General features: G+C 38.0%; 3 protein-coding genes, 8 long non-coding RNA genes and 1 pseudogene across 26 annotated transcripts in view; 5 read left to right on the forward strand and 7 right to left on the reverse strand.

Moving 5' to 3' along the window:
* Window positions 1-16,480, reverse strand: part of LOC136237124 (sn-1-specific diacylglycerol lipase ABHD11-like) — a 40,993-nt gene extending 24,513 nt beyond the window's left edge. For both annotated transcript variants that reach the window (XM_066027423.1, XM_066027422.1), the window contains exons 1-4: window positions 16,337-16,480; window positions 16,151-16,291; window positions 15,961-16,099; window positions 15,681-15,909 (exon numbers count right to left, since the gene is read on the reverse strand). In XM_066027423.1, the coding sequence (XP_065883495.1) occupies window positions 15,681-15,909; window positions 15,961-16,099; window positions 16,151-16,152 (370 nt within the window). In that variant the 5' untranslated portion in view covers window positions 16,153-16,291; window positions 16,337-16,480. The remainder of the gene's footprint in view (window positions 1-15,680; window positions 15,910-15,960; window positions 16,100-16,150; window positions 16,292-16,336) is intronic.
* Window positions 16,447-20,098, forward strand: LOC136237130 (uncharacterized). 6 transcript variants are annotated; one of them, XR_010692317.1, is made up of 8 exons: window positions 16,447-16,948; window positions 17,005-17,588; window positions 17,646-17,855; window positions 18,929-18,982; window positions 19,038-19,206; window positions 19,258-19,375; window positions 19,423-19,545; window positions 19,602-20,098. It is a non-coding gene; the product is annotated as an uncharacterized lncRNA (long non-coding RNA). The 6 variants fall into 6 exon arrangements; XR_010692316.1 differs by having other exon boundaries at window positions 16,451-17,143; window positions 17,291-17,588; window positions 19,602-20,097; XR_010692319.1 differs by having other exon boundaries at window positions 16,451-16,948; window positions 17,291-17,588; window positions 19,602-20,097.
* LOC136237125 (uncharacterized) lies at window positions 19,934-26,848 on the reverse strand (annotated as a pseudogene).
* A 189-nt stretch (window positions 26,849-27,037) lies between these two features.
* On the forward strand, window positions 27,038-49,102 carry LOC136237133 (uncharacterized). Of its 3 annotated transcripts, XR_010692325.1 has the most exons (4): window positions 30,019-30,753; window positions 31,008-31,086; window positions 31,181-31,229; window positions 32,302-32,616. It is a non-coding gene; the product is annotated as an uncharacterized lncRNA (long non-coding RNA). The 3 variants fall into 3 exon arrangements; XR_010692324.1 differs by lacking the exons at window positions 30,019-30,753; window positions 31,008-31,086; window positions 32,302-32,616 and adding exons at window positions 27,038-27,121; window positions 48,822-49,102; XR_010692323.1 differs by lacking the exons at window positions 30,019-30,753; window positions 31,008-31,086 and adding an exon at window positions 27,038-27,121.
* A 49,323-nt stretch (window positions 49,103-98,425) lies between these two features.
* Window positions 98,426-106,798, reverse strand: LOC136268442 (uncharacterized). The gene is made up of 4 exons (XR_010707009.1): window positions 106,641-106,798; window positions 99,617-99,810; window positions 98,861-98,969; window positions 98,426-98,724 (listed from the first exon to the last, which is right to left on the reverse strand). It is a non-coding gene; the product is annotated as an uncharacterized lncRNA (long non-coding RNA).
* Window positions 106,722-116,888, forward strand: LOC136268440 (uncharacterized). Its single transcript, XR_010707005.1, has 6 exons — window positions 106,722-106,860; window positions 110,479-110,561; window positions 110,611-111,311; window positions 112,149-112,250; window positions 116,355-116,419; window positions 116,735-116,888. It is a non-coding gene; the product is annotated as an uncharacterized lncRNA (long non-coding RNA).
* Window positions 116,237-122,836, reverse strand: LOC136268441 (uncharacterized). Of its 3 annotated transcripts, none has more exons than XR_010707008.1 (6): window positions 122,628-122,836; window positions 120,958-121,000; window positions 117,400-117,503; window positions 116,942-117,351; window positions 116,827-116,876; window positions 116,237-116,760 (listed from the first exon to the last, which is right to left on the reverse strand). It is a non-coding gene; the product is annotated as an uncharacterized lncRNA (long non-coding RNA). The 3 variants fall into 3 exon arrangements; XR_010707007.1 differs by having other exon boundaries at window positions 116,240-116,876; window positions 116,942-117,121; window positions 117,181-117,351; window positions 122,628-122,828; XR_010707006.1 differs by having other exon boundaries at window positions 116,239-116,876; window positions 122,628-122,832.
* Window positions 122,837-127,183: 4,347 nt separating this feature from the next.
* LOC136268140 (heat shock protein HSP 90-beta-like) lies at window positions 127,184-130,169 on the reverse strand. Its single transcript, XM_066063385.1, has 9 exons — window positions 130,046-130,169; window positions 129,713-129,958; window positions 129,458-129,664; window positions 129,310-129,399; window positions 129,058-129,264; window positions 128,893-129,004; window positions 128,171-128,841; window positions 127,894-128,117; window positions 127,184-127,804 (listed from the first exon to the last, which is right to left on the reverse strand). Exons 1-9 carry the CDS (start codon window positions 130,166-130,168, stop codon window positions 127,285-127,287), a joined length of 2,400 nt encoding a protein of 799 aa, XP_065919457.1. The 5' UTR covers window position 130,169; the 3' UTR covers window positions 127,184-127,284.
* Window positions 130,170-131,494: 1,325 nt separating this feature from the next.
* LOC136267938 (uncharacterized) lies at window positions 131,495-133,330 on the reverse strand. Its single transcript, XR_010706835.1, has 3 exons — window positions 133,175-133,330; window positions 132,957-133,110; window positions 131,495-131,969 (listed from the first exon to the last, which is right to left on the reverse strand). It is a non-coding gene; the product is annotated as an uncharacterized lncRNA (long non-coding RNA).
* Window positions 133,331-133,417: 87 nt separating this feature from the next.
* Window positions 133,418-191,324, forward strand: LOC136267939 (uncharacterized). 4 transcript variants are annotated; one of them, XR_010706836.1, is made up of 8 exons: window positions 133,422-133,737; window positions 151,661-151,697; window positions 160,405-160,487; window positions 173,927-174,004; window positions 174,072-174,166; window positions 175,886-175,994; window positions 189,710-189,976; window positions 190,497-191,324. It is a non-coding gene; the product is annotated as an uncharacterized lncRNA (long non-coding RNA). The 4 variants fall into 4 exon arrangements; XR_010706839.1 differs by lacking the exons at window positions 189,710-189,976; window positions 190,497-191,324 and adding an exon at window positions 176,638-177,080 and having other exon boundaries at window positions 133,418-133,737; XR_010706838.1 differs by lacking the exons at window positions 189,710-189,976; window positions 190,497-191,324 and adding an exon at window positions 176,067-177,076 and having other exon boundaries at window positions 133,419-133,737.
* On the reverse strand, window positions 176,953-228,186 carry LOC136267937 (3'(2'),5'-bisphosphate nucleotidase 1-like). Of its 3 annotated transcripts, none has more exons than XM_066063148.1 (5): window positions 228,087-228,176; window positions 227,939-227,996; window positions 191,004-191,105; window positions 179,672-179,834; window positions 176,953-177,581 (listed from the first exon to the last, which is right to left on the reverse strand). In XM_066063148.1, the coding sequence occupies exons 2-5, from the start codon at window positions 227,942-227,944 to the stop codon at window positions 177,037-177,039; spliced, it is 816 nt and encodes a 271-aa protein (XP_065919220.1). In that variant the 5' UTR covers window positions 227,945-227,996; window positions 228,087-228,176; the 3' UTR covers window positions 176,953-177,036. The 3 variants fall into 3 exon arrangements, with proteins under 3 accessions (XP_065919220.1, XP_065919219.1, XP_065919218.1); XM_066063147.1 differs by lacking the exon at window positions 228,087-228,176 and adding an exon at window positions 225,736-225,826 and having other exon boundaries at window positions 227,939-227,955; XM_066063146.1 differs by having other exon boundaries at window positions 227,939-228,186.
* Window positions 210,942-212,434, forward strand: LOC136269031 (uncharacterized). The gene is made up of 3 exons (XR_010707198.1): window positions 210,942-211,958; window positions 212,209-212,274; window positions 212,323-212,434. It is a non-coding gene; the product is annotated as an uncharacterized lncRNA (long non-coding RNA).
* Window positions 228,187-240,820: the final 12,634 nt, after the last annotated feature.

The raw sequence follows: 240,820 nt of genomic DNA on the forward strand, positions 1-240,820 counted from the left end.
CCACTAAACAAGCCATCTTGACAAGTCATCAAATGCAAAGTAATTGGACAAGCTTTTGTGGGAGCATGCACTAAAATGTTTGTGTGGCTAATTGTCTGGGTATTGTAATAGAAGCCACACCACCACAGGTACCCAGGTAGAGATGTGCTTTCACTGCTTTGTAACAGCAGTTCTGTTCTCTCCATGCAAAAAAAAAATCACTAACTATTTGTCACAGCATAGCTAACTGTCATATTATTATAATATACCTGTATTATACAAATACACAAATTTGTATACATAGTGAATGTAGAAATGGTATCAGCTCTTTAAAGGGGTAATGCGTCATGAATTGTTTATTCGTGAAACCATTCAAGTTTATGATGTAATATAATAATCTAAACCAAAAGAGCTAAGCTGTAGAAAAAGAGTACGGCCCCCAAAAAGGCCAGGGTGAAAAAAGATGTGAAATCCAAGGTGGCAGCCAAGAAATGGCTGTGATGGTAGGTTAATGGCAAAAAATTTAATTACAGCAGTTCAGGTGAATTTGCATTGCCTCCTCCACTAGGATTTGGCACCAAATTCACCTGAATTGTCGTAATTAAAATTTTTGCATTAACCTACCATCACAGCCAGTTCTTGGCCGCCACCTTGGATTTCACATCTTTTTCACCCTTGTCTTTTTGTGGGCTGCACTCTTTTTCTACAGGTTGGCTGTTTTGGTTTAGATATCACTTCTTTTTGCATTGCAAGCCACAAAGCCAGCCATACACTGGCTTTGGTGCTTCCTTTTAACTTGTCTTCTTTTTTCACTGCTGGAATTGTGGAACCAGGGCCACCCACAAGGGGGGAAGGGGGGAAACTGGGGCATTTTTCCCCAGGCCTCAGCCTGAAAGGGCCACCAGGAGGCCTCATGTAGGGCCCCTTGAATACCTGTTTCAAAGATCAATATACTCTAATAGAGCATTCATATCTAGATACTCTAATAGAGCATTCACAGTATTCTTCAGAGGAGCAGTGTAGCAAGGTTATAAATAAGGAGATATGTTGGGTGAGGGCTAGCTATTGTTATTGTCAGCATGTAATGACTTTTTTTTTTTTTTGGTCTTCAACTTACAGCTTGGGCGAAGTTGTGATTAAGAATGGATGCCCCTGGGGCCCCACTTTAACTCTTTGCCCTGGGCCCCTTAATTTCTCTGAGCGGCCCTGTGTGGAACAAAGGAAGTATAGCTTTTGTCTGATTAAATATTTGCATATTAACACTGAATGATCGTAGTTAATAAGGTGACTTCTTACATAACTGAACTGTAGCTGAAACTCTGTAGCTGAACTATTTTCAGGGTGATTTGTTCTAGCTGAACTCTCTACAGGACGATTTATTTCCAGCTGAATGCTCTACAGGGTGATTTGTTCGCAGCTGCTGAACTCTCTACATGATAGTTTCTTTGTAGCTAAACTCTCTACAAGGTTAATTCTTTTAGCTGATCTCTCTATAGGGTGACTTGTTTCTAGCTGATCTCTCTACAGGACGATTTGTTTCTAGCTGAACTCTCTACAGGGTGAATTGTTTGCAGCTGAACTCTCTACACGGTGATCTGTTCATAGCTGAACTCTCTACAGGGTGATTTGTTTGCAGCTGAACTCTCTACGTGATGGTTTCTTTGTAGCTGAACTCTCTACAGGGTGATCTGTTTGTAGCTGAACTCTCTAAAGGATGCAGCTAAACTCTCTATATGATGGTTTCTTTGTAGCTGAACTCTCTACAAGGTAACTTCTTCTAGCTGATCTCTCTACAGGGTGACTTTTTTGTAGCTGAACTATCTACAGGGTGGTTTGTTTGTAGCTGAACTCTCTACAAGGTAACTTCTTCTAGCTGATCTCACTACAGGGTGACTTGTTTCTAGCTAATCTCTGCATGATTTGTTTCTAGCTGATCTCTCTACAGGCTGACTTGTTTCTAGCTGAACTCCCTACACGCGATTTGTTTATAGCTGAACTCTCTACATGGTGGTGTCTTTTTACTGAACTCTCTACAAGGTGAATTTTTCTAGCTGATCTGTCTACAGGGTGATTTGTTTGCAGCTGAATTCTCTACAGGGTGGCTTTTTTGTAGCTGAACTCTCTACATACAAAGTGACTTCTTCTAGCTGGCCTCTGTACAGGGTGATATGTTTCAGCTGAACTCTCCCACAGGGTGGTTTCTTTGTAGCTGAACTCTCTAGAAGGTAACTTCTTTTTTTAGCCGATCTCTCTACAGGGTGACTTGTTTCTAGCTGATCTCTCTACAGAGTGATTTGTTTACAGCTGAACTATCTACATGGTGGTAGCTGAACTCTCTACAAGGTAACTTCTTCTAGCTGATCTCTCTACAGGATGACTTGTTTCTAGCTGATCTCGCTACAAGGTGATTTGTTTCTAGATGAACTCTCTACAGGGTGATTTGTTTGTAGCTGAACTATCTGCAGGGTGATTTGTTTGTACCTGAACTCTCTACAAGGTGATGTCTTCTAGCTGATCTCTATACTAGATGAATTGTTTTTAGCTGATCCCTCTACAGGATAACTTATTTCTAGCTGAACTCTCTACAGTGTGATCTGTTAAGTTTGTAGCTGAGCTCTCTCTTGTTTCTAGCTGATCTATCTATGGAGTTATAACTTGTTTGTATAGCTGAACTCTTTACAGGGTGGTTTTTTGATTGGTTGCTGAACTTTCTATGTGGTGACTTGATTGTACTACAGAGTGACTTGTTTGTAGCTGAACTCTCTACAGAGTGACTTACTTGTAGCTGAACATTGTATAAAGTAATTGGTTTGTAGCTGATCTCTATAGGGTAGCTAACTTGTTTATATCTCTACTGGATAGTTTCTTTGTAGCTGAACTCTTTACACAGTAACTTGTTTGTAGCTGAATTCTCTACAGAGTGACTTGTAATGTTGTAGCTGAACTCTCTACAGGGTGATTTGTTTATAGCTGACTCTCTTCAGTGTGACTTATAATGTTCTGAATCTGTACAGCGATGTTTGTAGCTGAACTCTCTACAGGGTGACTTACTTGTAGCTGAATTGTCTATAAGATTAATTGGTTGTAGCTGAACTCCCTACAGAATAACTTGCAATGTAAAATAATTCTACAATGGAGTAAGTTATAAACATAGCTGAATGCTTTATTAGGGTGACTGTTCTATTAGAGTATCTCGATCTTGCATTTGCTACACGTAGTTAGCTTTCAACTCATAACTCAGTGGTTTGTACTCCAATTCTTCTGTACTACTGCAAGGACTTCAGTCCAGCTACACACCAATTTTCAGCTCATTTCTTTAAGCAGTTGGTCTGGTATGCGTGAAAACTAATAGATTTTTTTTTATAAAAATCGATCGCATAATTGTGACACAGGTTGGGTTTTTTATCATATCTCGATGGCCTTTATCTGGATTCCTTTCAAACCACAAAAAGGCAATCCTATGATAGTTACTCCATCTACATAGCAATTTTCAGCTCATTCCTTCAAGGAGTTTACCCTGTGGGCGTGACAGACCTTCAACCTTATTTTACGCAAATAATTGGTCATAACTCTGTGAATGTCCATCGGATTCCTACTAAACTTGGTACTGAGATCCACTATAATGAGCCCTTTAATAAGTGTGCCAAATTTCAACCCGATTGGAGTACGCATTCGGATTTTGTGAAGTGTGCAAAAAGAAGAAAAAACGAAGAAATAACACCAAACTTTGACCGCTTGTATCTCGGAAATGACTTCAGCGATTATCTTCAAAATTGGAATGTAGACTCCCCTACCTAGCCAGCAATTCTGTAGCAAATTTGGCTTTAATCGGATAAGGGATCACAGAGCTACAAAGATGTGAAAATAGCATTTTCTTTCTTCCTATTAATATACTCATGGTGTGGCGCACCAGCTTCTTTGACTGCACCACACTACTGTGTGTCTTGATCATAAACAAAACACGTCATCATTAAGGAGCATGTGTGAGATTTGAGATTAAAGTGGCAGTCTTTGTATATCTGTCCTTGTACAATGAGGTGAGCTAGCTTGAAATGCCCCCCTGAGTTGTACATTGCTGTTACAACCCACCTGGTTATCATACGTGAATACAAGTTGTTGTGTAGCGTTAATTACTCCTCGGCTGCTTGATTATTCCTTTTACAGCCATAGAATAAAATCTGTGGATAGTTTTTAAGATTGTTCTTGCACCCACTGACACACAGGTGTTTATGCAATCTTGAATGGCTTTGCAATAAAATAAATTCATGACACATTGCCTCTTTAAGGTACAGATAATATTGGATATTGCTACATCTATTAGGTGGTATGCCAGCTAGTAGGCTAAGCCATGACCACTCCATTAATAGTATCATGATACAATATCATAGCAAACACTTTGTAATAGTTATCCATGCAACCCCGAGGGCCACAGGCCCGATGGGTAAGGGTGTATACATCAGCAAAATCCCAACACTAGTGATAAATATATCACTCAGGGCACACTTACCTGATAGATCACTCACCCCAGTTGTATTATATACTAGTATTTGATGATCGATTGCGGTTTCAGTTGCACGGGCAAATAGCTCTCAGAATGTTATTCGTATTTCATTATATTTCAACACACACCAGGAACTTTCGATTGTGGGATTAATTCTTGGGGTATAAAGTTTTTAAACCAGGCGCGCCCACAGCCGGCCTTTGGTTGGCTGTGGGTGCTTGCCTGGTTTACTGAAATTGTTTTCGTAAAAGTGTGTGTGTGTGTATGTGTACCTATTTACCTATCTATGTTTGTCTGTATGCACCCACATGAGCAAAATCATTAATTGGTAAAAGCAGCTTTTATGTGTAAGAAGTAAAAGTGAAATAAAGTCTGTATTAACTTATGCACTGCTAAACTTTGTTCTGAGGTGGTTTCTTTTCGGAAGTCTGAAGTACAGGTGTGACGACTCTACTCAGACTTTGTGAATCACCTTCCTTTTAGGTTTTACAGGCATTTAAGGGTGCTCTATACAGTCCATTTATATGGTTCCCCATGAAATTTAATTTGTTCTATAACAAATGGTTTTAGCAAATGTTTTGTGCTATTTTACTGGATGTAAGCTAACACTAGTACACAGTTTAGCTTAAATCCAACTGCTAAATTTGCTTTAGAACATGAGTCACAGTTTTTCTCTTTATACTATAACTATTCCTACAGTTTACGCACAAGAGCCTCGATACTTTTATGACACACTATGTTAAACAGCACAAACCATTGTGCATTTTTATTTTTGTCTTTTAGCTTCTCAATAATCACATATTTATCATTCGGGTTGACACTACCAGAATCCTTTTCTTTACTTCCACGTTATTCATCATCTGGACTTACTATTTCAAAATGGGAAACACTCTTCTTTGGCAAAACTACTAAAGTAGCTTGTGTGAAAATTTCTTGTTTATTGGATTAAAAATGATGGAATAGTTCTAATTTAAGTGAGAGGGTGTAGAATAGCAACATACGTGTGCTTGTTGCTATGGCATAACCAGGTACTAAAATGCGTCGATCAACATGTCACAGACTAATTAAGTGACCATAATATTTCTTTTAGTGCAAAACAGACTATAGCCTTGTGCGAACTGTACAGAGCACCCTTAGAGAAACAACAGTGCAGGCCTCATAGACTACCAGGAATAGCCTATCCCTTTGGTTGGGAAAGGGGCGTATTCCCAATGTACATGAACGAAAATGAAGAGCAGCTTTGAGGCTTTGTCGAGAGAACTTGTGGGAAAAAACACTATAGTCAAACTATAAAACAGTTTAGAAGATACTTCTGTGCGCTATATGTTGTTAAAAGCGGTTTGTTTAACAAGCGCTTCCACAACAATGCATAGCAACGTAATTGAAGAATGAATTACAAAAATTTCATGAATTACAAAATCCAATAAATAAATTATGCATTATTGCACAACAAAAATAGTAATACATAGTTGGTTAATTCCAGATGAGTTAGCTAGCTGCATGGTGCCTGGTTCTTAGAAGTAGCACAACATCAACTTGTTAATACTACATTAAACCATAGATAATGTATGTCATAGGAATGCATACATTATCTATGATTAAACCTTCACTATTGTAAGTGAATACATTAAGTGAAGTACTTAGGAGTATAAGCTACTCACCTAGTTGTCATATTTTTCTTGTTTCATGGTCTGCTCAATGGCTGACACGCTGCCCATGCAGTGGGTAGAAATATGCATCGACGCATCGCCCAAGCAATCGTTTTAGAGATCCTTAGTCCTAGAATGTAGTTTAGTTACTGTCAAATCATGTAATAACTTAGCAACTACACTGAGCCTTGCCAAATGTGTAAACTAAAACCCCAAAAAATGCTACATGTCGCTCAATACAATGACTCAAAGCGTTTCGTATCACTTATACCACGACTGCGGCCCTCGGGGTTCAGGTGTATATACAGTATTAGCAAAATCTCTCACGGCCATGGTATAACTATTATATACGTGTTATTATTATTATTATTATTACTAGGCCTGGGGCACATACAACCAAGTACAATCACCAATGGGACAACCTACCATTAAGGCAGTACATGTGTGTGTGTGTGTGTGTGTGTGTGTATGTGTGTTGGCACATAAATGCAATTATAATCAGATGCTTAAGCTTTATTGGGTATAATCAAGACAAGTCATGTGCACTCTAATATACGTAATTATATGCATATATAGCAGGCCCTCAGAATTCATACTGATCAACAAACACTTAATTAAGTCTAGGATATTAATTTATGTATCTGTACACAATTTGTGTCCTCCTCATGTGATACCAGTTGTTTTAATGAGGATGGATCAGGGTGATGGATTAAGACATGGCTGCAGTTGCCAAGGGCAGACCACAGTGATATCTGGGACAAAAGAAGCCGAGTATTCCACTATGTGTCACACATAACCATTATCTGACTTCATCCGCTGAGTTACAATTTTTAATTATGAGATGGGTCGATATGTCAAAAAATGGTCACTTGGTGTCTTGGATACACTGCAATATGAAATAAAATGTGTAGCAGATCGCTGTGAAAGGTGGCAATGCCTTCAAAGGAATACCCATGGATATGGCACATCAGTGGTGTGCGGACACTGAATGGTAGTTACAGTAGTGATTGGCACTTCACAGCTACAGGAGATAATATTTTATTTATTGTTACTGAGTAGTTAAATACAAAGACAGTACAAACAAACAATACAAACAGTATTACAACATGAAAACATAGTTTACCTCTGCTAATAATCAGTCTGAATGCATGTACTGGCAGCTGGTATGGGGACTTGGGATGACTTACAGCAGCACCTGGCACTTATCTGAACACTTAGAAAACGAATATCTGGGCACAAACAATTAGTATACAAGCTAGTAGTATACCTCGCTAATTGTCTCCCGGCCTTTGGAATCATGGGTGTGGTACTGGGCGTTACATAGAATTACACGTTCGTTCAACTCATCAGCACGAACAGGTGTAATTATTATACGTTTGCGCCTTTAGACAATGGCATGTTAAGAATGCTTTGATATTTGGAAAGTATGCAGGTGTTTTATTCTGGTAAGACACCTGTGTATTACTAGTAATTCACCTAGTCATGCCGGTTTTGCAACATATAATTGCATATTTTATGAATACCATAGTACAGCTTCCCAACCAGTTTTATACACATAGCTAGTTCAGATTGTATTTATTTCATCACAAACACCTAATAATAATAATGATGTAATGACACCTTTGCAAAACAAAGTAACTAACATTGTTTCAGGTATGTACCTACTTTGTATTAAAGTTAAAGTTAATTGTGAAGTTTGTAGCATTACCAAAGTCCATTTGAGGATAACTACTTGCATTCTCTTCCTTGGCCTCCCTTGGCATAGCAGTTTCTTCCTAGAGAACTATTGCATTCTCTTCTTTGGCCTCTCTTGATGTAGTAGTCTCTTCATTGGCATCCTATTCCTTGTTTCTAGCACGAATCGTTGCAACCAGTGATTAATAGCCACGTTACTCATCTTTCTAATGTCCACATCCAGCACTAAATCCACATCCAACACTAAATCGCAGCTACCTTCGTTTTCCGCGGTTCTTTGTAGACGTTCTGTGGTCCACTGTTGCCAAACTTGCTGAACCCAACTGATGTTTTTCAAAGTACTCTTTGGAGCACGGCTTTCTTTAGCTTTTTAAATATCAGCATCACTTTGTGGTGGACCAAAATGGCTAAGCTTTCGACAATCATTCTTGTTGTTTTCCCAAGATATCAGCTCACTTTCAACCCACTGAGAGGCTTCAACCAACAGTGCATCCATCTCGGGATCCAGGTCATCATATCCTCCGTTGCTTATAATAGCTAGTGCCAACAGTCCTGTATAATGCACCAGGTTGACTGGAACTCCCATCAGCTCTTCCCATCCTATTTGAAACTTCACAGGAATTGGATGCGAAGGATCAAACTGTTTGATAAGAGAAGGACTAACGATTACTTCATTCTTAGCAGCAGCAGCACCGAATGCAACATCCTTTCTTCAAGCCATTCTCTAAATAACTAAGACATGCAGTGCTAGGATTCTTCAGTCGATAAACAACCCTCAGGAATGATGTAATAATCACCGAGGCGGATTTACTTGTTCACGGGTGAGTTGAATTCCGGTTAGTGCAAGTTCATAGACTTCGTAGTTTTCTCAAGCATTAATTATTTATTTATTTCATTATTATTTATGAGGTAATTTTAACTGCATTTCGTATTATTCTTAGTACTTGGTTGTATAATTATTACTAGGCCCGGGGCAAATACAACCAAGTACAATCACCAATGGGACAACCTACTAATGGGGCATGTATAAACAGTGCATGGCCAACACAGTGTGTGCAGGTAGAAAAGATGCACAGTAATAACACAATTCTAGAGGAATTGACTGGCACATAAACATAAGGGATGTAATTAGTATGCAATTACAATAAGTGATTATCCGACCATGGAGATGTGAGGATGTGAGATTGCATTTTAAATTGTGAGAATCATGGTATTGAATCTGACGCCTACAAGCAGTAAAGCTTAAACATCCAACGAATACTTATTACATTAATTTTAAGCAATTGTACACAATTTGCTTTACATGATATGTTTAAATGAGAATGAATTAGAGCGCTGGATTAAGACATGGCTGAAGTTGCCAAGAGAAGACCACTGGGATAAAAGCAGAGTATTTGAACTGTCTGTCACCTACAACAGATATCTGAGTTATGTAAATATTTAACATGAGCTGGGTCATTTGTACTATAATCCAACAACTGAATGTGTTACTGTATAATACTCTCAATAGCAGCTTGACGTATCATATTGAAATACGTCAAGCGATTAGCCAATAGAATTAGTATTACACTTGTTTGTCAAGGTCCCATGACAAAAATCTATATAATTTGATTGGCTAAAATAGTGTGGTGTGTTTATATTAGAAGTAAATGTCCGATTCGACAACTATTGTTACCATAGTGATAGATGTCCCCAAGGTATGACACAATACGGTTGCTTAGCAACGGTTGCTAGGTAACCGTTGCTAAGGTAAGTCATTTGAGACCATAGCAACGGTTGCTAAGTGTGATTGGTCTTTTGCAGTGGTTATTTTTGAATTTCTGTTGCCTAGTAACAGTTGCTATGGTTGTCGGATTAATTTGCAATAGGACGGATGGCTATGGTATTTGAGATTAATAGTTCTCGCATTGTAAACAGGAAGGAAATAGTGCTCGGCTTCGCCTCGCACTATTTTACTCCTTCCTGTTTACAATGCTCGCACTATTAATCCCGAATACCACAGCCATCCATCCTATTACATATACAAATAATCACATGATGCTGTGGATATGCTGCAAGACCAAAAAAAAATTTGGAGAACAAATGTGGCTGAAATGCAATACCAGAATTTCATGGATACGACAGTGTGCACAAGTATGTGGAGCATTGCTGATGGCGTCAGACTGTAGCTACATATAGTAATAGCAGTTAATAGCAAGCACAACCATGCACACAGCAATTATCAGCCTAAGGGCACATTTTGTGTATGTTGTGTTTGTTGTCACCATCAGCATTCAGTACGTGGGATGTAATTTGGCAGTGAATATTTATGTAGTTTTCTCAGGACCCATATCAGTGATCAGTCTGGGCACTCCTGGCACTAAAAGACTTCAGGTGGAGAGCTATACATCATCATACAAACTTACCAGCTGGAAACTTAACCTTCTTCGCACAATGGCTTGCCAGGTGAGACTTTCTCCCATCCCATACATGAGTGAAGGTGCCGTAGTTATGCGAGACTAAAGAAACAAGACTATCAAAGTATTTTAACCAAGACAAACTAACCTCCAGCGATTAGTAGCAACATGTGTTTATTAAGCAGGCGTAGCAACCACTTGTCTTCCAATCGAAATAGTCACTGTCACCCACTTTCAAACACAAATGAACAGTAGTTCACTTGTCTAGTGGGCGTCACGTGCTAACTGTTGATCGGTGCTAAATAGAATCATCATTCATTTCTATCACCTCCAGGAAAACACCCGTCCATTATACGATTGTCTCTTCCTACAACATGGATTCTATTCCCAGTGAGTGCGAAGCCTTAGTTAGACCTTGTAGTTTTCTCAAACATTATTCATTTTTATGACATAATTTTAACCGCATTTCGTATTATCTTTAGTACTTGGTTACATAATTATTACTACGTCCAGGGCACATACAACCAAGTACAATCACCAATGGGACAACCTACTAATAGGGCATGTACAAACAGTGCATGGCCAGCATAGTGTGTGCAAGTATACACAGTTGTACGATCACTGTGAAAGGTGGCAGTGCCTTCAAAGGAATACTCATGGATATGGCACATTAGTGGTGTGAGGACACTGAATGGTAGCTACAGTAGTGATTGGCACTTCACAGCTGCAGGAGATATTATTTTATTCATTGTTATACCAGGCAGGTAAATACAAACACAGTACAAACAAACAATAAAAACAGTATTACAACATGAAAACATATGTTAATAATCTGCCTGAATGCATGTGCTGGCAGCTGGCATGGCGACTTGGGATGGCTTACAGGGCACCTAGCACTTTACTGAACACTTAGAAATTGAAGATCTGAGCACAAACAATTAGTAGACAAGTTAGTAGTAGACCTGCAGATGATCCTCCCGGCTTTTGGAATCATGGGTGTGGTACTGGGAATTATATAGAATTACACATTCATTCAAGTGGGTGTGGTACTGGGAATTATATAGAATTACACATTCATTCAAGTGGGTGTGGTACTGGGAATTATATAGATTACACATTCATTCAAGTCATCAGCACGAACAGGCATAATTATTATACGTTAGTGCCTTTGTTCACCGGCGAGTCGAACCCCAGTTAGTGCATGTTCATTTTCCCCAAACATTATTTATTTATTAATTATTATTTATGACGTAATTTTAACCGCATGTCGTATTATTCTTAGTACTTGGTTGTATAACTAGGCCCGGGGCACATACAACCAAATACAACCACCAATGGGGCAATCTACAAATGGGACAAGTGTAACAGTGCACGACCAGCACAGAATGTGTGGATGGAAAAGATGCACATACAGTAAACTTAAGCAATACGTACATGCAATTACAATCGTGAGGGTCTGCTACTATTACGTTGTATTGAATACCAGACCAGGGAAGACCACATAATGCATTGTCACCGCCCCTCCTCCATAATTCTCACAAGTTGAGGTGCAAGTGCATGCTCTCTAATCTACAGTATTGAATTTCATGCTTGCAAGCAATGAAACTTATACGTCCATTAAACAGTCCTAAAATAATGTTTAGTGAGGATGAATGAGGGTACTGGATTAAGACATGCATGGCTGCTGAAGTTTCCAAAGCAGACTTCAATGATAAAAGAAGAAGGGTATTTCACTAGAAACTGTTATCAGAGTTTTTTTTAATATGAGCTGGGCCATACATGCAGACTGTAACTATGTATAGACACAATAATATAGTTTACAGTACGTAAATAAACAGCAGCAAGCACAACCAAACAGCAATTGTCAGCCTAAGGGAACATTTTGTGCATGTAGTGTTTGTTATCTCAATCACATTGTATGGGATGTAATTACGGCAATGTTTATTTTTTTGTCTCAAAGTAAAATAATGCATGGTGATGACAAAACAATGTAAATTAAAATGAAACAAACAAACAAACAAAACCACAATTGTTCTAATAAACAAGAATACGGCTTTCCACTAAACTCAGCTCAGTGGAGAAAGCAGGGAGCTCTGTTGACTATAGCTTTCTGTTCCCTGGTTAAATTGTTCCAGATCTTTATACTTGATGGAAAGAATGAATTAAGTTGTGAGTTTACACTTGTGTTTGGCTGTAGCAGCCTCATTGAGTGACCTCGTAAACAGTAGTTAGATGGAGTCGGTATGATGCACTGTATCACAGAATCCTAGCCATAATACAAGGCTTTTGCCTGATATGTATGCCCTCAGCCCTTGGGACTGTGACCCTCTGGCTGTCAGGCACATATGCATGAGACAGAGCCCTTACATCCATGTTAGGGGCGGTTTTAGGGGGGTTTCTGGGGTTTCCAGAAACCCCCTCTGAAATAGTGCGCGTCCCTACGATTCATCTGGGTGATAAAAATTACAAAGAGTTATACACACTGTATTATATTATGGCTTTTTCTATTGGCAAAACTTCATACTTTTACCTTTGAAATCACCTTCACAGCATTCAAAAGCACGTAGCGGCCTTCTTTTTTTCTTTTTTTTTTGGTGTTCAACTTACAACTAGGCTGAAGTTGCAATTCCAGAGAACCAGAAACCCCCTCTGAAAATTTCTAGATCCGCCCCTGGCTATAAACATAACAGTCACTTAGCTAGCTGTAGTGGAAACCCCTTCTCAAAATTCCTGCGTATGCCCCTGGTTACAACTATCACATGTAAAATCATGCTACCTTTTATAGTCTCACGTGACCAGGCTTCTTTTTTCTGCAAAAAAAACTATTGAATAGAAAGTACAATAGCCATGGCATTTGCATCTACTCAATAAATTCTAAGTGTGATATATTACTATCTTTGCAAATGTCCAAATCACTACAAGAACAAACTGAGCCTACAATCCAGTAACAATGTCTAAATTAAAGTATGTTTAATTCTCCAACTAAAACATTTTGCAAAGCGATATTTTCAGTTACAGTGAACAACTAGTTTCTCTTGCTGGCTTTTTGGGACAATACATATAAGTGTATTTGAGGGTGTATCCATTCTTGGACTGGACTACTGGACTAGCTGGATTACTGGACTGGACTACTGGACTCACATAAAATTTGCTCAAACACATTTAATGACCACAAACTCCTTTATCAACTACTACAAATGGCCACACATAGAGCTAGGGTTCTCTATGTACATGTCTTGTCTTGCATATTTGAAAAAAAGAGGCACTATAGTCTATTTTTTAAATTTATTCATTAAGGCTTTTACAGCACAAGTGCTGATGTAGGACACCTGGTCCTACGGCCTGTTTAAAGATGTTGTATTAAGTATATGTTTGAAAAAAGGTGCTATAGCTGCTAGTTTTAGTGGTCCATTTAATGGTATACTTTGGTTTGAACTCTTGTTACACTCACTGTATTTTTTTTTGCAAATATGTATAACCGTACCTTGACAGTGTGCGCATTGGGAAGCATTTTTTTAAAAATGTAACACTGCGTACTTGTTGCTATTTACAAATACCAAAAATCTGGCAAACCTAGAGTGAATGCACAGGTTACAAGCAATTTCTATGTGCATCATTAAAAGTATATATGGTGTGTTATTTTACAAAAGAATGCTAGAGAAGACAGACATGCATTAGCAGTGTTAACATTGCACAGTGTTTGAAACATTGCTAGCAGTAGGCAAATTATTTTCAATAAACATCTTGCATGTAATTATAGACCTGTCAGTCTTACATCTACAGTAGTTAAGGTTACGGAATCCACTATTAAAACTAATACACTAGAACATCTAAACTCCAATAATTTGTTGACATTCCACCAATTTGGTTTTTTAAAGGGCCATTCGAGCACTACCCAGTTACTTCATGTTATGGATATTTTAACAAAATCACTTGACCAAGGAGTACCTGTTGATGTTATTTACATAGATCTGCAAAAAGCTTTTGAAAGTGTGCCACATAAACGTTTATTGTATAAGATTGAACATTATGGAATTACAGGCAACTTTCTTAGATGGATTGATGGATTTCCATCCAATAGGAAACAGCACATTGTTTTGAATGGGGAAAAATCATGTTGGCAAGATGTGAAGAGTGGTGTTCCACAAGGATCAATTCTAGTACCTTTTCTCTTCTCTTCCTTATTTATGTTAAAAATATGCCGGAATCCATTTCAAGTCATGTGTTTTTATTTGCAAACGATACCAAGCTTATACGAACCATTTCTACATTGGCAAACCATGTACAACTTCAAACTGATTTAGATAATCTAGCCAAATGGTGTGATACGTGGCAACTGAATTTCAACGTCACTAAATGGAAAGTGATTCACTTTGGTCAAGCCACACATAGCTTTGGAGGCTACTATCTTAATGGTGTCTCATTGGACTCAGTTAATTGTCATAAGGACTTGGACATTACATTTGATGCGAATTTAAAGTTCCACCAACACGCTTCTGAAGTAGCTATGAAAGCAAACAAGGTATTTGTATGAAAAGAAGCTTTATCAATTTGAATGAATTTGTACTGTCACAATTGTACAAATCAATGGTTCGACCAATATTAGAATACAGAAATGTAATTTGGGGACCCCATTATGTATTAGATCAATGTAAACTTGAGGGTGTGCAACGGCATGCTACAAAACTAGTACCATCTTTAAGAGACAAGTCTTACATAGATCGACTGACATCAATGAATTTACCATCTCTTTTGTACAGGCACAGAAGTGGTAAATTAATATTTCTCTTCAAGATGTTGAATGGTTACTTCAACGTGGATCACTCCAACTTTTTCACTCTTTCCCACAATACACAAACTAGAGGTCATGCATATAAATTACTTAAGCCCCCTGCCCACCATTCATGTAGGGTTAACTTTTTTGGCACTAGAGTAATTAATGACTGAAACAATCTTACAAGTGATATTGTAGGAAATTCTTCAGTAAATAATTTTCAATCAGCTATAGACAATTACTTTTAATGACTTTAGATTTATGTTAATGTAATACTTATATTCATAGTTAATTTTTGTTTATCGCATCTAATTTATGTATGTACATGTATGTAATTGAATGGGTGTACAGGCTCTTCTACGCCTCAACCCAAATCACATTATAATCATAATGAACTGCACTAAGGTTTTAGTGCAGTTTTAGTGATCAATGTAGCTACAAGATTTATGTCTTAAGGTAAATGGTGTCACGCGTGCAGTTTCTAAGACATTTTTTAAAGTCTGGAGATAAAAGGCAAGGAAACAAAAAAATAAATAAAAAATTGTGTCCAGTAGCTAGTTCAGTAATCCAGTCCAGTGAATTAATACACCTGTGTATTTGATTTACCCAATTGTCAACGAACCATTCAGAAATTTCAAGACAATATTAATAACATACATGCAGCAAATATACCTATATACGATTACTTGGTGCAGAAGCAGGTGAAACATCCACCACCACCAGTGACTCTATTAGTTTGTTAAACTGCAGAGCAGTAAACATTGCTGTCCTCCCTCCCATGCTATGGCCAATCAGAATACATTGAGGAATATCACACTCATTCAAGAAGGAAACTAAATCAGAGCACATCAGTTCTAGGGACATGTCATCGGTATGTGGACTATCACCATGATTTCTGGCATCCAATGTATACACCTATTAAAAAATTTGTGAAGCGCCTATTTAATAGTATAAGGCTATTATTACCTGTCTACCTGTCTCATTAGACAGTCTAACAGCTATGGAACGCCAATTCATCTTATTACCAAGGATTCCATGCAGTATTATTACTGGCAGTAGTTGATGGTTGGGGTTACCAAACACCATGCGAGCTAATCGTACAGTCCTTGTATACAACCAAACTTGGGATGTGAGTTTTATACAAACTAGATCTTACATCACAGTCCAGTACAAGTCCAGGTCATTTTTCGTGCTTTGAGGCTTTGACAATCAGTTGCTATCTTGTTTGCTCCCTCCCCCACAAACAATGGACCGAGCCGCAATGAACGCGAGACGGTTTCTTACCGGGTTAATATACCTGCAATATTCCATGATGTACCTAGCCTGACCACTACAAATATACCTTTTCTTTTGTGAAAAGCGCTGGCTGGTGCGTTTTGTACCACTTCCGTCCCGTTCCGTAGTTTCAGGGATTATCCGAAATTACGTCACAGACATGTAAATGGACGTGTGGGACCATGTACGGTGGCCGGTTCCGGGCGTTTCTCACTTCTTTTCTCAGTTATTTCCGAGAAATTTCTCAGTTATTTCTCATTTATTTCTCACTTACCAATAGTTTCTCGGATAATTTCTCGATTTTTTCTCATTTCTCAAATGTTTCTCGCTTCTCAGTTACGATTTCTCAGTTGTTTCTCAGATATTTCTCAATTATTTCTCACTAGCTACGTGGGTTAGTCTCGTGCGCACCTACACAGCGCGCAGTTTTGCAGGTGACAACACGTGGTGGATTCCGTCGGATAAGATAGATTCACAAGAATGTCTCATGAAGTTGGCTTTTTATACGAATGCATCAAGGCTGGGAAGATATCCAAAGAACAGGCCCAAGAAATGCTTTCCAGTAGTGGTACTTGCTCAAATGATCAGGCACACTCTTCACGACCTACTTCCTCGTTAGTTCAGCGTCATTTCAAGTCAGCAACGGTTTGTGGTGGAATTTCTCCACAGAGTGGAACTGGTATGTACAAACGTATCTTTGGTAGTTGATGACACAATGCGGATATCCTTTACTAGGACACTAAGTCACCACAAAGCTGAGTTAATTGCTAGGTATAAAGCTGCACAGATTAGCAGCCGAGACAAGAGCTTAAACCGAGGCAAGAGCTTAAAGTCTAAGGAACTGAAAGCTACTAGAACAGCTTTGCTAACTAAGGTATCATGCACCGTAATAAAAGTTGAAAATTTTTATTCCCATGGGCTATTTGCTGCACATGTATACTATTAGGTATCACGTTTTTGTACCTTATAGACTCTTATTGTGATACCATGTGTACTAATATACGTAAGTACTCAATTTCAGATTTCAATGGGAGGCATGAAGTATGACGATATTAAGCAGTGTGGGAAAAGATGTAAAGAGTTGGGTCCATTGACCAGTGTATCTTTACCACCAGCAGCCACTTATGAAGAAGTGATAGAGAAGGCTAAGGAGGAGTTTTTTTACAATAGCAGCACAGGAAGGAAGATATGAGTACTTTTTAGCTGATCCACAAGGAAACAGATTGTCAAAAAACATCAATGGAAATCGGTGGAATTTAGCCGAGTATATTCATTTACATGGATATTATCCATCAAAAACAAAAATTTATTGTGTACAGGTATAGTAAGTTACATGTTGATATTACCATGTACATAATAATGTATAATTATTGCAGTGTGACAAGGAAAAGCCTGAAATAGAAGAGAGTGTGATTAAAGCAAATCAGACACCAGCATTACCAGCTGCAGTGATACAGATTCCAGGTGACAGAAATCAGATAGAGACTTGGCATCCAACGAGCCCACAGCCCAGTCAGGTGCTTAACCATCAACCCATGCCAGTGAAGTGTCCAACCCGCGACCCAATCAGATACCCAACCAGCCAGGTATAATACTTTGAAGCAATTTAGATAGTTCAGCATAGCCATCCCTCCTGGAGGAGACTGAGCGTGGTGTTCGACTAGACATTGGGTGGCCTGCAGTTCAAATCCTGGGGTAGGAGGGCTTTCTTTGAATCCTGGGATTTTTTTCCTTTCTTTGGCCCTCTTCTGTTTCACCTTAATGTTAGCTAGGTCATGTATTCTTCTTTAAGTCTCAAGTTCCAGTTTGTTAGGTTAGGTAATCCTAATGCTGCAGCACATGTTGCTGTCAGACCTTCAGTGCTGGTCACTGTAAAGCTTTAATAATAATTATGCAACCAAGTACTAAGAATGATAAGAAATGCGGTTAAAGTTACGTCATAAATGAATAATAATGAGTAAATAATAATTAATGTTCTTGAAAACTATGAGGCCTAGAGACATGTACTAACCGGGGATAGATTCGCCTATGAACAAAGGCACAAACATAATGTTTACACCAGTTCATGCTGATAACTTGAATGGACATGTAATTCTATATAATGCCCAGTACAAAGCAGTTAATTAAGTGCCACACCTGGTTTACTTTGCTATTCACAATGATAACAGTGGAGGAATTAACGACCACAGAGAAAGGCCACTGGATTACTGATTGTTTGTGGCTAGTGCCTCTTTATTTCCTAAGCTGTTTTCAGGTGGAACAGTGAGTTCCAAGGCTCGATGCCAGGTGTGCCAGTAGACGCAAGATTAAGAGTATGATTTCATGTTAAAATGATTGTTTGTTGTGTATTTGTTTGTCTCATTTTGTTTGTATTATTTTGTTACCTGGCTTGTTAGCTGAATTATTCCATCTTCATGTAGCTGTTAGTTCCCAAAATTCATCTTGTATTGTATCCATGGCATCACGTGATCATTGTAGGACCTGTATTTTTTTTTTCTTTTATCATTTGGTTGGGTTGTTATTTCTTGACCAAATGACAAAAAGAAAAATACAGGCTGACTATTAGGCCAAGGTGTTACTTTACACAGGGTGTTTGGTCTGTACAGTCTGTGTACTGTACTCCTGGCACAGTGCTAACTTTAAAATGTGCTGTTTATAGGAAGACATGAAAATGTTGAAAATCATAAGGAGGGAAAACATGGCAATAATATTGGTATAGTATTTTTATACTTTGATTTGCTAGTACTTAACTGTGTGATCCAATTCAGGTGCATGTTTGATACCCGCTTCATCAATACAATTGGGAAACCAACTGGGTGAAGGAGGATTTGGTACTGTGTACGTTTCAGATTTTAATGGTACACTAGTAGCCGTAACACAACTAAAGATGGATAAATCTGCTGATGTAGACCACATGAATGAAATAAAAGCGTTGAGGTTTGCATATTATTATGCTTTTCACTTTATGCTGTCTATATGTATATGTAGTGTTCTTTGCCATCCCAATATTGTGCTGTTTATGGGATGCACACACCAGGACAACTGCATACCAATCATCACAAATTTTGTGGAAGGAAACGATTTGTTTCATCTATTATTTAAGTAGGTATGTTTAAGTATATTATGCAGCATATGTTTTATGGTTTGTTTTAGAAGAAATGGTTTGATATTCTTGATAAAACATCCATCGCAGAGCAAACTGCACAGGTTCTAGCATACATGCACAGCCAGAACCCTCCAATGATACACAGGGATGTGAAACCGCCTAATATACTAGTGAGCATTTTGAAATAATCCTGACCAGCTGATTTTACATCACATAAACATTACAGATTGAGAGGGGTACACTACATGTCTACATGACAGATATGGGGTTGGCAAGGATAAAAATGGGACGTGCCACTATGACACAAGTGGGGATGATAGGTACTGCATACTACGCAGCACCAGAGACATTTCAAGGAGCCGCTGGAACAGCTTCTGATGTCTGGGCTTTCGGAATGGTGCTGCTAGAGCTGTACGGCGAGCGTCATGCTTGGGGGAATGTTAAGAGCCAGCACCATTTACTGGGCAAGATAATGACTAAACAGCTCCCATATATTGGGCATCTTGATGAGTCGAGGCAAAACATTTGTAAAGCTTGTTTAAATTATGACCCCAAAGCTCGTTAATCTGTACCAGAGGTTCTACAATTACTGCAAACCACAGAGTGATGTGAGAGCAACATTTACATTTGTATGATTGATCTTAACAGTTGTTATAAATGATCTTGTAGATGATGTAATATTAATCTTCTAATGCGGTTTTTAATAGTCTATACATTGCCAGTCCGTCCTCGGCATTAGTTGGCTTTTGGATATTTGCATCAGCCATCACATAATTGGCTAAATTATCAAATTCTGTGATCACCAGTCCGGGCTTTAAAATGCTGTAGTCCTCAGCCATCGCTACACACTGGATGTTTGTAAGACAGTGCACCTTTAAAGCATTGATGACATAAAGCAACAAGTGCAAAAATAAATATATTAAATATGTGGCAGAAAATACAAAACATCAGGGACACCCCCTGGATTTTGTGCACTCTGTCTTATGTGATGAGTATTCCACTCTTCAGCAATTCTTGTTAACTCATCCTGAATAAATTCCGTGAATGCATAACGTAAACAATCCCTACACAGAAATGTAGTAAAGCAACATGATGGTTTCGTCATGCACATACATACACATTGACATTGTTTTTATGGCAATATCTGGAAACAATCAATGATGTATATTATATAGTTATACAACGGCCACGAGTGCTCTGCCTGATATAAACGCACGAGCCTGAGGGCCGTCAGGCCCGAAGGCAAGTGCGTTTATACAGGCAGAGCACGAGTGCACGTTGTATAACTGTTATGTACCACTCACCTAATAGGTGGGGAGAGTCTCACAAGACAGCTGTAACACTTATAAAGGCCAGGTTTCTAACATCGATTGTGGGTAACCAAGCCGGACGTTGCGGTGACATTCACCCTGCAGTACTACAGCCACCTGAGATATTGAAAGCTAGTACGCTATGGGTTATATCACTAACCTGAATTCGCTGTTCGACTCTCATCATGTAGTGCTCAGCATGCCAGCCGTGATCACTCAATCGCTATATAGACTAAGCGCCAGACTAATCGCCATAGCGATTCTCTCAAGCGAAAAAAAGCAGCTAAATAGACGGTTTAAGTAAACAAAACCTAACTACTAAACGATACTAGTCTAATTCTTACTGTTCACACCGGCTAAACTCGAATCTGGTGGCATGACAAAACCGGTTACCACAATCGAACGTAAAGGTTAGTATTATTTAGAATATATTTGTTTTATTGAGTCATTGTCGAAGTGGACTACAGTTTAATTTGGGCTAAGATGGCACCAGACTAGTAAGGTGTATAAGTACGTTTATATATATATATATATATATATATATATATATATATATATGTAGACTAGAGTGGTGGCTACCCGCGTTGGCTTTTTCGATCACCATTGGCTGCTTGTAAACATTATGTGTATTGGTGACGTTATGGCACAATCGACCTTTACATGTCAGGTTATAAAAGAATTCGAGTGATCTGTGAAGTGTCTTTCCACCTATTAGGTGAGGTGTCGTAGTGGTCTTCGCCACCGGCACTTGTGCTATGCTGCACAAAACCACAGCCAGTGCAATATCTGTATATTGCACTGCGGTCGGTGCATTATAACTTATAATGCACTCGTTGTGGTCTACAAAACCGCAACCAGTGCATTATAAGTTATAATGCACTCGCTGTGGTCTGCAGCAGTGCAATATACAAATTATGGCACTGGCGGTGCCTTTGAACTTCCCACGCAGAGTGGTACATTATAGCATATAAGTACAAATTTTAGAGTTACACATACGTAATTTTTGTGGAATGACAAATTTCAGTATTTATGCAATTTTGTTTTTGAGGATCACTTGTTTTTCACTGAGATTATCTATTAGAAAGTATAGAGCTAACCCTAAATTTTCAAGGATGAAAAATTTGCAGAAAGCCAAGCAACCATTAAAATTATGTCCCTTGAAAATTTGTACATATATGGTATTATAATATTTTGCATAGTTCAGTATACATGTGCAACATGTACAAATGATTAATAAGGGGCATTATTCTAGACTAATACAAACTACTCGTGAAACATATCTCTCCATTATATATTCTAATGTATGTATACGTGAATGCAGTGTATTGGGATGCCTAGACATTCTAATAGTTTTGACCACTTTCACTATTAAAATTTAATGAAAGATATCCCATTTGCAAAAAAAAATATGTACCTTGAAAAATACTGAATATACAGTATATAGCTGTCAAGTGCTGGTTTAAAACGATGCAGAAATTGTCTGAACCTCTAAAGTTCACACATGTACCACTGTTGGTATAGTATACCATAAACCTCTAACAATCTATATTACAAACACAACACACCAAATAAATTAACTTACATATGAACTGCATTAGAATCATCAATTTCTCCATTTGACCGTAACTCCTTTAATACAGTAAGGGTAATGCACTTTCAATGCAAACACTGCATATCCACCTTAAAAAAATCCATCCACCAACTAGCTCCATTCTTCCTCAACTGTCCCCACCATGCTTCAATACGCTGGTAAGAATGACTATTATTAATTTTTGAACATCAATTTATTCATTGCAAACCTGATTGGATGTAGATTTGCCATACATAAAGCTTTTTTCACCTTTAAAACTGTCTTCGCCATCTCTACGCAAAAATGGTTGCAGAAAGGCGACATTACAGTTTTCTGTTCCTCGGTCAGACCGTACAATGCTTGGACAACCTAAAATGGTAAATGTACACATTAGCAGATGAATTTTACAGTAATTGTACCTTGTATTGTCTTATTAACACACTCCAGGTAATATCCTGCTATTACGTATGGGTCGTTGTTAGATGGTGCCACGTGTAGCCACATTATGTGACGGGAATACCTGCATGTGACAATCACCAATAACCACTAGTATGCCAATTTCGGAAATATCTATTATAACAAGGATACACACCAGCAGCACAATCACTAAATATTTTAGTGTGACTATAATTATGTACAAGTGCTTCCGGTGATATATAACTTAATTGATGATGTTTAGCTATAGTCTTGCTAGCACAAGCAGTTTGTCACACACAGGCATAGGATTCTTGCATGAAACAGTACAGCCAATTGGTAATATCAAAGTTATAGCTATGAGTAAGATAGCATAGTTTTCAACCTGACACCAAAGCAAAACCAGGTGTTAATAACTATAGGAATGCAACTGGCTTCTGCTATCCCAGTAAAATTGATGATACAATGTGTTTGGCTTCATTTAATGTTTACTGTGTTTGTAGTTGTAAGCACTATAGCTATGTATGAATATGTCAACATCCACATTGAATATTTCTGTCTTTCTTTCGTTCTTGGGGTTACAGTAACTATCTTACAGTCCCTGGTATTTACAAGTGACAAAACCACAAGGTCACATCTCAGATTCACACCATACATGTACTGTAACGTTCACGTAATACACTAACCCATCTATACATCCATGTATACAGAAGCCGAAAGGTTTCAGCTTGTCGTACCCATCCATGTGCCACACAAAATCAGGGCCCTGCATGAAGTTAGTTATATACACAATGACACCATAATCAAGGTACAGAGATACTAATTATGAACGGTACATACAGGTATTATTATTATTAGGCCCGGGACACATACAAAATAGTACAGGACAACCTACCAATTAACTGCATTTCTTATTATTCTTAGTACTCATTTATATAATCTAATCAAAAACAGCCAAGCTGTAAAAAAAGGTGCGGCCCCTAAAAAGGCCAAGATGAAAAAAGATGTGAAATCCAAGGTGGCAGCCAAGAAATGGCTGTGATGGTAGGTTAATGGTAAAAAATTAAATAACGACAATTCAGGTGAATTTTGTGCCAAGACCAAGTGGCACCAAATTCACCTGAATTGTTGTTATTAAAATTTTTACCATTAACCTACCATCACAGCCATTTCTTGGCCGCCACCTTGGATTTCACATCTTTTTTCACCTTGACCTTTTTAGGGGCCACACCTTTTTTTACAGCTTGGCTGTTTTTGATTAGATATCACTTCTTTTTGTATTTGTATACCTTTATCTAAAGTAGAACTATGCTTGGCTGAAGGCATCAGTTAGTAGAAAATGTTTGTTAAATAGAAAATTAAATTTCATTAAAATTTCTTTGAGGGGTTTGGGTTCATTTTGAAGACATTTATGGACTAGGTTATAGCTAACAAATTCTGCCAAGCTGTCATGAAGGAAAACGGAGGCTTGTTATTGGGTATTTTTTGCCAGAAAGCCTAAACTTTCATGTTCCCTAATATACAGTAGTATCGTACTGTATATGTGAATATTAACAGGACTTTTATAATGGAAGAGAATTGCAAAGAGGCTATACAGAAAGCCTAGTAACAAGTATGATTAGCTGGTATGGGTGTAATGCACATTAATGATGAAAATGCACACTATGCATACCTTGCTATGATATTATCTTCTTTTCAGTCTCCTTTCTTGGGCACCAACAGGATCATGTATAGCAGATAACATCATAACAGTATCTCTGTAAGAAATAGTAATTGTGACACTAAAGCCTCAACAGCAATACACATTCTATATAGAACCGTACCTTCCCACCTTTAACTTATGTTTCTGTGTCAAATGTTGATGGAGCAACCTATAGCCAATATCTCGTCCGGACTCGCCTCTTTCCTTCTGTGTAAAAATGCATAACCGATGCACACATACATTTCAAATAAAACAAATAAACACGTACACTAGTCTTATTAGCACTTGATTGTAAATTTAACCCCCCACCCCTCCCCTCCTCCTCCTGAGCCAAATGGTGGTGGCTGTGTTGTTTATTCCAGGTCCCTAAGCAATAATATTATGGTCTTAGAGAGTTTTTATAGCTGCCCTCTGGATGTAGCTGCCCTCTAATGGTTGTTTCTTGGGAGGTGATTGGCTCTCTACTGGTATTTTATGTCGGTTGAGCTTTGTGAATTAGACGGAAAATAACCTCATTCTGGAATATGTAATGCAAGTGCACATGCGAGGGAGGTAAGTATATAAAGTCAAATGTGTGGACACATGTTTAATTCTACGCTATCATTTTGTAAGTGTAGGCTACCTTCCCTCCCACCCTCCCATTTGTGATTTTCCTGACAAGTTTGTAGACCTAGAGTGGAGTTAAAGGCGGTGCTGCTGTTATGGACTTGGACTGAAGCATACATTTTTGTGAGGGTGGATGTAGCCGATGCACATGGATTTTTCTGGGCAGGCAACAAAAAGGTTGCCTGTCTGGTTTTTCCCCTGGTCTCACTTGGGAACAGTGATTCCAAAATTAATTGTATTGTACAGGCCCCCACCCTCCTAGGTAGCATAACTGCTGTATTTACTTATGCCACTGTGGTTTGTAATTGTGCTCTAGTGTGCTATTCATAGTACACCTGTATGAACTGGTAGCCACACTTGGCAGCTACATGTCTCCAAGTTATTGTGGGTTTATTGCATGTATGAGGAAGGAGTTAGTTTTGTGAAAATGGCATGGCAAACAAGGATAGTTTAGGCAACTTCTGCCTCTTATTTTAACTTTTGCGCTTGTCAAACTTGTAATTAACAAACATCAGTACATGCACCATGAATAGCCATTCCATAGTCTACTGACTCACCAGCAAGTAAAACATGTTACGGTACATAAAATCTACTGTGCACAGTACAAATGGCGGATGGATTAGGTGGGTTTCCAGTCTCGGTTTCCAATCCAATAGTGGAGTGTCTCATCTAAACTGTTCAGGGCCGGAGCCCACGGTCCGGCCGGTCCGGCATTGGCCGGACCACTTTTGAATATGAAAAAAGATGGAGATACTCTATAGAGCAGTCATCATAATATACTCTAATAGAACAGTCATCGCAACACTCTAATAGAGCATTTGGTATAAAATATAGCCACTGTTCTACTTAGTCTAAGCCATTACACCTATGTTAATTGTCCTCAAATCACCTAAAAGTTCCGGTGCGTCATCTGCATTGCACTGCATTGGGCTAATTGATCATGCATGTGAGCATGACATGCATGCATTAGCAATTACAAACCCAATGACTTCTGTATCTCAAAGAACTATAAGCTTTCACTGAAACTTTGAAAGTAAAATTAGCTATGAAATTGAATTAATTGGCACTGTAGCACAAAATTACCAGGATATAGTGCTATCCTTAATGTTATCAAAAAGGAGAAAGAGGCTTTGCAGCTTCCAGATGCCATTTCAAAGCATCTATTTTCAAAAATTTTCCTGGGGAGCATGCCCCCAGATCCCCCTAACTTGGCATGCTGTGTGTGCTTAGCACATGCAGTTGAGTATCACATATGATCTAAAAATCACATCAGATCAATAAGAAGTATAGTATATGCATGACCTCCATTGCAGTCCATGGATGGCCGGACCACTCAAAATCTCTGGACTCCGGCCCTGTCTAAACTGGTAACTTAACAGTTACTTCCATTCCAAATGAAGCCCCTCAGTGACGTTACTTTAATAGCCAGTAGGGAATATATAATCTATGATACAATATATAACGGTAAACCTCAATTGCCTCCTCTACTTCTTGCAAAGGAGAGTCAACATCCTTCCCCCGTCGCTTTAGTCCAAGACGACTTAGTCTTCTTCTAAGTTGATCATCAGTTAGGAATACGTCTCCATAAAATCTCTGATGTCTCTATAAATATAGCCTCTATCAAAATACTGTTTTAGGAGTTCATCTTCATCATTTAGCTGATGCAGAGCAGGAGAACCTGCAACAGCCATCAGGGTGGCGGTTTGGAAGTTCACGAGGCGCTCGGCAGTGACTGAGTGTGGATCCTTCCTGGCCGACAACTGGTAAAATTGACTAGGGTCAAGACTAACCCGCGTTTATCAAAGTATGCATAACTGAAAAATATCTGAGAAACAACTGAGAAATCGTAACTGAGAAGCGAGAAAAATTTGAGAAATGAGAAAAAATCGAGAAATTATCCAAGAAATAAGTGAGAAAATATTGGTAAGTGAGAAATAAATGAGAAATAACTGAGAAATTTCTCGGAAATAACTGAGAAAAGAAGTGAGAAACGCCCGGAACCGGCCACCGTAGGTAGCGCGCCCCAGTGTACTCATTGTTAAGGTTATTCGTATACTTAGTATACGGCGGATGCTGAAACGTGCATACTAGTAGCGGATTGTGGCTGGCTCTTGCTTGGGCTCTCGGTACGGGCTACTGATCTTGTAAGTATGTGAGACTGATGTCAACACGAATAACTCAATAAATACGTTCCTGGATGGGTAGCTACCAAGTTGCCTGCTTGAGTCCTGGTGAGTGAAATGATTGCGAATGATTGCCGGCCGTGCATGTGCATGATGCAGCGGCGGAGGAAGTAGTTGATATGAGGGGTGGTTGGGCTGACCCAGACTTATTTCTATAGGTTGGTAAGGTGAGATCAAAAAAAAAAAAAAAAGGTCACAACCAACTGACAAGAGCTTTCCACTTCACCAGCTACTTCGCTTAGGCTCCTAGGCTATGGGTAAACACCTCGAACAGGCTCTGCCTTCTGTGTACACCCTCCAGTGCCTAACTGGTAAAGTAGATAATAACAACAACATTTCCCTACTTAGGTGGCCTCCCCAAAGTTGGCTCCGAGCGTGGCGCTTGGCCGGAATCTGGTTGGCCTGCGGATCAAGTCACGACGGGGTTGGCTTTTTTTTCACCCCTTCTAGGTATTTGTCCCGTTTCACTTTAGGATATTTAGCTCAGATTTTCGCTTAGGCTCCTAGGCTATGGGTAAACACCTCGAACAGGCTCTGCCTTCTGTGTACACCCTCCAGTGCCTAACTGGTAAAGTAGATAACAATAACAACAACCATTTCTAGCTGATTAACAACATAAAAATCCTTACATAGCTCGCTACACAATAACTACTTTATTAGAGTGACTGCTCTATTAGAGTATATCGATCTTTATCACGGTTTTCAGCCCTACTCCAAGAAAGATAATTTCGGTGTGATATCATTCTGAGGGGGGCTTTAGCCCCCTAGCCCCCCCCCCCCCCCCCCTTTCCGCCGCCTATGGCATGATGTGTCCTGTATTTTGATGCACTTGACATCCTCAGTTCTGAGGTTTGTGCATAACTAAATAGTGGTGAGTCAGGACTTGAATAGGCTTTTATTTTGGAGATTATTATTATTATTATTATTATTGGGGGTACAGGTAAGGAGGCAAAGCCTGTAAAAACCTGATCTATACAATCAAACTACTACAAAAATAACTATACAATATCATACTGGTAATCATAATAAAATCTATCTAGGTGTGTCTTAAACAAATTGGTTGAATGAACATTAACTGAGTCATATGGGAGTCCATTCCAATCATTTATAATTCTTACTGAATAAAAGTGACGGCGTGGCAAGCAGGTAGCGTGTGGTTTATAGATCTTTAAATCATGACCTCTTGTTATAGAAGATGATCGAAGGGTAAATAAAGATGAGCTATCCATGTCCAGCATGTTATGAAATAGTCTGTATGTGTAAATTAAGTCCCCTCTACGACGTCGATATCTGAGAGATGGTAAGTTTAGGTGGTTTAATCTGTCAACATATTGCAAGTCTTTAATTTCGCTCACTAACTTGGTAGCTCTTCTTTGAATTTTTTCAACTGACTGCTGATCGAGTATGAACTGTGGACCCCATATAATATTTCCATATTCTAATATGGGACGAACAAAGGATTTGTACAGTTGGAGTAACACGTTGGTGTTCAAGTACTCAAACGATTTATTAATCACAGCTAGTATACGATTAGCTCTTGCAGTTACTATAGCAGTATGGTTATGAAACTTCAGAGAAGAGTCAACGATGATTCCCAAATCTTTGACTGACTCAGTAGATGTTATAACATTACCATCAATACAATAATTTCCATAGGAGTGGGTGAGACCTAAATGCAAAACATAACACTTGCTAATATTAAAATTAAGCAACCAGGTTCTCGACCATTCAAACAATATATCAATATCCCGTTGAAGTTGTAAGTAATCGGCTTCACATCTAATTGATCGAAAGATCTTGGCATCATCAGCAAATAGTAAGATTGAGCTGTCCACAGATAACGGAATATCATTAACATATAATAGAAAGAGCATGGGGCCAAGGACTGAACCTTGGGGAACCCCACTAGAGACTGTGGACCAACTAGAGTGATCACCATTAAGCACAACTCGTTGCCTTCTACCAGAAAGAAAATTCTGTACCCATCTTAGTAGAGACCCGCCCATGCCATATGCCTTCAATTTCATCAGTAGTCGATTATGAGGGACAGAATCAAATGCCTTTCGGAAATCTAAATATATAATGTCAACAGGATAGCCATCATTAAGTGATTGGGTCCAGTAGTCCATTGCTGTAAGAAGCTGTGTTGTGCACGACCTGCCAGCAATGAAACCATGTTGGCTTGGAGAAAATAAACTGTTAGTGAGCATGTGGTGTGTGATATGATCTTTAATGATTGACTCCAAAATTCGGACTATAGGTGACGTTAAACTTATTGGACGGTAGTTATCAGCAGCAGAACGATTTCCCTTCTTGTGAATTGGTGTGACATGGGCGTGTTTCCAACTACTAGGGAGACAGCTACTACTAAGTGACTTTTTAAACAGTATACACAATGGAACACTAAGTTGTAAAGCAGTTTCCTTTAATGAGAGTAGAGGCCAACCGTCAGGTCCTGATGATTTGTTTACATTGATTTTCTCTAACCTGTCAAGTACAATGGATGGTGTTATATCGACATCATTAAGTGTTGGTACTGTGTGATCAAGATGAAATGAAGGTACTGAGGATATATCCTCTCTAGTATATACACTGGCAAAATGATTGTTGAAAACATTAGCCATCTCAGTGTTGGAGTGTGTCATGGAGCCATCAGCATGTTGTAGACAATTGATACTAGACTTTGATTTTAATCTGGAGTTTACATATTTCCAAAATACTTTCTGGTTAGTTTTAATATTGGAGGCGATTTTCTCTTCAGATAATGCACTTATCAATGTTTCCCCACTACTATGAGCACAAGCAGAGGTGGGGATAAGTGGAGATTTGAACATTAAAAGTTCTAATCTCCACTACCTGGTGGTCTTGCTACCCCCTACTATTCCCATGGTCTTCAGTCTTCATGCTTGGCTTGGAACTACAGTGCATCACTCAACATATCTTTTAACAGCTTTCTTTTGTACATGATCTAGTAGACAGCACGTGATCTTTGCATACAAAAGAGATAGAGCTTAATGTGAAAAATCCAAGGATAAATCTCAGTGTTTGAAAGTAAAGAAAGTTCAACAAGATATCACCTGTGATTAAATGTCCCATTACCTTGGGCAAGGTTGGCGGTTGGTTCCCCCACCTCTGCTCATGTTTATAGCAGTGGTACAAAACATTGATAGGTGCATTATGTCTATGTACTGATTCAATCCTCAGTGCACCAGGATTAGTCAGTGCATAAACGTTATCTCCATGACCAGTAAGTTCCTTGTGGTGTTACAATGCTGCGATCTGTATGTGGTTGTGTATTTAAGATACTGTGGAATTGCTGACCATTAGCTATACAATGGGGGTTGTACTTCAAAGTAATGTGTACTATGCTTATGATCTTCATTCTTGGTCAAAGTACAAAATGGGCCTTGACATTAAAAGGACACTTAACTCTTAATTAGTTAAATTCTCATAAAACTCACATTCACATTGTATTTCAAACAGATATGTGACTTTATAGTTGTCCTGTGAGCTACTACAAAAGTTCTTTTTGCCATTGATTCCGACCTAGGATGAAGATCACACTACACAACACATTGTAGTGTCACTCAGCTGTGAGTTGCAACACTCTTAGACTTGTACATGAGATTAACTATACCTTGTGCACAAACAAGTATCTTCAATAGCAGGCCTTCATCTAGTCGGGGGTGGGGGGGAGGGCAAAGGAAGGTTTTATGAGAGTGGGGGAGGGCAGTAGTGTAAAGATCCATGTGCTTACCATGTACACACATGGCATTTGGTTCTGGGGACATGCTCACCAGAAGTTTTTGTATTTTAGACTCTTGGAATGCTTTTGGTGCATCCTCAGGTACATGAGAATAACATGCCGCTGCGTTTTGTTGCTTCTGGTGCATTTTCAAGTATCTGAGGATAACTTGCCACTACAGGTGATTTTTGCATTTTAGGTGTATTCTCAGGTACATGTTGCTCCAGGAAAATTTTTGTATTATTAATTTATTTGTTATATATTATTCACCTAAGGACCCACTACTGAAAGCCTGTGTAGCAGCTCATTTGACTTTGATTTAAGGTGAGTTTGTAATAAATGGTCATGGTATGTATACAGTGTACTTCTTGAGTGATCACTTGATCTTGGCCCGAGAAAGTTTAGCAATTCTGAATACTTGATCTTGGCCTGAGGAAGTTTAGCAATTCTGAATCAATTAAAAGATAAAGATATATGACTCCACAAAGGGAAAGAGAAGGGTGCATTTTCTCCAAATGTCCCATGCATTGGTTGTGGGGATGCGGGGCTCTCTAGTACTAAACTTTTAGACCTTACTAGCTTAAAACCCTTCTATTCAGAATTAGGTACAAGCTACTAAAACCTTATTATTTTGTATACAAATGAAATTATAAATTTTCACTTTCAAAATTAATCATTGTGTTTACATGTAATTCTGTTGTTACATCAATAAACAATAAAAAAACAACTATATCTACAGTATGATTGCAAAGTTGCATAGACTAAAGTGTGTGGTCAGAGTGGATATTAATAGTAAACATAATTCCTCATATGTAGCACATACCTTTTGAAGATGGTAATGTGTGTGAAAACAGGACATGTGGGCACGTACAATGGCCTACATTTTTATACTTTCATCACTCTTAATATCATGCATATTATTCTATTCCAGTAATAAGATATGACCTGTTGTTTGATGGAGTGTAGTTTGTGTCCACGTGCCTTATTTTTGCATTTGGGATACAGTCACATAAACAAATAAAATTACTTGTACAAGATCATAGTAAGTATACATAGTAGCACGTTATTCAATTTAAGGAGTCCAGGGAGGTGATTCTAAAGTGGTATTGTAGCACGGAAAGGATTGTTGATAATTTATTATATATTGAAATTTTATGAGTATTGCAGTCCCAGCCCTACATCTGACATTTTCTACAAGTGGAAATTTCCTTCAAAAGTTTCTATACATGTGATAGACCCTGGTAATGAATAGGAGTCATATTCCTTGCTTGACATAGAGAGCTTGTGCCATGTAAATTAATATCCATAACCTTCCAAATTACATGTTAACAGTCCATTGTGCCATGTAATCTGTATAGAATTGTATATATTATATTGATGTGACCTACATTTCTAGCATACTAAATGCACAAGGGGATGTCATGTAGGGAAGTGCTGCAGATATATATAAAAATGAGTCTTGCAAGAATCTTGCAAGATGGATGTATAACAAGAGTCTTTCATGTAACTTGCAAGATTTTGGGACATGGTCTAAGGAAGAGAAAATCTTGAGAACACCTTGCAAGAATCATGCATGTACCATCTTACAAGAAGTATGCAGGAATCATGCAAGCAAAGAAAAAGTGATCAAACACTCTTAAGTTAATTAGTAAAGTATTGTGCCCCCTGTTGCACCCGTGGGTATCCGGTATCCACCTGACCACAAATTGGATCTACAGGTATGATGAAACACATGTAACAATTAAGAGTATATTGGTATAAGGTTTTCAACTCACAGCATTTGTATTTATCCTTACTTAACTCTGTTAGCAAAATGTATAAGAAACCTATATCAAAAGTGTTTGGTTTCGATTGTGGGTTTTGGTTTATATTATAGTTTTGCAGTGATGATATGGTCATATTTGCTTGAGTTAAATTATGCTTAGAATGCCACAAACCTAACCATATGCTTACCAAAATTTTGGGATCTAAATAGGGTGGTTTGAGTATACTCACTGTAGTGTGGAAAGTTCCGTACCAAAGTGGCAAGCAGTTCATCTAAGTAGCTACAGTATAAGCAACTTCTCTTTGTTTCACTACTTTTAACCTATTCCATTGTTTTATTCCATTGTTTTGCTACTTTTTCATCCATAATCCTAAAGATATACTGCTACTTGGTCTCTTTAAGGATGGAGGGATATGCAATCACAACTTTTTTGTGCTGCAATTTGTATGATTGAGATAAATAGTTACATTCATTTAACTAGCTGCTACAGCAGAGTTAATGCTTTGACAATATAGGATTTACTCTAAAATATATAGAATGGCGTACTTTAAAAACAAGTTGATCATATTGATTCTGGTGATTTTGATGTCCCTCATGATATCATACAGGTAATAGAATAAAAAGTTATATTTGCACTTTTCTCTGCTATTATCCATGCCATCTCTTATATTAGAAATTATATAGTGTATGAGAAAGAAATTTGTTGTGAGAAACTAAGAATTTATATATATAGTTACTGTAAGATGCACGCTGCTGCAAGCAGGCAAAAATTTTACTAAGCCTCCTGAACAGACCCTTGATATGAGTTTGTACAACTTGAAAACTCGTAGTTATAAGAACAACTTGATCCATATAATAAAGCCGTGTAACAACAGTATGATAAAAGCATCAGAAGTTTTCAAACCTGGCTTGGTCAACCTGAAGAGATCTGTGTATGTACAATATTTGGGCTCGGAAAGATATAATAAACTGTTGAAAATCAGATATATAAAACTAATGTACACACTGATTGATCCCTAACTTTGTTCACTAACTGCATCCGAATTCGTGTATATGACTCTCACCAGAGCTGCACATCATAGAAGAAAATAGCTAGCCACTTCTATATATAACTTTAGGGCAAAGATTCAACAATTGTCAGTGTCACTATAATGGTTCTTTGGGCTAACGTTGTGTAATAATAGGCCCTGCCTCCTGTGTCTGCTGCTTCCATAGCATCAACTGCTGCTGCTATTTTAGCTGCAGCTTCTTTAACTTCTGCCACATGCTTCATTAGCTGCTATGCCGCTAATGCTGTTGTTTTAGCAGCTGCTTTAGCTGCAGCAGCTACTGTTTTAGCCTCTTAGCTGCTTTGGCTGTTGCTTTAGCTGCAACAGCTGCTACTTTAGCTGCAGCAGCTACTACTTTAGCTGCAACAGCTACTACTTTAAATATTGCAGCTACTGCTTATAGCTGCAACAGCTATGTCTTTAGCTGCAGTTATAGCTACTGCTTTTAGCTTCAGCAGCTACTGCTTTAGCTACAATAGCTGCTGCTTTAAATATAGCAGCTACTGCTTTTAGCTGCAACAGCTATGTCTTTAGCTGCAGTAGCTACTGCTTTTAGCTTCAGCAGCTACTGCTTTAGCTGCAATAGCTGCTGCTTTAAATATAGAAGCTACTGCTTTTAGCTGCAACAGCTATGTCTTTAGCTGCAGTAGCTACTGCTTTAGCTGCAATAGCTACTGCTTTAGCTGCAATAGCTGCTGCTTTAAATATAGCAGCTACTGTTTTAGCTGCAACAGCTATCTCTTTAGCTGCAGCAGCTACTGCTTTTAGCTTCAGCAGCTACTGCTTTAGCTGCAATAGCTGCTGCTTTAAGTATAGCAGCTACTGCTAAATATAGCAGCTACTGCTTTTAGCTGTAACAGCTATGTCTTTAGCTGCAGTAGCTACTGCTTTTAGCTTCACCAACTACTGCTTTAGCTGTGACAGCTACTGCTTTAGCTGCGACAGCTACTGCTTTAGCTGTGACAGCTACTGCTTTAGCTACAGCAGCTACTACTTTTAGCTGCAACAGCTATGTCTTTAGCTGCAGTAGCTACTGCTTTAGCTGCGACAGCTACTGCTTTAGCTACAGCAGCTACTACTTTTAGCTGCAGCAGTTACTGTTTTGCTGTAGTTGAAGTTTCTTTATCTGCTCTATATCTTTTAGCCTATGTCATTTTTAGCTGCAGTTGTTTTAGCCAGCTGCTTCTTTAGCTACAGTTGCAGCAAGCTACTATAGCTGCAGCTTCATTAGCTGTTTTAGCTAGTGCTACTGCTGCAATTTCTTAGTTAGAGTTTCTTTAGTTGATGTATAGTTGCTCCTGTTACTTGTACTGCTTAAATTTAGCTGCAACTCATTTTAGCTGTTGATGTTGCTGCTGCTGCTGCCTCAGCTGCTGTCACTTCAATTATTATTGCTACTACTTAACTACTACTACTTACCTATTGTGTAGTTTGCTGCATTGCTGCTGTTTTAATTTCTTATGCTTCTGCTGCTACTGTTAAAGTTGCTTTAGCTGCTGCATTTATGAATTATGTGCTACTTATAAAGGGATCTACAAAATTTTATAAGGTAGAATCGAAACCTACTTGTATATGATAATATTATGAGAGAGTCTGTGGAAATTTTCTGAGGTTTCAGAAGCTTTGAGCTATTTTCATTGGGTTTTTGAGTTTTAATATGCAAGCCACTTCTTGCTATACATGGTAAGATATTATCATTAAAGCTCCTTGCAAGATGTGTCTTGCTGTTCGCAAGGTAAGATATTATCATGAAAGTTACTTGCAAGATGTGCCTTGCTATTCACAAGGCAAGATATTATCTTGAAAGTTACTTGCAAGATGTGTCTTGCTGTTCACAAGGTAAGATATCATCTTGAAAGTTACTTGCAAGATGTGTCTTGCTGTTCACAAGGTAAGATATCATCTTGAAAGTTACTTGCAAGATGTGTCTTGCTGTTCACAAGGTAAGATATCATCTTGAAAGTTACTTGCAAGATGTGTCTTGCGAAGATGTTTGCATGCAAGATACTTGAAAGATTACTTCAAGATAATTGAAACATGACTAATTCTTGAAAAATACTTGAAAGACATTTTTGATGGGTAGATCTGCAACCATGGTCAAAGTATTGACCAACAGAAATTTATCATTGACCTGTGACTTGCAGTGCTTATTGTGTTTGACCTGTCGCTTAATTGTTTCTTGACCACTGTTTATTTTATAATTTTGTATGCCTCCCTTTGTACCAAAAATTTCTTGGTACGTGCTACCAACAACTGTGAGAAAAACATCTTTGTAATCACAATGAAATGTCTGGTGATGCTTAAACTTTGAAACATCTTCTTGGAGATCCTTACATCTGTAATAACGTTACATTCGCCAGCCTCGTGTTCAGATTCTAATTAATGACTACTCAACAAGTTACACGCATGCGTGCCATAAGAATGCTTACCATAATACATAACACTTCCTCCCCTCTAAAAAACAATTACAACATTTGAGAAGTTACAATGATTGGGAGGGGGGGGTATGAGTAATCAAGAAAAGAAAAAAATTACAACAATTTGAAAAAATTACAACAATCAAGATAAATATAGCGAAAGGAAAAAAAAAAAACGTAATGTGTGCATTAAAGTTCAGTTCATCTCTTCAATCAACCTCGCAGGTGGATGACGGTTTCTAGTTGGCCACAATGTCACTATAACTCCTGTCCATGGGTATCATTGAGGGAATTGCTTTCTACTTCTATAGGCACAAAAGGTACTATTTCGTTGTTTGTTGTAGTGGACTCATCCTGTTTATCATGCTCCTGATCAGCTTGTTCATTATCAGGAGTTGGGTTTCCAACATCTAAAGTGCTGGTAGCAGGCAGCAGGTGGTCAACATGTGCTTGGCGGGAATGTCCATCTACAGACACTTCATAGTTTAGAGGGCCCAATACCTTGGTTACAATGCCCTTTCTCCATCGATCAGTAGCATTGGGGCGCAGATCACGTACTATAATATTGTCATTGACAGCAAAAGTTCGAGGTTGTTTGTCACCCACTTGCATCTCGGCAGCTTGCTCCAATCGCTGTGAAGTACAAGGGTGTACTAGAGAAAGGCGAGTCCGTGGCACACTGTTGAGGAGAAGCTCTGCCGGAGTTCTGGATGTTGTGGTATGCTGAGTGTTGCGGTATGTGGCCAGAAAACGTGCGACATGCGTATCCAAAGTGGCGTCCTTGGTCACCTTTGCTTTGCTCAAGGCATGCTTGACGGTCTTTACCATATTTTCTGCAGCCCATTGGAAGAGGGATGGTAAGGTGGTACCTGGCGATGCACAATGCCATTAGCTGCAACAAACTGCTGGAACTCCATGGATTGAAAAGGTGAGCCATTGTCAGAAACTAAGGTGGTGTGAAGACCATGGCATGCAAAAATGTGTCGAAGTTTGTCAATGGTCTGTTGGGCTGATGTTGAAGACACAATGTGTACTTCTGGCCACCTTGAGTAGGCATCAACAGCAACCAACAATAAGCGTCCACCAAAATGGGCATGGTTCACGTGTACTCTTTGCCATGGGTGTTGGGGGATCATCCATGGGTGAGCTGGTGCCTTTGGTGGGTTCCTGCTAGCAGCACAGCATTCAACACAAGCACGGCAAACTTCTTCAATTTGGGAGTCTAATCCTGGCCACCAGAAATAGCTACGAGCAAGGGACTTCATTATGCTCATCCCCAAATGGCTGGTATGGAGTTCCTGTAACAGTGACTGACAGAAAGCCAGAGGGATTACCACTCTTGAACCCCATAGGATACAACCATCCAGGACAGATAATTCTGTATAACGCTTGCGAAAAGGGCTAAGGTCTAGTGCAGTGTCTGCAGGCCAGTGACCATGCTGGATTGATTTCAACACAATGGCTAATTCTTTGTCACGTTTGGACTCCTTTGCAATCTGGGTTGCTGTAACTGGCAGGTCATCCATCTGTACAACTACATGAATCTTTTCAGCACTATCGAGTGCTTGCCCAGATAATGACAATCTTGACATGCAGTCAGCACAGTGGTTAGCTGTACCATTGATATGTTCAATGGTATACTGGTATGCACTGAGAGTAAGGGCCCACCTCTGCATACGTGCCGCAGCCATAGGTGGTATACCCTGCTTATTCCCAAAAATCTTGCAGAGAGGGCGATGGTCCATTACGAGTATGAACGGACGACCATACAGGTACAGGTGAAAACGATGTACCCCAAACACCAGGGCTAAACCCTCACGCTCAATCTGTGCATATGCTTGTTCGGGCTTGGAAAGTGTGCGTGATGCATAGGCAACAGGCTTCTGGCTGCCATCCTCCATTATGTGCACCAAACAAGCACCTAAGCCATATGCTGACGCATCACAAAACAGCTTTACTGGCCTATTAGCATCATAATGGGCTAATGCCCTGTCAGAACTAAGCAATTGCTTGGCAGTATCAAAAGCTTTCTGGTGCACACTTGTCCAAGCCCAACTAGCATTCTTCTGCAAAAACTGGTTTAATGGGTGTAATGTATGTGACACATTAGGTAAGAACCTAGCATTATAGGTCAACATACCAAGGAATGATTGTAGTTCCTACTTGTTAGTCGGAGCAGGTGCATCTCTAATTCCAGCTATCCTCTCTGCTGTTGGCTTGACACCTTCTGGAGAAATCCTATGCCCTAAAAATTCCAAATCCTTGGCAAAGAACTCGCACTTGGATTGCTTCAGTTTGAGTCCATACTCTCTCAATCGATGTAGCACCATCCGAAGATTCTCAATGTGCTCTGCTCTGGTGCGACCTGTAATTAGAATGTCATCAATATAATAAGCACTATTGAGGATTCCAGCTAAGATCTGGGTCATAGCACGTTGCCACAGGGATGGTGGTGATACCAAAAGGAAGACGAGTATACCTATACAAGCCACGATGGGTATTGATAGTGAGGAGTGGCTGGCATTCACTTTTGACTTTCATTTGCTTATATGCCCTAGCTAGGTCAAGTTTAGTGTAGGACTCACCATTGGCTAAGGCACTAAACATCTCCTCTGGTGTGGGCAGGGGGTATGTATGAGACTGCAGAACAGGGTTAATGGAGACCTTGAAATCCCCACAAATCCTGATACCCCCATCCTTCTTATGTACCACGACAATCGGTGTTGCCCAATCACTTCTTTCCACTGGCACTAGTTCCCCTTCCTGTACTTACTGTTGTAACTGTCTCTCTACCTTTTCCTTAAGTGCGAATGGTACTGGGCGGGCCTTGTGAAAACGAGGGGTAGCTGATTCAATGACAGTAACAGTTGCTTCAATTCCTCTCAAAACTCCTAATTCATCACGAAAAACCTCTGAAAATTCTTTGATCAAGTCATCTTTCACCACATTAGCAGTTGTTTGGTGGACAGTGGTGGCTTGGGTAATCAGTGAAATAAGGTCAAAGTTAAGCAAGGCCTTCCAATCTCTTCCCAAGAGGGGTAACTGCTTCTTAACATCTACCACTACAAATACTGCTGAGATGGTACAATCATTGATTTTAATGGTAGCCTGGCATTCCCCAGCAACAATCAGTGGGGATTTATCATATTGGTATAAGGAAACTCGAGATGGCTTTGACACGCACACATCTGCCAAGAACTGTTCAAAGATCGGCAAAGGAATAGTAGAGCGTTCTGCCCCTGAATCGACTTCCATCTCAATTGGTCTTGAGTTGATGTTTACTGTGAGCAGAAACTTGTTTGCTCGTGTGCCTAACTGTAAAATGTTATGTAAGTATCCCGAGCTGTCACTACTGTCGTCATCATCACTTTCTACAGTCTCTTGCACGGATCCAATACGCTTACCCTTGGCAGTGTCCTTGTCTTGTCGGTCAGCAGGGTGCTTGGAACGACACACTGAAGCCAAATGTCCAACCTTCTGGCAATTGCGGCATTTAAACGTTTTGCATTGCGTTGGTTGGTGGCCAGACCTGCCACAGCGATAACATAGAGGTTTGGCAGACATCTTGTGCAACTCCCTGCTCAATTGCTCAGCTGAAGCACCATGTATTCCCCGGCTTTCCCTTGTGGCTGTCTCAGCTGCAGTGGCCTTCTGAATAGCTGTTTGTAGTGTCAGGTCCTGTATAGTGAGGAGTTCGCGTTGGCATTTACGATCGTTCAAACCACAGACAAACTGATCGCGAAGGGCGGTGTCCAAATACTGACCGAATTGCATGTCTTCGCTAGCCGCCTTAAGGCTGCAATAAAATCAGTGGTTCGTTCTTGATCTTCCTGCGTACGTTTGAAGAACTTATAGCGTTCTGCTATCTCAATAGTTTGAGGCCGGTAGTGCGCTGTCAGTAGTGCTACCACTTGGTCCAGTGTTAACATCGCAATATCTTTAGGACTTGCCAAATCATGTAGTTTGACGAAGGTAGTTTGCCCTAACATTGTTATAAAAAGGGCTTTCTTGCGGTCTTGCTGGGCTACATCTCCGGACTTGATGTTATTGGCCGTACAGTAGAATTCAAAACGCTGACGGAAGTCTTCTATTGTTTCTTTGGTTGAGTCAAATTCTTTAATTTGTCGATGAGCCATCCTCGTCTCCAAAAATGTAATAACGTTACATTCGTCAGCCTCGTGTTCAGATTCTAATTAATGACTACTCAACAAGTTACACGCATGCATGCCATAAGAATGCTTACCATAATACATAGCAACATCTTGTGAGCTATGTATAATTCCATAAACTTGATTCCAGTTACGCATAGTTTGGGCCTAAAACTGTGTTTCATTGATCATTGACCCACTATTTTATAGCCTTGACCGTTGATGCATTTGCAATGCAAGTGGACAACTTAAAAATAAATCTTCATTGGAGTCCACAGTTTGTTACTAATAATACGTACATGGTGAAAAGAGTAGTACTAATAGTTAGACACCAAGACTAAGGGAGAACAAAGTAATTTAGTAACTTCAAAGACTAGAGGCAGTAACATCCCAAGTGCAGTATAACGGTGCTACCGAAGGACTACTAGATTAGCAGTTTGTCTTTGTATTGTATTAGTTTATCATGTATAAAATTGCTTGAGGGCATGCATGTGACTAAAGTGGACATGTATAGGTGACTAAGTGATTTAGTAAACATCTAAATGAGCTATGATGTTGTCTAAAATATTAAACTAGCTCAACCAGGGGACCTAAAAGGAGGCCTGTACGTGTAGTGGTCAGATGACCCGACCAATTAAATATAACTGACACAACATTGTAACTTATCATAGATGTGCCCAAACACCTTAAAGAGCAGTGATACTGTGTCAAAAAGTGTTCTTGAGTCCTGCTGTGCTAGAAGCAATTTAAAGTTCAGCTCTATTATCTATGGCCGTTCAGTCCTTTATTGTATAATCAGTATAAATAACTGTCTACACTATGTTGCTAGTAAGGAAGTATTATACTAAGAAAAATAATTGTTACTCTACTTATGACACCTGTCTCACATGGTACTTCTATCAGCCAGTAGCTGATGATGTTAAACACTGTCACTATGTGCTGCCAATGATTGTGACCAGCACAGAAGTTATTCAATAAGTAGCAACCATGCTATAATGCTTTTAAATACTACCAACAGCAAATGTAAAAACATACATGATACCCTGCAGCCATGGGATGAATCAAAATTGTTAACATAAATAGGTAACCATGGGTATGGTTCTGCACGTGTAAAGTAGTGGCTCCTACACTTTTGTTTTCTAGTTAGCAAAAATAAGTCTGCTTTCAGTAAGTGTGTGCCTGATAACACAACATTATTGTGGGCCTGATAACACAACATCTGTTGGTGATGTGGCTAATATCAGTATCCCTTTTGTGAATTTGTAGACAAGACAAGGTGAGGGGATTTCTCACCTTGCTTTTGTTGTAAGTGAGGTTCCAACAGCTCCAGGTTTGCACACCTGGCCTAAATGACTAAACAGTTGAAGTTAATTTGGTTGTTATCATTTGCGATCATGTGCCATATACTATACATTAGGGGTTGTGTATTGTTGGATTAATTAGCAGAACTATGCATTCCATGGTTACCGTACACATACAAATTTTCAAGGGACGTGATTTTCATGGATTTAACAGTTGCTTTGCTTTCCGCTAATTTTTCATCCTTGAAAATTAATGATTATCAAGCTTAATTCTATGTTTTCTAATAGATAACCTCAGCGAGAAACGACTGATCCTCAAAATTAAAACCACGAAAATCCTGACATTCATCGATCCCAAAAATTACATACTGTACCTCAAATATTTGTACATATATGGCGATATATTATTTGGTCATTCGCATTAAGACAAGTGCTGTATCCGAACAATGAAACATCCAGACTATTTGCCTTAGAACATTTAGAAACCATCTAAAATCGATATACTGTATTATACACAAACAGGTAGAGTGTATACCCACAAACATGAATCTGTCTTTCATGTCAAATGATAAGTACAGTAAATTTACATCACAGCGGACCATTAGCTACTTTAAATCAGGTGTTAAAGTAACTTGCCATGCACAAATGCTGTATACATCACTGTCAAAGTAGTACAGTCTTTAATAAATAGCATGATGGTATAACTCAGGTTACTACAAAATTATGTTGCCGGATATAAGCATAATGAACAGGAGATGTATGCAAATTGTGTGTAGAATTCTAAAAACCAATTTCATAAATATGTTATATAGAAATTTATTAGATAGCCCCCATGCAGTGTTCATTTATTTATTATGAGCCATTTGATAAGACCTTCCTCATGGATTTTCTAGTAAGCTGCTTCTCTCCCCAAGCTCACGAGTTATATAGCACCGAATATTCTGAAACTTAAACATACTGGTTTTCCAGATCACTTTACGGGTGAAGTTTTGGCCTCCCAACTGTCCACATTAACAGGTTTCCACATAACAAACCATTTTGTTGTTTGATTATCAATTAGCTGTGGAACCTGTTAATAATGTTAATAATGTTAATAATGGACACTTAATTATATGTGGACACCTGTAAAATCCAGAATCTGGACATTTAGTAATGATCTCAAAGTATCCCTTAGCATATAAATCGACCATGATAAAGAGGAAGCTTTGAATCATCTTTATTGCAATGTTATACTACACAATATTAATTCTAAAAGAAAGCTAAACTAATATAGCACCATTGCTTACTTTTGCTTAGCTTTTTGTTGTCATGTTTATGTTATAAAAAACAGTTTCCAGTTTTTCTTCCACAACGTACTCCAACATTTATACCTTCAATCTTTCTACACAAATTATAATCATTGATATACCAATAGTCAGTATAATAACACAATATTGTAGCTGTATACAAATGTTGGTATCATGAAAATCATAATAAGTTGTAATTTCAAGCTAGAAAACAAAGAACATTTTTCAGAAATTTATCAGGTATGGATGGTATACTGGTACATAGGTGGGTGCAGTCAAGCCCAAATATCCCATCAAAAAGTTTTAATTCACTACGTACAAGTATCTCAAAGACTTTCACAGGACTAGTAACCTGTAGAAGATTGTATCATGTCTCACAGGTGAAGGTATGGGCACCTGATTCACCTACTACTGTAAATCAAGAAAAATTCAGTCAAAAATTTTTGTCGCTGGCTGTATCAATAAAGTTAAATGACAAATTATTTTAACTATTATATGTATAATTTGTGCATACAAATATTAACTTATAGCTAGTTATACTGTCAAATATTTTTTGTTAATTATGCAAGTAACAAAAATGTGTAGAATTGAAATTTAAATAGACGAAAATTATCTACGTCAAAGTTTTCCTGATTTATGGTACGTGATACATGGACAGTTGGCATTTGCTTCTCCAGTGACACCAGGCTGCCAGGTCTCCATTGAACAACTGAGTAGACTGGAGTAATGTGAGTAAAGTTTCTTACTCAAGGAACACCAAAATATCAGTTGGTGTAAACAGACATCGAACCTATGCAAACTTAAATCACCAGGCTGATGCTCTAGCCACTTGGCCTGGTATTACACACACGCATGCACGCACCCACACACACACACACACACACACACACACACGCACACACACTTACCACACACAAACACGTGCACACACACACACGCTCGTTCTATTTAACAAGCATGCGGGTAAGACTCCACATATTAGTGAAAAACTACTCACATTTAGTGAGTGCAAACTTTTAATTACGGATGCACTCACAGTGTTGAATAGACAAGACTGTATACAGTTAGTATGTGCCTCTAATATGCAAGACTGAGAATGTGGTGTACATGTTTATCACTAATGATGCTTAATAGTTGAAAAGGTAATATGCAGCATCAAAGTTTTAATAGACGAAAATTATCTACGTCGAAGTTTTCCTGATTTATGGTATATGTGATAATGGACATTTGGCATTTGCTTCCTCAGTGACACCAGGCTGCCAGGTCCCCACTGGACAGCTGAGTAGACTGGAGTAATGTGAGCAAAGTTTCTTGCTCAAGGAAACACCAGAATATCAATAGGTGTAACCAGGTATCGAACCTATAGAGCCTTAATTTCCATTACCAGGCTGATGCTCTAGCCACTTGGCCTGGTATTACACGCAAACACACACACACACGAGTGTGCGTGCTTACTCTATTTAACAGGCATGCAGGTAAGGCTATACATATTAATGAAAAACTATGCACATTTAGTGAGTTCAAACTCTTAGTTAGGCACTCATACTGTTGAGTAGACAAGACTACAGTTTGTATGTGCCTCTAATATGCAAGACTGAGAATGTGGTGTACATGTATATTGCTAATGATGCTTAATAGTTGAAAAGGTACTTCAGCCAACTGAATGTAAGTCAGTAGTCCAATCTAGTTATCCAGCCCAGTATTCTAGTCCAGTAATATGCATACAAAAATTTTATATTTGCATGTTGTAAGATCTGCATAACAAATACTGAGTTTCATAACAAATATCAAAAGCAAATGCTGAGTTGAAAGTTGTAGTTAATTGGTGTGATTACAGTTGCCAGGGCCGCCCACAGGGGGGGGGGGGGGGGCAATTGGGGCATTTTGCCCCGGGCCCCAGCCTGAAAGAGGCCTGAAGGGCCCCCCGAATACCTGTTTAAAAGATCGATATACTCTAATAGAGCAGTCAGATCTAAATACTCTAATAGAGCAGTCACAGTATTCTTCAGAGGAGCAGTGTAGCAAGCTTATAGATAAGGAGATATGGGTAGTTATGTCATTGCCAGCAGGTTGTGACGTTTTTTTTTTTTTTTTTTTTTTTTTTTGGTCTTCACCTTACAACTTGGGTCAAGGGCCCCACTTTAACTCTTTGCCCTGGGCCCCTTAATTTCTATGGGCGGCCCTGACAGTTGCATCATATAGGAATTAGACCACAACTCCACAGTAGTTTTTGTACATGCGGCCACAATAGACTAGTCATCTTGCTATCCCAAACTCTGTGTTAAATGTATATACTCAAGAATTAAAACATACTATCTTTTGTAGTACCTAGTCTGATGTATATGATATTTTATGCATGGAGGCACTTCTTATAAACTGAAGCAGATACACTTTATTTCCATTTTTGGTTGCGGAAGACGGTCATCAGCAAGTATATATGCCATTTGTTCACCAATTGAAATAGGCTGGCATACATATAACCTGAAACTTTTTAGATATGGCACAATATGAGGTATTTAGATGTTGTGAAAAATTTATCTTGTAGCTGGCTTCAGAAGTTACTAGGTTACAATGGAAATGAACTGAATGGCACAACAAATTGTACTGGGAAATTACAAATATTTGAAGTGATTAAAGCAGATGACAGTGGCCACAACAAATTACAGTGAATTACGATAGGTAACAATGGGTTACAGTGGAGTACAGTAGATTACAATGGGTTGCGGTAGGTTACAATGGGTTACAGTAGGTTACAATGGGTTACGGTAGGTTACAATGGGTTACAGTAGGTTACAATGGGTTACGGTAGGTTACAATGGGTTACAGTAGGTTACAATGGGTTACGGTAGGTTACAATGGGTTACGGTAGGTTACAATAGGTTACAATGGGTTACAGTAGGTTACAATAGGTTACAGTAGGTTACAATGGGTTACGATAGGTTACAGTAGGTTACAATGGGTTACGGTAGGTTACAATGGGTTACAGTAGGTTACAATGGGTTACGGTAGGTTACAATGGGTTACGGTAGGTTACAATGGGTTACGGTAGGTTACAATGGGTTACAATGGATTATGGTAGGTTACAATTGGTTACGGTAGGCCACAGTGGGTTACAACAGGTTACAGTATGTTACACCATGTTATAATGGGTTACAACAGGTTACGGTAGGTTACAAGAAGCTACGGTTGGTTGCAATAGGTTACAACAGGTTATGATAGGCTACAGTCTGTTACAAACAGTTACAGTGGTTTAAGGCCTGTTACAATGAGTTATGATGGGTTACAATAGGTTATTTGTGGTTATATAGCAGGTTATGATGGGTTGCAACAAGGTACAGTAGGTCACAGCTTGTTACAACACTTCCAATAGTAGAAAATTTGACTATAACGTCTGATTGACAGTGTTCTGTTGTTTTGTATTATGATATTTTTGATTTCCATGAATCAAATGGAAACTATTTGTGTCCATGGCAACCACAATGATTATGCCACAATATACATATTGTAAAACTACTCCTACACACTTTTGAGTTTTTCCTAACAACTACACTCATTCAGCTTAAAAATTGTGATGTGAGAGTTTGGAATTTGTTTTTAATGGTAGTTATATACTTTGAAACAAATCAAATTTTATTATTATTATTATTTGATTGGGCCATGATTTCCAAATTGTTGACAGGCTTTCTCATAATAATTATATATTTAAATTGCTACCAGAAATTATCTAAACACTGATATAATTATAGTGCTTGAATGTTAACATTGCTATGGTGGGTGCAGTTACAACTGTTGCAGAGATAGCTACTAGTCCAGTAGAATGACTAGTTTAGAGATACTTGTAATATTAAAAACAGTACTACAGCAGAATACAACTAGCAACAACTTTATAACTCAGCAAAATCAGAGATAACAGCATACAAATGACAAGTCTTTTTGTACAAAACTAAATCATCTATAGATACTACTGTTCTAGTACATTCTGCAATAACTAGAATGATCAAATTTCCTCAAAGTTCTAAATGGTTCTACAGAATTCTAGAACATTCTGGACACGTATTCTTCCTTAAAAACAACTTCATGTGTTTGGTAAATAGTTCCATTGATTTAATAGCAAAAAATGTGTTGTCTAGCTGATGACCTAGGCATCAACTTTAGCTGATGCCCATGGCCTCTGGTAATGGTTGAGCTACAGGGGTGCAAATAGTAGGTTCCATGTCATAGTAGTTATTCAATATTTTGTAGGCTTCAATCAAATTACTCCTTTGGCATCTATAGTAAAGGGATACAGATCTTATTTTTAAGTGGCTTTCATATGACAAATGGGAGACCATGAAGGTATTGGTGGCTTGTCTCTGAACTTTTTCTAGTGCTGTATGTTTATATCTTTGGCCAGATAAGGGTTCCAAACCTGTACACAGCACTCAATATGGGACGTACATACATTTTGAATAAAAAGACAAGCATATCAACTAAGTTAATCTTAAAACACCTTCTGATAAAACAAAGAGCCTGAGAAGCGTGTCTGGGGATCTGTGCCATTGTGTATTTTAGCTTAAACTTTCTAATAAAACAATCATTTCTTTGATTGCTTGTATCACTTCATGTATGATATTGATGGAGTCGGTCCAAGCATGTAGCGAATTTAAAACATGCATAATTGCATATTAAACAAAGTTACATTAAATGTCATGCAATTGAAGAAATATGCTTCAGTCTATTTTATCGCAAACAGGTCAGTGACATAATGGTCTATATATTATTATCTAGCTATCATATCAGTATGTAATGAATTACAATGAGTCATCCATCTTTTCAGCCTAAAGTATGCAAAGAGTATTCTGCTAGGGGGAGATGGATAATTGTATACTATTAATTAAATAAAATTAATAACCAAAATGTAAGATTAAAAATTACTTTAAACCAGCTGATTAATAATTCATACATAAAGTACTGGACTTATACTGAAACTGAAAGGCCAGGATACGGATAGTGTAAATATCTGTATTATAATTATATATGCATTTAAATGATGATACTACCCCTGAGTTTATCTGTACCTTGATCTGTTACAGTTTTATAGCTATATTGTATTTAAAATTTTTAAGAGTACTGTAATTATCAAGAAAAGTTGTATGCATTTTCAACATTATTTCAGCAATCTTTATGAGTTATAAAGAACTTAACACTATTAATATCAGGTCATAATTTACTTTAATGGTATACTCGTACATTGAGCCATTGTGCTTCAAATAATCACAATTAATTTGTGACTGGATTTACGTAAGAAAAAGGGTTTTCCACACATCTAATTCCATAAACTTGGGAGACGATTCCTTAGTGTTCAAGTAATATAACATAATTATTATCCTGAAACTTTCACCATGTATTCAGCTATGATAGTGCTCACTTCTGACCAAATTACAAGTCAATATAGCTCTTTCCATTCTAAAGATATGAATTGCCAAAGTTTACAAACTGAATGTGTGTGGAAGATTAGGGAGACCCCCTATTTTGCAAATCTGGTCATATTTGTACATTTGCATGGTATGTGGTTAGTAAAATGTTTGTAACAATCACATCATTCCACCTTTCCATAGTCACAAAAATGCAACAGTACCACTGACAACCCATGCATGGCACTTTTATGTTGACACAAGTAGAAAGGTCATCAGTGATATCAATTGGAATTACTCATGTGGTTTCCATACTACAGTAGGTCTCCAAACAAAGCTTAGGCCTGGATCTCCAGTAAGCATGTACTCTGCCTTTGGATCCTTACTGTGTACCCATAAACATAATCAAATTTATAGTACTGACTTAAGACTAATGTGAGGAATAAAACAATCACTATGGAAAATTTAATGTATTATTATATACATGATTTATTTATTTGATTTAATGCACAAAGAACTCAATCATAAGTGTGTAAAAGTGCATCTGTGTAATTTAGTGTTAAAGTCATCAACATTTTCAACAGCAACAACCGAAAGGAATTCCAGATTTTAATGGTTGATGGCAGAAATGAGTGGTGGTAGCAGTTGATCTGGTAGAAATAGGGGTGAATCTTTGATTGTAACCTCGTGTAATTGTGGAGGATGGGTGAAGATATAGTAGAAACTCATTTGAAACTGCATTATGTAGCATTTTGTTCAACATAGTAACTTCAGCATAATTTCTCCTGTCCTCTAGCATTAGCCAATCCAAACTATTAAGTTACATTTTAGAACAATTATAGGCATTTACAGTGTGAATGTTGTGTCTATTGTGTTATTGTAAACTGTTTAAACATCATCGTCTACTAATGTTGATTCTCTTGCTTACATTACATATGTTAGAACTATAGTAGAGTTGTTTGGTCCTCTCATTCTGTCACTTCTAGAAATGATACAACGTAAAGTAGCTCGATTTATTTTTAACTGTTATACTAGAAACACCATTGTGACAGCTTGTACAGCAAAGTTGAATCGCTGTTTTCTGTTTCTCCTGTAAGCAGAAATATATGTATATCTATGACTACTGCATGTATTTAGCTTACCTAGCTCAATACGTATAAGCATCTTGTCTTTGCAATTCCATCAGAATATTTTTACGGCTAATGTAGATACAAACAGGCCTTATACATTGCACATGCAAAGTGAAATGTGCATGTAGCAAAATACACAGTACTGTTACAGTAAATTTTAAACGTTGAATATGTAAACCTTCAATGCAAAATACATTTACTGTTAAATCACTTTGACAAGCAGAGTAGTGTAGTAGTAAATAAAACAATCTATGAAAAGTGAACTCATGTTTGCATAGAAGAGCTGTAGCCACCACACATGCACCAATTACCTAAATTTAATTGGCAGCTGGATATGAGATGTATTGACAGACATAGAAATGAATGGCTCACTAAGCAGCCACCTCCTTAACCATCTCTGTATGTAGTGGCCACGTTCTTAATCATTTCTCTAAAGTGACTGCCTCAAGTAGTTTCTCAAAGATCAGTCATCCTCATTCAACTTATCACAATGATAATGATTAAGTGTAAGAAAGCTAACCTTTATACATATGGATGCTTGTTCGTCGAACGTAACTAAGCCTCCTTTAAGGTTTAAACTTGTAACAAGCATGATGCGAACATACAATCATACTACACAGAAACATGTGGTTTTCATATACATGTGGTTTTGTGACAGGGTACTGAAACACATTGTTATTCTTTTATATGTCATACCTGATGATTGATACTTTCATTTTCCTTACTCACACTTACTGAAGTATCACAATCCTCCTACATAAACTACAGTATGCTGTAACATACTGACTAGTGTATATATATGGTTACACTGTCATTAAATAGATCACTGCATGTCAAACAGCTTACTTACCTAACTTTATATTAGTAAGGCTGTACCGATACCACATTTTACAGCCAATACCGATATCTGTTATTTATTGTCTTTCCGATACAGGTTTTCTTATACACCGATATTACATATTCAACCGACACTTAATAATTGTAACCGATATGTACTATTGTGAGATTTAGCATCATAATAGCTGTGCTAAATTTACTAAAATTTATTGTTCACAAGGAGCTTTTATTCAAAATAGTCTGTTTTTGGTCAGTATAACGACAGAGTAATATCAAGAGTTAATAATAAGAGAGGAGAGTGTCTAACGCTGTATAGGCCTGTAATAGGTGATTGCGCAGAAGTTAAACGGCTTCCTTTCCGTGTAACGTACTGGCTTCTAGTATTTGTTCGTTTCCTTACCGCAATTAGTTTAGCCGCACCGTGATGAATCCTCGAGAATATTTGAAGACTGAACTAAAGACTGAGCTGTATGTACAGGGAACAGTGCTCCTTCAATTGAAGAATGCTCAAAGGTAGGGTAACATGGCGACGCAGTGAAAATTCAAAGCGATACTCCGCCTTTGGTTCAGTGTTCATTGGTTTCTCAGACGCTCTCCCCCAGAGTTATCTTCGAGGTTAACAGCAACACTTCTTTACGCAACAGAGCGATGCTCTTCGTGTTGAACTTGAACATCGAGTTGAACGCACGCCCTTGTGTCTGGGATAGCCTTTGTGGTTAAATGTGAAAATATACTAGCCAGTCTGTCGTTACGCGGAAAAGAAGCCGTTTAACTTCTGCACAATCATCTGTTACAGGACTATACGGCGTTAGACACTCTCTTCTCTATATTATTAACTCTTGGTAATATCATACAACAAATATGTATTACCATAGATAATACGTAGTATATATTATCTATGGTATTACCAAAAAAGTTGTACAAAAAACCCTCAAAAATGAAAACACACCACGTATTCACTATTAGAGTTGAACCCAGGGCAGCTTACATTGCAGTCCAGGATCTTACCACTAAAGTCACTTGTAAAGAATAAGATATTTAAATAGTACTTATAGTATTTTTACTAGTGCTTACACTACTATAGACCTACAATTTTCCGATACCTATAATCGTAATATTGGTACCTATATTGATATCGGTATTGGTACAGCCCTATGTAATAGGGCCCAACTTAAACAACTATGAAAAAACACCTACAAGGACTTGCAAGTGATTACAGTTCAGTACGGATTATAGGGTAATTGTCCATGAAATCAGCAACATAATGAAGAATTAATGCTAATTGCATTCTTGAATTTTTAAATTATGGCAGTCCACTTTGTTATTAGAAGTGCTGTCTTCTCTGGTGGCTGTTATCCTTCATTTCATACTTGAAATTATTCATCACGTGACAAAGCCTCCAATAGACCCAGCTTTGACAAAAAGTCAAACTACACTTACACCTTCACAGGGATTAACATGGAAATATTTTGATAATTTTATGCATTTATACTCATATCCTACAGTGCATTCATGTCAGCAAAAATTAATTTGCTGGCAACGCATCTATTGTAATGTACTCAACAAAATGAAGGCTGTAATATATATTGCCTGCAAAAGTAGTTTGTTATTAAATGTACTTGTGCTAATACAAATCACACAGCTGTCCCAATCTTCATACGATTGAAATTATCATCACCATACATACACATGGTAATACCTGGCCTTAAATAAAGGCCAGAGGAAAGCTACAGTAGCACATGAGAATGACAATGAATGGCATTCCATGGACTATACCCATGGATTCACTGACAGACAGGGCTTGAAACAGGAGACTGTTTTCACGAATATTATTCAAAAGATGATAGAAATCTCAGTTAGGGTACATAGTTGCCATTAATTTAAACTATAACTATGACAAATGCAATTGTAGCTATAAGTACCTACTGCCAAGGGCTAAGGCAGGGGGTTCAGATGGTTTGGACTAACCCCACTTTAAGAGGCAGAATTTAAAAAAAAATTAAAAACCATAACAAGTCTTATAGCCATGGAGCTCTCCAGTAGTTACTTACCCACTGGCTCCTCTGTATTACTATTGATTGTCACATCACATTAATGCTGAACCATTGCAAATTTTATCTATTACATAGTGTGATCAATAGCGCACATGATGTACAGTTGAAATGGTATGAGTGAAATGCCAAAGGACTGTGTTGAGACATATTACAAGGCAGCTGCTGCTAAACTTGAGTGGTCTTGTTATACAAGAGCCTAGGTTAGAACAAACTGTGAATTGTTGATGTATATTTAACTGACGAACGGTTTGTTTATTTGTTACATGTTGCAGGCACGTGGTGTCTTGAACATATTGAAGTTCAAACCAAGACCATCAACAGGAGGACTGGTCGAGAATAATGTATGCCTGGAAAGCATTGCCAACTGCTAAGGAACTCAAGTGTGGAGGGCTTCCATATGCTATGAAATTGAAGTTGACTGTCAGTATGCTGTCTGGAAGTTTAGATTAGTTAGTTTTACAATAGATTCATAGTTTCTATAAGCTGCATAAACAGCAGTGTGTAGTTTTAGCTAGTTAGATGCACCTTTCGATGTTTTTGCATAATGGCACATTTTATATATACTTCATTTTCGTTCTAACATGCATGGCCTAGGGGAAGCATCCAGGCCTTCCCCTTATGGCATTCCACTTTAACTCCGAACCCCACATCAGAGAAGTGTACCCATCAGCTGAGCACCTTATCGTGGTTTGATTTTAAAAATTATATTGGGCTTACTTCATTGCTACAAATCCTACCCCAACACTAGAAAAAGCAGCTACTACATACATAAACAACCCATAGCATGAGGGATTTTCAAGAATGCGAATTAATGGCCTGCAGCTCAGCAGACTCCATGAGATCCCAAGATACAGTGGCCCGAGAAGCACCTTCTGATACGTTTACAAAGTGAGTGGAGGTGGTGAAGCTTCAGTATGTCCTGGCAAAAATGTAGGGCTAGGTGAAATTTTGCTTTGGGCGAGATCAAATTTGACGGGCTGGGGGATCTTTTTTTATTTTTTTCGTAACCATTAGGCGACTAAGAATTGGATGGATTTTGTTACAGGCACTTTGTTTGCATACATGCTGATATAAGTTCTGTTGTGTAAATATATTGGTATCTCCCCTATGTTCTCCACATTACCAAAATTAATAGTGCAATTGCCCAGCATTCATGTATGTGGAATGCATTGTAGATCAAATAAGTACATGACTTTGCACAAGTATTATATTAAAAGTTCTCCCATTAAGGAAGTTACATCTGCCAAATATTTAGATGTCACATAATGATTTTTCAAGTCACTCTAGTGTTACTAGCATGCTAAGCACACTCAACTTACCTCCTTTACAGCAAAGAAGAGAGATCTAAACTTATAATGATGTATAAAATTATTCACTTTGATTCACTATTAAGAAAAGGATACTACAAGCAACTGATGACAAAAATTGACTCAAATTTTCCTTTTCCCCTCAGTGATTAAACTTTGTAACCCCCACCCTACATAGTTAATTCTCCTTTACTGGATAGTTTTTGTAATATCTTAAGTGATTATATTAATCATTTATGATTTCTCGACAGTACTTATACAACCAAGTATTAAGAATAATTAGAGTCGAGTATTTAGTATTAAGAATAAATGCAGTAGAGATTACGTTATAAATAATAATGTAATGTTTGAGAAAACTATGAAGTCTGGTGACACAAACTAACTGGGGATAGATTCGCCTGTGAATGAAGGTACAACCATATAATAATTATGTCTGTTCATGCTAATTACTTTAATGTACATGTAATTCTATATATTATCCCATGGTTTAATTTGAGAATTTGCAAACATCTGAGTGGTTGCAGGAGAGCCAGAAGCCACCTTACATGTAAACAACAATATTACAAGTATGTTTTAATGTTTGTTTTTTTTATTTTTAAGTACAGCATATGCGCCCAGAACAACCAGAACAACCAGCTGACACCAGCATTGCAATGTTTTACTTTTATTGTACGTCTTCATTCTTCATCTGGCTTGCTATCTGGAATTTTTCCACCTATAATTACTAAAAATATAGTCTGTTGCCATTGGACCTTATTCGCAACGTTGTCAGACATGTAAAAATGGCCATGATAGTTGTGAGACTCGTAAAATGTGACCGAATTTGACAAAACAAGGCTTACACACACATCTAATTTTCTGACTTTAACCAGCTGTAAATTGACTATTCAGCAAGCTAAAATTTTCTCAAAGTCCTTTCATAGCATAGTACAATGCCAGGTCAATATTTGAAACTAATGGCATACTCCTACATTGTTTTGTCAAATTCAATCACAAATTTGTATGGGAGGAATTTTGAACAATGATATCTCAGCCAAGATAGAAGATATCAAACTCTAACTTGCAGGTATGGTTGTAAGGTAACTGATCGAATAACAGTCTAGCATTAGTTTGAAAACCACCCAAAAATTGCTTCTACGTATTATTTTAATGTATTATATCTATCTATACCTGAGGGTTAGAGCCTGATATCTTCTTTGTTGACTAAGACATGATCGTTAAAAAATTCTTAGGTATGCACTGAGATTTGGGTGCTCCACTAGTGTATTACAGTAAGTTAAGTAAAGCATGAATTGCTAATTCTGACTGTTATTGCAGTGCTTAACAGATTGTAGTGATTATCACTGCATGCATTGGACAGCTCTACTCGAGATGGCAGTATATAAAAGAGTTTGTAACAGTGGCGTACATTGAATGGATGTTGATAATAATGCCAATACAGGTCCTCTATTAGCACCCGAATTTATTAAGATAAAATGTGACACGAGGGAAATCGACTCTAAACTTAATAAAATGAAATCAGTCTATGGTATGATTTCGGAGTGGAATGGGATCTGTGATGTGGACTATTAACACAGTTGAATGAATCACAGTGGTTGGAAGTTTGCTTCATGTACGTACAGTAAGTGTAGTGTAGTGGAATGCAAAACTTCCTGGAGCAGTGAGGAGTGGGTAATCATGAGAGACAATGCTTAAATAAACGTGGTTTGACTGATCACGTTGACAGAATCCTTCAAACTTCTCTCCAAGTGGAGTAGAAAATACTGCCATATATACGGCGTTGTTAGTTTGCCAGTTGTCATAAAGTCAGCACATGGCCTGCAAACATGATGTTACTGATCCACATGGGACTGAGGATACGAGAAGATATAGAACGTGTAATACTTTTTCCCCTTTTCTGTTACACCTGGTGAACTGATCATTTTGTTCAATTTTAGGAAAAGGTCACTGAAGTCTTTATTGCTTGTTATGTTTTACCCATTGTTACCAATTGTTAGGTGATAGATAACAACAGCTAATCTATAACAATGTGTAACTCCTATTGTAGTGTGATAAGTACAGTATGATAGCAGGTCTCCTCATGTTCAAGTTTACATACTTAGGCATCAGATATTAACGTTACCTCTGGTATTTTGTAGTACGTGTGCGCATGTGTGGTGTAATGCAATGTAATGTGTATGTGTAGTGTAAGATTTTGCATTAATTGGATGGCTGCAGGTTCGAGGCTACCTATGTCCAGTAATGTATTATTCTCCTTTCTCCATTTTTTCAAACACACTTTGCGTAACAACTTTAAACAGGCTGTAAGACCAGGTTTACTACAGATTTTCAGCACTAGCACTAGAGCATTAATAAATACATAAAAATGTTATTAAAGTGGTTACAAGTTTATGAGTCCTTCCACTTAGATTATAAGGATGAAACGTCTTTCAGTGAGGCTGCATGGTTGAGGAAATTATCCCTAAAGGATAGGACTGTAAGTTAGCTACACCATTTACATTGAGTTATGTACCGAATTCATCTTTCAGCGATTATGGCAATCGTACATGTTGAGGTGGCGGAGTCTGTCTATGAGCACATGATCTTCAGTATGATTCATTCTCCTACTCATCCTACTTAGGAGGAGCTACATTTTTACCTTCTAACTATATAACCTGACTGCAGCCAATCCAGTAACAACTACCATATAGTGGTTATATGCCAAATGGGATAATTAATTTTATAATATGTTTTTGTGAATAGCTACACATTCCTTATAACTGGCATATTATAGTGCTGTTGTCATTTCCTTCAGGTTGGCAACATCAAACGAGACCTTTCTACAACGTACTCCATTAAATAACATGTGTCAAACAAAAACTCAAATTACTGCACACCATGATAAAACATTACATCACTCCATAATGCAGAACACACTGAAGATAGCACCCCTCTCACTAGTGACGTTTCAGTATCTCACTTCCTAAATGAAGTACAAGTGTCACTAGATGATATTAATAGTACCTACCACCCTAGTAAAGTCTGGTCACACTTCACAGCCACTGCAGCCAATTCATCCAATAAGGTGTTGTATGATCCCTTGGTGTTACGCAGGAATTTCACACAGATCACAAGACAAGGAGGCAGCAATCAGAAGTATTGTACTAAAGTTGAACACATGGTTCCAGCTAATGATATGAAGATAACACTTGAAGTGGTTACTATGTCAAACATTGTAGTTTCGTTACATGTACATATTTTTGTATTTCATATTTAAATTTACAGTTTTATTTATTCTACACATTATATAACAAGCTTGACATGTTATTCGAACACTATCACACCTTACGTAGTTGTATATTCTAGTAAAATGAATATTTAATATACATGAAGGTATAAGTATTATAAAGTATCACTAAAAATTCAGTTGATGAACAGACGTAGACCAGCTTCTTTACAACAAATCTGAATAATTCCCATTCAAGCATTACAAAAGGTAGGCCTATGTGCACAGTTTAAATCATAATAACGTGTCTATGCTCAATGTCTAATAATGCATATTAGGAGAAAAACTATTTCTTCTTGTAGCTTTCATGTACTAGACCCTAATTTATGAATAAGCAATTGCAAATGGTGTGAGCAAAACTGTGCATTAAATAGAAGATACCCAGACCACTAAGAGGAGTATAAGGCCACCATCTACTTACCTTGATTATCATTGCAATTGGTTAAGAGACTGTAGACTGCTTGAATAAAAATGCACTGCACTCACATTGCATAAACATACTTGACATGATCTATCTGAATGTGATACCATAGCTACCGCAGAACGCCAAAAATACAAGAACAAGATACATGTGGAACCTTCTTCCAATTTTAAGGCAATTCTCAGTCATGCATACAAATTTTATGAAAGTCACACAACCATTTTATGGCTGTGAAATCATTGTGAATGAGGTACATAATGTGCAATCAACAAGATGCATTGATGCATATGCAAAGTGTAACTATCTCCTGTACGTGTATGCATAATATTGTAGACTAGCTGTGATCACAATGCTAACTAGTGGCATGCCACACCACTGATTTACTGGCACATCAATGTGGAATGGCCTCTAGTTACAAGAGTCTATAGTGCCATATTGGGATAATTTACATAATGGGCTATGGCACTGTTTATACATGCCCAATAGGTAGCTATAGATTACAAAGTTTGTCCATGTACCTGGTTCAATGTTTAGTACATTTTTACTGTACTTCACCTGGCTTGCTAACTGCAATTATTTTCTGCGGTTGTCAATGGTCTGTATCTATGAGATACATTGTTGAATTTACTATAATGTTCAACCAATTACATACTATGTCATGTAATATGTATGCATATTATAGACTGTAATCACTGTGCTAAAGTAACACTGCTGGCACATACCAATGGCCTCTAGATATAACACAGTTTATTGTGATTTTTCATTAATGGTGTCTGTTTTACAAGTATGTATTTCCAGGTGGCACAGCAAGTCCCAAGCTGCTGCATGTGCAGGACAGCTTCATCCTTCACCTGGATTACTAAAAAAACCATTTTCCATCATCATCATTGTTGCCAATAATACTCACTACCTCTCACAATATACTTGCAATAGTGATAATCCCTTTGTCACAGGGATTATCACAACCAGCCTGTCTGCTCTGCACACTTGAGCATCTAAATGGATCAAAAAATCCTTAACACTAGTAAAAAAAAAAAAAAAAAAAAAATTTACCATGTGGTGAGTTTTGTCTAATTTTCATTGCTAGCTTCAACCAACAACTATACACTTTACACTGTTACATACTTTCACACTATTTCAGTTATTATACAACAAATATACACAATAGTTGTTACAACAATGGAGAACACAACAGTTACAAAAAATATAGACAACAGTAATTTAATGGGTTTTAAAATGATTAAGATACTTTAACAATATTTGAGTAGTTTTGTAGCAGTAGGTATTATAGTAGTTCGAATAGTTTTACAACAATTTGTTACGTGATTGTAAACCGAGTATTTGACTTGTCGTTCACTAGTATATTCAATTCCTCTATCAATAGAATATTTGGATTTATGTGAGTTGACATTCTTATAATCCTGTTGCATGTATTCACTGAGACAGTAGCCTTGTCAGGGTTATCAGTAAACTCTATGTAAACAGTGTTATCCTTATCTAAACTCATGCTTCCCGTAAAATAGAGTAGAATATGCATCAATCCTAGCAAGAGATGAAATGTTATAGTAAAATATACCTTAAATAGTGCTTAATTTATCTCTTAAACCCACTCATAACTTTTGGGGAAGATGTGTTTAGGTAACTTAAAGTTTTTGCTCATGGTTTAATGTAAGGGTAAACCCAAGATACCAATATAATCCTTTGATAGCAAATTATATAGCCATAATTTGAAAATTACAGTGGTTTGTTTAAGGTACACATATTTTTTACATTTCTGATTCAGTTTTGATTTAAGGGTATTTAACAGGGGTTTAGGTTACCTATCTCCTATATTTTAGAGGCTAGAAAGCACTATCACAATGATGAGGCTGTATTTTATGAAGGTGACTACCAAGGATGGATTCTTGAAAATGTTCAGGAATGAATTCTCCCATATTTAACAAATTGAGTGAGTCCAAATAATTCCTCATGGTTATAACAAATGTTGTAAGAACTCAAATGCTAAGGTATGGCCAACATTTTCAGCCATTCCGTGAGCGTACGAACCGTACGCTAAGAGGGAAGGGTGTCACAGAATAATCGCAAGTATGCTACTTTAACAAAAATCAAACTTTGCTTATGTCATTTGAACAGCAATACATGTGTTAATACACTACTCAATGCCTTTTACTGAATGCAATACACATGTTAATACACTACTCAAAGCATCAAAATGATAAGATGCCTAATAGACAAAACAAACACCATACATGAATTTTGCAATACTAAAAGGTATCTAGATCTCAGTTAGTTCTGTTATACAAAACATCTGTGTCAACATTTATACAGTACACTTTGGGCTTGGGGGGGGGGGGGGAAGTGTTTCAAAAAGTACTCTTTGAACACTTGCAAAAGGGCTGAAAATTGTGGAACATCCCTAACATTCCTTCACTCAAAAAATCACTGAAAGTATTTGGTTTTCCTTCAAAATAATTTGCCTAAACTCAATAACTTCAATCCATTTATTTGTGTATTTACATAATATACAAACCATTTAGTTGTTTATTGTATTCACCTTTTTCATCACAGCTATCCCCGATTGTATGTAATATTGTTTGTTTAATGGAAACTTCAACAGATGGAGTCAATGTTTTTAATGATTCCTTTACCTTTTCTGATGACACTGGCTCACCAATAAACAAAAGTTCAAATTGGGGTTGGAACACATTACACTCTTCATCTTGAAGGAGTCAAAACCTTCCATTATGGCATCTAAATAAGTTCATCTTTTAACTAATCCATCGTATATCAGCATGATTTTGCAGAGTTCTTTGTAGCATTTACTAAAACATGGAATTATAAATAGTGTTACTAATGCTAGACTAATAGACTTACTCTAAAAGGGATCTCTTCCTCCATTTTCTATCAGGTAATCTTCAATCTCTTGAGAATCAATGAGTTTATTTAATTCCTTATTAGAACTACTTATCTATACAAATATAATAATATCAGTGAAGGAACAAAGGAATGTTTGTACATGGATACCTAATAACACCACAATGGTCTGTTTTGTGCTAATTCTTACCAAAAAAGGCCAGTACACATTGGCAAATAATTTTATGCTGTGTTTATACCAGGTAGATTTATTTTTCTTTCAAATATAGGATGATTACTAGCTTAATTAAGGCTTGATTAGCACATGGAAGATCCACTGAAGTGTAACACACATGTAGTGCAAGTTACATGCAGATCTTGTACATTTTTTGATACTTTTTAGGAAGCATCATCCATTCTGTATTTAGATCTCCACACATGTAATAGTACATTACACGAGACAAAGGAAAGCCCATGTTGCTCATTATTATACTGTGGCCAATCATAGTTCCAATAGTTTTGAGAATTCCTGAGGATAAGGACACTGTACACACTGGTCTTACACGAGAACCATCGCCCTCAAAGAAATCCATGTGTCCACTTGACAACTTATGGTACACGCGAGATAAAAATTCTCTTCCAATGCCTCCAACATCAATGCCTGGAGCAGCCAACATTTGTATGATGATTCCTTTCCTATTATTAAACCTGGGGCTTTTATAAAACAGCAATGTCATAGATACATTATCTAGGATTGTGTTGTTCACGTAAATTTTAGTCAAATACCCTGTGTGATCAAACTACATCATTGTTTTCATCATCTCAAATACAGCATGTAAGGTTCCATGATGGTCAATTAAACAATTAAAGCTTGTAGCAAAATGGATGCTACATAGATGGATGCTCATAGATGGATGCCACAAACTCTGGGTTAAATTCTGAGGCTACAGCTACAGCTTTAATCGAGGTCACTTGTGATCAAATCTGCAGAATTATTGATGCATTAAAATAAACAGTTAATTTAACACAATGCAAATGGATAGTTCTGTAACTAATGGACTTTCTGTGGTGTAGCCAGGAAAAATATTTACCGAGGCAAAGTTTGTACATTGGCATAATTGAGAGTCAGCTTCTGACTCATCTGATTCACGAACTCTTTGAAGTTTCAGGTATGTTCAACAGCCAAGTTTGGGTGGTACAGCATTTGTAGGTTGATTCTCTGGTTGGATGAAAAAAACTATTTCAGAGCATTTTTACTACAAGTCAAAATTACTGAATGCTCCAGCTTATAGTATGTTCACGTTGAGCTGAACCCTCAAAAACATTTAATAACTCATGGATGCATTTACACACGATCTTGAAATTTGGCTCATTTGTAGTACTGCTTGATCCGCTAAAACTGTTTCAAAATCTGTTCAAATATTTGACATAATATTTAGTCATTCAAAATTCAAAATTTTCACAATACATTTCCTATGGGGAAGCCATATAAGTACAATGTCTATTACAGCCCTTTCCCGAACTTGTAATGGAGCCAAACCGTACGTGTCTGTTGTTAACACCTTCATCTGGTTGGCTGAAATGTTCACTCTGTTGAGAAAAAACCCTATTTTAATATTTAGCTATTTTTCAGGATTCAGCTCAACGTGAACATACTATAGTTGATGTTATAGTATACCATGCTTCAATTATTAGACTAAGTCAACACAAAAATGTAACTAACTCCAGAGATATTTTGAGTGGTCCTGCGATCCATGGACTACAAAGGAGGTCATAATCATGCACACTATACTTTTATTGATATTGAAGTCAGATTATCTTTTTCATGTGATACTCAATTACACATCTAGCTAAGGATTATGGTGGCATGCTTCAAGAAAATTTTTGAAATATATATTGTGGTGACTGCTCTATCTCAACCCTTTTTGATACAAATTCAAGCAGCTGAAAATTGGGTCCAGGCTTTGCCAGGCTTTGTCACCATGGACTTAAGCCCTTCTTAGTACTACATCCATATACATTATATTATCTACTGAATGCTGTTGCTGTAATGTTTGAGTAGAAAATTCAGGGTGCCACTGAAAACTCAGGCCTTATTAGCCTGAATTGAATATTTTCTAATGAGGCAGCTGTCTCAATGGTAGCTAAGTCACTGACTTCATGTAGCACTTGGAAGTTTGATTATTAACTTCTGATACATTATGCACTCATATGCATACTTAAAGTAGGTATGCCATACCTGTAGATATTCTTGTTGTAAAGGTGGAATTCTCACCACTTTCTGTAGCTACATTCTGGACAACTTTTAGTGTGGTGCTTGTATGGCTTATCATATGGAGGTATATATTTCTTTGGGTATAATTATAACTTCGGCTATATGACTATTAGTAATTCGTCCAAAAAGTGGGGATGGGTCAAAACATGGTTTAGAAAATAGTGTAGTGGCCATGCCCCACCACAAGTCCCAATTGATATTATCCATTACTCATAAAGGAAGTGCCCACACAGAGAAAGTTATATACACTAGGAAGGGTATTTGCAGTGCACAATGGGATGCTGCTTTTATAAAACATCCAAATGCTTTGATGTGGCTCTTTGGTTTATAGGAACAAGAGATCTAAGGCTAACCACCAACCAACACATCACGACCATTTACTATATACACAGAACAGGCCTACATGAGTCCACCAGTCCTGTATATACAACTTGGGACCAACCAAAAGTATCCTGATTATCAAGGTGTCCTTAATTTCAAAATCAGGTTACATGCTAAGAGTATTTTGTGACCATTACCAAGTGTCCAGATTATGCAGGTGTATTGATTAGCAGGTTCCACTACAACACACAATATAAGAGATCCATCAATTTTAAAATTCCTTACATATTGCAAATTAAGTTGTTTACTACAACTACCCATTGCATGGGAAGTGGTTTGTCACATTCCAAATAGCTTACAAGAAAGAGGTGGGATCTAGCAAACTTAACCGCTTTGTGGTGGTCATTGATTACAAGTACAGCAACTGGTGGTATTTGACTGTCAACAGCCTCTGGCTTTCAACCATGCATGAACATGCACTAATGGATACTGGCATGGGCAGATAGCTAAATAAAAATTTAACATCTGCTGTTTACTGATAATAAAGGGCTATGATAGTCAATTGATTTGATCTGAGCTTTTAAGTTTTGAATACGAAATAATATAAAATTTATATTTAGCTATCTGCTCATGTCAGTATCCATTAGAGCATATGCATGCATGGTTGAAAGCTAGAGACTGTTAACAATCAATATCACTAGTTCGTATACACACAAACAAGGACCACCACAAAGTTAACATATACAACACAGAACATACCATAATTCAACATGCTTTGGTAGTTGAGTCAAAGGAAACAACTCGTCACAGTTACGCAATATTCTGATGGCTCAATGTTGCTCTACATATATGGAAAACAGCATAAGCTTATACGTAATAGTCAGGTTCACTATGTCAAAAAATACACTTTCGCTCAGTTTATGGAGATTTGAAAGCTTAGAGCATGAGGAATCTCAAAATCAATGTTTACATTTGCACAGATTCCTGCAAGGTCAGCATTTTTTAATTTCAAAGTGACAGCTAATAAAATAAGAAAATTCCAATATTTTAACATAAAAGTTTAATAAGTGAACTCAACAAATTCTCTGGTGACATTTTTACACCTCTTTTCATTAGAGGTGAGATATTTAATCATGAACAATTAGAAAGTTTTTACAAAGGGAATAGAAGAACGTCTATTAGCTATACTGCAATAATTCAGGAATAATTTATCATGAAAAGAATTAATGAATATTCTGGATTATTTGGAGTATAACTGGTGCAAAGTATAACTAGTGTAAAGTATAATAATGGCTTCTACTAAAACAGTTCAAACCTTAAAAAAGCCAAAAATTTAGATACTCTAATAGAGCAGTCGCTTAAAGGCAGTCAACTTTTGAGTCCATTTTTTTGGTAATATGCTTACATATGTTTAGCATAATTAGCACTAGACGAATTTTGAAAGAATTTTCATTTTAAAAGTAAATGGAATTAGCTCTCTCCTAAAAGGGAAGTTTCTTTTTTACATAAACAATGAATTCACCATGATCACCAAGAGCAATTTATGCACCATATAGACATGCACCAACAAGTTAAAATTGATACATGATCTTGAAAATTAGTATCCACTGTTACCTAACTGTTATCCAATGTAAATTTCTTTTTCAGTGACAGAATGATTACCATCTTTAAATAATCCAAATATTGCCATTGTCGATGGAGTGATTCTTATCCAGAAGATGAAAAAGATCTAGCCAAGATGTTTTTAATGGCAGGCTTACAAGTAACTGCTCCATGCTAAAATGCTGGTGCTATTGCAATGATTTACCTTGCACAAAACTGTGTTTGTGTGGTACAGATGCACAAGTGACGGAGATTTATACATACAAGTAGAAGGAAAAATGAATATTTTTGAAGTTGGATTACGATCAAAAAAGTGAAGAAACAAAGGAATTGCTAAAAAGTAGTGAAAGAAGAGAGGTTGCCTTAACATCTACAGATATACTAGTGGACCTATACTTCATTCAGTCTATAACCACGACTGAATTAGGGATTATTTGTCCATTGCAGAATATAGGCAACCTCTCTTTTTCACTACTGTATAGACTGAAATATAGGGATTAAATGTGGGACTAACATAATTATGACTGGTGAACCCACGCATATACTGCATCAAAGGAAGAAGGGCACTTGGAAAACCTTACACCTGGACACATGCCCCAAGCCCCCAACTATCAATTTTGTAACAAGGCATTACGATTCATTTTCTGCTATGCTTTTCACATTACACAGCGTTGCAAACAAAAAACAGCGTGCGAAGTGTCTCTACTATCAATCATATTGCTATGGAAAATACTGGCGATAAGCTAACACAGCCACAGTTGAGCCATATAGTAGTGTAAATTGACACCTTGCATTGTCAGTGAAGAGAACTGGAACACAAAGGAGGACAAAGGCAAGCCCATGATGTCTGTATTGTATGTACTGTGGTTGGAAAATTCAAGCCCATATGTCAAATTATGCTTGGCTGTCAGTCAGTCAGTCAGCGTAAAATTCTGTTGAATAGAAAAACTTTAATAAAATGCTATAGAAATTTTGTTGGAAGAGTTTGGGGTTAGTCTAAAGACATTTTTGAGCTTGGCTGTGCCTAGCCAATGTTGCAAAGCTGTCATGAAGGAAAATTGAGACTGGTTTTAGGGTGATATTTTGACCTGGAAAAGCTCAATTCTGCATGATCCCTAATATATAATACTATCATACTGTGTATAATACATCAAAAATGACAACAGTGACAGTGTTGATCATGATGATTGTTAGGTTCATATCTTTGAATTAATTGTAATAGATATAAATATATGTACATGTACATACGTACGTAACCATGATGTCTTTATACATAGCTGTACCCTACATCTCAGTGTAAAATAATTCATTTATTCACTTTGTTTCATGCAATAACTATTTGCCAAATGAATTGCTTTTAAGTTTCTTAGCATTTTAGAGGCTATTAATGGTTCTATATGGGTGTGAGAATATAGAAATAGTGTTTTTTGCAATTCTCTGTCAATAAGAGGCTGATATATGGAGAAATTTTCACCATATGGACTGCTATTTTCAAACTGCTGATTGACTAACATATAGGTATCTGTATAAATGTAAGCATTGATCTCCATGCTCTAAGCTTTCTAATAATAATTATGTAGGCCCATAAATTTTTAGCAAAGTTATTTGACATAGTATACTGTGTCAATACATGCCACCAACTGGTACGTGCAAAAGTGCTTTTGGATCTAGTCAGGGTGAAGTCATAGTTGCCAATTGATAATTAACAAAGTTTCTTTTAAGAGAGAATATTTTATGCAAATTACAATTATTCTTTCAAACCTAGTATTAGCTAATCTCCTGAAATTTATGTCTAACATAAGCACACTAGCTAGGAGTTTCATAAAAGTGACTACTACATTAGCAATATGGACTCAAAGTTGACTGCTTTATTAGAGTATGTGACTGCTCTATTAGAGTAACTCAATTTTTCTGCTGTTTTTAGGCTTGAACTGTTTCAGTGAAAGCCAAACTTATACTTTGCTCCAGTTATACATAGATCTCATTAAATTAATCTGGAATATTCCACAATTCTTTTCGCTTAGAACTATTCTTGAGTTATTGCAGCATAATGGATACTCTTCTATTCCGTTTATAAAAACTTCTAATTATTCTTGATTAACTATCACCTCTAATAAATAGAGATGTAAAAATGTCACCAGAGAATTTGTTGAGTTTATTGATGAACTTTTATGTAAAATTTAAATTGATATATCGTAAATTTCTTATGATATATCGGGAATTTCTTACTTTATTGGCTGCCATTTTGAAATTTAAAAATGCTGACCTTGCAGGAATCTGTGCAAATGTAAACATTAATTTTCAGATTTCTCATGCTCTAAGCTTTCCAAAAATGTATAGGTTAGCTAATCTCCATAAACTTTGAACAAAAGTACATAGTGAACCTGACTATAATGTCTTCTTGAGCTAACTGAAAATTTAATGTTAATTAATGCAATACTCAGCCATTGCCAAGGTAAATATTACAGGATTGTTGTAGTAACATAAAATGATTCGCATAAATTATTTGTCCTTTAAAGATACTTGTGACAGTCTTCACACACATTTAGCTAGCATGAGTTTTATGTAGCAAAACATTGTGTAATCAATTATGTGACAAGAGTATGGTTAGCTAACTATTTGTACACAAATTATAAACACCTGCTGCTGATTATCCGTTGAATTTGTAATAGCGAAGTTAATGTTTGACTTTAAAGAGGTAATGTTTGAATGTAAAGGTCTTACATATAGACGTGATGTCATGAGTATATCTTAAGTATCTAGTTGTGAAGCCACCCCTGGGCGGCTCAAACAGCACCAACTCATGTGCCACTTTAGTCTTAGTGTGTACCCGCCTGTATTTTCAAGAATCGGAAATGTTTCCTTAGTCTATGTAAAATTTCGTCTCCTTCAATGTCAGAATTTCTTTTGAAATTAAGCCTACATCACCCATCATCATCAACTCGTAACTTGGTATTTTTGCTGCATCCATCTTTCGCAGGACCACAGTATCTTTCATCCACACAAAGGTTTTAGCAATCATTTTAAGCAGAAACTTCTTCTGTACCACGGCGACTGTTAGTCGTCAGCGTTATAAGTAGTTGTCAGGGTTATACGTAGACGTCAGGGTTATAAGTAGCCGCCACACTAGGAACGTACCTCCCTCCGAGGTGCCAGTACGAGATCCTGCAGTACGACTGAGAGATGCACTGCTAAATAACCTACTTTGCTGAAGATAAGCGTTACCTTCTTTGATGATGGTAAGCGTTACCTGCTAAATAACCTTCTTTGCTGATGGTATATGGCCTCTGCTGCCCATATACCATCAGTTGCGCAGGAGCTGATCGCAACCCTGCTACTGAGGCATGCGGAAAATTGTGACCAGTAGTTGCACTAGCCGGAGGGATGCTGGGGTCACTGCGTAACGAGACACTGGGGATGCCTCCGGCATTGGCCAAACACGGTAAACAGTAGAAGCCGAGGTAGAAGCACCAGCTTTATCTTAGAACGAGTGATTACCATCTATGTTGCCATCTTCAGCGTCACAACTTGGTCGCCTACATGGCCACTAGCTTCCAATGCATATAAAGCTTTATGAATTAGGTCGTATGCTGTCTCTCTGGAATTCATGATATAGCTTAGAACTATTAATGATGAACTCTTTCCCAATTGTAAAAGACTCCGAAAGAGAAATTACAACAAACAAATGCAGTTTGCAGCAATATGATTGACTGTTCATGGCATTCATGACAACATTATGTCAGCTTCTAGTCGCGTGATACATAATGCAGATATAAATGAAGGGGTCGCACGTGAGTCAGAAGGCTCCAAGTTGAAATGTGCGATTAGAGCGTACTCTGTAATCTCTATATTGTCTGTATTTTTGCTCTTAATAGATTGAGTGCTTGCTGGTGAGCCTAGTTTACAATGAGAACAACGAAAGGGTGGGACATCAGTCACTACTCTAGACACATTTGATCATTTAAAGAATTTCATAATGATATGTGAAATTTGTGTCTGTAAACGTTCAGAGCAACGTGTCGCTAGTTGTATTTTACTGTACACATAGGCTTAACCATGTGGCATGTATTGGCTTAACTGTGGGTGTTGATGTCATTTTATTGTTCTACTAGTGGTACCGCGCGTGATACTAAGACAATTGTTGTCCTATTGTGTGAATACATTTGAGCGTGATATGAGGATCAATTTACCAATAGTTGGTGCATTACCACAATGAGCTATGTTCCAATTCAATTTGCATTTGTCACATTGATTTTGTATATTTATGTTGTCAATTTGAGTAACTGAATTGTAGTTCCATTTCTACATCCTATCTTCGTATTGTAATGTTTACTTATCGCATGACCAAGCATGTATGCAGTACAGTATTGAGTTTGGGTATTCAAGTTTATCAGCTGTACTGAGCAAGGTCACACAACCTTGTAGATTTGGATAGAGAAGTTCTTTTGTTGGTTTCTGAATGAAGGTACATTACCAAGATGAATCCGTCATATGATGAGTGTTTACTCTAGAGAGGTTGAGAGTGAAATTGACTGTTGGTAGAGGGGTTGTGTGTGTTCCATTAGGGTATAGATATCGGGATGTATGTTCTATTAGGGTAGTTCAACGGAGCTTCTAGAAGTTTCAGCTGTCCCTGTGGAGTTACCAAGGAGTGAAAACGTAACTTATGTCTCCCTACACATTGAAAACTGCAACAGTCACTTCATGATGTTGTTCACAATTCGTATCCTGGTAAGATAGATGTATGTTTTATTAGAGTAGTTGAACGTAATCTTCCGTTCTTCATCTCAATCTTCCTTGTTTAGTCTGTTAGGTAGCCTGATTGGAGTGTTCATAGTTAGTTAAATTGCCACACCACTACGACTGTTTCCATCTCCCTTACAGTGGTGTTGCTGGAAATCCTCCATTTTAGGTCTGTTTGTAGTCCCTGATCTGCTTATATTCATGTTGCAGTGGACAGCACAGAAGGGTGCAGAGTGTGTATTCCTGGCGAGTCTTCCCTCTGGACTGTCAAGTAGCCCAAATATAGCTCGTAGACTTGCCACACCCAATACGAAGCTTTCCTTTTATACTGGTGGGTGTGTTAAATTTTTTTTTTAGTTGTCGGATGATAGCGTACACACCAGATCACATAATCAAATTCGCTGATGTGATTGGTTAAATCATGAAAAAGTGATTGATCCTATATCATTGTAAGCTTTTAGACAAATACGTCATCTGATTTTCTATTGGCAATGCGTGTATACCGGAACGCCGTAAACGTGTATCGTAAACTTATAATGGCCATTGACCGTGATAAGTATCTCGCAACCAAGGTTAGCACGTAAGGAAACGAAAACCACCTTATGACACATTGTTTTGGACGGGTAGTTGGTCTAGCAAGTTTGAAGCTGATTGGGGGGAAAACCAGAGTTTTTGTTTAAAAATTTTTTGGCCTCGATTTTCTGTTTCTTGTTCTGTCTTCCACAGGGGGAGAGAAACGTCTGGTGTAAGCTGGGATGGTGAAGACTGGTAATACGATAAAGGTCTCCAGAAAGTTTTGGATACATTCGTGTCTTCCTCGGGTAGCTAAGGTAGTTTAAGGGATATTTCCGCAGCTCAACGAATCGCCACCAATCACGGATCAAAAGATTCACCTCAAATTTTAGATTTGAATGGTTCCAATCCGATTGGAATCCGACCAAGAACGACGGGACAGTGTCGGAAAAGAGTTATAGAATTATTATATAGATTATTCACTGGTTATCACACTAGGCTCATGCAAGAAAGTTACTGAAACATTGTGTAGCGACTGCCATTAAGTAAGAACTTTTCAGCTAATAAAACTGTTGAATCAGTCAATAGTGCAGTACATAGACGGCTTGGTTACTCTTTGGTTTCAATTTATTGTTGTGTCAAAAATAAAAGGTCATATTAGAAATGCATGCACCTACTCCTATGTGGGCAAGGAGGGATAATACAAGGGATATAACCCAACCGTAAGTCTAATTCCTGTACAGTGACGTAAAATTGTAGGTCTACTCCCTTCCTTTCTCCATTCAGTATCTCAATCCTTTGTTAAATTCCACAAAGCATAAATCTTTATCTAATTCCCTAGTCATTCCCCTTTTTCCTACATGCAGAAAAGCTTTGATAGATACATTATTCCCATATTAGATTGTTCTGAAACATCTCGTTCTGGTTTCACAATGGTTTAAACTCTGTATAACATTAGGATTACTGTCTATGAAGCATTGACAAGCCTCAAGAATTGAAACTTTATTGGCAGTTTCAGCCTGTCGCTATTAGTTAGGAACATAGGAGTCTGAGTCTACATGTTGGTTTACTCCCTGTGTTTCCTATGCACGGGATGTACAGGTTCAGAATATTCAAGTAGGCTTGGCTTGTACATTGGCAAGTGCATGTACAGCGTAATGTTTTTGTCATTCTTATTGAATAATACTATTATGATAGAGTAACTGATCGTTATTTTTCAATATGAGCAATCTAGGCTTTTATAAATGAAATTGATTATTACGAGTTGTTATTGATGTACTAATTTTGAAGTTCTTGTACATTCGTAAGAAACCACCAGAAGATCTAACCAACACGTAACTTCACTACAAGGATGCGGTTATGAAATTGTTTATCAAGCAGTTAGTATCTAACTGAAACAATCACATACCCACAACATGGATCAAGAGTGTGGCTATTTAAGTTTCTCTCAATAAGGTCTGTTATATCATTGACTGAATTTAGGGGAGTGCTTTGGAGGCTGAAGAACCACCTCCAAAATTTACCATGTGCTAGCTAGAAACATAGTAGAAGATGCAGTATACAGGTGCAGATGTATTTAGATCATGAAAACATGGAAAGAGTAAAAGAGCTAATCTCTTCAAGAAATCAAACTGAAATACTCTAATAGAATAGTCAACTACTCTAATAGAACATTCATCATTAAGAACAAAGACCAACTCCCATGCACTTTGAACTTATACTGCAGCATTTATATTGTGCGCTTTATATGCTAGTTGCCACTGCTACAAAATAATGATGTTACTTAGTTAAAGTGGCTTACGATTGCTTATTTGCTAAGGTTCTGTCAATATTATTGCCAAATTTAATCACAGAAAGTCTAATTTGCAAAACAATTCCTGTAATGGCATTCTGCAATCCTCTTAGATAAATGCCCCTAACTAAGCACTTCACATGGGAAATCCTTTATCTGCTCCTGCTTGAGGTACTCCATTCTTTATGTCAATCAAACAAGAAAGGTAATCATCAGCTACTACTCTGAAAAACAGTTTATAAGAAATTTGGTAGCCATAGATAGATTTCCACTAAAACCAAGTTTAACGATTATTACTTCTACATTGTGGGACAGTCAAATGCTCTACTATAGTACGCATATGTATATGGAATATATTACATCATATCTCCATACCACTAATTATTAGTATTAATTATTGTAATAGGTAAAGCCTGATCTTGAAAAAAAAGAAACTTATTATTACAGAGCAAAAACCATAAATACAATTGTACAACATATAAACTAAATGATGAATTTCATAAAAAAATGTTTCCCATAGCAACCTGAATTTCACATTATTTGGGGGCAAATGTCTATAGTAGCAACTCCAAATTTTAAAAGGATAGCATGTAGATATAACATTTTTAAAGTTTGTTGTTATTCCATACATTGTCTATGTGATGGAGCAATCACATAAAAGTGTGGGAAAGCAACAAATTCAATTAATATTTGTCATTAGCTATTTGTAGATGTGAATCTCGCAATTAACCTCTCCAAACTATAGAGTATATAGATCATGATGACATTTTGAAACTTGTTCATACATTATCCGTGTGATTGCCCAAAAGGGGCAACTGTTACCCCCTCCTATTGGAAAACTGCTAACTTTAAAATGTCATATCTCGATCATGACCTATACCAGTATATATCCTTTTAAACACCGGAGACTTTACTTTCGACATTCATACCTATAATGTAAAATAATGTAAAATTGAGGTTGCTAGGGGTAATGGTTTAAAGTTCCGTATGAAATTCATCCATCAATACAACAAAGTAGCTATACCTGGTCAGCTACAGACACGTAATGTTTGAAATTTATTTATTATTATTGGGCATACTGTGTTTACAGATTATTACCCCTGGGGGCGAGGGGGATTACAAAGGGAAACATATGTATACAATTAGCTACAATGGAACCTCGATTATCCAAACTAATTTAGTGAGAGGGGTGTTCAGATAATCGAATGGACGTAAGATCGAATATCCATACATATATATGAATATTCGACTACATTTATATAGATAATCGATTATTCGACTTTGCTCAACTACTGTAATAAAGTATACAGTTTTTAACAAAATACCCTAATTGAGCAGTCGATCTGGTGTTTGGATAATCGAGAGTTCGGATAATCGGTGTTCGGATAATAGAGGATCTAATGTAATTACAAATGATTAGTTAGAAATGTTATATTTCCTAGAATAACTAGAATTCATTTAATGAGGGAAACAAGATACATAGGTACTCTTAATGATGGTTATCAATCAAATTCTTTCTGTAGTCCCACGTGGAATTCTCCTGGCGCTTATCGATTAATAATAAGCTCGTGCCTAACTGCAAGAGGCTATAGGCATTTGTAATTATCAATTGATAAACACCACGCGATGAGTGGGTCTTGCCACATTCGCTGGCTTACAGTGGATATCTTGAGTTACAAGAGACTCAGACCTACGTGTTATATTATATTGTGTTTACTTCAGCAATGGACGAGTTGAATGACACTGTAGCTACTTACTTGAAAATTTTACATACATGTGAATATTTTAATTAGTATTTTTTGGGCGTTTAGGGACTATACAGAAGAGAGATCTATCAGCTTTCTTCGTCACGCTTTGTCATTGCTCGAAGAAATTTCTGAAGATAACTCTGCTTGGGAGTTTTTTTCAACTCCTTCACCATGCGTCTAGCAACCAATGAGACGCAGAAGACTGAAATTTATCAGTTCGAAGAAGAATGACAAAGTATGGATTAAGTGTTAAATCAACATATTCTAGTATATCAGAATAAGAGCTTGACCAACTATTCGAATATACAATATAAATTGTACTATCCTGCATCATGGTATAGAAACCTGGATGGAATATTACGAAGTAATGGCATAAAAGTACAACAGCAAAGACTCAAAAGTTGTATGCAACGTGTTGATCCAAATGGAGTTGCAGTTAGGCGGTTTGATATGATCGATCGGAAGAAGTATCATGTTCAAAGCCCACTCTCTTTGTGGCATGTGGACGGTAACCACAAACCTATCAAGTAAGAATGTTGTATTTAACCACCCAGATATGTATGATTGAATAGTAGTACCACATATACTGATCAAGTGTTATGTGTAGCACAACGGGAGTTAGTCTTATCCCAGATCCATTTGTGACCACAGAAATCAGAGATAATCAAGGCTAGTTTTATGTAACAGATCATGTCAGGAGCCAGGGGAGTGGTGATAAGGGGGTTCTGAAAAACCGGTCTCTTGGAAAAAATACCCACAATTTTGTCCAAATTTCAGTAGCAAAAATCTATTAATTATAGTTTACTAAACACCTATATCAAGCGCTTCGAGTAGCAAATTCAGTACTTGAAAGTATGATCGAGTAGAACTGTCAACCAATCTAATAGAGCAATCACACTAATAGAATAGTTAAATGCACATTTTATTTAAAAGCTGCGTAGAACTACTTAATTTAGTTATAAAAGATAGCGAGACTATTTAACTAGAGCTATAAATATATGATAAAATTGGGACTTAACCCCATAAATAACATCCACTTGCCTTTGGCATACAAAAGTAAATATTGCACACTTCTCATTTTTAAAACCATACATAGGTGGAGAATGGTGGTGCATGCTGGAATCGATGGATACTCAAGGCTGATTGTGTACTTAAATGTTTCTGATAATAATCAAGCATTTACTGCTTTAGAACTTTTTCATCTGCTGTCTAAAATTATGGTTTTCCATCATGAGTCCGATGTGTTAGGTGGATAAAATGTCCAAGTTACTCAATACATATTACAACACCATCTTCTTGGCCTTGGGAGAGGATCAGTATTAGTAGGACGTGGTGTTCTATAATTTGAGTAGAGAGATTATGGCGTGATGTATACCAAAATGTGATGCTTGCACTATGTGTATATTCCAAGGATTAATCAGCATCTACATGAATGGAAAAGTGGTTGGAATAATCATCGTTTAAAGATAGAGAATGATAATTCTCCATTGCAGCTACACACTTTGGGTCTGCAGAAAATATTAGGAAGTTCACGAATAGCTCAAGAAGTGGCTTCTGATGAATCAGGTACAGTGTCAAAGAGGTCACGGGAAAGCTTTATAACCTCATAAGACCATGCACCTAAGTAATAAAGCTACTTTTTGGTCACATCATTATGAGTGTGTCTATTGATTTAGTTTACTACATATAATTTTCCACTAAAATAGATTTGCGTATATAAATGGTATAAACCTCAGTAAATCTTGGTATAAACTTCAGACAAGCGCTTGGTATAAATCTCAGTGAAATCTCTAATTAGGCATGTACAAATTGTGGCATGATTACTAATATCTGTCTGAAATTACCATCAAAAATTGTGTGCATGTGTGTGTTGTGTGTATGTATGTCATGTAGTTTGCTTAATACTCAACTAAATTAGGTATATCTTACACCAAATAATTATTATTCAACTATTTTTACACAGGATGAAGAGGAATATGGGAAAGTCATGTGCTTGCCCACTATCTGATGAAGCCTACTATCTGTTACTAACCTCGATAAATCCACTTGCTGAGTCTGAGGTGTATGCTGAGGATTTGTATGTCAGAGTTCTACAATTCTTTACAATGTACCAAATTGTGTAGTTATAGGTATTATGTGTACTGCATGGTTGTTCTGAAATCATTAAGTTAAAAACACTATTGATATTATGCCATGCCAAGCATGATACTTTTAAGTGCTAATATCTAATTATAAAGTCAACCAACTCTCCTCTGCAAGTGATGTTTGTAATATACATTTGTACATGCTGGAGTAGCTATTAAGTAATTTGTATAATATTATATTGTAGCAAAGAAATCTGTAGCTCTCTGTTGTAGGAGATAAGAAATGCAGTTTATTGAAATCACCTTATGTAACCTGTACCAAGTTTAAAGCTTAGCATTCTACAAAGTTAAGTATACTAAAATAGTGTAATTAGCCATATAGTAATAGAAAATTTTTCAAATAAAGCATGGACACATACACCAGTTTACTCTACATAAAATGCATAATATAGCTATGGCAGCTATGGCAGGTAGCAATACCCTCACAAGATATATATATACAGCATTTAATTTTCAGCAATGTTTTGCCATTAAAAATATGACTGAAAGCTATGTATAGCTATGGAAGGTACCAGTGCTAATATAAAAATACCTTCACAAGATATATATATATAGCATTTTTCAGTCATGTTTTGCCAATTAAAAATATCTTATAGGCATGCAGTGTAGATATACATTGTTGTGCTTGATTAAAATCTTGGTACTGAAATTACTTTGAAAAAAGTGGTCAGCTTTTGGAAATTAAAAATCCATTATCGATTCTACAAATGGCTGAACATTGTTGTACGATTCTTGGAGCTCCAACGGTGCCTTTGTTCTGGATGACTAATCAATCACACAACCCTGTTTGTGGACACAAGTTTCATTTTCAAAGTTAGCGTGTTAGAATATTCAAAAGAATCTTGAACTAGGATTGTGGTCAACGTTGTCAATTGCTGCTGTAATAGAAACTCCTTCATGTAAATTCATAGTACATGCACATAGAGCACACCACATTTTCAGAATGATATTGCCCACATTCACTAATATTGCTATTTCCCATTAAACGGTCATATGAAGTGGTCAATACCAGTTCAAATAGTGACCTTGTTAGAGCACACTCCTGTGTTCTTGCATGCATAAACAATCCCACTTCAATTGGAAGTGGAGTCTGAATACTTGTACTCTTTGCAAACAGAATTGTTATTATTATTGCATGTGAAAACTGTTAGAATTAATGTTGTGAATCATAAGTGCTAGTGTCAGTAAATAGACTTGATTTGGCAGTCGTGATCATAATGTGTCAGTAAACTTTGCTTGCATTTCAAGACATTTCTTTGTACAATCTTTGCTGCTATTGCCAGACATATAGCATCATTGTCAGTCTAACTAACATGCTTTAAGCAGAGCTGGACCCAGATCATCATAAAAAGTAAGAAACACATTTCGTCTTTCCTTATTGACTTCATGCTCTGGAAATTGAGCTAATATGCTATTTTTTGAGGTCATCACTGTGAGTATAACTATTTAGTTGAACACCAGTTGCAGACAACTAGGGTCAAAACAGGGGCCACATTAGCTCTCACTCTTATATCATCAATGTATGCTAAAAAAATTCTACCAAGGTAATGCAAAGATTAAAATTATCACTTTGATCACAATTATCTTTAACATCTAATGCAGCTTCCTTATTGTAAAGTAATGCAAAACATTTAGGATGATATTTAACTTCCAATGCAATCATGTCTTCAGCACTCAACTTAGCTAATAAAAGACATTCATCTTGAAGATCGTGTGCATATTTTTGCACACATGAGTTCAGGTTGTAGCTTCATGGAGTGATACAGATCTACTTTTTAAGCAAAAAAGCATATGCCTTTGCTATCAGTATGCTTTGGTTCATGTACTTTCTGCAAGGAACAATCTTAAGCTCAGCTTCATCAGCTATTGAGGATTTTTTTGCTTTCTTTAGCTTTGTTGCACTGAAATTATTGTAGCATGATTTGTGCCACATAACCTGATTATAAATTATTGCTGCTTGACTGCTTCCATGCCATTTCCTTATCCGAACGGTCTAAACCAACAAGCATTGTTAAAAAATAGTTATGGCTATCTATGACTGCAGTAAAACAAGCATAGCTTACACAACACTGTGACAAAGTTGTAGCTGTTTATAAAAGTTCTTTCATGCTTTGGCTTTTCAATAGATTTATGGTTGTCATAACAAATGAACATCAATATATGTCATCAAAATACTTGATTGCCACATATTCATGCTGCTATACTGTGAAATAGGTTACAGAATGATGAGTAGTGTGATTATTTGAAAATTAATCCTGAAAGTGCCTGTTGGTTATAGCTACCTCTATACTTATCTGCCAGTTGTATGCAGCCATGCAGTGTATGTTGTATATATAGCTAGTGAATAAACCATACTTTATAAATTGAAGATTAAAGCTTAATTATTGATACTTACTGTATACAAACCTTTTAATACCAGCTGTTTAGCCATGCAAGCAATTGTAAGGTGCAGGAAGATCTATTAAACTTAAAAGTGGTCAGACTTTGGGAATTTGAACATGATACTACAAGGTTAGTGAGTTAGTTTTGTTACTAGTGACAGAAGGAAAAATTGCAAACTAGTCAGCATGAAAACTTTTAGTAAAGAAAACTGGAAATTATATATTGAGACTGTGACTGCTCTATTAGAATTCTTGGCTGCTCTAAAATATTTCAATCTTTTCAACTCAGTGCCTTAACTTTTTCCAAGTCACAAGTACTTAGGCTACTTCCTGTAATAACAATACTAGTCCATACAAATTGGAACTCTAAATTATACATACAGTCGAGTGACATGAACACTTCTTGTGGCCTAATTCATAAACTGTCAATCATGATAAATTTAGACACTTCATATGAAATGAATGTCACTGGTCTAATTTGAAATTTGTTTCTTCCCTTTTGACCATCAATTTTATAATCTTTATAAAGCACAATGTTTTCTGATATTGAGTCAAGTCATACACCTATCAAGGCTTTACAAACGAATTAGTTTACGGCAATATTCACCATTAGCATGCCAATCTGTGAAAAATGATGCAGCCTTAAAAAACCTTTGTGATAAAAGTTGTGAAATAAAAGGTGGAGGCCAAGAAATAGCTGCAATGATGTTAATGCTAATAAGTAATTCTTTTCAATCATTACACAATATTTAAGGATAATTCTGAAATTCTGGTAATATATGTTAGCATATGACGGATACTACTCCATTGTATAGTAGCTTGTTTCGCACTGCCTCAATATAGCTATATGCAACTATACTCTGCTGTATGGTAACCTGTGTTACACAATGTGTGTATCACAATGCTGTGTATCACAATGTCACAATATATGACAAGGAGCCACCATGCATGTATAACAAAAACTAAGTATTTTCAGTAACTTATATAGGTATGAATGTTTTAATTACCTAAAACTATTGCTAAAAATTATATAGCTGAAGAAAAACAGAATAATTTCCACCTCTAAATCTAAAAAGGATGACTAAACTATAACATAACAAATCAAAACATTACTAAGGTTTAAATAAAGAAACAAAGAAGTTAGCTATAGCTAAAACTGAAACAACAAAGAGAATCATAACTAGATTTAGTTATGAATATAACCATAACTAAACCTTAGTAGATCGGCTAAGCAACATTATCATTCACTTTTTTGTTATAAGCACCAAACTTGGTATAACATTTGCTTAATTTATACTATTAGATATTAGATACAGTGCCATTAAAATTACCAATCATGCACTCAAAGATTCTGACCAGAAAAATCAATAGAATAGATGAGCAAGGGTTGGTCATATTCAAAAGGTGATCAAGGGAAATGTCGTCCAGGACATTAGCTTGCCATGTTAAGAAGCACAGAGTCATCGTATGCATATATCAAGCCAAAGATGGCTAAGCTCGTGCTGTTTGGTATAGATAAACCTGTATATTATAGTGACATGTGTGTGTACAGTATCTTTATGAAAGATAAGATACTGTACACACACATGTCCCTATAATATACATCCCTAATATTGATAAGTCTCATTTACCAATACCAGTAATCTATTAACAAAAGATTAATGGTATTTCATATACTAATGCATGCAGTGGCTAAGATATTAGATGGCAACTTGTCATTACATTGGAATGAAGCTATATATTCACATTGTTCAATCAAATATTCTACTTAAAGAATGTTATTTTGTAGAAAGCTAGCTTGAATGTCCAGTCTGCATGCACGGTTACACAAGCTGTGAACCATAAATCATACATATTAAGAAACTATCATGTATTATAGACAAATACCACTTTCTTATATAAGACACCAAAGCTGCATGCTATGGCTTAATTCACATCTCCAAGTACATTTCACCATGCAGGTAAAATGACTATGTGAGAATTTCATACTTTTATCTGCTGTGCTGCTATTACGTTGTCATGCTATATACTGCATCTGTATGTCTTATATAAGCACTATGCATACATTGTATATTGCTGTGTTGTACTGTAATGTTCTCTAATGAAGTATAGTGCAAGTAACAGAGTCCATTACACCTTAGCCATGTTGCACTAGGGGGCACCATAACAAGTGCAGTAAATAGTGTCATTTTAATATGAAATTTTAAGTTATAGTTTCAGCCATGCAATTCCGTCAATAAATTAATTATATTAATCTTTCTTGTTTTGTGGCTATAAGCAACAAATTTTGATGAAATTGTTCACTTTGTGATAAAAACACCAACATTTCTGTAGAAGTTGATTAAAGTTGAGTGAAGTTGTTTTTGAAACTTAAAAAAACTATATAGGTTATAAACCTATTTCTAGCTGGTCAGGTAAGAATACATGTGCATTCAATATCTTCATTTTTCGCTTGCATCGCATGACTTTCATTTACAGGTGCAATCAGGTAAATGTGATAAAATACCTGGTTTTAAACTCTTTCTAATGAAGCCTATATTTTGATCAGTATTAATGTACAGGCACAATCCAATAGAAATAATACATTGCACATCTTTGGCTTGATATATGCAGAGTTGGGAGTAACTAGTTACTAGTTACGTAACTAATTACTTTTAAAGTAACTAGTAAAATAACTAGTTACTTGCTTTGTAACTTGTAACTAGGAGTAATTGTCTGAAAAGTAACTAAGTTATAATTACAATGTTTACATTGCAACTATAACTAATTATGCTTAAAAAGCAAGAATGACTCTTTGTGCTTCTCAACAAGGCAAGCTAATGACCTGGATGGACACTTGACCCTTTCGCACACATCTCATGACATTTTGAGATACATTATATAATAATTATTTAGCTAATACTAATACTTGGAAATTATATTATGTGACAAGTATACCCTATATAGCTATTATCAATAATACAATGCATGGGTCCAGTGTATACTGCGTATATACTCACAAAAAATTCGCTTAAGTTAACCACAATTGCTATACATGCATACAGTATGATCTTTTGAATAGCAGTTGGGATATATACATGGTGCAAACTATACACTTAATCCCATGCATAACAGGTAATTTCTATTTCAACACTAGAATAATCATTCTGTAACTTGAGTCATTGAATAATCATTGTGTCAACAATAATTGTGATTTCTCATTATGGAGTCTCATGAAAGGAGAAATTCCTCAAGGGAGTGATCTGGGCCGTTTACTTTTCCTGGTGTATATTAATTCGCCACCTTCTACCATTACTGAAGGAGTTTTACTGCAATATATATATATACTAATGATACCACCTCAGGGCATAATTCTACTATTGTTACCACAGAAACACCAACTAAAACTAATAAACACTTGGCTTTAACCGAATGCAGCTCAATGTAGGCAAGTCTTGTGTTGTGTGGTTTTGTTCACCCAGCATGTGGGACGTTGTCTGGTTCACTACCTAATATAACTATCAATAACATTACTATGAAAGATAGAGATACTCAAATATCTGAGGCAAATTTTTTTGATTGCCACTATTTGGAAAGAACATGTTAAAGTTTGTAAAAAGAAGTCATTATCTGCATCTGCTAAACTATAACTGGTGGGTGTTTCATCTCATTTACACTATTCCGATTCAGTTTGGAGTACATCATTACACGACTGATACATGCAACATGTTCAGTAGATTCAGAATCATGTTAATTTGTAATCTCTGCAAGTTTGACCATATTACGGAGTACTTCAGTGTATGAAATTCTCCCAACTAGTTGAATTCTTCTGCATCTGTGTACTGCCAGTACACTTCTATTAGAGGTATTCCACTTCTTCACCTATAATATCTGAAAATCACACCACTTATGACATCAGAACTCCAGTATCTGCGAATTCCACCCGTGCTAAAATGTTCTACATTGGTGCTATAACATTCATACTACAATCAATGAAATAATTCGTTAAATAATTACGATTAATGTTGTTCTTGTTTTTGTATTTGCTTTGTGCTGTAACTTAATTGTTCTGTAACTGTATGTACATTTGTTGTAAATGTGTTTTTGTTACTCCAACAAGAAAGAATGGCTTTGCTGGTTGTTCAGGATTTAAATTAATAATCAATCAATCAGTTATCATAAAGCTAGTAATTGTGGCATATCGATGTAATCATTGCTCACTTGCATATAATTATAGTGTGGGGATCCACTTACTACAATTCATCTCAATTTATAGTAAGGCAGATTTATGAAAAAATTATGGGTTGTAACGTACAAACGTGAAAGCTGGTAGGATCATAGAGTATTTTAAGAAGTGGAGCCAGTTCCAATTTTGATATTTTGTTACCTTTTCACACTAAATAATTTAATTCTTTTATTAATTTGTCCTTAAAATTGATATTGGTTTCACTTATTTTATGCTCAAAATAGTGTGACTTTTGTCTATATATCACCCTTACAAAATGTACACTAAATTTGTTCAATCTAAGGGCCAAATTGAAGATTTTATCCAAGAAACAACAAGTTCATAGTTTATTCAATGGTAATTTTTACCAGTAGCAAATTTATATGAATCCAACCCCCTAAACAGTTACATAAATCATCTACATAGTTGGTTTGCCATTCAATTTTATACCTAATGATGGGTACTGCAGATAGCATATGCAACCAAAAGTGTAGATATCCAGGGGTGTGGCATGGGCGTATGTGATATCATGACTTCATTTTAAAAAAGGGGGTTCACACACCTTTTGACAAATTACTTAAATTAAACTACTCAGTGCAACTTGTATGCTATTTTTATTGCTCTGGAAAATGCTTATTTGAATTGTTCACCTAATAGCTAGCATATACATTTGCAAACATAGAACATGTTTTGGTAACCTACAGAACTGTGAAACACAAATTGTGTAGTTGGACAAGCCCTCATACTCCCCCGCATCTTGGGTGTGTCACACTAAAGACAAATAGTCAAGGGGATACAAGATGTAGGTAGTTCAGGATCATAGACTCAGAAGTGTCTATGCTACGGACATAGTTCAAGGATGCATTTGATATTATACTGCAGTTTATGCAACAGATAATATTATTTGTTCATTGCTTTATCATCACTGTAAGACACTTGCTATTCAAGCTAATTTAAATTCTCAGTTTGGTGTTATACTATTTTACCTATTTTGGTACAGCAGACATGGCCAAAATGTACTCTCTGTATTATAGTGTTTCTATTGAGAACACTGTTGTAAAAGTAGATATCATGAATCAAATGTATCCAGTTACCAGCCAAAACAATGATGTCAAATTGATCATAACCGGCAATATATTTTGGAAAGCTAAATCTTTTTCAGGAGTTTCCATTGGGTTTAAGAAATAATCTTTTTTCCCCTTATGTTAGCCTTAGTAAGCATGATACTTGAAGGTCCTAATCTTAAAAACCAATGTTAAAGCACAACCTTGCAATCCATTGCCTATCTATTCAAATGGCAGGTTTTGGGTGTGGCCAGCATGGAATACCTGAAATGCATTGCATGTTACTATTGTATCATACACCAAATGATCCAATGGAATATGGTACACATTATAGACGTTATTAGACGTTTAGTAATTATGGTTTAAATAGATATTTCCTAGTATGTTTCACTACCTTTAACACTTAAAATTAAGTAAATGAGAGCATCTACATGATCGCATAAAACATCAATGAGTTTACAACTGATAAGAGTCTAATATTGTAGTCGTTCATACGAAGTTATACATGAAATAAAGTTCTCAATATAAATGCTGCACACAGGGTGCATTTTGCATCTGCTATACCAAAATAGGTAAATTACTGTAATTCTATATCATATGTAGTGTTTGGCAAGTTACTTTATAAAAGTAACTAGTTACATATTACTTGCAACTGAACTATTTAGTTACAGTTACATATTACCTATAAAATAAAGTAACTGTACATATTATAATCCAGATTTGTTTGTAAGGTGATCTGTACCAAATTTGGTACCTCTAAAATGTACAATTGTTAAGCTAACAGTTGTCAATACCTTGTTTTCTGTCACTTGCATTGGTAATTGTTATAGTAATTGGCATTTATAAATAAATATAAATCATTTGTACTAGTGGAACCCGCGCAAAATGCGCGTGATACTAAGATAATTGTTATGTCCTATTGTGTGAATACACTTAAATTTGAACATTACTTCACATCATTACATATCAACAGACATGATTATGCATAGCTACTGATGTGCATACATAATTTCCTCAATTGTGTGTAATGTTGGCAGCCTTGTGCACTGGAATTTCTGCACATCTGTACAGTACTAATGCAGAACACAGTTCTCATGAAGGTGGCGTATCAAGATGTGTCCCATTACAATCATGCACATACATGAAAAGATTAGTTTTGAATGGCAGGGATGTACTCAACTTCATTTTGATGATGTTGCATGAACTAACAAAGTCTTTGAGTGTGGTATGAGGATCAATAATTATTTACGAATAGTTGGTGCATCACCACAATGAGCTATGTTCTAATTCAAATTGCATTTGTCACATTCATTTTGTATATTTATGTAGTCAATTTGAGTAACTGAATTGTAGTTTTATTTCTACATCCTAGTCATGGTAGTGTAATGTTTACTTATCGCATGACCAAGTGTGTATGCAGTACAGTATTGAGTATGGGTATTCAAGTTTATCAGCTGTACTGATCAAGGTCAACACAACCATGTGGATTTGGATAGAGAAGAGTTCTTTTGTTGCTTTCTGAATCAAGGTGCATTACCAATATGAATCCTTCATATGAAGAGTGGTTACTCTAGAGAGGTTGAGAGAGAGATTGACTGATTGATTGTTGGTAGAGAAGTTGTGTGTGTTCTATTAGGGTAGTTTAACGGAGATAAGTAATAGAGCTAGAAGTTTCAGCTGTCCCTGTGGAGTTACCAAGGAATGAAAACGTAATTAATGTCTCCCTACACATTGAAGACTGCAACAGTCACTTCATGATGTTGTCCACGATTCGTAGCCTGGTAGATGTATGTTTTATTAGAGTAGTTGAACGTAATCTTCCGTTCTTCATCTCTCATAATGGTGAATCTTCCTTGTGTAGTCTGTTAGGTGGCCTGATTGGAGTGATCATAGCTCGTTAAATTGCCATCCCTACTACGACTGTTTACTTCTCCCTTACAGTGGTGTTGCTGGTAATCCTCCGTTTTAGGTCTGTCTGTAGTCCCTGACCAGCATATATTCGTGTCGCAGTAGCTGACACTTCTCTATCCTTGTAGTGGATAGCACAGCAGGGTGCAGAGTGTGTATTCACGGCGAGTCTTCCCTCTGTAGACTGTCAAGTAGCCCGATCATAGCTCGTGGACTTGCCACACCCACTATAGTTTCACGGCGCCCGACCCTAAAAAGAGGGTCTTGTGAAACTGTGTACAAAAAGTTTGGCGCTGCCGGAATGTTGGAAGCTCCAATCAGATCGCTCCATTTCAAAAGATTCATGGCTTACGGTTAATCACATCCGTTGACTCTGCCGCTTAAACTCATCGAGAAAACAGCCATACAATTCTGTTGGGTCCGTTTTAACGTTGAATAAATAAAGTAGCGCTATTAGTTTGGTGATGCTGTAAGCGGATCTGGTTGTATGGATGTTGTGACGTAAACAGTGCACTTACGTAACAGGTAAAACGTCATCCAATAAACATTCCAGAGTTTAAACTTATTGTACTGTTTCACCAGACCCTCTTTTTAGGGTCGGGTGCCGCGAGACTACAGCCACTACGAAACTCTCCTTTTATACTGGTGGGTGTGTTAAAAAAAAATTTTTTTTAGTTGCCGGATGATAGCGTACACACCAAGTTGCCGGATGATAGCGATCACATGATCAAATTGGCTGATGTGATTGGTTAAATCAAGAAAAAGTGATTGATCCTATATCATTGTAAGCTTTTAGACCAATACGTCACCTGATTTTCTATTGGCAACGCGTGTATACCGGAACGCCGTAGACGCGTATCGTAAACTTATAATGGCCATTGACAGTGATAAGTATCTCGCAACCAAGGTTTTCACGTATTGACAGACACGAAAACCACCTTATGACACATGGTTTTGGACGGGTAGTTGGTCTAGCGAGTTTGAAGCTAATCAGGGGAAAAACCAGGGAGGAGTTTCTGTTTAAAATTTTTACTGCCTCAATTATCTGTTTCTCGTTCTGTCGTCCACAGGGGGAGAGAAACGTCTGGTGTAAGCTGGGATGGGGAAGACTGGTAACACGATAAAGGTCTCCAGAAAGTTTTGGACACATTCGTGTCTTCCTCGAGTAGCTATGGTGGTTTAAAGGATATTTCCCGCAGTTCAACGAATCGCCACCAATCCAGGATCAAAAGATTCGCCTCAAATTTTAGTTTTGAATGGTACCGATCCGATTGGAATCCGACGAAGAACAACGGGACAGTGCCGGAAAAGTTACAGAATTATTATATAGATATTAAGTACGTCCAGCATTTGTCTATGAAGTTAGCATACCTCAGCACACAAATATGATTGTTTATTGGAGTTTCACTCACAGGATGTTTGACCAAGAGTTCATAATCCAAGTAAGGTAGAGAGCATCTAACTAGAATACATCCAGAGTAAAGTAACACTTTGAGCCTGTTCACAGAATAAAGCCTTGACCTCATCAACACTAATAAGCACCAATCAAAAGTTCTATATTACCAGAAGTATTAATTTGATCAAAAGTAAACTTCCCTGAGCTTAACACAATGACTTTGCACAGGCTATATTGGAAGCTGGATACTCTCTCCCTTACTTACATTATGAACTCTTGGTTTGACCATACGGATGATTCATTTCTCTTCACTGAAGCATCTAGCTGCCTAAGTGCACTGTTTGCATCACAACATCCATTCAACCAGATAAACTTACAGCATTACCAAACTAATAGCTCTACTTTATTTATTCAACATTAAAATGAACCCAACAGAATTGTATGGCTGTTTTCTCAATGAGTTTAAGCGGCAGTGTCACCGAATGTAATTAACCATAAAAGTTAGTTGGCTTAGCAAAAAAATGTGGACACAAATGACATTTTCTGAGTTCCTTACCACATTAAATTAAAATTACAATTTTGATAGGATCCACCACAGTCATGAATGCTGGGAAGCCATTCAAGGCTAGGAAATTTGCCTTTTTGCGTTTTGAAAAGTAATTTGAAACTTTATAATACCTTAAGAGTATTTTAAGTGACACTAAATTATAAAAGATGTCATTAAATTTTAAATTGTCATTTAATTTAAATATTTATCAACACATGTCTATGTTTCAGTGTTTTATTCACAGTTACTCTATTAGAGCAGTCGGTCAGTCCTGCAACACAAAGATAAGCACATCTCTACTCTGCGTTTTACATTCACATGAACCATAATCACGTAAAGCATGCAATAATCCACCATACCACCACCAAAAGTATTCCTAGGCTCTGTTGCGCTGTGCTGTGTGCAGTGCATAAGCACTCTCCTCAAGCATGAACAGATTTTGACATATGGAATCTTTAGGTTAGCTCGCTCTGAAGTATACAATTTCAAGCGTAGGGGCCCAGATCTAGGAGTGTTTGCCCCCTCAGAAATTTAACCATGTTCTTGCTTATAGGAGAAGCTAGTAGAGTACATTTCATCAATTGTTTACTTATGATACAAGTGTACCATAACAAAAATAAAAATAGCAAGGAAAGAACTAAGCTCTTCTGAAAACTAATCAGTGCTGCATGGTCAAAATTATTTATTGAATGTGGGAATTTGAAAGAATAATACTGCTAGAACAGTCATCTATATAGTTCTGCTTCACAGTAATATATTACTATGATCACTGTGATAATTGGACTCCTTTTTGCATGTGATTTCAGCACAGCTATCTTACCCAATATTAGCATAGCCCAGGTGAATCCTTAATATGAAGAGTGGCTGCTCAGTAGAGCTTCTGGAAGTTTCAGCTGTCCCTTTTGAGTTACCAAGGATTAAAAATGTGTCCGTGTCTCCCTACACATTGAAGACTGCTATAGCAACTAGTCCCCACAATTCATCGCCTATTAAGGTAGATGTATGTTCTATTAGAGTAGTTGAACGTAGTTTTCCTTGTTCACAAAGGTGTCATCCTGTAGGGTGCAGAGTGTTTCATTGTAGGCAGCCTGGTCGGAGTGATTATTCCACGTTAACTTGCCACACCCACTATGAAACTATCCTTTATTGAATGTTTCCTTCTCACTTGTAGTGGTGTTGCTAGTAATCCTTCGTTTTAGGTATATCTATAGTCCCTGACCTGCTTGTCTTCTTGTCACAGTAGCTATAATTCGTCAAGCACACAACGGGATATGCCTCAGGAAGTCTATCCTTGTAGTGGACAGCACAGCATGGTACACAGTGTGTATTTCCGGCGAGTCTTCCTTGTGTGGTTTAGCCTGATAGAAATAAGGCCGTTGCTATTCGTACGGTTACGTACAAATAGCCCACGTACTTTTAGAACAGTCACGTACGCCTCACAACTGCCTCCTAAGTGACAGAAATTGCCATACAGTGCGTATTTAGGGGTGGCCTATGCCCAAAAGAAGAGTTTTGGTATGTAAGATCGAGATATTGTTATAAAGTAATCAATCACTCGAATAAAGCTGTCACATTATTTAGTAGAGAAGAAGTATCAAATTATGCAATGCAGTGTGTTATATTTGGTGGAAGACTGCCATTGTCAGCAGGCTGTGACCTCTTTTTACTCCAACCATGAGTCTGGCTCCACCATTTGACTTTGCTCAATCAAGTTCTTCTGATTTATTGAATTTCCATGCATGGTAAAGTGACATGGCATGCTAAATTTTAAAAGCATGCATTATAATACAATAATAATCACAAAATATATATTCAGATAGTTTTACTCAAACCAATACAGGAATATCAATTATCTGTTAGATTGTTAGAGCTAACATACAAAAAAATACAAGCATGTATATTACAACTATATGTCATAGCTAGAATAAGATGACCTGTGGTCATAATGGCATGATGCTAGATCTCTGCCAAAATAATGATCATTGCAGGAATATACACTCCAGTAATCAATTTGCAAATGCACTTTCAATGAACCTGGATAATTTTTGCTGGTCAATTATTAGCAAAGGTAACGATATATTTCAAACATCAGTTGTGTGACATATACAGCTTTAGAATTTGACATTGGATTGATTGCTACCCAGTGGTCGTAGTCAGTTTACAACACTTGACAGTATGCATGCAGCTCCTATGAAGATATTCCATAGCACAACATTCTGTAAAACTTGAAATAAGGTCTCGAGTCATATTGTGTCCTATAAGTCATGAGATTGGTCACGAAAGAGCTGATGAGATGCATTAATCTTGTCATACTAGTGTAGCTGGGAGTGAGACACTTAACTCTTGTTATACTAGTCGGTTGTGTGTAGCTGAGTGAGAAACTCGAATCTTGTCCTATATACGTAGCTGGGAGTGAGACACTTAATTCTTGTCATACTAGTTATGTGTAGCAGGGAGTGAGACACCAATAATATGATCAATCCTCTAAGTACATTGCAGCTGTAGTTGTACTGTTGCTTATCTTGTAGTCAGGGTGACTATTCAATGAATTGCTGCAATATAGAAAGTTGAAAATGTAGTTTGTTCGTCTTGAAGTGGATTACAATGGGTGGCTGCTATTATAGACTGAATATATGGTTGCCAACTGTACAATATACAATATACATATACCTTATCAGGTCATAATGTCGATATAAAGAAATGCAATAGATACTTAGGTGTAGCGATTGATAACACTATGTCATGGTCATCACATATACAAACAGTAAGTAACAGAGCAACCAAAGTGCTAAATTTTATTAAGCGAAGCCTAAACAATTCCCCATCTGATACTAAAAGAACAGCGTATTTAACATTTGTTCGACCAAATATGGAATATGCCGTCCCAGTTTAGGATACGTATAATAACACTGACATTTATAAGTTAGAAAATATACAGAGCTGCTCGATGCATTTTATCAGATTACTCCAGAAATAGTGATACATCATTATTGTCCTCTCTTAAGTATATCTACATTACAACAAGATTAAGATTAGTCATCAAGATTAACACTATTCTATAAATAAAATATTTAATAATACACTACCGATCTCCATCCTCTCACATTATCAAAGAAATCAATTTTCTACCAGACATCACCCCAATCATTTCATTCTGCCACAAGCAACCCTCAACAGCTATAAATATAGTTTTTATCCTAGAACTGATAAAGACTGGAATGAGTTGACAATTAATATAATAGAATCAATAAACTTGGATGAAATTATTTACGTACTTAACCTTCACTAATTCCTCCTCGCCAGAAAATCGTCTTTCTGCCATACAGGTTTGCACAAATCCTGTCGAGAAATGATTCGGCTATCTGAAACGTCGATATTGCATCACAAAGGTACTTTAAAATCCACCAAAGTGATTGACAATTAACTCTAGTCAAAAATGTACCAGCGTAGAGCAGACGTACACACCACCAAACATACGGCCTATACTACAAGAACATCGCAAATCAGCTAGACTAGTTTTACTATATAAAGTACTACATGATTTATTAATTATACCGAACTGTTATCTCCCATTAAAATCTACTGTATTACGGACCCAACACTCAATCAACTTTAAACTAGTACATTACCAACCAAGAATTGATGTATATAAATATTCCTTCCTCCCAATAACTGTACCAGAATGGAATAGATTAGATGATTAGATTATTGAGACTGACTGTGTTGAAGAAATTAAGCAAAAATTATCCCCTTCTATGTATTTAGTTAAGTAACTTATCGTAATTGTATATATTTTTATAGTTTATTATTGTAATTGTACATATGTATATAATTAAGTAACTTGTCGTAATTGTACATACTTATAGTTAAGTAACTAATTGAAATTGTACACATGTAGTTGCACATCAGCATTATACCCCTGGAAGGTCCTGCTGATTAACAATAATAATAATACGCGCCAAAAGCCACGTGTAGTTTCCGGAATGCAAAAATTCTTGAACTGGCTCGTTAATTATGAATCACGTGACTGCCATACAAATAGCCTAAGAACTATTTGTACGTGACTGCCGTACGAATAGCCACTCCGTAGAAATAATCATCGCTCGTAGACTTGCCACACCCTCTACGAAACTCTCCTTTATTTACTGTTTCCTTCTCCCTTGCAGTGGTGTGCTGGTAATCCTTAATTTTAGGCTTCCCTGAATTGCCTGTCTTCGTGTCACAGTAGTTATACTTCGCCTAACGCAAAGCCGTATAGGCCTGAGGATGTCTATCCTTGTAATGAGCGAAGCAGGGTGCAGAGTGTGTAATCCTGATGAATCTTTCTTATGTAGTCTCTGTCAAGTAGTCTTAGACTGGCCACACCCACTATGAAACTTCTTTTATACTTGCGAGTGTGTTTGCCGGATGATAGCGTACACACCAGATCACATAATCAAATTAGCTGATATGATTGGTTGAATCATGAAAAAGTGATGGATACAAGCTTTTAGACATTAAATTTTAACCATAATGTCATCTGATTTCTATAGGCAATGCGTGTATACCAGGATGCCGTATACGCGTATCGTAAACTTATAATGGCCATTCACTGTGCTAAGTATCTCGCAACTAATGTTAGCACGTAATGATAGAACCTTATGACACATTGATTTGGACGGGTAGTTGATTTAGGGAGTTTGAGGCTAATCGGGGGAAAACCTGGGAGGAGTTTGTATTGGAAAATTTTTATGACCTCTATTTTAATTTTTCTCGTTCTGTCAGCCACAGGAATGTCTAGTGTAGGCTGGGATGGGGAAGGCTGGTAATACGATGGGTCTTCAGAAAGTTATGGACGAATTAGTGTCTTCCTCGGGTAGTTATGGTGGTTTAAAGGGTATTTTACGTAGTATAACGAATCTCCACCAATCCTGGATCATAAGACTTGTCCCAAATTCTAGAATTGAATGGTAGCGATCCGATTGAAATCCGACCAAGAAGAAAAACAAGTGCGTGGGCGAAGAGAATTAATATATAGATACCACAAACTTATTACTACAAATATTACAATGTATATTCACTTATTTCCATAGTGAATTTCTCTATACAGTTTGTGGATCATACAAGCTGTATACGCTGTAAACTATAGGAGACCTGATTTGCATCAAAGGTGCCTTTTCCACACATTTTAAATACCAGCAAACAAAATGATGTAACACTTGACTCTTTTTACTGATTAACTTACCCTTAGTACCAGAATGCAACCAGACACTGCATGGAAATTTTCAGGCTATTATATGCCATGATCAAAAAGTTATGAAGCTTCATAATTAAAAAGATTGAGTCACATTTTGTGTTTGGAAAGGTACCTTTTTGCAGATCCAGTAACAGTCAGTATGAATGAAAAAATTGCTTTCAGCATTGAATATAGCTTGTGAGAGTAATATTACTGTTTATGAGCTTTTGGTTTAATCTTCAACCCTGCATAATGTTCTCTTGCATGAAACAGACCAAAACTAGCACTTATATTGCTTACCGATTTTGAATATTCTTTGGTTGCATAACTATAAAAACTTTTATGGAAAGGCCCGTTTTAGAATAAGATGGATCCTATCAAAAAAAATTTAAAAAGGTGTACTACATATGAGGAGAAAGTTTGTTTTTGTCAATTGTGTCCACATTAGTTTTAAATTTGGCTATAAACAACCTAACTATAAGCCACGAATCTTTTGAAATGTATGCATTACATAATCAGAAATGGAGTGATCTGATAGGTGCTTCCAACATTCCGGCAGCGCCAAACTTTTTGTACCCACACCAGACCGTCTTTTTAGGGTCAGACGCCATGAGACTACTAGATACACTGCACTGTAAACCAGAAAGTAAAATACGAGGGAAGTGGGAAGAAGGAATGCAAGGTGCTGGCCCATAGTACAATGGTAGATCTGTAGCTGAATTCAAAGGCCAAGGCTGCTAAGTTTGAGCTACAGTCAACGATGAAGCCCGAAACCCACAATTGAAAAGTGCTTACTTGAAAAGTTCCACATTGGGGAAAATTTTGACTAGACAATAGTTTGACGGCAGTTGCAGATATTCCTACTACATGTATCTATGTGACATCCCTGCAGGGGCGGATCTAGAAGGGGGGGGCTAACTCAAGGTACTAATCTCTTGGGTAGAGGTGTGCTTTGCAAGCTGGAACTAAGGGGTCCTGGTAACATGCCCCCCAGTAAATTTTTGAAAAATAGATACTAAAATACTGTAATTTTGAGACATTTCCAAATAAAATTCATATTTCTGCCTGTAGATATTTATATACTGCCATTAGATTAATCATAGGTATGGCTCTCCAAAGCATTTTGTTAATGGAAAAGTTTGGATACATACTGACAACCAAGCGCATGATGCACCTTCTTACAATTGCACAACAATAAGTGCATGTTAGAATAATAATGTTGAAGGTGGAAAATTTCGAAATTTGAATAATACAAGCTTGAATCTGAGAGGATTTTCAATTGAAATTATGTGCCTGAATTAAGTATTGCCATAAATATTAACTACACAAGTAGATGATCAAGCCTTGTAAACATACTAATGCACTTCATTGTGTGTATAGGTGCAGGCAGATTTGGAAAAATTCCATAATAGAACTAACTATATTCTTCCAGTTAAAACTGTTCTATTAGAGTTAGGTGTTTGCTCTATTAGAGTATATCAATCTTGTACACCTCCAAGGCTGATCCGGGTCCTTATTACATAAACTTTAGCATAAATCCACTGAAAATACCTTGCAAAGATGTTAATAGATTTTATGAGTATTTGTATTATTAGTAATCATATAATTATGTTAAGACAAAACTTCAGTATAATCCTCAGCATATTGATCAAGTAAAGCCTAAAAGTGATGGGGGGGGGGGGGGGGGGGGGGGCTTCAGTCCCCAAAGCCTCACCCCTGGATCCGCCCCTACCCTGTTACGAAATGTTCATAGCTCTTTATAAAGTGTGTATGCTAGAATGCAACCTTGCTTATACAATGGAGCGTAACCACTAACTCAAAATTACTATGTGGTCTTTGTATGGGAAGCAGTGACCAAACTTAGGCATACTTCATGACCTCATTAATAAGACCATCTCATTGTAATGATTGCATTGAAGGTAGCTAAGATACACATTAGCAAGACCACATCATTGTATCCTAGTGGTTCCTGAAACAAGGAACTAGGGCTGAAACGATAATGGATTTTTAGTATTCGAGTACTCTATAGCATTAATGATTGAATAATCACGAATACTTACCATACCTTTATTGAAGCATATCATAATGTAGTTTAAAGCTTTCTCAAGGTGAAAACTGAACTTCAGTGGTGTACACGTTCATAGATCAACTATTGGGTCACATTTTAATGTATTTGTTCTATTGAATATATGTACAGTAGGACCTCCAAACTCCCAGGAATGGGAATCACTTTTGTATTCAGATGACTACAATAGTCCACATTAGTTGTGTGAAAAGTGCATATTTATATATTAATGTATCCTACAGCAGTGAAAATCTTTCCCTTTGAAATTTTGGATGGTGGCAATCTGCAAAATACCCCCCTACAAAAACAAGTTATGTACAATGCTTTAATCTTATCTGGACAATACTGTACAGTGGCCTCAGTTATGCAAAAACCACATAGGTGCCCCTTAAAAATGCCATTTAAAAGGAAATTTTCATTGATAGCTGCCAATCCGCAACATTCTCCCCCTCAAAAATAACTTGTGATATGCAATATATCCCATATCAAGATGAATTTCTAATATTTTCTATATTGTGAATTATGATAAAATTATATCATGATATTATAGTGACGCATAATGATACACTACTTTTTACACAAGTTTACTGATAATAATATTTAAGACTGCAGCAGAGCTTATAGAGACTTCCGGGATTTAGTAGAATTCTATTGTTACTTTTCACGTATACGTAGGTTCAAGTGCATTTTAGTAATTTATTAACATGCCTTCATGCTTATTTATGTATCGTGATAATTTGTCGTATCGTGATAAAAAAGTTTGCAATTCATGATAGGTGATATACAAAATATTCTATATCGCACAACACTAAAAATAACCTGCTATACTGTATGGGATCATTCCATGTAAAATCACCGAGAAATTGTAGGGTCACCTTTCGGATTTCATTGAAACTTGGTGTCTTTGTACCATGCTCATCATCCATACCAATTTTTATCCTCATACACCACATAGTTTCTGATTTATAACCACAAATATTTTGAATATTTCATGAAAAATTGGTCTGTCTTGAGTTACAAAATCAACTGTAGCTCACCACTGTGTTGATATTTCAAATAAAAAAATTCAGCAATTAAAGACTATTAGTTGATATTTCAAGTAATCCATAAACTATGGGATATCAATTTAATTAAGGTTCCATTAAAAACTTTAATCCTTAATATTACTAAAAGTGCGGCTTCTGATAAGGCCATGTCAACTTTGTCTTACACAATGAAGGTGTCCAAATACAGTGCAATCTGTATTAGTGACCACCTGTATTGAAAGACCACCTTTGTGCTGCAATTTATTTAGTTGTATAGCTTTCAAATGTAGCCAGCTTATATAACTTGTAAAGGCAGTACAATAACCAGCTAATGACACCATTTCAGTTGCTCAATTGAGCATGTAGCACATACAAGCTGCTTAATTTGGGCATTGTAACAATGAAGAATATTCAAGACAACAGGGACGTTGCTTTCAACTCTCACATACAACCCATGGTACAAGAAAACTGCACTCTTGTACCAACCTTAGATAGCAGAATTGAAATAAAATTTTTACTCGTATTTTCAGGAAAGAGAGTTGCTCTAGCAAAGAATGAAGCTTCACCAGAATCAATAGCAAGATTTGTCACTTGTTGATAAGGAGAATGCGTGGTTAGCTTGTGTGTTTGAAGTTTGCATGCAGTGACACTAAGGAAGTGAAACTGACATTTCTGTATCCACATGGTCCATCAAACTCGTTCTCAAGTAGCCAGGGCCAAAGAATATCCACAGTATACCAATGTATGACATTCTAATTCTTGTAGACCCAAGGACAAGAAGTGAAAATACAGAAAAGACTTGCTACCAAACAGCATCACATTGTAGCTATCACCTTAGTAACAAACTTGTATTACAGGCATGCTTTTGTTACAACATGTTTATATATGCATACATTAAATTGCAATTGAATTAAAGAGTCTTGTGTATCTGCAAACCTAAATCAGCAGAATGGGCTTCAAGGCGTGCAATACTGCATGGGATATCTACTATAATACTGCAAACACGACTAGCGACCTATCTCATAATTACAGAGACCCCAAACAGAAACTTTTGCAACTAATAGGTGAATGTCTGACAAGTATCCACAAAAAAATTCTAATCAGCACTTTCTTAGTAGAGCAAAGGTCAAAGATTAGGAGGCATGGTTAATTAACAAGTTCATTAAATTAAGTTGTTAAATATACCAAACGAAAGCTTTTTCTTAGAGCTTTAAAGTGGTGCAATAACACCCAAGTATGATGCTTTGAATGATCACAAGTACAGCAAAAATAGAATACTAAATAAGCCATTTCTGGGAAGCCATACAAGCAATGGGTGAGGGACCCATAACCACTTTGGATACCCACACACAAATTCTGAGGGGTCATGTTCAAAACTTTGGTGAACTGATTTGGAATTACCCATACAGTAAATCCAACTAAATAAATTGCAGCACAAAGATGGTCTTTCAATACAGTTGGTCACTAATACAGATTGCACTGTACTTGGACACCTTCATTGTGTAAGACAAAGTTGGCATGGCCTTATCAGGAGTGGTTATTAGAGGTGTAAGCTCCCATATAGCAATAATAGACTGCAAAATTCCACTACATACCACAACATATTTAATTATATCTCTTGAACCCATTGTGGTCCCACCACAAACGTTTTACCAACAATAGACCATAACCCAATTATTATTTACTAAAAAATTCAAAGAATTTGAAGCAGCACGTTTGAAATTAAAGTTTTTAATGGAGCCTTTTTGGACCTGAATTAAATTGATATCCCATAGTTTATGGATTACTTGAAATATCAATTAAGTCTAATTGCTTGTAAATTATATTTTAAAATATTAACACAGTGGTGAGCCACGGTTGATTTAATAACTCAAGATGGACCAATTTTTCATGAAATATTCGAAATATTTGTGGAAACTATGTGGTGTATGAGGCTAAAAATTGGTATGGGTGATGAGCACCATAGGTACTACAAAGACACCAAGTTTCGTCGAAATCCGAGATGCAACCCTACAATTTCTCAGTGATTTAACATGAAATGACCCTATGGTTTAATGATTACCACATGATATGTTTTGTGAATTGTGGTCTGTCACCAAAAATAGACAACTGTTTATTCAATATATCTGTTTTATTGTATTCTTTAGATATGTAAATACGTACTTCACATACGTTGCACATGTGTGTGTTCAGTATTGTACAAGTGAAATATTAGTGTATTAGTGACATTTGAACCAATTTTAGTATTCTCCTTGATGAAAGAACAATATTGTATCAGACATGAAGTACAATACTGTATAAAACTCTGGTGATGCATTCACCGCCTATGTGAAAAATTCATGCATCCCAAACAGTAAAAGTACAGTTGAATTCACTATGTATAGTTTACTGTAAATCTGTTTATAGGTGACAAGCCTGTGGATCAGCTACCTAAGGTTAGCCTAGAATACATTGGTTTAGCTTTTAGATTTTTCCAACTGCAATTACTGGTGTATGAATGTTACTATTCTTCACAAATTCTTAAGTGAAGCTGACAGGAGAGTTGTAGCTATGAAGCCTGATGGCAATTGTTGTTATAGGACCGTCCACTCCTTACCAACTATTTGAGAACACCCAACACAACATGATCCATCCACTAAACGAGTCAAAATGGGATCTACAATACCCAGTGTTTCCAGAGCTACATCAATTTATTCCTTATTAAAACCCAATGACTTTGAATTTGTACTATGAAAACTGTCAATAGTCATTATGATGCCATCATATCATTCAAAGTGGTATCAACACAACTATACTGTAAGTTGATCAGAGTGAATTGATTGACTCAACTGATTAGAGCAAAGAATTCACTGGTTAACAAGTTTCACTATGTACTTTAAAATATAACTACATATTGATATCTTAACTGAAATATTTTGCAAACTGCCACCATCAAAAATTTTGAGGGGGGGGGGGGGGGGAAATTTTGCTTCTGCAGGATGCAGTAATGCTATTTTGATCAGGCTGTGAAGTTCGAGGGAGGAAATTTTCGTGCATAGGCAGGATAGCTGCCGATCCACAAATTTGTAAAAAAATTTCCCCCTCAGAAAAACACTATAATCATGGTATTTTCTAAATCCTTATTTACCAGATCTAGGTATGGTATGTAAGATTTTGTTGAGTACGGAACCTTTACTTCTAAGTGCATGAGTTCATCACTAAATAGTCTTTGTGGCAATTAAAACTGAATAATAACCAATTGCTACACATCGGGTTGGGTTGTATACCCAATACAGAGAAACCTCATTAGTAGTGTAATCTGTAAGACCCAAATAAGTGGCCTCCTTATTGAGATTTTTTGAAAAACCAACAGCTATGTATGTGATCATAATTTGGTCATGTTGGTGCATTTATATATATTCAGACTGTTAAAAAATATAGCTACTTAACTTTCAGTTCATTGTACGTACACATGTATGACTTTACAGTCTTGAGGTAGCGGTACGCAGTGGCTAGTAGAGCACAGGTTTACCAACGCATGTAGCAGTCCCTGTAGCATGACTTCTTATGTTGTCTCTTAATGGATGGAGTACAAAACGTAACACCAGTTCTCAAAGTTCTCCTTAATTATCAGCTATTGATTCAACTCCATCAAGGTCATAACATCTTTGCTGTGATAAAAAAAGTAAAGAATTACAGTAAGAATTCACCCACAGTTTGTTGTATGTAGTGATGTAAACAGAGTAAAAATAAAACGGTGATGTTGTTACAGTTATGACATTCAACATAATGATGACATTGACATACCATATATGTAGCGCTAATATTTGATGATTGAAAAGTTTGACATATTGGATGATTGAGCATGTTGAACAAAATAATCAGTGATCAAAATTTCTCATGTTCAACTTTCACACTATAGAGAACAAAAAACATGAAGTATTTATACCCTCATAAGGTTATTGAAGTATTTACTGAAATGCAAATAAGCACAAAAAATTATCAGGCCTAGGTTCAATACTTCTTTACAATTTATTTAACCCCCATACAATTTTGTATGAAATGTGTAGGGTGGTTGTGTATGCCTGCATGTATGGTTTATCTGGACACTGGTGATTACCCAATTCATGCCTCAAACTGCAACATGATTGACTTCACAGCATACAGGGATGAAAGCATAGGCTATTTCAATACAATAATATCTCACGTGTTGCAAAGTTTACAATGAAACCTGTTTAATCAGGTCATTTGTTTAAAATTGTTATTGACAAATATGTGTCATTTGTGTACAAAGATACCACGACTGTATCCCTCTCCCAGAGTGCTGTTCTTGACCCCTGACATGAGTAGTCAGGCCTACATTTAGAAAATGACTCGAGGGAGGGTAAAATACAGTTTTGTCAGAATGGGGGGGGGGGGGGGGGGCAATAGTGTAAACATCTGTGTGCATACTTTTATGGGCATGGCAGCTAGGAGCAGGAAATATTTGCATTTTAGACTCTTATATGCACACTGCTACTGGTGCATTCTGAGGTACTGTACCTGTGTAGTTACACTACTCACCTTGCACATCAATATGAGCACAATGGACAATGATGCCATCACAGCACAGCAGTATGATCCAGTAGCACAGACCCTTAGTGTTCCCAGTCTCACTGAGTACTGTCCCATCTCTGGTCCATTGTAGTGATGAATTGTGGAGGCTCCATATTGAGCACGTTACCATCTGTGACAACTTGGTCACCAAAGAAATTATTCTATAAGAAAATAAATTTGTACTTATACATAGATGCACACACAAAAAGCAAAAAAAGCAAAGTCTTCGGCAGCCGTACTAACACAGCTATTGCCGTCCAGTGAGCCAGCACTGGGATGTCTGTGCACCACTCAGGCACTTGAGCCTTGTGTAGGCAAATCCTCCTGGGACAGGGCTATTAATCTGCAGGAGGACTGTCCAGGTCTCATAAAGAGAGGTCGTGGAACCCAAAGTTCCACAACGACCTCAACACCGCTAAGCATACACACACACAAATTATAGTGACCATGCTGGTTCCAAACATATTGTAGCTAAGGTGTATTTCATTACCACAATAAGACCACCTCACATAGGCACTTAAAGGTCATACTTTGCTTCTTTTAATATACAGAAAGTGACTTATGTATGCAAGGGTTTATAACATAATTATTGAGGAGTGTCCTACTCCCATACACCCCTGTAGAAGAGCATATTTTAAAGTGAGTGATGTAACGACTAAGTGTGGTTTAATGTGATATACAAGAACCTATAAAGTACCGTGTCGCTCAAGACAGCTGTGAATGGCCAAGCAACAATTGCCTATAAGGAAATGTCTAAACCCATGACAAGAAGGTATGCTTGTAGTTTGGTGAGAAACACTGAGGAGCTTGAGTTAGTTTAGTTGCTAGTGACATTGCTGGCATGTGTACAATCAATATTAATTACGAAAAGACATACAGTACCATCATATGTCTTTCTACAGGAGTATACGAAAGTAGAATACTCTCCTCAGTATAATTATATTACGAATTCTTGCTTAAGGAAATTGTAGTGTACTACGCACACTTTACTTGCATTTGTAATACTCCACATATAATGCATATTGTATGAAGAAGGTAGTCGCACAGTTCATTGTAGCGCTAAAATAAATAAATGGGTACTCGTTAAGGATTTTAGTATTCAGATAGTAAAATTGGTGCTCAAGTACTCGTTGAGATCATGTGATCGAACTCACATGATGCATTTTTTTATCTGGCAGTGACAGTGTGGAGTTTGATTGAAGCATTTTGGTTGTCAGGAACACTTACCGGGTACTTTAATGCATCATCACTGTTACTTAAAAGCTTTAAACTGCATATGATATGCTTCAACATAGGTATGGTAAGTATTCGTGATTACTCGATCATTAATGCTACAGAGTACTCGAATACTAAAAATCCATGATCATTTCAGCCCTAGTTCCTTGTATCAGGAACCACTAGGATACAATTACGTGGTCTTGCTAATGTGCATCTTACCTACCTTCAGTGCAATCACTACAATGTGATGGACTTATTTATGAGGTCATGAAGCATGCCTCAGTTTGGTCACTGCTTCCCATACAAAGACATTGTAATAGTGAGTTAGTAGTTACGCTAGATGTATAAGCAAGGTTGCATTCTAGTATACACACTTTATAAAGAGCTATGAACATTTCCTAACAGGGGTGTCACATCATAGATAATACACCTCCCTAGATATGAAACTAATCACGTGCGCGCATGGATACAATGGAAGGCTTGTGGTTCCGCCCTAGTTTCGCGTGTCTAAAAATGCGACAGGTGGTAGGAGCGCGTTAACAGTGATGAATTCTTATAAGTGTTGCGGTTTATTAATAGAAGTCATTCAGTGAATTATGCGCTACTGGAAACCACAGTTGACAGGTTGGTTATTGAGTTAACTTTTTGGTCAGTATAAGTTGTGTACGCGTTTTCAGCCAAACCATTCATAGTACCATGCTACTGCTATGTAAAATGGTGTTTCTGTATTGAGTTGTGTGTCACGTATTAGGTTTTAACATTTAAAGCCCGTTTTTTTAAGCTCGACACACTTATATTTATGTACGCGTTTTTTCAGTGTGTATTGAACCCTGAGCTTTGAATTTTTTTATCATTTAATCCTTATATTATGAAGTGTGTCATGAAACCCAAATATTTGTTGCAGCGTGTTTGTGCGTACCAATAAGTCCAATTGACATTATGCACTGACTTCATGCAGGCTATAGCCCCGCCTTGGATTCGCACGGCACATAAATCACTTGCAAAGCCGTATGATAATTTTTCACTCTGGAGACAACTATTCTCTACTATTTTTGTGTTGATCCGGTAGCTATGCAGGCACTGGTAATTATACTGTTTGCCATGGGAATAATAATTATAGTTATGAAGTGTTTAAATCACCACCTCCAGTGGAGTTTTCCCAAGCACAATGCTGCATCACAGCAAGTTTATCAATAATACTGATATGACAGAATTCTAGATGCTAGCTGGGAATAGCACAGGATGGGGAAGAGGGGCTCACATCGCATTGGAAGGAAGTATTAAAATGAACGAAACTTGAGGAAAGGGAGGAATGATGATGATGCAGAAGCAAATAATGAAGTGGATGAAGTAAGTGATGATGCCGCAGAAGCAAGTAAAGATGAAGTATCATGGATTCCTCAAGAGTTAGAAGATGTTGCTAATGAAATTGATTTACAAGTAGAAACGGTAAGAACTATTACTAAATGTCAGTAATATCCATATGTCACGCTCTTCATAGGAATCACCGCTACAGGCTTGTCACACAATTTTAGTGCTTGTTGTTCAAAAATCATTGGTTTATGGTGGAAGTAGCAACATAGCTAAGAAGTGGAAGAGTACAGTTTCATTGTCTCCACTATCCAGACCATTGCCAAAGCGGAGATGCACAAAGCTAATACAGTGAATTTATTATACTTGTTATGACTCTACCATGTATGAACTATGTGCAATAATCATAGTATATGTCACGTTACTGTGACATGTAATAATAAATTCAGTAGTACCTGTTTAATAAACTTAATTCCATGTTTAAATTTTACTAGTGTAATTCTTTACGTATACCTTTTGTCCCTTTAATGTTCTTTTTTGTAGCAGCCTTGTACTGTTCCGATAGTTTACTTGCAACTGAAAAGCCTCTAATAGTGAACCACTCCTGTACAGTTTCTCGTAACAATGTAACTGACAGATTGTTTTCTGACAAATCAGTTACTAGCTCCCACAAAAACAACACATTCTCATCTCCTGTAACTTCACACATCACTCTCGTTTGTTTCACCTACCTCCAGCAATTTGTAGGCGATCACCTCCATGGCCACAAAGAATCTGTACGTATCATCTGATACGTGCTGCAGTGCTCCTTGATCATTAGCAATGGTCCAAGTCTTCAAATAGTCTAAGCATGCGTCTGTAGTTGTGGTGTATCTTCAATAGTATTGTGGCCAACCATATTTAACAGAGCACCTATAATAACTGGGGATTGACTACTTGAGCCTCTTCTGTGTTTCTTCATGAGTTTATGGACAACATATCCTGCTGCATAGTGAATGGCATTCTCTTCTACCACAGTCAACTGATGGCATGGCTCAAACTTTACTCCTGGATCACCAGCACCCTGCACATCAGTGCCTTGTACATCAAACAGTCTTCTGTAATTGTCTATAACTAGTGCCTGGTGCCATACAACTGATCATTTCCCTAATACATTGGAACCTCAGTTATCCAAACCTTTGGGATCAGAGATGGTCCATAAGTCTAAAAAGTCCATATCTCTGAAACTTAAGCATAAATAACCTTAAAATAGAAACATTAATATTTCAAATACCCTAATAGAACAGTCACTTCTCTAATAGAGCAGTTATTTCTGTGGTTCGGTTAACCGAGAATCCGGATAAGTGGGGTCCGGACAACTGAGGTTCCACTGTACTACATTATATACAACAATACCTGCTACTCAGTAAAAGTTTTTCAGTGGTCACAAGCAATGATTAAAGTGTTTAACAGAAAGTGCATGGCATTTGAAGTCCATTCATTAAAAAATATAAAAACAAGTGCAAGAATATGGCCAATACTTATCCATTACTTGCTTCCCATTACCCGCCTGCATGCCACTTTTCCTTCTGCATTGGTTATTGTAATTAAGATTTATTATTTTTGTGTTAAACATCAACATACTCTAATAGAGCAGTCAGCAACTATAAAACTCAGCTAACCATTATTTTAGGCCACCAATATTATTGTAGATTCCTTGTTTCCTTTCACCCACCCACATGGTAATTTTAGAGCCACATGCAAATTTATTACTGCATTTGACAGTCACATGACCTAAATATTAATACTAACAGAAAGTTTAGTTGTGTGGTCATGTCATTAGGATGAAGACTGGGTAATTGGACTTTCATGTGATTTTTGGATGTTGTTTAGTGTATGGAATCTGGGCAAATACTAGCAGTGAATCTTTTCAAGTACCTCACTATTACTATTACCTTATTCAAGTACCTCCCTCACTATTAAACTGAATGCTTTCAAGGGAAGCAAGGAATCTTAATATTGTCAGCCTAAGGCCAATGAAATTTGATTACCAGTTTCACGTCATCGCCCGCATGCTTTTGATACACCCGCATGGAATTTCATTATTGGTATTTCAGATTGAAATACTCTAATAGAGCAGTCACTTTTACTCTAATGGAGCAATGAGCTAGACTCTAATGGAAAATCACTTGTTATATGGATTAGTAACGTATTTTAGCTATTTAATGCAAGAGTAATGAATGTAGACTCACTTTTTTTGGCAGAAATCTTCATGTTTGAGATGTGTGTTTTGTTTTTAGAAAATAATGAATAATAACCGCCCACCCGCATCAAATTTTCAAAAATCTGAGCGAGAAACTGGTAATCAAGTTTCATTAGCCTAAACGAGGTTGGAGTACCTGCCACAAGATGCATTCATTACAGCTACCAGCCCTCTCCTCTCCCAAACCTCTCAGTAGCACAGGCAGTCGCTCCGCTTGGTATAAGTAAAGAGTTCTACAAGCTTTTGACTTTCCTTGCTCCTTCTTCTTTACTCTATAAAATGTCTCGTTAAATTTTACATCATCCGGCCCAGCACAGAGAACTTCAGTAGACTCTAGTCTCTTTTAACAGCTTGCAGACCGGCACCATAGATAATGCACGTAATAAAGGATTGGCAATGCGCATAGCAACTATTTGACAATCCTCGTTACGGTCGTATGGTCGCATGACTTATGTCACTTATGCGCATCTATTGTCATAATACGCATGATATGGCTACCCGACAGAATGAATGTTCCACTTTATCATTCCCAGTGCTGTTATTTCGCTATCCAGTAGTAGAGAGGAACTACTCATGTAACCAGTATCGATCGTAGTGAGCTACCAACCAGCGGATTTTGGGCACGGCAGCAACTTGGTGAGTCGAGGGGGGTGGAGTCTTAGGCCACTCCAATTTGTTATGTTTCTGGTCATCTGAAGTTTAGTTTTAGGTGCGGGCGGGCAGAATTCAGCAACAAAGCAATAATGAAGTGACTGCTCAATTAGAGTAATTTTGTGATTTTCTGACTTTTTATTAGAGTATATCGATCTGTACTATGCACTATGTTCATTTCTTGCAGGTTTTCACTGATAAAAGACATATAGTGACACGTAAGCTGTTAGATTTAGCATGTTTGTAGCAGCCTAATATTTGTTTCTGAAATCCAGCTTTTTCAAAAATCTGATGCGGGCATATTCCCCATGTATTTATGAAATTTCACTTTCTGTAAAAAAGGATGCGGGCGGTGGACCAAAAACATAATTACCAATTGGAGTGGCCTTACCGTGGCACATGAGTATCGACTCCTATAAAGGATTCGATGCGCTCCTGGTAGCCAGCTACAGTAAGGATGGGCTATGTAAACCAGGATTTGTGTGGACTGTTGCTCGTTTAGGGCTTCAGCAGCGAAACTACTTTATGTATCCAGTGGCAATGATTTTTTTTTTAATGGAGAGCTCGAGATGGATATTGTGTGTGTACTGGGAATTTGTTTCCCCAGTAAACACCAGGTACCCATTGATGTTGCTGTGACAGCTCACCAGGTCCCTGGGCCAACTGCATACAGCGTGAATAAAGTTTCTTGTTCAAGGAAACACTAAATTTGCATAACTAGGAATCAAACCTGGAACCTTTCAATTACCAGGCTAGTGCTCTAGCCACTTGGCTATGCTGCCTTACTGTCCTTGTCCCAACTTAGTTGTCGTTGTGGAACTTTGGGTTCTGCGACCTCTCCCTGTGAGATATAGTCCCAGGAGGATTCTGCACAAGACTCTAGTACCTGAGTGGTGCACAGGTATCTCAGTGTTTGTTTGCTGGGTGACAATAGCTACTAGGGTGTGTGGTGGAGGACAAGAGTTTAACACTCCATTCTGTTTTTGTCATGTTGTTCACATGTGATGTGTTGTTTCATTAGGCCATACATGTCGTGTTGCGTGGGTGACTAGGGTCACCAATGCCGAGGGGTCAGACACTCAGAAAATCCCCGAAATTCAGCTATCTTTTATTAATGCGTATGCTGTTGACAACTGTTACTGTTACGTGTATTATCTATGCCGGCACCTGGACGTCAGTTGCCATTTTACCAAGGGACGCGAAACTAGGGCGGGACAGGTGGTGCTTATTAGTTTCATATCTAGGGGGAGTGTATTATCTATGGTCACATAGACACATATAGTAGGAATATCTGCAACTGCCGTCAAACTATCGTCCAGTCAAAATTTTCCCCAATGTGGAACTTTTCAAGTAAGCACTTTTCAATTGTGGGTTTCGGGCTTCATCCTTGACTGTAGCACAAACTTAGCAGCCTTGGCCTTTGACTGCAGCTACAGATCTACCATTCTACTGCCAGCACCTTGCATTCCTTCTTCCCCCCTTCCCTCGTATTTTACTTTCTGGTTTACAGTGTAGTGTATCTAGCAACTCACGAAACTACTGTCATGTATGTTGGTATACCCTACTTACCATCTCTAGCAAAGTCCTAGGTAGTCTATGCTGGCATCATAGATAATACACCTCCCTGGCATCATAGATAATAGACACCCCTACCTGGATTGGAAGCACACGTATAGTGCCCATACAAAACTACTGTTCTATCAGCGTTTCGCGCCTGAAGTTTTCAAACACTGTTTTTCATTCGATGATTCTGTTTTACTGTCTGGATACAGCTCGGTTGCTTTAACTAGTGAGTTTAATAGATTATTTCTTGGGTGTTTAAAAAGTATTTGAACATGTTTGTGAAAATGGCGGGGTGAACAAGTTTAGTTTAAGGCTGATGCTTATTACTAACTAATGCTACGTGTACTGGTATGTGTTTCATGGTATATTCGCTCCAGTTTAGTCAAGTATCACCTTTCGCGCTTGTCAAACTTCTAGCTAATACACATCAGTACACCCACTATGAATAGGCCAAACCTTACATTCCATAGCGGTAGGTTTACTACTCACCAGTAAGCAAAACATGTTCTTATAAAATATACCCCGGTACTGTGTACAGTATAAGGGGCGCGAAGCGCGGATAGATTAGGTGGCGCTTAGAAGTTTCCAATCCAGTATGGGGTGTCTATTATACGATGGCCCTGGAGGTCGCGCTATGCGCTATGTGACTAGCACTATGTGCCATGCGCTATGTGTCCTTTAAGCGCCCCAAGATCGCCTGCTTCGTTTAGGACAGGAATAACCCTTTAATCGACTGATGAGCGAAGTCATCAGTGCTACTGGGCATTCTTTTGGACTTGACGGTCTCTAGTAAGATGATAACGACGGAAAACATCAATCATTAAGGTGTGTATCAATAGAACAATTCACTCTTGGTGGTTTAACACTAGTCATAGACATACAGACCTTAGGTACCTAAATTTATGGTAGCAAAGTTTGTCATTTAATCTTACGTGCATGAGTGACAAGGATGATGCTAAGTGAAGTTTTGTCCAGCTTCTGCACTAGCATTTGCATAGCAAAGAGTCAAATTTGGTGTAATTTAATATTTTAAACCTTTGTTAATGTTCCACTATGAAGAATTTGGTGCTGGAAGAGGAATCCCATTATATCATAGAAACAGAGGGGGTCCTATAGTACTCTGATTAAAGATAATGGCCCAATAGTGGTCACTTTTGCTAATGCTGACCAGAGTGGGCAAAATCTATATGCGACTGGGCCTACAAAAATAAGGCATGTGGGCACATGATTTTTGCCTAATTTTTCAAAGTGTCATCACTCATAACTTTTTGTAATTGCAATGCAATTTTCAGCTCTTAGTAAACATTTACCGTATAGCCTAAATATTTCGAGGTTGAGCAGTGTTGCTAAAAATACAATTTTCGCAGATTTGCAAACACTCCCAAAATGTATTAGATTATATGGAGGTCTAAATATTTCAAGGCTAATATTTTTACTGATAACCCCCAAAACTGCAAAATCAAAATTTTCCACTTCGAAATATTTAGGCTATACGGTAATTGGCTTTATGATGCAATCTACAGAATGTAAATAGTGTATCCAGTACTGAGATATAACCTGTTATGTGAAGAAGTGTAGTTTGGGCCTACATGCCCTATTTTCGCAGGCCCAGTCACATATTGTTATTGACGGGCTATACAATCCCATCACGGCCTAATCTATAGAGATATGCACAACTTTACAACCAAAAACATTCTAATAAAAATGTGATGTCACTACGGTGAACGAATGTATTGTAGGTATGCATAGAAAGTATGAATCGTTAAAAGAGTTTCTCCAGAGTTGTAGACTCTTTTACATGTATAACAGAGTAACTGGAACAAGGAGCCCCATCTGTAGTTCATGTGGCAAGTTTTAGTCTGAGCCGCATTTGCTACCCGTACTTTTGTATGAGATTCACTATAGTCATTCGCCATCAAAAATTCTTGGGCACACTGCTAATCTCATTATGTTATTGATCATTTTTCGTTTTTCGTTCAAATAATAAATGTGCATGACCTCTATTCTGCAGACTGGACTCACGGACTACACGGGAGCAACAGCTAATTCAACGTTTTCTTCATTTGTGCATTGTAATCAAGACTAAGTATTACCACAAACCAATCAATTCACATTTTCACACATAGTACTAGATGGGACCACACCCTCAAGTGTAGCGTCTGATATTGGAATACACACTCGTACAAGCCAGCATTTATTTATATATAACAACCAGCTAACCAATCCCACACATGGAACTAGTCTGGGGCACAACCTTAAGTCTAGCTGTCTTTCCCAATTTATTAGAAATGTACAACACAACCCTGTCTTGGTCACGTGTAAAAAATGGGATAACGCCTCATCAGGTAAACTTGAGACAGACAGCCAGACTTGTGGTTGTACCTCTGACTAGTGCAACATGTGAATTGATCAGTTAGCTAGTTGTTATAAAAAAATTTCCACTGATAAGAATGATTTAAAAGAGAATACACACATACAAAAATAAATGATAAATAAAAAGATCAAAGAAAATCAGTCAAGTGTATCAATCCTGTCCTCTGCACAAACAAGATCAATGGCAGCAGATTCTTTGAGTCCAAAGTGATGGTATATCCTCTCAAATATGTAACAGCTGAGCAGAGTAGTGAAAAACTCAGCTTCCACCTTAGCCATTAAAGTGTCTTACTGTAGCACTGTCCATTTTTTTCTGACAACTTTTATTAGAGTAGCAATAGAGTGGCAATAGCAATAGAGTAGCAATTGTTATAAATGATTGCCATCTATTACGAATGTGAATTCCAATAAATAAATTGGTGCAGACGTTGTACTTGAGGCTGTGGCCCCGTTTAGTATTACGTATGAATTGATTGGTTTGTGGTAGTATTACAATACAAAAATGGAGAAAACATTGAATTAGCTGTTACTTCCCTGAAGTCCATGAGTCTGCCAGTCCAGTCTGCAGAATAGATTTGGCCTCCCATCAAGTCTTGAGTCTGGCATGTACCAAACAGAGGGAAACTTTGGCAGAGGTAAAATTTAATGAATCAAGCAGAATGTCACTGTTGGTAAATCGAGTTATTAGGTCAATGCTGACATGTATATCTACACTCTCTGGAATAGTGAATATGGCATGTAGCACTTGTCACTCATCACATTTTGAGGGTTCAAGATGAGGTTGAGGATACCACATGCACAGTATCTACCTAGCTTAGTAGTCAAGGCAGGCTTGGCTCTAGTTTGATTTTTAAAAAATATTTTTTAAATTTTTTCCCCCAGAGTATCCAGCACCCCTTGCCACCACCCTTAGCACTAGATTATTATTATTATTAAATGATAGACTAAAAAAATTATTGGATTAAGGGAAAGGCACCTGACCTTCTATCAGAGCAAGGTCAAGAGCCCTATGGCTGGGCAAGCAATTGCTGAACTCAGCAGCAAAAAACTAAGGCGACAGCATAGCCAGGCCATAACACTACTGTAAGGAACACCCCGTTTCAAAGGACTTTTGTAAACAACATTAGTACACCCACTCATTCCACCAAATGTGGAAAACACTAACAGTACAAAAGAGCCCATCTCAACTTCTCTGATCCTTTGCTCATGTTTTTAGTTTGATGCCAGTCCCAGTAGCCCTTGGTTGAGCAAAAAATTGTTTAGTTCACGGCTTGGTTCACTGTTTTCTTCACTAGCAAAATAATTATGTGGATGGGAAAAATTTGGCAAATTCATGGGCATTGGTCATTGGCCAAATTTTAACTGTGCCCCCACCCCCTGTGTGTCAGTCATGTGTGAACATTGTCCAGTACATTACTGATTACATATTTTTCCGGTGTGTGTGTTAGCTTAGTGTGTGTAATATTAACAGTTGCTGTATGCTATGGCAGGCGAGTTGCAGTTATCAGTTCTGTTTGATTTTGTCACATGGTACATGCAGACAATCCTGTCAAGGTTAGCAATCATTTAATGCTGGCCATGTGATCTTGTCAATGGTTCACAGGTAGCAAATACAATTGGCACAGTTTCCAGCCAGACAGACATTGATTTCTTCTGCAAATGCTTGTTCTTATAGCTAATTTTACTTTACTTTAGAGTAGTTTTGTAGTTGAATAAGTATAACGGCTGTTAAAGTTGATATAGTAGTGCACCTTTTAAAAATTTCAAGGCAGAAAAGCGTGTTTCAAATACATTGTGTCAAATATATTATTTGCTGAGCAGTCAGCTCTAATAGTGTGTTCAGCTTCTGTGCAAACACTCAATTACAAACACAAATTTAAAGAAAGAAAGTTAGTACCTATGATGATAGATGAGCATTTTCTGGCTGCAGTTATATTAATTTTGGCACTTTGCAGTAAAAATGCATCAACTCATGACGGGTTGATGTGGTATCCTTCTACATTGAATGTGTTCACCTAGGTGATACAGAGAGAAAATATAGTTATTGCTACATACTTTGGGCAAGCAGTAATTTTGAAAAGCTGTATACCAGATTGTTCAAGTTACACCTCTGTGTATTGTTAGTGAAGCCTTGCTAACTCTCGATAAATGACTAGAAAAAAATTTAAGTTTCCACCATGTATGTATCTATTATAACACAACAATGCCAAAGCCGATTTAGACATGTACCAATCACAGCCAGATCACGTGCTCTCATCATTGTCACCACAGAAGCAGTTACCATGACAAGATGGAATCTTTCATGTAATAGTGATACTTGTACCTTGCTCAGATCTGGTGTGACATGTGATCATGAGGCTATGTATGTAGATGAATTAATGCTGCCAAGAGTATATACTCTCCCATTGTTATATTTTTGATAATACTCATGTCAGAAATGTATAATAATTTTTATATAGTTATGTTCATATACCGGTACACAAGCTGTAGTACAACTCCCATTTGTAATCCCCAAGGAACATTTAGATTGAGGTATATAATACCCGGAGTTGGGATAGTTACTTCGGAAAAGTAACTAGTTACGCGTTACTCTTTTATCCCATGTAGCTTAGTTACAGTTACTGTTCTAAAGGTAACTAAATACTCTAGTTACTAGTTTCTTTCACAGTATATATTATGACTTGTTTTTAGCTTTTGTAACATGAATTTTGCTCAGATATGCATCATGTAGGGATGCAATACATATGTGCACTTAAAATAACCATTCTGTGGCTGTTTCAGGTCAGTTTTAATTATTGCTATGTCTCTTACTCAAGCTGAGTCATAGAGAACGTTACACAGAATCTGTCTACTTATTGTGGCTGTAGCATATATGGCACAAAAATTGAAGTGCTCTTGCTTTAAAAGCATAATTAGTTATACTTACAATTGTAACTTAGTTACTTTTCAGACAATTACTCCAAGTTACTAGTTACAAAGCAAGTAACTATTATATTACTAGTTACTTTAAAAGTAGTCAGTTACGTAACTTAGTTACAAAAGTAACTAGTAACTCCCAACTCTGATAATACCTACATATATACGTAAGGACAGTAATTTCATAACTTAGTATAATAGTGCCTGTTTATTGTTTATATACAGGAGGCTGGCTGTGCAGTTGTGGATCCATACATGTTAATAATACAAGACCACAGACTTACAACCTGTGGCTATTGTAAACACCACCTGGCAGGCTATAGCCAAGTATGTTGACACAGAACACTTAGTCTGTGACTATGTGAATATGCAGTTTGTATATATACTACTTCACTCAGCTGTGAGTATAATATGTCACTTAACCATTATATCTTAACTATGTCACTGTGACTATTTAGTCTCATTTGGCTAGACTGCTTTTGTGTTGGGGTAGGAAAAAATCCCAACACCAGTGCCAAAAGAAAAGTGTGGTCTGGCCACGTGAGAAAAAAATGGTCTGGCCTTGAATAGTATAACTGCAAAGGTAAGGTGAATACAGAAGGCCTATAGTGGTGGCTACCAACCATGAAAAATAACATTGTACAAAACTGATAAATAACAAATAAAAGACTGTGATTAGCTACACAAAAGTGACGTAGTAAAACTATCAAAGAAATCAGAGCACAAAACTACTGCTTCAGTTTTATTGGAATTTATAAACTCAAATGTATTTTTACAAAGTTAATAACAGCAAATTAGAGATTAGGTATGTCAATATTCATATTTATTATAATGTCGATATTCATATTTATTATAATTCATGACTGGAATTAAGTATATTCCTTTGTTTTAAATACAGAAATAAAAACTGCTAATGAGAAATCCCATACAATATACCATTAATTTTATTTTTAGGAACATTGCGTATTCATACATTGGAATCCAGTTCTGGTTATCTCACCACAATTATTTAGTTACGTGTGGAAACCTAGAAAAACAATTTTTTGCATAGTGGTAGCCACATGCAGCTAGCCTACAAAGTCAATTAGCAAATCTGTGATATTGTACTCTCATTCAACACAATATAATATGGATCTTGCGCTTTTGAGTCCAGCCTGTATATTACATGAATAGTACTGAACAGACAAGATTATGAATAGCTGATTGAAAGTACAATGGGATACTCCTACATGCATTAATACATACGCTAACCTTCCCTGAAAATTAATTTGCAAAAACATGTACGTAGCTAAAGCTCTAACATAACACACATAGCTTTACACAGACGTAATAGAATGCAATCATTACCATAAAAATTAATAATGATACAAACCAATTAAAGTATCAGTTCTCCTTGATTAAACATCAGAAATGTCTGTTTATATAATAGACTGCATGCAAGAATGGAAATATTTGTTAACAAAGCCACCGATCATTTGTCACCATTAAGTCCAGTTTGTGCGTACTGAATGTATTAAACAGTAAGTTGACCATATCTCCATGGAAGACTGTATTGTATATCAGGCTAAAATTTTAACATAAGATAGATGAACACCCATTGCCTCCAATGCTCCACAGGTGGTCTGTGGCATATTAATGAAATTTTCCTGTAGGGCCACTCATACATAAATTAACATGGTCTTTATAAAGAGGTGATCATTATTAATAGGTATAATGACTAGGTGAAATTTAATGTATAGTTTGATTCCACCACCATTTCATTCCACTTAATCCAGACAACTAAATTGGGTTATATTAAATCAAGCTTTTCTACATAACATGTATCATTATCTAAAGACTTAGTTTTAGTCATTTAGATCACATAATCACCCAATTTGTAAGTTAATTGCTCCTAGCAAAATTAAAGATGCTGTGGGAACTTCACAGAAAGAATGTTTAATGGTTTGTTCCTTTATCCAAATGTGCAAAAGACGCAAAAAGTTTAATTTCATTTTTCTACAACTTTTGCCTTGTGTGGAAAAGGATGTAGTAGAGCTCCTAAGCACATTTTTGTGCACTTTTGATGAAAGCATGAAACTTGGTACATAGTTTATATACACCATAAAGGTCATTTTCAGAAAGGGAGCCACCTCATATTTTGACCTTTGGTGACCTTTGTATTCAATTTTATACTTAAAATTGGCAGTTTTTCCTCTATTTCACTTATAATTGGCTCAAGATCTACAAACTTGGTACCAAATTAATGCTTTTACTCTAAAGAGCAAGTTGATACTTACAGAAAGTGCATAGTGTACTTTGTTCCAAAGTTATAGACATTTTTATAAGTAACAAATGCCATTATTTTTCTTGCCCACGTGTATACTTTAAATATGTAAAAAGAAAGGTTTCTTATTCAGTGATCATATAATTTGGCAGCTAATCACCTCAATTGGGCATGAGTATCAGGAGCAGACCCATGAACTATCAAAGGATGCATATAGGGTACAATATAGCTATAGGGGGTGAAGGGATAAGACTTTCACAGTATATAACAGTAGAGGCATACTGAAACCAAATAATTCTATCAACTAAATGGGTATGGGCTAAAGTTGTAACAAGGAACCTACAGAAGTATAAAGAATTATAAGATTATTTGCATGGAATCTCTGTTGCTGTTAGACTCATGCACTTCCAGTTATGTTGATGGTTTGGAATATGTACGTATCTATAAAATTACCTTAGGAAGAGCTTTATGTAGAATTGGTGTACAAGTATAAAAGTGCATTTGAAGACATTTGAAATGTTCCTTGCTGGTTGGTCTAATAGTTACTTAGATGCACGTTCGATTTATGACATTGGGTCCAGTCATGCATGCAGTGTCACTGTTCTATAATTTCAATTTGTATTCCAATGTGTAAAGACAAGCCACATTGCATTGGGTGATATGTAATTATAGCTACTCCAGGCCAAACTGAAACTAACCATGTTAGAAAGGCTCTATTGCTGTATAGGTTAAAAATATTGATGGACAAAATTTTCATGAGTGAATGAGACAAATTTGTGAAAACGTAATTGTGATCATGAATGAATATCGGTGAGGTTATATTTTGCTAGGCTGCACAATCTAGAATTTCATGAACAAAAATGTGAAAATCAATTTTCACATGATTTTGTTCATCCCCTGATTCTGCCTATATAGCTATAGTCTGGTATAATAAGTGGCTTTTTGGCTGAACCTTGCAATATGGTCTATAGTTTATTTTATGCCACAAAATATTTCTCCATACTATGGACTACTCAAATTTAAATCACCTGCTGGACCTCCATCAGCATTGGGAAAATTGGGATATTAACTCAGGAAATTCTAGTATTTTGGTCATTCCATGCTATCAAAGAAATTAAAATGTTAACCCACTCTTTTCAAATTTCTTCTCAAAGTCATACACCAAGGTTCATTTGATTCCTTACCATGTTATGCCTGTTTGCTTTACTGCATTTGTAATTGCACAATACTTCTAATATTCAACTATACAATGAAACCTGTCCAACTGGATCACTGTATAATAAGGTCACCTGATTTAAACTGACCATTGTAACAAGTCTCTTAATTGTGTCATTTGTGTACACAGTGACTTTAACATGTTTAATGCAACATAATATGGCAGAGGTGACCGGAATGAACAAGTTCACTATTACTTTTATGCTGTGAGCGATTAAGTAAATTTATACTAGTTAAAATAATGTAATCTCATTAACTAAATGGCTATACACCTGTAAGTAAATTGTCTAAGTTCTGTTTTCAACATCAACTTGACTTACTGCCTTGAATAGAGCACATGTAAAGTAGTAAATGATGGGATCCATTCCAAAATAGCCAAGTTGCAGACAGAATAGCCAAACTGTGAAGTAAATCACCAAGAAATTGCTCCAATAATTAAAATTTCAGCTAGATCAATACTTTTTACTTTTAGTTTATAGCTAACTACAGTTATAGTACCACTACACCTTTTGCACAGCTTGACTGTTATGGATTTGTTGTAACCGAGCACTGTCCCTGTCTACCACTGCATTTCATAGAACACCGGCTGTATATGTAGGTACATGTGTGCATTCACTATTATGAATTATTTGTAAAACCAAATTTGTACCACATATGTGTGCCACACACATACATATGGCAGGCTGTTGCTGACCCCAATATAGTTGATAAGTGCCAATAGAGGAAATCATTAGTGGAGCAATTAGGTGGGAGCAGGAAAGGCTTTTAAGTCTAATTTTGTTTGTGCGATATAATGCTATACGGACTTCAGGTATATATACTCATGGGACACAATTGAAAGACAGAATTTTGACCTAAATGATTGTTAACAAAGATGCGGTTGTTACAGATTTTTTTTTGTCATACTTCGATTCTACCCTTTTTGTATCAATGAACACCTTTTCTTCCAACAGAACTGCCTCCCTTACCCTTTCATCAGGGGACAACAGCATCTTTGATTAGTGGTTGACTAGAGAAGGTGGGTGTGTCACATATCTTTATTGTCAGTACATACCCTCAAGGTATTAGTAATACATAATAATGTTTCTCCTTATGTCGGCAACCTGCAAGAGATGGGTAGCTCATGTGAGTTAGATGGAGGTCTGGTTTAGAGTTTTTTTGCACTGCAAGAAAAACACAAGATTTCAAGCATCAAACTTTTTGTCTCACGTGTTTTCTTCCACTTTAAATTGTGTGACACTCAAGAACCATTAGAATATATGTATATTATATATGCCTGATATGTAAATTATTGTGGACACATAATGATCATTAATTTTTCTTGTCCCAACAGTAATGATCAAGGGAGTTCCCCAGCACCTGTAGTGATTTTTGATTGGATTGACACTAGTTATGTACAATAATTAAAAAATTGTTTAACAATACTATTTTATTATCTGTTAGTATTCTTCCATCTTTGTGGAAACAACCATTACCTGTGCCAAGTATATACGTCAAATCATAATAATGTTAATATCTGAAACAGTCGATTAGAACTCACATTCCATGGAAGAACACACATGTTGTCTACCATGGCAACATAAAACTGATGAGTATCCTGTTCTTGATAGTGCCGGAGGGGTTGGATTACATGATCGCAGAACAAATAAGCAGCCGGACAGGTTGCCTAGCAGTGCATCTACAATGATACTAGTCAGGCAACAACCTGTAAAGTGCTGTCCTGCAACAGACAAACTTTTTATTGTAACTACAAAAACACACGATGCTGATTTGCTCCACCTGGTTGCCATGGAAGTATAATTTTCTTAACCAGTGGAGAAGTGACTATGGCAACTGTAGCAACAGCAACAAAAAAGCTACTACAGGTAGGTAGGATGGTAGGTAGGATCATAGTGGTATTGATAATCCTTCATGAGGACAACAGGGATTTCTGCTTGTGACCAATATGTTCTAAGTATCACATGAGGTTATGTGATTAAGATCACAGCTGGGACACACCTGTAGTGAATAAGATTCTGCAAGGGATTTGTGACATAGCAACAGCAGTAGCCAGTCAGATCGATGTCCATGTCCCTGAAGTGTCTGTAAACTTCAAACAATACCTGTGGAAATATCACACGATTTCACAATGATCCCATATCATGACAAGATAATGTACATAAGTAACTGATCACTATAACAAGGTGGTCTTATTAATGAGGTCATAAAGTATGCATTAGTTGTGTTTGGGACCTACTTGACATGGTCACTATAATGAGGTGGTCTTATTAATGAGGTTGTGAAGTACATCTTAGCTATGTTCAGGACCTGCTTGACATCACTACAATCTTATTAATGAGATCACAAAGTATACCTTGGTTATGTTTGTGACCCACTTGAAATGGTCACTGTTTTATTAATCAGGTTGTGACATGCACCTTAGCTGTGTTTGGGACGTACAGTGGAACCCCTGTTAAAGAGCTCTCCCTGTAAAGGACACTGTACACCCAACCTCCTTATAAAGGACAGTTTCTGCAGTCCCTCTAGACCTTTACCAACTCTGAAAGACGACAACCTCTTTATAACAGTAAAAAATTTCCAAAATTCGGTGGTCCCAAAGTATCCGTTAAATAGATGTTTCACTGTACTTGACATGGTCACTATAATAATATAATGAGGCGATCTGATTAATGAGATACACATTCATTACTGTAGAGCCTAGGGGAAAAGATTTCACTGATTTTGAATATTTGGGGAGAGAACCCTAACCCTAATTTAATAATGCAACTTTTATACATAAAATATCAAGTTCTTCAGTCATCTCCAGTGATACCTGTGCACTATAAAATCAAGGCTTGGTAGTCAATAAGAAGTTGTCTATTAATAATAATTGAGAAACCAAAAGTCCCATCTCATTATACCCCAGCTATTGATTATTCAATGTGTACACTACACACAGGCAAAAGGCAAAGCAAAGCGCCCGGCAGCTGTAGTTCACTTCTGTTGAAAAAGTTAAAAAAAAAGCAATATAATTTTATGAAGCGAATCTCACGAAATATAATTGTCCAAGTGCAGGCCTAAGTTAAGATCTGAAGCTTGCAGCAAAACACAGACATTGCTACCCACTTTACTGGCACTGGGACACCTGTGTGTTACACAGGTGCTTTGAGTCAAATCCTCCTGGGGTAGGACTAGTAACCTGCAGGAGGCTGTACCATGTCTTACAGATGAAGGTGTGGACACCTGAAATCCCAACAGTTGGAATTTGCTTCCCCAGGTACCTATTGATGCTAGGCCACTTCCCCAGTTGACACCAGGCCACCAGGTCCCCATTTAACAGCTGAGTGGACTGGAGCAATGTGAATACAGTTTCATGCTCAAGGAAACAATAACAACACCAATGTAACTGGGAATCAAACATACACACACACACACAAAGCACAGCAAAGGTAAAGGCTACAGTAGCTGTGTAAACCACAGCTATTGCTGCCCAGTGAAGCAGCACTGGGATGCCTGTGCATCACTCAGGCACTTGAGTCTAGTGCAGACAAATCCTCCTAGGGCAGGACTAGTATCCCGCAGCAGGTCTCAAGGAGAGAGGTTGCAGAGCCCCAACTTCCACAACAACTCCAACACCACTAAGGACAGTTGGGAATTTGCTTCTCCAGGTACCCATTGATGTTATAGCTGAGTGGGCTGCTTCCCCAATAGATATCAGGCCACCAGGTCCCCATTTAACAACTGGGTAAACTGCAGCAATGTGAGTAAAGTTTCTTGCTCAAGGAAACAACAACAACAATACCAAAGTGGCGTAACTGGGAATCAAACCTGGGATTTTTCGGTCACCAGGCCATTGTACTAACCACTTGGCTATGCTGCCTCCACACACACACACACACGCACGCACGCACGCACGCACACACACACACAAAAGCCAAAGTAAAGCCAAAGCCTTCAGCTGCCACTAAGCGGTCACACTGCCCAGTGGCCAGCACTAGGGCACCTGTGCGCTACTCAGGTGCTATCGGTCAGCGCAGGCATGCCCTCCTGGGGCAGTACTAGTAACCCGCAGGAGGCTGTACCATGTCTCACAGTTGAAGGTGTGGGCACCCAAAGTCCCACCTGGACCTTCAACTGCTATATGAGACATGGACAGTTGAACATTTGCTTCCCCAGTTCACACCAAGTACCCATTGATGTTACAGCTGGGTGGGCTGTTTCCCCAGTTGGCACCAAGCCACCAGATCCCCAGTTTAACAGCTGGGTATACTGGAGCAATGTGAGTAAAATTTCTTGCTCAAGGAAACAACAACACCAAAGTGGCCCAGCTGGGAATCAAACCTGGAACTTTTCAATTACCAGGGTGTCCACACACCCACACCCACGCACGCACGCACACACACACAAAGCCTCCGGCAGCCATGCAAAACATAGCTATTGCCGCCCAGTGAACCAGCACTGGGATGCCTGTGCACCACTCAGGCACTTGAGCCTTGTGCAGGCAAATCCTCCTGGGGCAGGGATGGTAACCCGCAGGAGGACTGTTCAGGTCTCTTGGAGAGAGGTCACGGAACCTAAAGTTCCACAACAACCCCAACACCACTAAGCGAGACAAGGATAGTTGGGCATTTGCTTCCCCAGTTTACACCAGGCCACCAAGTCCCCATTTAACAACTGGGTAGACTGGAACAATGTGAGTAAAGTTTCTTGCTCAAGGAAACAACAACACCACCAAAGTGGCTCAACCAGGAATCGAACCTGGGACCTTTCAATTACTAGGCCGATGCCCTAACCACCTGGCTATGCTGCCTCACACACACACAGACACACACTTTTTTTTCAATATAAATTGCAGTAACCAGGTGCAAGGCACAAGCTTGGTTAAACAATATATGTGACCGGATCTGCGAAAACCTGACACAATGGCACATTTCTCAAATTCTTTATTATTGAATATTTATAATCTATTTACCCGAGTGCATGCTCTAGCCAAGTTTCAGCCTTGTATGCCAGCAACTTTGGAGTTACAGTGCTACAAAGTAGCAGCAACGGAAAGATCGATTTGTACAGCAAGTATTAGGAAAATAAATTACAGGTGTTTAGAAAAATGACTGTAAGTCTGTAACTTACAAACGCAATGCAGTTCAGAGTTGCAACTTGCACCATCATGTTCACTATGAATAGGGGAGTCCATTGCATGGTGAGTTTTTCTCCTACCACCTTTCTTCACTACATAGAGAGATGAAATCAGCGAAGAAAAATTGATCACATACGACTGCCTCGACATGACGTAAACAAACGCCCATAACTCATGTATCCGCTGTGAAAGAATGATTTTTGAACTCCTCTTGAGTAGGTGAATAAGATGGTACCCATGTTTTTATCATTGCACCAGTTCTTCATAAAGACAGTGTTTTAAAATTTTATGATTTTTTGTCATTTATGCAAACATTTTACGCATTGCAATCAAAAGCCTATACTGAGAATTTAGGCTTGCAACATTCTGTCGGGTTTTCGCTGATCCGGTCACATATCTTTTTTTATAATAATATACAAATGGTTACAAATATAGCTAACCTTATACTGTGCTGGGAGCCTTTTCTTAACAGTGACATGCTACCTGTAAGATACGGACAACAACTATGATAAACAAGAATACCCTTTCCACCCCTTGTACAGTGTGTATGGAGTATTTACATAATATTTTGAATGCCATGGCAACCACATGGCATGCTACAATTTGTATACTGTAATATATGTAATAGGTTGAGACAAATAGTTCGAAGCTTTGAAGGTTCGTTTGGTCTCACTACATTCGGATGCCGCTTTACCCCACCAAAGATTCATTACCATGGATACTAACATGTTAAGCCAGTTGTACAAGTATTGATACTCCTTCTGGCAGTACATTTTTGGTATAGTTGTAGTTCAAACAATGGTTGTACTGGAGTTATAACAAAGTGTAGGAACCTTTACTACAGTGTACACCCTAATAACCATCAAGTATGTTCAATAATTATTGACACAACATTAGTAACAAAGCTTCAAAGCTTTGGTAACATTTCTGAAAGAAGCTTCACAGGGTGTATTTGTACATTTGTTCCAGCCCTAATATGTACAGTAGCTGTCATACAGGCTTAATTCCTATGTATACTTGTGTATGTTGTGTACCATACGCAAGAAACTTGACATAAGAAAAATTGAATCAACCAATTTGTCAAATTTAAACTTGTCAAATGCTCTAAAGCACCTTTAACAGAACAAGTTATATCTACAATTTCTTGACTTTTGTCAACATTTAATTTGTCAAATCTGATGAAGTATGAATTCGTCAAATTTTTCTTACATCAAAATTTCCTTGCGTATGGTACTTGTAGAATAGAGGCGTACGATGATGTATTTAAACACAATGCGTTCCTTTTTAGAATTGTCAAACACGATATGCCCAACAGCATCTCCATAATCTGATAACCCTATTGTAAGATCTCATGAAAATGTCCACTTGTTTATTAAACTATTGCATGGTATATCATTTCCAATGACTAAAGGATTTCTATTGTATGCGCTGACTGCACATAATATCCTCAGAACTATTACAGTATGTCCCAGTATGACAGCAATATCACCCGGATCTGCAGTGAAGCCGAGAACAAGGGTGATACTGTCAACACCCCAGTGCCAATCTGACATAGATTTTAGTAATTTGTTGTTAATCCTCCTCTGTAGTCTATCAGTCCACTCTGCAGAATAGATCAGGCCGTGATGGGATGGATTTTTCCCACTCTGGGCGGTATTAACAAGTGACCACTAATGGCCCATAATCTTTAATCACAAAATCTTTTATCACAGAATATCTAGCTAAGCAGCAAGTTCTATCCTGTTCTTTGTGTGGAGCCCGAAAGTTTAAAAATAATTTTTGCATCTCACGAAATACTAAAATCGATAGTTCTGTGAAGACAACAACCATGCCTCCGGTTTCATGGTGGATCTAGCAATGGGATACTACAATGATCATCCCACAATGGTAGGGGGATCGATTTGTGAAAGTTGATTTTTCGGATTGCGGACCCTAGCAAATGCTAGTGCAGAAGCTGGACAAAACTTCACTTGGCATCATCCTTGTCACTCATGCACGTAATAAGATTAAATGACAAACTTTGTTACCATAAATTTTGGTACCTAAGGTTTGTATGTCTATGACTACAGTGTTAAACCACCAAGAGTGAATTGTTCTTATTGATACACACCTTACTGATTGATGTTTTCCGTCGTTATCATCTTACTAGAGACCGTCAAGTCCAAAAGAATGCCCAGTAGCACTGATGACTTCGCTCATCAGTCGATTAAAGGGTTATTCCTGTCTTAAACGAAGCAGGCGATCTTGGCGCTTAAAGGACACATAGCGCATGGCACATAGCAGTTGTCACATAGGAGTTGTCACATAGCGCATAGCGCGACCTCCAGGGCCACCGTATACTATTATCTATGCTGGCATCAAGGAGCACTCTAATGACTAAGCGCTTACCAAGTGCGTTATTATTTTGAGGCGCTACATCAAGTTGGGTGAATCATAGATAGTAGCGTTACCCCTACTTAAACAGTAACTTACTACCGTCGGGGGGGGGGGGGGCAACTGGGGCATTTTCCCCGGGTCCCAGCCTGAAAGGGGCCCCAGGAGGCCCCATGAAGGGCCCCCCGCAGGGGCGGATCCAGGAGCTGGCTAGGGGAGGGGCACAAACAGGGTAAGTTGTAGGTGGTTGCATGCATGGGGAGAACCATATTCTCTATAGTTCAGTGCTGCTTTTTTAAAGCAGCAAATAATCACCTCTTAGTGGTGTCTCACTGTTGATATTTGCCATTTTGGCCTTTTCAGATGGTTGTGAAGTCTTAAAACTATTTAAAAGGCTTTGGATGTCTTAAATAACAGCAACACGATAATTATTTTTAGAGGCGCTTAGTACGCACGAAGGTGCTGGGTGACTATTTTACAATTAGTTTGACTTCGTTCGCTTTGGTCTCAGGTGAATTTGTAATAAATGCTAGTAAAATTTGCATATTTTCGTAAGTTTTAAACTGATCTCGGTTGGCCTGACATAAAATTTACTAGCTGTTTTAATCAGAAGCATGGCTGGCTCCTCCACAAGGTGGAGGGGGGGGGGGGGGGGGGCATTTGCCCCAAATGCCCCATCCTTGATCCGCCATTGCCCTGAATACCTGTTTAAAAGATCGATATACTCTAATAGAGCAGTCAGATCAAAATACTCTAATAGAGCAGTCACAGTATTCTTCAGAGGAGCAGTGTAGCAAGCTTATAGATAAGGAGATATGGGTTGTGATGGGTAGTTATTGCCATTGCCAGCAGGTTGTGACCTTTTTTTTTCTTTTTTTTAAATTTGGTTTTCACATTACAACTTGGGTCAAGGGCCCCACTTTAACTCTTTGCCCTGGGCCCCTTAATTTCTCTGGGCGGTCCTGACTACCGTACTGTTTGATATTTCATTAAAAATTGGTCCATCTCTAGATACAAAATCAACTGTAATTTCAGCAACTTTTACTGATGGAAGACCTTTACAGTGATCCCTAAATTATGGGATATCTACTTAATTATGGTTCAAAAATACTTTATTGAAGCTTAATTTAATCCCTTATATTTCAATTAAGGCTGTTTGAAATTCTTCAAATTTTTTTGGGAATAATGATTGGGTCATGGTCCGCTATATATGTTTGATAAAAATTTTGTGGTGGGACCACAATGGGCTCAAGAGCTATAATGATTTATGTTGTGGTGTGCAGTGGAATTTGTAGTCTATTATTGCTGTATGGGAGTATACACCTCCAGTAACTACTCACAACAAGGCCATGCCAAGTTTGTCTTACGGAGTGAAAGTGTCTAGGTACAGTGCAACCTGTATTAGTGACCACCTGTATTGAAAGACCACTACAGTTAATTTATACTCAACCCTTTCTAACAAATCCAAAAACGGTCCTTATCGGAAAGTGGACTTTAAATGAGATCACCATGTATCCATAAACATGTAAATGTGGTACCATCTCTTCAGAAATACCTTATTTATTAAGTCTAATCCTGTCATATTGCACTTACATATGTAGTCCCACTCTACACAATTCAAGTTACATACATGGTTACATAAGTACAACACTCAAAAAGGATACCCGGGCTGTTGATAGCCATTCATTTATAAAAGTACATACATGTGGACCCAAGAAGTCTATGGGTTCTTAAAAGTGAGCAATTCTCCTGGGAATAGGAAGAGTCACACTGTATGCAGTACAGTAGATGCATTACTTGTACCAAGAGTTTTTTTTTATTATTATGAACACTTGCTTGCACCTCGTGTGTGATTTATAGTACTGCAATTACTAAAATGGTTTTTCGAAGTATTTTGTATTTACGCTTTGAAGATCAGTACAGGCAAATGTTAAACACACATGAAAATGTGGTCAACATGTTTACCTATTACGTGAGTATGTGAATGAATTTTTGCCTTGATCTTCAAAGTGGTCACGAATATATATAAAGTTATTATAAATTAATTTTCACATCAAGTAATGCATGTATATGGTAAAACCCTCCATTCCTAGGACCATAATAAAGTGCTTATATTACAGAGCAGTGGTGGATCTAGGAATTTTAAAAGGGGTTTTCTAAACGTTGCGATTGGTATAGCTGAATAAGGCATCTGGTGACATTTTTCCAGAAAATTTTTGGATTTTAGAATCTCTGAGATCAGATCTTAGGCTATTTTTAGTTACCAATTACAATAAATCCAATGCTTTAAACTGTAAATACTATAGCTAACTATATGGCAAATATGGTGACTACAAGCTGTAGCTTTGATTGCTCTATTAAAGTATATAGTTACTTGACTTCTCTATTAGAATATCTCGATCGTTTTTAATGAAGTGGGAGGTGAAAAGTGAAGTGTTGCTAAGGATATAATAGCTATAAATGATGTTAGTTAAGTGCAACTGCATGCATGCAACTGAAAAAAACATTAGAATATAGTTGTTTGCTATGACAAATTGTCAGTGCAACAATGTTCATGTATTTAGACTGCCACTGAGCTAAATTTAAAATTTAAAAGGATCTGGATCCGCCACTGCAGAGGTCACAGAAGTATCTTGGTTCAAAGGTATGTGCACCCAAGGGCGGTGGAGCAGGCCAAAGAGTGAAGGGCCAGGCTAGCTGTAAATTGAAGACTAAAAAAAAAAAAAAAAAAAAAGGTCTCAGCCTGCTGACAATAGCTGCTCTCCACCAATTATATCTGCTTATTTATAACTACTACACATACGTAGCTAAGTAGTTTGCTACACTGCTTCTCTGAATACTGTGACTGCTCTATTAGAGTATCCAGATCCTGACTGTTCTATTAGAGTATCTCGATCTTTTCTTGCAAACAGTGTCCCTGCCCCTCCCCCCCCCCCCCATCTCCACCACCTATGTGTGCACCACTAGAGTGGGAGTACAAATAGAAATCCTGGTTATTAAGGTGTGCAGGTATCCCTTTTGAGGAGTTCTGTTATACATAACTATGCAGTCACATATGCAACTTCTAAGTCCACTATAGTGGGATCCAACTTGATAAAGAAGATATTTCTTAAGAGATCATATATATACAACATTCACATGATATGTTTATGGTCACATGCATGGTGGTCAGATTTGTAATTTAAAGTCAACTTGTCTAATAAGGACCATTTTTGGATTTGCTAGAAAGGGTTGATGCTTTGGTGTTATCATAGATAATATATACCTCCGGACACTGTCTGGAGGTATATATTATCTATGGTGTTATACATTAATGTCCAATTAAATAAGTATAAATTAACTGCAGCACATCTATAGGTGGTCTTTCAATACAGGTGGTCACTAATACAGGTTGCACTGTACCTAGACACCTTCACTTTGCAAGACAAACTTGTTGTTGTGAGTGGTTATTGGAGGTGTACACTCTGGCCATACAGCAATAATAGACTACAAATTCCACTGCATACCACACAGGGGCGGAGGAAGTAGTTGATATGAGGGGGGGCTGGGCTGACCCAGACTTATGGAAGTGATTACTACATTGTCTCTGGTTTGGTAAGGTGAGACAAAAAAAAGAAGAAAAGGTCACAACCAGCTGACAATAGCTGCCCACCTCACCAGCTATGCATTTATTGAACCATAATTAAGTAGATATCCCATAATTTAGGGATCACTGGAAAGGTTGATCAACAATCTTCCATCAGTGAAAGTTGTGTTTAAAAATATTTAGTGTGAAGTAATTTTCATGAAATATTCAAAATATTTGTGGTCATAAATCAGAAACTATGGGGTGTATGGAGCTAAAAAACTGCATGGGTGATTACAAACACCAAGTTTCGTCAAAATCCGGGAGGTGACCCTAAATCCTTGTTGATTTGACATGGAATGACCCAGTTGTTGATGTGGTGCTGGGAGGCTATGGCTATCACCTTAGTCTACCCAACATCCATTAGTGTACAGTAAGCTGGCTACCTGCTTACAATAATTTGTCCATCAACTATGATTATATTGACTGATAGCTAACAGTAACAGTAATAGTCTAAATAACATTAAAAAAAAAAATATGTATGCTCTATTTAAAGCACAACATACCTCCTCTGGGACTAACTAGTGCCTTGGATGAACATGGATCACATAATGTTCTACTTAAAGAACATACCTCTGGGCTTAAACCAGTATTTATAACATGCATTATACAATGCTCTATTTAAAGCGCTACATATGAAGTCTGAGTACAGCCCCTCCATAAAGAACTATTGTTTCATAAAGAAATGGTATCCTTGAAAGCATGATAAAATGCAAAAAAGCAGTAAAATTTAGTTCCTAATAGCTATATAGCAAGTATTAGAGATCAACTAATCAACTTCTTCCATTCGAGAAGCATCTTCATCATCGCCTTCAAGTGGAGGCATGTCCTCAGTGGTGGTAGTGGTTTCTTCAGTAGTAACCTCATCCTCATCAATACCAAGGCCGAGCTTGATCATACGATGGATCCTGCTGGCATGATTTTGTGGATCATCTAAGCTGAAGCCAGATGCCATAAGCGAGGTTTCATAAAGCAAAACAACTAAATCTTTGACTGATTTGTCATTCTTGTCGGCATCTGCTTTCTTGCGTAGTGTTTCCATTATGGCGTGCTCAGGATTGATCTCCAAGTGTTTCTTTGCTGCCATGTACCCCATTGTGGAAGTATCTCTGAGCGCTTGTGCTTTCATGATTCTCTCCATATTGGCACTCCAACCATGTTGGCTTGTAACGATGCAGCAAGGTGATGTGACTAGCCGCTGAGAGACCACCACCTTTTCTATCTTCTTGTCCAGGATGTCTTTAATTACCTTACACAAGTTCTCAAACTTTGCCTTCTGCTCTTCAAACCTTTTAAAAGCAAGTATAACAAGTAATAGACAATCACTACAATTATGTTTGAATCCCCCCACCCCCACAGTATAACAGTTGCACCATACCGTTTCTTTTCATCTTCATCTTCAGGGAGTTCAAGACCTTCCTTAGTAACACTAACAAGTGTTTTGCCATCATATTCCCGTAATTGCTGTGCACAGTACTCATCAATGGGATCAACCATGTATACAACTTCAAAACCACGCTTCCTCACACGCTCCACAAAAGCAGAGTTGGCCACGGAGTCTCTGCTTTCACCTGTAATATAGTAGATCTCCTTTTGATTCTCCTGCAGAAGGTAATAAAAGTTAAGGAAAGTTAGCTATCCATTTTATAATTTACCTTCATTCGTGTTACATAATCTTTCAGTGATGTCATTTCATCAGTGGTGGTGGACGTGTGATAGCGCAACAGATCAGCAAGTTTCTTCCTGTTCTGGCTATCTTCATGTATGCCAAGCTTCATGTTCTTTGAAAACTGCTCATAGAACTTCTTGAAGTTGTCCTTGTCTTCAGAAATTTCATTGAAAAGTTCCAAGCATTTTTTCACCAGATTCTTTCTGATTACTTTGAGCACCTTGCTTTGTTGAAGCATCTCACGGGAAATGTTGAGTGGCAGATCCTCAGAATCAACGATTCCTTTGATGAAGTTAAGATATTCCGGAATGAGTTCTTCGCAATTCTCCATGATGAAGACACGGCGCACATACAACTTGATGTTGTTTTTCTGCTTGCGGTTTTCAAAGAGATCAAAAGGAGCTCTTTTTGGTACAAAAAGCAAAGCTCGAAATTCTAATTGACCCTCAACGGAAAAATGCTTTACTGCCAGATGGTCTTCCCAGTCATTGGTGAGCGATTTGTAGAATTCTCCATATTCTTCTGTGGTGATGTCATCTGGGTTGCGAGTCCACAGAGGCTTGGTCTTGTTTAGTTCCTCCATTTCAGAATATTTTTCCTTGATTGTTTTCTTTTTCTTCTTCTTGTCTTTGTCAGCTGCTTCATCATCGTCCTCGTCTAAAAGGATCACTGGATGAAACCATAAAAACTACCAGTGACAAGACGTACCGATTTCTTGAACTTTTGGCTTGTCACCATCTTCATCGTCATCTTTCTTCTCGTCGTCTTTGTCATCGTCATCTTCATCGTCAGAAACATCCTTGTCACGTTCTTTTTGAACCTTGATCAACACAGTCTTAATTAACAACTGCTTTCTCAACAACATTAATATACCTGGAGTGAAATTGGGTACCCAATAAACTGACTGTGTTTCTTCACAACATCCTTGAGCTTTCTCTCTTCCAAATATTCATTCTGGTCTTCCTTCAGATATAAAATGATCTTAGTGCCTCGCCCTAACGGCTCATGCTTTTCATCTCGACGCACTGTGAAAGAGCCCCCAGCTGAAGACTCCCACAGGTATTGTTCATCATCATTGTGCTATCAGGGAAAATAAAATGCTTTAAACAACACTTGACCACTTACTTTGCTGATCACTTCAACTCGTTCTGCAATTAAATATGCTGAGTAAAACCCAACACCAAACTGTCCAATCATGGATATGTCTGCTCCAGCCTGGAAAGTTTTGTTTTGGCATAACAGTAATGTACTTGGTATACGAAAAGTGCTGTACCTGCAATGCTTCCATGAATTGCCTAGTACCTGACTTGGCTATTGTACCAAGGTGGTTTACCATATCAGCCTTGGTCATTCCTACACCAGTATCAATCACTGTAATAGTGTTGTTGTCCTTGTTGGGAATGATCTTGATGCAGAGATCCTTTTCAGCATCTAATGCACTGGGGTTTGTCAAACTTTGGTAACGAATTTTGTCCAAGGCCTACAATTAAGGTGAACACAATATTCATTACGAAGCAAATACACTTACATCAGAAGAGTTGGATATCAATTCACGCAGGAAAATCTCCTTGTTTGAATAAAACGTGTTGATGATTAAGCTCATTAGCTGGGCTATTTCGGCTTGAAAAGCAAACGTTTCTACTTCGCTGTCGTCGTCTTCCATTTCGACGTCAACATTTTTAGAATCTACCGGAGGAGAATCTACCGGTGGAGAATCTTCAGCAGCAGGAGCAGCAGCATTATCTTCACTAGACATGTTCGTACCAGCACTAAACTACACAACAAAGTTCTTAGATAAAGCACAACACGACTTTTAACAAGAAAATGCCTAAGAAAGACTAGAATGTCGCTTATAACTCACCAGCAAAGGCACACACACTACCTCGCTAGAAACTTCGAGAAAGAGAAAGTTCTGGAATATGACGTCAGGTTGGAGCACATGGCAGCACGTACTGCGCATCGTACACGTGTTAGTTATACGCATGTATTTTAGCCAATCAAACACGGCTGCATGGCCGCACAGGGAGTCTCGTGCCCAGCCGGGCTCGCGCTTGAAGAATACGATCATAGATGTACGACTCTCTGTGCTATTAGTCTCGTGCCCAGACCTATTAGTCTCGTGCCGAGACTACTGTGCTATGATTTACATTTTTTCCGGATAGTGTTGCACACGTTATACCGAATACTACTCTGGTGCTACGCAGTCAAAACTGATCGGCAAGGTCAACCTATTATCTTAAAGTATATGGACGTTATTATTATTATTATTATTATAATAATTGCAGGACTCTGAAAGAGTATACGTGCAATATAGTATGTAGTTAAGTTAAGTAGTTAATTAAGTATAAAAAGAATTATAAATTATAGTTAGTCTCTCGAGTAGCCAGACCCACTCTTCGCACGGCGCTTATCGATTGATAATTATAAGCGCCTAGCTGCGTGAGGGTCTGGTATAGTTCGAATAGCAAAGTTGTTCTGATACCCTGAGCTTTTTCAGGGTGATACTGAAACACCTGGTTAACTTTCATCACGCCACGTCATATTGAGGGTTGTTAGCAAATTCCTTTCTTTATTGACAGTAAGCCACTAGTCCGCAATATGACGTGGCGTGATGAAAGTTAACCAGGTGTTTCATTATCACCCTGAAAAACTCAGAGTATCAGAACAACTTTGCTATTCGAACTATACCAGACCATAGATTATATATACTACGTACCCGGGATTGGAAACGGAGACACGTGATCCAATTACTCGTGTACATTTGCTAAAAGCAATCCGCGTTGGAGCGCACCCCCCAAATAACCGCCCATTTTCAAAGTGTTTGAATGGTAGAAGACGAAGGAGAAGGCTTAATATCCAGGTTGAGATACGCCTAAAGCCACTAATACTGGTAGGTTAATAGCTACTTAGGCGCCTACCGGGGCCAGAGATTCGCACCTAGCGAATTCGTTGTTCTGTCGCGTCTAAACCATTTAGCCGATGGACTCAAAAGTTATCGGGAGTGTGCAGTGTAGTGGGAGCATTTCAAACCCACAAAAAATGTATACGAGGTTAACATTTAGTTACCCAAGTGGTACTAGCTAAGTAATTATGTCCCTTTCTTAGCTGTTTTGTTCCTACCCCCTCTACAAGAATATGGTAAAACTCTTAAGTGCTTCTGGTCTCAATCATTTGTAAACCGGACGATTTCAGAAGTTAAAATGATAGGCAATTCCATATAGAGTGGTACTGTACAGCTCTCGAACTTGAATAATACTTCAGCTAGTCAAAATATTTATCCAAAGAAGACCTACTAATAGCTACACAGTTTTAACATTTGATAGTCACATGGAGCACTGATTGAGACAAGTGTACAATGTTTCTGTGTTGGAACAGAAAGTCAATTGAGTGTACATAATGAATGTTGTAATAGAGCATGTTACATCCTACCACCATACTCAATTTCACGGCAGTGGCTGTTTTAGCTACATGTATTCACAGCAACTACAGAGTCTAGATAAGTGACATGTCATACCCGACTCCATTGCTGGATACACACAACCATCCCTCTAGCAATATGTTGCAACATACACTGTTGTGCCGTACCGTCATGTTGTTAGTTTATTACTAAGAACAGCCTGAGCTTGGTACAGCATAGAAATTATATAATTTTTCTATAGTCAACTTGTCCACTACAAAAATCCTATCAGTTTCAATATAAGATGAATCTTTCACAGCAACAAGCACTGTCACTGTATCCTTTGACAAGTGGTAGAAAGACACAGCACAGGAAGAGTTTTGTTGACCTACAAAAACAGTCTACATATAAAGATTGAGCTACATTAGCAAATGCAACACTAACATTGTATAATGTATAGTGGAACCTGTCCTGTATAGAAAGGTCACCTCTTGAAATTGGCTAACTTTAATTCCTTTAGTGAGGCAGCTATACACTAACCCAATTGTATAAAGCAAACGTCAAGAAATGTTGGCCTGAAGGTGACCGGCTTAGAACAGGTTCCACTGTACATCAAACACATTGATGTCATGCATTCACAATGCAACAGTCAAAAGAGAGGGAAATCACAGTAATCATATACTGCACTGTGCTAAGCAGAGATGCCATGTACGTTTATCACCACTACTCTTGTCACTACTATGGCACATTCACTTTAAGGTAAGTAGGGCAGGTAATTCTGGACACTTAGCTTGTCCTCAGCAATGGAAGAATCCCACAATGGTTAATTGTATTACAACGTAATATTGTACAAGAAATGCACCATACTTGCAACCATAGCTACAGTTACTGTTACCCCGTCAATGGAACATGCTGTAGTTGTTTTAAGACCGGTACCCATACCGTTAGGCCAGACCACTTTTTTTTCTCTTTGTCACTGGGTAGGGGAGAAATGGTCTGTTTCAAATCCCCATTTGTCTTGACATGTCATGAGGTTACATCACAAGCACGCAGTATTAGTAACCCCGTGTGCTTAAATTACATTACATTATGATAAAACCAGAAGACTTCAATCATTGGTAGATTCCGATACAATTTTAGACACCAACTGGATGGTTCAACTATTTCATTACAATGGAAAGGTCCACCAGGCTATACCATCAATGTCATTGTCTCATTCTCCCAAACTCATCACACCAGTAAAATTTCTACTCTAAGGGCTACTTTCCATCTAGAAATGCACTCTAATTTTGTAATTGCATAAAATTTAATTTGTTTTGTAATTTCCCTTGCCATATCACGTGTGCTGTCTGCTCTGTAACAATAACGTACGTACCATTGTGTCTGAGCATGGTCTGAGTAAGCACATTTCAACTATTCAATTAAAAATGGTATACTTGAATATTTACTGGTGACCCCGCCGCTGACCGCCCATTCCTGTAGAGTTCACCTGGTCAGCTAACTCCAAATAATGCCTTCATTTAGTAAACCTACGAAATACGAAATGTTGAGTTAAGTAGCCTTTATATCTCTATTAGCTAGCTATGAACTCACAAGAAGATGAAAAGAATCAACTACTCGCCTGGCTAGGCGCTTCGCTGTCATAAGGGTGCGCTCCAACGCGGATAGTTTGGATAAAAACCGGCGTTTCCAATCCCGGGTACGTAGTATATATAATCTATGACCAGACCCTCTCGCAGCTAGGCGCTTATAATTATTAATCGATAAGCGCCGCGCGAAGAGTGGGTCTGGCTACGCGAGATTATGATTATGATTAAATACGGGTAAAGGCAAAGCCTGTATACCCGATCAATGCGTTATACAAAAGTAAATCTTTAAAAAAAATATTATCTAACAGCGATTTAAATTACTCTTTCCAAAAGTACGTCATTGCTATGGCAACACCTTTCCGCCATTTTGAATGGGGCCACGGTAAATAATCTCGATTGCGCTACATTGAAATCTGGTGTTAGCAGTTAGCAGCAGCTTGAACAGAGCCGTATTGTTGAGGGACAACCCACCAATGCCTTTGGGGTGGCAGAATTAGTGTTTCTGGTTAAAGGTAGCTGGTTATCATGGCTGAACAAGGCATGAGACATCGACAGCAGTCAACAACAGTAAGTTAATTGCTTTGTCAGAGGTTTTGTCAGCCCATACAATTAAGTTTGCATGATCAGCTGCCGCTACAGTCACTATTATCAGTACAAGAGTCAGTGAGGAGTATAAATGGTTAATATATTTCACTTGGGTCTTCAGCTTATACTGTTTCAGCTAGTTACTGATATACAAGTAGCTACCATATAGTCTCGCGTGGCCAGACCGCTTTATCTCCGTCACGGCGCTTATCGATTAGAGATTATAAGCGCCTACACCGAAAAAGTGTCTGGTCCAGAATCAATACGTATACTTGTTTTCACACCCCAAGCTAGAGCTCGGGGTGTTTAATTAACCTTCGTCATAAAACGTATACTTCCTTTTAACTTTCAAGCCATGTACGCACTGGAAATGCCATGAACGATTGCCGGTAGCTAGCGGTGATGAGAGCCACCGGGGCTGGTTTTCTAAGGCTGAAAAGGACACGGGTTGATTCTTTGCTCAGTTCTCCTTTCGCCTTTTCGTTTTCACAAGGAATCGTTCCGTGACCTTTTCAACCGTAGAAAAACAGCCTCAGTGTCTCTCATCACTGCTACTGGAAATCGTTCATGGCATTTCCAGTGCGTACGTGGCTTGAAAGTTAAAAGGAAGTATACGTTTTATGACGAAGGTTAATTAAACACCCCGAGCTCTAGCTTGGGGTGTGAAAACAAGTTTACGTATTGATTCTGGACCAGACCCTTTTTGGGAGTAGGCGATTATAATCTCTAATCGATAAGTGCCGTGACGGAGAAAAAGAGGTCTGGCCACGCGAGACTAGCTACCATAGTAATGTGGTTATTGAATACATAGTCAAAATGCAAAAATTTAATTCACATGTATATACTCATTTCAAAAGTATTATAAGGGGTGTGCAACAAAGTTTCAGAATCAACAAACTTTGGTTTCTTATTATACAGTACTTTTAACAGTTGTTTGCTTTTATCTGCTTTACCAGTTAGGCACTGGAGGCAAAGCCTGTACGAGGTGTTTACCATGAGACGGGAACCTAGATGAAAATTGTTGACTAATGTGAAACGGGACAAATACCTAGAAGGGGTTTTAAAAAATCCACCCCTAGCCTGACTTTGATCTGCAGGCCACTCGGATACCGGCCAAGCGCCACACTCCACTGGGCAATTGTTGAAGCGGAAGTACAACCTACTACAATGGTACCAATCATCTTAAAAATGTTTGCCAGTACTCCCATTTGTATATACACACATTTAAACTCTCAAGAAATTAGGATACCCCTCTACTATAAGGATACTTTTCCATGGTCCCATTTGTATTCTGTTCAGTTCATCCCAAGGTGTTCATGCGATCATACCTAGTGCTTCATATGAAAAGAATTGCGGCCAATGAGATCCAAGTATTTTCACTGTATAGTAGTACAACATTCACATGTGACTGCTAGATACATGTCAGATTAAAATGTGTACTATACAACTATCAAATTCTACACTTTACAAATCTGCTACAAGTATGTAATGTTGTTCATACTGACTCATGCAAGCTCCCTGATTATCAACAGTAAGTCATATTATCAAAGAATATAATACCAGTGGAGTGTTTTCTCATCAAAATGTATTTAAGGTCTATATGGTACTGTATCAAGGATGACATCACTGGATATCTCTTTGGATTAAACTTAACACTGAGTGACATAATTATATGGTTAGAATTTGTGCAATACGGGTATCCATTCTGATAGAGAAAAGATATCTAAACTGTTCAGTCTAATTGGACTTTATGTCTGTAGCACTAGTAACTGAGTCTAGTAGTCAGCCACCACTGTACTGGAAGATACATACAAACGTATGAAACTTTCACAAACATACATTACTGTATGTATAACAATGTTAAGGTGATCATGCCACATTATATAAGCTACGTACATGGAAATGTGATTTACCAGTTCTGTATGTGTTCTTACAAATGCATGGTTAACCACTGCACACTAGTTACAATGCCTTAGTTACTTGACAAGCCATATTATCTGAAATGATGTACCCACTATACTGTTTGCTGCGGCAGCAGTTTCACCTCAAATGATGTTGTCTTTGTCTCAGAAATTCAGTTTACAGCATAACTCAGCATCTGTCTTATCAGGAGCTCCGGACTTTATGAGCTCCCGGTCTCCGTCCCTATCCTTATTCACCTATCAATGTTTTGCCCCACTACCATGAACACGGGCAGAAGTGGGGGCTAGGCGGGGATTAGCGGGGGAATTGACCTCAAACTATGCCCCAGGTGGTGGGGTATTTGATGCTACGAGGGCACATAGCCGGGTGTTTCGTGGTCTTTTACTGGGGGATTCGACATCAAAAGTAGCCCAAGGTAGTGGGGATAAGAATTTTTAAGTGTTCAAATCCCCACCTCTGCCCGTGTTCATAGTAGCGGGGCAAAACATTGATACGCGTATTAGTAAGTTCAGATGGGTTGCACTGAATTGATCTGCCAGATTGAAACTTCACAAAAAGTAGTATCTATGGTCTATACATTCCACTCCTTGTCCTTACTCACAATGATTGTCACGAGTAACAATTTATGCTCATAACAAAGCCATGGAGACTCGGAGTGGAAATTTGACTGAAATTATACTTGCTAGAATCCGAGAATCATGGCCATCGTCTTAAATTTTGTCAGAAGCATCCGTGGTTTCGTTTTCCTACTTCTTTTCTTTAATATACACGAAACATTGGAGAGATTACAAACTTCTCAAAAAACAGATGCAGAAAGAGTGTAGGAAGGCTTACAATGATTACATGCGCCAAATGATCTATGATCCATACCAAAGTGGTAGAAAGAAATAGTTTTTTCAGCATGTTAAATCTTTATGCAGAGACCCAGGAGGAATCCCCATGTTTGAAAAAGAAGGAAAATGTATTCAACAGATCTTGCTAAAGCTAATATACTGAATAAGTATTTTTATTCTGTGTTTACTCAAGATAATAATGCCACATTACCAGACATGGTTAATGCCCAGTACCCAGACATGCCCGCTATACAAGTAGACACTGCAGGTATTGCAAAGTTATTAAGTGAAATGGATCCTTATAAAGCAATGGGCCCAGATGGTATTCCACCCAAACTACTTAAGGAATTGTCAAATGAGGTTGCTCCCTGTATTGAGCCTTATGTTCAGTGCTTCTCTAAAGCAAAGTGTGTTACCCAATGACTGGAAAACTGCTTTAGTAACCCCAGTATTTAAGAAGGGCAGTCGAAATGACCCTTGTAATTATTGTCCAATATCATAAACGAGTGTTTGTTGTAAATTGTTTGAACATCTTGTCTATTCAAATATCATGTCTCACCTCGAAACGTTCAGTATTCTTTCAGAATGTCAGTACGGATTCCGTGGAAAATGTTCCGCCGAACTACAGCTACTACAAACTATTTACAATTTTGCTCTAAATTTAAACCACAAGGTACAAACTGATGTCATATTGGATTTCTGTAAAGCCTTTGACAAGGTTTCACACCGATTTCTGTTACACAAGTTGTACCATTATGGTATTAGGGGATCCACTCTTCAGTGGATCTTAATGGCCGTAGTCAAAGAGTTGTATGTAATGATTTTATATCACACCCAGTGAATGTTACTAGTGGTGTACCTCAAGGGACAGTGTTGGGTCCCTTATTGTTTCTGGTCTATATCAATGATTTACCAGAGTGTATATCATCATCCTGTGGTCTTTTTGCAGATGACTGTGTGCTATATAGACCAATAACCAATCAAATCGACCAAGAAACTCTTCAGCAAGACTTATATAATATACAGCTTTGGGCAAATAAGTGGTTAATGATGTTAAACGTGAATCAATGTGAAGTTCTACACATTTCACTGAAGCAGATCATCAAGAAGTTGTACTTATTATATGATGAACCACTAAAGTGTGTAAATGAAGCTAGATATTTGGGAGTAATGATTGACTCCAAGCTTACTTTCAACACACATGTAAATTTAGTATGTAAGAAAGCAAACAATACCTTGTCCTTCCTGAGAAGAAATTTGTCTTCATGCCAGCGTGAAGTGAAAGCTGAAGCTTACCTGATGTATGTGCGTCCCATACTGGAGTATGCTACTTGTGCCTGGGCCCCTCACACCCAATGTAATATTGACAAGCTAGAAGCTGTTCAAAGGCGCGCAGCAAGATTTGTAATTGGAGACTTTCGCTCCACCAGCAGTGTAACACAAATGCTCACTACCCTGAAATGGGACAGTTAAATTATCGTCGAAATATGTTAAGGCTCCAAATGATGTACAAAATTATTCATCATATTGTGGACCTTACTCCGGCTGCCAGAATGTATCACTTTAAATAGAGGAATTACCCGGGGTCATGAGTACAAACTTACCCTGCCATTCACTAGAATTGACTCATATAAATTCAGCTTCTTTCCTTCCACTGCTATACTATGGAACAACTTGCCCCCAGAGACTGTTGAAGCTTCATCTCAGATCACCGTGTTTAACAACCTTCTTATAAATGAACTGTAAAATTGTAATTAGTTAGCTGTATATATTTTGATTTGTACATTGCATTCATACTCGCTGTGCGAGGTCTTGCAATTATTATTATACAACCAAGTACTAAGATAGGGTCCACAACCGAAAAATCGATATCTTCAAATTAACTTACAAACTATAGTCATGTGTAGGGATAGGTCTAATCAAGAAAACACTAGAGTGGCAGCAAATTTCGTCCATCTCTTCACGTGAGACACATAGTGGCGCTTGCTTCCTATCCGCTGTTCCTTCTTTCAAACAACCAATTTCACCAAACTTTGAAGTAAAAAATTTAGCTACATCAATCAACGAAGACCAGGCTCAAGGACTATTACAGAAGAGGCCAGTTTCAACACTTAGACCCGCGCAACAGACGCGCGCCTGACTGGAACGCGAGAACCTTGGTACCGTGGTGAATAACGGTACCTGCTCAAGCTAGTTTCAAGTTATAGTCTTACACTTGTTTGTTTTTGCTCATTTTACCAGGCTCACCAATTGGAAATGGCCAGTGAAATAGCCAAGACCAAACACCTAGCAAGCTCTCCAGCCAATAAGGAGGAAAAGAAGGCAAGAGGAGATCAGTGTATAGTTTGTTCTGAACCAGCTACTGCTGACATATTTGAGTGTCTATGGTGTGAGGGACATCAGCACGCAAGTTGTTCAAAGCTAAGTACTGATGAATGTAATGCTATAGCTAACATATCAACACCAAATATTGTATTCTTCTGTTCCTCTTGTATTCAAGTGGTCCCTGTTACTATGACAATCAAGTGCTTGTTGAATCTAGAATTACAGCTGTCGAAACTTCCGTCACTGAGATTCAATGTTCTGAACGAAATCTTCATGAAACAGTGAAATCTGTTGAATCATAAATTGAGTCCTTTCAAAAATCAATAAAGTTGTTACTAAATGAGTACACTACACAGTTATCAAAGGTCTCTACTTCTGTTAATGCTGTACCCCCTGAATCTGCAGAGCAAATTGCAGTGTCTTTACTTTCCGAGCAAAAAGAGAAAGAAAAGCGTCCGCTGAACATAATGATCCATAAGTTAGAAGAATCCACTGCAGATGATGGCCAATCTAGAAAGCAAGATGACATCAAGAAATGTGTATCATTATTTCAGAATTACTTGGGAGCGAAAGTGGCTATTACAAATGCTTTCCGTTTAGGTAAAAAATCTAACTGACCACGTTTACTTAAACTAACCCTTAGCAGTATGGAGGAGAAAGCCTTAATACTAAGAAATAAATCTAAACTAAGATCTACCTCTCACCCAGAAGATGTCCGTAATGTATTCATCACCCCAGATAATTAGGCACCGGCCGATTATGCCAGCATAATTTAAAGCATAATAGGTGACCAAAAGCATCAAGCATAATGCCAGCATAATAGGGACGATGTTTGAAAAATTAATTAAATGCGCAATACGCACGCCTGAAAGAAAATAAATATTCACTGCCAATAGTATAATTAGTGTATTTCATATTTAAAAACACGTAATATAACTTATTAAATCGTTTCTTTGTTGGTTATTCACACTTTACAGAAATAAGATCGAGATACTCTAATAGAGCAGTCACTTACTCTAATAGAGCAGTCAGGAAAGGCTGATATACTCTAATAAAACAGTCAGTTCTAGAGCATAATCTTGATTTTGAAAGCATAATTTTGAGCATAATAGGCTTAATTTTTGAGCAATGCTCAAAAGCATAATAGGTAAAATTTTGGGCATAATAGGCCGGTAGGCCTACCCAGATTTCACACCCATTGAACAGAAGAGGAACAAGGTCTTACGGGAACAGTTAATTAATATGAACAAAACAGAGAACATCTACATGATAAAAATGGGGAGGATAGTGCGGAGGCAAACTTAGCTTCCCCCTGCACTGATAATCAGTTACCTCTTAACCCTAGTGATCCTACTCCCAATGATTATCTTGATAATTCATTTAATCGCTCCCTTACCGTCTTATCTCTAAATTGTCACTCTCTCTTAGCCAAAAAGGAGTCCTTTCTTAACCTTATCTGTTTCCATACCCCTGACATTATTATAGGTTGTGAATCATGTCTCAAACCTGATGTTAACAACTGTGAAATATTTCCATCTAATTACAATGTACATCGGATTGACCGTGCTGATGGCTATGGAGGCGTTTTTATAGCATGCCATGATTCTCTTGCTTCCTGTAACATACAGATAGAAACATCCTGTGAACTAGTGGCATGCCAGATACAACTTCCCAACCAGCCTCACTTAATTATCTGTTCACTATACTGACCTCCATCAAGTAATGAAGCTTATTTAAATGAATGCTGCTACCAGCTGGAATCTATCAGACATAGCTATCCTGACTCAGCACTGTGGATTGCTGGAGATGTCAATCTCCCAGATATAGATTGGGTCAACAACACCATCAACAGTCATCAATACTCACTTAACCTAAACCAGATATTTCTAGATTTCCTGCAAGATAATGCTTTGTCTCAACTTGTCAATTATCCAACCAGAGGCTCAAAAATACTAGATGTTTTTATTACTGATAGACCTTTGTTAGTTGAATTTTGTAACACAATTGATGGTATTAGTGACCATGAAGCTATCCTTGTGACATCTTATGTCCTTGCTCCGTTAGGACCTCCTATAGAAAGATCTATTTACCTATGGTCTCAAGCTAATTTTGATCATATAAGACAAGAAATGCAATCTTTGTGTGATGAGTTCATCACCACCTACTTGTCCTCTACACCAGTAGATGTCCTATGGAATAATTTTCTTGTGATATGCAATGCTGGTCTGGCCATGGTTCCCACTAAGTCCACTTCCACTCAACCTAAGTAAACCTGGGTAACCAACAATGTCAAACGCTTAAGTAGGAATAAACAACGTGCCTACAATCGCGCACGTACTTCTGACTCCCCTTTAGACTGGTCCAAATATCATGACCTTAAAAGACAATGCCAAAGAGAATGTCGTCAAGCGTTTAATAATTACATCTCTTCCCTGATAGACCCTAATAGCAGCAAAGTTACCAAAAGATTATGGTCATTCATCAAAAGTGAAAAACAGGATAATACTGGAATTGGCCCTCTTATCCACCAAGGAACTACGTTTACTGATTCTAAGGACAAAGCTAATGTGCTGGCTGATTATTTTTCATCTGTTTTCACATGCAACAACACTTCCCATTTACCTGAAGTAAATGACATCCCTTTGCCTAGCATATCACCATTAACAGTCCATGTTGAAGGAGTGGCCCAATTACTAACTAACATCCAACCACACAAAGCTAGTGGACCAGACAATTTACCTGCTTGTTTCCTCAAGGAAGTTGCTTACGAGATTGCTCCTGTTTTATCAATTGTATTCCAAGTATCATTAGACCAAGATCATTTACCAAATATTTGGCGAACTGCTGCAGTCGTTCCGATATATAAAAAAGGAAGTAAAACTGAGCCAAGCAATTACAGACCAGTATCCCTTACTTGTATTTGTTCCAAAATTCTAGAACACATTGTTTATTCTGCCATATCCAAACACTTAGAACACCACCAAACACTTTGTGATGAACAGCATGGATTTCGTAAGAGAAGAAGTTGTGAAACTCAATTGATTTCCACAGTGAATGATTTTGCCGAATGTCTGAATCAAAGGGGACAATGCAACATCCTTCTACTAGATTTCAGTAAGGCTTTTGATAAAGTTTCTCACTCGCTCCTGTATCACAAGCTAGCACATTACAGAGTACAAGGATCACTACTATTTTGGCTAAAATCATTTCTGAGTCACAGATCACAATATGTTATTCTAGATAACCACAAAAGGGATACCACCCAGGTCCTTTCTGGTGTACCTCAAGGCACGGTTCTTGCCCCTCTATTGTTTTTGATTTATATTAACGACCTACCTTTTTCCATCCACAATAACATCAAACTGTATGCAGATGACGTATTGTTGTATTCTCGAATAACATCAATTGCTGACTGCTTAAGCTTACAGCAGGACTTAGACCTACTTGCTCAATGGGCCGACAGATGGAAGATGACATTCAATATCCTGAAATGTGAGTTCCTGAGAGTAACAAACCAACGCAATCCTATCTTGCACACGTATTATATTGAAAATTTTCCCATTAAGGAAGTTCCATCTGCCAAATATCTAGGGGTCACCATCGACAACAAGCTTACCTTCAATGACCATATCTAAACAATCACCGATAAAGCTAACCAAATCAATGTCTTTATTTACAGAAACCTGCGCCACTGTCCAAGCACTGTAAAATGTAACTGCTACAGAAGTATGGTCAGGCCAGTGCTTGAATATGCATCATCTGTATGGGATCCCCATACCTTAAATAATATTAATAGAATTGAAGCAGTACAGAGAAGAGCGGCCAGATTTTTCCTAAATGAGTTTTCAAGTTACTCTAGTGTTACTAACATGCTAAGCACACTTAACTTACCTCCTTTACAACAAAGAAGAGAGAGAGCTAAACTTATAATGATGCATAAAATTATTAATGATCTTATTGATATCCCCAAAGAGTACTTTACCCCTAATGATTCACAATTAAGAAAAGGATACTACAGGCAACTGACGACAAACATTGACTCATATAAATTTTCCTTTTCCCCCTCTGCAATTAAACTTTGGAACCCTCCCCCCCCCCCCCCTCCTATATAATTAATTCCCCTTCCCTGGATAATTTTTGTAACAACTTAAGTAATTATATCTGTACGTTATAATCATTTGTGATTTCTGCACAGTAAAAACAAATAATAATAATAGTGAAAATAACACAAAATACCTTGAATTCGATCGATTTTTCGCTGTCGTAATGTGCAGTGTTATTCTTTTGGGGCAAAACTCTCTCTCAAGCTTTGAGAGATTGTCCACTCTTACTATGGAGTATAGGAAGTTTAATATAATTAATTAATATTTGGTAGTGACGTCGTGCGCATCGCCGATCGGCGAAAAAAAAGACGTTTCGTGATCTGGAGCACAGCAGACTTGCAGGAAATACTGCAACATTTACTGCAGTGATCACCTCCAAGTCAAGTACCTGTGTGCAGAATATGGTGTGGATTGAAGTTTGCTAACCATCTGGCTGAGATCAGCGTCGTCAAATTTAGTAAAAATTCCTCCGCGATCCAACAAATATTGCAGTCTCGTGTACACAAGTACCTTTAAGTGTGTTGAATTATGGAAATGATTGCTCAGAACAAGTATAAACTTCTAGTGAAGGCTAGATTACGTACACTTTAAGCAATATAACAGCATGCTAAATGCGATTTGTATTGCCAAAACCACCCTCTTGTAACTAATATCTAATTTTCGAAAAAATGTGGAATATACTTGACAACTACTCTGAGTACAGTTAAATAATCATTTTGTGATTGTTAGTTTAAAACTTCAGTAGTGACATAATGTATAAAAATCATTTTATGACCATTCTATAATTACATCTGACTGCTCAATTGGAGAGTTATAGTTACATTGCTTTGGTGTAAACAGACCTATATAGTTTAATGCAGGCATATAGCTGTATACTGCATGCTTGCTACAGTAAAACTACTGTGCCTTTTTGAAAATATCTTCTTTCTCATACTCAACAGGTGGTATAGTCTAGACATGCACTAGTATCTGCATTTGCATGATAATATGCAATGTACTATATTGAATATGTGCATGCTGAGCCCACTTATGCATGGGAGCAATATTATCAATATTATAGTAGCTATCAAAAGCAAATTTGCTCCAATTCTATAGTTGATGGTAATTAAATTAATGCAAGAAGTTCGTGAAATGCAGAAATATACTTACTAATCATATTTGCAACAAACAGTGGAAAGTTCAATGTGCTCAGCATTCACCACAAGCCATTAACACAGCTGAAATCCTTAAGATATTGAGTACTTGATTCTCTTCAGAACTGACCACATAATCATGCACTACATAATATGTATACAAGGACCATCCCTATAAATGAATCATGAGTGACATATCTTCAATGCTTACAATATACACTGTATAGAGCCATTCGTATTACAAAGTATTGAGAATGTACATAATTATACTCTTTACACATGCAACTACTGACATATAAATTTTAAATTAACCTCCAACTTCTAACTAGATCATCGTGTGCTGTGTAATGTATTACACTGCTATGATAGCAAACTTTGCCTACATTTAATCCATCCAGGACTGTGTGTAACACATGCTGTAAAGACATGCAGTTTTGGGTATACCTGCATGTTAATTTGCAATCTACAAAGCACCAAGAAGTACTCTTGCTCATCTGTTTCTTCACAGTGGAATTAATTCACTGTTTTCAGTAACTTGTATATACTTCTTTTGCATCTTAAACTTTTCTAAAAGTTTCAGTGTATCTTAAGATTGTATTGACAATTACGATCAAAATTTCTTCCAAATCACAAATAACTAAACTTCATTTTTTGGAGATTTTGTGTTATGGAAGTAATAGCTACTATGATTTTAATATCTTGCATAGGATGTGATAATAGCTAGTAGACATGCATGATTGAGACTGAATAAGTTGATACTTTATAGTGCAAAATTATAGCTATACCAGGAAATATCACAGCTTTGTATGATAGTTCTCCCGAGTTCTCCATGCTGATGTGAATTCAAGGCATGTAAATTTTTTCCTGGTAAGCATACCACCAAACCTTGCATGCTACTGCATCTGAGTATCACATACAAGTAGATGACCGGATAAGCTCTGCATGATTTAGCTATCAAAAAGTGCTACAGTATATGGTAACCTAGCTGCATGTATACATATAATATGTATGTAGCTATATAGTTATATAGATCTATATAGCCATGCACACAAGACCTCTGGACTCCATCCTTGCTACAGAAAAGATCATCTTACTGCATGTGCTCACAGAGATTTATCATTATATCAAGCCAATGATATTATGTGAGTGCCGTAAATTTTTTATTACGCCGGAGAGTTTTTGTTTTGCACAATAAATTGCATTAGCTATATTATCGGCTAAGTGTAAAATTTGCTGTCAGTAATAAAGCCTTCGCTGTAAGTTTATACTTGTTCTGAGCAATCATTTCCATAATTCAACACACTTACAGGTGCTTATGTGCATGAGACTGCAGTATTTGTTGGATCGCGGAGGAATTTTTACTAAATTTGGCGACGCGGGTCTCAGCCAGATGGTCAATAAACTTCAATCCACACCATATTCTGCACACAGGTACTTGACTTGGAGGTGATCACTGCAGTAAATGTTGCAGCATTTCCTGCAAGTCTGCTGTGCTCCAGATCACGAAACGTCTTTTTTTTCGCCGATCAGCGATGCGCGTGACGTCACTACCAAATATTAATTAATTATATTGAACTTCCATAAGAGTGGACAATCTCTCAAAGCTTGAGAGAGAGTTTTGGCCCAAAAGAATAACACTGCAAATTACAAGGGCGAAAAATCGATCGAATTCAAGGTGTTTTGTGTTATTTTTACTAGAAGAGATGAACGAAATTTGCTGCCACTCTAGTGTTTTCTTGATTAGACCTACCCCTACACATGACTATAGTTTGTAAGTTAATTTGAAGATATCGATTTTTCGATTTGCGGACCCTAACTAGTCTGGCGTAGCCAGAAAAGGTCTGGCTACGCCAGACTAGACCCTAACTAAGAATAATATGAAACGCGGTTAAAATTATGTCATAAATAAATAAATAATAAATAATGTTCTCGAAAACTACGAGGTCTAGAGACATGAACTAACCGGGGATAGATTCGCCTGTGAATGAAGGCACAAACGTATAATCGTCGCTCCGGTTTGTGCTGATGAATTGACCATACGTGTAATTCTATATAACACCCATTACCACACCCTTGCTTAATATTTACAGATTGCGCGAGGAGAAGATTAGTGATGTCCGTGCAGGAGAGCCAGACGCCACTTTACGTGTAAAGAAGAAGATTACAAGTAACTTTTTATGTTTGCAACATCTCAAGTCTCCATGCCAGCTGCCAGTGGATTCATTCACGTAAATAAACAATACAAGAAAGCTTTAAAACGTATGCCACGCTCTTTACAATACAGTTACATATAAAATACAAGTAAACAATTTTGTCCTGTGCAGTTGGCATGGCGAACTTTGGTGTCAGGCAATTCGATACGCAGTTGATCTTTTTTGTCTTCACCTGGCGTAGCTACTAGGCTCTGGCTGGCTTGGCTGTCTTCCTTTATCTGGCTTGCATACTCCTACAGTATTGTGTAGCTATCTCCTGCAAGTTGTGTATGCATAATTATAGTGTGTCACCCATCACTGTGCTAGTCTCCAAATGACCGATGTTATTCAATTAACGTCCCCAGCGTCTGGGGACGGCTCAGAAGTAAACAGCTATTGGAGTTGCACCAGACCCTTTTTTCCCCACCCAATACATGGGAAAAAGCGGTCTGGCTACGCGAGACTATCACTGTGCCATTGTTACTCTACTGATGAACCCTATGTAGCTCTAGTTGATGTTGATATACTGTGCTGTATATTGGCTAATAATTTTTATCTGGTGATGTTGCCTATAATATATTGCTGCATACAATACTGCAATAATGTATAGTTCTCTCCTGTATGTTTTGTACACATATACTTTGTACACATCACTGTGCCATTACCACACCAATGATGTACTAGGACATAGCTACTGGTGGCCTTTAGTTACGATGCCACTATTGTGTTATATCTGTCACTGCTGTGACATATTGAGATGATTTGGGTATCGTGCCTTCACCACCTAATAGCCTCACCGGGGGGGCTGTCACATTGGTGTATGTACTTGGTTGTATGTGACGCGGTCCTAGTAATAATAATAAAATAAAATAAAAAAACTTCACTGCAAAGACTGAATATGCCGGAGAATACAACATGCGCATGGCATGGTAGCCCCATTCAAAATGGCGGCCGAAAAGTTAGTGTGGTTTTGGAAAGAGTCTATTGAAGAACTTTCTACAACAGAGGTAGGTAAACTGTTCCACTCATTAATCACTCTGTTCATAAAATAATTAGATCTGCATAACAATCTTGAATGTTGCTTGAACAATTTAAACTGGTGTCCCCTGGTAGTAGTAGTAGTAGTGGAGTAGGTGTATAGATTAGTAAAGTCAGAGCTGAAGTAGTTGTTAAGAATTTTGTATAGAAAAATTAAATCACCCCTCTGGCGTCTATACAACAGTGATGGTAAGGATAGTATTGACAGCCTCTCAGTATAGGATTTGTCATGTAGTGATGGGAGGAGACGGGTAGCTCGACGTTGTACCTATTCAACCTTTTTTCTGATCAAGGGTAAATAGTGGTCCCCTAATGGCATTACCATATTCCAAGATGGGTCGAACTAGTGTGGTAAACAACTTAAACAACATACTCGAGTCAAGATATTCAAAGGATTTCTTGATCATGCCAAGTATTCGATTAGCTTTGGTTGTAACTTTAGCGGTATGGTCATGAAACTTAAGCTTGTCATCAAAGAGAATTCCGACATCATTGTGGGATGTAACTGGGTCAATTGGAGTTTCATCAAGATAATAGAAGCCATGATGGTGAGCTGGGCCAAAATGGAAATGTTTACATTTGGAGATGTTAAACTTCAATTGCCAGAGTTGTGACCAGCTGTAAAGGCAATTTAAGTCATTCTGTAATGTAACGTAGTCTTCTTCGTTTCTTATCACACGGAAAATCTTTGTATCATCTGCAAACATGAACACAGGGCTAGACACAATTGATGGAATGTCATTAACAAACATAGTGAAAAGTAAAGAGCCTAACACAGATCCTTGAGGGACACCACTGGAGACTGGAGAGAAACGAGACTTATATCCATTCAATACAACTTGCTGTTTTCTGTTAGATAAGAAATTCTTAATCCATTCTAAGAGATTGCCATTGCCATATGGACGTATAGTCCAAAGGTACATGTTGCGTTAGTATGGACTAATGGTCCATATGAACGCTAGATTAGTGTACGGTAGGGGGATACGGAATTGTTGGGGTACCGGTATACTAAGCTTTTTTACAGCGCAACGTAGCCTAGATCAGGAGCGAGATCAGGAGAGGTATGGTCCCCAGTTGATTTATTCTTGTGTAAGTAGCTACGTGTTTTGTACTCGGTTTTGTACAAGGTTTTGTAAGTGATACGGGTTATTGTAAGCACACCAAGGGCATGAAGGTAATACGTTCCTGTATCACCTACCCGTTTAGTCTCGCGTAGCCAGACCCTTTTCTTTTGTGTGGGGGCGGGAAAGAAATGGGTCTGGTGAACATAGTATAGCATCGTCGTTGGGCTATCCCGAGATTGTGGGGATTCTACTGCGCAGTTTCCTGATTGTTTGTGGGTGCGAATGACGTGTTTTGTTAACCGTTGTGTCATTTGCGTCCTGTTGCCATAGATATAAAGCGTGATCTGCATCATTTGCGTTCTATTACCATATTACTGCTTTTATATCTATGGCAACAGGATGCAAATGGTGCAATGGTTAGCAAAACACGTCATTCGCACCCACAAACAATCCGGAAGCTGCGCAGTAGAATCCTCACAATCTCGGGATAGGCCAACGACAATGCTATACTATGTTCACCAGACCCTTTTCTTTCCCCGCCCCAACACAAAAGAAAGAAAAGGGCCTGGTTATGTGAGACTACTACCTGTGGCCAGACCGCTTTTTCTCAGCACGGCGCTTATCGATTAGAATTATAAGTGCCTTTTTCGAGCAGGCACTTATAATTTTAATCGATAAGCGCCATGCTGAGAAAAAGCAGTCTGGCCACGCGAGACTATTTATCACCCCCTGTATATCAGGCCTTGTCAGACTCGGTCAGACTTCTGTGTGTGCCCACCCTCCTACTGCTGAAATAGCGAGATGACAAGCTATAGGACCAAATTGTGTATTTATTTATCCCACTAAGTAGGGACCTGCATTCTACTGAAGCCTGACTAAAATATACAGAGGAACCCCTCAAAAAGGACACCCTTTAATGTGGACACTAGGTCCAATATATCATTTACTCTGATCTTTGTCCTTAGTCAAAATGAAAGTCAAGCAAGAAATATGCAGTAGGTTAAAAGACAAGCTTCGTTTGTAAAGTGTATACCACAATTGATACTTTTAGAGTTACAACATACTGTAATACAAGAATTTGGTCAAGAGTAAAGTGCGGATTTTGGTGTAAGTCAAGGGTCAAGGCTATTTTGACAGAGGATGATCGGAGTACAGGATATATTGGAGTACGTGCCGCCCCCTTGTAATCTTTAGGATACAGTAATTCTTCATAATCCCAAGTTCAGCAATGTATGCATATCATGAACTAAACCCAGTTAGAACGCTAAGCATGATTTTGAGGCGACCGGAATAGGCAGGTAGTGGAAATTTTTAGAGGCTAATTCATCAAAAAATTTCCCATTAAAGTTTTGCACTACTGTATATAAAGTACATGAGGTAGTTACAGTACTTGCATCCTCTGAGTGGAGTCACCTCAAATGGCTCGGTAATCGAATCACAATTGAAATCCACTTGTCCCAAGCTTGATTTTCCTAAAAGACTCTTGCAATTAGTCACTTGATGAAATACAAAAGCTTAACTGTAGACATGAATTATAATAACTAAACTAAACATTAAAACCTTAAACTATTTAAAGTCAAGTGGAAAGCAGGGCCAGGGGTGTGGTGGAGAAGTATAATAGTTGATTTAAACATTTCGAAAATTGAAGATGTGCAATATGAGATGGATGAGTTGAGGTGACAGGAAATGGTTGTTGCTGTGCACAATAAAGGGTAAAATCAAAATTGGGAACCAATTGGTAAGCAAGAGGATCCAGATCAATAAATAGTAAAAAACTGTTCTTAGCAAAAGGCCAATGGCAAAGTGATTATGCCAGTGGGTGGTGAACTCGGTGACTAGAGTCAACCACATGATACGGATGTCTGTCAGATAAAGTGCCAGTATCAACCTTCTCAGCAGCTAGGGATATCAAAGGGACCAAATTTGGTCCAACTTTTTGCTCCGCAGCAATAGCAATGGCCTCATCAAGTAATCCAGAGTCAGTTGGCCCTTCTTTATCCTTCACAATAACCGCTTGGGAAATAAAAATCACATAGATTTTTTTGTATTAGCTACTTTTTAGGCCTGGCTCATAGGTTATGAAGTCTGAGGGTTTTCTAACAAACGTGAATACTGAACAGTCATCATTATATAAGGAGGAGAGACTTTTAGCTGAAGCAGCCTTATATGAGATTTAAGCATGTAGCACTAAATCCTTTGTGTATTCACCCAAAGTAATTTTGTATCAATTCATGAAAAATTTGTTCATCAAAATTTCCAACTCTACCCTGTACATCAAACACCCACCATTGCAACTCTACCTTTTATTTTGCACAGCATATACAAACCTGGTAATATGTGAAGGTGTTCACTGTTCTGATTGGTCCGCATGCATGCACAGTATTGTGTTTTTATGCATTTCGTTCAGCCACAGATAGATCACAATAACTGAAAGACCATATTTTTAGTGTCAAGGTACTAATTACTTGATTAAAGCAACCTAGCTTGTTTAAGTAAGGGTGCATGCCCAAACCTGGCTGCAGAGCTTGCTTGTTTGTAGAGTTTTTGTTAGAATAGCATGTCTAATGCTGCGTAGTGGGCTTACAGGGTTCTGAACACAAGTGGTCATGTTGATATACTAGTGCAATTGTATGCACATACGTACTTGAGTAAAAGTCAACTGCAATTTACGGATCATTGTTTTGGGGTATGTGTTGTACTGCTATCCAAAATGGTATTCGGTAGCAGCTATTTAATCAATTGGTTCAAAAATGTCATTGATGTGTAGTGTGCTAAGTAGACTGCTGTCAAGGCTGTGTTAGAGTTTCAATATTCAGGGCCGTAGCCAGACTTTTACCTGGGTAGGTTCTTTAGACAAAAAGGTGGACTTTTTGTGTGGTATAATACAGAATTACATTATGGTGTGCTTAAAGAAGGATCTGAGGCTATGTAGCTCTCCTCAGGAAATTTTTTGAAAATGGATCCCAATCCCAATAAGGCTAAATTTAAGAGTTTTAGTCACTAAAAATAATAAAATTTTAGACTTTTGTACTGAAAATGTGGACCTTTTTACTGAAAATGAGGACCTTTTTGCTGAAGAGAGGGAACCCCCCTTCCCTACTGGCCTGCATATTTGTTGGCTAGTGCATGAATGGTGTAATGATGACATAATAATGTGATAAAGTGTCCCTTCAAGCCCCCCCCACTTGCAGTCTATATGCAATGTAAACTATATGTATGCACATTAATTACAATTGCTTGCTTGCTTTCATTGCATAAGTGTTCAAGTTATATTCTGTGTGTTTTTAATTACAGCCCCTACGCATACTGTTGATGCTAAGTGGCTGTCAAGGTAAAAATTATATGCTGGACGCTACATGTATAATGTGTGATTAGCAAAAAGCATGTGGAATTTAAGTAGTGTAAGTTTGTGCATACATACAAAAAGAAGGCTTTACATCATGCATACACCATGCTTTGCATGAGGTAGATCAAGTCTCTGACTAAGGTCTCTGCTATTGTCTATGACCTATCCACATCCTCTCACCTGTTGTAAATTTCAAAATAGGTTAATTAACATCCCCTGACTAGGTGAGTCCTCTCTCCTGGCTTGGCTTGTAAATGGGTTATTTAGCACCTCCTGGCTGAGTGTGGAGGGTTGGGGCAGACATGATGATCTCAAGAGGTTCCAGAAGAAAATGTGTGTGTGCGTGCGTGCGTGTGTGTGTGAGAGAGAGTATATTACTACTCAACAATATGGTGTGCTTCAGTCATTTTGTGATTGCCTTTTGGTGGGGAGATTGCAGCCATTTAGGCCATATGGATGAGGGTCGCACCCCTAAACAAATCCTGTTTGGTGAACTGATTCAAAGCCAACCATTTCATGGACCTAAGAAGAGATGGCGTGATGAGGTAACGGGTGATTTGCGTGCCATAGGTGTTGGGGATGAATGGTTCCAGTTGTGTCAGGATCGTAAGCAGTGGTCAAAGATGTATTCCATTGCTGTTGGATGTTATGCACAAAACAGTGGGACAATTACTTGTGTTGCTAATGATTTTTCCGACTAAAAGACATTTCATTGTGCTTGTGGTCGATGTTTCAGGAGAAGGGTGACTTAACCAGACATCGTAACTTTTATGGGGCTAGCAACTTGCTATATACTGGTTCAGGAGGATCCTAGAACTCTGCCATCACGGTTCACTGTACTGTGGGCATCTACCAAATGACCAAGTGTGTGTGTGTTCCCTCCTTGTCTTTCTTAGTGGGTTGGAATTGTAGAACTTGAATTCTGTGACCTGGCTCCAAGTACATTTAAAAGTTATCCAAGTAAAGTACTTTTGAGTTATTCAAGTACAGGTACTCTAGGGTAAAGCACTCTGACCGTACTTAAGTCCATTGCAAGTACTTTTTACTGTACCAACATATTACCGTATATAAGTGTTATTTGTTAGTAAAAAGCAGACGAAAATCTATGTCTTAGTTCATAGAGCCATATAGTGAATAAGAGGTTAGCTAGCTGTTCAAATATTCTGCACTATTCTTATGTATCTATCTATAATCTTTTCGAATTTAAATAATTACTTCACTAGAGCCTTCAACTTATGCTTGGTATAAATTAACACATTCGATACGTACGAAATAAAATCATGTTGTTGACCAGCAGGCATTTATTTTCTTGAGCAAATATGCTACTGTAGCATTTTCATTACTACAGTGTGATCCTGATGGGAAAACCCAAAAACACCGCTCTCGTCTTTAGTGTAGAACCTCACTATAGTCCAGTAGATTTAAGGTTGGACCCGAAAAAAATTCGAAGAAAGCTGATTTTGGTATCATTAGAAAGCAAATTTTTCATAGAATAACATATCCAAAATCCTCTAAAATCCACCTTGGGGAAAATTTTTATGGCCAATTTAGTATTGAGGCATATGTGACTGGATTCGGGAAAGTGGATCTTCCACACATATCCAATTTACCAACTTTGACAACTCATAACTTCAGATTGGAAAATGGTATTGACTTGAAATTTGATCAGTAGTGCAGCACCAGCATCACTTATTAGTTGCAGAAAATTTCGGGTTGATATTCACCATGTACACTACTAAGTTGTTGTTTCTCAATCGGATGCATTTGCAAACCCATTTTTGCAAATCTGGTCATTTGTGACTAACAAAAATGCATATTATCCTTAAAATATTTTCTCATAAGAAACTCATTGCAATCAATATTAGCTGTAAGAAATAAGACTGTTTATAGAAATAAAAAGGTGCCTATCATGTAAGTTCTGAACAAATATACTTGTCACATGTACAATTATTGTAAACAGTTTCCTCGGCACTTCTGCAGCTCTCTCCCTTGCAACTGCCATATGCTGCAACATACTTTAATCCATGATTACAATGAGACCATAATGTTGCTACCACATGGATTTGCAGTAGAAAGCTTGCATTTATATTGTACAAATTTAAGTAAGTTTCTGGTGCTAGTTCCATGTCTGTCATCATCAGTTGCATACAGCCTCAATCCTTTTAGTTTCCAGCTCCATTATGATAATGGATTAAGTTAATCAGTAAGTTCCTTCTAATGAATAACTTGTAGACGCACATACAAGTTGTGAAAGTGTGTTGCTCTTGCAATCATTTGCGCATCATTTTCTTCTTGATTAGGTCAACTTTACCCTGTTCAAATGTTGCAGATGTTGTATCACAGCCACTCCATGCGAGCATGTGTAAAGAGAAGATGTAATTATGATGTTACAATAGGACCTATGTGCCCAATAATGTCATCAATTTTCCAATGCTCAAATGTTTCCCAACCTCTGAAAGAAAATATATATGCTTGGACAAGAACATCAGTGTCATCAGTTACAACACACTTTACTTCCTTAAATTGCAAATTGAAGTGCACATTGAACAATCAGTGTGTCAGCATCCAAATTACTCTGATGCACAACCTGGCTGTCATCTCACAGATATTGGACAATCAATTGATGTTTGCTCTTTTCATTTGCAAGAAAACTTCCTGACTTTTGTATGCTTCCATAGATTCACTTGACTGAATATCTGCACCTGCACATACCATAACATACCGCTGACAGCCCTACACACTGATTGCACACATGGAGATTCTGACATACTGATGGTCCAATGCGCACTTCAATTTTGCAATTGAAGGAAGTAGAGTGAATGTTGTAGCTGATGACAACAATGAAGTTCTTGTGCTACTGGTGCACGCTGGAAGCAGAACATGACAAGTACGTCTCTCTTTTCATTCAGAGGTTGTAAAACATTTGAAGATTTGGAAAAATGATGACGTTATTGGGCACAACGTAGGTCCTCTTTTCACATGCCTGGGGTGGCTGTGACACAACGACCACAACATTTGAATAGGTAAAGTCGGCCTAATCAGCAATCAAATGATGTGCAAACGATTGAAAAGTTAATGATGGATTATATAATGCAACAATTGCACATGTTGAAAAAATTGGAGTTTGATGGGAGTCAGTCTGATTCATTGAGGAGTCTCAGGTATACAAAACAAAGTACATGGAAATGGAGGCATCAGAAAGTTATAACACATGCGAGCTGTGAAAGTGTGCTAACCCTTGTAGTTGGATGGAGTTTTGAGGATAAATGGTTTTAGCTGATGAAGGAAGTTATTCATTGGAGGGAACTTAATATGGGGTTGGAAACTAGAAGGATTAAGGCTGCAACCAATGATGATAGACATGGGACCAGTTCTAGAGATCATATATATTGATTTTATACAATATAAATGCCAGCTTTCCACTGCAAATCCGTATGGTAGCAATATTATGCTCTTGTTGCAAACATGGATTATTAGTGTGTTGCAGAGAGTTGTAGAAGTGCTAAGGAATCTGTTTCTTATGAAAAAATAATTTAAGGATAACACATTTTTGTTGGTCACAAATGACCAGATTTGCAAAAATGGGTTTGCAAATGCATCCGATTGAGAAACAACAACTTAGTGTTCAACTTGATTATCAATCTGAAATTTTCTCCACCTACTAAGTGATGCTGGTGCGCACTACTGATCAAATTTCAAGTCAATACCAGTTTCCAGTCTGAAGTTATGAGTTGTCAAAGTTGGTAAATTGGATATGTGTGGAAGATACACTTTCCCGAATCCAGTCACATATGGCTCAATACTAATTGGCCATAAAGTTTTTTCCCCAAGGTGGATTTTAGAGGATTTTGGATATGTTATTCTATGAAAAATTTGCTTTCTAATGGAGTGTTGTCCAGTACTGCCGTAGAAAATCCCTTGTCATCCATGGCTGTCATAGATAGTTAAGCTTAACAAGTTTTACATACATAAATATTATTAGATCATCGAGGAGACCTCTTGTCGAAGTAACTAATGTATCCACCATGGATCACCATTGTCCAGGGGACCCCCTTGTCAGAGTATCCAGGGATGACATAGTTACTACGGTAATCCATGTATTCACCATGGATCACCATTGTCCAGGGGACCCCATTGTCAGAGTATCCACGGATGACATAGTTACTACGGTTATCCATGTATCCACCATGGATCACCATTGTCCAGGGGACCCCCTTGTCAGAGTATCCACGGATGACATAGTTACTACGGTTATCCATGTGTCCACCATGGATCACCATTGTCCAGGGGACCCCCTTGTCAGAGTATCCACGGATGACAAAGTTACTACGTTTATCCATGTGTCCACCATGGATCACCATTGTCCAGGGGACCCCCTTGTCAGAGTATCCACGGATGACATAGTTACTACAGTTATCCATGTATCCACCATGGATCACCATTGTCCAGGGGACCCCCTTGTCAGAGTATCCACGGATGACATAGTTACTATGGTTATCCATGTATCCACCATGGATCACCATTGTCCAGGGGACCCCCTTGTCAGAGTATCCACGGATGACATAGTTACTACGGTTATCCATGTATCCACCATGGATCACCATTGTCCAGGGGACCCCCTTGTCAGAGTATCCAGGGATGACATAGTTACTATGGTTATCCATGTATCCACCATGGATCACCATTGTCCAGGGGACCCCCTTGTCAGATTATCTGCAGATGACCATGTATCCACCATGGAGCACCATTGTCCAGGGGACCCCCTTGTCAGAGTATCCGCGGATGACAGAGTTACTATGGTTATCCATGTATCTACCATGGATCACCATACCCCCTTGTCAGAGTATCCGCAGATGACAAAGTTACTATGGTTATCCATGTGTCCACCATTGTCCAAGAGACCCCCTTGTCAGAGTATCCACGGATGACAAAGTTACTATGGTTATCCATGCATCCACCATGGATCACCATTGTTCAGGGAACCCCCTTGTCTAAGTATTAGTTTTAGTACAATGCTTTGTGCCTGCTTTTAAAAGTGCACATACCAAGTAGCAGTTTCTGTATGTTCAGAATCAAAATTCATATGTTCTAATAGCAACGTTTTGCACATAAATATAGTAGATGGTTCTTAATTATGTTGTAAAATGTAGAGACCACATATATACGTATGTATATTCCAACAAACAAAACTGGCTTAAATATTCTGATTGTGTTTATCGCATAAGTACATCATGTAAAACAAAAATCTTTCCCGACACATGTGTTGTGATATCCTTGAATATCGTGACAACCAGGAAAAAATCTGTTCACAAATCTCTGTATCCACCTATTGTAAGTGCAAACGCGGTAATAGAATGCTATGATAAAGTTATACACTGATCATAATCTGATCACTAGTGTAAAGATTTAAATGAATAAATAGGAAGAACATAATGCATGCCTATGTATAGTCAGTATGCAAATACAGTAAGTGAATAGGAGACTAGGAGATGATCATTCAGTTACAGGGGCGGATCCAGACTTTTAAAAAGGGGGGTTCCACTTTGAAATTGCAACTTCAGCCTAGCTGTATAAGTTGAAGACCAAAAAAAAAAAAAAAAAAAGTCATCACCTGCTGACAATTGCTTCCACCTCACCAACTATATTTCCTTCCTTATTTATAACTAGATATATAGCTTGCTACACTGCTCCTCAAAAGACCACTGTGACTGCTCTATTAGAGTATCTCAATTTGACTGCTCTATTAGAGTATCTCGAGTGAGAAGGCTTTTAAAAAGGGGGGTTCCATGGAACCCTTGGAACCCCCCCTGGATCTGCCCCTGAGTTATCTTACTTGTTTGCATTATCAAACCCCATTTTGAAATGTTTAGTTACACTACTTTTATAAAGTACGTATATGTGAGATGTATATGTTGTCATATTAAAATGGTATTTAATTTGACTATATAGAGGGCCCAGTACCTCAACCAAGAGTACTGAAAGATCTAGAGCAAACACACCTGAAGGAGAAGTAGATAAGTCTCCTAAAATGCCCAGGCTGGAACTTTAGCAACGTTACTGCACATATAGCACATCAGCTGATTCTAGCAATGTATTCACACAAGTAAAGCACAATTGCATTAATTCTGTTCCAATTATCACCCTGGTGGATAAATAGTAACTTTGTCATCTATGGATCCTCTGACAAGGGGGACCCCTAGACAATGATGATCCATGGTGGATACAATAGTAACTTTGTCATCTGCGGATACTCTGACAAGGGGTATGGTGCTCCATGGTGGATACATGGATAACCATAGTAACTTTGTCATCCGCAGATACTCTGACAAGGGGGTTCCCTGGACAATGGTGATCCATGGTGGATACATGGATAACCATAGTAACTTTGTCATCTGCGGATACTCTGACAAGGGGGTATGGTGATCCATGGTGGATACATGGATAACCATAGTAACTCTGTCATCCGTGGATACTCTGACAAGGGGGTCCCCTGGACAATGGTGCTCCATGGTGGATACATGGTCATCCGCAGATACTTTGACTAGGGGGTCCCCTGGACAATGGTGATCCATGGTGGATACATGGATAACCATAGTAACTATGTCATCCGTGGATACTCTGACAAGGGGGTTCCCTGGACAATGGTGATCCATGGTGGATACATGGATAACCATAGTAACTTTGTCATCTGTGGATACTCTGACAAGGGGGTCCCCTGGACAATGGTGATCCATGGTGGATACATGGATAACCATAGTAACTATGTCATCCGCAGATACTGACAAAGGGGTCCCCTGGACAATGGTGATCCATGGTGGATACATGGATAACCATAGTAACTATGTCATCCATGGATACTCTGACAAGGGGGTCCTCTGGACAATGGTGATCCATGGTGGATACATGGATAACCATAGTAACTTTGTCATCCGCAGATACTCTGACAAGGGGGTCCCTGGACAATGGTGCTCCATGGTGGATACATGGATAACCATAGTAACTTTGTCATCCGCGGATACTCTAACAAGGGGGTATGGTGATCCATGGTGGATACATGGATAACCATAGTAATGTAACTTGGCAAGGGGATACAGTCGTGATTAGTGGTGGAATTGTGGAATTTGTGAATGCAGTCAAATTAACTTTGGTGTACATGGATGACAAAGGAGTTTGGACAGCAGTACTGGACCACTATGTTCTAATGATACCAAAATCAGCTTTCTTCAAAATTTTTCTGGGTTCACCCCTTTTTCAGTTATATCTACTGGACTACTAGAGCTTATTTCATTTAAGTACGGTCTGTATTTACATTAAGAATACATGATACTTTAAAGTACTTAAAATACTTTAATTACCCTAGTACTAAGAGCTTACAAGCACATGGGGTGTATGTTAGGAAAATTGAGCAAGTATGTAAGCAAAATTCAAGTACTTTCAAATTTATACTTAAGTATACTTCAGTGTAAGTACTCATTAGGCCATTGCCCTAACCACTTGGCTGTGCTGCCTCACATAATACACACTCGCATGCACACACACACACGCACGCACGCACACACACACACACACACACACATACCAGACATGGGTCCAAGTGCAAATCGAAAGGTTGCAGCTTTGATTCTCAGTTATGCCAAATTGGTGTTGCTGTTGTTTCCTTGAGCAAAAACGTTTAGTCACATTGCTTCAGTATACCCAGCTGTTTAAATAGGAACTTGGTAACCTGGTATAAACTGGGGAAGCAAATTCCAACTGTCCATGTCTCACACAATGGGTGTGGGACTTCAGGTATCCACACCTTCATCTGTGAGACATGGTACAGCCTCCTACAGCTTACTAGTCCTGCCCACGAGGATTTGAGTAACACACAGGTGTTTCGGTGCTGGCTCACTGGGTAGGTATGAACACTAGTGGCAATTAAAAGGTTTTGCTTTGCTTTTGTGTGTGTGTGTGTGTGTGTGTGTGTGTGTGTGTGTGTGTGTGTGTGTGTGTGTGTGTGTGTGATGCATGTGTGTGCTGCATGTGTGTGCATGCTTGTGTGTGTGTGACGCAGCATAGCCAAGTGGCTGGAGCATTAGGCTTGTAATCGAAAGGTTCAAGGTTCAGTTCTAGGTTATTCCACTTTGGTGTTCTTGAGCAAGAAACTTTACTCACGTTACTCTTTGTCTACCCAGCTGTATAATGGGGACCTGGTGGCCTGCTGTCAACTGGGGAAGCAGCCCACCCAACTGCGGTGTGCCCACACTTTCACCTGTGAGACATGGTACATACAGCCTCTTATGGGCTACTACTGCTGCCCAGGAGGATTTGCCTGCGCCAACTCCAAGCAAAGCACCTGAGTAGAGGACAGACCTGAGTAGAGGACAGACCTGTGTCCCAGTGCTGGTTCGCTGGGTGGGTGTGACTGTGTCTGCATGGTAGCCAAAGGCTTTGCTTTGTGTGTGTGTCTATTGTGTGTGTGTGTGTGTGTGTGTCTAGTGTGCACAGTGTTGTGTGCATGTGCAGTGTATTCTACTTACATAATCATCATGATGTGGACACAATAAACAGAGTATTTTATGTATTTGTGTTTTATGGTAGTACCGAATGGTATTGGTAAGGGGTGTACATACCCCTAAGTTTTATTAAAACTTGTATGTACAGCCCACTTGTGCTGTTTTAAGGGTTAGATTGTGCTTTGTTTTTTCTACAGAACACGTTGTACATAGATTAAATCAAAGCTGAGAGGATGACAGATTGTACTACTTAAGTTATGTTAATATGGACATACAAAGAGTAAGTCAACCAGCTTAGCAATACTGACCCAGTTCTAAGTGGGGAATAATGCCATATGTGTTACTGTACCATATTGTACCTTAACTTTCACTAACCTGGGGATGGTACCTGAATCTGACTCAGTTTTAATAGAGGCGTGCATCAGCGGACCCATTGCAGAATTAAGTATTTGTACGCTGTAGCATCTCAGTTTTCTTTTTTTTTTTAATAATCTGAGGCTTAGCCTATATATTAGTTTGATAAAAGTGTAGTTTGGAAATGGATTTAAGTACTTTCTTAATTCCTACAATTACTTCAAATACTTTATCGAAATAAGATTATAAAAAAATCAAATGACCATTTGGCCATTAAAAGTGTGACATCAGCTGTGCATAGCTTGCATGTCGACACTTATGGATTCAATAGCATTCACCTTCCCTTTTGAAGTTGAGGAGTATAATAACAAGTGGCACAAGAGGAGGATATCCACTTAGGGATTGGAAACAAAATGAAGTTAAGTATTCTCAGTCCACTGGCTAAAACAACGCCACAGTTTTTATGCAAACCAACTTTGCCTGCACCGGTTGAAAGATTATTCAGTATCGTTTGACCAGAGATTTGAAGAACTTGTGTTTATTTAATGCAATTAATGGCGTGTACTGCACAAGTGCATGTAGCCCCTGTACATGCATGCATACGGAAACCACCCTACAACTTTGTATTAACTAAAAATGATATGCGTATATTTGTCAAGTGCAAAGCCTAGTATATACCAGCAAAGTATTTAAAATTGTATTTAAATTACTTTGGAAAGTATTTAAAATGTACTTTGGAAAGTTCATATTTGTATTTAAATACTGTCCTGATAAAAGTATTGCAATGTATTTGTATTTCAAAATTTTAGAGTATTTGCAATTGTATTTAAAAAATATTTGAAACCAACTCTGACATACACATGCACACAACTCATCACCTTATTGGCATGTGTTATGACAAATGCAGGGTCCACTCTAGACCACTTTACACTCTATTCGCCAAACTTAATTTTTAGCAAAGTATTGTCATTTAGAGTAATGGCTTTGTATGGACAAAATATTACCCAATAGACCAGATAACCTTACCTGCTTGTGTAGGTATCCTTAGTACAGGGCTGCTAGAAACCAGATATACAAATTTATGAATACTACAGCATTACTGTATTTTCAAATCAATTATTGCATGCATGACTTTGTGAAGACTAAGTAGCAACAATTGTGAAACAATAATGTGCAAAGCAAGAACTATGTAGATACCGTATGGATTATGTGTAAAGCTTAAACTGTGTCCTGTCATCCAGTTTGCAAAAAAAAATACGTCTCACCAAGTTAATGAGTGAGTAGGGTGACAACAGCTGATGCATGAGGATTGGGGTCACCAGTGTACCACTCAGTTGGGTACCTTATCGTGGTGTGATTTGAAAATTATATTGGACTTACTCCATTGCTAGGAATCTGTAGTGACTTGAACATTAATTAGAATAATCATGTAATTGTTTGCATGCATATACCAGTTTTTCCAGATTCGTGATTGTACATGCTGTTTTAAGTCCTTCTAATCTGTGTTGTTGGTCCGGTACACGTGATAGCGGTTCATTGACTGAGTATATTTCATATTTGCGATAAGGATTAAGATGATTTTCGTTAATGATGGCAGCACATGGCAAGTTTGAAAAGTTTATTTCACGGCATGAGGACTGAGAATCGTACCAGGAGTGACTCCAACAGTATTTTGTAGCCAATGACATGAAAGATGCCGACAAATGCCATGCAATTCTACTGAGTGCCTGTGGATAATAAACTTACAAAGTAATTAATTCGCAACCTTGTGGCACCAAAGAAACCAGCAGAATGTACGTTTGAAGACATAACAGACATTTGGCAAGATACTTCAGTCCTAAACCTTCGAAAATAGTGCAATTTAAGTTCAGCACTCGCTGTCGTCGGCAGGGAGAAAGCATCGCGAAGTTCGTAGCAGAACTGCTACAAATTGCTCATCATTGTGGGTATGAAGCAATCCTTGAAGACATGCTTCGTGATCGCTTAGTTTGTGGTGTGAACGACTCCCGAGTACAGAGAAGATTGTTGTCAGAATCTGATCTAACATTTACAGGTAGGGCTGCACCGATTCTAGTATCAGTATTGATATCGGGCCGATGCTGCTGTTTTCATGAAGTATCGGAATCAGCCATTATATTGTTTCAGATACCGATTCTTATCAGAGAAGAAGACGTGCTCAATTTACACAAGAGCAAAGGGACACAATCATACAGCAGAGAAAGAAGACGTGCTCGATTTACACAAGAGCAAAGGGACACAATCATACAGCAGAGAAAGCAGGATTGGTACGTTTGTTGTATATAAATTTGTAAAACTTACAAAAACATTTGAGTATATTATGATTAGTAATTGCTGTTCATAAAATATTAAACTGAATCCTATACAACTGATAAAATAAAATACAACGGATATATGATCTAAATTCACTACCACATTCTTGCAGATGGTTTATTTGTGCATATCACACTAACAATAACTATTGTGACTCATTTTCATGATTTGTTTATATTGATAGTGCTTCAAATGTTGGTGTAGTAACAAATGCTGATGTGAATGTGGACCAATCACAACATGTCCAGCGTCATGTGCCAGTTGACATTAGTGACCCTGCAGTCATTGCCAAGATTACAGAATTTCATGCTGAATTGGCTTCATTGAATCCAGTCCACTGTTCAATATGTCTTGAAAAATTCCCAAGCATTTTAACAGCCCTGCCCATACCTACCTTAAGTGGTGGGTTAGTCCTCAAGCCATGTTTGAACCCCCGTACTTTTATATAGTGTGCTTATCTTCCATTAGCATGAATGGCTAGATAATAAGAACAACATTCGATTATGAGCTATTGTCCAAGCAGTATTACCTGTAAAACTATAATAATCATGAATAAATGAATTACCCACAACATATTATTACCTAGCCATAGCTTCTAAATTCCCTTCAGGCTCTCCCCACGATGCTGCTAGTTATTACAAGGACAGTACTTGTCATGGTTGTGGTAAGAAAGGCCACATCCTGAAAGCTTGCAAGGCTTCTCTTAAATCAATACCACCTGCTCCCCAACCCAAGAATCTTAAGACTTCCAGCTCAAAACCACAAAATGCAATACAAGCTGAAGATAGCCCTATTGTTACAGAATCAGCAGAGGAAGCTTATACATTGTTTCACATTGACAATCAGAATCACCCACCAATTAACATTGACTTGACAATTAACGGTCATCAGGTGACAATGGAATTGGATACTGGTGTTCTATGATTAGTGAACAGACTTTTAAGATTGTTATTTTGCAACAGCCGCCATTACAAGTTTCCAATTTACAATTACACACTTATACTGGAGAGTAGCTCATGGTTCTATGACAAAATACATGTCAGTGTACAATACAATGACCAGTCATGCAGTTTACCTGTGATTGTTGTGAGTGGCATTGGAACCAACTTGATGGGCAGAGATTGGCTGACACACATAAAATTGAATTGGCCTAAATTGTGAGCTGTATCCATGCCCACACCATTACAAGAAGTTTTAAATCGGCACAGAACAGTATTCCGTGATGAACTGGGTAAGATGGATGGCACACAAGCTAGTATTGTCGTAGACCCTAATGTTCAGCCACGTTTTTACAAACCCCGATCCTTATCTTATTCACTCAAAGCTAAAGTTAAAACTGAACTTGACCATTTACAGACTGAAGGTGTTATCACCCCTGTACAATTTTCTCCATAGGCAGCACCAATTGTTCCCATTGTCAAGAGTGACGGCAACATCAGAATATGTGGTGACTATAAATTAACAGTCAACCGAACCAATCAGCAAGAGTAGACAAGTGCCCGTTGCCAAAAGCCAAAGATTTGTTTGCGTCACTCACAGGAGGAACCAAGTTTAGTAAACTCGATCTTGCCCATGCTTATCAACAAATTTGTCTTGACGAATCATCCAATACCCTAGTGACTGGCAACACTCATCGTGGTCTGTTTGTGTACAATCGGTTACCCTTTGGTGTGTCAACAGCATTAGCGATTTTTCAAAGAATTATTTATTTATTGTTACAAGATATTCCTAATGTAGTTGCTTATCTTGACAACATTCTAATTACAGGAAGAAGTGACGAAGAGCATTTACAGAACCTAGAAGCAGTTTTAACCAAATTGGAAGATGCCAGGTTACGTTTGAAATTATCGAAGTGCTCATTCATGTCAGTTTCAGTAGAGTATTTGGGTCACCGTATTGATAGTCAAGGTTTTCACCCTACCTAAGCTAAAGTACAAGCAGTTAAGGATGCACCTGTTCCTACTGGTGTTACTAAGGTAAAATCCTTCCTTGGGCTTATTAACTACCACTGGAAATTCCTTCCAGACCTCTCATCAGTGTTGGCACCCTTAAATGAACTGTTACAGAAAGGTCGCAAGTGGAACTGAACTAGTACGCAACAAACAGCATTTGAGAAAGCCAAGAGTTTGTTACAATCATCGTCACTCTTAGTTCACTATGACCCCACCAAGCAATTGATTTCAGCCTGTGATGCTTCACCACATGGAGTTGGTGGCTCTGAGAGACCTGTTGCTTTTGCATCGAGATCATTATCAGCAGCAGAAAAAAACTACTTGCAACTTGAAAAGGAACGATCATCCATTATGTTTGGTGTAAAACGTTTCCATCAATACTTGTATGGTCGCCATTTCATTATATTTTCAGATTATCAGCCCCTGTTTAATGAAACCAAGGCAGTACCGCCTATGGCATCAGGGAGAATCCAGAGATGGGCTCTTAAACTTAGCTCATATGAATATTAACTGAAATATAGACAAGGCAAAGACCAAGGAAACTGTGATGCATTATGTCGACTTCCCTTACCGGACTACCCTAAGACTGTCCCTATCCCAGTAGACATCCTACAATTAACTGAACAGTTGTCATCATCACCTGTTACCTCCAAAGGCATTCAAGTTTTGCCCGAGTATTAACTAAAGTCTTACATTTTGTGTTGCATGGTTGGCCACACACTAAGGTGGAGGAAGAATTGAGACCATATTTCTCAAGAAGGAATGAGTTAAGTCATTTTGATGGTTGTTTGTTATGGGGTTCCAGAGTAATTGTACCCCCACCAGCCCAAGAAACTGTACTCAAGATCCTTCATGAAGGCCATCCAGTTAGCACTAGAATGAAGCAATTGGCAAGAGGTTATGTTTGGTGGCTAAACTTGAAAGCTCAACTGGAGAATACTGTAAATTGCTGTGAGAAATTTCAAGCAGTTCAATCATCACCTGCAAAGGCACCACTCCATCTCTGGGCCGGAGCGACCTTGGTCCCGTATTCATATTGACTACGCCAGCCCATTCTTGAACAAAATGTTTCTAGTGATTATTGACGTTCACTCGAAGTGGATGGAAGTGATACCTGTTTCAAATGCTACTACAGCTGTAACTATTGAGAAACTGTTGAGTGTGTTTACTATTCATCGACTTCCACATACAATAGTGTCCGACAATGGATCATGTTTTAACAAAAAAAAGTCAGAACTCTAGCAAGAGCTTTACCTTTTGGGTTTATTGGGCTTATAGAGCTTTACTTATTTTGAAGTTAGAGCTTTTAATATATTTTATACCGCCCTCATAAATATTCTACCACCCCTATCAAAAAAATAATTGGAGCAACTCATAATTTCAGCACCAAGCTTCACCCACATCACCTTCAGAAAAAACTACTCTCTATATATACCATTAAAATATATCATATATTTTGACACATACTACACCATAGATTTAGTGGTTTTGAGTGTTATCAGCGAAAATTTTGAGATATCTAGACCTCCATAGTGTAATACATTTTGGGAGTGTTTGCAAATCCATGAAAATTTTATTTTTAGCAACATTGCTCAACCTCAAAATATTTGCCCCTCGAAATATTTAGACTATACAGTAGTGGTCTGGCCACATGAGACTAGGTCAAAATGTCCGGGAAATGTCTGCAGTGTCAGAGGTGTTCCCGTCAGGCAAGGGAAGAGTCTTTATTATTTATCAAGAAATGTTTGGATGATGATGCTTCTGCCATTATTTCAGTTTCAAGAAGGATCTTTCTGGCAAGGGATTGTAAAGAGTGGACCACTGATTAGATAATACTTACATTGTAGTTATTATTTTTGTATTGGTGTTTGTCTTGTTCTTTTTTATTTGTTTGTCTGTTTGTTGTTGTTTTTTTGGTCTTTCCTTGCCATGCCCACAATGTTTCCATGCTTGGTTCTGTTTGTGGTCGCATGTTGACCGAGGACCCATGTGCATTTATTCTTTTTACTTGTACATACTTTGATCATATAATGATGGTTCTTCTCTCTCCTACCAGTTTTCAGCAGCGAAATGTGTTCTTACATCGTGTTATCTGATTGGCAGCGTTCTCACATCGTGTTATCTGATTGGCAGCCATTCATCAGTGGCATCAGGCATTTCGCTTTAGCTTGCAGCACAGAGGTACTGACCAGCACCCATTGGAAAAAATTGATTGTGTGAGTACGAAGCAGCTTATTGGGGCACTTGACCTCAAGGTCAAATCCTTCTTTAACCCTCACATTAGTGAAATGTGAATTAATAAAACTAATCAATCTTTTTGCGCAACTAGTGCTGGGGGGTGGTGCTAGTTACCCCAGGGAAAAATAAAAACCTGTATGCGTCACAGTGTTTATGAATAATGAGACTCAGCTAGCTAACAAGCAGTTTTGCATTTTATCATGTGTATTGCTGAATCTGTGTAGAGTAGCAACTGGTCATCATACATCCATTACATGGACATCGTTATATCACCCAGACCCAGCACCTAGTTGCGAATGAAACTGCACTATGAAGTACTAACATTACTTGTTGTTATTGCATTAGAATTGTAGGAGCATAGCACTGTAGATTTGAGAGCCGCACTTCAAGATCTTCCGTACTGCCATTAACAGAGCCTGAGTGACATACCAGACAGGAAAGATTGTTATGACATCATAAATAAACATTATCCTTTTCGTTAATTGCAAGTAAATCCATTCAGATCATGCTATGTAGTCATCCCCTGTAGTTAGCAAGCAGCACTTTCCTCTCTATTTTTCACAATTGCTAAGGCACCAATTGGCTAACCCTCAATGCACGAACTGTACCTAGGCTATCAGTGCACTAATTCCATCGTTTTGCTTTAGTGGACAGTTTGTTTATGGCATTTCAAGTCAGCTTTGGCATAACATTTTATAAGAAGGATCTTGCACAATTTGGCACAACATGTTTAGCTAAGGCCACTCACCACCCGCATCTCTTCACTGTCAGCACCATTATTCTGTATTCCATTATTTCCCAGTTTTTCTTGCATACTGTACAACATCATTATTTTTTGTAAAGTGTGAGTGTGTTCAATCTGTAATGGAATAATAGTAATGGACATCTGTGGACCGCCCACATGGAACAGAGAGTTTATTTGAAAGTGGCCTAACTGTTCCAGAAAAAAATATATACATGGCCAAAGTGCACTCTGTGTGTAGTATTTCTACCGAGAGCACTGTTGTTCAGTATAACTATGAGCAACTGCATTAGACTCTCATTACTTGTGAACTCATTTGGTGTTTTATGCAATCATGTATGCATTAGGGTTGAAACGAATGTACAAATATGTCCTCCGAAGCTTCTTTTGAAAATGTTACCGAAGCTTCGTTACAGATGTCATGTCAACAATTAATGAATACAATTGATGGTTATTAGGGTGTACACTGTAGTACAAACTCCTACACTTTGTTATAGCTCCAGTATAACCATTGATTAAACTATAACTACTCCAAAAAGTAAGTAAATAGCAGCTTCCACAAGGAGTGAAGTAGTTGTGCAACTGGTTTAACTTGTTAGTATCCATGGTATCGAAGCTTTGGTGAATTAAAGCACCATCCGAATGTTATGAAACCGAACAAAGCTTCGAACTATTTGTCTCAACCCTAGTATACATAGATGCTCTCATATACTTTAATTCATTTAAGAAGTGTTAAAGGTAGGAAAACATATTGTATAGGAAACATCTATTCAACCATAATTGCTATCCCCTATATAACATCATATACATGTACTGTACATATGGCCAAGGTAAACTTCGCAGCAGTGTTAGACTATAAGAAAACCATTACATTGTATATGCATACCTATACATGTAGTGATAAACATAGCTATCTGGTTAATAAGACCATTGGAAGCCCCACTCATTTTTAGATATATCACTAAAACCATTAAAAGGTGATACCAAAATATGATGAACTTTGTCTTATTACATACATGAATTCTACAGTTTACAATTACTTACATAGATTTTGTAGTTTATATACTAATACTATACCTGTTTCACTGCCATACAAGTCCCTCTACCAGTAACTGCCCCATACATGGTCTCCCTGTTGTTCTAGAGTCAACCTGTATAAAAAGGGTGCAGCCTTCAAAAAGCCTGCATGTTTAAAAAAAAGTTGTGAAATCAAAGGTGGCGGCCATGAAATGGCTGAAATGATGTGGATGATAATAAATTTTAATAATGGCTGTGCATGTGCATTAATAAAATTTATTGTCATCAACATTTGTAGCCATTTCATGGCTGCCACCTTTGATTTCACAATTTTTTTCACCCAGGCGTTTTGAAGGCTGCACTCTTTTTATACAGTTTGGGAAGGTCTCACTCTTATTGTATAGTTTGGCTGTTTTTGCATGGATTTACTAGTCCTGTCATACAGCAGGATGACAAACCTCTGAATAATGTGTGTACCATGTTGCATTGGTTCATTTGGTGTATGATGCAATAGTAACAGTGCAGTGGTGAGATCTGGCAGTGCATTTCAGGTATTCCATGCTGACCACACTAAAAAACCTGGAATTGGTGTCACAACCTGAATTTGAACAGCTGGGCAATAGAAAATGCTGCAGGGTTTATGCCGTGGGTCTTTAAAATTGGGATGTTCAAGTATCATGCCTGTAACAGATTCTTTCTGACAACCCACTGGAAACTTCGGTCCAAAAAAAGATTTAGCTTTCCAAAATACATGGCCAGTTATGATCAATATTTGCTGGATGTGCATGATGGATGATATCATTGTTCTGGCTGGTAACTAGCTACATTTGATGCAGAACAGGTATATCTGGCGAACTTAATATATGTAAGGAAACAATTCTGACCAAGTAAAATTTATTAATATTTTGGTCCCTTGTATAATGTAATTCATTGCCACAGTAGCTATAGTGTCTTCAGGTCCATTTACTGATGTAAAAGCTCAGAAGAAAGGAGAAATATTTTAATGGCATTTGAGGAAAATATCAGCCCTGGCGAAGGCCCACGCCAAAGCCTGTGAGTTGGATAGTGACAATGATACCATCAACCATGCACAAGCACTTAAAAATTGTTCATAGCTGGCCAAATGCTTGGGAAAAGTACACCTTTTGCAGTGGGTTGATTTTCTTACCCCTTACGTAATGCTACAGGCCAATATTTAGAGGGATTTGGTAACCTCAAACAAACCGCCTTCTGATAAAATTTACTAGTACTGTACATTACACTCAAGATCAAGGTACTTAACAAGCAATCAAATATTCAATATAACAGTCAGTTATTCTCAACAAGAACAATTCAACCAAAATTACTGAAATATCACCTTATTAAAGTATTTAGCCATTCAAGTACAAAAATTATTTGAGAGACACTCCCTAGCTTTTGCATGCTTCCCATACAAATTGTATTTCAGAAACATACACTATACACCAAACAGAAAAGGGTCCTGCTAAGAATCCTGGTCTTGGGCTAGCCCTGTGCTAGCCTCAGTAAACATGATACTTGAAGGTCCAATCTTAAAGACTAATGGATACAAACACTGTAGCATCATCCATTGCCCAGCTATACATATTAAAATTCAGGCTGTTATGTTTCCAGTTTTGTTGGACATAGTAAGAAAAAAGCATGGAATACCTGAAAATACACTGCCAGATCTCACAACTGCACTGTTACTATTGTATCATATACCAAGTGAACCATTGGAACATGGTACACACATTATTCAGAAGTTTGTCATCCTGCTGTATGACAGGACCAGTAAATGTTCAGACTATGGTTCATATACGTACGTAGGTCAGCTTCTCTCCATATCCGTGATTCTGGAACTGCTAACAGTGGCCACTCCCATACATGGCCTCCCTGACTCTCTCTGTTGTTCTAGAGTGGCCTTGATTGATGAAATATGCAGGTCCCTTTGTGAAAATTGTCATCTTAATACAAAATTTTCATCAGGGTTTGTCAACGTGGTCTACCCAAGTCTGCTGTATACAAGAAGGATACACTTGAATACACAACATTGTGTTTGATTACAAACTATGAAGTCGGAGGATAATGTACATAATAGCCGAGTGTATACCTAGTTACATTTTTGTAAACTAGCTACTGATTGCATGTATTAACTGCAGAATCTATGTATGTAATTACAAACTATAAAATGAGTTCATATACACTATGTAACTAGACAAGGTTCATAATACTTATCATATATTACTTTAATGATTGCTTTTCATGGTATATCTAAAAGTATATTACTTTAATGATTGCTTTTCATGGTATATCTAAAAGTGGGTGGGGCTTTCAATGGCCTTATATAGATAGCTACATCTGAAAAATGTTGATACATATGCAATGTTTTCTTATAATCTAACCCACTACTGCAATGTTTACCTTGACCATGTCAGTACATGCAAATTATACAAGACGTTATATAGGGGATGGTTAAATAGATACAGGACCGGATTGTACTTTTACATGCCAGTAAACAAAATGATGTAACATGTACACTTGACTCCTTACACTGACTAACTTGCTCTTAGTTTCAAACTGCAGCCAGATACTTTAACTGCACTCATGGAAAACTTCAGGCAATTATATGCAAAAACAAAAAAGTTATGAAGCTTCAAAGTTCAAAAAATGAGTCAAATTTTGTAGGCCTTTTTGCAAATCTTACCACATATTTCCTAGGATGTACAATAATAATTATGTGTTCTTACCTTTAACGCTTCTTAAATGAATTAAAGTAAATGAGAACATCTCCGTAATTGCACAAAACATTATGCAGATAAGTTCACAAATGATGAGTCTAATAATGCAGGTGCTCATAGTTATACTGTGACAGCAGTGTTCTCGGTAGAAATACAACATACAGTGTGTTTTGGCCATGTCTGCTATATCAAAATAGGTAAATTAGTGTAATTCTGTAGAGATTTCATGTTCAGTTTGTCATTTTCTTTCTTTATTGTGTAATTAAACATTAATATTTTACTAGTACGGTTGAGTGGGCGGAAACTATCAAAGGGGGCGTGGTCTGCATTGGCCCAATATCCAAATTTGTTTGTAAGGTGATCCTCTACCTCTGTGTCAAATTCGGTGTTTTATCACTAAATGCACAATTGTTATGTATTTTTCAGTTAATCTACCTCATTAGTGAAGTGGATTAGCTATAAAATTGTGCGCATTTTAATGATAAAAGCACCAAATTTGGCACGGAGGTAGGTGATCACCTTACAAACAAATCTGGATATTGAGCCAATGCAGACCACGACCCCTTTGATAGGTTCTGCCCACTTAACCTCACTAACAAAATATTAATGTTTAATCACACAATAAACAAAGAAAATGACATGAAATCTCTACTAGAATTTACCTAATTTGGTACAGCATATATATTGCAGTGAAAAATTTTAGATAGGTAAGTGACTGTTGGGTTAGTACTACACTGATGTAGCTAGCTAAATCGCTTATATGGCACCAACTTAAATAAAGCTGACTACAAAACACTACCTTTACTGTAGTAAATCCCCTTATAGACCTATAAACTAATTAAATCTTTACAATGAGTCGCACTTGTTGACGCCATATTGCTGCAACATGCGTGATTGTTTAGCTAGACAATTAGGCGTCACCTCCTGCGACCTCACCACCCCATCTGTCAATAAATATGAACATGGCTATGGTGCATTGATAGTAGCAAGAGTTCATAATATATCCTCAAATAAGTATGAAGTGTGTAATATTATACTATTATTGTAGCAATTCTTAAACTAGCTGATTACCAAAAGATGGCATACTATTTCACTCAATCATAGATATACTGACCATAGGGATAGCATATATTCTACGACTCAATTATGTAAACTGGTAATTGATTCTTTTGTCTTTTCTGCACTTTTCCTGTGTGGGGTCCTTCCATTTAATAATGAATTTAATTCCCAAGATGATCATCTATTGCAGTATTATAGTGGCTGCTACTCTAACACCTTATCCAATTCCATTATGTTTTACGTAATAGTTGTATCATGTACCCCAGTGATTTGCCTGATATGTACACCCAAGCTCGAGGGCCGTTAGGCCTGAGAGCGTGGGTGTACATATCAGGCAAATCACGAGGGCACGTGATACAACTGATATGTACCATGTAGGCTAATAGCCTACTGTGGTGAACGACTAATCACCCAAGCCAATACGAGGCAACCCGCTGGATTTATTATATAGAGAGTCTTGTAAAATTCAATTATGGGTCAGCAGCAAGTAACGTTGCAGTTACGTTTGTTACCATAAACGGGAAAATCCTATGAATATCACGGAAACACTCAATTTTGCGATTTAACAAGTGTTTCAAAGTTGCTACATCGTTTAACCACTGTTTACAATGTTTTCTAAACATCCAGAGGGGTAAGCTTTGCTGTAGAGTGGTTACCTCGTGATATACGAAAAGTGGGCGTGGTACGTAATCAAACACGCGATTGTAAATTAACCATGACACTAGTTCTCACCTTAAACTTCCGTTTGTCAACTCATAGGGTGGTAAGGGTGTCGAATCGCCTTCGTATGAGTGCTGTAGAATGCAAAATCGGGTTCATGGTGTTCATCACGTGAGTAATAATAAACTCCCACAATCGAATACTGCCAGGATTCTTATAAAAACAAACAACGTTACCTCATCAGATATATCAAGGCCATGGTACATTTAAATGTATCATGGCCAGCCATGGTTTATTTTAAATGTACCATAGCCAGCCATGGTTTAACTTAAATGTACCATGGCCAGCCAGGGTTTATAAGATATGTACCCTGGAATTTGGCTTTGAAGTTAGGTGGTTTCATGGTACATTACTAGATGTATCACCTGCCCAAACACATTAGTATACCTTAGTTTAGGTACTTCTTACAACATTTCTCTAGACATAAAACATCCAATTGGCGGAATGGTGCACCAGCTTTCCTCAGTGGTAGGATGCCTTTTCAATCATTTATAAAGATTTGATGCCTTGTTGGTAGCTATAATTGTTGTCATGTATTGTACTTACTGCTGTCTGTTTATTTTAATAGTAAGGGCTAAAGAATGTGGTGGTTAGTAATTGCAATTACACAGCATCTGGCATCTGTGTTGAAGCCTGTGGGAGCAAGGTAAGAAACCTTCATGCAGGGAGTCTAAATTGCACCATTATTATGAGAATGAAATTATAATCTTTAGGTTGTTAGCAACAGAGTCTGTGGAGGTTGTAAAGCATAACTATCACGGCAGAATACTCCAGTGATTTTGTTTTCAGCATGTAGAAAGTCTAACTAGCGAGAAAAATGTTGTTGCTACGTATCTACAAAGCTGGAAGCAATGCTATACAATATTTCATCATTATGTATCTACAAAGCTGGAAGCAATGCTATACAATATTTCATAATGAAAATAGGCTATCTTTCATTGCTGTGATTCCATCAATACTAGGCGATTACACCCCCCTTGTATTTCACTTGTTATAGTAGGTTTAGTGGCCATGTTTTGTTGGCTTAACAATCCTCTATACCTATATTGTAGAAATACCTTGCTTTAGGAAAAAATCATAGAAAGATGCAGGCAATGGTTTGGGCTCCCATAAAGTGTAAAGATATTAGTCCCATAGGCTTCAACACATTTTATGCCTCTTAAAGAATGCCGGATGTTGTGCTACCATAATACTGTGAATACTTTAGTATGTGTGGAAATGTGTAATGTCTCTTGCAAGGAAGAATGGCTTTAGCACTAACAATTGTATACAATTGCAATATTACAGTCAGACCACCACAATAAGAAGTAACATCATGGCTATTGATTTTAAGCATGTATATTTATGTATGGCATATATGTGTAGTTATGCACGTTTGTCACTATTATCATGATGTGCTTTTTGTAATGATTCAGTAATCATACAGTACATACTGTATATGTGACCAGATTATACAAAACCAATCCAAATCGTACATCAGGCAAAATCAAACTAACACCACCACTGGATGGCTACACTATCATACTACTAGTTTTGACCCTCAGCACTACTCAAACTACTTCAGGCTGGTTTTAACAGACGTCTTTTCTGGGTGATGTGGAGAGCTTGAATGGCGGTTTCTGGCATTGTGAAGGACCTGGCTTTAATCAGTGGTTTACTGGTGGATGGCCTGATAATGTTGGTCAGACGTTTTTTTCTGTTGAATTTGTTACATATCAGCCACTAAGAAGCCAGCACGGCCCTGTAATCATGTGTAATGTCGTGTCTGGACTCCAATCATGGTCTGCCTCCATTTTGATGTCTATCTCTTGCCCTGTCCTCGCCACCCTCCACCCCTTTGTGAGCACTCGTGATACTACTTTGCTCGACCAACTGCTCAGATTTTCTATCTTATTTGGCAGGGAATTCTACAAGCAGCTACAAGTGGCCTGAAAGGTAACAGATTGACGCATCTGTAGTGCAAGTTTCATACGCGTGCTTGCTATCCTTGGCAAGTTATGCTGGGTTGAATTCTTTAAAATCGTTTATCTTGAAACTTAATGTGCGATTTGGATCATTTTCCTAAAATCCAGTCATATATTAAGGATCATGAAGTTTTGAGGTTTTTTACCCATCGAAACCACCAGAAAACAGCTTCATTTTTTCCTTCAAAATTACTTGGTGGTATTGGTGCTCAAAAATACTTTCAGAACAACTCCGAATCTTTCCAACAAGAATTTTTAAAACTCCTATTTAACTGAAGTTTCTACTAACTGACTAACTGATGCATTCAGCTGAGCATAACTTGACAATGCATAAGGTTACATACGGCTTGATTTTTACACTGTTTGACACCACTTCATTAAGAGACTTAACCTTTTTACCAATCACAGCATGTACAATACACACATCACAGACTTACCTTTGTTTTCCATTGTGTCCCAGTTCTTTTTCCTGACACTGCAAGGTGTCAATTTGCAGTAACACAATACAGCTTATTTATGGTTGTGATGATAGCTTTTGTACTTGTCGTCCATATTTTCTGTAGTGGTTGCAGAGACACTTCTATCGTTGTGTAATGGGCGGAACATAGCTGAAGACAAAGCATAATGGCCACTGCACTTTTCAGTAATTGATTGTTACGCTAAAATCTGCAGGTAGGAGACAGAGGTGTGATAGATGTGTATAATTATATTGGTTAACTATCCAACTTTCACCTTTGTTAACAGTGCCACAGAGGCCATGTTCAGAGAATATTCAAGCACCACTGCAGAAATAACTCAAGATTACACCCTGTAATATTCTTAGAAACGTCAGTTATCCGGACCCCACTTATCCAGATTCTCGGTTAACCAAACTACAGGAATGACTGCTCTATTAGAATAGTGACTGTTCTATTAGGGTAGTTGACAATACGCCAAAAAAATTTTTAGATGTTCTTTATGCTATCTTAAGGTTATTTATACACAGTTTCAGAGATACAGACTTTTCAAACTTATGGACCATCCCTGGTCCCAAGGGGTTCGGATAACTGGGGTTCCACTGTATTAATCAGTGGTACTCCCCCAACACATGATCACATCACATAGTTAAACACATTTAAGAACAATCTAGACTAATATTTCTCTAGAATGAAATTGAATATGGACAGACTAAAAAGGCCATTGGCCTAATTTACATCAATTATACATAATACTAATGCTTGTTTGGTTAGCTAATCTCAGTATTCATGGTGGCAGTTTATAAACACAAGCTGTTTCATAGTCACACACTTAATTTTTCCAATGACTGTGTTGCAAGGTAATGTGATATGCCTGATGCCACTGATGAATGGCTGCCAATCAGATGACTGCGATGTAAGAAAGCACTCCACTGCTGAAAACCAGAAGGAGATCATTAGGATTTTTGCAAAAACATAAGCAATCTGTATTATGAACCCACAATTGTGGTTCATGATACATGATACAATATTAAAAAATGTTGCCAACATTAGCTGCTCTTTTACTGAGTATCCTTGAAATAAACGTCTTAACTTTGTGTGTGCAAATACATACATCTGTGTGTGTCAAGTGGCTAGAACACTGTATAATCTTGGTGTTTTCATATAACTGCAGATCAAGACCATTGTTCAATATAATTTAGTAGAAAATAATTCAGTTACATCAGTTCAACAGTTTAAAAAGTTAGTACACTGTCAGTTTATTGGGGAAGCCGTGCCTTTATCTCCTGTGGAATCTTATCCAACAATTGCTGGTGACCCTGCAATGTTGCCAGCACACCAGAAAGATTGTGAACAGATTGTGAGGGTAGATATTGAATAGGTTTTCCAACACAATCAGTCGTAGTCCCTCCTAAGGCCTTGAGTATTGCTTCCCCTGCGCAAGTATCCCACTTCTTTGTACCTTTTGTAGGATACAGGTATGCATCAGCATGCTTTTCAATAACCTTGAGGTATTTATTTCCAGCACCTCCTTCTCTTAAAATATGGTCAGGATTAACTGCATCCACTGCACCTTGTACAAGCTCATTGAAGTGTGATCTTGTGATAGCTACACAAAATCCAGCATTAGTAGTGCGTGGAAGAGTGATTGGCACATGGCCATATACTCCAAGTCCTACCATACCCCAAATGGTTCGACCTGATCCTTGAGCAGGGTCATCACAGAATGGTTGATGGATTATACCTGCTACTGCTTCACCTTCTATTGATATACCAATCAACACTGTCACATGGGTGACAAATCCTGCAATTATAACATTGTAAACACAGCCTTACAAAATATGTATAGTAGGACACACAGACCACACATGTATATTATGAGACTAGTATCATACAGTATATGCTCTCCCAGCTTACAAATTTGAAACACAACTAATTGGACAGCTTTGTGACAGTGTATTCAAAAAGCCTAAGTGTCAGACATGGGTCCTGGCCACAATTCTATGTTAGGTAGTTATAGAACTGTCAGGCCTATTTGCAAGCTAATTGGCTGCTTCAAGTGATTAGTCACTCATTTTGGCCAGTACAGCCAATCAACCAAGCCAGTCTAGGCTGATAATACATGCTGCGCTGGCTAACTAGTCAACCCAACAAGTACAATTAGAACCACTGGATTTAATTTATAGACATATTTAAAAGGGTTTGATGATGGTTGCTTGCGGTTAACAGCAGTGAACATTCTTGCTACATTTTGCTGACATAAATGGATGAGTCCTAGGAATGTCATGGTGATATGTCTATAAATTAAATCCAGTGCTTCTAGTCGTACTGGTGGTTGACTGGTCAGCCAGCAGAGCACGGGCTATTAGCCTACACTGGCTTGGTTGATTGGTTGTACTGGCCAGAATGGGTGATTAATCACTCGAAGCAGGTTAGGCCAGGAAGTTCTATTAGTATTAGTTGAAGCATTGCTGCGAGTGCTCTCAAGACCACTTTTTGAGTGCTACACTTTCATATAGCACAAGCAAGGCAATGCTTTAACTGATTTAAAGAACTTCCAAGTTCAAGCTGGAGCTCAAGTGAAACATGTGCAAACTATTCAAGATTCACCAAGCAGGCCTTCAGTGGAACAATTGATCTCGCTCTGGATATAGATGTACCTTGAAAACCCTCTGGAGTACTTATTCCTCCACCTCTGGGGTGCTTTCTTCTTCAGTTAATCGTCCTTGTTATCTTGATTTTAGGGTCAGGTGTCACGTAACTAGTCATGTTCTGCCCACACTCAGTGCTATAACTACCTCGATATACCACTGTGGTTATATGTATATAGCACTGTGGTTCGCTAAACTGTTCTGTGTGGCAAACACAGCACTATTTTTTCCTTTGATAATTTACTCCAATGTTCTTTAACTACCTGATACAGAACTGTGGCCTATCGAAAAGAACTGCCCAATACAGAAAAGTTGCATTCAGCATGGCTACTATAGAACCATTTTTTGCTTTGATCCTCTTGCGTAAGGTTCTTATATACCACAAAAAATAAGGTTGAGATACACTAGAATAATATCATGAAGCTCTACACCACATCTGACAAAAGTTTGCCACTGAGTTTTTTCAATCAAGATCACACTGTAGTCACTGCAGAATAAGACTGATAATGCCATCCAGAGTATTTGCTTAAGAAAATAAGTGCCTACTGGTCAAAAACAATATTTTTTCAAATGAGTTCTTTGCATATACATTATACTTTGCATGGGAGTATCAAAGCACTGCATTTTTCCATTTAGCTACAAAAACTGTACTGTATGAGTGATGCAGTACAGTTACAGCATGCACACAATTAGACAAATACAGTACAGTTATGCAGATGATTGGCAAATATGCAGAACAGTTATGTAAGGAAACAACCCCACTCAGACAGCATGATTGATCACATGTGTGACATTGTAATTTGCTAAGTCAGACTATTACATGGACACTTACTGACAGTCTGATCACCAAAAATTGAAGCGATTCGGACACATGATATGAATGCTCCAAGTAAGAATACCAGGAAGTGTAATATATCACTTAAAGAACTGCCTATGCTTGTGTGTACAAAAATAACAAAACACTCAGAGGTATCTCAAGGCAAATACAGCACTTGGCTTCACCTCATGCAGTATTAGCCTATCAACACACTTCCGTACACACACATTGTGGTGCTAACATATATATGTAATTCTGTACTGATACTGCAGTACAGGAAATACAATTACAATGTACTGATGAAGTACTCTTCTACAACATTTTAAGAATACAGACCACTCCATACTGTGCCACTCCATTATTGGATGAGCACAGCAGTGATAGTACAATAATGATTTAAAACAATGTATACAAATTACAACAAACCTTCAGTAAATTCTTTAGTTCCATCAAGAGGATCTACCCATACCACAATTTGCCTTTCTTCAATTTTCTCATATTTTTGAGGACAAGTCATTTGAAGCACCTCATTGGTCTCTTCAGTAACAACCACAGCATCACTTTCATCAGTAACTTGACTTGAAATATCCTAATGGAAAATTTTTTGTGTTCAGTATTTCTCCTATAGTCTCATCCTTGCAGACCCATTCTCCGGGGTAGCACTTATTGATTAGAGATTATAAGCGCCCCCTCCCAAAAGGGGGGTTTAGAAAACCCAGACCTGACCCGACCAGGTCAACTTCTTCAAGTAAGCCAATTCAAACAATAGCTATAACACACAATTCACACAATAGCTAGCTATAACATACACTCTTCACCTTGTAGCCACTCTGCCAAGAAAATAATTAGCTAGCTATGATGGCTATAGTCTCGCGGCGCCCGACCCTAAAAAGAGGGTCTGGTGAAACTGTGTACAATTAAGTTTGAGCTCTGGAATGTTTATTGGATGACGTTTTACCTGTTACGTAAGTGTACTGTTTACGTCACAACATCCATTCAACCAGATCCGCTTACAGCATCACCAAACTAATAGCGCTACTTTATTTATTCAACATTAAAACGAACCCTGCAGAATTGCATGGCTGTTTTCTCAATGAGTTTAAGCGACAGAGTCACCGGATGTAATTAACCGTAAGCTGCGAATCTTTTGAAATGTACGCATTACATAATCAATTTGAAATGGAGCGATCTGATTGGAGCTTCCAACATTCCGGCAGCACCAAACTTTTTGTACACAGTTTCACCAGACCCTCTTTTTAGGGTCGGGCGCCGCGAGGCTATGATGGCTAAGACTGCAGCGCACGAAACTTCATCCACGATAAAACAACCTAACTAAGCTATTAAAATATTTTCTACTACATTTCACTACACAATCGCTACAAAGCTACAAGCTTTTTCTGCTGTACTCGACTGTTACAAACACTAGTGATCGCCCTAATTTATTAGAATCGTGATATTCAAAGTGAAGGGAACTAAGATATGAACCTTCGAATTTATGTAAAGGAATGGTCATGGATGACTGGCTAAACTAAGAAAGGTAAGTTAGTGCCATGCAGGGTAGCTTTATAGAGATTTCTGGAGTAGTAAGGTTTTGTTCTATTTAAAGCTTACCTTGACATGTACCATTACCCATTCATCACTACCGAAATAAATTCAGAGGTTTGCTGTTATCTTAGTTCCTTTCACCTCGCCTTTCACTTTGTATATCACGATTCTAATAAATTCGGGTGGTTACTAGTGTGTGTAACAGTTGAGTACAACAGAAAGAGGTTGTAGCTTCGTAGCGATTGTGTAGTGAAATGTAGTAGAAAGTATTTTAATAGCTTAGTTAGGTTGTTTATCGCGGATGAAGTTTCGTGCGCGATCGCTGTTGCCATAGATAGTATACCACAGACACTGTGGTATACTATCTATGCTGTTGCAGTCTGAGCCATCGTAGCTAGCTAATTATGTTCTTGGCAGAGTGGCTACAATGTGAAGAGTGTATGTTATAGCTAGCTATTGCGTGAATTGTATGTTACAGGTATTGTGTGAATTGGCTTACTTGAAGAAATTGACCAGGTCCGGTCTGGGTTTTCTAAACCCCCCTCCAAAAGGGTCTGGTGAAATGCCCATACCATTTTTGTCCAAGAAATTTCCAACTCTGGCGAGTGATAATTGGTGTTTAATAACTACACAAGAGGTGACGATTTGAGGTAAGCTTTGCTTTTGTAAATTCTGTACTGCGCAGCCATAAAATGATAAATACTGTTTAATTGTCACCTTTTGTACAATCTTGTGTAAGTATTAAACACCAATTATCACTCGCCATAGTTGGCGATTTCTCAGACAAAAACGGTATGGGCATTTCACCAGACCCTTTTGGGGGAGCGCTTATAATCTCTAATTGATAAGCACCACCCCGGAGAATGGGTCTGTGAGGACAAGACTATTTCTCCTATACAACTTGTCAATGTGTGCAAACACCTTTCATATCAAGTTGTCATTAGGAAGGTACAATAGTCCCACACAGTCACTTCAATTAGGAATTATAATTTTGATACATGTGCTATGTAGCCACTTGTTGGGCTACTACTAGGCTGACTAGGACACAAAGCATGCGTGCCTCTCAAGTCTCAACTGCCATGCCAGAGGCATGATTCTCTCAATTTGACACTCTCATGCCCAAGGTATGGATCTTGTGTCTACAAGCATTGAAGCTTAAACTTTCAACAAACGCTCAATTTAGACCGTAAATTTTAGTATCTTGTATCACATATTCCTTCTCACGTGATACCGGGTGTTTAAACCAAGAATGGCACTGGATTAAGACATCGCTGAACTCAGGGGCAGACCACTGGACAGTAAGATGATAAAAGGAACAGAGTACAGTATTTTGATCGTCTGCCACCTACAACACTACCTGAGTTATATTTTAATGTATACTGGGCATGTGTCCTAATGACACAATACAATAGTACTGTATAGTGGGGACCACAAAGGAGTAGGTGTGGCCCACAAATTAACATCATCCAAAAACCAGCCTCAAATTTCCCAGACGACGACAAGACAGTATTGGTTAGGTAAAACTAAGCCCAAACAAGCCTTCAGATCGACTAGAAATGCTTTTAACAAGTTGCTACAGAAATTTTTTTTAAAAATTATTTAATGGAATATTCTACTGACTGAGTAACTGACTGACTGATGCCTTCAGACAAGCATAACTCGATAACGGCTAAGGCTACATTTTTTCACTGTTCGATGTCACTTCGGCCCGAGGTGCCTTTTGGCATACCACAGTACGTACAATGCATTCTTCATGGACTTACCAGTGTCCTCCTTTTTGTCCATTCATCTTTGCTGACAATGAAAGGTGTTGATTTGGCAGTAGCACGTGATGGCTTCCCTTCAAAATGGAAATTGTCCATATTTTTCATAGTGGCTATTTTGATTGTAGAGCTGCTTTTCAAACAGTTCTTGATTCAAACTGGGTTGAACATAGCCGACAGCGAAGTGCATTGAATACTTCACTTTTCAGACAATAATTAATATAATTGAGGCATGTGGCACCATTTCTTTCGGTATGCGTGGATTGCAGAGGTGCTTTTCGAACAGTTCTAAATGCTGTGTAACGGGTTGAATGTACCTGATAACAAAGCGTAATGGATACTTCACTTTTCAGACGATAATTGATATAGCTGGGGCGCGTGACACCATTTCAGATGCGGTATACATGGGTTCACCAGTCATAATAAAATTATTTACAAAAAAAGTACACGAAACAAGTTGACGTTGTGCTACTTCTAGAAACCAGGCGCCATGCAGCTAGCTAACTCATCTGGAATTAACCATAGATAGCATATGCTACTATGAATTAACCAACTATGTATTACTATTTTACAATAGGCAGTGTTGGGCAAGTTACTTTGTAAAAGTAACTAGTTACATATTACTTGCAACTGAACTATTTAGTTACAGTTACATATTATCCATAAAATAAAGTAACTGTAATAATGTTACATATTTATTACTTTGTGTCCACAGCCTTAAGCTGTCACGTATGAAACTACCACCTTATCACGTGACATGATTGCGTTGTTGGACAATATGCAAATTTTGGTTATAAGTAAGAAGCTGGTGAATAAGCTTCATTCAGTAGGCCTCGTTACTTCGTTGTGGCTAGCCGTTACTCAGAGGACAACTAACGAGATTAGTAACTTCGTTACTTGTAGTAATAATATTACGTAATATTAGACTCGTTACAGTAACTATATTACTTAGGTAACGCGTTACATTTGTAAGTAAAGTAGCTTGCGTTATATTACCTGTTTTTATAGTGTATTTCGTTATATTACTTTGTTACCACAAAAGTAATAATATTACGTAACGCGTTACATAAGTAACGCGTTACTCCCAACACTGACAATAGGGTAGTTTTCAGTTGTGCAATAATATTATTAGCTAATTTTCGTATTTTATAATTCATGAAATTTTTGTAATTCGTTCAATTATGTAGCTATGCACTGCTAAGGAAGCGCTTGTTAAACCAAACGTTTTCATCAACATATTATGCACAGAAGTATCTTTCTTCTAAACTGTTTTATAGTTGACTATGGTGTTTTTTCCCACAAATTCTAAACTACATGTAGCAAAAGAGAGATTGAGATACTCTAATAGAACAGTCACCCTAATAGAGTATTCAACTGCTGAGATACTCTAATAGAACAGTCACCATGCAGCTACAGATAAATCGCTCTAGCAATTCAGACCATTAAAAGTCACCCTGTAGGGAGATCAGCTTGAAATTAATTTACCCTGTAGAGAGTTCAGCCACAAACAAATCACCTTGTACAGAGTCCAGCTACAAGCAATTAAGTCACCCTGTGGAGAGCTCAGCTAGAAACAAGTCACCCATAGAGAGATCAGCTAAAAACAAATCACCCTGTACAGAATTCAGCTGGAAAAAGACTCACCCTTTACCATTTAATGGACAATTCATGATGCGTTTAGAGTTTTTCATCAGTGGACAATAATCGTGATAATCGTGATATTTGTTCATGACAATAATCGTATAGCAAAATATCAATATCGCCCATCACTAGTTTCTAGCTGAACTCTCTACAGGGATACTGTATCTGTTTGTACTTGAATTTTTACAGGGTGATGTTCAAACAAATCACCCTGTAAAAATTCAACTACAAACAGATACAGTATCCCTGTAGAGAGTTCAGCTAGAAACTAGTGATGGGCGATATTGATATTTTGCTATACGATTATTGTCATGAACAAATATCACGATTATCACGATTATTGTCCACTGATGAAAATCTCTAAACGCATCATGAATTGTCCATTAAATGGTAAAATAACATTGAAAATTTACAAATATTTCTCTGACTTACGATTATTACACAATTATTGCCAATTACGATTATTACTAAATGTACACGATGTCGATTATTGCCAATAAAATAATCACGATTATCACAATAATTGAATAATTGCTCATCCCTACTAAAACAAGTCACCCTATAGAGAGAATCCTGTAGAGATTTCAGCAGCAAACAAATCACCCTATAGAGAGTTCAGCTACAAACAAATCACCCTGTAGAGAGTTCAACTACAAACAGATAACCCAGCAGAGAGTTCAGCTAGAAAAAAGTCACCCTGTAGAGAGAATCCTGTAGAGAGTTCATCTACAAGCAAATCACCCTGTAGAGACTTCAGTTACATTTCAAGTCACCCAGTAGAGAAATCAGCTACAAACAAGTTATCTATAGGGAATAATTAACATGTAATAAATATATATTTATTACATATAATTTGTACATTTACTGATAAAATCAGAAATAGTTAAAGTATTTAAAATCTGCTTCATATTTTTCTTCTTCCTGTGGTAAAGTAAAAAAGATAGGTTAAAAAAAAAACCATAGGCCGGCTTTGGGGTATACAAATACAAAAAGAAGTGATATCTAATCCAAAACAACCAAGCTATAAAAAAAAACATGTGGCCTCCAAAAAGGCTATGGTGAAAAAAGATGTGAAATCCACAAAAAATTTAATAACAACAATTCAGGTGAATTTGGTGCCGAATCCTAGTGAAACTTGGAGGAGGCAACACAAATTCACCTGAATTGTCATAATTAAAATTTTTGCCATTAACATCACAGCCGTTTCTTGGCCGCTAGCTTAGATTTCACATCTTTTATCACCATAGCCTTTTTAGGGACTGCACTCTTTTTTTTTTCTAGCTTGGCTGTTTTGGATTAGAGATAGATTACTGAATAAACAAAAGAAATAAGAGTCAAACAAGATAGCATGTTAAACACACACAGATCTCTATTTGTGACCGGATCTGCAAAAACTCAACACAATTGTGCATTTTTCAAAATTCGTGTTTATTAAATATATAATCTACTTAGCCAGGTGTACCCTCTGTCCAGGGGCAGATAAAAAAAGAAGGTCACAGCCAGCTGACAATAGCTGTCCACTTCACCAACTACACATTTATCTCTGATAAAGTACATAAAAATCCTTAAATAGCTCACTACACACTGCTCTAATACTGTGACTACTTTATTATAGTGACTGCTCTATTAGAATATCTCAATCTTGGTATACTAAAAAATAAATATCGGAGGGGGAGTCAAGAGCACCCCTTGACCTCCCCCCCCCTGTATCCACCCCTACCTCTGTCAAAGTTTCAGCCTTATATGTCGATAACTTTCAGAGTTATAGCCCTAAAAAGTAGCAACAACAGAAAAATCGATTTGTACAGCAAGTATAGGGAAAATAAATTTACATTGGTACTCACTAAAATGGTTGTGACTTAAGAAAGGATTGACGTATGGAGCTGAAATTTTCACCATCTTGTTTGCTTTGAATAGGGAAATTGATTGCTGGGTAAGTTTTTCCATCTATTGCCTTTCTTCACTGCATACAGAGACAAAATCTTTAAAGAAAATTCAATTGCATACAAATGCTTCGACATGTCGTAAACAAACATTCATAACTTGCGTATCCTTGGGTCTACTGCAACGAAACAAAGATTTTCCAACTCCTCTTGAGTAGGCAAATAAGCTGATATTCTGGTTTTTATGTTAGTCCCTTCCTTCACTAAGAGGTGTTAAAAAATTTACGGAATTTTTTCAATAATACACAGACATTTTGCCCACTGTATTCAATGCTTTATACTGTAAATTTAGGCTTGCACGATTGTGTCGTGTTTTTGCAGACCCGGTCACATTTGGGCTCAAGCAAACATTTATACAGATGCATTCTCTGCATATCTGCTCCTAATTTGAAACTATTTTTTTCCTTAGTTTCTACCATATCCAATAGAGATCTCTGTGTTAACATGCTAGCTTGTTTGACTCTTGTTTCTTTTGTTTTTTCTGCAATCTCTTTTTCCCTTTTTCTAATTTAAAAAAAAAAATTCCTTTTACACTAGTTATTATTACCATACAGCCAGGGGATGAAATTTTCGCATACAAAAGTTTCTTTCCCCGGCTGTACAGTAATACATATAATCTACTATATAAAGCTGAAATGCTGTCTGTCTGTCTATGGTCCAGCTAATTCCTAAACAGTAGCACCTCTTGATCCCTGATTTGCTGCATATTAATCTCCACCAAACTGGCACCAAGAAGTTTATTAATAGAAGTTTCTAGCATGTCCCGTTTGCTGTACATCTCTGAAAAACCCCATTACCGCAATTTCCTAAACAGGTATTTCGAGCACAGCTACTTTCCACAACATGGAATGGTGATTGCAGCCCTACGCTGTTGAATTACGTTATAATACACACCCTTTGGTGGTAGTTACATGGCATATTCTACCGCTACGGTATCACTATGGAATAAAAGTCTCGAACATTTTCTTACAAGTGCCACGTCCAGATTTCATCAGTAATTAACTTCAAACTCTACAAGCCTACTCTTTACCCAAAATTGGTTATCCAATGGTGGAATTCATGCCTACAAGTACAACTAATGAACTAACCTTACAATTCAGCAAGAAAGCAAACAGACAGGAAAGTCGAAGTATAAAATAACATGAATGACATGTTGAACTATTCTAAACAATGTGCTGTGAAGGAAAGCAAGTTTCTGTACTTCTAGAATGGTAAATAGGTGGATAACAGCAAATAGAAGAATAACAATGAGGCATCTCTGCCTGGAGTGATGTCCGTTTTACAAAATCCATGCCTAACAACACAAACTCACGACTGCATGATATCTTTGGCCTCCTGGAATATGAACTCTGGAGTAGAGTACGAACAATGGGATAGGAATACAGCTTTGAGTGAGCAAAAAGAAGCTAACAGGAGTGGTCGAGGCTATGAGTGAGCTGAGAGACTGGAGTTACCGTACGTAAATCAGCTTCCAAGTGAGTAGGCCATGATGGAATTTATAGTTTGCACTTGGCCGGCAAAACAGATGGATAACAGTGGTTAACTACGGGTATTTGCAGGCCAGCTTTTAGTCTAGCTTTAATGCCCTTAATCACATGATCAGCTGGCAACTTCAGTGTGTATTCAACTTCAGTGTGTATTCAACTGATCAGTCATATGGATGTCCATATGTCACATACGTACACTTGCTGTTCATTTTTTAATTTTTTTTACATGTGTGTGTTTCAATGTCAGAAAGATAATACAAAACTTGAATGTCTGCTGGACCAATAATATTACTAGTGTTACAGTTGGTGAGCTAAAAGGATCACAGACATGTACACTAGAATGTATTTTGATTCTACAGCAGTACATGTGTGGTTATGTACAAACAATATAATATTTTGAAGGGCAGGCACAATATTATATCAATCACTCAGCTCAACCTGCATGAAGGGCAGGTACCACAGCTATAAACATAAAATACAATTTTCATGTTTTTTATTCACAAAAGTCTGGAAAACATTTTATCATTGTTTTAGTGAGGTAATAGCTACACGTATCATTTCACAACTATATTTTCACAAAGCTATCATTACTCACTGAAAATCTCAATTATTGCATGTTGTAGATGCCAGTTTTTAAACTTAAATGATTATTTAGCATTGTGGAAAAAAAAAGGGTTTTGTTACTTCCAAAATAAAGTAACAAACATTGTGTATTACTCCACTCATATACCAAACAGTACGTATATCAATAGATTTTATTAATTAAAAAATAAAGTAGAGGTCTAAATGATAAAATTTACAGGGTATCAAGACAATAGATGAATGATGGTATTACAACGCTCTGTGGGAAAATCCCACATTGGCATGTTATAACAATTATTTTGTTTAATGTAAACACAGGTACAGGTATTTTCCTACACAACTATGTTGTAATACCATCATTCATCTCTTGTCTCACCAGCTTTTATCGTATAGGTCCCTACTTCATTTTAAATTAATATTTTTTTAGTTTGTTTAGAAAATTGGCTGTTGTATTACGGTAGCAGCTTTATTAGAGTAGGCCTCATGAGCCAACTGGACTATACGCAATGTTTAAGAGGTGTGGTAATGACATGCCTATCAATAAAAAGAGTATATTTAATGGTCAATTGCTATAAGCAAGAGTTCATAATATTTGTATTGGGGAGAGTGTCTAACTGCCACTATGGCCTATACAAACACTGCTGCAAGTTCACTTTTGATCATACAAGGGTGCCTGTATGTACACCTCTAGTCTGATTCTACCGATGACAGAGAACTGTTGATAGGTGATGCTTGGCATTGACAAGGTGATGATTGGCATTGACAAGGTCAAGCCTTTCTTCTAAGAGAAGCCTGAGGTGCTGCTTGCAGCAGTGTGTTTGCTGAATGTACTCCAGTTAGACACTCTCCCCCATACAAAGACTGTATTATGAACTCCTGTTATAAGTACAGCTAGATCATTAAGAAGTGTGTCCCTCGATCATTATTAGTCCACCTGTACTACATCGTAAAGGGGTATCGCTCGATTGGTATTCCTATCATGCAGGTACAGTGTCTACCAACTGTCTAAGTACTGGTAATGCATCAGCACGAACGCTTTAAATAAATTTGTGGCAGCTAAGTGTATATACAGAAAATTAGGCCTTGATACAGTTTCCTAGCATGAAGAAGTAGGTAAAAAGAAACACAAGGAGCAGAGGGCAAGCACTTGGAACCCCAAAAGGCACATGCCACTGGTGAGTTTGTTATTCTGGTGGTCATACGATATGTAGTTTAGCCTCTAGCCTTGTGACCACAGTCTGGCTGGCAAGCGGCCAAAAATTGGATTCGGGTGGTTTTTTTAAAGTTCAGTACTAGGGCTTAATGTAGGTTTAATTTCTATATCAACTTTAGATACACTAAAGCTCCTTTTTGCCTCTTAAGATGTTTTAGGGGGCAGTGTTTTGGCATGTGCCATTCAATATTGGGGTGATCCCTACTTACTACCATACTGTTTGATTTTCCCAAATACCGTACCATTGCAACCTACAGTAGTATTTACATTATGAATGTTTCATGTGGCAGGCTCATGGCCGGAGCACAAGCATCTGAAGTTACTTCATTGATAGATGACCATCAGCAGGAGAACAAAGAATAACGTACAGTGTACATGTTTTTAGATGCATAACACATGTTTTACTGTTACTACCTAGGGCACAGTTTTGTGCAGGCACCAAGTTTCATTCAAAAAATATTCCAGGGGAAGCACCCATCATAATACATTTCACTTCAAATCCAAACCCCTTTCCAGAAAATATTGGCTATTTCCCTGGTAAGGTTATGCAGGACAAGGCAGACATGGGGCCAAGTACATGAGTACTTATACTTAAGTACACTTAAGTACAGATTTGAAAGTACTTGTACTTTACTTAAATACTTCCTTGATTTCCCCAGTGTACTTGTACTTATACTCAAGTACTTTGCTAAGTACTTGTATGTACTTGAGTACTTAAGTACTTGTAAGTACTGCAAACATTGTACATAGTTTGTACACAGTCTGGCAAATAAGAACAATGCTGCTGCTAAAGTTAGTGCATTTTAAGTGTTTAAGAGAGTGAATAGTTGACAAAAACCTGAAAGTACCAACCCCACTAGGTACACTTACATACTACAATACACTGAATAAGTGTACATTTTGCTACAGCAAAATGTACTTGTACTTTACTTGAGTACTTCCAGCGTGTACTTGTACTTTACTTAAGTACTATCTTGATTGTCACCAGAGTACTTGTACTTATACTTGGAAAATTCAAAAGTACTTGTACTTTACTTAAGTACTTTCAAATGTACTTGGTCCCATGTCTGGGACAAGGTAGTAAAGGCACAATCAACATACTATGATCCCAAATCAAGCCAATTCAATATGGCACAATAGTGGCAGATAATGTGTATAGTGCCTGCCATCATAACTAGAGGCCATGGTAGCTAAGTGCCGGTATATCAGTGGTGTTTGAACAGTATATATTCATATAAACATACTGTACAGGAGAGAGAGCTATACATTATAATGATATTGTAAGTAATACAGATTGTTGAAAACAGGTATTCTTTGTTTTTTTCAGTGATTTCTATTACCCACTCTTTTGCAATTACAGAGTGGATCAAAAGTCTGGATCCACCCCTGCAGCATGTATGTTGCTGTTTGTGTCAAAATTAGAGATAAAATTTTGTTTAGCAAGATATGTTCAATTTACAAATAATAACAGAAATATGGACCTTGCAGACATCATACACTGTGCATGTGACCTGATTCTGGAAAACTTGCCTTTTTGGGCACACTGTACACATTCATCCTATTATGTATCTATACAATCCTTACCTCTTCACCTATTATGGTAATGTTGGGAAATTTTCTACTTAATGATGTAGTAATACATCTCTGTGCTTGACGATCTGCTTCAGTTTGTGGATCATCAAAACCCTGTATGGGTTAGTACTTTAATGCTTAACTGCACATGTAGACAATTAACTAATTTCTATACAACTAGTTAGAAAAATAGCTAATAATACATGTATTTCATGGAAGCACATGCTACAGAAAATCGGATGCTCTGGTGTCTTGCAACTACTGCTGGAAAATTATGTTTCTATGCAGTGGTAAAAGGAAGTATGCACATATATTATACAGCTATACATGTAACATTAATATTTATTACAACAATGCCAGCAAGCATCACTCTGTCCGGTTTGATTATCAAGTGCCGTGTAGCTATGTGTGATTTACTGGTATTTTAAGTAAGTAAGGGTCAAGGCTGTATCCCTGTATAGCAGGGAGTTAGAATAAGGGTTTAAAAGGGTGGAATAGATGGCAGCTGGTAAAAAAAAACAAGGATGAAGTAAAAATCCAAAAGATATTGCAGCTTGGTTGAAAAAAGGCACGTTCATTTAAAGCTGGCAATCTCTGAAGTACACCTAACCAGAGGAGGTTGGACATGATATCAGTGCTACCAACCATTAATTGCATAGTTCTGATGTCACAATAGCAATTACATGATAAAAGTGTTTAACAACAGTCAGACTACTTTACCTTGTGTGTATCAACCCCTCTTCAGGTGAACGAAAGATTCTTTATAAAAAAACGGGTGCCCAAGCAGTCTCTCATTTGTTATGAGGCCAGGCTAGCAGCACCCTCCTCAATTGCCTGTGAGGAATTGGAAGCATTCATATCACTGCATATTGATTTCTTGGACAATGTAATCTTGGGGATCATATGTGTAGGAAGTTCGTGGATGGAATAGATGTGTAGTACCACGGAACAACTTACACACTGGAGTTAAGCCTAACAATCATGAGCAATTTATGCGCCTGTGGTTGAATGGGGTAGAAAATTGAAGTGCACTTTAGACTGGTACCTGTTTAAACTTTGCTAAAGGTTTGGTTATACTTTCCATACAAATGCATGTGCTCACGTGTGCGTGTCCAACCTCCTCTGATACCTAACTGCAATAAACAAAGTTTTTGACTTGTGTTCTAGCTGCATTCCCCTTTAACTCTGATGGCTAGCAACCTTTTATTCTCTACAAATAAATTAGAATGCAGCAAGACTGAATATGGTCCACTTATTAATACTGAATCCCACAATGTAATGCTGTGTGTCACTCAATACTGCCTGAGCAATTTTTTAACCAAATAGTACAATAAGTATCATTTAAGCAAGGATTGCCCCAAAAATTTCATGCGCCACCCTAAATTTCACCTTTGAAAATCATCCTAGAGACATCTTACGCAACAAAAATCACTTTTACGGAATAGTACTAGTCCATAAAGGTGATTACAATACAGCTATAAATATACTACAAATACAATACAGCAATAAATATAACAAAACACCTTACAGGTGGCTGGATATAGAATTTTTTTAAATAACAGCCAAAACTCGAATTCTAGTCTCACTGCCTCACCACAGTCACAAGGCTATACGCCAAATGAAGCAGCTCACAACCACCATTTTATGCCACAACAACAAATTCACCAGTGGGATGTGCCTTTGGGGATTCAGACGAGTGTAGGCCCTCTGCACCTTGTCTTTTCTTTATTTCAATCAGGCTGCTTGTCTTCTTCATCCAACAAATCATATCGAGACGTTAATTTTCCGTATCAACACTTTCTTTACCATTCGTGATAGGTTCATGACCACACCCATCAAATAAAGATCTAGGTTGACTAATAGCAACAGAGTAACGGAGACCACACCTCTCAGCTATTTACTTAACAGTACACAAGATGACCTCACCCTTTATTGGTCAAGCTAGCTACACGCCCCTTGGCTGACTCTAATACAACAGTCACTCTAATACAACACTCATGTAGTATTTTAATAGAACAGTCACAAATTACACTGTAGCTAGCTGTGCTACAACAAAAAACTAAACAAACGTTAAGAAGTAAGGATCTATGCAGTGAAACAAAAGATGAATGATGGTATTACACACAATCTTGAAATATGGCCCATTTGTAGCACTGCTTGACCCACTAAAAATACTTCAAAATATTTTTGTTCAAATACCTGACAATATTTAGTCAATCTAAATTTTTCACCATACACTTCCTATGGAGATCAAAGCCATAAAGTGTATAGTATCTATTACAACCATCTCCTGAACTTGTAATGGAACCAAACCACACATGTCTGTTGTTGACATCTTTACTGTCACCTTTAATCATCTGGTTTGCTGAACGGTTAATTCTCTTGAGAAAACAAATCCACTTTTCATTTTATCAGGATCCAGCTCAACTTATACATGCTACATAGTTTGTGTACTTTTCATTGGGTTGATAATGAAGATTGGTGTAGCTAGACAGAGCTTCTAGAGTTCATAATACTAGTAACTACTACTGCATATTATGAACTCTTGCTTATATACTACAGTCAATCTATACAGTGCACACATGAAATACAGAGTCTCCTAGAATCAAGACACACGGTAGTGTGTCGTGCGGCCCAAGAAGCTGGCGTGCCACCCGTAACTACTACTGCATATTATGAACTCTTGCTTATATACTACAGTCAATCTATACAGTGCACACATGAAATACAGAGTCTCCTAGAATCAAGACACACGGTATGTCGTGCGGACCAAGAAGCCGGCGTGCCACCCATGAGTATATTAACAGGAAGAAAGAAAACACAATTTTCACACCTATGTAGCTCTGTGATCCCTTCAGAGGCGTAGCTAAGGGGGGGCATTTGCCCCCCCCCCCCCCATCACTAAATGATTTTTTTTTTTAAACCTTCGTCACAAGTTTACCTGTATTAAACTGACACGCAAATGACTGTAAATTATGTACACTACTACGCGGTATCACCAGGGGCTGCTAGTGAATGCGCACACACAACATTCAACTCGCTCGCGAATCCATCGAACGAAAATATTAGACACATACTTCTATATTTAGCCTAGATTACTCGCGTGATAGAACATTTTTGAATCTAAAAAGAGTGACCCGCTTCTCCACGGTAGGAGTCACAACTCACAAGTGACAAAGGAGACCAGATGACGCTATGAACCTACTGTCTACGAGGTGATAAAGTGTTAGCTAAATAAATGTACCAAGTTTATTTTATCGAGTCGATCACACTGGACCTTTGTACGTACGGCAGTGCAGTCTGTTTTTACTTAGTCAGTCAGGTGGATCAGTCAAGCTTACAAGTTCTGCTAGCAAGACAGGTGGGATTTTGTGCAATACATGGCATTTGAATTTCGCTGAGTGAAGTGAGTGAATACGTCATCCTGTCAGCAGTGTGCTAGGACTGCAGCACAGGCTGTGGCTAACGTAAAGTAACCTGTATTTGCACTAAAGTATTAGCTCTACCGGACTGTGGATGAATTTGTTGGAGTACAGTTGTGGCACGTGCGATGATGCTCGACAAATATAGCTACCTCGATTGGAAGCAGTCTGTACTGAAATGGTTACGTAGCTAGTTATTTAAGCTGTAATAATACAACACCGTATGTTGGCTAGCCCACCATTGGGTCATTAGCCTTTTTTGCAATTATGAATGATTTTGAGTGTTTCGTGGGGGCATGCCTGCCCCTCCATCACCTTCTGGCTAGCTACGCCACTGGATCCCTTATCCGATTGGAACCAAATTTGCTACAGACGTGCCAGCCAGCTAGGGGAGTCTACACACCAAATTTGAAGAAAATCACTACAGCCATCTCCGAGATACGAGCGAACAAAATTTCGTTTTAATTTCTTCGTTTTCTTCTTCTATTTCTTCATTTCGCACACTTCGCAAAATCCGCCATAAAACACGAATGCGTGCTCGGATAGGGCTGAACTTTGGCACACTTAAAGGGCTCATTAAGGCGGATCTCTGTACCAACTTTGGTAGGAATCCGATGAACATTCACGGAGTTATGACCGATTATTTGCGTAAAATAAGGTCGAAGGTCTGCCACGCCTACAGGGTAAACTCCTTTGAGGAATCAGTTGAAACTTGATATGTAGATGGAGCAACCATCGTAGGAGTGCCTTTTTGTGGTTTGAAAGGAATCGGAATAAAGACCATGGAGATATGACACAAAATCCGATCTGTGTCAAAATTACGCGATCAAATTTTATGAATAAAAAACTATTAGTTTTCGTGTCTACCAGGCAAACCGCTTAGAGCAACGAGCTGAAAATCAGTATGTAGCTGGAATAATCATCATAGAAAGTCCTTACAGTAGTACAGAAGAATCTGATTACAAACCACTGAGTTATGATTCGAAAGACAACTACGTGTAACAAATGCGAGATCAAGATACTCTAATAGAACAGTCACCCTAATAAAGCATTCAGCTGCATTTATAATTTACTCAATTATATTACATTGCAAGTTATTCTGTAGGGAATTCAGCTACAAACAAGTCACCCTGTAGTCAGATCAGCCAGAAAAAGGTACCTAATAGAGAGTTCAGCTACAAAGAAACTATCATGTAGAGAGTTCAGCTCAAACAAATCGCCCTGTAGAGAGATCAACTAGAAGAAGTTACCTTGTAGAGAGTTCAGTTACAAAGAAACAATCATGCAAAGAGTTCAGCTGCAAACAAATCACCCTGTAGAGAACTCAGCTACAAACAAATATGCCCTGTAGAAAGATAAGCTAGAAGAAGTTACCTTGTAGGGAATTCAGCTACGAACAGATCACCCTGTAGAGAGTTCAGCTACAAACAAATCACCCTGTAAAGAGTTCAGTTACAAAGAAACCACCATGTAGAGAGTTCAGCTGCAAAAAAATCAATCACTCTGTAGAGAGTTCAGCTAGAAGAAGTCACCTTGTAGAGAGTTCAGCTGCAAATAAATCACCCTGTAGAAAGATCAGCTAGAAGAAGTTACCTAGTAGAGAGTTCAGTTGCAAACAAATCATCTGTAGAGAGTTCAGCTAGAAACAAGTCACCCTGTAGAGAGTTCAGCTAGAAACAAGTCACCCTGTAGAGAGATCAGCTAGAAACAAGTCACCCTGTAGAGAGTTCAGCTAGAAGAAGTCACATTGTAGAGAGTTCAGCTACAAAAAAATTACCATGTAGAGAGTTCAGCTGCAAAAAATCACCCTGTAGAGAACTCAGCTACAAACAAATATGCCCTGTAGAAAGATCAGCTAGAAGAAGTTACCTTGTAGGGAGTTCAGCTATGAACAGATCACCCCGTAGAGAGTTCAGCTACAAACAAATCACCCCGTAGAGAGTTCAGTTACAAAGAAACCACCATGTAGAGAGTTCAGCTACAAACAAATCACCCCGTAGAGAGTTCAGTTACAAAGAAACCACCATGTAGAGAGTTCAGCTGCAAACAAATCAACCTGTAGAGAAGTCAGCTACAAACAAATATTCCCTGTAGAAAGATCAGCTAGAAGAAGTTACCTTGTAGGGAGTTTAGCTACGAACAGATCACCCTGTAGAGAGTTCAGCTACAAACAAATCACCCTGTAGAGAGTTCAGTTACAAAGAAACCACCATGTAGAGAGTTCAGCTGCAAAAAAATCAATCACTCTGTAGAGAGTTCAGCTAGAAGAAGTCACCTTATAGAGAGTTGAGCTGCAAATAAATCACCTTGTAGAGAATTCAGCTACAAACAAATCACCCTGTAGAAAGATCAGCTAGAAGAAGTTACCTTGTAGAGAGTTCAGCTACAAAGAAACCACCATGTAGAGAGTTCAGCTGCAAATAAATCACCTGTAGAGAGTTCAGCTAGAAACAAGTCACCCTGTAGAGAGATCAGCTAGAAACAAGTCACCCTGTAGAGAGTTCAGCTAGAAGAAGTCACATTGTAGAGAGTTCAGCTACAAACAAATCACCCTGTAGAAAGATCAGCTAGAAGAAGTTACCTTGTAGAGAGTTCAGCTACAAAGAAACTACCATGTAGAGAGTTCAGCTGCAAACAAACACCCTGTAGAGAGCTCAGCTACAAACAAATCGCCTGTAGAAAGATTAGCTAGAAGGAGTTACCTTGTAGGGAGTTCAGCTACAAAAAAAATCACCCTGTAGAGAGTTCAGCTACAAAGAAATCATCATGTAGAGAGTTCAGCTGCAAACAAATCATCCTGTAGAAAGTTCAGCTATGAAAAAATCACCCTGTAGAGAGTTCAACTAGAAGAAGTCACCTTTTAGAGAGTTCAGCTACAAAGCAACCACCATGTAGAGAGTTCAATTGCAAAAAAAAAATCAATCACTTTGTAGAGAGTTCAGCTAGAAGAAGTCACCTTGTAGAGAGTTCAGCTGCAAATAAATCACCCTGTAGAGAATCCAGCTACAAACAAATCACCCTGTAAAAAGATCAGCTAGAAGAAGTTACCTTGTAGAGAGTTCAGCAAAAAAGAAACCACCATGTAGAGAGTTCAGCTGCAAACAAATCACCTGTAGAGAGTTCAGCTAGAAACAAGTCACCCTGTAGAGAGATCAGCTAGAAACAAGTCACCCTGTAGAGAGATCAGCTAGAAACAAGTCACCCTGTAGAGAGTTCAGCTAGAAGAAGTCACATTGTAGAGAGTTCAGCTACAATGAAACTCCCATGTAGAGAGTTCAGCTGCAAACAAATCACCCTGTAGAGAACTCAGCTACAAACAAATATGCCCTGTAAAAATATCAGCTAGAAGAAGTTACCTTGTAGAGAGTTCAGTTACAAAGAAACCACCATGTAGAGAGTTCAGCTGCAAACAAATCACCTGTAGAGAGTTTAGCTAGAAGAAGTCACATTGTAGAGAGTTCAGCTACAAAGAAACTGCTACCATGCAGAGAGTTCAGCTGCAAACAAATCACCCTGTAGAAAGTTCAGCTATGAACAGATCACCCTGTAGAGAGATCAGCTAGAAACAAGTCACCCTGTAGAGAGTTCAGCTAGAAGAAGTTACCTTGTAGAGATTTCAGCTACAAAGAAACCACCAGGTAGAGAGTTCAGCTGCAAACAAATCACCCAGTAGAAAGTTCAGCTATGAACAGATCACCCTGTTGAGAGTTCAGTTAGAAACAAGTCATCCTGTAGAGAGATCACCTAGAAGTATCACCTTGTAGAGAGTCCAGTTACAAACAAGTCATCCTGTAGAGAGATCAGCTAGAAGAAGTTACCTTGTAGAGAGTTCAGCTACAAACAAATTACCTGTAGGGATTTCAGCTACAAACAAATCACCCTGTAGAGAGTTCAGCTACAAAGAAATCATCATGTAGAGAGTTCAGCTGCAAACAAATCATCCTGTAGAGAGTTCAGCTATGAAAAGATCACCCTGTAGAGAGTTCAGCTATAAGAAGTCACCTTTTAGAGAGTTCAGCTACAAAGAAACCACCATGTAGAGTGTTCAGCTGCAAACAAATCACCCTGTAGAGAATTCAGCTACAAACAAATCTCCCTGTAAAGAGACCAGCTAGAAACAAGTCACCCTGTAGAGAGATCAGCTAGAAGAAGTTACCTTGTAGAGAGTTCAGCTACAAACAAATCACCTGTAGGGATTTCAGCTACAAACAAATCACCCTGTAGAAAGTTCAGCTACAAACAAATCACCCTGTAGAAAGTTCAGCTACAAAGAAATCATCATGTAGAGAGTTCAGCTGCAAACAAATCATCCTGTAGAGAGTTCAGCTATGAAAAGATCACCCTGTAGAGAGTTCAGCTATAAGAAGTCACCTTTTAGAGAGTTCAGCTACAAAGAAACCACCATGTAGAGAGTTCAGCTGCAAACAAATTACCCTGTAGAGAATTCAGCTACAAACAAATCTCCCTTTAAAGAGACCAGCTAGAAACAAGTCACCCTGTAGAGAGATCAGCTAGAAGAAGTTACCTTGTAGAGAGTTCAGCTACAAACAAATCACCTGTAGGGATTTCAGCTACAAACAAATCACCCTGTAGAGAGTTCAGCTACAAAGAAATCATCATGTAGAGAGTTCAGCTGCAAACAAATCATCCTGTAGAGAGTTCAGCTATGAAAAAATCACCCTGTAGAGAGTTCAGCTATAAGAAGTCACCTTTTAGAGAGTTCAGCTACAAAGCAACCACCATGTAGAGAGTTCAGCTGCAAACAAATCACCCTGTAGAGAATTCAGCTACAAACAAATCTCCCTGTAAAGAGACCAGCTAGAAACAAGTCACCCTGTAGACAGGTCAGCTAGAAGAAGTTACCTTGTAGAGAGTTCAGCTGCAAACAAATCACTCTGTAGAGAATTCAACTACAAACAGATAACCCTGCAGAGAGTTCAGCTAGAGTCAAGTCACCCTGTAGAGAGAATCCTGTAAAGAGTTCATGTACGTACAAGCAGATCACCCTGTAGAGAGTTCAGCTACATTTCAAGTCACCCAGTAGAGAGGTCAGCTGCAAATTATCCTGTGGGGATTAATTGATATGTAATAAATATATGCAAGAGTTCATAATATAATGAACTCTTGATATATGCATTATATATATAATTTGTACATTTACTGATAAAATCAGAATGAGTTAAAGTATTTATAAAATCTGCTTCATCTTTTTCTTTTTTCCTGTGGTAAAGAAAAATATATATGTTAAAAAGCCCCAAAGCTGGCTATAGGCCGGCTTTGGAGTATAGAAATACAAAAAGAAGTGAAATCTAATCAAAAACAGCTAAGCTGTAAAAAAAGGAGTGCGGCCCTTGAAAAAGCTATGGTGAAAAAAGATGTGAAATCCAAGGTGGCGGCCAAGAAATGGCTGTGATGGTAGGTTAATGGTAAAAGTTTTAATAACAACAATTCAGGTGAATTTTGTGCCAATTGACCAAGCGGCACCAAATTCACCTGAATTGTCGTTATTAAAATTTTTACCATTAACCTACCATCATAGCCATTTCTTGGCCGCCACCTTGGATTTCACATCTTTTTTCACCATAGCTTTTTCAAGGGCCGCACTCCTTTTTTTTACAGCTTAGCTGTTTTTGATTAGATTTATATTACTAGTGCCTTTATAACAACACTTCAGAAACACTTGGCTGCATTAATAAGATTTTTACATTACTGAGTCTTAGGCCATCACTATTTTATTCCTTGTTTCCTATCACTGTCTGCATCAATTTTTAGTCAGCCACACCAAAATTTTAAACCAGGAGTGCCTACAGCTGGCCTTTGGCCGGCTGTGGGCACACGCCTGATTTACTGAAACTATTTCTGAAATGTGTATGTGTGTTTTTATGTATTTGTTAGTCTTTCTGCACCCACACGAGCAAAAACTTTGTTCACTGGGAAAACCTACCTTTTGGGCACAAGCAAACATTTTGGGAAAACTCCATTGAAAATTTCAACAATTTTTTCAATATTAATTTTTTTTTGTACATTTGGATAAAGCAACTATTAAACATTCTTGCTGTGAAGTTTTACACCCATAGCTTCTTTTTCTTAGGAGATATGGATGATTATATCAGACCATGTAGTAATTTCACATGCGTGGGACAACAATTAACTTACAAATTGGGTGATTTGTTCAGGTGCTGGAATGGCTAAAACTTAGTCTTAGACAATAATACATGGGATTTAATTGCAGAAGTGTACCAAGAATACTTAATCAAACTATCAGAAAAAAAAATGTCTTTTAAAGTATTCTAGATGGTAAAAACGGAATTACTGGTAAACAAAGTGATTTGTTACCATTTGTCACCCTTAATCACTCACAGAACTTAATACATTACCATAAAAGTTAGTTTGTAATGTACAGGAGAGAAAATTGGCCATATCTCAGGAATGCTTAAAGATATTAAGCTGAAATTTTGACACAAGATAGATGAGTACCCAGTACCTTATTTAAGCTATAAAACAGAAAATTGACCAATGTGCCAAAAAGGTAGGTTTTCCAAGATCAAGTCACAATTTATGCGAGAAATTAAAGCCACATAGAGCCTGTACTAAACTTCCAAGCAGGTAAGCTTTGGTTTAAGGCAGTTAGTACATGCCAATTTGAAATATGGGTGAAGCGAATTTATAAGGACGCGGTGAAAGTCTCCAATTGGGCTCTACAGAATTCAAACAGCCAAAAAACAGCACAGCTGGCCTCCTAGGCTACCAGGTATAATGAATTCCTTTGAGTTGAAAAGGGGGTGCGCCTGTACATAAGCAATAAATATATAAAGAGGCTTTGTCTGGAGAATGTGCGTAAGAAAATGCTATTGACAAACTATAAAACAGTTAAGAATATACTTCTGTGCACTATTAGTGGGTTAAAGTGGTTTGTTCGAGTACATTTCCTTAGCAGTGCTTAGCAACGTAATTACAGTATTACAAAACACAAATTACTACTAGCTATTTAAAAAATTAAACATTTCAAAAGGAAGTAGGGGTTGACATGCTACAAAAAGTAAGGAAACAAGCTCAAAAATGTTACAGCTGAGATGAGAAATGATCCAGCAGTAAAAAATAAGGAAACAAGATTAGACGACTAATTGTTAAAATGAGACACACTTTAATGCCTACTTTTGGCTAGCATCTTGAAATGAGACCATCAAATTTGCCAAAAGTTGGAATTAAAGTGTGTCTCACTTTAGCAAGTAGTCATCTAATCTTGTTTGCTTAATTTTTACTGCTGGATCATTTCTCATCTCAGCTGTAACATTTTGAGCTTGTTTCCTTAATTTTTGTAGCATGTATAATTATATCAATCCCTACTTCTTTTTGAAATCTTAAAATTTTTAAATAGCTAGTTTGCTTACTTTTTTGTCTAGCTAGCTAGTTATACTCTTTTTGTTTTCTACATAGTATAAATATCACTTGAAGCAGTTATCTTTTACCTTAGTACGCAATAAGCGCCGCCTCTAAAATAATTATTGTCTTGTCTTTTAAAGCTATTACAGCAATTGTTTAAGGCTTCAGCTGCATTTCTATTGGCCTAAATGTTGATAATTTTACAGTAAAACATCGCTGGATAGTCCACCATTATAAGAATGGAACTCTCACTTTTAGAAGTCTGGATCCTGAAGTGGATCCGCCCCTCAAAGACATTATTAGCTAGCTACCTCACAAAAAAGCTAAACTGGTAATTAAGACTATATAAAATGACTACCCAGCATTAACAAATGCTAGAGACAACTCCTTGGGTACTACACCCATTCACCCTCATCTTAAGCACACGTATTCACACTTTGTTAAAATCATGTGTTTGGGTTGTGGCGCGCCGCAAATATTAAGCACCGCAACTATTAAGCACTGCAACTATTAATTATCCTTCGAGAAGAACAAAGAAGCGGATGAATGATGGAAGCAAACAGTATGGTGCAGTGGACAGAACATAATTGGAACGATTCATGAATCCGCCATTATTACCTTGACTGTCTGAAATTTCTGGAGCCGTACACCTAGCGCTACCAGGTCTTACAGCAGGTAAGACCTAATGTAAGTGAATTTTGAAAATTTTAAAACTCACTGTACATCGAAACATTCGACTTTTCGCTTCGTTTACCCAAGGTACAGCATCATTATAACAGTACTAATGCATTCCAGGTGGTTTTTTCTGGTAAAACTTATTGCAAGGCCATTTTTTAAAGTGTGAAAATCCACAAAACCATATGATTTCTTACCAACCCCTACTATACAGTACTATCGTACTGTATGATGATTCAATTGTGTATGTAGCAATAAATCAAAACCCAAAATAAATGTTAGTTTAGTACACTGTTAATTAGTTCCAATTAGGTTTGTTTGCTGCATGGCACCTGGTTTTTAGAAGTAGCACAACATCGACTCCTGTGAATTCCCTATTTGTGACCCAGTCTGGGAAAACCGGGCTTATCGCCTATTTAAAAGTATCGAAAAATGCTGGTTTTAAGTATTTAGTATGTTGTAGTTCGCCAATGGTTGAAGCTATGTGTACCAAATGTTCACACGTTTTACACCAATTCTTTACCTCCCAGAGCATCCACTGTGCAAGTAGCCAACAACTAAGTTTCCCGCCATTTTAGATAGTTTTTAAACCGAGGTTGACTGTATCAGGCGAGCTGGAAATTGGGTGGGAGGTGGAGGGAGGGGGGGGGCTGGAAGGCGGGAAAGATGGTGTTCAAAAATTGAAAAGGAAGGCCAAGGGATGAAAATTAGGCCAAGTTTTGGGCCACTGAGGTCTCAAAACTGGCTAAAATGAAAGGAAATTCACAGCAGAGGTACTTATTCAATGCCACAGAGCTGTACAGCCACATACAGTCATCCCCAGGCTGACCAGAGCTCCATTAAGGCCCCACACCACACGTACGGATCGCCACTGGGCTAGGGAAAGGCAGCCAGCAAAACCAGACCACTCAAGTCTAGCTGATTTTGATTGTGGAATTAGATAGTTTATTCATGTAGGTTTGTGTCCTGGGTGAAAAATCGAATCTGCTGACAAGGGCGATAAGACCGGTTTCTCAGACTGAGTCACATTTTATGATGGAGGAAGGCAAGGTAAATGTTGAGTGTTAAGGTAAATGTGCATTTAGCATAGCAGAAAGGTAACTAAAGGACTGGAGTTCCTCCACTCTTGTTGAACTGGGTGCATAGTCTTGCACCTTTTAAGATTGAGATACTCTAATCATAGATACTAGAATACATAATGGATTGGAAACACAATACACTTTACGGTTACTGGGCTCGATACAGTCACATGATTTATGGCAACGATACAAGGTGTACAAACTGCAACACTGAGACTGCTATTACAGATTTTAGAAAGCGTTAAATCATTGCTAATGGATTCAGCTATTTATTGGTTTATGACTGAAGGTTAGTCGTTTCATACAACCAAAGGTGTGAAGGAAAGAACATGAAGTTTGTGCTTAAAAACTAGTGTGGGGGTTTTAGTGTATAGGGCATATTACATATGAAGTTCTAGAAGTGCTATACAGTTTCGCCACATCGTAGTGAGTGCTCATAATTATTTTTAGCTCTGTACAGCAGTTACTTTCCGTAAGCGAAGCAAAAGAATGGCTACATGACAGTAGTTGTTGTGGGGGTTTTCCTGGCTTTGTGAAAACAAGTCTAGCACAATACATGCTACACTAATGAAAAGTTCATACCTTTGAGAGTGCAAATAAAATATGAATGAAGTGAACAAGATATCTGTTTTCGAGAAAACTCTGGGCGGACTTGACAAAAAAGTATTATGCCTATTGAAAACATTGCTGTGCCCCGTAAATATCATCCCGTGACCGTATTGAGCCCTGTAACCGTAAAATGTATTGCGTTTCCAATCCATTATCACTACTGGACAATAAATTCATGCTGTTGATTTCCCATGATCCTCATGAAATACCCATGAAAGTTGCACTTGGTATTTTTCATGGGTAATGAAATACCCATGAAATGCACGAAGCAAAACAATGTACCTATAAACAACCTATGAATGAGTGAGTTTTCATGGGTTTGTATGTATGCACAACCCATGAAAAGCCAGTGAAATCAAACCTATGAAGAACCTGTGGAAAGTCAATAAATATTATTCATAGGTTTTCAACAGGTTTTTCATGGCTGTGATTTCACAGATTTTCATGGTGTACAAACCCATGAAAACGTATTAACTGTAGTGCACAATTTTTGTTACAGGTGGACTTGTATTGCAACAGACAATTTGAGCAACTACGGTGGAGGATCACACAGAGATAATCCACATCTGTTGAATTTCTCAAAGGCATTTTGATTATAAAGTTTCTGACCAGCACCTATGTATATCACAAGTTACATCATTATGGCAATTCATTCGTTCATGGGTTGTTCATGGGTACATCATTTTACTAGAACATTTCATGGGTATTTCAATACCCATGAAAAAAAAACCAACTGCAGCTTTCATGGATATTTCATAGGATCATGGGAATTTCATGGTAATAGCATGGATTATTGTCCAGTAGTGTATGTATTCTAGTATCTATGCTCTAATAGAGCAGTCATGTATATCATGAACCACGATAGTGGGTTCATAATAGGGATTGCCCATGTTTTTTGCAAAAATCCTAATAGAACGCTCACCTAAAAACCACCTTGAAAATCATCCTTCAACTCAAAACAACCCTCTGGTGGTTCTTTGCAAGGAGTATAGGTCCACTAGCAAGTATCAAGTGAAAAGGAAACAGCAAGTGTATTTCAGACAAAACTGAAATTTGCCTGTTTGTTCATATTATTACTATTATTATTACTAGGACCACGTCACATACAACCAAGTACATACACCAACGTTGCAACCTACCCATTGGGCAAGTATAACAGCACTCAGAGCAGTGTGTGTGTACCGGTGGAAATGATACATATGCATACATACACAGGCAAGGGAGTTTAACTGGCATCAGAAAACCACAATACTAAATCACAACCTACACAAAAGCCAAGTTAAGTTAGCTATATTGAAAGTAACTGTATATTGTAGGTGTGACGTGTCTCTGAAGATGACTTAGCAGTGAAGTGAGGCTATGCAGAACAAGGGACATGGTGAAGGCACAATTAGCAATTGATCCCAATCAAGCCAATATGGCACAACAGACTCTGTTGTAACTAGAGGCCACTGGTGATGTGCCACTGAGTATATCAGCGGTGTGGCATTGGCACAGTGATCACAGTCTATAATATTATATCCTATCTTCATCCTAGCAAGCCAGATGAAGGATGAAGATGTATAATACAATTACATTACTCATTACCTTGTTGTTCCAGCTGGTTGTTTATGAGCACATCAGCTGGTATCCCAACTGGTCATCAGCTGGTTGTTCACTGCATGACGCCTGGCCTGCATACAAAATAAACAGATACAAACATTTAAACATACTTGTAATGTTGTTGTTTACGCGTAAGGTGGCCTCTGGCTCTGCTGTATTCACTCCACAGATGTTTACTAATCTTCTCCTTCTAGCAATCTGTAATTAAACAAGGGTGTGGTGCCGGGCGTTATATAGAATTACATGTACGGTAAAGTCATTAGCACGAACAGGGGTACTTATTATACGGTTGTGCCTTCATTCACAGGCGAATCTATCCCCACTTAGTTCGTGTCTCTAGGCCTCGTATTCTTCTCAAACATTATTTATTATTTATTTATTTATTTATTTATTTCATTCATTCATTATTAATGACATAATTTTAACCGCATTTCGTATTATTCTTAATACTTGGTTGTATAACTAGGCCCGGGGCAAATACAACCAAGTACAATCACCAACGGGACAACAAACTAATGGGGCATGTACAAACAGTGCATGGCCACCACAGTGTGTGCAGACCAGCGTTGAAACCGGGTCGGGTCATCCGGGTCACATTTTCTCCGGGTCATCCGGGTCTGACCCGGATTGGATCACGTGAGAAACGAAATTGTTCGTTTGACGACGTGGAACTTATAAACGCTATCGCGTAGCTCTTTCGTGAGCCATGCCCACCTATCGTATTACCGACATATGCTCAGCCATGCCTACTTGTTAGTAAGTGCAGTATGTAGCACGAAACTGAGGGTATCTATGGTGAGGGGTAGCTATTGTGAGTAGGTGAAGACCTTTTTTTTTTTTTTTTTTTTTTTTTTAAATTTGGTCTTCAACCTACAGCTAGGCTGAGGTTGCAATATTTACTCAACACGAATCGAACGCTCAAAATGTAGACTTGTTCGCTCACCCGAGGCTAGCCGAAACACGTCTCGGCTTTAATTAATCCGGATCACATCCGGGTCACATCCAGGTCTGACCCGGATTGCTATCCGGGTCAGTGGGTCATCCGGGTCAGCAGTAGTGACCCGGTTTCAACGTTGGTGCAGACCATGTAGAAAAGATGCACAGGAAATGATACATATGTATATGTACACAGTCAAGGGCATTTAACTGGCATCAGAAAACCATAGTACTAAAACACAACTGACACAAAAACCAAGTTAAGTTAGCTATATTGAAAGTTTATATTGTATAGGTGTGACGTCTCTCTGAAAATGACCCAGCAGTGAAGTGAGGCTATGTAGAACACAGGATGTGGTGAAGGCACAATAAATGATCCCAATCAAGCCAATATGGCACAACAGACTCTGTTGTAACTAGAGGCCACTGGTGATGTGCCAGTATATCAGCGGTGTGGCATTGGCACAGTGATCAGTCTATAATATTATGCATACAGCCATTCACAACATACAGGAGATAGTTACACATTGTTGTATATGCAGCAATGCATCTTCTTGATTATTACAGACTTACAGTAGAGTAGCTAGTAGTTAAGCCAGGTGGAAAATAATTCCAGCCACTAGCAAGCCAGATGAAGGATGAAGATGTATACTACAACTACAAGTATTACATTACTCATTACCTTGTTGTTCAGGGACCGCATCAGCTGGTTGTTCACTGGAGCGCATATCCTGCATACAAAATACAGTTACAAACATTTAAACTTACTTGTAATCTTGCTGTTTACGTGTAAAGTACTCCGTGGATGTTTAATAATCTTCTCCTTTGCACAATTTGTAATTAAGCAAAGGTGTGGTGCTGGGCATTATATAGAATTACATGTACGGTCAGGTCATCAGCACGAACAGGCGTACTTATTATACGGTTGTGCCTTTATTCACAGGCGAATCTATCCCCGCTTAGTTCATGTCTCTAGGCCTTGTAGTTTTCTCAAACATTATTTATTATTTATTTATTCATTATTATTTATGACGTAATTTTAACCACATTTCGTATTATTCTTAGTACTTGGTTGTATAATCATTCTTACTAGGCCCGGGGCAAATACAACCAAGTACAATCACCAACAGGACTACTAATGGGGCATGAATAAACAGTGCATGGCAAACACAGTATGTGTAGGTAGAAAAGATGTATGATAACACAATTCTATAGGAATTGACTGACACATATACATAAGGGATGTATTAGCAGACCACGGTAAGATTGGGGGTATTTCAACTGTCTGTCACCTACAACTGATATCTGAGTTATGTATATATTTAACATGAGCTGGTTCATTTGTACTAAAATGATCACATGATGCCATGGATATGCTGCAAAACCAAAAAAAAAAGGGAATTGGAGAACAAATGTGGCTGAAATGCAATACTAGAATTTCATGGATATGTCAGTGTGTGCAAGTATGTGGAGCATTGCCGATGATGGCAGAGTGTAGCTACATATAATAATAGCAGTTAATAGCAAGCACAACCATGCACATAGCAATTAACAGCCTAAGGGTGCATTTTGTGTATGTTGTTGTTCTCTCCATCAGTGATCAATCTCTGTGTATGTGGGATGCAATTTGGCAGTTTCTCAGGGCCCATATCAGTGATCAATCTGTGTACTCCTGGTACTAAAAGGCTTCAAGTGGAGAGCTATGCATCATCACAATTACATACCAGCTGGAAACTGCACCTTCTTCGCATAATGGCCTGCCAGGTGAGGCTTTCTCCCATCTCATACATGAGTGAAGGTAGCCTAGTTACGCGAGACTAAAGAAACAAGACTATCAAAGTGTTTTAACCAACACAAACTAACCTCCAGTGATTAGTAGCAACTTTCAATAACGTTGTTTAGTAAGCAGGAGTAGCAACCACTTGTCTTCCAATCGAAAAAGTCGCTATTGCCCACTTTCAAACACAAATGAACAGTAGTTTGCTTGTCTAAAATCCGCCTGATCTATTAATAGTGGGCGTCACGTGCTAACTGTTTTGATCGGTATTAAATAAAATCGTCATACGTTTCTATCACCTCCATGATAAGACCCCCCCATTATACGATTGTCTCTTCATACAACATGGATTCTATTCCTGGTGAGTGCGAAGCCTTAGGCCTTGTAGTTTTCTCAAACATTATTTATTTATCATTTATTCATTCATTATTTATGATGTAATTTTAACCAAATTTCGTATTATCATGAACCACGATAGTGGGTTCATAATAGTGATCGCCCATGGTTTTTGCAAAAATCCTAATAGAACGCACACCTAAAACCACCTTGAAAAGCATCCTTCAACTCAAAACAACCCTCTGGTGGTTCTTTGCAATGAGTATAGTCCACTAGTAGGTATCAAGTGAAAAGGAAACAGTACGTGTATTTCAGACAAAACTGAAAATTGCCATTTTGCTCATCACGAACCACGATAGTGGGTTCATAACAGGGATCGCCCATGTTTTTTGCAAAAATCCTAATAGAATGCACACCTAAAAGCCACCTTGAAAAGCATCCTTCAACTCAAAACAACCCTCTGGTGGTTCTTTGCAATGAGTATAGGTCCACTAGTAAGTATCAAGTGAAAAGGAAACAGTATGTGTATTTCAAAATATGCCCGTTAGTTCATATTATTATTATTCATATTATGGCCTCCACTATTTCACGGAACGGAACAGAATCACCCACTAAAACATGGAACGGAACAAATATTGATACCTCAGTATGAAAACATTCACATGACTTTGATCATAAAACATCACATGCTGTGCATGGCAGCAGATGACAACAGCCGACGTCAGCAGATGACAGCAGCTGACGTCAGCAGCCGACGTCAGCAGATGACAGCAGCCGACGTCAGCATCCTCAGCGAGATGTCAGCTTCTCAGTTGCTCTTACAGTATATAGTCTAACTCGACAGTGGTAGAATTAAGTGGAATGGTGGAAGCGTAAGGTGTAGGACACAGACTGTTATACATTGGAGAAGGAAAGATGGCTTTCAATGTGTTTATGGTTCGCGACTCGTCTTTAAGTGTACAAGAAGCATCAACTCTGCTTGTAAAAGCATGGCGCACTTCAAGCGATAAGGTTTCTTCTCTTCCTCTAATGGGAGGAGAAATTTTTATATTTATCGTGGTGACTCGGATGCTGAAAGAGGTAAGCTACTATAGTTAACTGGTAGCTAATTGCATTGACGAGGTGGCTTCATAATAGCTACATACAACACCCCAAGACTGATGTAAACTGGTCGCTAGGTATTGCATTGCATTGACTAGCAAATCCAGGTGTTAATTTTTCCTTTAGAGAAGTAGCTAAATGGCCTTATATACAGTGTATAATTAAACCAATGGTGTTCTTTTTATGTTAGTATATGTATGTTATATTTACACATGTAGAAGACTGGAGATGTGACCAACTTCGCTGTGTTAATCGAGATGTTAAGCAGTTACCAATCGAAAGCCCAGTAGTCCGAAAATCATATTTTCAAACTCAGCTTGTAAGTGGTCCTTCCAAATGCTTTACCAAAGAGGCATACAAATTATTGGATTCAGATTGTGACATGACTTTAATTCATTACTTGGGTGATGAGAAGATGACCGAGCAGTCTCCTCGTGGCAATAGCAAGGAGGATACGCAAAGAAATTTTAGTAGAACTTGCCCATCTGTATTAAGGGCTGTAAAGGAGCAGTGTGAAACAACTAGTTTGATGAAAGTATACAGGAATGAAATCACCAAGGTTCCACCACACTCACATCTATCGGTAAAGCAGCCCAGAGACATAAAACAAGTTGAGAATTTCCGCTCTGGTATCCTAGCAAGGCAGAGATTGTCACATGACGGCATTTTAAATTTGCATGACCTTGCCATAGATATGCCACACTTTTCCACTCCATTCACACCCATCCAGACCTCGTTTGTGTTTGTGGACAAAAGGATATCATTAATGAAATGGACAGGGTTCTCCTTTTGACATCACCAGGCCATCAGCTGCTCTCTTACGACACCACATTCAACCTGGGGGATTTTTATGTATCTGTTTTATCATTCAGACATGTTCTTTTCAAAGAAAACCCAATTATCCCTGCAGCATTTGTGTTACATGAGCAAAAGTTCCAAACAGTACATGAGCATTTTTTTGAAGTGCAAGTTGTCACCAACCCTTTCAAAAACTACTCACCCAATTGTAACAGATGAGGAAAGAGGCTTTGTGAATGCTATTGCTAAATACATGGAGTCATGCTGCCATCTTAGGTGTTGGAATTACATATTTCAAGATGTAAGGAGATGGCTTCGAGACCCTAAACGTAAAGCTCCAGCTTTGGACACTGCTAGTTATTTGCAAGACATGAGAGCTCTCTTCCACTTACCAACAGAAGAAGAGTACAATGAAGAATTAGTAAAGATGAGATGTCGAGAAAATGGAGTGCTGCGTTTCTTGAATACTACTACACTGAATTAGCACCTGATATCACTCCTATTGTAAGGTGGGAAATTGAACCTCTTGGTGTGTATAATCCATTCAGTGGCATTACAAACAATCAGGCTGAAGGACTAAACTTGTATTGCAACATTTGAGAGATTGGCGTGAAGGGCCAATTGACTGCATGGCCCTTGCAATGAACTGTTTACAAGGATATTACAAACTTGAGCTAGCTCGTGGCAAACAAGGTCTAGGAAATTACCATCTACATCCCATATTTTCCAACATTGCAGATGGACAGATCCTGATTCCAAGTGATCACGTTTACCAACCAGAAGAAATAGTGAAACGCCTTAAGAGAATCTCAACAGAAATGATTCATTGCAATCTCAGTTGCAGCAGACAAATGCACAGATTCAGACAATGTGCAATTTTCTAAGAAGAGGAAATTAGAAAATGCTCAATTGACACAGTTGGAGAGAGCTAAACAAGTTGTCGAAAACCGTAATAGTTTAGACCCACATCTAAAGACTTTCACAGTAATAGGAATTAGTGGTCAAGCACGATTAGTGACTTTACACCCAAAAGAATCTTGTTCGTGTCCTTCTAATACAACTTGCTATCATATTTTAGCTGCCAGGTTAAGGATTGGAGAAACCGGAAACAATGGCCCCAAGAAAATAATTAATCTAACACAACTGTACAAAAATGCTTGAGGTAAAAAAGAGAAAAGGTCCAGTCGTAAGAAACCAAGACTTGGAGACTATGAAATACATCCAGCACCAAATGCAAATGTTACACACAGTAAGTCCAATACAGTCTGTAATTTTGTAAATGAAAAGTTTGGTTGAAGTAGAGTAAATATTTTTGCTACAAATTTCCAGTTCACCTATATGTTATGCAAACTTTCTAGTGTTTCTTAATGCAAAACTTAAAGCTTTTGTTAAAACTTTTACGTACCTATTGCAGTGCAGTTGTACGTATATGTGCTTGTGTTATGTTCTCTATTTCAGCTACATGTTGTCATTTTATTCATTTACGTATACATACATAGATCTGGAAGTCACTACTAATGGATCGCAGGATAATTAACAAGTGTTCCCGAGTGCAAGTCTACCATGTATGTACCTATTATGTGAGTAATAAGTGCTTTGAATTAAGAAAATAGGCACAAACCTATCGGATGATGAAGACTTTGGCTTAAGTCTGGTCTTGGTGATATGAATGGATATGATTTTGATGATACATCTCAGCCTCCTGTTGACAAGGATGGTATAGTTGGTAAGTATTATAATTTACTAAATAAATAATCTATAAATAACTTATTTTTTGAAATATAAAAACTGCCTTTTGCAGTACAGTTATATAGTGCATACAATTTCACCAAGGAATTCTATTTAAGGCTGAAACAAATAGTACAAATATTTGTTCGTTCGTTAAGAAATGTTTGTATTTATTAGCAATTTTGTTATTCATTAGCCACAAGCCTATCGGATGATGAAGACCCTGGCTTAAATTATGATCTTGATGATATGAATGGATATGATTTTGGTGATACATCTCATCCTCCTGTTGACAGGATGGTAAGTATTTTTGCACTACCTGCAACATAAATCTTTATCAGTGACTACGCTGTCTTAATTTGTATGATGTGCACCTGTCACATGTTGACATATTCAGCAGATTGTTGAAGTAGATAAACCAAGGTGTATAGTGCATGTAAATCTGTTCCAGATCATGTACTGTGCATGCTGTGACCACTGTTACAGACATTTTAGCTTCTCAATTTGAAGTTTTAAATGTGAGGGTAACATTATATTCTATAGTCCTTGTTAGTGCCCCATAATGACTACCACATGATGCTTGTAGTATTGCTTTGCTTGTTATAGGATTAACCAAACTGAAGAAATCAGTGAAGCTTTCTCAAGAGCCAACACTGTTGTATGCTGCTCAAATTTCATACACACAGAAGATAGAAATTTATATCGGTGACATCACCAAACTCTACAGAAGTGATGTTCTAGTTAACGCTGCTAATGGTGCTCTACAACACAAGGGAGGGCTTGCAAAGGTCATAGCAGACAACGGAGGTGATGTAATCCAAAAAGCTTCCGATGAATATGTGAATCGATATGGACAAATTCAAGAGGGAGATGTGTGGCTGACAACAGAAGTTGGAAAGTTAAATTGTAAAGCATTGGTTCACGCTGTTGGTCCTGTTTGGAGAGGTGGGAAATTTAAAGAAGAGCCACTACTTTACCAGGTATGCACCAACAGTATGAAGGCAGCAGAGGGATACACTTCGATCAGTATCCCTGCTATTAGCAGTGGAATATTCAACTTTCCTATTAAAGAATGTGGCATGATAATAACTAAGCAGTGAAGGACTACTACCACAATAATCCCTATTCTTCAATTACAAGTACGAAATTGTGCCTGTATTCAGAAACTGATGCTAAAATGTTCATACAAGCACTTAAACTTCATGAATCTCTTAATAGCAGGCAGAAGGAGACATCAGTAAAATGTGTATATGAGCCAGGCTGTAGAAATAATGCTGCATTTAAATTAGCAAAGACTTTACGAGAAAAGAACCGAAGTACTTTGACTACCAACACTATACCCAGATATAAACAGGATGTGGTTACCATAGAAGACTGTGTTGATTCAACTGAAGGAACCAAGTATTGGATAGAATCTTTGGGGTTACTCAGATCTGATAAAGAAATATTACGGAGTAGAAGGTCTTGGTTGAACTCTTCCATCATCGATGCATCACAGCATTTATTGTCAAGACAATTTTCAATTTCTGGATTTCAAAGTGTAGGATGTGCGTATACTATGTCATTCGCTGTTCAAAGATCATTTATTCAAATAATTCATGACCAGTCAAGGAACCAATGGCTTGTAATATCTAATTCATCCAATGCAGCTACTGTGAATGTGTATGATAGTCTATTCCATGACCTATCACCTAGCTCAGAGCAACAGATAGCCTCCATAATGAACACGCAATACAATCAGTTGAAAGTTGACTTCATAGATGCTCAACGTCAAAGTGGCCCTGATGACTGTGGTCTTTTTGCAATAGCATTTGCGACAACACTATGTAATGGCAAACAGCCTGAATCAATGTTTTATGATCAGCAAAAAATGAGATCACATCTTCTAAGCTGTTTTGAAGCTGTTTTGAAGCTGTTTTGAAAAAAGAGTTCTGGAACAGTTTCCAATTGTAAAAAAACGAAGAATCAGGACAAAGAAAATTGTAAATACTCAAATGATTGACATCCATTGTATATGCAGAATGCCTGAAATAAGTGGCTCGCCAATGGTATCATGCTCTGATTGTAATACATGGTACCATGGTACAATATGCGTGAAAGTTGACTTGGAAGCCAAACACACTTTGGTACTGTGACAATTGTAGAACTTAATTAACTTTCATATATTACATCTTGTGTATCTATAAACTAAAAGACGCTGCTGTTTAGTTATATTGTGATGTTTGTTTGTTTGTTTTTGTCAAGAATGGCTATTTGTGTTAATTAATAATGAATTATTAATTCCCAAATTATTATGTTTAACCATAGCTAAGCCTATAACTAACAATTCTACATGGTGGTCATTTAGATGTATAGCTAATATTAGCACTATACCTTGCTTTAAGCGACGTTTATCGTGACAGTATAGATATAGCTACGGATGAGCGAAACCGCACAGGTATTGAGGTTGTTACTGCGGTGCTATATACTCACTAACTAAATCCTTTTCTTGCGAGATATCAATTTCTGTATCGATATTTGGTCCGTTCCGTGTTTTAGTGGGTGATTCTGTTCCATTCCGTGGAATAGTGGAGGCCCATATTATTATTATTCTTTCGCAGGCATAGCGAAGTTTACAAGGAGAATCCTGGGATAAAAAATAGCCAGGCTTGCTGAATGGATCATTGTGCGTGTCCATGACCTATTTTTGATTTCGTTTTCAGATGGAAACAGCCCAAACTGGGCCGTTTCTTCTTGCCAAAACGCCATTACGTTCGAGAAGCCATACAAGATCATGCTCAAAGTTAGGTTTTTTGGTGTGCGCTACTTGTGGCTAATAGAATCTGTCTTTATTAAACTCAGTATAGGCCAGGAAACTAAATCTGGGCTGATGACTTTGTTGCAGGGTGATTTTTTCGCTCCGTGATTATTGTACGTGGGCGGGTTATCCAGATTAAATACTCTAATAGAGCAGTCATGTGAATACTCTAATAATGCAGTCAAGGGTATAACAGAGTGTTGTGAAGTGTAATTTTGCATTCTGCCTAGTAACACCGTCAACTTTTCAGTACACACATGAAACTGATAAAATTGCAATGTGCATACAGACTGAGAGTCACAATGTGCATACAGACTGAGAGTCTCCTAATATGAGCTACAATTTACATTACTGGTGCCTTTAATAGCTGTCAAATTCAGTGCAAGGATTGTTGTTATACACTTAACTGCATTATACATTAGGGTGAACTCCCTTCAGACTGAAAGAGGGCATATGTAACACCAGTATACAAGAAAGGCCCATGTACTAATCCATCAAACTATAGACCTATATATCATTGATTAGTATACTTGCTGCAAGTTGTTGGAACATATCATCTCCTCAGCAATATCTTCTCACACTATTGACAACAATATCGTGTACAAATTAACATGGATTTCTTTGATTGATAATGAAGACTGTGGTGAATAGTGTAATTTGCCTTCTGCATAGTAACACCGTCAACGTTTCAGTACAAACATGAAACTGATCAAATTGCAATGTGCATACAGACTGAGAGTCTCCTAATATGAGCTACAATTTACATTACCGGTGCCTTTAATAGCTGTCAAATTCAGTGCAAGTCTTCATAATCCATTACTGGATTAATAAAAAGTACACAAACTAGATGAATAAAAAATTGGAAATTTTAAAATGAGAATAGGGATCGCTGAAAAAAGCCACAAAACAAGAAGGGATCGCTGGGGTGGTAATGTAAACCACAAATCCCTATTTTGACTCACTTCAAAATGACAGAGTATGTAACTAAAGATTTATGACAGAGTCAAAATAGGGATTTGTGATTTACATTACCACCCCAGTGATTCCTTCTTGTTTGGTGGCTTTTTTCAGCGATCCCTATTTCCATTTTAAAATATCCAATTTCATTATTATTATTATTATTAATAATATTATTTTGTTTCACTCATGTACAGCAAAAGTTATCCACTTTTTCGTGCTAAAAACTATATAGCCATGCTTACTGAGTCCTTCGTGTCCATGACCTATTTTTGATTTTGATTTCGGATGGAAACAACCCAAACCGGGCCGTTTCTTCTTGCCAAACCACCATTACGCACAAGAAGCCATACAAGATCGCATTAGGGGTTAGGTTTTTTGGTATGCACTAATAAAATCTGTCTTATTATCAGTATAGGTCAGGAAGCTTAATCTGTGCTGAAGACTGTTGGTTTTTCGTTCCGTGATTATTGTATGTGGGCAGGTTATCCAGATTAAATACTCTAATAGAGCAGTCACGTGAATACTCTAATAATGCAGTCAGTGTATAACAACAATCCTTGCACTGAATTTGACAGCTATTAAAGGCACCAGTAATGTGAATTCTAGTTCATATTAGGAGACTCTCAGTCTGTATGCAGATTACAATTTGATCAGTTTCATGTGTATTCTGAAACATTGCCAGTATTACTATGCAGAATGCAAAATTACACTATTCATAACAGTCTTCATTATCAAGAAAAGAAATCCATAATCCATTATAATGGATTAATAAAAAGTACACAAACTAGATGAATAAAAAATTGGAAATTTTAAAATAGGAGTAGTGATTGCTGAAAAAGCCACAAAACAAGAAAGGATCGCTGGGATGGTAATGTAAACCACAAATCCCTATTTTGACTCGTTTCAAAATGACAGAGCATGTAACTAAAGGTTTATGATAGAGAGTCAAAATAGGAATTTGTGGTTTACATTACCATCCCAGCGATCCCTTCTTGTTTTGTGGCTTTTTTCAGCGATCCCTATTCCTATTTTAAAATTTCCAATTTTTTATTCATCTAGTACTCTACATAGCTACATGAGCAGTGCTGGTATTTAATTCTTGGCCCCTCTTCCTGGCATTAAAATGTTTAATGTGGAAATGGTCCTGCACATAGGGCAGGTAACCAATGCTAGTACTGTATAACATGCAATATGAGAACTAGAGGTTATAAATTACTCAAGCCCTCATCTCATTGTTTTGGTCTTATCAACTATATCAGTACTAGGGTGAGAAATGACTACACTATACATGGAACAATCTTACAAGTAGTAATGTGGAAAATATTCAATCAGCTGTATACAACTCATTTTATAACTTCAGATTTAAGTTTCATAATTAATATAGTTAACTTTTGTTGCGTTTGTTGCATATGTATGTAGTATGTACCCTGTATGTATGTATGTATGCATGTATGCATGTATGCATGCATGCATGCATGTATGCATGTATGTATGTATGTATGTATGTATGTATGTATGATGTATGTATGTATGTATGTATGTATGTATGTATGTATGTATGTATGTATGTATGTATGTATGTATGTATGTATGTATGTATGTATGTATGTATGTATGTATGTATGTATGTATGTATGTATGTATGTATGTATGTATGATGTATGTATTATGTGTGTATGTAAGTATGATGTATGTATGTATGTACGTATGTATGTATGTGTAACGAGTCTAATGACGACGCGTAGTTCCAATTGCTACAAGGACACTTCTCCTTAGCTACGCTTCTCTTCAATTCTCGTAACTAACTGTCTGCTACCTGCGTCCCGCGCATGTGCAAGCAGACTATACAATGCATACATACAATATACATATATATATATACTATGGTTACTGAGTCAGTTCATTACATTTCCCCCCTGGTTAAGTCTGCTGCCCCTAGCTAATGTTTCCTTAACCTTCCAATCCAAGGTCCCTCCTGTACTGGCGTCTCTTGGCTTAGTCTGGGTGGGTGGTCTTTTTGACTTATCTGGTGGCCAAAACTGATTGTCCAAAATTTCATCAGGGCACCTTCTGAGACGATCTATGGCTACCAACAGTAGATTTGATTCTGGCCTATCCACCCTTCGGATATGAGCATTGTTGTCTGCCAGTTTAACAACTCTGTAGCGTCCATGGTAAGCTCGAGCTAGTTTCCGGCCCTCCCCAGTCTTTTCAGCAGGCTTCAATAGAAACACTCGGTCTCCTACTGAAAAGTTAGGTGTTCTGGCATGTTGATCATATGCCAGTTTCTGCTGCTACTGTGCTCTCTGGATATGTGTCCTGGCAAGGTCCCATGCTTCTGTTAATTTCTCAGTCAAATAGATGCCATACTCACGCAAATCAACTTGTGACCTTGCTTTAGCAGGAGTTAGTGCAGCTTCAGTGGGCAACCTGGGATCATGACCATAGAGCAAATAGAAAGGTGATTCATGTGTGGATTGGTGCTCACTAGCTCGATAAGCAAATAGGACATAAGGGAGTTTCTGCAATCCCAGTCACGGCCACCCTATTGAGTAGTTTTCGCTAACATAGTGATTAATGTGCGATTGAATCGCTCCACTAACCCATCTGTTTGAGGGTGGTACACTGTAGTGTTTGTTTGGTGAATTCCTAGCAGTTGCGTAACTTCTTTCATTAGCCCTGATAAAAATGCCTTTCCCCTGTCTGACAAGATTTCAGCTGGAACACCATGACAACTTACAATCTCTTCCACTAACAATCGTGCTATTGTAGCTGCAGTTTGATCATGTACAGCAAAGACTTCAGGCCACTTTTTAAAATAAACCATGAAGACAACTGCATACTGATTACTTTTACTTGAGCGTGGAAGTTGCACTACATCAATCCCCACATGATCAAATGGCCCAGAGACTGGAATTGGTGTCAATGGGGCACGTACTGAATGCCCAGTACAATAAGTTGCACATGTTAAGCAACCTCGGCTCCAATGGTGGACATCACTTCTCATCTTTGGCCACCAATAAAGACGCTAAAGCTCACTGTACACTTTAGCATCTCTCAGATGCCCCCCATAGACCCCACCATGAGCTTGTTGGAATAATTCTTCCCGCGATTCTGTAGGGGGTATTACTCTTAAAGTACCACCAGATTGCACATAGTACAATACATCATCAACTAGTGTATATTGGGAGCAAGTAAGAGACACAAGCTTAGCTAGTTTTTCATCTTCTGGCAGGACACCAGATTCAAGAAAACTGATAATGTCTGAAAGTTCCTTGTCTTTCCTTTGCAATGCTGACAACCCTTGATCACTTGTTGGCCTCAGTGCTGCCACTGTTTCAGTGCTCTCCTGCTCCCCAGTTGCTATTGTTCCCTGTGGCACCGCTCTTGATAGTGCATCAGCATTGGAATTATGCTTGCCTGGTCTATGTAGGATGCGAACATCCAGTTCTTGAATGGCCATTCCCACCTGGCCAACTTGCCAGAAGGTTGAGGTGTATTCAACAGAGATTTTAATGTCTCATGGTCAGTATAAATGTTACGCTGGTGTCCATAGAGGTAAGGTCTGAAGTGTTTCACAGCCCATACTACACCTAATGCCTCCAGCTCAGTTGCCCCATACCGTTTCTCAAGGTCTTGCAGACTTCTACTAGCATAGGCAATTGGTCTAACTGATCCATCTTCCATTGCTTGTGCTAACACAGCACCTAAACCAGAGCCAGATGCATCGGTCTATAAATGGTAAATGAAAATCAGGATATGCTAAAATTGGTGCACTTGCTAGCAGTTTCCTTAGGTTGTCAAATGCTGTATGACACAAGGGTGTCCAAGTAAACTCCACATCCTTCTTGGTCAGGGCATGTAGTGGTGTAGCTATACGAGAAAAGTGAGGAATAAACTTCCTGTAATATGATGCCAGTCCCAGGAATGAACGTAATGTCTTGATATTAGTAGGAACTGGGTATTCCAACACAGCTTTAAGTTTGACTGGATCAGTACGACTCCTTCAGCTGACACAACATGTCCAAGATAACAGACTTCAGTCTGAGCAAGTTTACATTTCTCAGGCTTCAATGTGAGACCTGCTGACTTAAGTCTCTCAAACACCTTGACTAAGTTATTGTTGTGTTCTTCAAATGTTATACCTACCACTAACACATCATCAAGATATACCATGCACCCCTCTCTGGCCAATCCAGTCAACACCACTTCCATCAATCTTTTGAAGGTAGCTGGAGCATTTACTAAACCAAAAGGCATCTTTTTGAACTCATATAAATCCCTGAGTATGTGATAAACGCTGTTTTCTCTTGTGAGGCTGGATCCATACACACTTGCCAATAACCTGATGCAAGGTCAAGGGTGGTGAAATACTTTGCTCCAGACAGTAAATCCAACGTGTCATCAATACGGGGAAGTGGAAACACATCAAGCTTGGTAACTCGGTTCAACTGACGGTAGTCAACACAAAACCTGAGCCCTCCATCCTTCTTCACAAGGACGATCGGACTAGCCCAAGGGCTCTGAGAAGGCTGAATCACTTCCTGGGTTAACATATCCTGGACCATCTCATCCACCTTATTTCGAAGAGCAAAAGGTGTGTGGCGTACTGGCTGCCTTACAGGAGGATGATTTCCAGTGTCTATTACATGTTTCACCAGACCAGTTGTTCCTACTTCATGTGGACCCAATGCAAAGATGTCTGAGTACTTTACAATCAACTGTATCAAATGAGACTTCTGCTCAACAGACAAATGGTCCACTTGCAAGTCAATTTGCTCAAGAAGAAGCTTCTCCCTCGGATATGGTGTTGAGGATACGGCTGACACCAACGCCCTAGACATCAGTTGTTCTGGACCACCAATCTGCTCTGCATTCTCCAAGGCTCCCAGCAACATATCTTTCTCCAACTCCACATGACAGTGTCCATGGTTCTCCATAATCAGTGTGAAACACTGGTCAGAGTCAACTTGTACCATTGCATCAGCCACTCCCAATTCAGAATCAGTAATGGTAGGAGTAAATAAAGCCAAACCTCTTGACAGCCACTCTCCTGCTCTGGCCTTAATCAATTTCAGATGTCCTGCCGGAATCTTAGCAGCTGTTAGTAAGTGTACTACTCCACTATCACTTCCTGGTGATTCTTCAATTACTCCTAAGGACAGATTTACTCCTAACAACATTGTTTCTTGGGTTGCTGACTTCTTCACAATCAATGAAAACCCTAGTGCTGGCTGCAGGTCTGTTCCAATAAGGAAATCGTTTGGTGCATCTTTCTGGATCAGTACAATGGCAGACACTTCACAACCTCCTTGCTTAAGAGTCAGTGGTAACTGAGCTATTACGTAGAGTGGGTCACCACTATAGCTCTTTAGTGAAACAGAAGGTACTTGGAACTGTGTTAACATAGCCCTTTTCCAATCCTGTGGAGTCTCATAATCTTTCTTCTGTTCTGCCAAAATCTTCACAGCCTGCTTTAGTGACAACAATGTTACTGGTGAACCAGTGTCTATGAGTGCAGACACCTTCACTCCATTTACAAATACTCCCAAGTAAATGGCTGGTCCTAGCTTTGTAGACTTAATCTCACTGGAAGAGGTTACTCCATGTACTATACCTTCCCCCATAGCCTCATCCATGGCTGAAACTATGTCCTTCTCTTGCAGCTCTTGCTGAAGTTTCGAGACTCTGTCTAGAGCCCTCTTGGTCTCATCTGCTGGGGTAACTACAGCACTAACTGGATGTTCACTCCTGCGAGTTTTTCGTTCTCTCTTCGGTTGCTATGGATATGGACAATCTCTTACTAAGTGGGAAGCCAAATCACAATTGAAACAGTTTTTCATTACCGTATCCATTCTTTCAGACCATTTGCCTTTATTCTCTGTTCCAGTGGTGACAGCTTGTGAGATCGGGGTTGCTTCATATTCTCCTCCTTTGTATCTTTTCTGAGAGTGACTTGTTGCCACCATAGCTAAATCCTTCCTTTTCGCTTCCTCAAATCTTGCTTTTGTAAGCAGTTGTTCCATGTTACCTTCAGCTCCCACCACTTTGGCTTTCAGCTCTGGACATAGGCCAGCTACAAACTGGTTTGCAAGAACAGATTGTCCCATTGTTTCTGTTGCTCCAGATAAATTAGAATATGCCCTAGAGAATAACTTTCTCCGAGCTTCTGCATATTCGTCCACAGTTTCATTCTGTTTCTGTTGTCGGTCATGGAAGAGTTGGCTTTGAATAGACTTGATATGGATAGGTGTGAACCTTCTCACCAGTTGCTCTACTAGGAGCCTATAATTGCTCCGCTGCTCTGCAGTGCATGATCTATAGAATGAATAGGCTGGCCCTCTCAGCCTCGTGGTCAGGTTGACCAGCTTTGCATGCTCATCCCAACCACCCAATTGTGCTACTGATTTGAAATTGTTCCAACCAATCCTGAAATGTCTCTCCGTCTGGTTGTTCTTCTCCTGAAAATCGGGATAAAGGGGGTAACTGGCTAATCAAGGAGTACAATGAAATACAGTCTTTGCTATGGCTACCAAATGAGTTAGGTGCTGCAGGAACATTAGAAGTGGTCAGTGTAAGTTGAGTAACAGGAGGTTGACTAACAACTGGTGGTGGGGTGCTGGAGGTAAGCTGAGTAATTGAGTGCAACTAACAGCTGGTGAGCTACTGGCAAGTTGAGTGTGACTAGAAACCTGTGAAACACTGGAGGTATGAGAGAGCATTTTCTCAATTTCAGACGTAACCATTCGTGGCTGTTGCTGTTTTGTTACATTAACTCCTTCACATATAGGAGTTAACACTGTGCTCTGCTTTAGTGTCACTATTTGCTTCATTGCTTTGTCTAATTGTGAAACCAGTCTAGCTTCACGTGTCTCTCACTTTTGTCTCTCAGCTTCTACAGCACGATAATGAGTGAGCTCACTGCTCTCTTGCACTTGCTTTAACGTGGACTGTAAATCTTCTGTTTGTCCATTCTTTACCTCAATTTGCTCAGTAATATTCTTTTCGTATTCGATGAATTGATTGTCATGTGTAGTCATGTCATCTTTCCATTGCTTCAGAGTGTCTTGCAACTGCCTTTTCACGTCTTTCAGTTGCACCAGATCTTTGTTGCATGGCTTGCTCTGCAGCTCTTGCAAACTAAGTAACTCGGCCTCAGCCAACCGTAGTCTTGTGGTTGCTTCCGCCAGTCTTTCATCCTTCGTATCCAATTCTTTTTCGAAGTCGGCCTGCTTCTTCGCTAAAGCCTCCTTCATAGCTAATAATTCTACTCTACCTTGGCTACTTGACTCCTTTTGCAACTCACGTAAGTTAAACAGTTCAGCCTCCACCAACTGCAATCTCGCGGTTGCTTCCTCCAGTTTCTCTCCCTTGGCGCGAATTGCTTGCTTGAAGTCGGCCTGCTTCTTCACTAGTACCTCCTTCATGGCTAATAATTCTTCTCTAGCTTCCTCTTTAAATTGCCCAACTTGTAATTCCATGTCTACTTGCTTACTAGCGTCCACGTTCTAGCTTCTCAGTTTTCTATTTTCAGCATCCAGTCGGTTGACTTCCCACTGGAGACCATCTACTTGAGTCCTTAAAATTGCCATTAATTATTCCGTCCAGTTCCGTTGGGCTCTGGTAAATTGACACAAACAACAAAACCACTCAGCGCGAGACAATTGCATCACCTTTCTAGGTACCGTTAACTTTCTTCTTCCACGGTACCACAGAGTATTAGCTTGTGGTTAATGAAGTACTAGCCCAACCTCTGGCTTTGACGAGCAGTCACAGGAATTGAATGCGTAGCAAACTCCGAGTCCCAGTGGAGAAAATTGAGGCAGCTCCGCCTAAAAACAAACGCTCCAGAGATAAACGTTCACTATTGTTGTGACTTCACCTCTCCGGGTACCGTTATTGTTAAATTCCACGGTACCACAGATTCTGCGTTTTCGGTTACGTTTAACCCGCCTACGTCAGTCATTTCTCTATCGCCTGTTTCTTTCTCCACTCACTCTGTCCTCTATTTGTTCTCTCTCTCCCCGGACAAGCCCCCAAATGTAACGAGTCTAACGACGACACGCAGTTCCAATGGCTACAAGGACACTTCTCCTTAGCTACGCTTCTCTTCAATTCTCGTAACTAGCTGTTTGCCGCCTGCGTCCCGTGCATGCGCAAGCAGACTATACAATGCATACATACAATAATATATATACATATATACTATGATTACTGAGTCAGTTCATTACATATGTATGTATGTATGTATGTATGTATGTATGTATGTATGTATGTATGTATGTATGTATGTATGTATGTATGTATGTATGTATGTATGTATGTATGTATGTATGTATGTATGTATGTATGTATGTATGTATGTATGTATGTATGTATGTATGAATGTGTGTACAGCATTTTCAGCCTCAACCCTAAATCTTAGAACAGTCAAGTGTATCAATAATCACCTCCTGCCCAAATCAGTTTTAGCTATACTATGTGATGGGAAACAAGCAATATAATAATTCCCATGTACATTAATCGCAGGACGAAAAACAAACAAACACAAAGTCTTCAGGATAAGCTTCCAGGCCTATATTGTTTTAATTAAGAACAACAACAAGCAGCACACACCAGTAAACCCAACTCTGAGCTCAATCTTTATATAGGGCTTCATGAGCTGCTTTATGCAGACTTATCAATTAAATGCTACCCTACTAGGGACCTGTGAGAAGGCTAAAGCCTGTGAATACAGGAAGTCTGAAACATGTAACTGAAACCATAGATAGTATATACCCTACCCGGGATTGCGTACCGGCAGACATCAAAGAAACAGTCCGCGTTGTACTAATCAACACCTTTCCTTTGGTGATTTTAAGCACGCTGCAAAGGGAACGAGTGGTTTTTGGACAGTTCGCCAACTCCCTAAGATTATAAAGGACAGTAGGAAAAGTAAGGTTGGTTAGATATTGTATTGAATTAGCGCGATATGCATCAAAGCAGTTTTTAAATCGCTGTAACAGACCCCTAAGCATGCCTTTGTGTACTGTATGTAGCGTTTCGACAGTTTAGGGATTTCAGAAGATTTTATCAGTAAAACGAGTAACTTTATAAAGCATTAACTCGCAGAGTTTACCTAGAGAAACAGTTTAAAGTTTGTCTGGTTGGTATATGATTAATTTTGGCTGATTAATATTAAAATTATTTGTCATTTAATGTGCCAAAGTTTGGGGATAATAAAATCTCATGTTCATGAAAAATAGTGTATTTCTGTCAGTTTTCTGGTAATTTATATATCTAAGAAAGGTTTAAGCAACACAAGTAGTTTTTATTGTAACTGTGATTAAATAAAATCCACTCATGAAATATAAACGTTTTGTAAATAATTTACACTGTGCAATTATTCGCAATTATTGCTAATAGATTTTTTCAATTTTATAGCTAGCGGATGAATGACAGAAGAGGGCAGACCTGGATCAGTTAAATGGTGGACAGTTTTCAAGATGTGAAAATAAGAATATTCCAATGCAAACAATTCATATGATTATGGAGTCCTTACCTGCTTGTATGCTCGCTGTCTAGCAGAGAGGTTACCATTCAACTTTAGCCAAGAGGACATTTCTTCTTATAGAAAACAGATTGTATCTGAGCTATTGTATAAAGAATTATTATAAGTGTACATGTGCGCTGTATAGATGAAATAATATTATTATCACTTAATAAGCATGAAAATTTTATGTACAGATTTGCATTATTATATTGCATCATGTAATTCTCTTCAGAGACTTTTTGTGTGTTGTGTGGATTTTTTTTGTATGCAGTTTGTACTGTTCTAGTCACCCATTTGCCATTGAAAATCCTCGTACGGTAACATAGAGTTCTGTTATTTTTAACAAAAGAGCTATATATATTTCATCATCATCAATCTCAAAATCAGCAGTGGTAATTAGCCAGAAAAACTGAACATCATTGTCTTTGACTACTTTTTTGATCATCTCCTCCTTCAGTGGCTATAAAGGATATTTAATTGTCATCAGCACTTCTCTGACAACATGCTCAATTGCAAAGAAGAGTCAATAAGTTGCATCTTTTACATGCCATAGGCCCCCTCTATCTATCAAATCAGTCCAATGTTCATGATCAGTTTCAAGTTGTCTCTCAGTATTGTGGTCTTTAACCAATTCGATTAAGCACAAAATCACTTCCTCTTTGAATTCATGGTTTTCCCTTTCTAACTTCTTTTGCAGTTGCCTACATATACATAATACAAAATACCCTTTTCAGTTGCTCCTAATTCAAGATCCTCTGAGCAAACTTGTTTATCTTGGTGCATCACTTTATAGTGATCATCTAAACATCTGCGAAACACTAAATCAGTTAGGTGTTGAAATAGCACTGGCTTAACTAGCTCACCAGAAGCTTTTAAGAATGTTCTCCACTGGGTTAAAAACTCTGGTGTAGACCGAAGAAGAAAGAATTTTTATCAGTATTGTAGCTGAAAATTTTAGTTACAGATGCCGCTTTTATGACTCCTTTCAATGAGTCTGACAGTTTATGGGTAAAGGCATTCGCTGTGTCTTTATTCTCCTTTCTCAAGCACCACTCGAGTAATCGCTCTGCAGACTTTCTACTTTCAATGTCAGGCAGAGATGCCAACCTCTGAACAATTTTAGGAGTGAGACCTCAAACACTACCAGCAGTGTGGACCAGACTCATGTGCAGCTCCAGGATTTTTGGTAGTGAAGACCAAAAAAAAAAAAAAAAAAAATGTCACTACATGCTCAAAGTACAAAAATAAGCACAGGTCTGTCCAATTTTAAGGACAGGGTTAATTATGAAGCAGATCAGGCGTGAGAAATGCGTGAGGACTAAACTGAAAGGGTGAGAAACAGAGGGTTAGGCGTGAGAGCGTGAGATTACTAGACAAAGAGTGAGACTCACGCCTAATGCGTGAGAGTTGGCATGTCTGGTCGTGGGTGCTTTAACTTTGAACGAATCGTCTGCCTGAAAGCACTTGCTCTAGAGCTAGCACCAGCTCGTTTTCATAACCTGTGATAAAGACAGAAAGGCGAGGTATACGTATTGTATGTAACCATAAATTAAATATTGTAATACCCACCCAAAGCCAAAGATTCTACCCCTTTACCTCTGCCAGAATAATCGCTACACGATGCTATTGTTACAAACAAATTACGAAAATGTAACGTAATACCAGTTATTAAAGTACAACGAGGATTGTACGTGTTGATTGGTGTTGATAACCTCGGTGCGCAATCCCGGGTAAGGTATATACTATCTATGCTGAAACGTTGAAGGCAGAAAAAATCCCAGACCCAGCAGTGACTTGATCCCCCGCAACATGCAGTCTAGATATGTGCCAGAGGTGAGGCCAGAAGAATCCAGGCAAGATAGCTCTCCATAGCGAGGGGTATGACACCTCTGCAAATCTGTACGTGATTTGAAACTTGATTTGAAACGTCACGTGTGATTGCCATAGTGTGATTTCTATGGTTATTACTGGGTTCTGAAGGACATTAGTTCATGGTTAAGAACTAGTATTGCATCACTGTAAGCTTGTATTGTTTATAAATATGTTTTCGAGACTAGTTTACAAGCAGCATTAATTACTTGCGTGGGCGAATCGCTGGAGATTTGTTGATTTGGATTTGGTAGCTGAAGGGCGTACGTGATTTGTAGAGATGCCTGCCATACCCCCGCTCCATAGTGAGTATTATGCTTTAAATCTATGCCGGTGTACATACCTTCATCACAACTCCCAAGTTGCCACCACGAAGGATATTTCTGATGATTCCTCCTGCACTATTAGCACATGAAATACAAGAAGAAAGTAGTCTTGTCAACACCGGGGCTGTAGCCATCGTTCACATCCACGGAAATTAGATAAGTTACCCTGTTGTAAACGTTGAGTCTTCAGATCAACGCTCTGCAAACGATTTGACAAAAAAATTGAAACCCACAATCGAACTTTGATCACGAGGTAAGAGAAGTAGTCTCTTACGGCACCCGATTCTCGTAATATATTCAGGTAGTTATCTGAGGAAAAATCACGTGTTATGTCAGGTATTACCTGAATAGTATCACCGTGTATGGGGTGTGTGTGACACCATAGATATCTATGGTGACACACACACGCACATTGCAGTCGAAACGCAAGTGGCAAAATTATGCTTTTTTACGCGTATTTAATTGCACGGCTTTTCCCGCGAAGGAGCCAGCGGTAATTGTAGTAAAACACCATCTCTTTTCATACGCTTGTAACTTCCTGCTGTGACGCTACACATAATTATCCAATGGAACACGAAATAATACGTCAGCTTCCTTTCCCACAGTAACCAAACCAGGCAGCTGGAATATGCTAGCAACGAAATAGAGACCGCAGAATGAACCAGGTGAGTATTAACACAGTGGTTTTGCATGTAGTACAAATTTGTTTCAAGCCATACTAGTGTTGTTAATCCATTTAGTTAGAGAAACAAAGGCTTATGCTTGAAAATAAAGCTTTAAAATGTTGTGCACTTTAGTTGTTGTAGCCAGATTAATTATTTACAAGACTATTTTAACACATGTTTTTAATCAACAATTTTAAATTTAGTCATCAGGTGGAGACTCCTTGTGCCAGAATTCTGCTATCACTGCTCCTGAGTCAGCTGAAGAGGAGACCTCACAGTGCTGTGTCCTGTGTGGAAACAGAGTTAGTCAAAAATTAAGGTATATCAATGTAGGGGCTACAGAAAAAGAGTTTTTTAGTAAACACCTTGGTAAACACCTACCCGAAGATAGCAATATTTGTAAAAAACATTGGATAGAAGCACAACGCTACATTGACATTCCCCACTATACCCCGAAATGGAAAAATAGTATACAGACATCTTCTAAATCCTGTATACACCCTGCATGCACCAACAAGTTAAGTGATAAACTCATCAAGCCTGCTTTTGCTAACATAAGTGAACTTGAGGAAATGCCTGGGGTACAGTCATCATCAAGTACTCCATTCCTCCTGTGCCCAAGCTGCTATAGTAAAGTTTATCGTGAGCTAAATCATCCACAAAACTGCTCCTCTTGTGGAGCTACACCTAAACCTGGTCAGAAGCTTTATCGTCACAGTCCCAACCCTGTAGTAGTTTCAAAATACATTACAGATACAACTGGAACTGACACTGTTATATCACCAGATGACTATATTTGCACTAGCTGTTATAACACACACTGCACTATTGCTAAGTCCACAGATTATAAACCAAATTGTAAACCAAATGGGTCAGATGAAATGTTACAAAAATCTATCAAGGAATGGGAAGCTACAAAGGAAGATAGCAAAACTGATCATCTTACCAAAGCCATAGTTTCATCTGTGATATATGTAGCCCAGCACTTATTGGTCCAGAAGGCCCTTTTACTTCCATGGGTATGTCAAGTGTTTCTTAATGTTTATGGTATTCAGCCCTCTGAGGACACCAATACTGTTCAAGTTACCCTAGACATGGGAGATAGCAGTGTGAAATTTACTTCTCGTTGGCTACTACACCAACTAATCACTCACCTTGATGGTTACATGATGTACACAGGCCCGTAGCCAGGGGGGGTTCGGGGGGTTCTGAAGAACCGCCCTCTTGGAAAAAAGGTCCACAATTTCAGTAAAAGGTCCACAATTTTAGCAAAAAGGTCCACAATTTTAGTATACAAGTCCAAATTTTCAGGAGCAAAAGTCCATTAGCTACAGTTTACTAGATACCACTATAATAAGAAGCTAAAATAAGTGCTCCGAGTAACTCATTCAGTGCTTGCATTAAATGCAATGCAAGATCGAGATACTCTAATAGAGCAGTCAACCACTCTAATAGAACAATCACTCTAATAGAACAGTCACAATTACATTTTCTTTTAAAAGCTACTTAATTTACATGTAGATTGTCTAAACCGAGCTTTCATTAAAATATAAGATTTTGGTGGACAAGCCCCTCCATGCAGAGCCCACGAATAGCATCCATGCTTCAACTCCATGCAATGTGTAAATTTCATTGTTTAAGACACCCTTTGTTCTGCTACACTGCCCCTGTTGATCATGGCAGGGTGCTCAATCTTTCCCATTCTTATTCATTGTGAATATATTTAGACACATGTATGTGCAGATGGTATAATTACAGTAGCAGTAGAGATACTTTTCCAGATATCATTCATACAGCTGGTCTTCAGTTTACCTAAAAAAAATGTTATTTTTATTGACTGAAATGCCACTAAATTCAACCTTTTAGTATGTTTTCAAAAAATTTTCTGGGGGGGCATGCCCCCAGACCCCCCTAGATTGGGTGTGCTTCGCACACCCAGTCTCAGTACCTTTATTAATCATCATGCAAGTAAAGGTCCACTTTTGGTCAAAAAGAACCCCCCTTTCAAAATTCCTGGCTACGGGCCTGGTACAAGTGTGTTCACAAGAAACTTGGGACTGTATTGTATCGTCAAGGGGGAGATGTCATAGTTGCATTGTCTTGGGCACTCAGTGCATCACAACCCCCAAATCAGTACTTACTGAAATCCAATGTCAAATACCAGACGTAGACACAACACTAAAGGAAGCAAGCATCATTGTCAATAATTTATTACATGAAGAAATAAAGAAGTCATCTCATTCACAACCATCTCCCAGCTATGCGTTACTTAACATTAACGAAGAGTTAAATAGTATCAATCCTCTATTACTTCAATTTTTAACATCTATAACAACTACAGTTAAAGATAGAGAGACCACCAATGTTACAGAACACATTAAAAAAATTCGATTATATTAGAGATATGGCTGTAGAAAGAGACAACGAAGCTGTGGACCAGGATGTTTGTGCCAGGGATGCACCAATTTGAATATCCCCAAACCACCACCAGATGATGGTACTGAATCAGAAGAATCTGAAGATGAGCCACAATGTGAAGGTGATGAGTGTGAGCTATATGAAGAGGAGGTTATAACAGAGGATTTATTTTTAGATAGATATTATTGTATAACAGAAACAACTAATCACATACACTGTGTGTATAATTATTAGCATGACTACCATGTGTGGGATAAGGAATTTAATGCTAACCCCACTTTTGATAAATGTCTGCTTTTGTTGCAAGAACAAACATACAGCTATGGGGATGGCTACAGTGGAACCACTCTATAAATAACGGACAATTTGGGAGGCAGAATTCCAGGCCTAAATACAGAGCTGCATTATTGTCATAGTGACTTCAGACAATTGGAGTGCATTCTACAGTGTGCTGTTACACAACTTTTTATATGGTTGGTTGCCAACAAGTTGAAACTGAGTGTTCCAAAGTCCTCGTCTATGCTCATTGGGACCCGACAGCGTATTTCTGGGAAAACCCTACACCTATCACTTGACAGTTTACCACTACAACAGGTTTCTACTGTGCGATATTTAGGAGTTTACATTGACCAACATTTAACTTGGCACCAACATGTGGAGTATGTTTTACGGAGGGTTCGTGGCAAATTATATTCAATTAATCGCCTTAAGCCACTCACTCCTACTGTGTTGAAATTATTATATCAGGCCCATGTTTTACCTATAATTGACTACTGTGATGTTGTATGGGTACCTACTAATGTTGGCCATCTTAAGAGACTGGAAAGACTTCATTCACGGTTTTCATCATATGACTCTGCCAGATCTTCTGCATTTAATCTTACTTTAGTTGAACGTCGCAGATTTCATATTGCCATACAAGTATACAAGATCTTAAAAAGGCTATCACCCTCCTACTTACTTTCCACCTTCAGGTCTGCTTTATCCATCACAGGTCGTGCAGGGCGCAATGTCCATCGTTTGTATGTACCTGCTGTGCGATTAAACTATGGCAAACGAAGTCTATATTATCGTGGCACAACTATATGGAACAGCCTGCCTACCTCAATCACCGAGATGAACTCATTAAATAGCTTTAAGCTAGCTTATTTAAGTCATATTTAGTTAATTGTGTGTATATATGTACCTATTGTTTTTGTATGCTTGTTCAGGGCACAGCTGAAAAACAGCTTTTGCTGATGCTGTCTCCCTGTCTAAATAACATTAAAAAAAAAAAAAAAAAAAATATGCTGCAATAGGTGTTTTTCTCCTTCAGCGGCAAAACATGTATTGACTGGACCAATATCTTTATATTGTCTCCTTTGTTAAGGGAGGTTCCACTGTATTGCAACACCAGCTGCAATAAGTGAATACAAATTTGTTTCATAGCAGTAAACGCCTTCATACAGCTTCTAAACATACTACATACAAACCTTTTCACTTTCATAGACTTGGATTTTGTGCACTCTTCTTACTTTATCCACAGCAAAGCGAAATCGGGAGCAGTTAAATTCCTGTTCAATTCTACCAAGGAAACATTTCCAACCTGCACAATTCATGATTAAAAAAACTGCATAGTTATCTTCATAAATCATCTCTTGAAGTGTTTTTTGTTTGAAAACAAGCCAGAAGCTCAGTGGTTGAAAGGCATTTTTCTCATCCGCGTGGCACGTCTCGAACGCCATTTTAGACTTCTCGTAAATTGCGCGTGCAATTAAAAACTTCCGTTTTTTGACGGTTGCGTCCCGACTGTAAAATTAGAAGACTAGTGTAGTTTCACGTAATATATTGGCATTGTATATCCACAGATACTATACTTAGGCCACTCCAAGTCATACCTTAGTTTCTGGTCACTCCCAAGCCTACAAATGGATGCGGGCGGGCGGATGATCAGGACTTCAGGACTATAGACGCTACTGTAACAATATACTGTATGGTATTATTATTTGCTCAATTTAGCAAATTCATGTTGATTTTGTTTTTAGTCAAACTTAACCAACAGCATAAGTAGTTGTGCTTCGGCAAAAAATGCACTAGGAAAGTTGTTGATGGATCATGGTTAGCTATACACTGATGTATAGCATTTAAGTATATTTATTTATTTATTTAGAATATACTATAAGAAATGTTTTGCTCATGTAGCTACTTATGCTTTCCAAATGAAATAAATGTCTCATTAGCTATGTCAGGAAAGTATTACTATGACTTATAGCTAAGTTGTTCAAATGATTATGATCCAAAATGAAATTTAACTTCTATTTTCACATCAGAAATTCTTCATTCAAATGTGAAGTCTTAGCTCACTAGCTATGTGTTTCCAGCCTTCTATTCAGTATAACCTTGAGAAAAGTAACTGTCAAAGTTTTGAGTCATTGAGTGCTCCAGACTAGTGTTTTTTAGTGATCATCTGGGAATGTTTAAACTATAAGGGTTTCTACTTGCCAATCTAATTTTAGTTATGGAAAAGTTTAAGTTTAAGCTCACCGAATGTTGCCAGCTTTCCATACCCCTGTAGTGTTCAGTGATAAGGAATTTGAAGTTACTAGACTAATCATTAGATGACTACATTTGAATTATAAAGTTAAAGCTATGGCCCATCTGCATGGACTAGTAGTTAATGCTACTGAAATTACTTTGGTTACAGAAGCATTAGTAACAGTTATAATCTGAACAGCTATATAATCAAGGACAAAACTAGCTATAATTAGAAACATTTATTAGTGTGGCATATATACCTAATATTAGAGTTAAGAGTAGTGTGACTGCTCTATTGGAATCCCTGACTGCTCTATTAGAGTATCTCGATCTTTTGCAGTAAAAAATAAGTGTCTTGCTGGGTCACATGCACTTAAGCACCTGTAATATTAATAATAGTCCTCATAAACTAGGGTTCCAGGTTTACCATGCGGGCGGGCGACCAGAAACTAAGGTTTGACTTGGTGTGGCCTTACAAAGGATTGGCAACGCGCGATCAAAACAATAGTGACGTCATATCCAATCCTCGTTATGGTCTTTACGCGCCCTCTGCCCGGTTACTAGACGCACAAGATTCTTAGTTTCTTCTTCCGTAGCACGGGTAGTTATCTCTATTGACGTACAACCTTCTTCAAAAGAGCCCAGCACTACTAGGTGAGTAACTGATAAAGGAAAATAGCGTAACACACCCTAAAACATCAACCTAGCGTGTAAAGAAGTTCCAAAACTCATGGCTATTCACACTTGTGGAGTTTTTACAAAGAAACACAACCGCTTTGTTGAACTCAATTTATAAGAGAATGCTTGAAACCATTAGTAAAGTGTAATGCTTTGTTTCATAGAGGCTAAAATTATTTCCTAAGTTGTGATTTGAAGCTCATTTTGAAGTCATTTCGTTATGTTGATTTGTGGAGTTTTGTCGTAGTAGTGGGAGAAGAAACAGAAAGTTACTATACAGCAAAAGAGAGCTTAATGTTATGGTAATGGAATGCAAACATGCATGAGCTCAAATTCAGATGTGGCATTAGCCATCAATACATGTGATCCAGCAGCTCAATGTATTGCCCTGAAGTCACAGTCACTGGTGTATAGCCATCCACCACTTGGTTGAGATGGCCATTTTATCTAGACGCAGTGAGGGAGACAGTAGTGGAAGCAAAATGAAGCTGCTAGTAGTGAAGCACACTATATGTGAGACATCAACGTAGTATTGTAACTTAAGAATTCGGCGGCATCGACTCTACCTGATGGTGTTACTATTGCCAGGCGTTCAACAACGTCCGTGGCAAAAGACTTTGGGGACACAGGCTTCTTCTTGGGGGTCTCACCGATGATCTCTGCTGACACATCCATGAGACTGCTGTCCATGTCTTCGATAGTGCTACTTATGTGGTGGAGAGAAAAAAAAAAGTAAATAATAAAATGTTTAATTTTAATGCTGTAGTAAGTTAAGATATGTGTTAAGAGGTAATTGGTGAGAGAGAAGATGGTAGACGGAACTCTGTGACGTTGTTCAGAATTCCAGGAGACTCTGACAATATTATTGTCAATAGTCAGGTAACTAAGAACTTAATACTAGTCACAAAAAATAGTTTACAAAAAATAGTTTATTATTTAGATTACAAGCTTTCAAAAATAAATGTATGCATATGTAACTACTCTAAAAAAGCAATAAAATAAACACTGTCCAGTAAATACAGCCAAGACAAGCTACACATAATTCTGAACACTAAATGGAACTTTCGACCACTGCTTGAATGAAACTCTGCCACGTGGAGAAGAGAATATTAAACTTTGGCACTTTAGTGCTGGAAACTCAGCACCTTTCTCAGGCCATGTCATTGTCACACCTAAATCTTGATTGCAATGTTTGCAATACACTTTTTGTGATATGTAAAAGTCTCCTTCTTGGCGACTGTGGTCATGCTTTTTAAGTATACATCTTTCAAAAAATTGTTTGGAAGTCACGACATGGTGTTTCTCAATTATTACTCACAAATCTCCACCCTGGCATAACTGAGACTCACATATATATAGTATACATAGTATAGTATCTGTGGTATATCAAAAGAATCGCCTACTAATGCCGAACAAAATCATCTTTGTTTAAAGCCCATAGCTTGTAATACTGCGAAGATATAGCTCTTTGTTTACTGCTTAATATCTTGGACATACATGTACGACGCTGGGCTTTCGTGTGAGGCTATATTTGGACGTACATGTACGACGCTGGTCCTTAAAGGGTTAAGGGCTTCTGGTACTTGCTAAGTTCCGTCGCATAGCTGCATCTGTTATTACATTTTTAAGATAGTACACACCCATACAATTATCCAAACACACACTAAAACCACAATCATAATCTTAAGCCAGTACTCCTTGCATTGTCACAGTAAGTACACACCGTAGTGTCGTCTGGTTTTTATATCACACACGCATGTACATACACACACACACACTACCATACATATTACTACAACTACATTCGTACATATACAATGTATATATACAATTAGAGAAAAATTATGGCAAACTCCAACTACACCACATGACACAGACTCTGTTAGGTATCATAAAGACAAATAACACTTATAAAAAAAGTATTACGGTCAGACCAACCTGCGTACATAAGCTTCAATCTAGTCAATATGTCTACAGGAATGTTGTAGACTCAGAATTCAAAATACCTAGAAATTTTGATCCATCTAATGACCTCAAACAAATGTTGAACCACATGTTGAACTAATTGAACATTGACACCTCCTCTATCGTACATCCATACCAGTCTGTCCCAGGGCCCTTACGGGTCTTCTCACATTGCTTTCCTATCTGTTACACAAGGTTTAACACATGGAAAAACGTTTGGTTATGTAATCGAATGCCATGGTGACCAACCTCTTCTGGATGCTTCCTCAGTTGACACCATGCAGCCCCCCACTTTAAGGTGACAATGTGAGAACAGTTTCGTGCACAACAACAACAACTGGGTATTAATGCTGGAGAAACATTGCCTCACTATTACCAGGCTGGTGCTTTTGGCATGTGCAAGCTGTATTAATTACGTAGTTACAGGGACATGCACTATCCATGTGCATACTCAATGAGTCACTGTAGGCAATCTTCCTGTGGTGGTACCAGCACTGCTTATCTCAGAGGTGAAGATGTTGGCATCCAAAGTCCCACCTGACTCTCATGCATTACCACTTAAGACCTACGATACACTTGCTAAATGGATGGATGCGCACTACAGACATTATTACGTACGTACACAAAACGGACAACACTTCAAGTTGCAGATGCCCAGGCTACTACTATATTTGAACCCAGAATACAACCATGGTGTGTGCACTGACACATGAAATAACTTACTTCCAATCAACTGTCTGATGACCAGGAAAGCAGCCCTTGACATAGACCCATGGGAACAAATGTCTGAAAGTAGAGGTAGCCCCACAATATTAAAAAGAGTAACCTGTATATCTATGGATGAGGGCCACATGTGATAATCAGCCCTACAACTAACCTCTGTGCAATTTCAACCCACACCATGGTCATAGAAATACGCTCTGCTTCAAAGTAGAGAGAGCAACGCCCCTGAGTGCCCTCAAAGATCACCTCGACGAAACCCGAGAGGTAGAAACCTAGACCATAGATATTATAGTACCACTGGTCTAGTAAAACCTCGTAACCTACCATGTGAGTAACATAGACTTTTTTTTTAACATAGACCGTATTGGTCAAAATAACGTTGAGTTCGTAAGTAGCATGTCCAGCACATGCCATTCTTTGTGCTGGGGGTGATAGGCAAGGGCAGTCCATCAAGCCCGGGTTTTTAAAAAAATGCATCAACTATGCTCAAAATTTAGCCCAAATGCTTTTAGAATTTTTCACCTATTGTGCTCTTCAGTGTTCTACATTTCTAACAATTACCTTGGAACATTTTAATCAGTGAATCTACTCTATTAGAATATTTTCAATACAAAGTGACTGTTCTATTAGAGGGTATCTATAAGGAGCTTGGATGTACAATGCAGTTTGCTGTTCCACTGAACTGCTCTATTATGAAGTAATATCCACATAATATTCTAGCCAGCGTATTATGCTTTTATAAACTTTTTTTTTTTTAAGATACTAAGACAATGATAATATAAATAAACACTTAAACAGTGGGAAGAGAGGCAAACTCTGCCCAGTCCTGGGCTTTTATTATATCCTGGCACATTTGATGCAGGCCTACACTATTTATAAGCATTATTGTACAGGTGTACTCTATCGATGGTTCAGGGCATGAAGACCATCACTAGTAACTTACCTTGGTGCAGATAGTGAAATGATTAACAGACAATTGTACCTCAGTTAGTTGGGGTTCAGCTTTGATTTCTTCTTCATGGGTGAGTGGTTTTTCTTCACTATGTACAGGTGTATACAAATTTCAAATGACTGAGATTCCTCACATTTGATTGGTTATTTTAGTTGAATGCAAAAAAACTTATGCCCACATGCACAGATCTAGATGCATATACAGTGTAATTATTATCCAAAACAGCAAAAAATTATAGTGGGAGGCTAAGAAAATAGGTACAGTGGAACTTTTCTTATCTGGGCGGTCTGGTACATACTACTGTTCGTATTTCAAAAAAATCTATAACTATAGTACATTCGCATTCACTTTCCAACACAATAAGCTATGAATTTCAAATTTGTACCATTAAGAAGCCCATGAAAATCCACACAAATGGGCACTTAACAAGACAAAAGAGTTATGAAGCTATAAAAATTCTGCTGTACATGCTATTGGACATCCTGTTTGACCACTTTATGCTTTTACAATGGATAGTTAGTGCTTTATGGTTACATAATAACCATTTATCCACTAGTTAATCTAATTTGCAAAGCCTTTGATTTCTATTGAGCGATAGGAAGTCCAACGTATAAGAATTGCATGCTACACTGTATTATGCTAAATTGATAGTACTAGAGTAGCTCACCTAATATCGGACGGGTTCCAATATCGGACGCCATTTCTCCTAAACTACAATGAACATTCAAACATTCTGCACATCTCCAAGTAGGCCAATGTTTCATCAACTTGTGTACCAAGTTTCAGATCTCTCGGGTTCTTGGTCTCGGTACAGCAGTCTTTTGAAGACAAGTCCGAATTATACGTAAAATCGGAAAAAAACGCTCAATTCAAGGACAGCCATTGTTTGCAGATCACACTTGCATTAAATCAAAAATTGCATACCTTCAGATTGTAGGGCTACTCATTTACTTTCTAAATATGTATGGTTTATTTCATTTAAAGTATTGTACTGATGAGTTATAGACCAAAGAAAAGAGGCTGTCACTGGAGCAATAATCGCCCTAACTTAAAATTGTAATCAATGCTTTGAAAATATTTTAAAGTGGATAATTGCATACAATTAATCATTTACAAGTTGTCAAGCAACTTTTCCAACAAATTCACTGTCCTCCAGACTTAAAGTATTACAGGAATACCAAAACCCTCTAATAGAGCAGTCAAATACCCTAATATAACAGTCACCAATTTTTTGCAAAAAGGTGGTGTAAATCAATTCTACATAATGCTCATATGCTTAAAATGTACTTTTTGTTTTAGAGTTTTAGGCTTTCAGCTGAAATGATTGACTTTTTATGTTAGAGTGTTTGACAGCCATATTAAAAATTTTGCTATTTCTGCAGTCAAATCTGCAGTATTTTATGTCTTTATAGTGTTGGATTTGCAGGAACTAGTGTTTAACAACTTTCAGTACACAATCGAAAGCAATCATCCACCTTGTATGCATTTTTCCAAACCATTTTTTCTGATTTTGAGCAAAAATAGCTAGGGCGATTATTGCTCCAGTGACAGCCTCTTTTCTTTGGTCTATAACTCATCAGTACAATACTTTAAATGAAATAAACCATACATATTTAGAAAGTAAATGAGTAGCCCTACAATCTGAAGGTATGCAATTTTTGATTTAATGCAAGTGTGATCTGCAAACAATGGCTGTCCTTGAATTGAGCGTTTTTTCCGATTTTACGTATTATTCGGACTTGTCTTCAAAAGACTGCTGTACCGAGACCAAGAACCCGAGAGATCTGAAACTTGGTACACAAGTTTATGAAGCATTGGCCTACCTGGAGATGTGCAGAATGTTTGAATATTCATTGTAGTTTAGGAGAAATGGCGTCCGATATTGGAGCCCGTCCGATATTAGGTGAGCTCCTCTATAGTGGGCAGAGGGGAAGTTACTACTGAGTATTCATGGTCTCTCCCCTAGCTAGGCTGTAAAAATATAGCAACCAAGTGGTAGTTATGATAGCATAAACAAGCTGCCTAACAGGTATACAGCAACTTTTAGGCTCCCCAGATAAAAGAAACCTTAAAAGATACAGCAACCTTTAGGTGCCCAGAAAAAAAGAGGTTCCATTGCAACTGGTTGGTACATTACTGGACTGAATTTTACTATTTTCTTTGCTAAACCAATGTTGCAAATAAAATGTTGTAGGGTTTCCTTTAAACCAAACTCTAATTAGAATGTCAGGACTCTTTTTTTTGCTAGTATGACAGTGTGTTACAAGACATTAGGCCTAGTGAAAACTGCAAATGTGGACATGCACAAACTACTGTACATCCCATCACATAAAAGGTTATATTTCATTACTGGAATGGAAAATATCTGTATTCATCCTGATTCAAGTACAACCATGGATACAGAAGTATAAACAATATGGCAGAGGGTTCAAAAATATAGCGCAAGTCACCAGACCCTACCTTATGCAGTGGGTGAGGTCTGGGCACAAGACTAAGGACTCCTGAAACTAATAGGTTCTTACATTATAGAAAGTTGCATCACAATATTAAACCTAATTACATGTGCCCAACAGTGAAAAAGGTATTTCTAACAGTCACTACCTGCTATATATAAAGCACAGTAGGCACTGTACAGTGAACAAAATTGAATCCATTTGGCTTATTGCTGCTATAAGCCACTTGACTAATTTTGACAATGGAGGTGTCCACTTAATAGAAGTACAAATAAGGGAAGTTCTATGTACTAAGCTTTAACACAACAGGTTTGATTACCAACAAACTATGTATAATATATGCCAGCAAATCCATGTTTGAGCACGATATTGTATGGCTAATGGCACCTTAGCAAGAAAAAAACAACAAACAGCTCAGTTTGGACGTTTCTGCTTAAACAAAATAACCCAGACATGGACATTCATTAACCAGCCTTACATTTTTATTCCAATATTCTGCTTCTATAATTAGTTACCCTGTGAAATAATATG

The sequence above is a fragment of the Dysidea avara genome, chromosome 10 (genome assembly GCF_963678975.1).
Source record: "Dysidea avara chromosome 10, odDysAvar1.4, whole genome shotgun sequence".
Lineage (NCBI taxonomy): Eukaryota > Metazoa > Porifera > Demospongiae > Dictyoceratida > Dysideidae > Dysidea > Dysidea avara.

Excerpts from the sequence above, each read along its gene's own strand:
- LOC136268140 (XM_066063385.1), bottom strand. The coding sequence starts at position 130,168 with ATGCGTATAACTAACACGTGTACGATGCGCAGTACGTGCTGCCATGTG. Across the intron at positions 129,959-130,045 it reads TAGTGTGTGTGCCTTTGCTG|TTTAGTGCTGGTACGAACAT; the intron begins GTGAGTTATAAG and ends TTTGTTGTGTAG. Across the intron at positions 129,005-129,057 it reads GGTACCCAATTTCACTCCAG|GTTCAAAAAGAACGTGACAA; the intron begins GTATATTAATGT and ends GTGTTGATCAAG.
- LOC136267937 (XM_066063146.1), bottom strand. The coding sequence starts at position 228,055 with ATGGCTACAGCCCCGGTGTTGACAAGACTACTTTCTTCTTGTATTTCA. Across the intron at positions 191,106-227,938 it reads ACTTGGGAGTTGTGATGAAG|GGTTTTGATGATCCACAAAC; the intron begins GTATGTACACCG and ends TAACCCATACAG. Across the intron at positions 179,835-191,003 it reads TTACCATAATAGGTGAAGAG|GATATTTCAAGTCAAGTTAC; the intron begins GTAAGGATTGTA and ends ATTTTCCATTAG.